Source organism: Phascolarctos cinereus, unplaced genomic scaffold, assembly GCF_003287225.1.
Source record: "Phascolarctos cinereus isolate Bilbo 61053 unplaced genomic scaffold, phaCin_HiC Scaffold_4;HRSCAF=312, whole genome shotgun sequence".
NCBI classification, from domain to species: Eukaryota; Metazoa; Chordata; class Mammalia; order Diprotodontia; family Phascolarctidae; genus Phascolarctos; species Phascolarctos cinereus.
Window position 1 is genome coordinate 465,748,161 of NW_027555847.1, and position 288,358 is coordinate 466,036,518.

The following is a 288,358-nucleotide window of genomic DNA, read 5'->3' on the forward strand; positions in this document are numbered from 1 at the left end:
CTGAGAGGCAGATTTCTGCTCTATGTAAGGAACAGTTTCCCTAAGAATCAAGACTTTCCCAAAGTGGGATGGGTTGGCTGGGTAGGTAATGATTTCCTTCTCACTGAAAGTCTTCAAGCAAAGCTTGCATGACCATTTGTCAGGGATACTGTAAGGGATTTTTAACCAGGTATGGGTTGGACTAGATGGCCTCGGAGACTTCTTCCAACTTTGAGATTTTGTGATTCTGAGATGGAAACAAGCTGGGATGCTCTTCAATATAAACAAATAACAGTAAAACCTTTTACTACCATTAAAAACAAAAACACAGACTAAAAAAAAGTCATGGTAATGGAGTCCAAAACATTTCCTACCAACATGCAAAATGCATCAGAATTTTCCCTTTGCATAACAATCTCCCATTATAATCCATTAACAATTCAAGTCTTTCCTATTCTGCACAACCCTCTCAACTTACTCCTCTGGGTGAAACCAGCTTCCAAATGGGGACACCAAATGCAGGCCAACTTCTCAAGAAAACAAGTTCCAACTTTCTTTTCCTTCCCCACCCTTTCTCTTTTTCTCCTCTCCCCTCCCCTCCTCTCCCCTTCCTTCTTTCTGTAGCCCAAGGATCAAAGCTCATTTACATAACCCTCTCCTTATTGGTGGAGACTGATTATTCTTCAGGGCCCTCTTCCTGAAGAGAATCTGGAACCATATGTCTTCTCTCTTGAACAAGGAAGCCAGAAAACAAGGCTCTCTCTTCTCCTGAGTTCTCACCAACTCACACAGGCATGGAGTATTGAATAATCATTATCAATGAGGAAAGACTCAGGCAAATGAGCTTGGATCCTCAGGTTTTCTTTCCTTCATTCATTCCTTTTCTCCTTCCCTTTCTTCCTTCTTCCCTCCCTCCCTTCCTTCCTTCCTTTTTTTCCTCCCACCCTCCCTCCCTTCCTTCCTTCCTCCCTCTCCTGACTCTGTGCCTTTTTCATCAGCTGTCCCTCATGCCTGGAATGGGGTCCCTCCTCACTTCTGCCTCCTGGCTTCTCGGGCTTCTTCCAAGACTCAGATCAAATCCCACCTTCTGCAGGAGGCCTTTCCTGTAACCCACCTTCCCTCCATTGCCAGTGTCTTCCTTCTGAGATGACTTTCCATTTGCACTGTATATATTTTTATGTACTTTTTTTTTTGCATATTGTCTCTTCCATTAAAATATGAGCTCTTTGAGGGCATGGTCTAAGTTTTTGGTGTATTTGTATCTCCAGTGCTTAGCACAGTGCCTGGCATATAGTAGTTCTTAATAAATGCTTGTTGACATCCTTCTTTCCTTCCTTCCCATTCCTCCTCCTCCTCCATTATCTGTCTCTTTTTTCCCTTCCCTTCCCTCTTTCTCCTTCCCTCCCTTTCTCTTTCTTTCCCTCTGAAAATTATAGCCTGAATATACAAAATACGGGCGATGAATTAAACATAAAATGTTTATCATTTCAACTAGGAGGAAAAATGCAGAGAGAAAATAGAAATGAGGATTGTAGAAATCTTGGATAAATATCTTTAGGGATATCTATAAACTGAATTGACTCAGACATCACAGTCTGGACTTATAAGCCTGACATCTATTAATATACTTAAAGGTAACTTCCATGGTTGCATTTTTTAATGGGATGAAATCAGTGAGTTGAGTAGTACCATCTAGCACCCACAGATATGATAGTATGAATTTAGTTCAAAATTAATTATAATTTCACAAACATATTTTTCTTTGATAATGTGAAGGCACATAATTTTATTTCCTCAGACACTCATAGCGCAACTAATAATAGGAGTCCTAATGAAAAATTTCCTTCCTATAATATGTTTTCTTTTGGTAATTTTGAGTTTGCCATCATTGAGAAGTGGGCTATTGCCACGGTGTTTAAGACCATAACTAGTTATATCGAAAGTGACTACTGCTTACAAAGACAACTCCATATCTAGTCTTTAATCTTACTGAGGGATGAGAACAGATTGGGAGTTGATAATGATATGGGTGTGTTTGTCCACCTGTTTGGCATATCTATAACTGAAAATGACTAAACAACTCTCTCTCTCTCTCCCTCTCTCTCTCTTGCTCTCTCTTTCTCTGTCTGTCTCTCTCTCTACACACACACACACACACACACACAGAGTAGAACATACACAAACATACACAAACTCAGTAGAAAGATATATATATATATATATATATATATATATGTATATATCTTTTATTGAGTTAGTCCCTATCTAACTGGATAGGATCAAGGAATCTAGTAATGAATAGACATACAAATTTCGATCTAGAGGAACAGTGGAATTCCTAGAGAACTTATAATTCTTGCTATGCACCAGATTATCTGTCCAGTGGTAGCTCATTCATTATGTGGATACCTCTGGGCGTTTTTCCAACAGTTTTGACTCTTGTCTCACAGGTTATGGTTGGAGTGAATTATAAGTCTTGGCTTCAGATTATAATGTTTTTCAACTATCAAAAATGTCAGAAGCAGATGCTGGATATTCCAGCAAATCTATCTTCCTGCTCTTCTCTTTAGGCTGGGAAAAGATGGAAAGTTTTTAAATTAGCAAAGGAATACTTTCAGATGCTAAAAAGGGGAGAGAGTAAAGCCTGCACAGTTGTAGTTTGATTGCTGACCCCCCAATCCTTTCTTGTCCCCCAACACTCCAAATGCTCTCCTACCCCCAGTTTAGCCATTCATAGTAATAGGTCAGTACCTTTTCACACTTGGGAAATCTCATTCAAGTTTTTTTGTCAATGGGCAAGTCATGAGCAGCTCTTCCAATTTAAGGATGGTTGACGTCACCAAAGAGGCGATAAATATCTGTTGATATAATTGGATGTGAGATTCTGTGTTGTGATAGCAAAACTTTGCCCATTGCTGTTCGGAAGGACCCCATGATTTATTCAGGAGCAGATCGAGCACGCAATCTAGCTGTCAAGAAAGCGTCAGCTTATTAGGCAAGTACTGCGTGATTCCATAAGAGGGTCTAAGCTATAAAAATCCCGCAACCAAGCTCTGATTAGAAGAAAATCTGATCCCAAGTCCGGGGAAGAGACGACTCAGAGACACAGAAGGAGCACCTGAAAAGCTTCAGTCTCCTCCCTCTGGAGCTGAGAGGCGTCGGCTACCCCACTCATTTGCAGAAGCAGCTCTGAAGGTAGGGAGAAACCTGATACACGGCTTCAGACTCACCGAAAACTTTTCCCTGCTTTAGGCGTGTTAACGTGCTCGGCGAGCCCTACTTTGACCGAAATGTGTCTTTGTGTGTGCTTGTATTTATGCAGGTTATGTCTCTAAGTATATCTATATATTTCTGATAAGTGTCTGCTATCTGAGAAAGAATACCAACCCCAAAGCAACAATCACAAACCAAACGGGTGTTTTTCACCATCAAAATATCTCAAAGGCTTTTCACTCACTTTTTAGAAAAGGAGCCCCTGGTTGAGGGAGGGAGGATGGGGCAGAAACCAAGTTGGAAAGGAGGAGAAGGAAGAGTGAGAGCCTGAGGCTACTTATCTACATAGTTTTAGCAAAAAGTTTCCTCTTTATATTACATCCTGAAAAAGCAGAGCACGTAACGTCTCTTTGGTCGCGCTTAGCCCAGCAGTTGTGCTCAGAGAATCCAGTCTTGGGGGTTATACAGTGGGCAAAAACACCCTGGGGCCGCACCTTCGGCCATCTGGCAGAGAAAAGAAACAATTCAGAGAGCTTGGGGCCTGCTGGAGTGCAGGTGACTTTGGTTGCTACCAAAGCTTCAGTACCGAGGACAGCGCCCATAGCAAGCTTAGAGACGCCCATTCCCAGCTTCTATCTAAGGCCGTTGCAGGAATCGGAGGTGTTGCGTTGCGCAGTGTTGAGTTGTGCTGTGTTATGTTAGGGTGTCATGTGTAAGTGTGTAGAAAGTCACAGAGACGGAGATGGAATTCCTTCTCTCAGCTCAGTTAAACTTCACACCTTGTCTCTTTCTTTCCTTTCCTTTTTTCTTCCCCCCTCTCTCCTCTCTCCTTCTTTCCCTCTCTTTTCGTTCCTTTCTTCCCTCCTATCCTCTATCCTTTGTGCTGCAGATCAGCGCCCCGACCATGAAGCTCCAGCTTCTTGTGTCTATCGGGATCCTGCTGGTTACGCTCCTGCCCTGCCAAGAATGCAGAGCTCTCATCAGCAAGGGTTCCGCGTCGTCCATGGGGCCCGCAGCTCAGCCCCTGGACTTCTTCCAGCCGCCTCCACCGCCGCCGAATCAGCAGCAGCCCCTGCCTCTCCTGCTCCGCATGGGAGAAGAATACTTCCTGCGTCTGGGCAACCTCAACAAGAGTCCCGCTGCTTCTTTCTCCTCCCTGTCCTCATCCTCCCCCTCCTCCCCTGGCAGCAACCCTGGTAGCCACTTCTCCCCTGATGTCTCCGTCTCCAACTTTTTCCGAGGGGCCGTCCAGCGCCTCCAGCACCTGCAACTCCCACAGCGTTCCCTGGACAGCCAGGCAGATCTAGGGGAGGGAGGAGCTGAGAGTACCTACAGCGAGCAGCGGGAGGCGATGGAGAGGGAGAAGCGGTCGGAAGAACCTCCCATTTCCCTGGATCTGACTTTCCACCTCCTCCGAGAAGTCTTAGAAATGGCCCGGGCCGAACAGTTAGCTCAGCAAGCTCACAGCAACAGGAAATTGATGGAGATTATTGGAAAGTGAGACATCCCGTTTTGCCAAAGAGATTTTGCATTTAGCACAAAAAGAAAAAAAATACAGTATTCTGTACCATAGTGCTGCTCTGATATCATTTGTTTATTTTTATATAGCTTGACACATAGAGGATGTACACTGAGAGAGCCTATATCCCTTAAGTAGCATGCACGAAGTGTATTTAAGTGCAGTAACAAGAAAATTGTCCTTCGTGATTTTATTTTCCATCTCCAAGTTATTGTAGTGGTGTAGTTAGTACAGGTGTAGACCTTTGAAGAAACGTGTTGAAGGAGCAGAGGAAAGTAAGCTTATTAAGCTTGTGTTCTAAAGTCAAGGAGAGAGCTTTTCTTCCTGGACTCAGGGTGGTTGGGCGGGGAAACCGTGTAAGTTCTTCTGAATCAATTTTTTTTCTTGTAAACATTGTCATAATAAAACATCTTTCCAGCCCTCAGTCGATCTGGTTGTGTAAAAGAATGTTGAATATTTATATTTTTAATAAAAGCTGCAAAGGTCATGATGGGTTCATCTATATTTTCTCTTGTGTTTTTACACACGAAGAAAAGAGTTTCTCCTTTTCTCCCCACCCTATTCCCTTTATCACAAAGAAAACAGAGAGAAAAGTGTTCCAGAGTTTTCATTTCTACACAAACTACGTATGCTGGGAGAGCCTTAACAACAGCTTCTACGATGATGCAGAGGCCTTTGGCTAGCATTATGACCTTAGGATAAGTGTACAGTTTCCTTAGATTTTGAAGGTGCTTTCAGCTCTGACATCCATGGTTCCATGAAATGCAGCTGAGATGAAAAACTGGTTCATAATGACAATGCTTTTAAAACCTACCACCTATTATATTTAAGATAGTTTTGTGTGGGGGTGAGATAGAAAAAGGAGAGTGTGTGGGGGGAGTGAGATGAAGAGAGAGGGAAATAAAAAGATATACATCTCCAAGAATCACTATAAAATAACATGGTTTAATTTAGCAAAACAAAAAAGTGTATTCATCTCTGCTTCATCAAGATTTCTTAGCCTAAAGTGATCTCTTTTTCTAAGGTGTTAACTAAAACCATAGCTATCCTAGTACTAGAAAACTGGCAGCATGTTGCCACTGAAAGCTATTAAAGAAAGTAATATGTAAATTGGCACTTGTCAAAAATATTTCTGGGTGAAATAGTTTATGTAAGATCTTTAGTTTTTAAAACTCCACAAATATTCTCCATTCTCATAAATATCCCAAGTCTAATCACCCTAGTTCACAGGAATATAAACTACTTCTTTTCATCCTTAAAATAGAATATTTCCAAAGAGTTCAGTTTCACAATTAATCTGCCTAGGTACATTTCATAACTGAATTACAGTAACAACAACAATAAAAAGATCAACTTGTTAATGGTTCAAAGCTAATTTTTGTTTATATGAAGAAGCATCTTCTTTTCCTTGTAAATACATTTGCTTAATGACTTCACCAAACAAACTGGGGGGGGGGGGGTACAGCAAAGAAAAAGCCTTATCAGACTATAAGTTTAAAAAATTCACATTTATTTAGTAGTTCATACATAGGAGAATTACAGCCATGCTCCAAAGAATTCATTTATGGTGTGTCAAACAAAATGTGACTTGAAAAATATGTTTAAATCCATGCAGCATTTATGCAATATACTACCTTGACTCCTAAGTAGTTATGTAAGAAAGTAGACAGTTTCTTCTGAAAGGTCTCCCTTACCTAAGGAACAGATTTTCTAAATACCTAAACCTGAGACTGGAATAATACTGAAAGAGGTATACTAGCCCCTGATATGTATCTCAACCCTATAGTCTTTTGGGTTATAAAAAAAATGTCCCTAATTCAATGGACATTTTGCAAGTGTAAGGAAGTAGAAGTATCTAGCACTACAAAAAAAAGGTTGTTTTTTTTTTCAGTCATTTCATGGCTTTGGTCAATGATGTTTGCCTCTTGGAAATAAATTGCTAAATTAACCACTTGTAAATTAAAACACAAAATACATGTTCATTGACCAATGACATCAAAAAGAAAAAGGAGTATAAAACCTATTATAATCATAACAAAACAACAGGTTTTGCTTGTTTTTCTTAGCATTTTCCCACTAAGGGTTTTGTTACACACACACACACACACACACACACACACACACACACACACACTAACAAACACATACATGCACACCTTTATAAAATGTCCTTATACAGCATTTTAACAAGATCATCTCATTTTTCTCCTTGTTGTGGCAGCGAGTTCCACAAAGTACTCTCCCCACCCCCTCTAAGTGTTAGGTAACTAACATGGAATCAAAGCTTTTTGCAGAAAACTCATTCAGAGGTCCCATTCATTCACTATTTCATATTCATTCCATCTAGGTCACCTGCTGCCTCTGTCCCTTAGCCAAGCAGACAGAGAGGTAGCAGCTGGAATGAACATCATTCACTCAAAGAGTTTAACCAGGAAAAAGAGAAGATATGGCGGGCTGGTTCATTTTCAGTTCCATCACTGCTCCTTGAAGCACCTTCCACTTGGCCCTGGGGAGCAGAGCAGTCAGTCCTGATCTGTAAAAGAAGAAAATCTGTATCAAAGGAAGAGGGAAACACAGGGTGTATTTGAGTTGGTCTAGTTTTTTTTTTTTTTTTAAACAAAGAAGGTAATTTAGAGCAAGGGAAAAGGGTGGTATCAGTAATTATATAGAATGCGATAACAATGATGATGACAATAATTATTATTATTGAAAGGACAAAAAGCTATGAGAAACTCAGAAAACAGGCCCAACTGATAATGGACTGTGAAAGAAAAGGTGTTTATAAGCCAAAGAAGGGCCAGCAGTAACATAGCACTTCACTGAAAGCAGTGAAGGGAATGTCTTGAGCCTTATGAAAGGAGCCCAGGGTGCTTTGTTCTGTTTGTTTGTTTGTTTGTTTTAGAGAAGAGTCAGTTTTACAAGTCTTACTGATCACATTGGGTTCTTACAGATCACACTGAAATCAGTAGAAGTTTAAACTGAGAAAAGATAACAGAATTAAGCAGCCTTAGCAAAGATGAACACTCCAAAGTTTCAGTATCTCCCAGTAGGTGAGTACATACTTCTGTCCATGATACTAAAAGCAAAAAGTTTCTACCAGGGACTACAATGTCCTTGGTATTGGTTCTTCCAAAACTTCAGGGTTTGCTTTTAACAAGTCATGGAAGGCATGAATTGTCCTTCCCTTCTGCCCCCAAACAATAAAACCCAATGCAATGAGGATCAGAAAAGTACAACATAATTTAAAGATAACGGCATTCACAGGGTTTTATTTTCAAGTTCATGATCAATAAAAGCTCACTTGTAGTAATCAAGTATATTCAAACTTGATGTTGTTTTCTAGAGAACTAGGGTTTTTTTACTTTTTTTGGGGGGGGCCCTAGGCAATGGGGTTAAGTGACTTGCCCAGAGTCACACAGCTAGTTAAGTATCAAGTGTCTGAGGCCGAATTTGAACTCAGATACTCCTGACTCCAGGTCCTGGGCTCCATCCACTGCACCACCTAGCTGCCCTTTATTGAAAATTTTTAAAAGGAGTTTTGCTATTTTTTATAAGATATTTTTAAAATATCATTGAATATTATGGGAAACTTTTATAAGAAACTTTCATTATATTACAAATGGTGATCTCCCTAAATTTGAAGGCCTATTAATGAGCCCAATTCTTCCTATGAAAACCAGGGGAAAAAAGAAAGTGAGGGAAAACAGCATTTTAAAATATTATACTCGGGGCAGCTAGGTGGTGCAGTGGAGAGAGCATCGGCCCTGAAGTCAGGAGGACCGGAGTTCAAATCCGCCCTCAGACACCTGAAACTTACTAGCTGTGTGACCCTGGGCAAGTCACTTAACCCCAATTGCCAAAAAAAAAAATATTATACTCTAGATTGCTTAAAGCTGCCCTACTAGTTCAGAATGATATTGTAACCGATGAGGGAAATAAATGCTTGCATTCGACAACTGCAAAGCCCCAGGCATGAAGTTGCAACACTCATACATGCAAAATCCCTTTTTGTTGAAGATAGCTCATTACCTTCTCTTAAAATAGGCTGGAATGACACAGAAGAGTCTGGAATGCTCTTCACTACATGCTCTAACCTAAATGAGTACTTTTGGATGGTGCCCAGAGAAAGTTCCACATGTTCAAGAATTTAATAAGTAAGAGTCTTCCCAACAATACAGCTGTTCCTTGATCCTAAGTGAGGAAGGCCCCAGTCATCTTTCAGGCCCCGCTAGTCAGCACAGCACTGGATGGCATCAGGCTTAAAAAGTAGGTTACCAAGTTATTGTGGATTTTCTTTATACATTTGTATGCCTGGATCTACTTCTTAGAACTCACCGTTCAATTAATCGTCTGTTTCTGACAGGCCCATGAACTCAGTGCCTGGTTGTAAAGTACAAACCATGTCTTTCCACTCAACCTTTCTAGGATATAAGATCATATGCAAGACTTCAATTTGTAAGGGACCATAAAGTCCACCTGGCCCAAACTCCCTCTTCTGACAAATGAAGAAATGGAAGACCAGGAAAGTTAAGCAATTTGTCCAAAGTCACATAGTTAGTAAATGGCAGGACCAAAATTCAATCCCAGATCCTCACACTGAATCCAATGCTCTTTCTAAACAATTTGTGGCTTTAAATCAATATATCTATATGTGTGTGTATACATATGCGTATATACACATGTACATGTAAATATGTATGTATATACATATGTTTTAAGACAGCCAGGTTGTGCAGTGGTTAGAGTACTAGGCCTGGAGTCAAGAAGACTCATCTTTCTGAGTTCAAATCTGGCCCCAGACATTTACTAGCTATGTGACCCTGAACAAGTCACTTAGCTTTGACTTGCCCCAATTTCCTCACCTATAAAATAAGCTGGAGAAGGAAATGGCAAACCACTCATGTATCTTTACCAAGAAAACTTCAGATGGGGTCACAGAGAGCTGTTGACTCTCTGTAAAATGACTAAACAAAAACAAAATACATGCACATATGCACATGTTTTTATATTTAAGATTGTTCAGCAGAACACCTTAAGTGTGCTCAATAGCTTATATGTGTGTATGTATAAAAACATATGGCATACATACATAGGTGTATATAATTATGTATATATATATACGTGTGCAATGTATGCAATATATATACATACATATATGTATATATATGTATATATGTATATATGTGTAGGTGTGTGTGTATGTATATATATTTGAAAGGCAACATGGTACAGTGGAAAGATAATTCATCTCCAAGTCAGTAAGACCTAAACTGAAGTCCCACCTGTGACCCAAATTGGCTGAGTGACCCTCCGTAATTTACTTAACCTCTCGGTGCTCTAGGCCAGTGGTGTCAAACTCATATAGAAACAGGGCCACTAATCTGTGCAGAAGGGTCCTTGAAAGCCACATATTAACTTAGTTTCAAAATGTAATGTTATCTATGTTTGTTTATTGTATTTTTATTTATTTTGTTAAATATTTCCCAAATACATTTTAATGTGTCAGGAGTGTTATAGGGGAAGGGGATGTGGATGTTTGACACCTCTTCTCTGGGCAACTTTCTAAGACTATAAATTGCAGAAAAGGTGCCAACCTACATCAAGATGAGGGAATTTCATCACCCGATATCAATGAAATCACAGAACCAGTCCCTATTCCTAAAGTACTAAGAATAAGCTAGGTGGTGCAGTGGACAGCATGCTGGACTTGGACTACACAAGTCTTGAGTTCAAATTCTGTCTCAGATTGCTAATTGGGTGGTCCTAGGCAAGTTACTAACCTCTCTCTCAACTTCGATTTCCTCATCTGTAAAATGGATTTAACAATAACATCTATCTCACTGGTTTGTTGTGAGGATCAAATGATATAATATATGTAAAGCACTTTGTCAGTTTTAAAGTACTATATAAACGCTAGCTATTACAACATGTGTTTATTACTGTTACCTCACATAATTTCTCCACTCTACTCTAACATCTTTACCAAAATCACTGGGCTGTCAATCACTTTATTTGTTATTGTTGTTCAGTCATATTTGACTCTTCATGACCCCATTTGGGGTTTTCTTGGCAAAGATACTGGAGTGTTTTTCCATTTCCTTCTCCAGCTCATTTTACAGATCGAGGAAACTGAGGCAATCAGGGTTCAATCATTTGCCCAGGATCACACACCTAGTAAGTGTCTGAGGCCAGATTTGAACTCAGAAAGATGAATCTTCCTGACTCCAGACCTGGTGCTCTATTCACTGTGCTACCTAGCTGCTCCATTAAGCTTATAGGCAAGACCAAATGAACTAAGTAGATGATTGGTGTGAAATAGTAATTAGACTAGTCTTTTCCGAATGTATACTGAATTCTGTCTACCACTGTGACAAGGTCAAATTTTCCTTACAGGAAGCTCCTGACTAGAAAGAATTTCTATGGAAGTTGTTCTAGAAAAACCTATGTGAGACTATTGAAGGAAAGAACCTCTTGGAAAACCCAAGATGGAAGAGTCTTGGGGGTGGGAGGAGAGGAAGCTACTGCTCTCCAGCCACTGTGATATCTCTCTATACCAGGACACATCTGAGGTGGGAAGAACACCAGACAGATAGTCAGGAGACCTGGCTTCTAGTCTTTGCTCTGACCCTAACTGTGTGACCCTGGCTCTGTTACTTTCCTTCTCTGAGGCTCAGTTTCCCCATTTGCTGCAAAATAAGAATATGATACTTGATCACCTTTCACAGAGTTTTTGTGAAGAAAGCACTGTTAAAAAAATTATCTCTATACTAGATGCCAAAACCCTACTTAAATTTTAACATTTTGATGTCCTTAGCCCTTAATAGTTGGCTCTAAAATGTTCATATTTATCATTTCACACATCTAAATTTCTTGATATTTATTTTTATTTAGTTTTTTTCAGTAACCTGGGAAGAGAGAAATCTCATGAATCTATCCCATGGAGAAGCAAGCTGAAGTAAGTGACAGAGAGGCCATACTGGGGCCTACAGTGAAAGGGCTGGAAATGTGCCCTGAGTCCACAAGGCTAGCTCAGAGCCTCCTTGACCCTACTCAGGAACAAAAGTATAAATACTGGCTCCACTAAAATGTGTGTGAAACCTTCCTCTGCCTTAATACTTTTAAGTTGCAAAATAAACAGATCCCCATAACTCCCTTTTCACCATTCAGGGCTCAGCTGGGGTGTTATTTCTGCTTAGGCACACTTCATTGCAAGAAAGACAACTTGACAAAATAGTATTTGTTTTGCTTATCTTTTATAGAAAGGACTCTATAGCTCAGGGATTCAATCCCCTCAGCCTATTCCCATTATAGTTTGCCCAGTCATACTGTTTCTCAGTAGAATCCAGGTTTTCTCCAAGATGCAGTGGCATATTGATTTATGGAGGATCATAAAATATTATTTCTTTTTTCCTTTTTACACTGCAAATCAAGTCAGACCCAAGAGTTTTTCCTGAAACATCACCAAAATTTTACTCTGCCTTTGTTTTATTTTTTTAAATTAAAATCAGCGTTTATGGTGCATCTCTCACATACCAAGAAATGCCCTTTTTTCCTTCCTTTTTCCCTTGTTGGCTATTTGTAAAATGCTTTTGGATTTTCCTAATCCTGCCAAGTTGAAGAGCTGAGCTTATTGCAAACCTCAGGAAGATGAATGTGGAGCACTGATTGTTTATTATTTCTGCTACTGAAAGTGCATACTGTTGTAGAGTTTAGTCTGGGAACCAAGGGAAAAAGGAACAGTGGGTATCAGTCATTGGTTATTTCTGAATTTTATACTTTGGTCTAAGTTTGAGTCAGGGAGGAGTAGAAGGGAAGGGGGAGAGTGAAAGAAAGGGAGAAAGGATGGAAGAAAGGGATGACAGGGAAGGAAAGGAAGAAGAGGTAAAAGGCAAGAGGAAAGTAGTGCAAAGAAAGGGGCAGGGAAGGTGTAAGGAAAAGAGGAGGGAGGATGGAAGGAAATGGGAAGAGAGGTGTAAAGCCTTCATTCTCAGTGAAGATTGTATATAACAGGTAACAACAATAACCACATAATTCTGTGATGTGTCACCATTAAGCCTTAAGTGAATTGATAAATGTGATGTATTTTAATACAGTACAAGACAGTGAAAAGGGAGCGTATTCCCTTTGTCCATGTGATTTTCTCAAGGTCCAAAGCGTAACAGAGAGATGGGTAACTTATCTTCTCTTATAGATAACCACCTGTCATATAAGGTTTAGACACCGAGGTTGCTTCCCACCAAGCATGCTAGGACACACAGGTGCATCACAAAGCTCTCTTGTCTATCTTGTGATGATGTGAGTTTGAACTTAGCATTTAGTCACTACAATGCCGTGCCATTCCCAAGTGTTTCCATCAATCAACAAACATTTGGTAAGTACCTACTAGGTGCCAGGTACTATGCTAAGTGTCATGGATGCAAATGCAAAAATGAGACAGTCTCTGCCCTCAAGGAGCTTATACTCAACTCCTACTCTGTAACCCAAAACCCAAAGCTAAAACAACTGAAGTCCCTTTGAAAGACTAAACAGAAAGGGGCAGCTAGGTGGCACAGAGGATAGAGCTCTGGTCCTGGAGTCAGGAGGACCTGAGTTCAAATCCAGCCTCAGACACTTGACACTTAACTAGCTGTGTGACCCCAGGCAAGTCACTTAACCCCCAGCTGCCTCACCAAAAAGTAAAAACAAACAAACAATAAGTATTAGAAGCTAATGACCATTTTAGGGCCACAGTATAAAGTTTCGGCTTGTAGAATTTAATTTACTCAGGAAAAAAAATGTGGAAATAAATGCAGTTCAATCAAAAGTAAGAGACATGAACACACATATTCTGACATGAATTTCCTAATCTAAAAACATTTTCAAATGGACTCCAGGCAACATGCAAAATGAAACTTTGAGTTTCAAAGATAAATCATTTGTTATTTTTAGAAACAGAAGTGAAGTTTTGTTGATAACAAGTATTTGTTAAGTAGTTACTGTGTGCTGGAAATTGTACTAGGCACAAGGGATCCCAAAATCTAAAAATGAGATAATACAGTTCAAGTCATTTGAAAAAAGGCTCCTTTCAAGCAACTCTTTCTCCTTTTCAGGTATCAATTACCTGTCCCCCTTTTCAACCAAGTTTCACTCCTCTTTTCCCTACTACCTCCTGTCTCTGCTGCTCTCTGAAGTCTCCTGGTTCAGAGAGGTAATTTTTACATTGCAAATGGGCCTTGCTATTTCAGTAAAACACATATAACATTATATGGACTTAATTGAGATTGGGTATAAGGAGTAAGATAATGGGAAAAGTGATGAATAAAACAGCTTTTTATCCACTGAAAGCTAGAGCAGCAAGTCTGGTACAGTTATCACCCTGTACTGGGTTCTTGGGCAGCCTCCATACTTTCCACGTTACTGGACACAAATATCGCAAAACTTTCTTTAGACTGTTGCCTGTGACTTGAGAAGAACTTATTCACTTTTACTCTCCTTTGCAGCTGCAATCTCTACAGATTCATTGGCTCTTTTGAAATTAAACAGAAAACAAAAACTTGACCTAAGGATCAGATACTCACTTTCAAGCTCAGAACTTAAATCCAAAGGTTTCTTCTGGGAGTATATTAAATCCCATTTCCCAATTGGAATAAAGTACAAGCTTTGGGAAGGAGGCAAAACCCAAATGTCGCAAATAAGTGTGGTAGTAGTGGGCCCAATGCGTGTAGGAGGCCCACATATTGCAAGGACTGTTCTTGTGTGTGGCTGGAAGGGAAGCAGAATAGACAACTCTAGTCTCCTCTCCCCATACCCTTCTCTAAGGGAGATTTTCATTCCTGCTAGGAGGGGAAGCAGGAGGTTGAGGCCATAGTCCACTCTCTGCTCTCCTCAGCCTCAGGTTAACTGGGCTAGAAGTATATCTACACGTTCTCTTAAATTTTATTCATCTAGGGGATATGACTGAGTTCCATCTAACTTTTGATCTACTTGCCATTTCTGGAGGGAAGGGGCACTCCAAACTTGACTCCTTTCCCACCTTACACCAGTTCCACAAATGAACACACATAGCAAATAGCAAAGAGAGCCATTTATCCAGATCATAGCAAAACATAACACAGAAGGTATACACAGGAGAATACATAGAGTGAAGGAGCTCTTTCATTGGAAGCAAATCAACTCAATCAAGAAAGTGTCCTAGATGTCACCCAAGGGAAAACTCCCCAGAGTCTCTAGTTACAAACTGGATATAGGGACATGATGGAGACTGCCTTCTCCTCTCATGTCTTCCCAGAGTCGTTTCCTTCAGCATCCTGAAGTGGAGTTGGCCTCTTCCATCTTCTCTCTTGAAGTCAGAAGCCAGGAGCACCCAAAGCAACTCCACACTTTAACAAGACTCCAAACTTGATGAGTCCCCAAAAACGTACTGTCTCTGAAGAGTCCTGAGTGGGGAGACACTGGGGAGGGAGTCAAAGGGAACTCTCACTTGGAGAGCCCCAAAAGGGAACAGGCTGAGAAGTGGAACGCTAACCTTTTGTCAACTCTGCCCCATCCTCCCGTAGGGCAGGACCTTCACTTTCACCAACAAAGAGAGTCTCATACCAATAGGCTTTGGGACAAGGTTATACACATGTGGATCAAAAAATGATCTAGGAAATCAGCAGTGGTTTAAAAAAAAAAAAGGAGCTCCTGGTAGACCCCTACTGAATAATTGTAAGTTATCAGCAATAAATCCTACTCAGCTTTTAGGACCTAGCTCCTATACTATCCTTTCCATGAAGCCTTTCCTAATTCTTCAGTCAGAAAGGATCTTTCCTTCCTAGGAATTCTCCAAGTACTTTGTTCTTTCCTCAGCCCTTACCTTGCTTTAGCTTATGTTATTGTGATTTGTGTTCTCTTTTTACCTCCTTTGGGCTGTTAGGTGGCTCCATAGTGCACAAAGTGCTGGGCCTGGAGTCAGGAAGACTCATTTCTTCCTGAGTCCAAATGCTGCCCCAGATGAGTGTTGTGACTCTGGGCAAGTCACTTAACTCTGGTAGCCTCAGTTTCCTCATCTGTAAAATGAGCTGGAAAAGGAAATGGCAAACCCTTCTAGTATCTTTGCCAAGAAAACCCCAAATGCGGTCACGAAGAGTCAGACATGACTGAAAACAACTGAACAACAACTTGCATCCTTTACTAAATTATAACTGTAGTCTCCTTGATGGCAGGTACCATGCTTTATTTTTCTGTGCATCTCCTCCAGGGCCTAGCTTGATCCAGGGTAGAGGATTGGGCCTTGCCTAGACCTTTGTAACAATCTCCTTAATGGTCTTCCAGTATACAGACTGTGTCCTCCTTAATCCATCCTTTACACTGCTGTCCTCATGATTTTCGATGCACGGTTTTCTTTTTCTGTTGCTCTATTTAAAAATCTGCAGTGGCTCCCCTAATACTTCCCAAATAATGGATAAAACCCCTCTACAGCCTGTTTCCGACTTGCCTTTCTAGCCTTCTCTCACTACCCCCCTTTCATAAACTCTACATTCTGGTTAAGCTAGGCTATTCACCTGCCTCCATGTTCATCTTAAACTCTCTAATCTTCCTGTTTGTGTTTATGTCACATCCACAGTGACATAAACATTTTCAGTGAAATCCTTTCCTCCCAGGAATCGGGAGGCACAGTGGGTAGATTGCTGTGGCTACAGTCAGGAAGCCCTGAATTCAAATCAGGCCTCAAATACTTATCAGCTGTGTGATCCCTGGCAAATCGCCTCAGTTTCCTCAGCTGTAAAATTGGGATAATAACAATACCCACCCTCACAAGGCTGTGAGATCAAAATGAGTAAATTTTTGTAAGGAAAAAAGCACATAGTTGATGCTATGGAAACACTTATTCCCTTCCTTGAAGACCCACCTTATTTCCTACCCCTTAACACCAACTAACAGTGTTTTCTTCCTCTTCAGATTTCCCATGGAATTTTATTTAAACCTTTCATTTTTTATTCTTACTATCTGACACATATTATAAATTTCTAGAGGTGCCTAATGCCCTTAATTGGATTGTAAACTCCTTGAGGGTAGCTACTGTGCCTTGTCCCATCTCTGTTACCTATACTCTTGCCTGTACTAGGTTCTTGATATATGACTTCATTATGGAGTACAGGAAAATGGCATAGCAATGATGGAATCCTAATTAAGCTGCCCCCAGCCTCAATATTCTAACTTCTTTATGGGCCCCACTGAACAGCAGGCATGTCCTGACTTAACCACACAAATCTAGCTTTAACCATACCACAGGCCCCCAGACTCAATATAGCCACTGCCCCAGTGAGCCTCTGCCCTCAGATTCAATTCTCATGTTTGAACAGGTGTGTTCTTGTACTCAACCACAATCACACCACCCATTTAGCCCAAGACAGCACCACAATACTTAACTATTCATCTTGACCAGACAGGACCACAACAGCTAGCCAATCAGAAAGCAGCATGACCACAGAACCATAGAAGGGCCTCATCCTCATTACCTAATCCCTTAATAATCCCCTCTTGCCTTTTTAATATTCATAATTTCGGTTGTGTAATCAGCATCATTACACTATAAAATTGCCTGTCTTGTCTTACTAAGTTGCTGGTTCCTCTAAGAACCTAGCTTGCTTCTGAAGGGTGTCAATCCTCAATAAATGCTTGTACTTGGATTAGAGGTGGTCTGACTCTGAATTCTTTGAGACGGTGCTGCCACAACAAGAAACCACAACAGCAGGTTGCCTTCAACTGTTTAGAAGCTTTCAAGGAAAAGTTTCTCAGTTTAGCCCACATTGAGAGGATATTGTCCCCTTTTGATAGAGAGAATCCTAGAAAAGGATTTTCACTCCAAACACATCCTCTTTTCAAAAATGCAAACTAGGAAGGAAATTATGCTCAAGGAGATAACATAACAATGTTTTAGATTTGGTGATATAGTTGACATTTCCAGTATCTTTTTTTGGGGGGGAGGGTTGGAGAATGAAGGTTCCCTTAATCCTTCATCCTAGCACAAGCGCTGGCTATTTTCCCTACAAGGCAGTCAGCCCTAAATGATCCACTAAACACACAGGACTGAATGTGTTAGTCAGTCCACTTTCTTGAAGGCAGAGGCATCTAGGGAAGGCTACGTCCTCAATTTCCAGGGCTGCCAGTCTGGGCCATTTTTCACGCATATTCATTGTTGTTGTTCAGTCATTTGTTTGTCTGTTGTGTCCAACTCTTTGTGACCCCATTTGGGATTTTCCTGGCAAAGATACTGGGGTGGTTTGTCATTTCCTTCTCGAGTTCATTTTATTGACAAGGAAACTGAGGCAAACAGGGTTAAATAACTTGCCCAGGGTCACATAGCTGGTAAGTGTCTGTGGCCAGAACTGAAATCAGACTTCCTGACCAGGCCTGACACTCTATCCATTGTACCACCTCGCTGTCCTTATTTCACACGATGGTCCATTAAATACTTGACATCCACAGTACCTTGTCCTTCCTGAATCATCTGTCCTCCAGAATAAGCATCCCAGGGTCCTTCAACTGACTCTCATTTGAAATTGACTCACAGTCCTTTATCATCCTGGTTACCCTCCTCTGGACACTATCCAGCTAATCAATGTTCTTCCTAAAACTGTGTTTTCTGACACTAAACACAACACTCTAGATGCAGGCTGATTAGAACAAGGATAATTTACATAAAGTGCTTCCCAAACCTTAAGGCACAATCAATCAATTAAATAACAATAAGTATTAGTTGTTAGCTCTTACTACTGTCATTTAGCCAGACCAAAAAGACCAACCCTCCACTGACTTCCTTCAGTGACTCTTCATCATGGGGGACTCCAGGCTGTCAAAGGCTAGGCCAGCAGAAGAAAGACATGCTGAAAGAGACTATTAACTAGAAAGCTTTCATGTCCAGGCCCAGTGTCACTTGAGGACCTGATGTGTTAAGGCTAGAGGTTCATCATCCCATGATTGGCCATCCCAGGTTGAACTTTTTTTAGCTACAGTCATTCAAGAAGCATCCTGCTAAGCTTGTGGTAGAATGTACACATACTGTGGAAATCATGAATCCTTGAAGTAAGAAAGACTGGTATTCAATAAGAAGGCATCATATTAAATGGACATCAACATGTAGTGGGGTGCACTAGAAATAATGGTGAATGTGAAGTCAGAGGTCCTGTGTTCAAAACCTTAGGCAAGTCAATTAGCCTCTTTCGTTTTCAGTTTCTCATCTACACAGTGAAGGGGCTAGACTAGATGATGTCCAAAGCCCCTCCCAAATCTAAATCTATGATCCTATGAACTAGTGGTGGTTTATTAAAAAAAAAAAGGGGGGAAGCCAATCCAAGAGGAAGTGACATACTGAAGCTTTAGCCCCTTGGAATGACAACAGCCTGACCCACTTGTGATTATGAAATTGTGGTATGCAGTGATCAAATCACACTTGAGATTCCATTTCCAGTATCTAACTTAAGTATCTTGTATCAGTTAAAATATTCCTAATATTTTCCTAAAATATTCTTGTGTCACTTAAAATATTCCTATCGCAGAAGATTGTGCTAGAACACGTTGATTCACATCCCAGTGAAATACCTGGTTAGTTGTTTGGTGGTCCCATGGAGGACTTCAGTGCATTCTCTTTATCTTACCTATCATTTGCTCAGGGCGGAACTAGGAAGGAGCTTAACTGACCCAAAGGCTCCACTGGCATCAACGCTGACATTCTGTCTCCGAGATGAGCCTGGAGATGAGCCGTGCTATCCTCATACAAGTAAATCACAGACTGCAAGGACTCAGCTTAGATTTGCACTGACATTGTAGCTGAAATTCTGCCATTAGTCACTTCTTTAGATTACGAAAACTGACGTTGAAGCCAGAAAGACCTAGGTTGCAATTCCTCCTCTGACACATAATAGCTATGTAGTCCTGGGTCACACCTCCCTGATACCATGGTCCTCAAGAATGAAGGACAAACAATAACAACAACAAGAGAAAATCTCCTCACCCAGGAATTCCCTTTACCAGTGAAATCCCAGCTCCAGCTTTACCCCTTAGAGAAAGGCACTGAAGGCCTCTAATAAAACACAACTGTGTCGTCTAGGAGGATTAGTGTAGTAATCTATTATTTAATTTTCAAAAATATTCCATCAGTATGGATCACCCACAAATGTGGATCCCAAACCCTACATGCTTGAATAGTTGGTCTTCCTGGAGTGCCTTGGCCAAGAAACGCTCTTCACATAGTGGCCTCGTTAGCTCAGCGAACTCCACTTGCTCCCTATTACCTCCAGGATCAAATACAAACTCCTCTGCTTGACATTCAAGGCCCTTCACAACTTAGCTTCAACCTTTGCTGTCTTGTTATATTGTAATCGCAGTTCATATACTTTTCAGTCCTACCAGACTGGCTTTGCGGCTGCCACACAGACATGACAATCCATCTCCCCGCTTTGGTGCCATTGAACAGGCTGTCCCCCATGTCTAGAATGTGCTCCTCCATCTCCTCCAACTCTTGGAATCCCTCATTCCCCTCAAATCCCCTTCTACATGAGGCCTTTCCTGATTCCTCCCTTTTGCTAATGCCGCCAGTTCAAAATTACCATTTATTTTATTATTGTTGTTAGTAATAATAATAATAATAGCTAGCAACTATATATCATTTTGTTGTTGTCGTTCAGTAATTCTTCAGTTATGTCTGACTCTTCATGTCCCATTTGGGGTTTTCTTGGCAAAGATACTGAAGTGGTTTGCCATTTCCTTCTCCAGCTCATTTTACACATGAGGAAACTCGTGCAAACAGAGGTTAAGTGACTTGCCCAGGGTCACACAGCTAGTGAGTATCTCAGGCTGCATTTGAACTCAGATTTTCCTGATGGCAGGTTTCCATTATTCTGTAAATATTTTAAATTATTTTGCATACCCTGATGTATGTGCATGTTGTCTCCACTTACAGAATGCGAGCACCTTGAGAACATGGCATTTTTCATTTCTGCTTTTGTATCCCAGATACCTGATATGCAGTAGGTACTAACTGGTTGACCAACAATTTGATAATGAGAGTCTCCAATTTTAGCTAGATAGGTCCTCAGATAGTAGATGCCCCTTATCCCTGGCTCAAAGCCTCATCTACAGCTACCAAAATTGAACTCATTATCTCAATTCCCTCCCGCCCCCAAATTCTCTTCATTTCCTAATTGTCTTTATTTCTTTGGAGGTAGCTAACCATCCTGTCACTCATCTAGGTTTTCAACCTAAATGTTATCCTCCCAAACTTGACTCTCCCTCACCCCCTGAATCCAGATGGTTGACAATTATTATCAACTCTACTTCCATGGCACTTGTCACATCCATTTCTTTCTCTACAGTCAAGCTAGGTGGTGTAGGTAGAATTGATGGACCTGGAGTCAGGAAGACCTAAGTTCAAAGCCTGCTTTAGACACCAATTATCTGAATGATTATGGGTAACCCTCTTAACTTCTACTTTCCCATCTGTAAAATAGGGATAATAATAGCACCTACCTCACCCATTTGGTGTAAGGATCAAATGAGACAACACATAAAGCACTTGGCAAACATCAAGTCTTGTATAAACATTAGCTGTGAGTGGAAGCCCTCATCACCTCTGCTTAGATTATTGCAGTAGCCTCCTACTTTGTCTACCTGCTTCACATTTCTCCCTTCTCCAGACCTCCACTCACCTGCCAAAGTGATAATCTAAATAAAAATTCTCATCATGTCACACCTCTGCTCAATAAGCTTCTGTGGCTCCCAGTTTTCTCTGGGATCCAATACAGATTACTTGGTTTGGACCCTCCAACACCTGGCACCAGACCATACTTATTACATGTTACTCCCCTTCAAGTATTGTATGGTCCAGCCGAACTGGCCTACTAGCTGTCCCTCCACATGACAGTCCATCTCCTGTCCCAAAGCCTTTGCACAGGTCCACTTCCCCCACCCCATGCCTGTCTCTACAGAGACTCCCAGTGCCCTCTGCTTCTTAGAATCCCTAACCTTCTTCAAGTTCATTTCAAGTATCACCTCCTAAATGAAGCCTTTCCTGATTCTTCTAGCTATTGGTACCAACCGACTGCCGAATGGCCTTCAATCAACCAATCAACAATTACTAAGTGCATTGCAGCAGGTACTATGCTAGGTATTAGAGATACAAAGACAAAAGCAAAAACAGTTCCCGCTTCTAAAGAGATTAGAATCTTTCCAGGGGAGATAACACACACATATCGAGGTGTATATGAGATACATGTTAAGTAGATACAAGGAGATTTTAAGGAGAAGGCGCCGGCAACTGGGGGCATTAGGAAAATCCTCAGGTAGCAGAAGGTGCTTAAACTGAACCTCAAAGGAAACCAGGGATCCTGAGAGAAGGAGGCAACAAAGAATTGCCTTCCATGCTGGAAGGGCTGCCTGTGCAAAGACACGTGGAATGCCATCAGGTAAGGCTGGAAAACTAGGAGTTATAATGGCAGCAATAAGGATGAAAAATGGGATGCAGCCAGGGTCAAAGGGCTTTAAATGACAGCATAGAGATGGTATCATTTGACCAATCTTACAGGCACTAGGTCACCCACCACTGGCAGAAGAGTGACATGGTCAGATCTGCACTTGAGGGGAGCCAGTCTGTCATCTTTCAAAGGATGGATTATAGAGAAAAGAGACTTAAGGCATGGGCACCGACTAGGAGACTTGCAATAACGTAGGCTACGGGTGATGAGGACCTGAATTATGTACAGTAGCAGATGTGGAAGTGGAGGGAAAAGGACTGAGATATCATAGGGGCAGAAACAATAAGATTTGCCTTGGGCTTACTCTCTATTTTTTATCTATTTATACTATAGTAATGATAATAATAAGTAACATATATAGTGTGCTTACCATATGCCAGGCACTATGCTAAGCACTTTACAATTATTATCTCATTTAATCCCCACAACAACTCTAGGAGGTAGGTGCTATTATTATCCCCACTTTATACTTGAGAAAACTGAGGCAAACAGAGGTGGAGTGACTTGTCCAAGGTCACACAGGTGGTAAGAGTCTGAAGCCAAATTTGCACTCAGGTCTTCCTGACTCTAGGCCCAACACTGTATCCACTGTACCACCTAGCTGCCATATGTGTGTATAAGTATACGTGTCATTTCCTTGGCTAAAAGGTGAGTCGACTGTTCAGTTTTGTCTCTGTGCCCAGCACCTAATCCCAGTGACTGGCAATCTATCAATCAATCAACCAACCAACAAATATTCATTAAGTAACTTCTATGTGCCAATCACTTCCATAGGTACTAGATTGCAAAAGCAAAAAATGAAGCAATCTCTACTTGCAATGACCATACAATCTAAAAGAGGAGACAAATACACACAAGAATAAAATAGCAGTTGGTAGCAGTAGTTGGGAGGGAGGGTACTAATATTTGGGGGGAATCAGAAAAGGCTCCATGCAAAAGATAGTACACGATGGGAGAAAGGCGGAATTGCACTCCAGGCATGGGGAGCGGCCAGCGCAAAGACGTGGAGATGGGGGATAGTCTCTCGGTGACAAAGAGAGACTTGAGGCAGACAGACCGATTAGGAGGCTGCTGCAGTAATCTATACAAAAGAGGATGAAGACTTGAACCAAGGTGGTATGGCGGGAATTTTTTTAAAACGTCCTTTATTCAGTTTTATCATGCCATTGCTTCATTTTGGCTAACTGAAGCCTGTTTCCTGTTAACATTTGGCCTCACCCGACCAAAACGGGACGCATGGAATGATAACATTGAGCGAAGGCCTTTTCACATTAATCAGATTGTTGTTGCTCCTGTCTGTCCTTTGCTCTGGAAGAGGACCCTGACATCAGGAGGTGATGCTGTGACATGCAAGTGAACTGGACTGAAGTGAGGGAGGGCTGTGCAAAGTGGCAGCCTCACCTTCTTCTCCTGAGCCATTTCTCAGATAAGTAGGCAAAGGAGAGCTTTGAGCTTCCCAAGGTGATTTAGCTCACTGTTTATGAAGAGATGCTCCTGGCTGCAAGACTTCTGTTTATCTTTGTAAATCTTCTCTTCTCAATCAGCCCACTGTGGACTTGTTAAGTGTGGTTTAACCTGTAACCTGATTTAATTTACCGATAGAGTTTGTTTAACTAGGTCTGTTTTCCTAGAGGATACATGTAGTCATCACTCTGTTTAACTTAGTTTGTTCAATTTTAGTTCAAGGAAGCATGAGATAATCAATCTGTTTGACTGAGCCTATGTCATCTTTATGGCCTATTTACTGTTATATATTAAAAAATATTTCACTGTTTCTCTGATATAATTTCTCCTATAAATGGCTTATCAGAAATTCCAATCTCTGTTGAGGGTTATCTTTTTACCTCCTGAACTTATGTTTGAGAAGAATACAACCTTAGTTTTTGTCTCTAGAATTTCTGTGTTGTGGTAGATTTATTCAGCAGAACTAACCTACCACATGAGCTCAAAGAGGAGATATTTCTCCCAAAACAGTGGTAACTGTGTGAGAACCATACAGGAGACACTTAAATATGCTTCTTTGATCAACTGATCAATTGCCATGACTTGTAGACCTGGCACTCTGTTCCAGATAGCATTTGGGAATCCGGGGTGGATGATGAGTCTATCTAACTCATCTAAATAAAACATTTTCCTCATGGATAATGAAAGCTGGAGGCAGCTAGGTGGCGCAGCGGATAGAGCACTGGGCTTGGAAACAGGAAGACTCATCTTCATGAGTTCAAATACATCTTTAGACACTCACCAGCTGGGTCACCCCGGGCAAGTCACTTAGCCCTATTTGTCTCAGTTCCTCACCTGTAAAATGAGCTGGAAAAGAAAATAGCAAGAAAACCCCAAATGGGGTTACAAAGAGTCAGACATGACCAAAATGAATGAACATGATTCCAACAATGGTTAGACTGAAATGGATAAATCCACTGTTAGTGAAAGTATTGCCCATGCTGGTTTGTTTGTTTTTTAAGCTGATTTTCAGAAATGGGAGTTTATATAGAGACAACACAGATCTTGGAGATAATCTAGTTTATCCTCCTCACTTTACAAATAAAGAAATTGAGGCCTACAGCAGTAAAATCACTCACAGAAAACTAAACAAAATTAGTGGCATGGAAGAGCCAAGACCAAGACCCAGATCTCCTTGGACTCCTTCTTTTGTATCACACTATCACTCATAAAAGCAAATGCTGAAAACGGGTGCAAATAGGAACGTTCTGGACATTTTTAGTCCTTGTAAGAAAGACAGAAAGCCTGTTCAGTGGCCTGGTCCCCCACTTAACATTCCTGAGCATTGGATCACGAATTCCAGACCGGAGAGAAAAATGCAACCTGAGAGCACGGTGGGAAACTCAGTAGATGAGAGGCAGCCTGTGACTCATCTCCAAGTGAAGGAGCTGGGCCCTGGCAATGGTACCAGAGAGTTCTGATGGCCATGTTTGTCATCCAGGAACAAGCTGCGGCATGACGGCTGAGTAAGTGAAGTATGTTAGGAATGGGACATCCAACTGTGAAAACGCTAGGCCCTATGAATGGAGAAAAACAAATCAACACAGCCATTTACCTAAGAAGCCCCAGAACGGAAACAGTTTACTGATAAGCCAATTATATCAAGAGGATACTATTTCTTGTGAGATCATTAAATGTCCAGGAAGGAAGTGACCTCGCATGTCATCAAGGCCTCTGTTGATTAATTTTCCTCAACCCCTGCCCTCACGTTCGTTGTTTCTTCTTTTTCTTTCTTTCTTTCTTTCTTTCTTTCTTTCTTTCTTTCTTTCTTTCTTTCTTTCTTTCTTTCTTTCTCTTTGCTACAAGGGATGGTTCTCTGCATAGGGGAAGAGGAAGGATGTACTTGGAAAAGGTGAAGAAAAACAAAGGAAATTTTTCTTTTTAATGTAAAGCAGTTAGCAAATCTAATCCTTTCATTTTTCAGATAAGGAATCTGAGGCCAGAAATGGAAAGCAACTTTCCCAAAGTTACACAGCTAATAAATAACAGCCTGCACTTTAAGTCAAGTTTTCTGATGCCAAATGCAGGGCTTGAGGTTGCAGGGAATAGTAGATAGAGCTCTGAATTGAAATAAAAAAAAACCTGGGGTTAAATCCCTCTTTCAACACTTACTAACTCTGTAACCCTGGCAATGCAGTTCTATGCCACATGTAGATGAGGAATGTAAAGCCCAGAGAGATGAACTGATTTCCTAAATGTCATTTGTGATTTATCACTGATAGGAGAATCTAGATTTCAGGCCAGGCTTGATAATCTCAAATTTAATACTCTTTTTTGCCAAATGTGTCAGGTTCACTGCCTAGTACCTCCCAAATCAAATTAAAATGTAATCAGGAAATATCTAACAAAAAATTTTAAATATAATACAACATAGATAATGTTAATTTATGGTTTTCTAAGTCAATGCATGGCCCTCCCTATCCCTTTCTATTTGAGTTTGACACTACTGCTCTCCCACCATTGCTCCCAATAGCCATGATGAGGCTTGAGCAGGTGATATCAGAAAAGCATTTTGCACTGGTCAGGATAAAAGTGCTCCAAAATGGTACATTAGTAAGTAAGGGGGCCAGTGGGAATCAGTGGATGGAGGAGTGGAAGCACTACCTTAATACATGTAGCTATTGCCATGAATTCAAAACTCTTTTGCCCAGGGGGATAAAATTTGGCCAATGGCCATGGCATGCCCCTTTATATGATCCCATAAAAGGCAGCTCTACTTTTGTTGTGGTTGTTCAGTCATGTCGGACTCTTTGTGACCCCATTTGGGATTTTCTTGACAAAGATACCAGAGTGGTTTGCCATTTCCTTCTCCAGCTCATTTTACAGATGAGGAAACTGAGGCAAATAGGGTTAAGTGACTTGGCCAGGATCACACAGTTAGTAAGTGTCTGGGGCCAGATTTGAACTCAGGAAGATGAGTCTTCCTGACTCCAGGTCCAGCACTCTATCTACTGCCCCACTAATGATTTTTCTACTGGAATGGTAACCATCCTATGGAACACGCATGAGTATGGGCAAACAGCCTAAACCCTAATGGTGGGCCTGGGCACAGGCTTATTCCCTGCCCAGATTTGTGACTGGCCCCACTATTCTAAAGAATAATATGTGTGGTCACTGTGAATTTGAAGAGAAAATAAAAACTATAACCCCGAGAAACCAAGGCAACCCTTTCCCTTTAAGAGGCAAACACCTCAAGCAAGGAATGATATTCCTCCTCCCCCCAAAGTAGACAGAGAACACAAAAGAAAGATGTCAAAAGGGAAGACAGGCAAACAGGACTAGGTCTCAGAAACAGAATCACATATAGACCAATCCATCATCACAGGCAGACAAATGCCTACAATCCCACAGTCTGCACAGTTGCGAGAGGCTCAGATATGATGTTTCAAGGCTTCTAAGGTTGGACCAGGTGTTTAGATCAACTGGATCCTTGGAGGCATCATGACTTTACTACAGTCCTATCAGGACAGGTGAATTCAGCACATTCAGCCCTTTTCTCAGACTCCATTTTAGTCATTTTTCAACTGTATGAACACAATGGATAATACAATGTGCTAGGTGCTTTACAAATATATCATCAGATCTTTGCAATAACCCTGGGAGGCAGGTGCTATTATTATCCCCATTTTACAGTTAAGTAAACTGAGGCAATCAGAGGTTCAGTGACTTGCCCAGAGCCACACAGCTAATAAGCACCTGAGGCAAGATTTGAACTCAGATCTTCCTGAATTCAGGCCCAGCCTGGACTATCTACTGAACCACCTGGCTGCCTCAGCTGAATTAACTCCTCCATTACTGAAATTCATGAGTTCCAGTAGTAATGTCTACAGCATACCCCTCTCTAATAAGTAGCACAGGTTAAAAGCAGACTAATAAAAAGTTGGAAACATGGGAAGCAAGAATAACGTTAGCTATCTAATTACAATACCACAAAATACCTGTTTTATGGTTCTGGTATGGAAAAGCTAAAGATATAATTTGTCAGGAGAAATTAATTCAGAACCTGTGTGACATTCCTGTGGAACTAAATTATTTCTTCCCTCTTTAAGCGGCTATCTATACTTTCGTTTCCTATTAGTAAGGTATTTATTTAGGCTCCTGGCTGACCTTGTGACCCACAGTCTCCTGTGACATTTATCATTGGTTTTTTGACTTCCTAGTAAAACTCAAGAATCAACAGCTATTAGAATATGAGTTCCCCAGAGGGAGAAAGCAGCAAAAAACATGTAGCCTCACATCAGCTACAGTGGCCTCATTATTATTTTCCTATTCAGACCTAACCTGGTCTTGCACATTGTTTGGGGAAACTATGAGCTAAAATACAAAGATCCTTGCCTTTTTGCAACCTTCCTATCCACTACTTCCTCTTCTGTTCAATATGAAACAGAAAACGTGCCAGGCCACTGGAGCACTGATCTGTTGTCCCTCTATTTGTGTCATAATAGAATTCCAGCACAGTCCCATGTCCCAGTGAAAAGGAGGCAATGATTTGTAAGCTTGGTAGACTTAATTTGTGAAACACGATGTGCTCTCTCTCTGTGGTCGAGATTTATGTTTGAAAATAATTTGACATCCTGAATCCCTCAATTAAATTGAGAGAACACAGTTTAATTCTCATTCATTTCTATTTGTTTTGGAAAATTAAATATAGCGTTTCAAAGAACATAGGAAGCATTCATACTCATGGGAAATCATGCACTGGAATAACACCATGCTCTTTGTTCCCTTTCTTATTTTTTTTTTAATGCTCCATAATAACTTCTGAAATTAAACTGGCTCAGGGAAAATGACTGGCCACATCTCCAGCCTTTGACATCTCTCACCTCTAGGTCTCTAGTGGCACCTGCAGTTTGCGTTTGATCATGAAACAGGGATGGATGTTTCAGTCCCAAAGGCCATTTGCATAAAAATGGTTTTAGACTCTATATGTAACAACTGGGGGAAAGATAATTTCACTGTCTTCTATGACTGGTTGAAGTTCTTTCGGATTCTCTGTTTATCAGCTCTACAAATGAAAAACAGTCTTTTGATGAAGATTACATAAGAAGGGGACTGAAGGAGAGTAGTAAGGGAGATTCCATAAGATCTTAAAATCAAAAACTTAAGTTTTAGGTATAAGGAAAGAGGCCTAGCAAGGAACTTTTGGTTCCTATTAGGGTTCTGATATCTTTTTATTTTTAGCCACTAAAGTCCTCCTTTTAAAGTCCATCTTATCTTTTACATATTTTAATTGATAGTTTTTGTTTTTATATCACTTTTATTTCTGAGTATGCCTTCCCTGTTCCCCTACTAAGTAAGCCAACTCTTAAAGGAAAAGATAAAAAAGGAAAAGGGAAGGAAACAATTCAGCAAAACTAATCAACACACAAACCAAGTCTGACAGCATGAGATGTTCCACACCCACAGTCCCCTACTTGGCAAGGAAGACAGGGCAGTGCAATTTTCATTTCTTCTCTATGACCAAGCTTCATCATTATAATTACATAGTATTCAAGGTTGGTTTTTTTTTGTTCTTTCCATTTCCATTGTTACAGTCACTAGTGTATATTGTTTTCCTGGTTCTGCTCACTTCACTCTGTATCAATTCACATGAGACTTCTGATGCTTTCCTGAAAGCACCCATGTTTTTAACACCAATATTCTCCCCAGTGATGCTCTCCAAGAATTTCTATTAGTTCTCAAAGGAATCCAAATGGCAAATGACCTAAAGAATAATGGAAAGACACATGGTAGATATAAGCATGCTACAGCATATTAACAAGGAGGACTTGAAAACAAAAAGTGGTGTAAAGACAGCATCAAGGACACATTCCACTAGGAAAAGAAGTGAAGTGGTCATACGGAGGAAGCGAGGGATAACAGAAGCACAATCAGCCAATGTTATATTGGTATTCATGAAATATCTAAAGCCCTAGAAACTTAAAGGGAGGGCTCTGGTATGTTGGATCAGTCCTCTTTAGAGATTTATGGGAAGATATGGACAAGAATGACAAAGGTTTGAGAGGGCACAGATATGTTGAGAGCTACATTGGTGGTAGTGGGTGGGATGGGAAATGCCCACATAGATAAAGTCATAGATACATTAAAATATCAATGTGCAAAGTTGTTAGTTTTCTTTTTCTAACAATACACAACTCCGTTAGTCCATTAAAAATTCATCAAGTAAAATTCGGCAGAACAGAGGTTGGCCCATTTAGGATATACATGTCAAAGATGACATATGAAATAATTTTCTTAGGCATTTAGACTGTTAATGCCTACCATACTTAGTTTTCCACCAGCTTTGAGTCAACAGTTAGCACATACTTCCTTCCCACTTGGAAGTAATGAACACAAATTGCAGACCTTGGGGTTCACACAGAAGTTCTATCTGTGGCAATTGTTCTGTACAGAATTGGTACCTAGTTGAACCTAGGATAGGAGAGTTGCTTGCTCTGCCTCACATCCTTGTCTGTGATATGAGGCCATGGAAGTTATTGGTCCCATCAGCAGACTGGGCTAATAGAAACTTGTTCAGATACCAGACTGGGCTGATAGAATCTTGTCCAAACAGGGGACAAGATCAGTTTAATAAAAATCAGGTACAAAATGGAGATGAATCGGGGTATAGAGATAATATGAAAAATCAAACCGACAGAATTCTTAGAGATATCTATTCATAAAACAATTGAACTACATCAAACCCCCAAACTGGGGATCCCCAATAGGTTTAGATTTGACAGGGAACTATAGGGGCAATCTCGTCCAATTCCATGATGAGACCCAGAGAAGTTAACCAAGTTGTCCGAGGCCATATCTCCAGTAAATAGCAAAGCTGGGATTTAAATCCAGATTCTCTTAACTCCAAATTCAGTGCTCTCTTATATCACGTGACCTCATGGAGTCAGTTGATGTGGAAGACCTATTCAGCCAATTTCAGGTTGTAGTCACTACCACAAGGGCTCCCTTTGACCTACAGGCATTTCTAGCTAAGGGGCACATGGGTGACATAGACAAAAGGTATAATCAGCATGTCCCTTAGGTTCCTCTCCATTAATGTTACAACTTCAGGGAGTCTTGAGTGCTAAGGGAAGAAGAAATGTGAAGGTTTCCTATGTGGTCTTCAGAACACTTCACATTAACTCAACATGTTCCTTCTTTCCTATGATCTAATATGGATATGAAGAGAAAAACAAAGTAAGTCTGTCCTCAAGATACTTACTCTTACAGAATATCAGTATATCTTCCCCTACACCCAGGAGTCAATCAATGGGGACCCCTACTTTATTGGAGTGACAGTGGCCTCCATGTTATTTCTGGCCCTTGATGCCATGCTATTCTCTTCACTCCATGCCATTTCACTGGTTATCTCCCATGCCTGGATAGCTCTCCATCCTTATCACTACCTCCTGGCTTCCTTCAAAACTCAACTCAACACCCACCTTCTGCAAGAAGCCTTTTCTGGCCTCTTTCAAGGTTCCCCTTTTCCTCTTGATATGACCTTCCATTTATACTGTCTATAACTTCTGTGTGCAATTTTTAAAACACTGCACCCTCTATTATAATGTGAGTTTCTTGAGTGTAGGAACTATATTTTTGCCTTTCTTTGGGTCCCTATCACTTAGCCCAGTGCCTGACATAATAGTAATATCATAATGCCCACTGACTGACTGAGATAGCCTCATGGGATTTTTCTTTCAACACTACAACCATACAAAGAATAGGTATAGAGAAAAAAAAAGATATGGGCACTAATCTTCCATTAAGATACTAATAAAAAATGAAAAGTCACTAATCTTCCATTCATCCATTAATTAAATAAATATTCAATAGATACTGATTGAATGCTTACTACAATACAGGTTTATTTTGTGGCTGGTGATGAGGAAGCTCTGATAATAAGTGTCTTTTAGAGAATTCAGATTAAGGCCATATATGGAAATCACAACTGAAGTAAGGTGGGAGGATTTTATTTTTTTCCAAATTGGCCTTGTATCAGCCTAAAAGATGGCCCTGTATAAATAACTATGTGCAGGAATACTATGATGTTAGATGCTTTGTAAATACCAAGACTAGACAGATGTCAATGAAGGAATTAGTGAATGTTTAGGAAACAGAAGTCTAGTTAAGAGACTTAAGATGAGAAACATACTTGAAGATGACAAAACGTATTCCTTGTTTCACAGGGGAAGTACCATTAGCATTGTTACTCTTAGTACTTTTTAACCAGGGTCTAATCCATAAATCTTCCAAAATAAAATATAACCAGACAAAAATCAGAGACATTATTTTGTTTTGTCTCTACAAACATTGACCATCTACTATTATAGGTATAATGTGGATACAATTCCATTTTTAACCACTTTCAGCCTAAATAAATATGATATATAATATGGACATTGAATTCCTAAAACTAAGAGTTCCTATAATATTGAGGGATTTTTGTTCTTGTTTCTGCAGAATCCAATTTCCAGTGAAATATGTTAACTTGGCCACCTGTTGCTGTCCACTGACAGAAACACTTGACTGCAGAGCTTTCGGTGGGTCCAGCTATCTTTCCAAAATTAATCTTTGAATGGCACATCTTCACTTCTTGGTGATAGCTGCACTGGGAGGAAACCATCTCCACCTCGCAGCCCTGGAGACTGGGCCAGAACAGCTGCTGGATTAACCCAGCAGCTGCCATGAATGGGAAAGAATCTCTACTGAAATATTGCTTCACTTCCTTAAGAGCTCAGCTGCCATTCCACTGTGTGACCTTTGCAAAGTCACCTTACTACTTAGGGCTGAAGTTCTCTTATCTGTAACATGAGGGGGCTGAATCCACCAAGTTCAAGCATTCAGCTCCAAAATTCTATGATCTAATACAACCCCTTCATTTTTCAGATGAGGAAAATGAAACCCAGAGAGGCTAGGATCAGCAGTGGGGGGAACCCGAGGCCTTGAGGCCACAGGTGGTTCCCCATCCCTGGGCTAGGTAATCTTCCCAAGGTCATATGGCAGTTAAGGGCAGAATAAGGACTAGAGGCCAGGTCCAGTGTTCTTGACCTCATGTTCTCTATACTCCTTTAGAGTTCAAGAAGTCAATGATCCTTTGATCCAATATGAGAATCCATTAAGCAGGGCTAGCAAAGATCCCCAATGTCAGGCCAACAAGTAGTTTCCAGGGAGCAGAAGGCCACTGCTACTTCTTTCCATCTCTGGAAAAGTGTTAGATCACATTGATCTAAGATCACATTGGAAAAGCCCAAATACCCTGTAGGCATCATGCACTGTTCATTGGCATCTCTGGGAGTTAAAGAAACAAAAACAGAAAACAATGTAATCTGAGGTTTAGACGCAGGTAGAAGGACCATTTAAAAATGAGTTGGTAGTATTTTTAAAATTGGATACTCTAAGAAGCCTGGACTTCCCCAAGGGATTCAATAAACTAGAGGCATTGGGATAGGGTTAAGGACTGAACCTGTGATTACTTTGGTATCAGGGAGCTCCCAGTGAGGAATTCCCTCTACCAGTACAACTCAGCACCTGCTCTGCAAAAAATAGTCTTAGACAGTTGCCTGGAGAACTGAGGGATTAAGTGATTTACCCAGGGTCACACAGCCAGTTTGAACACGTGCCCTCAAAGACTTTGCTTCTTCAAGGGCAGCAAATGTGAGTCTTTCATGCTTGGTCTTGACTGAGTTTCTTTCAGCTATTTTAGCAAGAGTCCTTTGACATCTCATCCCTTCCTCCTACTCCCAACTCTTAACATGCTCCTGACCTACCGCTCTTAAGCCTGTTCTAGGAAAGGATGTAACATTTCAGGCTTCTTTTTTTTTTAAATCAATAAGTATGTAAAATTGATCAAATGTTATTTCCACCCAAATGTCTTTCAATTGGCAGAGCAAACAACTGATATTATCTAGGTGAGTGGAAATTTCAAGGTCAAGTCTCCAAGGATTCATGTGTTAAATATTCCATTATCAAACATGGATATCAAGTAACAGACCCTTTACCCTCCTTCCACATTGTTGTAGGAGAGATGAGGGAGGGGCAGGATCTACACCACCTAGCTATGAACCTTATGGATGGACCTGTCACGCAAATTCATAGAATCACAACCTGTTTGAACTGGAAGGAAGCTCAGAGACCATCTAGTCCAGAGATGGGGAACTTGTAGCCTCAAGGCCACATGTGGACCTCTAGGTCCTCAAGTATGGCCCTTTGATGGAATCCAAACTTCACAGAATAGATCCTTTTATTAATTTATTTTTTTAAGACTAGTCTAAGCTTTCCCAGTCTAAGCCTTTCATTTTATACATGAGTAGATTGAGATCAGGCAGTTTCAGGAACTCAAAACAAGGAATTTCAGAATATGTCCTGAGGACAAGTAGCCAATAACATTTATTCATTCCAATATGCCCTAAGTTTTAAAAGCTGAGTTTAAACTTTCTTGTGGGATGGTTCTTTTCCAGAGAACAGAGGAAGCTAAATATTAATGTATTTTTGGTAAAACACAAACACATTTCACTTATGGTTGAGAAGCCAGAGGTTTTGTTTGTTTTTTTTTTCCTCATCAGTTGCAATCTCACTAGAGTCAAATCAATCTTTTTAGCTGGTTTCTACACAAAAGAATCAGAGAAGGCAGGTGATTTTTGTAGCTCTTATACAGAAATAACATTTGAAAGGACAGCATTTGAACGCAGGAAAACCATGATGGGATTTCACCAAGTGAATGAATATGAGGAAATTTCTTAGGGGGAAAAGTTCTGATTGTCTGAGAGGTTGGCAGGGAAGGGACTGAGGTTGAAATGAGTCACTGAGTAAGTTTCCGGAAGATGCTGAGGCTTTTAGCTAAGGGAGAGATATCACTCAGTTACATGAGAGGACCCAAACAAGGAAGATAAGGCAAAAGAAATCTGACATATTAGAAGACATGTTAAGAAATATGTTAACTGGACAAAAAGGAAGGAGTAGAGTGAAGAGGCAAAGAAAGAGAAGCAGGCAGGTTTACTAAAGAGGTAAATGGAAATTTTGTCCTTAATTCTCCAGTTCTATCTAATTCAAATTTTGTCTTTAATTCTCAAGTTCAATTTAATTCAACATATACTGAATTAGGAAGTCTCCCTCTAGTCTTCAAATTACAGGAATAGTCTAGTGTCGAATTCTGAGGTGCTTAGAAGCTGATCAGGTCCTGATCAGAAACAAATATGGAGGTTTCAGGATCTGAAGAGCCAGATGGGGAAACAACTCCCATTGAATCTGACAGATGGCCAATACTCTAAAAACTGATGCCTGCCTGAATTTTCCATACTGGCTGAGTAACTGTTTAACATTGATTCATTTTGGTTTCATGGATCTGGGCCGGCAGAAAATTGTTCCAAATCACTTTATCATTAGCACTTAAACTTCTTCTCCTCTCCTTCCCCCCTACCCTGCCCCAAAAGCTCTTTCTGAACAATATGAACAGCACTAGGTTGTCAGTTAAAGTGAACATGCATTTTCCTGTCTTCTCTTCCCTTCAGTTCTCCTACCACCATTCCAATGAACAGACATGAATTTTAGCATATATGAAATGGAATAAATGGATGGACAGCCACAAAGCTTAACATTCCCTCTGCAGCCTCAGACACATTTGGCAAAGATGACGGAGGTGCCAACTCCCTTGACACTCAGAACACAGGCTGAACTCTTAGCCAATCATTCAGATCCACAAGTAGGTTGTTGCTGTAATAGAGGTAATTCTTTCTTCCTCCTCATTAGCCCCCACTAAGCTCACAGTCAATGGAGATTCCCATTCTCTTCTTTTTGATGAATGGTTAGAAAAGGAAGCAGTGAGGGAGTACAATGGATAGAGCCCAAGACTTGGAATCAGGAAGACCTGAATTCAAATCTGGCTTCAGGTACTTACTAGCTGCCTAACTCTGGGCAAGTCACAACCTCTGTCTGCCTGAGTTTCCTCTTCTATAAAATGGGTCAAAAATAACACTTACCTCCTAGGGTTGTTGTGAGGATCAAATGAGGCATTTGCAAAGCACTTTGTAAGCCTTAAAGCACTACATAAATGCTAGTTATAATTATCATTAAGAGGAGATATCAAACAAGTCACTATATCCCAGACTTGAAGAATTGCTAACAAGGACAGAGTTAAGAAGATTTAGGACCACGGACCACTTCATTTACTCTCTAGGAGGAGAGGGAGCAGCCATCTCCACCATCCCACCATCTCTCACACAGTTTGATGGATCGAAGACTGAAAGGTGGCTGACAAGCAGCCACTGCCATTGGAAGGCAGACAACTGAAAACTAATGAGATGAAAGAAATTGAATTCTGTGATGGGGAGCTCCCAGATCAGCCAAATGTCAACCAAAGGAAAAGTCAACGAACCAGAAATAGCTGGTGCTGCATGTTGCCAGTGACCCTGAAGCCCTTTGGAGACATAGGTCCATGGAGCTGAGAAGCGGGCTCAGTAGGGTCAGTTACTTACAAGGCTGTCAGGCTTAGATTTTTAAAATATTATTTATTAATATGATAACAATCATCTTAAAGAAAAGTTAAAATAGAAAGATACCAGCACCAAAACAAACCTTTATAACCATTTTTTTAAAAGGCTTGGTTAAAAGGATCAAACTAGAAAATAATTTGCAAACATTGTTTAAAAGTCATTTCTAATTCCTTGGTTTTTCTCCTGGTTTCCTTTGGCTGGTAGATAGCCACTGATTCAACAACTCCTCTACTTTTTTTTTTTTGCTTTTTTGACCCTTTGTCCATGATCATGAGTGTTGAGGCACTTCTCCAGAGGTAGGCTTACTCTTGCCAACTGGCCCAGATACATCCAGGTGATATGTGGATGGCAGGAAGGCCCCTCTACTCCAGCTAAAACTTATAGTATCATTGCTGTGCAGAACTTTCTCATCATGGAGACGGTGGGGTAGGGGAGATAAACCCTTAAAATTTAATCAAGGAAATCCTAGACTATAATTTAGGAAAGACTCATCATCATTACTAAAGCTGGTATTGAGGGCAGTGAGTATTCTGTCATACCTCATGAAGCTATTCTGTGTGGAGCCAGGCTTTCTAAAACCATCATTTGGTAGGTTAACTTGTACTGGATTGCTGAATAATTACCCATCGAGTCATTGTTCTGAGTCAGATCCCCTTTCCCAGAGAGAAAGGAGGTTTCCACCATGCAAGATTAGATAATGGAGCATTTTTCCTTCAAGAAGGGGATGGAGGAGCTTGAGCAGTAGGGAGATTTAGGCAGCAGATATGATCTGACAGCATGATTCTCTTAAGACAATTCAGGTTCCAGGCATGGGGTGAAACACACCTATGAGTATCCGGAAGGGGAACATTATGGATAGAAATATTGATAATGTTAGTCAATGATAAATAAAATATGTCCTACCCATCAAGGTAAAAATCAAGTATGAATCTGACTCCAGATGTAGTGAAGTATGATAACAAAAGCCAAAAGTGATAGGCAGAGTGCTAACTCCTGTGAGGAAATAAGAAGAATGCTTCACTGTTAGGCTCAGAAATAACTATAATTTTCAACATTGTCTGGAGCAAGAGTTTTTAACTTTTTTTGTACCAAGGCCCCCTTTGGCAGTCTGGTGAAGCTTAGGCAGAAAAATATTTTTAGGTGGATAAAATAAATTACATGAAATTACAAAGGAAATGAATGACATTGAAATACAGTTGTCAAAATATTTTTTTGAATTTTTTTAAGCAAGTTCACAGACCCAATGTTAAGAACACCTAGTCTAGAAGTTGTGCTTCCATTTTTTATTCAGAACCAACTTTTTGCCTTTAATTAATAAGAATTTGTTAAATATTATGTATTCAATATTATGAATTCTTCTGTTCCTTCTCACCCAACTTTCCTTTACTATGTTATCACTCTCTTTGCATTTACTAAAATGAGTAAGAGCTTGCTCTCACTGCTTTATATACAATCACCACAGAAATTTTTCCAAACAAGAAACAAAAAAGAACACATGTAGCAAACGCTGACTAACTACTTTTCTCCTAAATTTTTTTTTGGTTTTTGACTTTTAATACAGCAGTTAGTATTTTACATTTTTCAACAATCATTCTCCTCTTGAAACTCTTAGTAGCTTACCTCACCCAGCCTGGAATATGACTCAAAGGTCACAGTTAAAGCAATTCTCACCATTTGGAAAAGATTCAATCTGTTTTTCACAGCCCAAAAGCATGGGCTGAGAAACCATTTCTTTGCCAAACCCTTCCTTTAATCGTGCAACACCCAAACCCACACACCAGTGCAAGAATGCCCATGAGTGTCAAATCTCCATCAGCATTCTTAGCCACAGAAGAAGATGTGTAGGTCTCTTCTGTGAAACATACCCATGCAAAGATCCAACCTATGACATGGATTTCAAACACTCATTATACCAAAATGAAATTTTCAAATATAATGGTTTGGGAGCATGGAGTATCTCTTTAAGAAACGGGGACAAAGTACATACTGGAAACCTCATTTTCAGCCCCTACCAGGAATCTATGGCCAAGAAAGCACAGGTATAATTAAGTTGAAGCTATCTTTGTCTAGCATAGCTGAAACACTACCAAAAGTCATGAATCAGAGGAGTTATTTCCAGTGCAGAATTAAGTTCCAATTAATCATGCTTTCTTGGACCTTGCTGTGAATGTCACAAAAGCCAGTGGTTAAGCTTAAAAAACTCTGGGAGGATACCGCAAAGGCCATGCAAGGACAAGAGGCCATTTCACAGGGGCAACTTGGAAAACCAACCAATCACTACAGATAATGCAACTCTTCGCTGCAGGCCTACCTTCCAGTGGGCCTGATTCTTTATACATCCCCCACTGGGAAGCCAGTTATAAGGTGGCCAGGTCAGAATGAAAAATACTTTTAAAATGCAACTTTGTAATTAATTTCACGTGTTGCTGTTGCCCCATTTGGGAAGCCTTTGCTTGTCCTATCGTATTCTGCTGGAGCTCGAGTGATGGATACATAAAAGCGTTTGGACACCATGAGGATGGACACTGACCTGAGAAGTGGCTGCAGTGGTACTAGCTTCCTTACCACTCAGTGCTTCCCTCTCATTGGACGCTGTGGTGGTTTCTGCCTCTTCTGCCTTCTGCCCACTGGCATCCACAGAAACTGAAGGCCCTACTTGACCCGAACCTTCACTCACTTGGGTGGAAGTTGGGTTGGTGCCTTGCCGTTTGGGGGCCTTATACCAACTAGGATAAAACAAGGGATCCAGGGTTTCCGATGCTGGTGACGGTACTTGAGTTTCAGACTGTGGAGTCTGCTGAGCAACACTTGGCACCACCTCCCCCTTAAGTGGGACAAAGTGAAAGTAAAAAAAAAAAAAGAAAAAAAAAGCAGTGGGCTTTAATTATTCTCCTGTTTCTGGCCAGCAGGTTCTCATTGTGTGCTGATTTGATGAATTTGTTTCAGATCTTCCTTATTCATGCCTCTTCTACCAAAAGAGTCACCCAGAAAACCCATAAGAATTCTTGCCTACACTCATATGCCTTGGAGTCTGAACTTTCAATTATTCCAAGGCTAATTAACCGAACCCCTCTTTTCTCCTCTTCTCTCTTGCCACCTGTCTATTTCTTATTCAATTTCCTCTAAACAAAATCTACTGGATGGTAGTTAGGAGCAGGGAGAAGACATGAAACCTAGAATCAGTGGTGCTCCTTTCCTTCTGTGAAAATGAATGAATGAATTGAGAAAAAGCATTTATTAAGCTTGTACTTTGTGCCAAGCACTGTGAGAGAAGGTTAAAGTTGTCAGCTAAAATGAGGGTTTGTTTTTGAGGTTTTTTTGTGTGTCTTCCATGGATTTCAAAAACGCTTGTAATCCTTCCCCTCCAAAACTGAAAACTGGATGTATTAATAAAAAGAAGAAATACAATTCCAGCAGCCACCCTACTTTTCTATGGGCATAATGAACTTTCAGAGAATTATGAACAGAGCTTTTCCAGTCTGGTTTCCTACAGACAAAAGATTTAGTCAATCACCTCATGGTTTTTATCTAGTTTTGTGTTTTATCTAGTTATGCTCATTAGAGCTCAGGGCCTCTCCTCTTGGGGACAGAGACAAGGACAACATGCAAAGGGGGACTGTATCAAGCTTAGCCCAGTCTAGGTGGTGGGTATGGAGCAGTGTGCTTTTTCCACCAGGGATGGAGCCCTGGATATGTTCCCAGGCCTGGGTGACCTAGGAAAGCTGTAATAGGAGAGACCTACTGCAACTACATGGCACCTTAACTGGAGACTCAGTTCTCCCCTTGGCTTTGCTGGCTCTGATGAAGATGACCAAGTTATCTTGTATGTACGTAGCTGATTTCATGTTGTCTCCTCCATTAGACTGGGAGCTCCTTGAGGGCAGACACTGTTTTTTTGTATTTCTGGCATTTAGCCCAGTGCCTGTCACATAATAAGCACTTAATAAATGCTGACTGACTTGGCTTAAGCTTCTAGAAAGCTTGGCATTACTACAAAGGGCTATGGGTGAGCTGATATTACAGCCTAGAAGGAGTATGAGAAAACTGTCTTTTCCATTGGAAACCTCACTGCTTCTAGGCAGAATAATGAAAGGCACCCCCTCAAATTAATTGTAATTAAGTATATGTTCATGTGTAAAATTTTTGCTATGAATTTCAAAACAAAACACTGCTTCTATTTTGTAGGTCTTCACTTATCTCTCAACCTTGTAAACCTTCATCAATCTCCTAACTTTGTCTCCTTTACTATAATATTTTTTTTATATTCTCAAAACTTATAATAGGCTTGGGGGCAGCTACGCGGGGCAGTGGAAGAGGCACTGGCCCTGGAGTCAGAAGGACCTGAGTTCAAATTTGACCTCAGATACTTGAAACTTACTAGCTGTGTAACCCTGGGCAAGTCACTTAACCCCACTGCTTAGCCAAAAAAAAAAAAGTTTAGACTTCTTCTGACTAGGGGAGGAGCTTATTCATAGCATTAAGACTCTGCATCTATGTCTGAAATGCTTCCTCTTTAGAGCTATAAGTTATTTTAAAAAAGGTGCCTTCCTTTAAGCTGCCAAAGTAGTCTTCGGTTAATTCTTTTTGTTTTGTTTCATAAAGACTAAGTCATCTGCGCTGGTGAATAGCAGACACTCAGGCCTAACCCCACTACTGATCATTCTAGGGGTTTTGACCTGCCCCTTTCCTGACCTGCACTGGGTCAGCCCTCCTAAGGCAGCCTGGTGGCCCCCCACTCCTAAGGGCTTATCATACTGGACTTAGGACAGATATCCAATCAACTTTAGTCGTGCTGCACCTCAGAACTCCCAACCTCAAACAATCCACTAGCCTCAGATGCCCCTGAAGCAGGAATTACAGGGGGATGCCAACATGCCCAGCTGGGATAGTTTTTTTTTTTAACAACTCTTATCTCCACGTTCCTTTGATAACTTTGGTTGACACAAATCATTTCAATCGTCTATGACAGGCAGGCAGAGGGCCCAAAGGAGCCTCCTCCATTGATGTTGGCACAACGTCCATCAATTTAACAGGTAGGTATCTCATTCACTGAAAGCATCATGAAGTCAATAGGTACACTACTGGGAACATACTAAGCGTGAAATCTAGACTATGACATCCCAGAAACACATAGAAGATAGTCAATCAACCACAGCAGTGGCCTGTTCTTCCTAAGAAAACACTTAAACAATCCAGCTGACAAGACAAATAGTACAGAGGAAACCATGTTTCATTTGTTGCATGATTGAAAAAGGACGTGAGATCAGATTATATTTCAGGGTCAGTCAGAGAGAAAAGAACTAGTATGGCCTATATGGTTTCTTTTTTTGCTGGCTAAATTAAAAACTGAAGTTTGCAAATAATATTAATTCTCTTAATTCCTGTCTTGCCTATAAAGTGAATTTCTATGTTTTCACTAATGAACATAATATGGACATGAACCTCCTGGTACCAGTTTTCAGTGATTTTTTACATTTTCAAGTGCCCGCAAATTACAGCTTATAGGCAAAATGATTACTGACTCAGAAAATGCACTAAGTGGATTTGAGGAAACTCCTTGCGGAAATACTGAGCTTATAGAGAGGAAGAAATTCTGTTAATCAAATGACAACCAAAAATCCCTTCATGATTCACCCTGAGAGCTTCCTTCCCTGACGCTATAACCATCCTGAAATCTTTTCTTCCATAGATTGTGTAGGAATGTCTGACACAAATTTTGCTTTGAGTCAGAATAAACTGCTCAGACCGCTGAATAGTGATCCATCCTTATCTGCCCCAGGGGTGAAGGGAACCCTGGGGAAAGTTTACCTGAGTTACAAGATCCCCCGCAGCAGCTGGTGGGGTAGGTGGTATTTCTACAGATGCAACAGGAAGTGCCTCAGGTATAGACTGGTGCTCAGCATCTGGTGGAGAGGGCTGGGATACTATCTCAGGATTTTCTTCTTCCCCTGATGACTCTGTACAGACATCTTCCATTGCTTCTTCGGCCACTTCCTCATCTTCCTCTTCCTCTGATATGGAAAGAATGCTACTTTTTAATCATTAGAAGTGCCATCTTCATCAAAATAATTACCAGATAAGCTACAGGCAAAACAGGTGGTACAGTGGACGGTCAGAGCACACATTGGACAGAGCTTTAGGCTTGGGAGTATGTCTCAGACACTTACTGACTATGTGACCCTGAGCGACTCAATCAATCTTCTTTGAGCCTCAGTTTCCCCATCTGTAAAATGAGGATAATAATAGCATCTACTTCACAGAGTTATTGTGAGGATCAAATAAGATAACATATATAAGGTGCTTTGCAAACCTTAAAGCACTATATAAATGCTGGTTATCATTTGTACAGTATTTATTTTATTGTCATTTTTATAGTAAATATGCAAAACAAATTGGCAGTTGGGACCTATCCAATCCAAGTGCCAAGAAAAATTAGATTCAGTAATTTTAAAACAATGGAGTTCATTTATTTTTATTATTACTAAAATAATAATAATAATAGCTTATGCTGGGTTTACCAACAGCAAGTTTTAAATATTTAGCTCATAGGCTAAAGGCAGAAGGTATCTCCTATATATAGGTATAGGTGTATACATGTGTAGGTAGAAGGAACTCATAGTCATCTAATCTAAACCTGGCATTTGGTGGTACAATGCATAAAATATAGGACTTGGAATCAGGAAAACTTGAGTTTAAACCCTGCCTCAGATACTAGCTGTATGACTCTAGGAAAATCACTTAACCTGTCTGTGCTTCAATTTCCCCATCTGTAAAATGAGGATGATTATAGTACCGATAATAACCTCCCAAAGTTACTGTGAGGATGAAATAGATAACACATGCAGAGTGTTCTGTAAACCTTACAACACTATGTTAATGTTAGCTATTACTGATGAAGAAACTGAAAAGGCCCAGGAAAGTTAAGTTATTTGCCCAGGGTCACACAGGCAGGTGTAGAATTCAAACCCAGGACCTATGACTTCAGATCCAGTCCTCACTTCCAATATGCAATGCTGCCCTTCCCATTGTTTTTTCCATTCTATTAAAATATGTTTTTGAATCTTTATCTTATGGTCAATTCTAAGAGCTAACTAGAAGTTAACTTGTTTTCAAAGACAGCTTTATAATTTGATAATATTTTTAAAAAATATAACTTCATCTTTTAAAGACTCTAATCCAGGTTTTTGTTCTTTTTTTCTCTCTGTATTTGAACAGGTTCCATCTGTTAATGCTCACATGTATTTGTGTAAGTATAGAGCACCCTACAGCTGCCGACTTCCTCTCTGACTCACCTTTCTAATCCTCTCAGTAAAAAAATCGAATGATGTCTAAGCAGGATAATATAGCAGAGGAGCTACTGCTTAAAAGTAAGACTATTTTAGTAACATGGATAACTGCCCCTTAGTTTATCTGTTTGTAAATCCAAATTTTTAACACTGAGCTAAACTGGGACAAATCCGATCTGGAAAATGCCTGAATAGAGTCTAGCTACTTGTCACAATGAGTACGTAGGCCTTTGGGCTCCCCTCCCTTTCAAATTTTCTTCTACTTCCCATCATTGAGGAGACAACCTGGTGTCCAGATCAACATCTGACCCCAGTGCTCCCTGCTTTCTTCGTGGGGACTCTACAAGATTCAGACATTTGTCACATTCAGGGGTTGTGCTTGTCCTTTCAACTTATACCCAGGAAAAGTCTGGAACAAATGGAGTTGGCTATCATTTTCACTTTATTCTGTGGAGTAAACAGACTTTGTTGATCAGTCGTGTCTGATTTTTTGTGACCCCTTTTGGGGTTTTCTTGGCCGATACTGGAGTGGTTTGCCATTTCCTTCTCCAGATTATTTGAGGAAACAAAGGCCAATGGGATTAAGTGACTCGTCTAGCGTCTGAGGCTGGATTTGAACTCAGGTCTTTCTGACTACAGATCTGGCACTATCCACTACACCACCTGCAAAGAGATTGTACACACTTGTAAAAATATACCAGGACACCTCTGAATTAAAGACAGTATAACAAACCAATTAAGTACAGTATAACAGACCAGGGAGGTGGCATGTGTTAGTATATACAGAACCGTCCTTAGAGTCAGAAAGGCCTAGATTCAAGGCTCACCTCTGACATATACTGGCTTAGCCTCTCAATGCTCCCAGGTCCCTCTCTAAGACAAAGCACATCTGACTGCACTGGTAAAGGGAGTTTTCTTATTTGGAGTTCTGTACACAAATAAAATTGCATGCCTGGTCCAATAACACTATTGAAAAGAATACAAATAAGACAATTCTCCTAGCCACAACAGAGAAGCAAGGGTGTTGGAACCAGCTCATTGGCTTGGCAGAGCCAATTGTTAAATTTTCAGTGTAAGCATTTATACCTTGGCAATAAGTAAATACTACAAATCAGAGTTTGATTTATTATCTTCTTGATTTTCTAGACTTAAGAAAATGATGGAGAAAAAGTTAATAATGCCGGTTTAACTTGAAATTGTGTTATATATTTTCAAAAAGCTGGTTGCTAAACATTTACCAGCACACCTCTACGTAGAAGACATCTCCTTCCACCTCCCTCTGATATTTTACAAGGCTCAGTATGGTAGCTAGAAAAATTCCTGTCTACACTGAATGCTGGACCCTACAACTTTGATCATGTGTGGACAGGGCAAACATACCCACTCAACATGGCAATGAGTACCCTCCCTTCTTTTCTTTTTTCTTTCCCCTCCTCTCCCACATAAACATTTGTAGTCTCTACCAACACATCTCTAAACTAGCCCACTGCCCCCAAGCATGGTGCTGAGCTTCATTCATTTCTTAATTCCTTAAGGCACCCCAACAGCCAGTTAAACCAAGTAGTTCCAATAGAAAACATCATCTCTTTTCTTAACTGCTAAAGAAATCAAGAAATTGGATGAAAAGGGAGATTATTTTGAGATTTAATTCTAAAAAGACAAGTGTAGTGTTCATAAATAGTGACTATTAAAGAATGGAATGTATTACTCATCTTGGTACAACAGAAGGATGACTGGCCCCAGAGTCAGAGGACCTGATGGTTACTACCTGTGTGGTCTCAGGTTTTCTTCATTTGTAAAATAAAGGGACTGGCCTGTAAGGCCCTTCCAAATTTAGATTTGTGATCATATGACCTCCTCTTCCCTAAGCATATCATCATAGATTATGTACCATGCCTGCTTCATTTTATTACTGGAGGGCCTAGACTCTTAGCTCTGCTATTGAAAATGGGTGGTAGGTTTTAGGACTGGTCTACTTTGTCTCTAGACCTTAGCACCGGTTTCTCCTCACAGTCTATAGCTCACCTGCCTCCCCACACCACCTGCCACTCTGATTTGTGAACTGTCAGTACTTAATTAAACAAACACTATACAATTTCCCACCCAGATGTCTTCCCTTTTCTGACTGGTCTTCAAACTAGCACCGAGTGGCATTTTATGTGATCATGAGCAATGTTTTGTGTAAGGATGGAGGAACTAAGGGTGCTGTCATCATCAGAGGCACTTAACTGTCAACAAAGTATATCGTGGTGTAAGAGGCCCTCTGATAGCTAAAGCCAGAATAACCCTTGTCAACAAGATGCATGATTCTGCTGTGAAACGAAGCTTCATTTTCAATTATGGTCCCTGCAAAGTTGTCAGGTTCTATTTTGGCAGCAATACTGGAGTGTGACCCTTGACACCCCAACCTCCAGCAGCTTGCACACACCTGCAGTTTAAGACAGCCATTTTTGGTCACCTGGGTGATATACCTTTGTAAAAGTCAATTTCTCTTATTATCTTTTCTTCTCGATTGAGGTTGACTGTAAAATGGTCCATGTTTTCATAGCCGTGTTCTATTTTCTCCATCTGAAATGCCTTGGATGCTTCAGAAATTCTGAAACCAAGACAATGTGGCAGTTGCAATCACTGTTTAGTTAGATGGTCATGAATAAAAATAGAAAACCTAAACTCTTTGTCAAATGAAAAGTTACTTACTTTTGTAACAGCGTTTTGGCATTCTGTGAAAGCAAGAAAAGGCGGCTTTAATTCTTTCTTTCTGTCAAAGATACTTCGCATTCTGATCTTTAATTCTCTCCACCTCTTGGAATACCAAAGTGTAATGCATCCGATCAAATTTAAATCACAATCTTTTTTTTTTTACATTTAAACATTATGACCTTTTAAATATACTTTACTGAGTAACATAATCAGATTAAGAGCCAAGCACAGAAGGAAAGAATATTTTCATTTGCTCAAATTGTTCAATATAATAAGATGGACATACATATAACAAATATGCTATGAGGGAGAGATGTTTTCTACCCTCTGACCACAACAAACAGCTTTTTGTATCCAACCCGCCCACCTGGTGAATATCTTTAGATTCTTTGACCACATTGGACCATACCTGTAAGAAGACTGCCATTTCTGGCTCATCCATGAATTGAATTCCTGACTCAACCAACTTGGAAACTGTCTCCAGATGATCTGCATACTTTTTAATCAGTGCCCGGACATGCTCCAGTTTCTCCTCTTGGCTCCTTGTAATGATTTGTGTCATCTCATTCTTTCTTTCCTCCAGGATGCCATAGAGATAATCAAATTTTTCACACAGCTCCTGTTTCTGTCTTCTGCAACATTCCTGTGAGTTCAGTTGGTTCAGATTAGAAAGGTTTAATGTGAATCTTTTTTTTTAGATACTATCTAGTTGTTTTATTCAGCAAAGAACTGATAAACAGATAGTGCAAAATTACAGAAAAATAAGGCATAATAATAAAATATCCCCCAAATGGTTATGAGCCTGCCACTTTCCTAAATCCCTGAAGTCACATACATAGGAGCTGATTTGAACACCAGTCCTTTAGGAAAAATGCAATTTAGTCTTCCTTTAATCAGGAAAATTAGTACAAACACAGCTACATCTTTCAAAACTTAATGTTGGATTCACACCCAGCAGGCCTAGTCATTTGAAGCTGACCCACAACCTCTGGAGGAACTCTGGCCCAGAGAATGAATTCACATCATAGGGAATGAGTTAAGGATACAAGTGGACTTGGAAGCTTTTCTCTGTCTGGGCAGGTAGTCTTTACCTCTCCAGGGACCTCCAGTTTCTCTGACCACAGCTACCATATTCAATGGACCCAACAGCTGGTCCTAGCATGGAGAATCTTGCTGCCATGAGTCCTCCTCTCTCCAATTTGGAGTATGGTGCCCAGTCTGGTTTTTTTCTCAATTACATGTAAAACCATTTTTAACATTTGTTTTTAAAAATTTTGAGTTCCAAATTTTCTTTCTCTTGTCCCTCCCTCCCCACTGAGAAGGCAAGCAATATATCAATTATACAGTGAAGTCATGCAAAACATATTTTCATATTAGCCATGGTGTGAAACAAAACACAACCCCCCCAAAAAAAAGAATAAAAAAGAAAGTTTAAAAAAGATTTTAATATGCATTCAGATTCCATCAGTTCTTTTTCTGGAGGTAGATGGCATTTTTCATCATAAATGCTTCAGAATGGACTTGGATCATTGCTTTTAGATATTGCTTAGAACAGCTGAGTCATTCACAGTTGATCATCATACAATATTGCTGTTACTGTGTAGTGTTCTCCTAGTTCTGCACACTTCATTTAAATCAGTTCATATAAGTCTTCTTGGTTTTTTCTGAAACCATGCTGCCCATCATTTCTTACAGCACAATATTATTCCATCACAATCAGATACCATAACTTGTTCAGCCATTCCTCAATTGATGGGCATCCCCTCAATTTCCAATTCTTTGCCACCACAAAACAAACTGCCATAAAGACTTTTGGACATATAGAGCCTTTTCCTTTTTATTTTGATCTCTTTGGAATATAGATCTAGTAGTGATATTGCTGGGTCAAAAGCTAGGCACAGTTTTATAACCCTTTGGGCTTAGTTCCAAATTGCTTTCTAAAATGATTAGAACAGTTCACAATCCACCAGCAGTGCATTAGTGTCTTAGTTTTTCCACATCCCCTCCAACATTTGTCATTTTCCTTTTCTATCATGTTAGCCAATCTAATAGGTGTGAGGCGATACCTCAGAGCTGTTTTAATTAGCATCTGTCTAATAAATAGTGATTTAGGGCATTTTTTTTCATATGACTATAGACAGCTTTGATTTCTTCTTCTGAAAACTGCCTGTTTATATGCTTTGACCATTTGTCAGTTGGAAAATGACTTGTATTCTTATAAATTTGACTCAGTTCTTCATATGTTTGAGAAACAAGGCCTTTATCAGAGATACTTGGTATAAAAAAATTTCCCCCCAGTTTCCTGCTTTCTTTCTCATCTTGGCTGCATTGATTTTGTTTGTGAAAAACCTTAATTTAATGTAATCAAAATCATCCATTTTATATCCCAGTTTGGTCATGAATTCTTCCCTTATCCATAGATCTTACAAACAATAGACTCCCCTACTTTGCTTATGATATCATCCTTTATGTCTATATCATGTACCCATTTTGACCTTATCTTGGTAAACAGTGTGAGATATTGGTCTATACCTTGTTTCTGCCAAACTGCTTTCCAGTTTTCCCAGCAATTTTTGTTAAATGTTGAGTTCTTACCCCCAAATCTTGGATCTTTGGGTTTGAAACATTAGATTACTACAGTCATTTACTACAATGTACTGTGCACCTAATCAATTCCACTGATCCACCACTCTATTTCTTAGCCACTACTAGATTTTAATGATTATCACTTTATAATACAGTTTGAGATCTGACACTGCTAGGCCATCTTCCTTCACATTTGTTTTTCATTGATTCCCTTAATATTCGTTATCTTTTGTTCTTCCAGATGAATTTTGTTGTTATTTTTTCTAGCTCTTTAAAATGATTTTGGTAGTTTGATAATGACATTGAATAAGTAAATTAATTTAGGTAGAATTGTTATTTTTATTATATTAGTTCTGTCTATCCATGAGCAATTAATATTTTTCCAGTTGTTCAGCTGTGACTTTATTAGTGTGAAAACTATTTTGTAACAGTGTTCATATAGTTCCTGGGTTTGCATTGGCAGACAGACTCCCAAGTATTTCATATTGTCTACAGTTATTTTAAATGGATTTCTCTTTCTATCTCTTCCTGCTGGACTTTGTTGGTAATATATAGAAACACTGACAATTTGTGTGGGTTTATTTTATATTCTGCAACTTTGCTGAAGTTGTTAATTATTTCAACTAGTTTTTTAGTTGATTCTTTAAGTATGCCATCATATCATCTGTAAAAGGTGATATTTTTGTTTCCTCATTGCCTGCTCTAATTCCTTTAATTTCTTTTTCTTCTTTTACTGCCATAGATAGCATTTCTAGTACAATATTGAATAAAAATGGTGATAATGGGCATCCTTGCTTCACCCTTGAACTTACTGGGAAGATAAAGTGCCATCTATTTCTGTGATACCTAAAAGGGCTTTTGGAGAAATTCTTCCTAAAAATAATTGACTTTCTCTGTACTTGGGAACATTCAGGTTTTTGGAGATGACCTTTGGTAGTTTACAGATTTAGTTTTTCATTTTTTATCAAATTACATGCTGTAAAACTGATCTGAGATAAAAAGTATCATTCCACCACTATCTCCTCCTTCTTCCCTATATAACATGAAGACGTAGCTCTTTTTCTTGCCAAAGCAAATCCCTGTACATACACAAGTGACCCCATCTCATCTCCTCTACTAGATCATCCTCACTTCCTCACTTATCTTTTTTCCCTGTATACTGGTTGCTTCCCTACTACACTACCTGCCTATAAAAACCACACCCGTTATTTCCACCATTCTTGAGAAATCTTCACTGATCTACTCATCTCTCCACTATTCATTTCTCCTCCTTTTTGTGACTAAACTCATTGAGAAGGCTATCTAAAATTGATGCCTCCATTCCTTTTCTTTTACTGTCTTCTCAATTTTTTATAGTCTGGCTTCAGATTTCATCACTCAACTACAACTCCTCTTCCCAAAGTTATGGGTGATCTCTTAATTGCCAAATCAACCTCTCTGTAGCCTTTGACACACTGTCCACGCCCTTTTCTTCAACCTCTCTTCTTTCTAGGTTTTAATAACACTAAAACTTGGGGTGGCTAGGTGGCACAGTGGATAGACCTCTGGCCTTGGAGTCAGGAGGACCTGAGTCAGACACATAACACTCACTAGCTGTGTGACTCTGGGCAAGTCACTTAACCCCAATTGCCTCACCAAAAAAAAAAATAATAATAATAACACTAAAACTCCTGGTTCTCCTACCTGTCTGACATCTCCTCAATCTCCTTTGCTGGATCTTTATCTAGGTCATGCCTACTAACAGTGTATATCCCCCAAAATTCTATCCTGGGCCTTCTTCTGTTCTCTATACTATTTCATTGATGTCATCGGTGATCTCATCAGCTTCCTTGAATTTAACTATCATCCCTACAGCAATAAATTTCAGATCTATTTGTCCAGCCCTAACCTTTCTTTCCATCTTTAGTCTCTTGTCTCCAACTGCCTACTAGATATCTCAAATCAGATGTCTCAGACATCTTAAACTCAATGTGACCAAAACTGTACTCATTATCATTCTTACCCAAATGCTCCCTTCTTCCTAACTTCTCTATTTTAGAATTAAGAGGGACAAAGAAGAGTTTCCTGTAGAAGGTGAGATTTGTTGAGGGTAAAGAATTATTGAGGGTAAAACCGTCCTCCCAGTCACCAGCGTTCTAAACTTAAGCATCCTCCTCAACTCCTCACTTTCTTTTACTGCTCCACCATATGCAATCATTTACCAAGTCTTATAGTTTCTACCTTTGTAACATTTCTCATACTGATACTCCTCCGATACTGCTACCACCCTGGTGTAGGCCTTCATCGTCTTACTCCTGGACTACTGCAATAGCCTGCTGGTTGGTTTCCCTGCCTCAAGGCTTTCCTCCACTTCAGTTCATCTTCCACTCAATTATCAAAATGATCTTCCTAAAGTGCAAATCTGACTATGTAACATTTTTCATTCAGTGGCTCCCTCTTGTCTCCATCACCAAATATAAAATCCTCTCACTGACATTCAGAGCTCTTCAGGGAAGAGCTTTCTTCTTCAGAGGAAAACAGGTCTACTAATGAACTCTTGGTGGTGTAGTGAACTGGCCTCCTGTCACTTTACTGGTAAAAAGACTACTCTTAGTCTTCTTTCACCTTACTCACCCCCACATACATAGATCCAGTGACACTGACCTCCTTTTCACTGGCTGTTTCCCCTGCCTAGAATGCTCCCCCTCCTCATCTCTGTCTCCTGGTTTCCCTGGCTTCCCTCAAGTCCCAGATAAAATCTCACTTTCTACAGGAAACTCTTCTTCGTCCCTCTTAATTCTAAAGCCCTCCCTCCATTAATTATTTCTAATATAGCCTTTCTTTGTATCCCTAACACTTAGCACACTGACTGGCACATGGTGGGCACTTTAATACATACTAGTTGACTAACTAAAATATTGGGAGATTTTATTGCTGTTGTTTCGATAACTGCTAATGAACCAATCCTTCTTTATTTTAAAAAAAGAAAATCTCTCTGTATGCTTAAAGTATGGTGGAATGAGGCTAGAAGTGTCATCTTACTTCTTTTCAGGATGACTTGAAATGATGTCATTATCTTTCAGAGGACAGGAATGGACTATGAATAAATGTTTATAGGTCCTGATTTCTCCACACCAAAGGACCTATAACCACTCTCCCTACTGTGTCTTGGTTTCTTGTTTATTTTTTACTCTTGTTTTTTGTTCTGCTGAACAGATATTGTATAACTTCAGCATATGTATATGCAAGACAGAATAAGAGGAAGCAAACTTGTTTCTAAAATAAGGAAATGATGCTTCTTCATCTGAATTTCCAAGTCAGTTGGTTCCACTAAATTCTTAGAAGCCAGCTTAAGTTGTGAGGTAAACTGAATATTAATTTCCAGTATGAGATATCACTCAGACATCACACGAAGGAAAGGTTTGCATATTCCCTGTGGAGGTGGGCGCAGTATGGGATAAGTTTAACTGGATGTGTCCTTTTAACTTTTCATTTGAAGATAGAGGTTCAACCAAGTTATGTGAAAGTCAGTGAATTTAGAACTGACTCCTTCCCTCGTTTGTTCATTTCTTCTCTGGAGAACAGTGTTCAACAGGTATGTGCTACCAAAAGGGAAATTAGTCAGGGGAAGAGACAAAGTTATCAGTAATGACTGCTTTGCCATTTAGTACCACAAAGTGCTTTTATATATGTCACCTAAAATGCTGTCGGTGTTGATTTTACAGTAACCTAAAAAATACAATCAGAAAGGAATGTAGGCTTTTGCATTATGGAAATGTCTACAGTTAACATGCTTCAAAGGCATCTTGCTGTCTGCAAACTCATGATAGCAGCCAACTTTATCTTTGCTCTGCAACAACTTCCTGGTCAAAAAATAAAAATTCTTTTTGCTCTTAACAAACTTTCTCATTTGAGTGAAAAGTTAGGTTTCTTTGAACCCAAATCCAGGAATTTTATATGTGGATACACACACACACACACACACACACACACACACACAAATTCCTTTAGCAGGATATATGTTGTCTTTAAAACTGTTAAGTGAGACCATAAGATTATTTTCCTGCCTATTCATTTTCTCTTTTAATATTTCCTATATCCTTCTTCAGTCTATGGAACTGTCTTTTTAAATTTTGTCTGACACTGTAAGAGTGAGAGAGGAAAACCGTCCATCACTGTTGCCCTTGGCGTTGGCCTCCAGGCTGATTCAGCTGGAAAGTCTCAGATCCCAACCTGACCTTTATACAGTGCAGCCAGGGCAGCACTCCCTGCTGGCTTCCAGTGTCCTAGAAGAGCTACAGGAAAGTTGCCTGCAAAGCTCCCATCAGAAATGAACACATAATGCTGCCTGTTGAGTAATTAAAATTATGAAGCATTGTCCAAAATTAATTATCCGAGGGGCAGGGAGACCTTACGCTATAAACAGTGAAGCAGGGAGCTATGGGCTGATTGTGTCTCTACAAAGCTAAGACATCTGCAGGAAAAGTAAAAAATCGCATCTCTGATCAGAACATTTTCTCAGAAGCCAATGTTTCAGGAGCTATGCTTCAGCATCTACCCTTCTCTTAGGTTTATTGTGAGAAAACAGAGCCTTTTGTAAACCTCAAAGCAGCATATACAGGGAAGTATAGTGGAAGGCACACTGGATTTTGTGCCACAGGCTTCAAACCTGATCTTTTGCAAATAACTTAAACTCTCTGGGCCATAGTTTCCCGATCTTTAAAAAATGTGGGGGAACAAGCAGTTTTCAGAAGAAGAAATTAAAGCTCTGTATAGTCATATAAAATGCATTAAATCACTATTGATTAGAAAAAAGCAAATTAAAACAGCTCTGAGGTAGTACCACCTTACACTTATGAGAAATGACAAATGCTGGAAGGAATGAGAGGAAAACAGGCATACTAATGAACTCTTGGTGGTGTAGTGAACTGGTCCAACCCTTCTGGAGAACAATTTGAACTAGGCCCAAAGGGCTATAAAACTGTGCATTCCCTTTGACCCAGCAATACCACTACTAGGCCTACAGGCCTCTGATCTCACAAAGAGATCAAAGAAAAAGGAAAAGGACCTATATGTACAAAAACATTTATAGTAGCTCTTTGTGTAGTGGGAAAGAATTGGAAATCAAGGGGATGTTCATCAAATGGGGAATGGCTGAACAAGTTGTGGCATATGGTTGTGACAGAGTATGGTTGTACTGGGGGAAATGACAAGGGGGTTGCTTTCAGAAAAACATGGCAAGACCTATAGGAACTGATGCAAAATGAAGTGGGAAGAACCTGGAGATCATTGTTTGCAGTAAGAGCAATGTTGCAATGATGATCAACTGTGAAAGATTTGGCTACTCTGATCAATACAATGATCTAAGACAATTCCAAAGGATTCATGATCAAAAAATGCTTAATCCCCTCCAGAAAGAGAACTGATGAACTCTGAGTGCATATTGATGTATAATTTTCTCACTATATTTTCTTGCTTTTTTAAAATTACAACTAATATGGAAATATGTTTTGCATGATTTTATATGTACAATTGTGTGCCTTTTCAGTGAGTGGGGAGAGGGGAAGAAAGAATTAGGAACTAAAAATTTTAGAAAGAAAAGAATGTTTAAAAACAAATAAATTAAAAATATTTTTAATGTTTAAATGAAAGGGTTAGTTTAAATGACTTTTTTCTTAAAAATTCAATTTTATTTAATTTTCAGTTCTGAAGAAGGAAATATACTTCAATCTGCACTCTGAATTTATCAGCTTAGATGACTTCTCAGGTACACTCCAGCTCTAATTCTACAAACTTATGTAATATGAACTAAGTATCCTAATAACTGTACTTTTTAAAGCATTTTTGGCCCTCTATAGATATAGCTTTGATTTAATCTCTCCATTTGTTTAAGCCTATTTTAACACAGCTACTATTGCTAAATAATTATTAACAATGGTTTTAAATTATGTTTAAAACAACTTCACAAAAGCACCGCGGGTTAAATTTTAGGTGCTTGTGTATGACTAAGGAGAAGAAATTGAACTGCAAAGGGAAGGATTTCATGAACAAAGCCACTGTGTCAACATTGTTTATGACTATGATTCCTCAATGTACACAGAATAGGCTTCTCTTCCTTGACCTCCAATATGACCACATGCAGAAATACCCAAGCTGCTTTCAGCAGACAAAGGTATACAAAAATATGTTTGTATTTGGAATCTTCTTTGAAGGTCTGATTCAACCAATCTCCAAGGAAGTCATTAATAATTAGTTATGTTGCCTCAGTAGTAAAAATAATGCTCACACTTATAGAGCTTCTTTGCAACAATGCTGTGAGGCATATAGTACAATTATTATTATCTCCCTCCTACAGAATCCTGGGAAACTGGGATTCAGGGTTCACAGTGACATAGCTAGTAAGAAATTTTCTTTATCTTTGTGTATCCCCAGGTACTAGTTCTATGCCCAGCACTTAATGGATACTAAATAAATGCTTGTTGAATGAATGAATGAAGTCTTCTAACTAGAAGACTCTTTGAGCTACAGAGAGAATCAGATTCTGTGGTATAGGATCCTAGAATTGGAGGTCATCCACTCTAAAACCCTCATTTTATAGAGGAGGAAACTAAGGCTTGCAGAGAGGATAAGTGACTGGCCAAGGCCCCACAATTAGTAAGCTGATTAAAAAGCCAAAGAATCCCGGAATTTGAGAGCTGAGCAGGAACCATCTAACCCAACCTATACAATAAAGGAATCCCCAGTACAACACACCTGACAAGTGGTTGTTTAAGCTCTGCTTGAAGTCTACAATGGAGGGGGGAACCTCCCACCTCTCAATGCAAAGCCATTCCATTTTAGGATAGGTCTAAACACTAAGACTTTTTTTTCCAGAGATTAAGCCAAAATTTGCCTCTTTGTAACTTCTACTCATTGCACTCAGATCTGTTCAAACAGAATAAGTCTAATCCCTCTTTTTTCGAATATTTGAGCACAGCTCTTATGTCCCATCCCATCCTCCACCCCCCTCTTCTTTTCTCCTGAAAAAAAAAAACCCTCCATTTCCTTCAACTGAGTTAAAACAATGCCTAGCATATATGAGGTGCTTAATAAATGCTTAATGACCTCACTATCCTAGCTGCTGTTTCTGGACACCCTCCAGTGTATCAATGTTCTTCTTTCACTGTGGAGCCTAGAAATGAGCATAATGCTCCAGGGGAGGTCTGAGGAGGGCAGGGTACACTGGGATTATTACCTCCCTATTACTGCTTCAGTTTTTATGAGAGACGAAGAAAACAGAAAGAAAGGGGTTTAAGCCAAATAAGGAAGGAGGGGAAAAAAATACACAAGTGACTTAGAAAGGCTTGAACTATTGAGGTAAATCAGAGGTTGAATATGAGGAGGAGAAATTTGACAAAACTTAGGAGAAATATTGGAAAATCTGAAGAACAATCTCTAGGCCCAGGTACTGGTTCAGATTCTACTTCCTGTTTATAAGGGAAACACAGAGGTTTGGGGGCATTTAAGGAAGATTTATCAGATTAAAGATCAAGTAGGATTAGGGAATAAAATCTGAAGAGGTGAACCCAAGAAAGATTGGAAGAAGCCAGGTGGCAAGATGAGGCAAGGTAAGTGAGATTGGGTGAGTGAAACTATTAATAGGTTAAGCAAACTTATAGATAGCATTGGTAGATTGGGAAAATTGACGAGAAAGAGACAGGAAATTGGTGCCACATTGAAGGGAACTCAGTGAGTGAGTGCGGCTTTGGCTAAAGAGGAGTTGTTGAGACAAAGGAAAGGAACTCGACTGAGGTGGTCCAGTTGGTAAGAAGTGATATTGGTGGAAAATGTTTAAGGCATAAACTTCCAGGAGAAGTTTTAAGAAGCAAAGCTCAAGTGGCAGCGAGGTAGTGCAGTGGATAGAGCACTGACCCTGGAGTCAGGAGGAACTGAGCTCAAATCTGGCCTCAGACCCTTGATACTTACTAGCTGTGTGACTCTAAGCAGGTCACTTAGCCCCAATTAACTTGTCAAAAAAGAAACAAGGCTCACCCTTTACCTACCAATATTGAGAATAGTGCAGTGACTCAAATAAAGTGTGAGATGTTTGTGACGCTTATATTTCTGCCAAGGTTAAGTGACTGTTACCTGTGTTCTAAGTGTAGGTTATTTCTCTCCTAGAGGAGAAACTTAATAAATAACTCTGATTGCTACAGAGGATGAGGGGTTCCTAAAGGAAACATTTTTTCTGCTATATCATTCTGCCCCTTTTAATATAGCTTCTTCCAACTCTAAAGGGTACACAAATTACAAGGTATTTAGTAAATGCAGGGGTATTTTCAGTCAATCAATAAACATTTATTAAGCTCCTATTATGTGCCATGCACTATGCTAAGTAAAGATGATGCAAAGAAAGTCAAAAGATATTCTCTGCTCTCAAAGATCTCCCAGTCTAACAGGGGAGACAACAATTATGTATGAACAAGATTTCAATTCCAATTGAAAATAATCAACAAAGGGAAGGCATAATAATTAAAAAGGATATGGAAAGTCTTCCTATAGAAGGTGGAGTTTTAGCTGGAACCTAAAGGAAGCCAGGGAAGCCAGGGGGCAGAGATGAAGAGGGAAAGAATTCTGGGCATGGGGGACAACTAATGAAAATGTACAGGGTTGGGAGACAGTGTCTTCTTTGAGAAATTTCAAAGACATCAGTGTCACTGGATAACAGATCATTTAGGAGGATGTAAGATGTAGGAGGATGAAAGGTAGGAGAGGCAGCAGGTTAGAAAGGGCTTTGAATATCAAACAGAAGATTTCATATTTAATTTTGTAGGGGATGGGGAGTCACTGGAATTTATTGAGTTGGTGGTGTGTGTGTGTGTGTGTATGTGTGTGTGTCTGTGTGTGTGTGTGTGTGTGTGTGTGTGTGTGTGTGTGAGGGAGAAACAGAGAGAGAGAGAGAGAGAGAGAGAGAAGAGAGAGAGAGAGAGAGAGAGAGAGAGAGAGAGAGAAATGGACAGATCTGAGCTTTTGGAAGATCACTTTGACAGCTGAGAAGATAGACTTAGAGTGAAGAGAAACCACATTAAGACCTGAGAAAATTGCCTCTGCTGCTGTGACCACATAAGGCACAGATGCATCATTAACCAAAATAGAGTTGAAAAGGATTCAAATAGTGCATTCATAACTGAGCAGCTGCAGCTAAACAAGGCCCACCCATATCTATCTCATCTCCCTTCACCCTCCATCCCCACACAGTTGTTCTGAGTGTCATGAAGCAATCTGGTTTTGATTCTAGAAAGCTCTGGGTGACAAAGAACACAGATTTAGTCGATGGGTAAATTACTTGAATACACTAGCTTCATTTGTAATACAAATTCATTTCCTTTCACTGAGTCACACAGGGTTAGCTCATTTAGAAAACAAAGGTAAGAAACTTAGGGAGCCCAGGAGAAATGTCAGCTACAATGCTTTATTAACCTTGCAAAGAAGGGTTTTGCTTAAAGCTGTTTTGTTAGAATATGAACACAGACCTCACTGGATTGAGAATCTTTTTTTTTTTAAACATTTCTACCACTTAGGTCTTAATTGGAAGTCTGTCCACATTATCTGATTCTAAATCTCAATTGAGTAGGTAAATATAGACATCTACTTTCTGTTCTTCCCACTGACCCTACAGCATCCCCTGGGGAAAAGAAATAAAGAAAGAAAAGACTGCTGAGATTAAGTTTATTTTAGAACAATGTCACTTCCAGGTCACTGAAATTACTCATATGGCCTTGTTGCCAATATACAACAGTGACTGACTGCTTAGTAAGTGTGAAAAAAAATGATTAAACTATTTCAGACGGTGGATGGTTGACTTCCAAGAAGAACAAGTATCACTTGGGGGTTCGGTGGGGGTGGGGAGGCAACACAGGTCATAGGCCATAGAATTTTAGAGCAGGAAGAGACTTTGGAGATTATGTTTGGTGAAGTTTCTTCATGTATTATTGAAGGCGGTTTGCTAATTAGATTCTGGATCCCTAGAATTTTCTCCTGAACTCTGAAATGCGAGGCAGCTGAAAGACCAAAACTTTGGGGTCCTGCCAAAGCTGTTAACATACTACCAACCTACTGAAGGGAAGCAAATGGATTTCCAAATCCCACCAAAAGTTCCAGGTTTCTACACATGGCTCTTCCCTTTCTAGAGATGTGAAAAGAGGGAGGGAGGAAATAAGCATTCATGTAGTAGTGCCTATTATGTACCAGACATTGCTAAATGCTTTTTTATAAATATTATCTCATTTGATTCTCACAACAACCCTAAGAGGCAGATGCTATTGTTATCCCCATTTTACAGATGAGGAAACTGAGGCAGACAGATCTTAAGTGACTTGCCCAGGATCACACAGCTAGTAAGTGTCTGAGGCTAGATTTGAACCCAGGTCTTCCTAACTCCAGGCCTGGCAATCTATCCACTGTGCCACTAATTGCCTCTGGGAGCCTACGTATTCCTCAATTTGGATTATTCTTCTATAATTCAAACACTATCTATGTACATCATATTACAAAAATACTCATAGGCAGTTCCTTGGTGAAGCCAGATATAATGGAGGAGAGGCTCCAGAAATTCCTAAAATTTCAGAGATTCTAAACCTATAACAAACAAAATCTTCAGTGTGCTAAAAAAAATGATACCTAGAATATCAACCTGGCAGAGTTGTTCTGAAACTAAAGGGGGATAATCTATACAAGGTGTTGACCACTGAGCAATCCTGGGACCTATGACAATCAGTTCTCTTTAGGAAAAAGGGTAAATAGATAGCAAGACACTAGATACCAAGACTTTATTCCACATCTGTAAGCCCATAATACCGCAGTTTGTATTATTAAACAGGTTAGCCACATGAACCTTTGTATGGCTGGTCTATCCGGAGCTGAAACCACTGAATAGAGTCACTGTCCAACTTTCCGATAGCTGTTCTGAGACTGGGGTCAAGACTAATCTGCCTGGGACCCAAGGTAGAAGATATGCACCAGCTGGCAATGCCTCCAGTGAAAACAGCTAACGTTTACATGGTAATTTAAAGTTTGCAAAAGCACATTACATATACATTCTTGCTTGACCCTCACAACAATACTGTGAGGTAGGTTCCAAATACTACTCCTATTTTGCAGATAGGGAAACTTGGGCTGAAAGAAGTGAAATGACTTCCCCAGGGTCATACCTTTAGTAAGTGTTTGGAGCAGGATTTCAGTTTTCCTGACACCAACTCCAGCATTCTATCCACTAGGACACTTAGCTGCCCTCTGAATTAATCCAGAAAACCTTTAGTCCAAGAGCCCCAGATCTGTCTTAGAATGTCTTTTATGTTCTCTATGACTGGCTTCTTTGATCAAGAAACTACTAGGCTATTGTAAAGTGATGCACCCATGATCTAAATCTCCAAGAAGCAATTGGCCCTGACTTTGTCTCCATTGGCTTAAGGATGACCTGGGGCCAGGCTGGAATCATACCTAGGATGGGCCACTGGTAGAAGTGGATTGCCTCACCACACTTGGCTCTCCTCATCCCTAGAAAACCTGACTTTTCTTAGGGGAATATTTTGACATGGACTTCAATTCATCCTATGTCAGTAGGTATGAAAGGCAACAGAAGGGAGTCAGGCTATTAATATTATTCCTCCCAAAGGAAAGTATATAAATAAATCAGATATATTTGTTTCTCTTGAATGTTGAAAAGAAGCTGTTTACAAGTTGAATCACGAAAAGCTGATGAGAAGCTTCTCTGATATCTGAAAAATGACTGATTTTTAAGAATTTCCAATAATTCTGTCATAGCTCTAAATATTTCTGGAACCCATTTTGGGGAACTGCCTCTAGTGCTAGTTTTATAATAATAATAATCATAGCTAGCATTTATATAGCACCTGAACATTTGTAAACCACTTGATAAATATTATCTCATTTGACCCTAACAACAATCCTGGGAGGTAGGTGCCACCAACATCCCCATTTTACAGATGAGGAAACCATGGGAAACAAAGGTGACTTTCTCTGAGTCACATAGCTAGTAAGTATCTAAGGCATGAATTGAACTTAGGTCTTCATGACTCCAGGCCCAGTGCTCTATCCACTTGCACCACTTAGCTGTGGTTTACAAACCACATTAATCATTTTTAAGCATAGTACAGATAATAGAAGGAAATGTATTTTTTTAGTGTAAGTGAAAAAGTCTGTTTGAGAGTTAATTGTTATAGTAAAAATTCATATGTGATTAAGCTCATGTGCAGAGTAACTTTTGTTTTGGGAATCAGTTTCTTTAATTATGGCCAGGTAATTAAAAAACTGATTTTTTAAAAACCAAATTTATCTACTTGACTTTCTACACTTTGATATTTAAAAATATGTACTCCCTCCAATAAAACACACTGTAACCCACCCATACCAACCTATTTTACATAACCCTTGTTGATGTGGTCTCATGACTCCTCCATAGGCAGATCTATCCAACCTTCTCAGGGGTCTCAACCAGAACTCTTGACATAGTATGGATGTCAGTGAAGCATGTGGGCCACCCATGAGGGTCATCCCTTATCCTCTGGGATTACTGGGCCGCTTCCTTTGCCAAAGAGACATCTCTCTATGTCTCATTGTAGTGCAGAGGCGACTCTAAGTTCTAAAAGACAATACCAGGTTAGCACAAGCTCTGGCAGATTCTGTCATGTTGAATATGGTCCTGCCAACAGACTGTTTTCTGAGGGCCATATTAAGTAAATTGAAAGAAGTTCATTAATAGTAGTGTACTCACTTGGTGACAAATTCTTTGGCCTCACACCCTCTAGGTGATCACAGATGAAAGAAAGGAAGGAGGGAAGGAAGGAAGAAAGAAAACCAAAGAAAGAAATATGTAATATGAACATTATCTTACACTTTACCACTTGCATGCATTAACTGACTATTGTCACTTCTCTGGTGCTGTGCATGAGACACGACAAATCTGAGTCCATATTCTAGTGCAGGCTTGATAGTCTCGGACCCTGAATTTTGGTTTGGAAGGACCAAAGGAGGGGCTGGACTGAAGGAGAAACAGGTAGCTCTATTAGTTGGTGCCAAAAATGCCCCAATGAATACCTACGTACCTATGTACACACAATCTACCCATAAACTCTCCCATAGTGGAAGAGTCAATATGGTATAATCAATAGAGAACTAGCCTTAGACTCAGGAAATCATGAATTCAAGTCCCACCTGCTACATACTGGCAATGTGACCCTTAGCAAGGGTCAGCTGCTTGAGACAAGTCTCTGAGACTTGAAGTTTCAGTAAAGGTACTGACCAGCACTGGCAGAGGGGGTTTCCTATACTGATGAAATCACAGCTTTAGTCCCCATTCCTTAAGGTAAAAATGTCCCTACCCATGTTTGCCTTATTAGTTTTCATCTTATTTTAATCTCATAAAAATTTTGTGTTTATGGGGGAAGAGAAACTATAGCGTGACTTTCTCTGGTCCCAGTTTCCTCTGCCAAGCCCACCTCACAAGGACAACCAGAATAACATGAATCAGTGCCATAATTAGACAGGTGCAACTAATGATCTCCAGAGACGGATGATGTCCAGGCCCACAGAAATAAGACCAGAAGATTTTAGCTGAGGAATGTACCCACTCTAGGGGCTTCTCTCTTTCTTATCCCTAAGGGCTGCTTGGCCAATCAGAAAAGAGAAATGTGCAATAACAACATCCCCACCTCTCTTATGATCTCCCTCCTCATCTCTGCCTTCTGGCTTCCCTGGCTTCTTGTAAGTACCAATTAAAATCCCATCTTGTACTGGAAGCCTTTCTCAACCTCTCTTATTTTAGGCTTCCCCTCTCTTAATTATTTCCTTCTTATCCTGGATATAGTCTTTTTATACATATCTGTCTGTTCTCTCCCCTATTAGATTGTGAGCTCCTTGGGGGCAGATACTGTCCTCTGCCTATTTTTCGTGCCCCTAGTGCTTAGCACAGTGCCTGGCACATTGTAGGTGCTTAGTAAATGTTTGCTGACACCCCCACACCATAAAGAGGCAGTTACATCTTAAAGAAGTGCTCCCAAGTAGGTGGTGAGGCAAGCAGAAACCAGGAAACCACAGCACCACGGCCCATGATGCAACTTCCAGCCTCTGACAAAGAAAAGCTAGATCCATGGCCTGGAAGCTAAAGATACTGACTCCTGTGTAGCTTCACAGATTATCTGCCCACAATCCTCTAACTTTACCCAAAAATTCACCTTGAGGATGACAGTTGACAGAAGTCCATTTCCCATATTTCCCATTTTCTTGTTCTCTTAAAAGAGAGACCAGAGAGTGACGAGGTACCCTTAGAGCTAGGCCCACTCCTGACTCTTGGTGATCATCTTAAGCCATTCTAAACAGAATAGTCTTAAGGACCTTCAAAGAAGGAGTTCCATATTCTTTGTAATTTTCAAAAATCCTTAGTAACTTCTGAAAACACTGTGAGATGGGTAGAGTGTTCTACAAAGATAAGCTATTATTGACATAGAATCTCAGAGCTGGAAGGGCCCCAGAGGTCACCCAGTACACATTATACTGAGCACAAATTCTGTCTTACAACATCCTTGGCAAGTAGTCATTGAGACTCAAGGTTCTTAAGTGACAGGAAACTCACTACCCCACAAGGCAGCCCATTTTCAGACAGCCCTGATTATTAAGCAGTCTCTCCTTAGGTCAGAACAAAATCAGCCTCTTTGCCAACTTGCATCTACTGCTCCTGGTTCCACCATAAAGATGGTTCACTCTAGCTAATCCTCTGAACAAAACTCAAGCTTGCTCCTCCTTACCATTTTCTCATTGGAACAGAAAACAACTGCTCTCTACCCCTCTTGTGATACCTTTTCATTAGCTACAAACTGTCTTTGTTTCCCCACACCACTCAGTCTTCCTCTCATTTCCAACCTAACAAGTCAGTTTTTTTATCCTTTCTTACAAAGGCTATCTTTCCCCAAATTTAACTATTTTTATTATTCTCCTCTAGACTTGCTCATGTTTTTCCATGTTTGGATCTGTGATCTACCAACTAGTACTGGTCTTTAAAATCCTTCCATGCCTTCCCATCCTATAAAATTCTTGCCCATTTCCTTCTGTAAATCCTTCACAGAGGCAAGGCATTCAATATGCTAAACCAGAGGCATCAAACACATGGCTGGCCACATGCAGCCCCCAACATTCTTGAGTGTGGCCTAAACCAGACTAAAATATAATTGGGAAATATTTAACAAAATAAATAAAAATACAATAAAACATAGGTAACATTACATTTTAAAACCAAGTCATTATACTGCCTCAGGGATTCTTATGTACAGATTAGCGGCTCTGGTTTCTGTTTGATTTGGACATCACTGTGCTAGGTAACTTCCTTGAATATTTTCACTGTATTGAGGGTAACACTATAACATAACACATTTAAAGGACAGTGCCCCAAGTGAAATACTTCAATGAAATCCTGACCATTGAGGGTTAACTCAGGGTACCTATATTCTATACACCTAGTTATACATTGTACTATTCATTTTTTCAGTCAATAAGCATTTATTATGTATCTACTATCTATCCAGGCAACTAGGTGATTCAGTGGATAGAATGCCAGGCCTGGAGTCAGGAAGACTCATCTTCCTGAATTCAAATCCAGCCTCAGACACTTACTAGCTATGTGACCCTGGGCAAATCACTTCACCCTGTTTGCCTCACTTCCTCATCTGTAAAATAAGCTGGAGAAGAAAATGGCAAATCACTCTAGTATCTTTGCCAAGAAAATGCCAAATGGGGTCACAAAGAGTCAGATATGACTGAACCATGTATCAGACAGTGCAGGCACTAGAAATATAAATATAAAAGGGAGACAAGACAGTCCTTGCCCCCTAGGAAACTTACATTCTACTAGCACCATCTTTATTTTTAAATCACAATACTACAGTGCCAACTCATATTTCCTGTAGTCTGGAGCCTGCTATGGACCTTGAGACTTTTCTGCCAGTTTTGTACAAAAATGACAAGATTCCATTTGGTCTTTGTTCAAGAGAGTAAGGAGATTACCTGAATCCCAGTTGGCTCTCAGATTACTACAAGGACAGGAATGGAGGAAACAGCAGGAATTAATTCTCCATGATGTATGGCCAATGAAATAAAATGTTTGTAAGCCACGTAGCAATTTAGGAGTCAAAACTCAGGCAAGTAATTTAAATTCCCTAGGCTTCAGTTTCCTATTTAAAAAATAAGAGGATTGGACTAGATGGTCTCTGAGACCCTTTTCAACTTAGATCTAAGATCTATCCAACTAAGATCCTATAACCCTTGATTTTAATAGATTTGTCCCTGATCAGCCCTGATCCTATTCTTTAGAATAAGATTAAAGCAAAAATATCTACCACAAAAATTATTTTTAAATTCCAGATTTTTGCATTTATTCAATCATAGGTCCAAGTTGGATAGGACCTTAGATGCCACCTAATCAAGCATGTGCTGGGGAATCATTAACAGCTGTCTCTACAAAAAAAAAAATACAATAAAGGACTCAGGCCATACTTTTAAATTTAACATGCATTATTAGCATTTTCTCTATTGCTTTTTAAAATTCAGACAATCAACAAAACAATAAATCAAGCCCTGATTTATAGTGTTTACTGATTCCCAAGGTATAAATGCTCACACTGAAAATATGATGATTGGCTCTTGGGAGCCTGTAAGAGCTAGATCCAGCACACCACTGTATCTACTTCAAACTCTCATTTTACAGATGAGGAAACTGAGGCCTGGAGAGGTCAAGGGACTTGCCCAATACCACATAGGTAAGTGGTAGATCTGGCATTTGAACTCAGGGCCTGTGATTCCAGATTCAACCTCTGAAGTTCAACATTCTTTATCCTCCCCTCCCCTACGATCTTCCCTTCATGTATCCAAATGATAATATAGTTTACAGTTGGCTCTGAAAAACAATGGACTTGCCAAGTGTCTCTTTTACTAAGAGCTTCCAGATAAATGTGAGCAAAACAGTCAAACAGCCCAGGAGCCAACGAGCCATGTCTTCTGCAGGCAGAGTCAAACAAGATGTCTCCTCCTCTCTTTGCACAGTCAAACCGTCCAGGATCAGAGTATACTGCTTTGGCTTATACTACATAGTTTCAAATATCCAGTGATTCTGAAAAGACTAATTCTAACCTTTAAAGTCATTTAAATTTTTCAGTTTAAATTTTTTTGGAATTCTCATTACCAGAGGTGAAAGAGGAAGAAGAGGAGGAGAGGGAGAAAGAGATGAAGAGAAAGAGGAAGAGAGAGGGAGAAGGGAGAAGGAAAGGGGGAGGGAAAGAGGGAAGAAGAAAGAGATGGAAGAAAGAAGAGGAAAAGGAGGAGGAGGAAAAAGAAGAGGGAGAGGGAAGAGGAGGATAGGGAATGGAGGAGGAGAGGGAGAAGAAGGAGGAGGTAGGTGTTGGAGAAGGAAGAAGAGGAGGAGGTGGTAGAGAAGGGGGAGGAGAAGGAGGAGGAAAAGAAATGAGTGAGGTTTGTTTATGGAAACCAAAACTTCACAACAGATGGGAAAAATTTCACACCTGAGTATCTTCTAAAACATGACCTCATGACCTGGTGACTAGAATTAGACATTAGAAATTCACTCTCTTTCATGGACTGAGATGTCAAACCTTCATGTTATAAACAGAGACCTCAAAATATCTTGCAAATTCACACAATAAACTAAATTGGAACTGGAACATTTTACTAGACAAAGTGTTGTCCAAAATTACATGGATGTAACACTGATGCATAAAAAATTTAAGAAAAATATTTTAATATGTGTCCACATATAAAATATAGCCTTCAAGCTGCATGGAAGGAAAAGACTTCAAAACACATAAACAGACCTCAAAGAAGAAATCAAAATCACGTGAGAACAGAACAAGGCACATAACTTTCCCATCATCCTGTCTGCTACTAGAATTCTACTGCATATGGTCTCAGTGAGCCCACTGAAGATGCATTTGCATCCTTATACATTTTTCAACCACAAAAAGTCATTTTATCTACCTGTGCAATAGAAAGCAGAATAATAAACATAAAAAATAGCAGGATAGTAACTTGCCCCAGGACTATTTCTACTTCAACTCCACCAGATAAGAAGAGAACCATCTTCTACCATCATCATAATAATAGTTTATGTTTATCTAGTGCATTACAGTTTACAAAAATCTTTCTCTGTGAGGGAGGCAGTGGAAATACTATGATCCCATTTTACAGATAAGGAACTGAAGCTCATATGAGAGCTTATCTGACATACCCTAACAAGTCACAGTTGAGAATTGGAATTACAAGTCCAATCTTCCTTCTACCTGACTATTCTGTAACCTCATTTCAGCCATATGTTGTGTTCCATTAGAAATTGTTCTCTTCCTAATTTCTCCATTTAGGCTGACCAAGAAACACCAAATATTGAGCAGAAATAACAGCTGTAGTAAACATGGGGAAAATCTTCCTCACCGAGTTATCCCAGAGAATCCCTTCTCTCCCCACTCAGGACATCTTTCAGAGATGTGGCAGGACAGAAACCAGGGAGGTTGGGCAAGAAAAGTGTCCATCACCAAAACGCAGATTCCCAGCAGGGTCACTGAGCAGCTGACCTCGCCTTGGGAGTTTCAAGTGCAGGTTGTGGACAAGGGCAAGGAGTCCAGGAACTTACCTCTACAGTTCTGCATGTCTCTTCCAGCTGACTGATTATTCCCTGGACTCGGTCATTGCTTCCCACGAGGACTGCAATGCCATCGCTGAGCTCAGACTGGGGAGAAAAACAACAGTGATTGATTCCAGTACATGGTCACTGATCCCCATCCCATGGAGGCACAAAACAGAAGCCAGGCACAGAGATGTTAGACACACACACACAAGGGCGTCTCTATAGCTTGCTCTTGATCTCTCAGGGGAATAAGGAAAGTTTTCGTACAAGTTCCCTGAAGATGATAGCTTCTCCTATGCTTCATGCAGGTAGCTAGGTGACCAGGTGGATAGAGAGCCTGGAATCAAAAAGTTGTTGTTGTTGTTCAGTCATATCTGACCCTTGGTGACCCCATTTTGGGGTTATATTGGCAAAGACACTGGAGGGGTTAGCCATTTTCTTCTCCAGTTCATTTTTACAGATGAAGAACTGAGGCAAACAGGGTTAAGTGACTTGCCCATGGTCACATAGCTAGTAAGTGTCTGAGGCCAGATTTGAACTCATGAATGTGAGTCTTCCTGATTCTAAGTTCAGTGCTTTATCCACTTTATCATCTAGTTGCCTCAGAGTTAGGGGGACCTGAGTTCAAATCTGCCTTCAGATATTTATTAGCTTTGTGACCTTGGGCAAGTCACTTAACTGTTGTTGGCCTCAGTTTCTTCAACTGTAAGGTAGAGATAACAGTACTTGTCTCCCAGGGTTGTTGTGAGGATCAAATGAAACAATGTTTGTGCAGTGCCTATCACATAGTAGGCACTTAATAAATAAATGCTTATTCCCTTTTCTCTTTTTACCATAACAAGCCAAACTGAGTCCAATCACCTGATTCAAGAATTGTCAGGTCTGTAGATATACATGCTATTTGGGAGCTAAATTAAATAAGGACATCCCTCAGTCCAAGTCTTAAGGTATTTTTATTTTATTTTCTCAAGGCATCTATGTTGCCCAAGCATCTCCTCCTCACTAAGGGAGTAGCTCCTTCAGCTTTACTCATCCTGAGTCAGGCATCGTGGCTTACGCTTATAGTCCCTGCTCTTGGAGTAGCTGAGGCTGGTGGACTGCTTGAGATTAGGAGTTCTGAGTTGCAGCTGAGTGGATATCCACACTAAGTCTAAAACCAATACAGTGAGTCTCTATGGGCAGAAAGTTATCAGATTGCCTAAGGAGGGCATGAACTGGCCCAGGTTGGAAAAACAGAGCAGGTCAAAGCCTCTATGCTGACCAACATTAGGATTGGGCCTATGACAAAGAAAGGAAGGAAGGAAGGAAAGAAGGAAGGGAGAGAGAAACAGAAAGAAAGAGGAAGGGAGGGAGAGAGGGAGGAAGGAAATTTAATCATGAGGTTAACTCTATCTCCATTGTTCTTTTCATGGTGCTATTCAGTTATAAGCACAAATCTGTCTTCCACAATTACTCATGTAGCCTGGTCATTGTCATTCACCCAGGATAAGAGACCATTTTCAAAGACTGGGTAATAAAGAGGGTTCTTTCATGTTCCTACTCATGAAGTCATCGAGTTGCTTAGAACATGCTGAGAAATATTTGGCAATCAGTTGGTTAGAGAACGGTGTGAATAAGGACACGGCCAAATCTTCCCATGGTCCAGTTAGCCTCTCTCTGATCGATGGTCTAAGTCTAAGCAGTCATAGCACCGGTGGGATCACCTGATCACACAGAGGAAGCCTGGACTAGATAGTAAAAACCAGTCCTGCTCCTGAGGAAATCTAATACTAATGATGGTTATCTTTATACAGTCCTCCCTTCCACATTCTGACTTTCCCCATTGCAATTTCAATGTATCTCAGATTGGCATAAGAAATTAACGGAAATTTTGGGGGGAGTTTTGCAGAAGCCACAGATGACACGGGAAGGCCAGCAGACGACACAGAGCCTATGACAAATACTTAACTCAAATTTCACAATAACGTACTGTAAACATCCCATAAAAGAAAAAGAAAAATTCAGACTACTGCTCTGGCATGAAGGGAGGGCCAAAAAATATGCAGATTTTCCAGCTCATGACGGGCACTGCTCTACTAGCTCCAGCAATGTGGAAGGGATCACTACAACATATAGAAGACAATGCATCAAAGCGAAGCTAATAAAATAGTCACTTTTAGAAAAGAAAGAGACAAGAGAGTATCTGTGAGATGTGGTACAGCTAAATGAATGCCAGGCACATAGCTCTGACACCTACTAGCTGTGTGACTATGGGTAAATCTCTGAACCTCTCAGAGCTCCACATAGCTCACTGAGACTACCAATTACAGAGGAATTAAGATCTTTAGAGAGCTAACATGTGACAGCCGAACCCCAAGTGTGGAGTTAGACAGAGGAAAATCCTAGATTTTAGATAAGTTTAAATCCCATCTCTCATAATACCTGTGTGATTCTTAGGAAGTCACTCTCAGTCTGCTCATCTGTAAAGTGAGGGGGTTGGGGTAAATGATGCTCCGGCTTCCAGCTCTGAGCATTTTCCCTGACTGTTCCCCATGCCTGGAATTCTCTCCCTCCTCATCTCTGCCTCTTGGCTTCCTTCAAGTCCCAGCTAAAAATTCCACCTTCTACAGGGAGCCTTTCCTGACCCCTCTTATTTCCAGTGCCTTCCCTCTTTTGATCACTTCCTATTTATCCTGCACGTAGCTTGTCTGTACATAGTTGTCTGCATATTGTCTCCTCTGTTAGTCTGTAAGCTCTCTGAGGGCAGGGGTTGTCTTTTGTCTTTCTTTGCTCAGTGCTTAGCACAGTGCTTGGCATATAGCAGGCAGTAAATGCTTGTTGACTCAACTATATCTATTATTCTATTAATGTTGGCTTAGAATTATTTACTTAGTCCAGTTCTTGGGCAATAGGACTCAGAAAAAAATTGTTAGGAAAAAAAAACATTCATAATGATTTAGGCATTAATTACAAATTGAAAACTGTGATGTTAGTGTGGTTCTGAAATAGCTTTGTGTGGTGTCAGTCTGGTTCTGAAATAGCTTTGTCTTCCAAATTCTGTTTTCCCCTTTGACCTGGCACATAAGAGAGCCATGCTTCAGGGATAGAATAAAACTATAGTTTTAGTACTAGCTATATTTATATGGCATTTCTTGTATCTATACTTTTCAAGACTGGATTCCCAAGAGCACTGGATTGCAAGTCAGAATTCCCAGGTTCTCCTCTTGGCTCTGCCACTAACTAGTTGATAAGATCATAGATTTGGAACTAAGGAGAACCTCAGAGGTCATCTAGTCCAACATCTTCATTTTACAAATAAGGAAACTGAGGCCAACCAAGACAAAGTGATTTTCCAAGAATTACCCAGGTCCTCAGACTCCAAATCCAGTATTCTTTCCCTTGAACCATAACAAACCACCTTGGGTAAACAAAACACTTAGTTTCTCTGGGTTTCAATTCTCTTATCTATACTACCAGAAGTGCAGACCAGGTCAACCCTAAGGTTCCCTCCCGCCCCAAATTCCATAATTCCACAATTGGTCATGAGAGTGGCAACATTCATAGGGGGCTAGCCTTGGCATCAGAAAGACCTGGCTGCAAGTCTTGCCTCTGACATACATATGAGCAAATGACCATCAGCAAATATATGGGCAAATGCACAGGCAAATGATCGTGACCATGGGCAAATTCCTGAACTTCTCAGTATTCTGGGCAACTCTCTGAGACTAAACCAGTGGTGCCAGACTCAAATAGAAGCAGCAGACACTAGATTGTGCATAAGGATTTCTGTGGCCTGCACACTGACTTAGAGCACCACATACTAAGATTATCTATGCTCTCTGATATTTTTACTTATTATGTTATATATTTCCCAATTACATTTTAATCTGTTTCTGCTGTCTCAGGGAGTGTTGCCTGCAGGCTTTCTGTTTGACAGCTCTGCTCTAAATTACAAAGGACTTGCTGTGTTTATTAAAGAGGCAACATGGTGTAGTGGATAGAGCACTGGACTCAGTTAGGAAGACCTGCGTTCAAATGATGCCTCAAATACTAGCTACGTGACCCTGGGCATGTTCTTCCATAGTGTCAGTTTCCCAGTTTATGACCAAGAGAGGCATAAGGACATAGATATTTCATCTAATTTTAAAGCAAATTTTGGCTTATCCTTCTTTTTTTTTCAACTGGGTACCACCAACTCCAACTGTCCTCTATTTGCAGGACCTAGAAATGAATGGTAAGTAGCCCTTGGGGGAGAAGCTTCCCCTTAGTCTTTTTTCAGCCCTCTGTCCCCAACTTAGGGGATCCCACTGAGACCCCACTGAGGTAACCAGGTGGGAAAAGTGACATAATAGTTCATACTCCTTGGATGAGCTGAGAGGCACCAAGTACAAGTCTTCAGGCAACATGGAAGACCACCAGCCTTACCATCTGCTCAGCCACTTCTAGACCTTTAAGCACTGTTATCCGACCTACTATGCACCCACCCTAAGGGCCCCTAGGCCTTGCCATTCACTTCATAGGCTTCAGACTTCTGGGTCTTTCCATTTGCCCTACAGCTGACTTTACCTATTGTCTTCTCCAAATGTGAGTTATATAATCTTGTGGAGAGAAGAAATTGTCTTATATTTTTTTTCTTTGTATCCCCTGAATTTAGCAAGTGTTTGACACAGTGTAAATGTTTAGTAAGTGCTTTTTTATTCATTCATTTTTCTAGCCCTCTCATCATTTCAGACATAAGGTTATGGAGGCCCAGAGAGGTCAAGGGACTTAACCATATTCACACAGATCATTATCAACACAGCCAGGATTTGAACTCAAGTCTTCTGATTCCAAATCCAATGTTTGTTCTACTACACCAAAGTGGCTTTTTGAGGAAAAGGGAATGCATCTTTCAGTTGTGACTGATATAAAATGACATACAGTTGGCGGGGAGCATAAATACCTCTTTTTTTGCTTTCTTTCTTTCTTTCTTTCTTTTTTTTGTTCCTAGTCTGCCCCAAGGGAGAGCCTAGATTTTCCTGGCCCTGAATAGGTTAGTTCCTAAAAACTTCCTAGCCCAGGCAACCACATCATACTACCTAAATCAGCAGGACTCAGCCCCTCAGGAAGCTTGGCCTGTAGCAAAGCTCATACCTGCCAAGCTTTCTGAACTTGCTTTCCTTCACAGTCTGGGTCCCCCTGACCTGCAATATTGGGAAGTAGAGGCTACAAGGCGAGGTTACATGGGGAGAGATGAGATGGAGCTATGGCTGTCCTTACTTACTTTCTGCCTCTGGAAAACATGTGTGAGGGGAGCCACCTGACAATCTTTGTGAGCCCCAAAGACCTTGCACATGGAGCAGGTAGGTACTTCACAGTTCAGGCAATAAATGTTGATGCGCTCATCTTCATGCTCTTCACACATCGGCTGCTCTGACTTTCTTTCTGGCCTGTGAAAGAAACATTCAGGATAAATATGCCCCCAACTTCCACTTTTCCAGGAGTAGACTGGGGCACTGCAGATAGCCCAGCCCTATCCCTGTGTCCCCTAGACTCGTCTAAACAGCTGTCAACAACACGCCACCTACTATGTGCCAAATGCTTTACAAATATTATCTCATTTGGTCATCACAGTGGATACTATGATTATCCCATTTTGCAGCTGAAGAAATTAGAGGCAAAGCAACTTGCCCAAAGTAACAGTTAGCAAGTATCTGAAGTAGGATTTGAATTCAGGCCTTCCTGATTCTAGGAGCTCAGGAATATTCTGGAGACCTTTTTATACTAACAGACTACTCTCCCACAGGCCCTTCCCCAGGAGTCCAGAATTACATTCCCTATTGTGGTCAATGCTAAGACCATGCTAAGTCAATAAGTTCCTACTATGTGCAGGCTCTGTGCTAAGGATACAAAAAGAGGCAAAAGACAAGTCCCCGCTCTCAAGGAGCTTATGTTCTAATAAGGCAGTCAATAAACATATACAAAAAAGTCATATACAGGATAAATAGGTAATAATTAACAGAGGGAACACACTAAAATTAAGAGGGGTGGGCCAATCAGTGCTGTGAGTTTTGATTCCATGTCTCCTAAATAGAAGTTTCTTTTTTCTCTCACTTCCTCCTCCCCACAAACAAAAAAGGAAAAAAAAATCCTCATAACCCATATAGCCAAGTGAAGCCAATTCCATTATTGTCCATGTCCAAAAACATACGTTTCTTTCGGCACCCTGATTCCATCACCTCTCTGGCAAGAGGTGGGGAGCCTACTTCCTCTTCAGTCCTCTGGTTATTGCAGTTAATAAAAGTGGAACATCTCCCCATCCCAAGTCTCTCGTCCCTTGAAACACTCTCATCCTTCTCTCTTGTCAGGTAATTATTAGCTGAGTGACCTTGGACAATCACTAAACCTCTCTCAACTTTGGAGGATAACAATAACATGTACCTCTCACAGGGATGTTGTGAGGATTAAGTGAGATAATCTGTGGTCTTATGGAAAGCTCTTAGAAACCTTCAAGTACCATGTTAATGCCAGTTACTATTATTGCTGTTATTATTTCACTGCAATGCCCAGATCTCAGTTTAACCAACAGTTTTAGAGACAAAGGTTTTCCCAAGGTTGCTGGCAGGCACACACCTCTGATGACTGAAGTCCTACTGTGCTAGTTCATCAGTGCAATGACCTTGGGCTTCCAAGCTCATGACAACAGAACACAAATTCCACAATCTGGAAAGGCTTGAAGGAAGGGCCCAGAGATGAATTGTGCATTTGTCATCTGATGACTAGTCCAGCTAAGTCTGGAGAGGTTCATCAGCAGAAGGTTGGCTACCAGGTGATGATGAATCTTTTGGCCAGAGCAACTCATAAAGCCCACCTAATAAAGAGTGGAAGGCTTACAATCTGGAGCTAGGGAGGGAGTATGGCTACAAGTAAAATCATGGATCCGTGGCGGCGGGGGGGGGGGCGGGCGGGCGGGAAGGAATAAGCATTTATTAAAAACTTACTATCTGTGAAGCACTAAGCTAAGTGCTTTACAAATATTATCTCATTTGATCTTCACAACGAGCCTGGGGTTTAGGTGCTAATATTAGCCCTAATGTACACTTGAGGAAACTAAGACAGACAGAGGTTGTGACCTTCCAAGAGTCACATAGCTAAGCAAGAATCTGAGGCTGGATTTGAACTCAGGTCTTCTCGACTCCTGCGCCAGCACTCTACCCCAACGGGCCTTCTAGCTACCTCATGGCTCTCCAGAAATATCAGAGATTCATCCCTGATGAAGACACTCACCAAACAAGGAAATAACCAAAAGACTAGGAGCCCAAGTGAAAAAGGATCAATAAGCATTACCTCTATAATTACCCTCCTGGACTTCTCTTCTCCTCTCCTCTTTTTTCTCTCCTCTCCTCTATTCTCTTCTCTGCTTCTTTTTTTTTTTAAACGGGATCCATAATTGCATTAGTATAAGGAGCTCAGCAACTGCTCTGTGACTACAGCTTTAGGAAGCTGCCTAGGAGTACTGAGAGTACTGAAAAGTACTGAGTCTCAATTTTCTCAACTACAAAATGGGGGTACTACCTACTTCTCAGAGGATACTGTGAGGCTCAAATATCTGGTGTTTACCAGTGCTAGTTCATCAAGTACCACAAGCTTACAACCACAGATTTCCATATGAAGAAAATTTATTATTATTATTATTATGGGTTGTTGCTGTTCAGTCATATCCGATTCTTCATGACCCTTATGGGGTTTTCTTAGCAAAGATACTAGAGTGGTTTGCCATTTCCTTCTCCACTGGATTAAGGTAAACAGAAGTGAAGTAACTTGCCCGGGGTCACACAGCTAGTGAGTGTCTGAGGCAGGATTTGAATTTAGGTCTTCCTGACTCCAGGCCAGGCACTCTATCCCCTGAGCCACCTAGCTGCCCCATTATGATGATGATGATGATGATGGTTACTGATTCCTATATGAAGCTACAGGAATATAACTACACATGCCTAAAAAATTTTTAATTTCCTGATTAGATCTTTGTCATGCACTTATGAACCAAGGGGTCAAAAAAAGGGGTTCCCCAAGGTAGAAATAAGCATGATACTTTCCATGAGTTGCCTTGATTTGTCATTCAAAGTAGTCCATCTACTGGCTGTGCAAGGGCAAAGGCAGAGGCAGCAAGAAAGACATTAAGGCATATTTCAAAGGCTCTATTCATAAGAATGGGATTATCTATAAGTAATCTTGAAATTAAACCCAGGAGAGATGGGCATGTTCACCTTTTAGGCAAGAGCATAAGGTAGCATATTTTTATTATATCTATCCACTCTCTAATCTTCCTGTTCCCCTCCCCCCCAAAGTAATGTCAAAGGGAAAAAAATGACAAAAACGTGAGAAAGGCCAAATAATTGAGGTAATCCTACTGTGAGCAAATGATCTCCAGTGAGCATCTACTTGAAAGGTCCTGGGCAGCTAGATGGCTCAATGGATAGAGTGCTGGGTTGTCATCCGTCCTTTGTTCTCAAAGAGGATCATGACATCAGAGAAGTGAGGCTATGACACGCAAGAGAAATGGATTTAAGCGAGGGAGGGCTGTGCAAAGTCACCAGCCTCACATTCTCCTCTGGAGTCATTTATTTGGGTCCAGTGGTCAGATATGGATCAGAATGACTGCAGATGCTCCTGGATGCTGTGGGAGACCTTGGCCTTTTTAAGCTAAGGTCTTCCAGACTATCTTGCCTTTATTTGTACCCTCAATGCTTGGCATGGTGCCTGGCACATAGTAGGTGCTTAATAAATGTTTATTAACCCACTGACCATAGTTTCAAGGTTATTATTAATGCCTGGTTAATTATTAATTTCCTTGCCACCACCACTACCCTCAGCTGTCCCCTGAATTATATTATCTAAGAATAATATTAAGCAAATAATTTTGTCCTACGTCTTCAAAGTTACTTAATGCTCAGGTCCTGCTCTGGCTATGTGACCCTGGGTGAGTTACTTAACCCCTTAATACCTGGGGTAACTCTCTTACAAGCAAGTTTCATTGAAAACACTGATCCCTTTTGACAATCCTGTGACTTCATTGGAGGAGAAAACTCTGGAGACAAAGCTTCTTTTACCAATGTGAATCTACAACTGTTCTAAAACCCAGTTACTTGTCCAGGGTCACACATATCTAATAAGAAAGAACTTAATAAATGCTTGTTCAACTGAACTGAGCTAAGTAATAATGACAACTTGCACTGATGTAACACTTTAAGGCTCACAAAGCACTTTTTCACAATGAACCAGTTAGTACTAGTATTATTATTCCTATTTTTAAAATGAGGAAATCATATAGTTAGTATTGAGTATATAGTTACAGTATATAGTTAGCATTTATATTGAGAAACCTAAATATGGCCTGTCATATACTCATTTATTTATATGTTGTACGTATATTTCAATGGGAAATTCACTGGATCATGGCTCTGTCATTTACTAGCAGGGTGACCTCAGGCATGTCATTTAAGTTCTCTGGGTCTCAGTTTCCTCATTTGTAAAATGAAGGAATTGGAGTGGACGATCTCTGTGGTCCCTCCTACCTCTGCATATTTGAAGATGGAAAGAGGAGAGGATTTGAAAAGGTCCCTTCTATACAATTTCTTTATGGTTTAATAATGGCACTTGTTCATGTTTGCTTAAAATCTTAAGAGGTGAGGGCTTATAACACTTTTTAATTCAATTCCATCAACATTAATTCCGTGCTTCTGTTGTGGCATGCCCTGTCCTAAGGACACAGGACGTTAAGATGAAAACTGAAATGTCCTGCAGTCTTTAGTATTCTCCTCCAAAACCGAATACCATTAATAAGTCATTTCATTCTCAAGCAGCACAACAGCACCACGATCAAGCTTTGTGGAAGACATGAAGCTTGGGGAGGCAGCTAACACATGGGATGACAGAGTCCAGACCCAAAGCAAGTAAGTGCAGGTAACGGTGTAGAGAAGTGAGCTCAGTCAAATAAGATGGCATTTCATAGGGATAAACCAAGTTCTACACTTGGGTTCCAAAAGTCATTCCAAAAAATAGAGCACAGGGAGCCACAGCAGGCATGAGGTCCTGAGAAAAAAGATCTTGGGATTTTAGATGACTGAAAGTTCAGTGAGGCAACTCTCCCTCCCCCCACCCCCAAATCTAATGGCCTACTAGGCTGCATTAAGAGGTATAATGTCCCAAATGAGAGGGTAAGAGTTCTGCTATACTTTGCCCGAGTGGTCTCCCCATCTAGAATACCATCTTCACTTCTTGGCACCAGGTTATAGGAAAGATATAATAGACAAGCTGACATGTCCAAAAGAGGGCAACCCAGATGGCAAGAGAACTGGAGAATGAATATGCCATACAAGGAAGGGCTGAGGGAACTGGAATGCTTAGCATGGAGAATGGGAGACTTAGGGGAGTACATGACAGCTGTCCTCACGTATCTGAAAGGCTGTCTTATCGAAGACAGAATAGACTTGTGTTACTTGGATCCTGAAGGCAACACTAGGGACAGTTGGTAGAGGTTGAAGAGCAGAAGATTTCAGTTAGATGTAGTATATAAAGCTTCTCACCAATTAGGGCTACTCAGAAGTGGAATGGATTACATCAGGAGATAGTAAATTCCCTGCCATTAAACATCTTCCATAAAAGAAGGCATAGGTGGTACAATGGAATATACTGGGCCTAGAGTTAGGAAGACCTGAATTCAAATCCAGCTGCAGATACCAACTGGCTATGTGACCCTGAACAAGTCACTTAACCTCTGTTTGCCTCAGTTTCCTCATCTGTAAGATGTAGATAATAATAGCACCCACCTCCTAGGTTTGTTGTGAGATGATTGTAAAACACTTATCATTGTACCTGGCATATGGTAAGTACCACATAAATGTTAGCTATTTTATTAACATATTACTTAATGTTTGTTTCCTTCTTTCCTTTCCTCTAAAAGACTGAATGGACCTATATGTACAAAAATATTTATAGCAGCTCTTTTCTGGTGACATAGAACTGGAAATTGTGAGGATACCCATTAACTGGGGAATGGCTGAACAAGTTATGGCATATGAATATAATGGAATACTATTGTGCTACAAGAAATGATGAGCTGGCAGACTTCAGAAAAACCTGGAAAGACCTGTATGTACTGATGCAGAGGGAAGTGAGCAGAACCAGAAGAACACTGTACACAGTAACAGCAACACTGTGTGATAACCAACTTTGATAGACTTAGCTTTTCTCAGAAAAGTCTAAAAGACTCATGATGGAAAATACTATCAATATCCAGAGAAAGAACTATGGAGTCAGAATGCAGATTGAAGCATACTATTTTCTCTCTTTTTTTGTTTTTTCTTACTCGTGGATTTTCCCTTTTGTTCTGATTCTTCTTTCACAATATGAAATGTGGAAATGAGTTTAATATGACTGTACATCTATAGCTTATATCAAATTGCATGCCGTCTTGGGGATGGGGTAGAAGAGGGAGAGAAAAAATTTAGAACTCAAAATCTGATACAAGTGAATTGGAAACTAAAAATAAGTAAATAAATAAATAAATAGAATTTTAAAAAAAATTATGAGTAGGATGCTCTCAGAAAAACCTAGACTTACACGAACTGATGCAAAGTGAAATAAGTAGAACCAAGAGAATATTGTACACAGTAACAGCAATATTGTAAGATGATCAACTGTGAATGACTTAGCTATTCTCAGCAATACAATGATCCAAGACAGCTATAAAAGACTTATGATGTGAAAAATGCTATCCATCCATCCCCAGAGAAAAAAAACTAATGAAGTCTGAATACAGATCGAAGTATACTTTTTTAAAACTTTTTTTTTATTACTTTTGGGTTTGTTTTTTTGGTCTATGTTTTGCAACATGACTAATATGGAAATATCTTTTGCATAACTACACACAAATAGCCTAGATCAAATTGCTTGCCTTCTTAATGAGGGTGGGCAGGGAGGGGGAGAAGGAATTTGGAACTCAAAATAAAAAAAATGTTAAAAATTGTTTTTACATGTAATTGGGGAAAAATAAAATATTAAACTAAAATTTAAAAATGAACAAAGAGAAGACTGGATGGCTACCTGTTGAATAGGTTGTAGCATGAATTTTCATTCAGGTAAGAATTGGACTAGATGATCTCTGAAATAATTTCAGAGAAATAATTGAGATTCTGTATGTTCATTAACCTCCTTTATTCTCTTGGGAGTAGTACCTACTCTCACTGGACAAGGCTAGCCAGGATAAATATAATATTTTTTAGTATATAAAGCAGGTGATAATCCTTTCTCAAGATTAATGCCTCATCAGTGCTAAGGGGGTCTTTGTTCTGACATTGAAAACATCTCCTAAAAAATGTTCCAATTTACCTGGCCACTTTAATAGCACTTTAAGGATCAACTGATTAAGACACAGGCAGGCACACATTTGAGCTATGCCTTAGAACTTGGCCTTTAAAAAGTAGTCTAGAGGGCCAGGGAGAGAGGCATGGAGAGAACCAGAACTGAGATGGCTAGAGAGAAGTTGATCACGGACCTACGGATCCCATTTCCCTTAAAGGGAAGTCCTTCTAGGGAACTATGTAGTCTAAAGAAAGTAGGGAATCACACAGCCCTTAACATGGCAGCAAACAGAGGCAGTGGTGGAGTGGTGAGGGGTTTCTGGGCCAAACCTGGAGCTTCTGAAACAAGAGCCAGTGGCAGGAGAGGGTCAGGAAAGGAGCAACAGAGGACTTCCTGGACTAACAGGACTTCTGGCACCAAGCCTCCTGGACAAAGAGAAGAAGATGCTGGACAATACATCATTTCTGGGCCAGACCTCATAGAAATAAAAGAGTTTCTGGACAACACCAAGTTGCTAGATCAAGCAGAGGAGTTTTCATATCAAGCAAGAGATAGAACTGAGAAGCAGCAAGGAACAGAACTACAAAGTAGAGGTTCAAACTTGGACTTTTCCCTAAACAGCTACTGAAAATTATGTGGACACCAAGGGTCCAGGGGTAAAGGGTTGACTCTTTAACAATTCCAAGTGCTTTCTTCTTGCAGGAGAGACTCAATCCTAGGATAGTCTTATGTGACTGGAGAAGGTCTAGCTTTCTGGACTAGTCCACTGGAGAGGACAGATCCTGGTCTTGGGTTTGAGTCCGATCTGTTTTGTGATTCTTTGGTCAGGTTAAACAATGCCCGTCCTATAGTCAACAAAGCATGGTTAGCTTTTGTGATTGTACAGGAACTAGCACTTAAACATGAGACAAATCCTGATTTTCAAGGGCCAATTGTTGTTGAGGGCAAAACAAGACAAAGAGAGATTTCTCTGTGAGACCCTGGAGGTTGATCTTGGTCTACATAAATCCAAAATTTCAGTCTATGCCATGAATTGCATGTAAATGCTTAGTCTATGTTCTGTACTTTTGAGTTAGTAAAGCAGAGGTCTGTATCCTGTCATTAAGCACCCACAGAATATTGTTGTTGTTCAGTTGTGTTAGACTCTATTGTGATGTGACCCCATGGACTTTGTTCATGGGGTTTTCTTGACAAAGATACTGGAATGGTTTGCCATCTACTTCTCTAGTATGTACTCATTTTACGGATGAGGAACTGAGATAAACAGGGGCTAAATGACTCACCCAGGGTCACATAGCTAGTAAGTATCTGAGGCTGGATGTGAACTCAGATATCCCTGACTCCAGGCCCAGCACTCTACCCACTGTACCACCTAGAAGCCCATCCATAGAGTAGCTGTGGGATAAAAAGGAATGATGCCCTTGACTATTACCTGGTGGACTCCTGCTTGTATATGTCAATGATGTTTTCCACCAGCAAGTTCCTCTGAAGTCCATACACCCCATGTCTGTCCAGAACCACTTCATGCCTGCAGGAGGGGCACCTGAATCGACCACCCGATGCCACTGTAGTGCCTCCTCTCGTTGGCAAGTATGGGTTTGAGGCCTGTTCTTGCCCAACAAAAAAACAACAATTCAATAATGACACAGATAACTTTTCCCAGACCTCTCAAGCCTAAATTTCCACTTTATAAATTGCTCAAACAACCTCAACTTAAAGTTCTAGTATATAAGATTCCCCCAGGGCCCCCTCATATTTAAGAGCCAATATTACTCCAAACTATGTACTCTGGGCATCACAGGTTCCCCCTTTACCCTAAGGAAGCGGTATTACATTCAAATGGTATGGAAGTTTATATCATTAACCTATTTGCTTTACTACCTAAATCTTTGTTTCTCTTCACAAATACTTGGCAATGTAGTTGCACATCTCACTTACAATGTGTCAGGAACCGTAGGACAAAGAGACAAAGAGCTGCCTTATATGACTTGGGAAGGGGTGGGCTAGAAGCAGGCCAGAGGACTTGGGCTCCCCAACCTAAGATATTCATATCCAAAAATCCCAAAGAGGAGCTCAACTTTACCCTAAAGAAACATAAAGCCTATATGAGAAAACAGCTCAAGGCACCCCAGAGGTGCTCCACCTGTGATAAATAATTCACTTAAAACTTTGAAAAATGGATTTATTTCCCTCCTTTTTTTAGGGGTGCTGGCTCTTGGTTTTTGAAATAATGCTCCACCACAGGAAGTGGTAACAGGGTTACTAAGCAGAAAACACAAATAACAGAAATGGACAAACTCCCTCTCCTGCCCCCAGAACAAATCCAGCCCTATGAAATTCCCAACAGGACCTCATCTCCATAGGAAGCACTTGCTTCTGGGTTGCTCCTTCTTCCCCACATGCCCTCCTCCCTGAATAAGCAAACAAACCTACCTGGAAAATGTCACTGGCACACTTTCTACACAGGTTGTGCTGACATGGAAGAATCACCACAGGTTTTGTGAACATCTCCAAACAGATGGGACAGATAAGCTGCTTCTCCAGGGTGTCCATTGTCTGCTGTTCCTTGGAAAAAGACTTATAACTGAGAGATGTACTCATCTCCTTGCCGGCCCTGGGGCGTGTGGTGTCAGTGAAAGGGTGATCCAGATGGATGGAGGGGTAAATCTAAGGGCTGGTTTCCTTGAAAGAATTCCAAGGGTTGTGCACTCAAGTGTCCTTTAGGTTTCTTTGGCCAGAGGACATTGTTTCAAGCCAGGCTGGTTCAGAGTGGGGACTGAGGCTGTTTTTAGCAGCCCCTCATCACATGGTGTCAGGCCGGCTTGTCCATATATGCCAGTGACGGGGGATGGATTCAGACAGGTGACGGATCACAGAGACCAACATTCCTGGCCTGCTGAAGAAGGGAGGAGGTGGGAAGAAGGGTGACAGACTTGTAGCGAAGGGAAAGAGAAGCTGACAGTTGTCCCCAACAAAAGCAAGTGTGAGCCACTGCCTAGTAACGGAGTGAGTGGTCAGTAACTACTTACTGAATGACTGAATAGCTGACCTTCCTGGAGTAGCCCAGGGCACAATAAACACTGTTTATAGTATGGCCCTCTTTCCAAAGTGTAGTAGGGGAGCCATCAAATGGCACATAATAATGCTTTCTTCTGAGGGAGGAGAATCTCCTTAACAAGAAAAAAAGAAAAGAATCAGTCTAGTGCCATAACTTTGGTCATTTAAGAGGGTCTGCTTCATTATAGATACTTACACTTGTTACGGTCCTTGGCTTTCAAATGATTACAAACTCTCAGAGCAGATGGCAACCTGACAAAAATCTCTATAAAGTAAAAGATCTCCAAGCCCTAGTTCATGGGCCACTTATTTAAAAAATATTCAAGATGACAAAACAGCAATAAAAACAAAAACAAAAAAACCAAACCAGGTCCTGGACAGTACCTTGGAACTTGTTGTCACGGGGTTTGAGGCTGGTGGTAAGTTTCCAACTGGCATGCATGTAAGCTAAGGAGAAGGTTATTTTCTCCTCGCTGTACAGCTGGCAAGAGGTTTCGATGTTATTGGTCAGTAATAATGGGAGTACAGTTCTCCTAAATTGAATGTAATCCAAATATATCTCAGCTCCCAGCCCTCCCTGTGTTGATAGCTGTTTTTGAGACACATACAACCCTTTGAACTAGACGCTTCTTTCAGGGTTATTTTTAAAATGACTGTTTCCCAGATTACTTTTGACATGCGACGTCTACTCTCAGGTCAAAGCCATCTGTGCTGGTATTTGCTAGCATTTGCAAAACAATTGTATAACCAGTAAATATTTCAGCTAAAACTTCAAACTCAGAACCACCCATGAAAGGAAAAGAAAAAAAAGTTTGTGTCCGTGGATAACAGTGACCAGTTTATCACTGCCTTTTCTTCTAGGTTCTAAAAATAAAATGAGCCATAGGAATTTATCAGGGGGTGCATTTACTAAAATAAGCCTGCATTCACTTAATAACTGATAACCCAGAATGGCCAATGGTCTTTCCTTTATCCTTATTTGTTGATTTAAGGCTACTAGCATTGAAGTTAAATTCTACTAACATATATTAACTACAAGAAATGACCTCTGGAAATTTCTGTTGTTGTTTTCAGCACCTATACTGTAACACAGTAATGGTCCTAGTTATTGGGACAATTTTTTAAATAATCCAACTAAGGCAGTTCATGAGCCACATTCATTCTATTTAGTGTGCAATGCCAAAGATGGCATGTTAGACACCCTCCAGAAAAGATGTCATCTTTATCTTCCAAGAGCTGGCAACCAGTGCAAAATAATTCAAATTAACAATACACTACATGTAGCGAAGCCATCTATCTATCCATCCATCCATCCATCCATCCATCCATTCATTCAACAAGCATTTATCAAAAGCCTATTCTGCGCCAGGCACTATACTTGGTATTGCAGCTGACAGAAGATGAACAAAACAATTTATCCTCAAGGAGCTTATATTCTACAGAGGGAACATAGCACATATAAAGAGAATTTAACAAACAACAAAAACACACACACATATGGGTACATATGATTGAAAACATTTAGTCATTCATTATTTGTTCAATATTAAGCACCTACCATGTACCAGGAACAGTGGTAGGCATTACAAGGGATATGAGTTTGCCCTTATTAAGGCTATCATTCTCACAATCTTGGTACTTCCTTTTAGTGAAAAAGGACCCCAGATACGTAGATTTAGAGCTGCAAGGGACCTTAGAGGTCATAAAGTTTAACTCTACCACCTCCCCTTACATAAGTTTTACAGATGAGGAAACTGAGGCACAGAGCAGTTAAATGACTTGCCCAGGATCACATAACTAGTAAGTGAAGATGAAGGCTATATCTTTTATGAAAGGTATCTAACATGCTGTCTTTGGTACTGCATATCAAACATAATGAACAAGGCTAATTAACTGCCTTAGTTGGGTAATTAAAAGAATTGTTCAAATAACTAGACCATTATTTTGCTTTGGCATAGGTGTTGAGAAGAACAATAGAAATTTCCAGATGCCACTTTGGAGGTTCAAGGCCCAAGTGTCTTTGGCAGGATTTGAATTCAGGTCCTTCTTGACTCCAAGCCCAAGGCTCCAAAAACCAAACAGTAAAAGAAAAAAGGGGAAAAAAAATCCCATCCTTAATAAATCCAGGAGCTACATCATGGCATTTCTTTCAGTAAACAGTTTGCAAAACTCTAGCTGAAAGCTTTTTTTATTTGAAAATTGCTCTATCTGCAAACTTATTGTTAATAATGTTTAGTTCAGAAGAAAGAGCTCTAAAGAAACCCTGGGAAAGTTACACTTCATGCATTCCTTTAAATATTTCTTGGGCTGATCCATGTGCCAAAAATAAACAACAGCTGACTCAAGAAGAGCCATATTCTGAAATGGCCGGAGCCTTCTTAACTTTAAACCAAAATCTGAGTTGAAATTATACTAAGTCAAAGTCTATTTCGGAGCTGGAAAAAAAAAAAAGAGAAATCTATAAAGCCCAGACACAACTATTCACATTGTTGGGATCCCCCCACTTGATTCTTTTTCACATATAACATCAGGAGCTGAAGACAACCTGCGTTTAACCCCTTGCATTGGGGTGTTGTTCTGGTGTCGCCATATCGTGGAGGTAAATGAGCCTTGGTTCTTAAAGGTCATACGAATGGAACACAAGCTAGAAACACTTCCAAGTGTGGGACTGGTAATAGACCAACTACATGTCTGAGAACAAACCCAGCAAAGTGCAGCAAGGCATGTCTCCAGAAGGGTGACCACCTTAAGGACTTTTTCAGTCACAGCTACCCACGAAGTTATCTCCTAAAGTACAGTGAAGGTTGTCATATGCCAAAAATGGAATTGTAGATCTTTAAGCATTTAAAGATATTTGAGTAAGTTTGTTTATTTAGGCAGAGGGGCATAGTACATAGAGTATAGAAGTAGAAGCCAGTATACACCTGAATTCAAATCCTGCTTCAGATATTTACAATCTAAGTGACCTTAGGCAAGTCACTTAGAATCTCAGGGCCTCAGTTTCCTTATCTGTAAAATGAGGATAATAATAACTGTAGGGTTATTATGGGCCTCAAATGAACTTTAGTGGCTTTGAAGTGCACTAAGACTTTTGGGACACCCTGAACCTAAAGCACATTGCCAAATTTAAAGTTACTATACAGTATAAATATCAGCTATCCTCATCAGGTTGACCAGAGGGTGATGTTTTTGTCCGCAGCCACTCTCCCAGACTTTCTGCTAAGTTATAGAGGAGTTAGTTCTTCTATGTCTGTATCCCAAAGAGATCATAAAAAGGGGAAAAGGATCCACATGTACAAAAATATTTATAGCAGCTCTTTTTGTGGTGGCAAAACTGGAAATTGAGGGGATGCCCATCAATTGGGGAATGGCTGAACAAGCTATGGTATATGAATGTAATGGAATACTATGGTGCTATAAGAAATGATGAGTAGGCAGACTTCAGAAAAACCTGGAAAGACTTACATGAACTGATGCAGAATGAAATGAGCAGAGCCAGGAGAACGTCATACACAAGTAACAGCCACATTATGGGATGACTAACTTTGATACACCTGACTCTTCGCAGTGATGCAAGAATCTAAGACAACTCCAAAAGATTCATTATGGAAATTGCTGTCCACACCCAGAGAAAGAAATATGGAGTCTGAATGCAGATGGAAGCATACTATTTGCTCTCCTTTTCCTTTGTTGCTTTGTTTTACAGCTTCATTTTCATGGTTCCTTCCTTCCATTAGTTCTAATTGTTCTTCACATCATGACTAATAGGGAAAATATGCTTAACATGAATGTATATGTAGAGCCTATATTAGATTGTATGCCGTCAGGGTGTGGGCGGAGAGGGGGGTTTAGAAGCGGGAGGGGGAGAAAATTCAAAATTCAAAATCTTTTGGAAGTGAATGCTGACAACTAAAAATACATAAATTAATTTAGAGGACTTGGTTGCAACTCTTGTTGGTGGAGGGAGCACCCATGTAGATGAAACTCCATATCTGAAATACTGAAGTCTTCTTTGCTGCATATCCTGGTAACACTGAGAGTGGCAGAAGGGGAAGTTGTTTGCTGCAAACATACTGACTCAAGAGCCAGAAACCTGGGGGTTGAATCTGGGCTTAGCTCTTGGTATTAACCAAGAATCACAACTCCAAAAGACTTTAGTAATAACATATTTATTACAAGAGAAAGCAGCATGCATGCTGGGTCCCCTCTTGTACAGAATACAAAGGAGGCCCCTTCACACTGGCTACCTTCAGCAAATTATTTAACTTTGTGTACCTTAGTTTCCTCATCTGTAAAATGAAAGGGTCAGACCAGAAGATCTTAAAGGTTCTTCTTCCAGATCTAAATCTACGATCCCATAAAATGCCAGACTGAGTTATTCACTCTCACTCTCTAAAATAATATTTCATAGAATGTTAGGGCTGGAGAAGAACTTAAAAATTCAATGGACTCCAAACTTTTTGTTTTGGCTTTTTGGTAACGAAATCAGGATTAAGTGACTTGCCCAAGGTCACACAGCTAGTGTCAAGGGCCTGAGGCTAAATTTGAACTCAGGTCCTCCTGACTTCAAAGCCAGAGCTCTATCCACTGCACCACCTCCAAACATTTTTGATCACAAGTCATCACATATTTATGTTTCTTCATTTATTCTTCAGTCATATCTGACTCTTTGTTATCCCACTTGGGGTTTTCTTGGCAATATATTGGAGTGGTCTGCTATTTCCTTCACCAGCTCATTTTATAGATAGTGAAACTGAAGCAAAGAGGGTTAAGTGACTTGCCCAGGGTCACATAGCTAGTAAGTGTCTGAGGCCAGATTTGAGCTCAGGAAGATGAGTCTTCTGACTCTAGGACCAATCACTGTGCCACGTAGACACCCCAATCATTTATTAAGCACTTACTAAGTGCCAGGCACTGTGCTAAGCCCTAGGTATATAGCAAAAGAAAGGCAAAAGAGAGTCCCTGCTTTTAAGGAGCTTTCAGTATAATGGAGGGAGACACTATGCAAACAACTATGTGCAATTAAGATATTTACAGAATAAACTGGGGATACTAAACCAAAGAAAGGCACTAGTCTTAAGGAGGTCTGAGATAGTTTTTTGCAGAAGGTAGGATTTTAGCTGGGACTTGTGGGAAGCCTGGGAAGCCAGGAAGTATGAATGAGGAGGGCAAAAGTTCCAGGCTGTCAGAGAAAAAAATGAGCCTGTATCTCCAATATATGCATTTTACTTATATGTAAATTATATACTTGTGTCACTATGACAACAGTTATGTATATTGTGACACAACAGCATTTAAAAATTATACATTTAAAATAACTTTGATAAATGTATGCATTAAAATTAGAATTTGATTTTTAACTATAAATGTTTAAAAGATATGGTAAAATGAAATAATATTTGATACTAGAGTCAACAAGGTAACACACTGGCGGTTCCTGAATGGGGGCTACCTATGATCTGCAGTTTAATAATAGTACATTGGTGGCAGTTTTAGAGAGAATAGACTGGAAGCAGGGAAAACAGTAGCTATTCCAGTAGAGAGGAGGGGATGAATAGATGCTGTAGGGGTAAAAACATCAAAATCTGGCAACTGATGGTACATGTGAAATATTAAGTGACGGTGAGGAGTTAAAAATTGCAAATATACGTGATTAGAAAGATGATTGCCTCCTAGGCAAAAAGTTTGGAAAAGGTGAGTCTGAGGGGAAATACAATATAATGAAGGCCATCTCCTCAAGTATATGGAGGGGAGAAGAGAAGAGCACATTGCTATCTGAACCATGGATCGAACCACAGTTGTAAAATCATAGATCTCCGAAGTAGATATTTCTGAATACACACACACACACACACACACACACACACACACACACACACACACACACACACACACACGATCGATTGATAAGACAGACATTACTTTCCTCAAATTACCCCCTTAAAGATCTCCCTCCTTTCCAGGCCTCCAGTTGCTGACATTTGTCCCAATCTTGACAACCACTTATGCTAGGAAAATTTTCAGAAAAATAACACCTTTTTGGGGGTGGGGAGGGGAAGAGGAAAAGTGGTAAGGGTCTGAGTCAAAGGAGGCCAACGAGGGCTACAGTAAGCTGTCCTTAACTAGTGGTCTGTGCATTTATCATCCGTTCTGAAAGGTATCCAGTAAAAGCTATCTATAGCAGTAGCAGTAACTGCCAAAGACTGTGATTCCCTCCAAAATGGACAGCCTCTAAACACAGTAAATGGAACTCTCCCCTCCCCCCACACGCCCTCCCTCTGGTTGATTGGCAGCTCTAATCCTGGCCTTGGGCAGCCAACTCTTGAAATAGCTGGCCAGAGGAAGAGTGCAGGTGGGCCCCACTCATCACTATGGAGAGTAGCAGGCCATAAACTTTCTTCACTGGCTTCAGGTCAACCTTTAGTCAATCAGTCAATGAAGGAATAAATAGGTTTAGGGGCCTAAACTCAAAAGATTCCTTTTAGTAAAAAGATGGTTGGGCATTGACCCTCCTCAGCCCCAATTCCTATCCAGCCTTACTTCCCACTGCTCCCTAGTACACATCTTCTGCTCCAGTCATCATAGGGGTGTTGTTGAGTTGTTTCAATTGTGTCCCACTCTTTGTGACCCCATTTGGGGTTTTCTAGTGTGAACCCTGAACACCAATTTGAAACAGAGTCTGCTCTAATAAAGAGACAAAGGAAATGGGGGTACATGTGTCCACAGCTTAATTTCTCTCAACCTTGCATTGCATGGGAGTTCAGTACAAAACTGGGCCCCCCAAGGAGGCCAGTTCAGAACTGGCTTGGGTTGGGATTTTGGGGTACAGCATTACATACCTCTCTCTCTCTCTCTATGTGTATACACACACACACACACACACACACACATATATGTATATATATTTTATATACTGGGGCTCATATCAACCTGCCATCATTCCAGACCACTCTCAGCCTTCGTCTATCTGGGCAGTAGTATCTGTCTCCAACCAAGCCTGAATAGGAAAAAAATCAGTTCAGGTTTGGGTTAAGTTGGACCAGGATAAGAAGATTCAATATCAGTGATGTTCTGAAGAATTCTGAAGCAGAAGGTTTTGGGGGGGGGAGCTCTAAGTCTCCAAGAGAAATAATTTTTAACACTAGGCAAAGATACTGAAGTGATGTCATTTCCTTCTCTAGCCCATTTTATAGGATGAGAAACTGAGTCACACAGTTGAAACATGAGTCTTCCTGACTCCAGGCCCAGCACTCTATCCACTTTAACACCTAGCTGCCCTTCTTGAATGCTAAGGGAAGGGTGTGGTACATGTACTTCTCAAAGTAGGGTCAGTGTAAGTCCAACCACACTACAATCCATTTCCCTTCACTCTGTTCTTTCTGTTTTCTGATATCCCTATTCTTATGGTTTGGTTTGGTTTGGTTTTCTGGGCAGATTGTTCTCAGAGCTCTCCCATTCAGAAATGATTTGTCTTACTAACATAAGGTTCCTCTCTAAACAGGGCAGTTTCACTAAAAATCCCTTTAAGCTGGTCACCACTCTACCCATCTATTTGTCCTGACTAGAAATCTGTCCTCCCTACCAGAGGGTCCCCTCTTGACTTTCTTAGGAAGTCACCACCAACACATTCAGGACAGCCTTCCTCTGGCTCTGGGGAAATTGCTTGTCTTTCAAAATCCCACATTTACACAGTATATAACTAATTTACTTTCACAGGTCTCTCTTCTTCATAGTATCCTCAAATAATAATCACTTTTTTAAAAAAAATTAAGTTTTCAATAAAATAATAATTGGGGAGAGGTTAACTTAATTTCCCCAAGGTCATATAGGTAGTAAACAGCCAGGCTTGGATTCTAAATTCAATTCAATTCATTTCAATTCAATTCAATTCAATAAACATAGATTAGCCTACGATGTGCCAGGCACCTTGCTAACCCCAAGGGGATACTGCAAAAGAAAGGCAACAGACAGTCCCAGCACTCAGGAGTTTACAACTTAGTGGCAGAGACAATATATAAATCTATACAAAGCAAGCTATATACAGGATAAACAGGAAATAATTAAAAGACCCTGGAATTTAGAGTGGTTGAGGAAGGTTTCCTGTAAAAGGTGAGATTTTAGTTAAAGGAAGCCTGGGAGGTCAGTAGTCAGAGTGGAGGAAGGAGAGCTTTCTAGACATGGGGGACTCCTAAAGAGAATGGCCAGAGCCAAGAAATGGAGCCTTGTTCGTGGAACAGTCTGGAGGCCAGTATCACTGGATTGAAGAGTACTCTTGGAGGGTGAGGCATAAGAAGACTTGAAAGGTAGGAGGGGCTCTGGGTTATGAAGGGTTTGAACACCGAAGCATTTTCTATTTGCTTCTGGAGGCAATAGGAAATCACTGGAGTTTACTGGAGGTGGGGGTGGGGTACATGTTCAGACTTGCACTTTAGGAAAATCTCTTTAGTGGCTGCATTGAGGTTTGTCCCAGGGATGCTGCATCCTTGAAATCAACAGACATTGACAACAAATTGGATGGGGGAGAGGAAGGGTGAAAGAGAGTGAAGAGTCCAGGGGGACTCCTAAATTGTGAGCTTGAGAGACTGGGAAGACTGCGTTGCCCCCTACATTAATACTGAAGGAGGCCAGGAGGGTTTAGGAGAAAGATGATGGGTTCCATTTTGGACAAATTGCTGTTTAGTTGTCCGCTGGACATCCAGTTTGAGATTTCTGAAAGGTATTTGGAGACGCAAGACTGGAGGTCAGCAGAGAGATTGGGGCAGGAAAGGTAAGTTTGGGAATCATTTGCATAGAGATGGCATTTGAATTCATGGAAGCTAATGAGATCGCCAATTGTAGAGGGAGAAGAGGGCCTGGGAACAGCTATATTGGCTCCACATATGATCAATGCTTTCCTACCATGCTTTTGTTACCCTAGGTCTCCTGGCAGTTTCAGTTTCTCCCTGACTTGTCTGCCTTCTCCTGTCTGGATTCCCCTCCTTTCTCCCTAATTCCTTTTCTCTCCCTTAACTGACCATGGCATAGAGTTGAGTATATATTTTAGTACTTATAATTTTCTGTGGGTCATACACTCTTGGGTCTAGAGTTGGAAAGAAACTCAAGTGCCCTTTCATCCAACCTCTGAATTGATAAGGAAAGTCGGGCCCAAGTGGATTGCCCAGAGTCACCCAAGTAATGAGACAGCCAGAATAAGCTGAATACTTTATATTCTCTCTTGGACAAAATAGAACATAAAACTATATTCCATTGTTTTTTCACTTCTATGGCTCTTGAATTGACAGATTTTTAAAAAAGGTTCCCCATCCATCTTGGCTGTTCCACTTATTAATCCAATTCATTAATAAATGCTTATACATTTATTAAGTGCCAGACACTGTGCTAAGTGGAAAGTCACTAAGTGACTGGAAAATCACATAGCCTTAGGGTGGTAGGCCCCTAACACTAACCAGCGGGGTCCCCAAGGGTAAGCCACTGGTCACAAAAAAAACGATGGTGGGCCGCAGACAGGGAAGTGCAGAAGGGAAAGAGGAGAGGTGGGAAGTGTGTTTGCAGGCACCATCCCTGCAAAATTTTCCACCAGTAGCTACTACATACTACGGGTCACTTCCACCCTGTTAATTATTTCCTATTTTGCGCATACCTTGAGTTGTGTATTTTTATTTGCATGCAGTCACCCCCAGTAGACGGAGGGCTGTGTTGCCTCTTTGTATCCCCAGCGCATAGTACAGTGCCTGGTACACAGCAGGCGCTTAATAAATGTTTTTGAATTGGTAAGTTCCTTGAATTTGTCCTCCAGCAAGAACAGGGAGTCGATGCAAATTGTAAAGCTGTGTCTTCTGGGCCACCGAAAAAAAGATTATCAAGTAGAAGAAAGAAAAGCACCTGGAGAATGCGGGCATCGATCCGCTACCTCCCGCATGCTAAGCGAGCGCTCTACCATTTGAGCTAATTCCCCTCTTCTAGAGACAATTTTTAGCGTGTCCCCTAGGGAGCACTGACCGCGGCTTTGACTGGCAGACTTCCAGCGTTAGGCCACACCCCCTTTGGCTTGCCCCTCTGCAACTGGCTCTCAACAAACTTTCTTAAAGAAACTTTTAAAAAAAAAAAAACACACGAAAAAAGTAAGCCTTTCCTTCGAGCCGGAATCGAACCAGCGACCTAAGGATCACCAAGGAGAGCGCGCCTCTACAGTCCTCCGCTCTACCAGCTGAGCTATCGAAGGAAGCCGCGAGCAAGGGCCCAGGGCGCCTCCATAAAGCGCTTCCGCGCTTCCTCCCGCTGCTCTCCGCTCGCTCCGGCCTCTCCCCCTCTCACCTCCCCGATGACCACAGGGGTCCCGGGCTAGCTTTCCATAAACTTTCCCCAGCTAGGCCGGGTTGAGCGCCAGCCCGACGGACCCACGTGCTGGTGGATTTGGGACAGTCCGAGCGCGGCGGGAGAGGGGAGTGGCTTTTATTCTGGAGGGTGGATTTCCAACTGGGGGAGTTGTAAGGAAATGGACTGTGGTAAAAACCGAGCAGCACGTGCGGGCCCTGCCCTGAGGACCCCTCCCCCCACCCTTCCGGCTCCGTCGCCCGCCCCCTTCCCTCCTCTCCTCGGGTCTCCGTTTCCATCTCTCTCTCTCTCTTCTTTCCTTTCTCACCATCTTTGTCCCTGGTTCTTCGCTCTCTTCACCTCCCGTTTCTATCTCTGTGTCTCCCTTCTCTGTCTCTGCCTCTCTCCGTCTTTTCTCCGCTTTCTCCTTCTGTAGTCTCTCTCTTCTGTCCGCCTCTCGTTACAGTGGTGGCCCTGATCAACTTTTTATAAATTACTATTTTCAATTGCCAATCATTGTTTTTTTTTTTACCTCTCCCCCCTTTCCCCCCCCCTCCCCGGGAAACAAAAGAAAAAAGCGCTGCTGGGACCCGCCTTGACCTACAAACCGGAAACACTCCCCTGCCTTCAAGGCGCTTATATTCTGCCCGAGAAGTATGTAAATACACAAATAAGTAAGTAAAAGGTCTTTTGAGGAATATGCAAATTGCAAATTGTAAGAGGAGAAGGGGTCATCAGAAAAGGTAAGAACTCTTTCCCTTCTATTTCATTGTAAAAGGTATACATTAAAAAAATTAAAAACGCGGTCTCCTTCGAGCCGGAATCGAACCAGCGACCTAAGGATGTCTCACGCATACGTCTTATACTACAGTCCTCCGCTCTACCAGCTGAGCTATCGAAGGGACTTGGTTTGTTTGTGCGCCCCCGTGAGACTCAACACTTAACAGCGGGGGTTGACAAATTCCCAGTGTCTAGTAGGGATTGTGTCTTCGCGCTTGCGCATACCCAACTACCTACCTGCCTACACGCCTCAAAGCCCGAGCCAAACTAAGGTCCCAGAATCTAGTTCACCGGACGCTAAAAGTTTTTGCCTAGGTCCTGACCCCACCCCCACCACAGACCCCAGCAGCGGCTGCAGCTGTGCAAACTACACGCCCCACCCACACTGCAAGTCCATTGGTAAATGGGGTGCACCACTCCCGCCCTTCTAGACTTTGTGTAGACGCCCTCCCCCACCCGCTCTGCGAAGGGCCAGTGGCGCAATGGATAACGCGTCTGACTACGGATCAGAAGATTGTAGGTTCGACTCCTACCTGGCTCGTCCATTTTGCCAGAGATGGAATTTTTTAATTTTAGCTTTTTGCGGAGTAAGGTGGGGTGGAATGATGGAATGAAGTAGAGTGTTAATTTAGAAACTATCCATTTTCTCTTCTGCTTCTAACCACACAGGACAATTAAAATATATACACCATGTTACCATTCTGTATAACCCAATACCATACTCATACCAATGCAGTGATCATTGTAAAGTGCTCTGCACAGTGCCTGGCACATAGTAGATGCTTTACAAACATTTGCTCCCTGGGCACAGTAGACAGCCTTGGATTCTGTATGGTGCAGTTAAAAGTCAGTATCTTGTACAACAGCAGAAGTTTTAGACTCTAATTCTGCAGCCTCAGACCCCGGCCCCTAAATCAGATGGAGCAGCCCATTCCTCATTAGCAGAGCACTAGTTAACGGAGGGTTTGGGGTGGGTTTTTGTTTCCCTGACATCCAGCCTAAACTTGCCTCTTTGTACCTTCTCCCCATTGTCCCTGATTTTGCCCTCTCAGACAAATCTAATATCTCTTCCTCAAAACCACCTTGCTTGACTTCAGTTAAAGGTCTTTAGATGTTTGAGTACAGCCCATCCTTGAATTTAATTTTTGATTAAAGAATCTTTTAACATTGCAGTAATTTTAGAATGTAGTATATTAAAGCATGTCTTGTATTTACAACTAACAGAAGCAATCTTGGCAGTGATTCACATGGTATATACATTTGTAAATATGACTTCTGATTATTTTTTTCTGCTTTATACACTTTATCTTAACCTTGTGGCAAGTGACATGAATTTTATGTTAAGGCTAAGTTCATTGTCCTGAAATGTTTTGGGTGGGGTTTTTTTGGTAATTATTAGATTCTGAATTTGGAATGAAATTTTCCAAGTGTTTAAAATGCACATGTTTAAAAGTAACTCTGTTTTTATCTTATCTATTTAAATCACAATTTAAAATTTTCCTCTTTTCTGTATATTGATGCTAATTAACATTGTCTTCCATTTTTAAAGCTGAGGTTGGTAAACCAGGTTTCTCTTTTCCAGACTAAACATCTCTAAACTTCAACTGATCTTCCTATGTCACCCTTAACCATTCTGTTACTTTTCCCCCCTTTGGTTCCCTGTTCTAGCCTCATTTTCTTTCTGCCACTGTTCTGAGTCATAATTAAGGAGGTCACTGAACTCGACCCTTGAATCCCTTGCCCTGGTATCCTATCACATTCATTCATTCCTAACCCAGGATTACACGAACCCTCCACCACATAGCTGCCAGTGAGGCTAGAAGTCACACACCTCTGTGCAGACTGGCTTCCCTACAGATTTGTGTTATATAAACCAAATTTGGCCTTCCTTGCTATGCAGCATGTTTATTCTTCCTTGATTGACCATCATAGTCCCTGGAATGGCTATTCTAAACTTTCTCTTCTCATAAGCCCTATGTCATTCCCTTCCCCTCCTTTTCAAAAGGAAACACCATCTGTCATGAGCTCCCTCTTCCTTATTCCTCACCTTAAAACCCCTCCATATAATTCACCATGTCCTTCCTCTGCTACTGTGGTCCACTCTCTCAGAAAAAAATGACCTTTCTTGCCAAGGCCAAACACTCTGCTTGTGCCATTGGTCTCATCATTTAAAAAAAATCTCCCCAGTGAGTTTGTCTTCACCCTCTCTCATCTTCATTATCTCCTGGCTGTCTCCCCACTGCCTAAAAACATTACCAGGTTTCTCTTCTCCTTCCCAAACCATTTGACCTCCCATCTGTTCTAATTTGTTTATGATGTACTCTTCTTTAATCTAGGTCATGGATCCATTTGGAGTTTATCCTGCTGTACAGTTTGAGATTGGTCTAAGACCAGTTTAAACTGTTTTTAGAGTTTTCATAGTAGTTTTTACTGAATAGTGAGTCCTTAACCATATAGATGGGGGTTCTATTAATTTATTGAACACTATGTTATCTATGCTTATTCACTTCATCTGTTACAACAGATCAATTTTTTTGACCAGTGTCAAATAGTTTTTCATGATTCCTATTTTATAGTATAGTTTGACTTCTAGGACTGCTTCCTTCTTGATTTTTTCATTATTTTCTTTGAGAAATTTTGCTTCTCCAGGTGAACTTTTTTATTATTTTTCTAGCTTTATAAAATAACCTTTGATAAGCTGATTAGTAAGATAATAAATAAACTTAGGTGTTACTGACATATTATTGTCATTACATTGGTACAACCCAACCATGAGCAATTAATATTGCTCCAATTATTTAGGCCTGTCTTTATGTCTGTGTTTTTTTAACTTATATTCATATAATTCCTGTATATATCTTGGGGGGGGGATGACTCCTAAATACTTTATATAATCCATAGTTATTTGATAAAATTGCTTCTATCTCTTCTTGCTAGTTTTAATTGGGAAATAAAAAGATAAAGATTTTTGTGGGTTTATTTTGTGTCTTAATATTTTGTTGAGGTTCTTAATTGTTTTAATTAGTTTTAGTTGAATCTTTAGGATTCTCTAAGTAGACCATCACATCATCTGCAAACAATAATTTTGTTTCTTCTTTGCTTGTATTTAATCCCTCAATTTATTTTTTCTTATCTTGCTTTACCTTTGTTGGGAATTGCTCTAGCATTCCCCACAGATAATGCTGGTTCTTCATTAGATGGATAGGAAAAGTCTATTTGTTATGATGCATTTAAGTTACGTGCTTTTTTTTAAAAAAAAAAACATAAACGGCATTCTAGTTTGACAAACGCCTCCTGACTCTGGACGAAAAAGAGGAGACCAAACTGGAAATAGAGATTTATTAGCATGCTAAGAGATCTGCTAATTAGCAAATTCAGATTCCTGATGTATGGATTTGGTTTTTATAACCTTTTGGGTCTGCATGGAGCATGCAAGCAGTTAGCATTCTGCAACAACTTAAGATTGAAAAGTAAAGTATTTCATAGCAGAGGGAGGAGTTGAGAAAGAGGGATAATCTAAGGCAGAAAAGGAGAGTATTTGGAATGCCCGCAGTATGCTTTATTGTCAGAAAAGAAAATGTCCCTTGTTCAAGGGCAAGAAAGAAGAGACCAAGTAGTTTTACAGTCATGAAACTGCTTTCACTTATGTTAAACTCCCACTTATGTTAAATAGCACTGAACTTAAAAGCATCAGAACAAATAGATCTTTGTGGATAGTAGTAGTATTGTGTACCCTGATACAGCATGGGGGTATCATTGTGTCATCTGCCTCTAAGGGAGGCAGAATAGACATCTTCAGCCTCTTCTACCCTCCTTCCACTCCCACCAAGGGAAACTCTCCTTCTGGCCAGGAGGGGAAGAAAGAGGTAGAGGGCAGAAGTTGACTGCCCTGCTCTCCTCAGTGTGAGTGGGTACCAGGATAGAATGATATGTGTTTACTCCCTTTAAAGGGAATAAGGTTTTTCAGGTTCAGTCTTAACTTCTGATCACCATTTCATTATTAGGAGAAACTGGACCCCCAAGCGTTACATCCAAGACTTGACCCCTTTCCCACCAAGTACTGATTCCACAACGAATAGCAATTAGCCAAGAAATACTTTTATCCAAATCATAGCAACACAGAAATCAAAGGAGGTATACACAGGAGGATGTGTACAAAGTGAAGGAGCTCTCCCATTGGAAGCAAGGTAACACAGCTTAACCAAGAAAAAGCATCCTAGATCTCACCCAAGGGAAGTTCCTCAAAGTCTCCAGTGTAGCAAACTAGGGACAGGGAGACTTCCAGCTCCAGATTTCTTTCCATATGGAGACAAGGGGAAAGGAGAAACATCTACCTTAGTTAATTGCTGGAATACCCTTGTTGAATACCTTTTCTATGCTATTTGCTAAGTAAACTTCCTTTTGTGAACTGTTGACCTTTGAGGACCTAATTTCATTCCAGCATCAAACCTAAACCTAGAGGATATCAGCCTGAGTCAGACCTGCCCTAATACCCAGTAGAACTACTTCCCTTTTCATTTTGCTTTCATTGGTTTTGTTTGTGAAAAAAAATTCAATTTTTTTAATAACAAAAATTATTCATTTTATCTTCTGGGATCCTATCATTTGATCACAAACTCTTCTCCTGTCTGTAAATCTGAAAGGAGAATAGTTGTTGGCTTCTTCCCAGAGTCTTCCTTTGGGCCAGAAGTGGGGTTGGCATCTGCCATCTTCTCTCTTGAAGCTGGAAGCCAGAAACACCCAAAGTCTTAAGAGACACAATAACTCAAAGAGAGTTTGAATAAGACTGGAAAGACCCCTCTCTCTCACTCTCTACAACTTCACCCCACCCCTGAACCCCACCAATAAGGAAAGAGTTCCATACCAGTGGGTTTTAGGACTGGGGTTACATTATCTGTCTAAAATGAAGAGTTAGTTTTAGACAAAATTGCAGTCCAAGTACAGCAAGTAGGTGTTACAATAGTGGATGAGACCATCAGCTTTACCATGTCCTTAGGGCACATGGTGGTTGAGATATTGCTACATTGTTAGCCAATGAAGATATAGTGAAATAACCGCTAACTATTTCCCTCCCTCACCCCCCCCCCACTTCCATTGCCATTTTGCATTCACCAATTGATCAGATGTATTTACTATTATAGGTTTCTCATGATTCCATTGTTTTCATTGCAAGGTTTTTATTTAGCTCTGGCCTTTTCATAAAGATGCTTAAAAGTCCTCTATTACAATTCTATTTTTCATCTCTAGAACTATATCCAATTTTGCATGATAAGTTATTCTTGGTTGTAAGGCTTTATCTTTTGTCTTCTGTAGTATTATGTTTCAAGATTTTCTCTTCTTAATAGTGGTTACTGCTAAGTTTTATATGATCCTGACTTTGGTATTTGACTGACTCCTTGGTACTTGAATTCTTTCTGGATGCTTGCAATATTTTTACTTTAACCTGGAAGCTTTAGATTTGGGCTATGACATTCCTGTCTACTTTCAATTTGGAGTTTTTCTCAGGAAGTGATCAATGTATTTTCACTTTGCCCTCTGATTCTAACAGACCTGGACAGTTTCCTTTCATGATTTTTTAAAAAAATATACTGTCACAGTTTTTGTTGTTGTTGTTTGGTCATAGTTTACAGAGAGCCTAATGATTCTTAAATTTTCACTCTTCAACTTGTTTTCTAAGTCAAGCTGGGGACAGCTTGTTAGTAGATACTTTGCATTTTCTATTTTTCCCAGTCTTTTGATTTTGTTCTAATATTTTTTTGTTGTCCCCAGGAGCCATTGAATTCTGTTTGCTTCATTCTATTTTTCAGAGAGTCTACTACTTAGGTAAGGTTTTCTACCTTCTGTTATTCATCTTCTTACCAATTATCTCTTACAGAATACTTACTTTACTTAAAATGTCATTTACATTTTGCTTAATTTATCCCAGTAAATTTTTATTCCTTGTGTCCACAGAATTTTTTCCCCTGAGATTTTGTTTATACTTGTAGAAAAATTAAGCTCTTATTTTGTGTTTACCTCTTGGGCATCACTTAGATTGTAGTATTTCTTCATTGTGTTTGATGTTTTCTTGTTTATCTCTATCATGAGTCTAAGTTCATAATTACTATTGGGTTTTTTTGTATATCTTGAACATCATTCAATCTGGTGACCTTTTTCTTTATTTTTCCCTAGTTTGGTTCTTATTTTATTTTTCAAATAGTAAGCATTTCTTTTCTCTCCTTCCCACTCTCCCATTTAAGAGGGGAAAAAAAACAAACCTAATATAAAAATATGCATAGATAAGCAAAACAAATCCTCACATTGTACGTGTCCAAAAATGTATGCCTCATTTTGCGTCTTAACTACATGACCTCTCTGTCAGGAGATGAGTAACACAGGTTATCGATCACCAGTCCTCCAGAATCATGGTTGGCCATTTCATTAATCAGAAATCTTGTTTTTACAGTGTTTTACAAATGTTTTTACAATATTGTTATTACTGTATAAATTGTTCTCCTGGTTTTGCTCCCTTCACTCTGCATCGGTTCATTCAACTCTTCCCAGGTTTTCCTGAAACCACTCCCTTCATCATTTCTTATAGGACAATATTATTCCATGAAATTCATATACCATAACTTGTTTAGGAATTCCTCAGTTGATGGGTTACCTCTTCAGTTTCTAATTCTTTGCCAGCATGAAAAGGACTGCTATAAATATTTTTGTACATATGAGTCCTTTTTGTTTTTCTTTGATATCTTTGGAGTACAGAGTAGATATAAAACTGGATCACAGTTTAATGACTTGTAGGACATGGTTCCAAACTGCTTTGTAGAATGGCTAGGCCAGTTCACAACTCCACCAATAGTGCGTTAATGTGCTTGTTTCCCCACAGTCCCTCCAACATTTGTCATTCTTTTTTTTTAAGATTATCTTTACCAATTTGTCAAAAGATGATATACGTGAGTATAAGGTAGAACCTCTTCATTGCTTTAATTTGCATTTCTCTGATTATTAGTGATTTATAGCACTTATTCATATGACTGTTGATAACCTGAATATCTCCTTTGAGAATTACACATTCATATCCTTTGAGGGGGGGAATCAGCATTTATTAAGCACCTACTATGTTTCAGGCACTGTGCTAAGTATTTTAGAAATATTATCCCATTTGATCCTCACAACAGTCTTGTGAGGTGCTATGATTCCCTATTTTACAGCTGACAAAAAAAAAGGCAGAGAAAAGTTAAATGACTTGCCCAGGTTCACACAGTTAAGGGCAGGAAACTGGATTTGAACTCAGAGCTTCTTGACTCCAAGGCCAATAGTCCATACCCTTTGCCACCTAACTGCTTCTCCTTTAACTATTTATAGTTGGGGAATGGTTCTTATTATATCTTGGAAATGAGAACTTTAACAGAGAAACTTGTTGCAAAAGTGTTTTTCCTCCTGGTGTGATAGAACTGCTATCTATAAGGGTTCCTCCCTTTCCCTAGTTCTTTCCTGTAAGGAGATAAGCTATTACCAAGCCCTGATTATCTAAGGGGGCTAAGATTCAAGTTGCACCTCATATAACTTTCTGGTAGTCTCTTGTCACATTGAAGTGGCTTCCTAGTCAACCAAGGTCATAAAAAGGCCCATATAGATGGAGTTAGAGACCTTCAGACTTGGCATATGTCCCCAAATACTGTACTGGTGACCAGACGTATTTCCATATGGAGACGGGGGAGGGGAGAAACATCTACCTTAATTAATTGCTGGAATACTCTTGTTGAATACCTTTTTAGTGCTATTACTAAGTAAACCTCCTTTTGTGAACTGTTGACCTGTGAGGACCTAATTTCATTCCAGCATCAAACCTCAACTAAGAGGGTATCAGCCTGAGTCAGACCTGCCCTAATACCCAGTTTAACTACTTCCCTTTTCATTTTACTTTCATTGGTTTTGTGAAAAAAAATTTCAATTTTTTATAACAAAAATTATTCATTTTATCTTCTGGGATCCTATCATTTGATCACAAACTCTTCCCCTATTCACAGATCTGAAAGGAGAAATTTCTTCTTTGTTCCCCTTATTTTTTATGATGTGATCTTTTGTATTTGTCGTGTGTCTATTTGGAACTACTTTGGCATATGGTGTGAGATATTGGTCTATACCAAATTTATGCCAGACTTCTTTCCAGTTTTTCCAGCAGCTTTTGTTGAATGCAGAGTCCTGGCCCAGTAGCTGGGGTCTTTAGGTATGACAGTGGGTTTAACAGTGAAAAATATGACCATGTGTATCTTTAGGCTTTATGTTCCAAGAAGACAAAAGAACTTGAATCACTAAGAAGGTCTAATTTAGGATCAAGCACAGTGGATTCACTTTGGAAAGTACATTGTGGTCAAAAGCTAGATGTGTCTGTCCATCTGCAGTTGCAATCTAATCATCCTGCGTGCCTGCCAAGCAATTCATTCAGAAAGAGCTAAGCAAAGTCAAAGTTAGAAATCTAATCTTTGAAAGTAAACTAAAGGAATAAGAAGTAAAAAATAGAGGTAGATTGTATATTGTGTAACTAATCTGTTCTATAGACCCTTCTGCTTTTTAATCAATACAAAACTGTTTTGATGATCACTGCTTTATAATATAGCTTGAGGCCTGTTTCCACTGAGCCTGTTTCTTCCCACTTTTTCATTATTTCCCTTGAGATTCTTGATCTTTTGTTCCTCCAGATGTAGTTATTTTTTTCTAGTTACATAAAGTAATCCTTTGGTATTTAAATTGATACAGCATTGAATAAGTAAATTAATTTTGATAATATTTTTATTATATTGGTTCAGTCTACCCATAAGTAATTAATATTCCTCCCATTATTTAGATCTATCTTTATTTCCATAATGTGTTTTGTAGTTATATTCATATATTTCTTATGTGTGTCACAGTGGGTAAATTCCCAAGTGTTTTTTACCTTATTAATTACTTTAAATGGAATTTCTGTATCTCTTCCTGCTGAGTTTTGTTAGTAGTATACAGAAGTACTAATGATTTATGTGGTTTTATTTTTGTCCTGCAACTTTGCTGAAATTATTGTTTCAATTAATTTTTAGTTGACTCTGTAGGATTCTCTAAGTAAACAATCATTTCATCCTCAAAAGAAATAATTGTTTCCTTTTTGCCTATGCTTATTTTTTTGATTTCTTTCTCTCATCTTATTGCTATAGTTCACATTTCAAGCACAATTTAAAGTATTAGTGGTGATAATGGACATCCTTGCTTTCTTCCTTATCTTATTGGAAAGGCCTCTAGTTTATCTCCATTACATATAATGCCATAGTGTCTTTTGACCTGTGGGAAAGCCAGGCCCCTCCGTGACCTTTTATATTGCAGTTTTAACCAAAAGTTTTTTTTAATATTCATAACTATTCCATTTTATCTATATCCATTTTGTTCTTCTATTCCCCAATTGATGGGCAGGCATTTATGTCCTCTTCTTTTAGAGCCAAGATGTTAATCTAAGTTCTCTGATACCAAATTCAGTGCCCTTGCACAAGAATGCCTCAATAAATCAGTCATATAGGAAGAAGGAAAGATAATGGATAGACAACCCGAGCTAGGTACTGGTCCCCACCAAAAAATGTAACCAGAGAACAAAATGATAACCTTCTAATACAATGAATAAGTTTCTTATAGAACATTTATGGGGAAATATGGATAAGAATCATCTAGCATGAGAAAGTGTGACAGGATTGTGATATGAATTAGTAGATTTACCTACACTGATGAGGTCATACTAAAATATTATTTGTGGGGATAAAGAGAGAAAACAGAGATTCATGGCAAATTGTGGCAAATAGTCATACATCTACTTTGCTGATTTCATCATCTAATCTAAGGTAAATAGGTTGACGTTAGTAAGCTGGAGGGAAAGAGGCTTCACACTTTGTCATCATCATCCTCACCACTAATTAGTAGTTATTAAATGTCACAATCCAAGGGTGTTATTTGAGCATTACTCATATGTGTTAATGAATAACTCTCTTTGACTTCATCCAATAGTTCAAGCAAATGAACAGCCTAGTTCACAGCCAGGCATGAAAATTGGTCTGTTACCTCAAAGACTGGCCATTTGACTGCTTGGCTATTCCTAGAGTGAACTTAGTGGAATGTACAAAGGCAGAGAGAGGAATTTGAGTGCTTACACAGAGGCAGCCTTTATTAGCAACCTTTATCAAAAACAATGAACTTTAGATATTCAAGTATATTTGAAAGGTACAGCAGCAGACCATAGATGAGAAACATTTGAAATGTATTTAAATTAGGTGCTTAACACTACAATATTCACCTGTGCTGCCAACCTTCCTACTTTCCCCCTCCTCCAACTCCAAGACCATCACCATAACAACCACCACCACCACCACCACACCTCTCCAGGTAAACTGATTATCCGTCAGCCGGCAGCTTGACCATTTAACAGAGGAAAATCCTTCATCCCATCTCCACCCTAGCCAAATTCCCAGACATACCTGTGGCCCCTACAGAACACACAGGAAAGAAAAGTGGAGTTACTATTCCATCTTCAAATTTAGGAATATCAAAATCATATTAATTCACATTTAAATAATGATTTAAGTTTTACATAGTACTTTACCTTTAAGTTTTACACAGTACTTTACCTCTTCCCAATTTTGCATAAACCCACCAAAGTTTTCCAGAGTTGGACTAGTTCTGTATGGCAATAGAAGAACTTCAGTATGTATGTGTGTATGTGTATATATGTGTTTACATATATATACACATGTATATATACATATACATACATATATTCCTCTTTTAGAGTTGGGAGCTGAGAAGAAACCAGAGTAACCTCCTGGAAACTATATCTTAACAACCTGTCAGCCTGAGAATATCACAGAATTTTATAGTTGAGAGGGACCCAAGAGATCATTTATTCCAATACCTTTCTTGTTACCTTTGTGGAAATTAAGATATGCATGTGGCTTGGGCCAAAGATTTGGTTATCAACAGAGTCACTGTGAGACCCCTTTCCACGCTCCATTATGCAGATTTCTCCCGTTTGCTTAGAGGGAGATTGTAAAGCCTTTAGTTGCAGCCTATATGTGGGCCAGCAACTCAAGGGGATCATTACAGCTTAAGCAAACTTTATCCCCACAAATAATATTTTAGTATGACCTCATCAGTGTAGGTAAATCTACTAATTCATATCACAATCCTGTCACACTTTCTCATGCTAGATGATTCTTATCCATATTTCCCCATAAATGTTCTATAAGAAACTTATTCATTGTATTAGAAGGTTATCATTTTGTTCTCTGGTTACATTTTTTGGTGGGGACCAGTACCTAGCTCGGGTTGTCTATCCATTATCTTTCCTTCTTCCTATATGACTGATTTATTGAGGCATTCTTGTGCAAGGGCACTGAATTTGGTATCAGAGAACTTAGATTAACATCTTGGCTCTAAAAGAAGAGGACATAAATGCCTGCCCATCAATTGGGGAATAGAAGAACAAAATGGATATAGATAAGCAAACTTTTAAGGGCAGGGCACATGAAGTGCCTTTAAATTTTTTAAATTTCATTTTATAATTTCTAGTATTCAGGATTTAGAGTTTTATTAGAGTTTTATTACCTTGTACCAAAATAATTATGTTACCTGTTTGTTATTTTTAAAGAAAGTCTTCTGGGAGTTTTGTCTTAGTTTGTTTCTCAAAACACCAACTTAAGCCAAAAAAAGATTCTATCTCAATCTCATGTTAAGGCTATTTTTCCTTGTACCCCTGGACCCAGGAACATGTATCATGGGCCAATTGTGGAAGTTACTTATTGTTTTTCGATTTTTAACATAGCTAGGGGCAAAGGGATGACTGTAGTAATATTTTGTTAAATTGCTTGTACTTTCAGCAGGGACCCCTTTTCTCTGGCTATTTGTGAGAAGGGAGTTCTTTGTGTAGCTGACAGAAGGCATTCATTCATCCAACTGCACATTTATTGAAGTCTTCTATGTGCATACGTAGTACTCAATACACGAGGCATTCCCTCTCCCTACTCTGGCTATTTTCACTAGCTGTTCCCCATGCATGGACTGTTTTTCCTTCTCATCTCTGCTTCCCAACTTCCCTGACTTCCTTCAAGTTCCAGCTACAATCCTATCTTCAACGGGAGGCCTTTCCTGATTGCTCTTAATTCTAGTGCCATCCTTCTGTTGATTATTTCCCATTAATATGTGCATAGCTTGTTTATACATAGTTATATATTATCTCCTCCATTAGATTATGAGCTCTTTGAGGGTAGGAACTGTCTTACCTTTCTTGTATGCCCAGCACTTAGTACAGTGCCTTAATGTTTATTGTTTTAGTATTTATTATAGGTGCTTAATGTTTATTGACTGACTGCATTGTACACCAGAAATAAATCCTTTGTTATGTGGAAGTTAGGGGAGCTAGGTGGCACCATAGTGTATAGAGGGCCAAGCTGGAGTCAGGAAAACTCATCCTCCTGAGTTCAAATTTGGCCTCAGACACTTACTAGCTGTATGACCCTGGGCAAGTCAATTAATCCTCTTTGCCTTAGGTTCATCATCTGTAAAATGAGCTGGAGAAGGAAATGGCAAACTACTTCAGGATCTCTGCCAAGAAAATCCCAAATGGCTAATAAAAGAGTCAGGCACAACTGAAAAATGCCTAAAGTCAATAAGTGGAAATCATGTCCCACCTCCTTCTTGGAAGCATGGCCACCCTTATATCGCAATTTGTGAGCCAAATTTTCCTATCCATCTATTATTCATCTTTCTCCTCTGTGCCCAGGGGTCCCAATACAGAAAAGATGTCATCTATAGCAAAGATACCCTTTATCCAGATGAGGTTGAAAACTCAAGAGCTTGAGTTACTTTTACCAGCAGGGGGCAACATATAACCAAATTGCTAACTAGCCTTCACCCTTCCCCTAGGCACTGTGTGGAATGGTTATGTGGTAGCTGAAATTACCCCTGGATTAGGCAGTGTACTAGCCACATGTTTACTCAAAAGAAAGGTCAGCAGGGAGTTGTATCTATGATGGACTCACAGTACTTTGTGCTCAGCACTCCCTGGAGTTGTGAAAGCAGTGTAATTCAAAGGAGTGCTTTAAAGAGATTTTTGTGTTTTTCCAAGTACGATTCCACGTTATAAAAGGGGTGCGTGCTTATAAAATCTTATTACATTTACAAATAGTAGCTACCTTTACATAGTCATAAAATGATATGCTGTGCTTAGATAACACCATTAATTTTTTCAAGCACCAGAAAGATAGCAGTGAATTCTGACGGAAAGGCAGATGGATTTCCGTTTTTAATCAGCCATTTAATAACTATTTGACCTTAGACAAGTCAATTAATTTCCCAGGGCCAGTTTTCTTATCTATAAAATGGTAACAATCGTGTTTGTCTTTCCTAGCTCCCTAATTGTTAACATTGCTTTGTAAACTGCAAAGCATCATATAAATGTGAACTGTTACTATCTTATCTGTTATCTAATCCTCACTTGATCCTACTAGTAGGCAGGTCTAAATCCCAGGTCTTCCGGCCCTTTCTGTTGTATACTTTACGGAAACTAAAACATTTCCCAGGATCTTATGAGCCTAAAAACATAACAATGTGTATTTAGCAATTGAATGTAGTTCCATTGGGAAATAAGAAATAACAAGAGAGATATTTAATGTTTAAAGGAATTTTTTTTTGAGAAAAAAAATTAAACTCTTTTAAAACAACACATTTTTACTCTTGTACAGTTTTGGAGATTATTTTTGTCCCCTACTCATTACTTCCCTCCCACCTCTCCTGCTGAAATGTGAATGAAATAATTGAATCAGAAAATGGACATAACTTCACTCCCTAAGATAGCCACTCTTTCCCCTAATGTGTAAAGCTGAGCTTTTCTTTCTTTCTTCAAAATGAAACCAGTTCCAAAACAAACCAGGAAAAGAAGTTCCTGAAATTTAGGGCTAGAAAGTAAGCATTTCTGTCTCTGCCTGTGTCCTCAAGCCTCAGTATATCTCTGGCATGTGTCTTTCTTGTTTCTAGTCCAGGTAATCTAAAACAGAAAAGACCCTGAAGCATGGTCAGTGGCAGGTAATAACTTTACAGCAAATTGTAAGTCACGGTTCAAAATAATTGACCCAACTGAATGTAAGGTCTAATATAGCAAAGTAAGTAACTGAAGGGAGTTAGGAGGGGGAGAGGGGAGAAATGAAGCAGCAAATATGTATTCTGCAAGTCCCAATTTTTCAAATGATATTTTAAGAGGATGCTTTGTGATGAGGTGCCCTTTAGCCTCACATTTATCCTATTCTTCTGCTGCTGGAAAGTCAGTGAAAGCCAGCCACCTGCCAGCTACCTGCTGTTTATGTGCAAGCCTCAGGTGCCCCACCCCCAACAACAATCTGCAGTGATGTCATTAACACCTTGCAACCCAAACCCACTGGGAGTGAGTTGGGAATCCCTCTGGCAGCAAGGGAGAATGGCCCCTGTTGATAATTTTTTCTTAAATTCTCCCCTAAACGTCTTCTTTTAACATCAGTGACTGTTCTTGTGACTGCTTTTAGTTATTAGAGGAAAAGAGAGATAGATATTCCTGTCACTGACTCCTGGTTTTAGTCTTGGAGCTGGCAGAAGTTTGATTCAGTGAGGGCACACTGGTCCTTCAAACCTGCTAGATCTCAACAGTGTCTGGGCAGAGGAGTAGGGATGAGGAGGGGAACAAGGTACACTCTTTAGGCCTTTGTTTGTGTAATTGAATCTGTTTCATTAGCAAGTCTACTCAAAGAGAGTCTGCATGCTCTGAAAATTACATTGCAACCACCTGTGCCTAACCTCAAAATAAAGCATAAAGGAGAAAGGGATTCCTGGGGTTTTGCAACATCGTTGGGGCTCTTTCCTTCAGGAATCCGTCTACTTGCCAGGCGCACTGCTGCTGCTTCCAGAAGGACCATGAACCTGAGCGAGCTGGATATCTAGGAGTCTGTGGTATAGCTGCGGGCTTCTTTCATTAGTTGGGTTTTCTCATTTGCGCAGGTGGGCTGGAGGGTGATAGGAAAGTCTGCCTCTAAAAGAAACAAAGCAATGACCTCTTCATTAGATTTCCTTTCAAGGATAAATGATAGATGTATTTCAAGAGAAATCAATTAGGTATATATACACATATATAAACACATGCATATATATACATGTTACATATAGGGGCAGCTGGGTGGTGCAGGGGATAGAGTACTGGGCCTGGAGTCAGAAAAACCTGAGTTCAAATGTGACCTCAGACATTTACTAGCTAGGTAAGCCTGGGCAAATTATTTAATCCTGTTTGCTTTAGTTTCCTTAGCTGTAAAATGATCTGGAGAAGGAAAAGTCAATCCACCCCAGTATCTTTGCCAATAAAACCTCAAAAAAAAAGGTCATGGAGAGTCAGCAACACATGTTTTATATATACATACATGTATATACATATGTGTGTGTGTATGTATATATATAAAATATCTATCCATCTATCTAAAATGCATTTCTGAGTATTCTTCCATTTGTTGGCTCTCTATGGAAAAGACAATATCTGTTGGCATAATTTGTCCTACTGCCCAGCTTTACATTTTCCTGATATGCTCATTCCCTAACCTCAAAGCATCACAGAATTTTAGAAGGAGCTATCTAGTCCACCCCAAACACACACACTCCTCCTTCACCCTTTTGTTTAACTGATGAGAAAACAGGTTCATAGAAAAATGACTTGCCCTAGGTCACACAGCTGGTTAGAGGCAAATTTTTGGGACTCAAGTCAAGTGAACAAGCATTAATTAAAAGCCTACTCTGTACAAGGTATTTTGTAAGCCCTGGGAATATAAAGAAAGGCAAAAATAGTGCCTGCCCTCAAGGAGCTCCCATTCTAATGACAGAGACAACATACAAACAACCCTGTACATACCAGATCTATAGGATTAGAGGAAATCTCAAGGAAAGGTACTAGCAATGGAGTAGGGTGGGGTGGGAGAGGAGAACTGAGAAAAACCTCTGGCAAAACAAAGATTTTGGGCTGTCTTGAAGAAAGCAAGGAAGTCAGGAAGTAGAGATGAGAAGGAAGAATATAACCAGGCTTAGGGGACAGACAAACTAGTGAAAATATATGGGATCTGGATATGGAGTGTCCTTTTCAAGAAATAGAAGCCTATGACTAGAACCAAGTCTGGCATTATTTGGGTCCTCACCTATACATATTATCATTTTAGTTTCTCATCACCATTTACTAAAGAACATTGCCAAAGTAAGTCATCAGCATTATCACTTGGGGTCCAGTTTTATCTCTAGCTCTTTTCTAGAATTTTATCTCGTGAATTTCTAGGCATCTCTACTGCTCTTTCAACCTTTGGCAGCTCTCTTAAGGTAGCTAGATTAGTTGATGTGCAAATGTGATTCTCCTTCCATCTTTTTCAGTTAACCTTTTTGATTAGATTTGTGAGGCTCCAAAGCAAACATATTTTTACCCGCCCTTATTAGGGGCACTCTATCCTTGACAAGACTCTATCATGCACATATTTTTAGTTCCTGGTCCCAAAATCCAAATTATGTTCAAAGATGCCATTTTCTTAACCAACTGCTTCTCAAATCTGCCTTTCACTTTTGAAACATTTGTCTTTGGAAAGCAGCTGTGATGAAAATACCACCTGTGCCCCTTTAGTCTTTTTGCCTAAGACTTCATAATCCTTAACTATGTTTTCTAGATTTCTTCTGACAGTATCATCAAGTGTGACTCACCAAAAGTTGGTATTAGTCATCAGGCTTGACAAGCCTTGGGAAGCCCTGTCACATCCTGCGTAGACACCCTGAGAAGACAGCATACTTCTGTATTGTTATTTGTAAAATCAACAATAACTGATTCAGTACCCCTAAACAAGGAGTTAGCAGTCACCTGGTGCTCATTTTTTTCCCTCTTAACTAGGGATTCTTAACCTGGGATCCATGAACTTTTTTTTTTTAATCGATAAATATATTTCACTTGCAATCACTTTTTTTCATATTGCTTTAAATTTCACTTTATTTTATGCAGTTGAAAATATCATTTTGAGGATCATAGGTTTCACCAGACAAGATTAAGAACCATTACCCCAAATCTTTCCTGTATGATTTCTCAACTGAAGGTACCCGTGGATTACTCCTTGCAATTATTATTCCATCTGTTTCCTCCTCAGAGTCTATCTAGTTCAGTTCTTATTAGGGAGAGCCTCATATTTATCCAACCCTGTCCTCCTAATTGGGGCATGGCTGGGCTTCAGGCTGTGGCCAAGCACACAAAAAGAGAATGGTAAGCCTGGGGAAGGATGGGATGAGCATGCCTAACATGAGGGAGGTGACATAGAATTGTTGTTTAGTCATGTCTGACTCCACCTCCCCACTTATGCTTATGAACACTGCTCCACTCTTCATGTAGACACTGTATCAGACAACCATAATGATTGGTTTTCCTCTCTGCCCAAAGGGCTATAAAACTGTGCTTGATGCAGATTGCTGCAAGTCAATAACCTAAAGACATAAAAAGGGAAGGGGAACCTATTTGTATAAAAATATTTATTTTTTTTTGGTGGGGGGGTGAAGCAATCAGGGTTAAGTGACTTGCCCAGGGTTACTACAAAAATATTTATAGCAGTTCTTTTTGTGGTGGCTAAGAAGTAGAAATCAAAGGGATGACCATCAATTGGGGAATGGCCAAACAAGCTGTGGTATGTGCTTGTGATGGAATATTATTGTGCTATAAGAAATGACAAGCAGGATGATTTCAGAAAAACCTGGAAAGACTTAGATGAACTGATGCAAAGTGAAGTAAACACAATCAGGAAAACATACTCAGTAACGGCAGTATTGTTTGATGAAGAACTGTGAATAACTTAAGTTATTCTCAGCAATACAATGATCCAAAAGTCCCAAAGGACTAATAATGAAGCATGCTATCCACCACCAGAGAAAGAAATGATATTGTTTGAATACAGACTAAAGCATGCTATTTTTCGCTTTCTTTCATTTTTTTTCTTGTATTTGAGTTTTGTATAAAGTGACTAAAAAGGAAGTATTTTATGTGATTGCACATGTATAACCTTAATCTGATTGCTTACTGTTTCAGGGAGGGGGGAAGAAGGGAGGGATAGAATTTGGAACTCAAAACTTAAAAAAAACAAAACACAAAACCCAAATGTCAAAAAAAAATTGCTTAACATGTAATTAGGTTAAAAAAAAGTATATATTATATATATATTTTAATGATTGGTTTTCCTTTTGCTAGCAAGGAACTGTTCATGTCCATGGTGAATATCAGTGGTAACATCACTCCCAGCCCTCTCCTTTCCATGTCAACAACAAGAGGAATGAAGCAGCAAGAACCACAAAAGAAATAGTTCTTAGTCGGCACAACTAAAAGTCAGTGGGCACAAGGGATTAGCCCTAGACAAAGCTGTTAAAAAAATTGAAATTCATCTTTGTGTCATACATACATACAAACACACCCTTCTCCTTACCTCTCTACCTTTTGTTGATACTCTAACCCTATAGAATTTTTTCCCTCTACCCTTCCGCTTGGTACAATGGAATAAGAACTAGCTCTCCAGACAGAAGACCTGAGTTCAAACCCCAAAGATTGTATAATGCTAATAAAGGTGGGATTTTTGCCTAGACTGTCCTAAAGTGTGAAAACTTTGGATAGATATGGGTATGAAAATTAGAAATGAAATAATTGGCAGGATGGAAATGGAAAAGGATTCTCCAGCCAAGGTGGCTGCCATCTTTGAATATACACTGCTCTCCTAGTGGGCTAGGGGCATATGGCACATTTGTACTGTGGTCAACAGTAGGAAGAGAGACCTTCAGGTCTTCTTTCCAATGTTTTGGGAAAGGCTTGTGAGTTTATTACTTTAAGAAGTTCCCCTAAGGTCTGGGTGGACTGCATCATTTCATGTTGCTCACTGGTGCCTTAGCAACCCATGACTGATATTTTCATATAGAGGAAGATAATGTAATTCAGCTTCATTACAGCTCTAGCCCCTACATAGGGCTTAAAAATGATTACTTTCTCTGAATTCTGAGATGATGGGGGGACATGTTCAGAACCCTTCTGTCATAGTGAGTAAATGTCACAGTGAGGCTCAAACATAAAATACAGAGAGAGCTTAATATCTTGGCCAAGAGCAGGAGTCTAATTACACACCATACGGCATGACCTCAGTGGTTAGAGAACAGTTTGGGTTCTTTCCAGGGGGAAAGGCAAGAGTAAGCTGTAAACATATTTTTGCATGTGCTGCAGCTGACATCTTGAGTACAAGGTCACACTACAACTGCTTCTCCTTTAGAGACCATATCAAAAAAGTGGGAGGAGGTGGAAGGTGATGATTCCATGAAGATGATATTTTATTGAGCTTTGATTGAGGATTTTTGTTGTCCAATGATTTCCCCTTTGGGAAATTCAGTTCAGTTTTATATTTATTAAATACCTACTATGTGAAAGGCCAGTAAACCTCATTCACACACACACACACACACACACACACACACACACACACACACACACACACACACACACATATACACGTCTGCGCGTGCGCACGCATTGTAGTGATTAGAGAGCCAGAGTTAGTATTATCAGGATAACCCCTCACAGGCTCAGGCTGTGTGACACTAGGGCACCCTCTTAAAGGTACAAGCCATTGCTAGTCATCCTGACTTTTGTCCCCACTGTTCTTCTGATGACTCTGGAAGAGAGTGAGACTGACAACTTTGTGTAACTCTGCCTCACTCAAATCCAATACACAGACAAGTCAAGACATCACAATGGTCCTCTTGGAAAACGAAAGATAAGCAACAACCACCAACCAGCATTGCTAGAGAATGTCTCATTTGGGGAGTTCCCTAGGTCAATGAAATCCCAAATCCAGTCCCTATCCCTATGTGAAAAGGACTATGCTGGATGTTGGAGGTACAAGGATAAAAATGTAGCAGTTTTGGTTCTCAAGAGTCCTGCGTTCTGATGAGGAGTGGATTGCTTTGAGGTTTGCAAATCACTTTACATGCGGTTCTCATTTGTTCCTCATAACAAGGCTGTGAAGCAGTTTATCCCCACTTTACAGATGAAGAAACTGAGGCTGAGATAAGTGTTTTGCCAAGGATCATTCATCTAGTTAAGTGTCTGAGGGGGGATTTGAGCCTAGGACCTAGATCTTCCTGGATACAACATGTAGGCAAAGAAGGACAACACTAATTTGGGGAGCAATTATCTGCTGTCCTTATCTATAAAGATGATCCCATTAACTCAGAATCAACAGGGCACATCTTGAAACGTTGTTTCCTTCAGTAATGGTGGTAGGTCCTCTCTAAACCATCCACACACTCTCCTTAGGTCCCTTCACATCCAACAGCATGACTCTTCAATATAACAAGGCAGGCCTGGGTAAAGGATATAGAGTGTGTCTGCCAGAGGAAGTTCCTCACTGTGTGAAGCTAGATGGTTTGTCCTGAGACCTTGCCATGCTCTTCCCAACAAAATCAACCACAAAAAAGCAGGCTGGTAGCATAGACACTAGACTCCTGACTCCCATTCCAATGCTCTTTCTATTATAATAAATGTGAAGCCTAAGTAGAATCAGCTCTCAGGGCTGCTTATTTTAAAATTATACAGCCAACCTCTTCCACTGACCAGAGGCCAGTTATCTAACTATTGCAGTATATAAAGAGATTGCAGGTAACACCTGGCAGAGACATCTGTAAAGAGAGCATTACATGCTAATAACAGCAGAAAGCAGCTGGGTGGCACAGAGGATACTACACTGAGCCTGGAGTCAGGAAGACCTGAGTTCAAATGCTACCTCAAAAGCTTACTAGCTGTGTGACCCTAGGCAAGTCACTTAACCCTGTTTGCCTCAGTTTCCTCAGCCATAAAATGACCTAGGGAAGGAAATGACAAACCACTCCAGTCTTTTCCAAGAAAACCCCAAATGGGATCACGAAGAGTCAGATATAACTGAACAACAACAAGAGGTCTCCCCCCACTCCAAAAAAGGATTGTAAATCGATTAAAATTAGAAGTCTTAAGGAAGCTTGAGGCAGCTGGAAAATATTTCCAGTTGTCTAGTGTAAGTCAATGGGGAAAAAATAGGATTTGATATTCCAAACATTGATTTGTGTGGATTGAGGAGGATGTGTATAGTACATTCCCTCATGTCTTTAGCAGGGAGATGTCAAGCATCAGAATTGAAATTAGAAGCTGATGTCTATAGTTAGCTCCTGCTCAGCCTTGTGTGGCATGGGGAGAGAAGGAAGTGCTAAATGGATATCGTCATTGGCAGCCCTGAGAGCTCATCCTATTTGGGCTTTTGCAGATTAGAGTCTCTGAATAACAGGTTCACACACACACACACACACACACACACACACACTTTTTTCAAAATCATTGCAAAGTGTAGAAATGAAATCATCAGTGGTCATTACAGGCTGGCATAAGCAAATCGTGATTTGTGGTGGTTTTGTACTCAAGACAAAAATCTCAGGCTTTCATTTGAGAGAATGAGCCAGATAATTCAGGTAAAAGCATTCCAGCCCTCCCTTAGAACACCCTATATAGGCTGATGGAAATCTCCTTTCACTGGTAATAGATACTGATTATTCTGTTCTTGTAACACCCTCACCTAATGTAGGTTATAAAGGAGTAGTCTGATGGGAGAAAAGGAAGTGAATTCAAAGTAACAAATTTCAAATAATAGCCTCTCTGGAGAAATCTGTATTCAGAATCTTCCAATGATCAGCTAGTATTGTTTAAACTAGAAAAACAATTATAGCCACCCAAATCATGCAGTGGAGAGAAGGCTAGGTTTGGAGGCATGGGACCTGCCATTTATTACCTGCGGGACCTTGGGAAACACATCAACTTTTTAGGCCTCAGTTTTGTCAATATCTAAAGGGTATCTGATAGAGTATGTGCTCACTGAGGGCAAAGACTGTTTTGTTTCTGTCTTTGTATCCCCCATGTCTAGCGCACATACTAGGTACTTAATAAATGCTTGCTGATTGATTAGGTGACCTCAAAAGACCCTTCCAACACTAAATCTGTGATCTCAGGATATCATATGCAGGAACTGGTTGCCTCGTCAGATGCACTGTAGGAGGAACTCCTGTACTTGAGTGAGAAGTCGGACTGTATGCTGTCTAAGTTCCCTGCCAAGGCTTGAGATTCTATCGTTAGCCTTGAAATGAAAAGAATGAACTGATGACTACACAGGAAACTCATGTTTGCTGCCCTTTTTCTTCTTTCCTTTTAAAGTCACTAAAGCAAAGTTCTCAAAGCCAGAATGTCACCTTTTTTGAGGGATTGGGGCAGGGACTATTGTTCCATATCTCATCTGGCTGGAAAACCAGTGGCCAGTTATGGGTCTGATACCTCCTTACTGAACTACTGATTGGTAGTGAGGCTTTAATCTGCTCTGTTTCCAACCTGGGCCAATTTGTTCCTCTTTGGGTAGCCTGATGGCCCTCTGCAACCAGGGGTCACCTTATTAGTGCTAGACTTAGTGCAGACACCTGATGGGCTTTAGCCCCACTGTAGCTCGGAACTCCAGAGCTCCTGCAATCCACCAGCCTCAGGCTCCTTAGTAGCCAGGACTACAAGTGTGTGCTCACAATCACTTTCTAATGGACTCATTTTTAAAAAATCTATTCTACTCATTGCCAAATAGAGGTAACTTGAAAGTTATGTTTCTGATAGTTCCCTTTCAAAGTCTCCTAAATGCTATCTGGGCAGGATTCATCTAGTAATATTTCCACCCATGAGCTGAAATGCATACATACAAGGAATAGCCTTCAGATAGACTTCCTCTGACATTTATCCATAGAAGAATTTTCTTTCACTGTATATTAATCTGTAATCCAAACCAAGTCTTTTAGAAATCTCACAGAAACAGCAAATTTTAGTCAGAAGAGACCTCAGCAGCCATCTAATTCAAATTGTACCTGGATAGGATTTCCACTATAATATACTAATGTGGGCAGCTGGGTGGTGAGGTGGATAGAGTGCTGGGCCTGGAGACAGAAAGACCAGAGTTCAAATCTGGCCTCAGACACTTATTAGGCCTATGACCCTGTGCAAGTCACTTAAAACCCTTTGCCTCAGTTTCTTCATCTGTAAAATAAGCTGGAGAAGGAGATGACAAACCATATCAGTATCTTTGCCAAGAAAAATCCAAATGACAGAGTTAAACACGACTGAAATTATACTACTACTGTTTTCAGTCTTCCTTCATTGAAAGAAACTATTACCCCCTAATTTTACTTGAAGAAAGCTGCACTTCTTTTAAGTTTTCCTGATATTAAGTTAAAATTTGTAACATCTACCCCTTTTTTTGGTTTTGCCCTGTAGGGCCAAATGGAATAAGTCTAATACTTCTTCCAGATGATAACCCTACGGAGTCTTCTTTTCTTGACTAAGCATCCCTAGGTCCTTCATCAGATTCCCTAAAGGCAGGGACTCAGTGCCCTTTGTCACGTTCATTCTACCCCATGGATGTTCTCTGGCTCATTAATGTCCTACCTAAATGTATTGCCTAGTAGACAGAGGGGAAAATCTTAACTAAAAAATGAAATAAAATGCATTCACACATAGCATAGATGTTTTTTAAATATATAGAAAAAGGAGGGATCTTTTCCTTCTGGACAAAAATAACAACATATTAATGGGACCTGGTTGTTTTTTAGTCTACAGTCTGACCTCTGAAGCAAAATTGTAAGCATAGTCGTGCCAGGTCTGAGAACAGCGAGGGGTACACAGATTAATGACCAGTCTTTCCAGTCACCCTGGAGGCTGGAAACCTGCAGGAATTTGGCTCTTGCTATGAATACCTGTTCCAGGAAGAAATCTACCACAGGGACACTTACAGCAGGGGCCATTCAATAACTTGGTGGAACTTAACAACAACAACAACAGCAACAACAACATTGCCACTACATTTAACAAGAGGAAAGAACATGACTTTTCAGAGGACTCTGCACTGCACCATTTACAATATGAGAGTTAGAGGCATTGGCTTCGATTTCCCTACTACTAAAGGGGAGTTTAAGGTAGAGTTTACTCAGGGATGGCAACTACCTCACTCTTCCAGAAACTATCCTTAAACCTGAATCAAAGGCTGAATTTGGGGTCTGAGTCTGCTGATATAGGTATTTCTTATGTTTGGACATACAGAAAACTTTTAGATCATGAGGTGAAATGTCTTAGTTGGAAAGAGGGAAGGGACAGAGGAAGGAAGGAAGAAAGAGGGACAGAAGGGAGAGGGAAGGAGGGAAGGAAGAAGGAGGGAAAGAATGAATGAAAGGAGGGAAAGAAAGGAAGGAAAGAAGAATAAAGATTGGGAAAAGAGGAAAGAAGAAAAGAAGAGAGAGGAAGGAAGTATAAAAGAAAGAAGGGAGGAAACAAACATTTATTAAGTGCGTGCTATGTGCTAAGCACTATACTCTGCACTTTAAAAATCTGATCATTTGATCCTCACAACAACCCTTAAGTAGATGCTATTATTGTCACCATTTTATAGTTGAAGAAACTGAAGCAGACAGAGGTGTTAAAATTGTATCTTGTTCTGGCCCCCCGATCCCCCCCCTTCTAGTTAGTATAATAAGTAAGGTTATAAATCACCAATGTGAAGAAGTAATAGGCAGGAAATAAGACTGCAAAGGGGAACATGGGAGTCATGTACAAACCACCCCAAAGATCGAAGGAGCATGATTTACAAACTGTATCCTATATTGGTCAAAATTCACATCCTGGTAATATGTGCTGAATCAGCAGAAGCCACCTAGGCACTGCCTGTCAAGGTTCTGATGCTGTAATACATAAATTCCAGACAGAATCTGGACCTCCACAGTTCTGGGGCAACAGAATATCAAACGGTACTGATAATTTAGAGATGTAACTTTGAAGTTTTATTGATAACTCTGAGATGGTTTGGGTATGTTAATGAGCTAACCCCAAGGTGGCACAGATAGGAGTTGGTCTGTTCCCTCTCCAAAAAAAACTTTATAAAAATGAGACCTCAAACTCCTGTCATCTGCCCAAACACTCATGCATTGGGTCTGTGCTACCAAGTGCTCCCAACTCTAAGCCATTATTTGTTTTTATGGTGATTTTTCAGTCGGGTCCAACGCTCTGTGACCCTATTTGGGTTTTTTTGGCAAAAGTACTAGAGTGGTTTGCCATTTCCTTCTCCAGCTCATCTGACAGATGAAGAAACTGAGGCAAATAAGGTTAAGTGACTTGCCCAGGGTCACATAGCTAGTGAGTATCTGAGGCCAGACTTGAATTCAGGAAGACGAGTCTTTCTGACTCCAAACTGGAAGCTCTATCCTTTGTACTGTCTAGCTACACTGGTTACATAAGTGGTATTCTCTGCCACTCTCCCTTCCCATCCTCTTCCCCACATTACCTGTCTTCACCACCCCATCCCCTGTCCATCTACCTCTACCTGTGTTGCCTCTTGTCTCTACACCTTCTGTGATTATTAAAGTGTGATTGTTATCCTGTTCCCCACTGTCAGTTGTGGCCTTTCCCAGCAAGTACCCAAAGAACCTGGCATGCGTGATTCCATTTCATAATTTCATCAATTCACAGAGGTTAAGTGACTTGCCCAGGGTCACAGAGCTAGTAAGTGTCTAAGTCTGCATTTGGACTCAGGTCTTCCTGACTCCAGGCCCAGCTGCTCTCTCCACTCCTTCTGCAGGGGTAAAAAGTCCTAATTATAGCAAATTGTAACTGTAAGAAGAGCCAGGGGCTGATGATAAAACAACAACAACAACAACTAAGCCCATCTTGTTACTCCGTGGGGATTACCTGGGGATATGTTGGCTTTTCTTAGCATGAGTTTTGTGAGATCCTAGCAACTCTGAATTCTTTAATATGGCAAAATCTAAGGGGGGTGAGTCTGATACACACTGGGAGAGGGTTTAACAAAGCAAATTAAAATTAAACATCCTTATTCCTGCAGTCTAATTTAATGCTGGACTAGCCCTAAGCAGGTGGATCCAGATTGAGAGAGGCCCAGGGGAGGAGTCCAGGTTCGGGGAAATCTAGCCTACTCACGAGTCACCCTTGGAAATAGGCTCTCTGAACCTCCTGTCTCCCCTCCCTGAATATATTCTCCTAAGAGTCTTCTTCCCATGAACACCGGCCTGAAATAATACAGTAGAGAAAAATCAAGGTTTCTAGAATATTTAGAGAACTTTGATTTCTTTCCATTTTGTAGTGTTAGACTGACAGTCTGAAATGGTTTCCCCCTGAGGAACTTCAAAGCTAGGCCTTCCCTTTATCTTCCTGTCCTCCCCCCCACACACACACACATACTTCCTCCATCATAGGATCTTAAATTTAATACTGGAAGGGGCCTTGAAGGTTCATGGATCATAGACTTGGGCTTGATGGGACCTTGAAAACCATCTGGTCCAACCTCCACATTTTAGAAATGAGGAAGCTGAGATACAGAGAAGTTAAATGACTCATGCAGGGTCATTTAGGTAACAAGTAGCAGACCCGAATACGAACCCAGGACGACTGTGAATCCAGTGCCCTTTTACACTGTGTCATGTTGCCTTTCAAATCAGACATGTTCTGAACCCAGAGCTCTTAGGGATTTTCAAATTTACTATATGAACAACCCACATGATTTTGTACTTACCTGCATTACGCTCAAGGCATATAGCTATAACAACATTGCCTTCCCTCTCTTATTTATTTCTTATTCATCCTGTATATTGCTTGTTTGTCCATATTTGTTTGCCTGTTGTTTTCCTCATTAGAGTGTAAGTTCCTTGAGGGCAGGGACTTTTGTATTTCCCAGTCTTTAGCCTGGAACATTTTGTTGTTGTTCAGTTGTTTCAGCATATCTGACCTCTTCATGACCTCATTTGGGGTTTTCTTCGCAAAGCCCTTACAATGCTTTACCATATCCTTCTCCAGCTCATTTTACAGATAAAGAAACTGAGGCAAACGGGGTTAAGTGACTTGCCCAGACTCACACAGCTAGTAATTGTCTGAGGCTGAATTTGAACTCAAGTTTTCCTGCCTCTAGGACTTGCACTCTATTCACTGTGCTGTCTAGTTGCTCAGCCTAGCACATAGGAGACGCTTAATAAATGTTTATTGACTGACTGACTGGCTGACTGAACTGTCATCTCCCTCTTTTTCCCATGCCAGCTGGGAGCAATGGTTCCTACCATTTAACCCAAAAGGAAGGCCAAATGTGGGATCCCATGGGATCCCCCCTAGTTTGGTTTCTGAGATCTATACAAGTACCCAAACACTTTAGCAGCCTTTCATAGCCAGAGTCTTAGATAGAACTATCTCAAACTGAAAATATCTCCCCTCAAGGCCCATCTTATGGTACCTTTTTCCATGTCACTCCTGATCTGCTCCTCCAGGTCCTCTGGGGACATGTAGACTTCTCCTTCTCCTCCCTTTGGGGACTTGGGCCGACAGCGTCCGCAGCAGCAGTTACAACAGCAGCAGAGGCAGCAGCAAAAGTAGCAACCCGTCAGGATACCAAAGAGTACAAACAGGGTCTGGATGAGACAAAGCAAGAGAAGGAAAAATTCCAGAAGAGATCATTGGAGTCACAGGATCACAGATTTAGGGCAGGATCGGAGCTCGGAAGTCATCTGGTTCAGTCCCTTGGCTTTACAAATAAGGAAAATGAGGTCCAGAGAATAGACATTTCTATAACACCTGCCCTGTGCCAGATACTACACGAAGCACTTTACAAATATTTGATCTTCACAACAACCCTAGGATAGATGCTGTTATTATCCCTATTTTATAGTCAGGAAACTAGAGCAAACAGTGGTTAACTGACTTGCCCAGGGTCTCAAGTATCTGAGGCCAAATTTGAACTCATGTCTTCCTAACTCCAGGCCAAGCACTCTATCCACTGAACCACCTGACTTAGTGACTTGCCCAAGGACACACAGGTAGTAAGTCAGCAACAGAGCCAGGTTTTTGAGCCCAGGCCCTGTGGTTTCAAGTTCAGTGTTCTTTACCATCATAACATGCTTCCAGAATACCACTGAGTTGGGGATATATAGATTATTAGTGTCGGCAGAAGTCTTAGAAATGATGAGAATAGTACAGGTATCCCTTCCACATAGAAGGGGTTAGGGACATGGTACCACCTCAATCTGGAAAATCCACATAAAATTTTAAACTGTGCCTTTGTACCAGAGAAGAAGTTTGACTTATTATGGTATTAAAAGATAAAACATGTATTATACAGTACTATACATATATTTTATGCATTTCTGAGTTTCTAAACTTTTTCTGTGTTGTCTGCTGGCCTTCACATTTCATCTTCCATAAAACTCTCCAAAAATTCCCATGTGATTTCTCATGCCTACCCAGGATATATCAAAACTGTGATGGGCAAAGTCATAGTGCTAGCATTTATACAGACTGTCACAACAGCTTGGGACACCCTGTAGATCACTTTAAGGCTTACAAAATGCTTTACACACATTATTTCATTGGATCCTTGAAACCCTACAGATGCACTGATTATTTTTTGCATTTTACCGATGAGGACATTGAGCCTGAGGCTAAATGACTTGCCCAGGGCCACACAGCTATGAAGTAGAAATCCTAATCTCAAGGTGGAAAGGACCTCAGATGCCATCAAGTCTAACGGCTTTATTTTACAGATGAGGAAACTGAGGCCCACAGAGTTATAAGTGACTTGCCTAAAGTTGCACAAGTAATAAATCATAGAGCCAGGTTTTAAACTCGTCTTGAGATTCCAGGTTCAGCATATACTGTGATGCCAGAATCCCGCAGAGCTGGGAAAAGGTTTCGGAGATTGACATATTCACAGTTTACCTATCATAAGTTTGCTGTCCCAGACCACCCACTTCCCCTACCATCCTTAGCCTCACCCTTTCCACCCAGTAAAGGAAACCATAGATACTAGCATCTGGAAACATGTATTTCTCATCTTAGAACATAATTATCAGCGTCCAAATACCTCCAAACTGAGATAGCTGTATCTCATCTCCTCAGATGGCAAACGTTATCTGTAGCTCACACGCACGTACATTCACACATGTATGTTTACTCCACTATAGTTTTCACACAGGTTGTCCCCCTGTGACTGAACCCTGAGCTCCACCTGCTAAAAATCTTTTTCTGCCTTCAAGGCCCAGCTCAGGTTACCTCTCCCACAAGAAGCCTTTCTAGACCTCAAATCCTCTCCTCTCCAGCTGAAAGTGATCTCAGATTTCTGTTAAAACATAAAACACTTGGTGTGAGCATCTCCTTTACCCTTATCATGTGCTACTCATTTCACACTCATTCATTGGCACACACACAGTTTCATCCTTTTAAGATAAGACACTAAAGGGGACAGACAGTGTTGCCTTTTTGTGTTCCCCAGTGCCTAGTAGGTTACCTAGGGTGGGCATTTAATAAATGTTTTTTTTCCAAAGTAATTTAATTGTTCTCACCTCTCCTAGCCCAGATAGCAAGAGAAGCTGCAGGCATTTAGTTCTTCTAAGAACAATGTAATCTGTTCCATGTTCTTCAATTTTTCTTGTAATATTTCTTTATATCGAGGTCATATACCATGTATTTATCTTGGTAAAAAGTGTAAGATTTTGGTCTATGCCCAGTTTCTACCATACTGCTTTCCAGTTTTCCCAACAATTTTTACCAAATAATGAATTCTTATCCCAAAATCTTAAGTCTTTGTACTAGTCAAATACAAGGTTATTATATTTATTTGCTGCTGTACATTGTACATCTACTCTGTTCCATTGATCTGCCTTTCTATTTCTTAGCCAGTACCAGGTAGTTTTGGTAATTACTGCCTTATAATTTAAGATTTGGTGGTACTAAACTGTCTTCCTTTATACTTTTTCATTAGTTCATTTGATATTCTTGACTTTTTTGTTCTTTCAAATGAATTTCTTATTATTTTTTTCTAATTCAGTAAAATAATTTTTTGGTAGTTTAATTGGGATGGCATTCAATATATAAACTCGTTTAGGCAAAATTGTCATTTTTATTATATTGATCCTGCCTACCCATGAATAATTAATATTTCTCCAGTTATTTAAATCTGATTTTATCTGTATAAAAAGTTTTTTTATAATTTTATTTATACAGTTCCTCGGTTTATTTTGGCATAAATAAATAAGTTTAAATTAAAAAAACAATGTAACCACCGAGGGAATAAAAAAGCCCATTTAAAAAATTTTTTGAAGTATGTCTGGTCATTATAAAAAGCCATAGACTAAAATGAGTCAACCAGCCCAGGTTTGTTTGCTACCTAACAGAAGAGAATTGCTCTCCCCAAAGGATAAGAATGTTAGAAATCCAGCCAGCATCACCTGCTAGCCACACAAATAACAGGGCCAAAACACCAAGACAGGAGATTGGGAGATGAAAATTCAGTCTCCTTTTGTGACTTGTGGATGATTCAGCTGAAGCACATCTTGGTAGGGAGGAACAACATGACTTGTCTAGACAGGGGCACGGCTAGGTGAATTGGCTTATTTTCCTGAGAGTGGGTGACAGTGTCAATGACGCCAGGCCCCCAAAGACCACTCTGCAAAGGGCCTTTACTCAAGGCTGGTGTTCCATAGGGTGGGGGGTAGAGATGTTTCTGCTGTGCACCCTGAGAGCTCTGTCCTCCTGTCGGTCCCTGAGGAATGCAGAAACTACTTGGACAATAGCTAGGCCTGTGGTATGGGTAGATGCTTCTTCCCAGCATTTCACAAATTTTATAACATATTCTTGAGACACATCTCTTACATTAACCTTCTTTGAGAATGAAATGGCTTAGAACTTGTAGCATTAGGTGGTGGTAGACTAGTTACACTAAAAAACAGGAAGGAAAAGTCACCAAGGCAAAGAGAACATTTGTTATAAGTAGTGCTAGCATTCATACTTTAGATTACTTAATATTTTTTTTCCTCATTTTGGTCCAGACTTGTGATTCCATCCATCTTGGGAACTCTTGGTGTTGAAACTTCTTCTCCATGCAGATAGGAAATCTGTCCGTTTCTTAGTCTTAGAGAGTCAGCTGAAGTGCCAAGAGGTCGTGACTCGCCACCCCCAAACCCCAACTAATGTTTTCATTAGTACTGGACTTGAAACTAGGATTTCCTGGCTCCAAAGGACTGGAAGAAGGGGGTGGGAAGAGGAGAAGAGATGGGAAAAGGAACAAGCATTTTTTGACCACGATTTTAGAGGCATTCCATAAAAATAGCACTTTACAAATGTTATTTCATTTGATCCTCTCAACAACCCTAGGAAGTAGATGCTATGATTTTTAATGGTTGAAGAAACTGAAGCAGGCAGAAGTTAAGTGTCTTTCACAGGATCTCATAACTAGCAAGGTCTGAGACCTGATTTGAACTCAGAACTTTCTGACTAATCCTAGTGCTCTATCTACTGCATCACCTAGCTTATCCAATAGGGCTTGGACATGCTGCTTTAGTATTAGTATAATTACTGTTTTGGGAATCTCCTTTATTAGATGATGGTACATTCGACAATTGAGTCACCTTTATTGGCCATTGGTTTTTCTGATTTTATAAGCCTGTCTGCCTTTCCCCTGACCCTGGAGCCTTTTAAAGTGTGGAAAGGGGTTGTCAAGGCCCCCTTTTCTGCAGAAAGAAGATGTAGGGGGAACACAAGAGCCTTCTTTAAGTATCTGAAAAGCTGTTGTGTGAAAAGAGAACAAATGTATAGATATGGCAGAATCAGCAGCAATGAGTGAAGGTTGATGGGGGTAAATTAGAATTGCCCCAAAATGGAATGAACTGCCTCAGTAAACAGTTCTCCATCATTGGAGGTCTTCGAGCAGAGACTGGGTGACTGCATGGCAAGGATGTTGTAGATTCCTGTTCTGGTACAAACTAGAAAGACTGACCTCTGAGGTCCCTTACAATAATCAATAATCACAACAACAATTTTAATGGTATTCCACAATCCTGTGTTCCAGCAGCACGAAGTTTATTTTTCCCCTCCTGCTGGAAGGCCATGCTTACCTAACTTTTGTGAAACTGGCAGGACATTAAGTTTATAATTTTAGCAAAAGAAATAATATGTGTCACTCGTACCAATTCAGCTTCATCCTGGTATGGGTAAGAGCCACCAAGGACTTAACTGATAATAGTTTATATATAAATATATGTATCATGGCTTTAGTCTCTTCCTAGAGAACCATGTGTGTACACGAATGTATAGTGAGTCAAAGCTACCACTATCACATAAGTCCATGCTTATGTTGAAAACAAACCTGGTGGCTGTATATCCAAGAGGATTCTAATTTCACAAGGTTCCTAAAATGCAGATTTTTTTTTGTTCCACCATCTATCTGCCATTTTAGTTCACACTATATTAATATATCCTTCACTTTTCTGTCCTCTATTTCTTCCTCTTCTCTCCCTGCTCCCCCCATTGAAGGGAATTATGTGTCCATTGTCCCAGGACCATTTCACTCCAGGGAAAAAAAAAGTCCTAGTTAGAGCTTCTGTAGGGGCAATTTCAGTATGTGTTTGTGGGAGAGTAAACCAACCGTCAATAGGGGTCGTGTTTTCCTAGTACTAGCTCATAAAATGACATTTCAGTAAATGCCTTTTCTTCGGATATATTTGTTTCAAATGGTTTATTTTTAAAGGTGAATCTGACAGTGGGGGCTCATCAGCCATAGTTTTAGGAGCGTGGACCCACAGAGTACTTTAAACTTGGTTCCCTCAGAAAATCCAAACTGCAAGTACAAATTTGGGTGTTGGGTGGTTTAGAGGAGATGCTACAGATATTATCAGATTACGGTTTAAATCTATAATCAGTCTTTTGGAATCCACCACACTTTTACTCATTGAAGTGCAAAGGGTAGCACCATATATACTATGAAGTATATAGGGGGGATAATGTGGTACTGAGGCAAGAGAACTGGAGTCTGGAAAAGCCTGGGTCCTGGGTTCTTTATCCCATTTGCAAGACATTAATTGCTTGAGCATAAACAAGGCACTCTCTGCTTGAGCCATCAGGAAAAGTACTATCTTTGCAGAGATATTGCCTGGATTCAAATCCCTTTTCTTCCAGTTTATCTGTGAGACTTGAGTGTATCACTTTCCCTGGGCCACAGATAATGAAGGGATTGAACTTAATGACCTTTGAGGTTAGAGTTAGCATTACATCTCTAAATCTACAATCCTATGTTTTTAGACCAAGGGAAATCAATTAGAGGAAAGAAAATGTGTGGGACAAGTGAAAGTTTCTCATATGAAATGGAAGCTATACTCCAAAATTTAGTTAAGGCTTTAGCATTAGCTGGGCCTAAGTTTTGTTTTCTTGTAAATCATATGATCAGGTCATGTACCTGTTGCCCACCCCCTCCCTTGTTCTGTAACTACCACCCCAGCCTTATCTTTACCAAATAAATCAATCTTGTAGCTCCCAAGCTTGTTTTGGGTAAAATGTATCTCTTAGTTTCTGGGTAGAATGTAAGGTCTCTTACCTCAACCAATGAGGATAAAGAGATTGAGGTAAACAAGTGTGTGTGGGGGGTTTCTTAGAGTTGTTTGTCTAAGGGTATATAACTGCTTGCTTGCTGCTTGTATCCTGCCTCCCTACTCCAATCCGCCCTGGGTAGGTGATGCCCGATTCTCACGAGAGACTTGCTAAATAAAACTTATGTTCCTAACTAAAGAAGCCTCTGAATTTTATTTTGGGTAAGTGGTCTCTATCCCACTCAAAAACAATTAAAGATGCAAGGGAGGGAAATGTGATGGAAAAGTTCCCAGAGGAATCTTGAGGAAATGGGATCATGAATACAAGGGGAGGGTTTGCCTTGGGAAGGAGAAAGTTTATTTTTCCTTCTGAGGCAGAAAGAAAGAAGGGAAAAACAAAGATAGAGAACATCTTGAGTTAGAGAAGAGGGAAGTCGAGGGAATTCATACTTGATCTCATTAGGTTAAGCAGCGCCTTCTTCATTAAGCTGTTTATATTTATAATTTATATATATAATATATAATATAATATATATATAATATAATTTATATATATATATAATTTATAAATGGGTCATGTTACAAATGTTCATCTTTAAATCAAGTTGTTTGGCACATTTCCATTCACAAGAAAAAAATATTATAAAGAGTAGTTGAGTAATGAAATAATGTATGGTAATGAATTTTGAAAATTTTAAAGCACCATATAAATGTTATTTGTTATTATTGTCTAAAAACATTTAAATCATAATTTAATTGAACTAGAGTAATACAGAATTTATAACATTATTTTATTTGAAAACTTTATACAGTTATTGCTATGTAAAAACTAAATTAAAGGTCCAACATGTCCCTCTGATACAATTCCATATGCATGCACTAACCTATCCTCTCATGTTAAAGCTATATCTTCTGATGGGGACTCAGCAGGTTCCATTTGTAGCAGAAGGGGAATAGGAAAGGATAAGAGGGTTCCAGGTATTCTCCAACCAAGACAGTAAGGGGTCTGATATCCTGGGCAGATCCAAAAGCACTGGGAAGGGCATAAGAACTAACATTTACATGACACTTGGAGATTTGTGAAGCATTTTACAGTTATTAGCTCATCAGATCCTCATAGCAAGCTCATGTGCCAGTATTATGGATATTATTACTGTCCCTTCCCTATTATAGATGAAGAAACTGAGATTTCATAGAAGTTCACAGACCATGCCTTACCGATGGTTATGCAACTAGTTAAGAATCAGAGGCCAAGTCTCCTCTGACTTTACACATTGCTCCTTCTACCACACCACACTGCCTCTCTGGGGGCCTCAGTGAGGAGGACTGCCTTCCTGGGTTGATGGTCCATATTTGATTCAATGGGGATTTATTAAGTCCCTGCTATCTGCCAGACACCACCCTAAGTACTGGAGAGACAATTCAAAAATGATACAGTCCCTGCTTCAAGGACCTCACGTAGGTATTCCTAAGTAGGGGACCGCTTATATTTATTTAAGTTACCTTTCATTCATTTGCTCATTTTTTATTTTTGCAAGGTTTGTAGATGAAGGTAGGAATGGGAACAGCATCCGGAATGTGAAATCTGTTAGATTCATACTGATTAAGCTTGATTCCTATGTAGATAAGAGTCATGAAAGATTTGACTAATAAAGCCAAGTATCATGGCTTTAGTCTATACCTATAGAGAATCATGTATATTCACAGGTACATAGTAAGCCAAAGCCCTCATTATCATATGAGTCTGTGCTTATATTGGGAATGCTTTGGAAACCAAACCTAGTGGCTGTGTATCCAAGTAGATTCTAACGACGGGAGGTTCCTAACATGCAGATTTCCCCCTCCTCCCACCGTTTACCTGTCATTTTAGTTCACACTATATATAATATCTTTCACCTCTCTGTCCTCCTCTACTTCTTCATTCTCACCTCTCCCCCACTGCCTTTCTCCCACTCCCTCAGAGAGGGCTCAAGTTGAGCGTATATGACACACGTACCACATACCATCTCCCTGAGTATTGTTGTTTCTGTAGCCTGTGCTATATATAGCAAAGTACACAGCTAAATTTGTTCTAAAATAATTTATTAAGCAGTTGTCACACAAATGAATTTTTTTTTTGGCTTTCAGGAGTGATTCACTTTTTATTTTGTCATTACAGGAGGGGAAGGGGGAGTCTGAATTAACCCGAAGCTCCAACTTCAAATATAATTAATATCCTGAAGTGTTACAAGACATGCTGTGTATTTTAATTGTTTGATCAATTAAAACAGAAAGGAAAATTCCTCAAATAGCACCTTTTCAGGGAAGTGATAGCTACGTATGTTTTCGAGACTTGAATGACAACACAGTTAAGCAAAAAAGTTTCATAATGGAAAAAACTCCACAAATCCAAGATTTTCCAGGAAAACCCTTCAAAGAAAAGAAGTAGTCTCACCTTTGCCCACCAGCTGGACAGCATGAAGTAAGTGTTAACATTTTCCTCTCCAAACTGTTCTGCCACGTAGAGTCCCAGCGACCCATACTTATCATAGATATTTTTCTTTGTCAAATCTGTCAATATAGTGTGAGCATTGTTGATCTCTTTAAACTTCTCAGCAGCCTCAGGATTATCTGGATTCTTGTCCGGATGGTGTTTCAGAGCCAATTTTCTTAAAAATGAAAAAGAAAGAAGGAAAGATTCTATTTGACCACAGCCAAATCATAAATGGTCTATTTAAAGGAAATTTTTACATGATTGCACATGTATAACCTATATCTGAATTGCTTGCCATCTGAGGAAACGGAGAGGGAAGGAAGGACCAGAGGGAAAGAATTTGGAACATAAAAAAAAAATTAAATTGTTTTAATATGTAATTGGGGAAAAATAGTCTGTTTAGACAGTGTGTTCCAAATTTGCAGATAGCATTTGATGGTAAACTGGGCGAAGTAATATAAAAGTACTACTATTGATATAATGCTTTTAAAGCTTACAAAGTATTTTACATTATATTATCTCATTTGATCTTCATAACAATCTTTTGAGGAAGGTGCTATTATTATGTGCATTTTACAGATAAGGAAACTGAGGCTGAGAGAGGTTAAATGACTAGACAATCATAGAGTTAGAAGAAACTTCAGAAAGTCATCTAGACCAAACCCTGCCCAGGGTCACATAGCTAGTAAGTGTCTGAAGCTAAATTTGAACTCAGGTCCTCCTGACTCCAGGGCTGGTGCTCTATCCAGTGTGCCACCTAGCTGCCCCCTGTCAGCATTCACCTTTTTATCCTTATTATCCCCTGTTTGCCCACAGAGAGCCTGAGGGGAAGCAGCATGGTACAGTGTACAGAACATTTCCTCCAAACCCAGAGAACTTGGGTTCAAATCCTTCCTCAAATACATCACTCAACCTCCTCAATGTCCTTGGCCTCCAAGGTCCCTTCCAAGCTCTACATCCATGATTCCCTGTATTACAAGGATGGGATAGAAGAGAACAAACATTTAGTAAGGGCTTACTAGGTGTCAGGCATAGTATCTCATTTGATCCTAACAAACAAATCCTGTGAGGTAGATATAGTTATTATCCCCATTTTATAGGTGAGGAAATTGAGGCAAACAGAGGTTAAATGACTTTCCCAGTGACACAGCTAGTGTCTGAGGCCAACTCTATCCACTGCCTAGCTAGCTGCCTTAGGAAGGAAAGGTGTCAGGCCTTATGGGTGTTAAAGGAGTCAGGGATAAAACCCGAGTCTTTGGCTCTCAGTCTAGATCCCTACTCTCGATATAAGCCACAGAATGACCACTCCCTTGATGTATAGGGTCTCCTAAGTGCTAGGGAGGGTCAGGAGCACATTTCTCCTGCTATCGCCCTGTGTGTTCCCCTTCATAAAAGTATTTTCTAAATTAATCAATAGCCTCCCAAAAGACCATTCTGCTATTCATCCAGTGCAGTTAGAACCAGGTTTACGTTGGAGGACATTACCTCAAATGAAGTGGCATCCCAATAATACGATACAATCAGCTGCTTCAACCAACAGTTAATTTGGGGGAAAAAATAGATCTGTCAAACCAGGTTCTTCATAGCATGTAGCCACACACCAGGGAATGGTTCAGGCCATATTTTCTTTTTAGCCAGTAATATCATCATCCTGAAGATGCTACCTAAATCTAAGCTCAGTGGAGCTATCTCTGCCTCTGATCCCTAGACTAGTGCTAACTCCCACCATCTTTAATTCCACAAACCACTCCTCCAGATTAGCTGACCTCCAGATTCTTGGCTTTCTATGAACTCAAATGCTTTCTCAAGAAGGTCAAATGAATGACTTTTCTCTCTTCTTTTCTTTTACTGGCAGCATGGTCGCTGGTACCATACTGGTTCCTGGTAATTAATATATGGCGCAAAACCCTGTGATTTTTGTCCTTAAAAATTTATAAATGTGCATAGAGCCAAAAGCAGTATATTTATTTGTAAATGCAAAACACAGAATGAAGAGGGCTGGTTGAAAGGCCCGTTGTGTGAAACGTACCATTTTGGTAACAATATAAAACCGTGTTCCAGTTTACTCATGATGAAAAATGCTTTCCAACCGGCAAACAGCTGGGGTGAGCAATGGGGCTTCCTTTTACCTTTCGACTCTTGAGAGCACTGCTGTTGTGCTCATGGCAAGCCACTCAATCAATTTCTGTTGAAATTGAGTTTGTAGAATTTTGCAGTGATTTTGCTGCATTTGAATTGATTATAATTCTTTGAAAAACAGGTATTGAATTGGATTATCCCCTGTGTTCTTAGCTATTCCAATTCAATTCCATTCAATTCAACAAACATTTATTAGGCATCTACTGTGAGCATAGCCTGTGCTAGGAGCAGGGGGAGATACAAAGTTTAGAAAAAACAAAGTTCCTGCCTTATAAAGCTTACAGTCTAATTTGGGGATATGACATAGATAATTATAATATAAAATAATGCATGATAGATCTATACATTAAACACATGGAAGTAAAGCAGGTCCAAGGGAGCAAACATAATTAATAACACTTTGCCTTTTAATCCTGAATACATTGCTGTTCCTTGGGACCAAGCAATAACCCATGTGGTATTAGTAGCTTGTCATATTATACTTGCAGAGTATTGCCCTCAGAATTGCAGCATTTCAGAATTAGAAGGGGCTTCAAAACTCATCTAGTCTAACCCAAACCTAAATAAAAATCACTTTTATGATTGTCATCTAGGTCTTGATTAGTGCTAATAATGAATCTTGCTAATAATGAAGTGTCTGTGTTATTCAAATTTTCACTATTCATAGTTATGATTACACAATCATATATAATGTAAAAAATGTAAAAATATAATGTAAAAAGTGCTTTATATAAAATTATCCTATTTGATCCTTACATTGTTTGTAATTGGTCCCAACCCAATGAAAATATGTGTTGAAAAATTTTTTAAATAAGTTTTAAAAACTTTTTCTTAATGTAATAACACCAAAAGATTAAAAGTATGTATTTCTGATTCAAGCTTATTAAAAGGTAATAATTTTTTTAAAAAATTAAATGAATAGTATCCTTAAAGATAAGCCTACACAGATAATATGATGATATGATAACATTGCTTTTGTTGTTCAAAATAGTTTAGCAGCATAAACCAAACTTTCTCTTTCTTTAAATATTCATATATGTACTGGTTGGTGCAGACAGCTTTATCCACATCTCGGCAAATTTGCCTGCTAACATTCTGACACAATGCACCAAGTATAATTGAATGACCTGAGGTATTATCTGAAGTCAGTAATGCTTTAAATGCAATATTACTATTGCTGCTATATTGTTCAACATTTGGGCTAAAATAAAGAAAATCATTCTTCATAAACAGCATTAGTCACCCATGCTTCCTTATTTGTTGGCAAAAGAACTGGAAGTGACTGATGTAGCCTTTTAAAGAGTAAGGATTTCAAGGCAGATAAACATTGTTTTAATTTAAAATCCCCTTTTCTGTTACCTCCCAATAAAAGCATTGGGTGATCTTTAGACACTTTAAATCCAGGTTGAGTTTTTTTCTTTCTTAGGAATGTAAATTCTGGAAGGCATAATTTCCCAGACTAAGCCTATTTTATCAACATTAAAAAATTTTAATCAGTCTTTCTTCTTCAGTTATTTTCCTCAAAGTATCAGGATGTTTAGCTGCCCTGTCCTGAACCTGAATTAGCCACCTCTGGTGTATTAATGGCAGCATTTCCTCTGGTTTTTTTCAGGGTCTGTATACCAAGCAAGGCAAATGCAAGGCATAGGGCCTGATACTTAAAAGAATATAGATCCCTATCCAACTCCTATATCTATATCTATATCTATATCTATATCTATATCTATATCTATATCTATATCTATATCTATATCTATATCTATATCTATATCTATATCTATATCTATATCTATATCTATATCTATATCCATATACATACACACACACATACATATATATATATACCTCTCCTTCTTATGGCTCGGCTATAGGCTGACATGCAGTTCCAAAGTCTAACAGAGTGCCAGCTTTCCTTCACTGTTTTTTTTTTGTTTTTGTTAGGCAGTGGGGTTAAGTGATTTGCTCAGGGTCACACAGCTAGTAAGTGTTATGTGTCTGAGGCTGAATTTGAACTCAGGTCCTCCTGAATCCAGGGCCAGTGATCTATCCACTGTACCACCCAGCTGCCCCTTTCCTTCACTTTTTAAGCACTGTTTGGATCTCTGCCAGCTCAAAATGCAGAGAAATTCATTCTCATTTGGTTTCTCATGTTCTTCTAAATACAGAGTTGGAGAAAAGAAAGAATGGAGGGACTGATCTTGAACCAACCCTATTTCCCCTCACTAACAGCACTCTGAGACCTTCTGGCAGACACCTGGACTTTGGGACCTCCATAGGAAAAATTCCTCCACAAGAGATCAGGCTAACAGAAATACTTGTTAAGGATCCCCATCTTTTTTTTTTTTTAACTTTTTAAAGTTCAGGTCTGCAGTTTCCTTTGTGTGAGGAGTTCCTAGTATGGAAACTCCCTTCACCAATGCCCATCTGTAATTTAAAGTCTTAGAGAGTTGCCATCAGTGTGGGCAGTGATAGTTTCCCAGGTCACATAGCCTGTCTGTGAAGATGGAAAATAAGTAGGCATATTTAGTGAGAAGAAAATGTCTTGAACCAAACTCCACTTTGACAAATTGCCATTGAGGGCTGAAGATCCTTTTTTTCAACAGCTTCCCCATAGTGAAGTCAGCAGGGAGGAAATCCTGAGGCAAAAGGCAACCTTTTACTTCAAGATTTTAAGTGTTTGTGCCCTTAACTAATGCACTGATCTGGGCTGGCTAAAGCTGGCATCTTGTTTGCAGTTACTATGTACTTCTCCCCTTATTTCTCCTTCCAAAATTCAGAGAAGCTATGAAATTACATGTGGAAGCCAGTTGGAGCCCAATGTTGTATTGAGGCCACAGTTGGGACTATTTGTTTTTCTGCTGCAGACAACTGTTAAGAAGGCTAGTCTTCTGCCTGAGTGCTCCCCTATTTTCTCAACTTCACTCTAAATTCTGAACTCCTATCTCCATCCACACTGATTCAACTCTGAACTGTGTTCCCAACCCCTAGGTTAGACCTTTTTTTCCCTTGGACCAAGACCAGAGCTCTGCTTGCTATGCCCTGGTTACACTTTTTGTAAGGCTGGTTGGCAATTCCCACACCCTCACCCCAAACAAAGCTTCCACCCCTGCTTCTCTGATCCCATGACTGCCTTCCCCTGCTTCTGTTTGGTTGCTTCAAAAAGCCTGTTCTTTCTGCTAAAACTCTGATTTTTCTCAAAAGTTTCTCTTCCAACTAAAAGTTACCATGCCACTGTCTCAGGAAGGTCCCTCCCTGACCTGTCTCCGAGGACTGAAGTTTTGTGGCTGTGTGTGGAAAGCCTAATAGTGAGCTCACTGGTTGTGGCCTCTGTAGTTCTAGAGAGCAGTAAGAAGGGAATGGAGTAGCCTCTGCCGATAGGGATTCAAGACTGGACTTTTGATTTTATTATACAATTTATTATTTATTATTTATTAATTATTGTTAATTATTATTATTATTACATGGAACTCTTAGATGAGAAATTTTCTCTACCAATTATTGTTCAATTGTGTCCTATTCTTCATGACCCATTTGGGGTTTTCTTGGCAAAGATACTGGAGTGGTTTGCCATTTCCTCCTCCAGCTCATTTTACAGATGAAGAAACTGAGGCAAATAGAGTTAAGTGACTTGCCCCAGGGTTACACAGCTAATAAGCGTCTGAGGCAGGCTTTGAACTCAGGTCTTCCTGACTCCTAGCCGGGCATTCTATCCATTGTGTCACCTCCCTCCCTCTTGGCAGCTGCTCCTCTACCAATACATAGTGGTATCATCTCTGCAAGATAGAGTCATAGAGAGACACTGAGAGGGTCTTGCCCAGGGTCACACAGCCAGTGTGGATCAGTCAAGACTTGAACCCAGGGCTTCATGACTCCAAGGTGAGCTGTCTATCCACTACTCCAGTCTGCCTCTCTGGCTAATGCCATGAATGTATACAATTGAAAGACTGGATCATAAGATTTAATGCTGAAGGGACCATCAAGATCTTCTTATTAGTGACATGAGGGATGATGACCAGAGAAGCTGGAAAGAAAGCCTGAGAGATATTGAAAGCAAAGTATTGGTCGATGAGTTGGAGGCACTGACCTGTAAATCAATGTTTGTGGTAGATTCAGAGCACATGTCTACAGTAGGGTTTGACCTGAAACAGATGAAACTAAAAATGAACATGGCATTCCAAGTTCATTTTTGCCTTTGGGAGGCATGCATGTTTTTATGAAAAATCAGGGAAGGCCTAGCAACAATGCTTAGAATATTGAGCAAAGGAATCTAGTGGTTAATTCCTAATGTTAGAGGTTTGGGGAAATTAATTTACATCAACCTCCTTGGGCTCAGGAGTCAATCTCTAGACTGTGAGCCTGCTGGGATATCACCCCCATTTGGAAATACAAGAGGACACAGCTAGAATCATAAAATTACAGAAGGCTCCCTTCCTAGTTCCTTCTTTTTTTATGTGTTTCACTTCTATGGTCCTGTTAGAATACAAATCCTGCATTATTTATATCCTTGTCAATCTGTGAGAGACATTCATTCATCTTCCATTTGATTCTGTGCTGCATAGTGGGGAAGATGGCATGAATGGAGACCACCACCTGGAGACAAACACATACCCTTTGTTCTTCTGATCACACACAGCTGATTAAAATCAGCTTCTGGAACTCCTTATTCCATTCATTTGACTGGTCAATCAATCAACAAACATTTATGGAAGGCTTACCATGAGCCAGACACTGAACTGAGTACTGAGGATACAAAGAAAGGTAAAACCATTTAAACCAACTATTAAGTCAATGAAAGGTAGCTAGGTGAATAGAGCACTGGGTTTGGAATCAAGAAGACTCATCTTCATGAGTTCAAATCCAGCCTCAGACACTTACTAGCTGTGTGTACTGGGCAAGTCACTGGACCCTGTTTACCTCAGTTCACATCTGTAAAAATGAACTGGAGAAGGAAATGACAAGCCACTCCAGTATCTTGGCCAAGAAAACCCCAAATGGGGTCATGAAGAGTCAAATGTGACTAAACAACCCCTACATCACCTCCTACCCAAAGATAAACATAAACACCTCAAGGATAGAGACTGCTTTGTTTGTATTTATCACCAGTGGTTTGTACCAACTAGGCACTTAATGTATATTTCGTGGATTGGCGTAAGAAATTAGATGGGAATTATTTGGGAGTTTTTCAGAGCTGCAGACAATATGCAAAGTCTAGCAGATGATAGAAAAAAAGTTTAGATACTCAGAAATTCATGAGATATGTGTATAATATTGTATAATATCCACATAATTTATTTTAACACCATAATAATTCAGACTTCTTCTCTGGCATGAAGGGAGGGCCAAAAACTTTTATGCGGATTTTCCAGATCCTGGGGGGTGTGGGGTGTGTGTGCCCTGAGCAGGATGTGGATGGGATAGCTGTATTCAATTACCATTTATTCAGAACCTCCAAGTGCTAAGTATTCTAGATACAAAGAAAGAAGGCCTACCTTGCCCTGAAAGAACCTGCAATCTACTAAGAAAATACAACATTTACCCAGATAAGTAAGCGCAAGATAATTTTAAGAGTGAAAGAAAACTAGCCCAGGAGCATAATATGGAGAGAAAATTGAGAGTCCAACAGAGGTGAAAGGACTTGACCATGCGGCTCAACTAGTGACAGAGCTGAGACGAAAATGTCCATCTTTTGCTGGACTATATGAAGCTTTCCCCTTCCTGCCCAAAAGGCAGTGACCACTTCCTCCTCTGAGCAACTTGATCAAGCATTGCCCTCTAGGTCCTCAAGAGTGGCCCTTTTACTGAATCCAAACTTTACAGAACAAATCTAGCATTTACTGTAGGCTCCCTTGGGTTGTTATTTTCTTTTCCCCTGTGTGGCCTGTCTTCCCAGATAGACTGAAGGCCCCTTGAGGGCAGACACTCTGGCTTTTTTTTTTATAGCTCCAACAGCTGTACAGAGCAGCACTTAATAACATTGATAGTGATGAGGATAGTAGGCCTGGGCAGGGAGCTTGTAGGGAAATGGACACCTCAAACTGGGGAAAAAAGATACTAGCCCAACTACAATCAGACCTGGATCTAATTCCCTCTGTCACCTTTATAGTCTGCTATTCCAAAATTCAGTCTCCCCGCTCTGACACTTATTATCTCTGTGATCTTAGATAAGCTAGATTACTTCTCTGGGTACCTCAGTATTCCAGTTTCCGATTATGTCAATCGATACTAACTGGGTGACCATGGACCTGTTATGTAATCTTTCTGAGCCTCATTTTACTGATCTGTAAAAATGGGGATTGTAGTAGTTACAATCCCTACCTCAGAGCCATTGTAATAATCAAATGAGATAATCTCCAAAAAGTGTTTTTTAAACTTAAATACCATATAAATGTCTGTTACAGCTATTGTTGTTGTGTCATTATAAGTATTAAGGTAAGGAGACTGCACTGTATAACCTCCAAGATTTCTTCCAGTTCTGATTGTATGACCTCTAACCACTGTACCCCATAAAACTCTTCTATGTCTTCCTGTTGCAGCCACTAGACCATGGCTTGCCTAGCATCAATGTCTGCTACTTTCCCTTAGCTTAGCTACAAATAGGAATTGGCCTTTATAAAATGTTTTAACTAGCAACTAAGGGAAAGAGGTAAAAACACCACACAGTGCAGAAAGGTCAGGTTACAGAGACTAGAAATCTGATCTTGGGATTCCCCTAATCTTCCATAAAAGGAATAGCAAATTATTGGCTAAGCCATCCTGCTCCTATTTCCCTGACCTTTGGCCTCATTCTCACATGGAGTTCTCTACAGGTTATCAAGGGACACTGCTCAGGTCAAACTCAAAGCCCAATCCAAAACAAAGTCTTGGCTCTTCTTCCTATGAAACTACCTATAGTTTCTGCTTGGTCACTATGATAGAAAACTACTTCCCACTTGATTTAGTGAATATTGTATATACCATATTCTGTTCTCATAGTCCCTCTACTTGTCATGTTTCATGAGGAAGGAGGTATGTTTCATTGCTGTTCTCCAGCGCCTTCCCTGGTTTTTCAGTTACTCAGGGTTCTCCTTCCTTTTAATGATATTTACATTTACAATGGGTAGCCAGGTGGTACAGTGGATAGAACAATAAGCCTGGAGTCAGGAAGACCTGAATTCAAATCCAGCCTCAGACCTGGGCAAGTTACTGAACCCTGTTTGCCTCAGTTTCCTCATCTGTAAAATAAGCTAGAGAAGGAAATGGCAAACCACTCCAGTATCTTTTCCAAGAAAACCCCAAATTAGGTCACAAAGAGTCAGAAACAACTGAAAAGGACTGAAAGACAGCAATATTCACAATGCTATAGACATTGCATATATTGGTTGTACTTAGGTTCATACGACTCTTCCTCTGCCTTTCTCTATTTCTCATAGTGATCATTTCTTGCTGAACACTTATTCTATTACATTCATATATCATAGTTTTTTCAACTATTTCCCAGCCAATGAGTACATACTTTATTTTTCATCCCTTGCTATAACCACCCATTTTTCCAGAGTGATAGAAATCCTTCAGATACCAGAGTGACATCAGGGTTACAATATACAAGCCAATTCAAGAAATATTTTTTAAACAACTACTTATTTGCAATGATCTGGAGATATAAAGAAAGAAAGAAAAATCTTTGCCCTCAGGGAGCTTACATTCTATCCGCTTGAATTCCATGTATATCTGAAAATTGCGAGAGCAGTAGAGCCCTGAGTAGGGCCAGGGACCTGGGAGAAGTGCTAAAGAGGGAAGAATTCCTGAAGAGTGTTAGGCTAGTAAACTGCTTGCTTCTCATATCTTGATTAGGATATCATTATCTAACAAATACTTTTCTATTAGCATTTGCCACATAATCTGTAAATTGAGAATCATCATGGAGCAAGTGGAATATGCTCCACGAGATCTGTACTGCCCACTTACTTCATCATATTTGCAAGTGGAATCCCTAAATAGTACCATCTCCAGTCATCTTCTCTAGGTGTTTGGTATCCACATATTCATGAGTCCAGTCAAATGAGCAGGCTTGGCACAACAGAAACTATTCTGTCTTCTGAAGAATTAACCTTTTTCCCAGCTGTATTTAGTAACAAGTACTGACCCCTAGTGGCAGTGCAAATGACGCTTCTTTGTTATGTTAAATAACTTTAGATCTCTATTTTCCCAGAAATGTATATAATCCTCTTTAAAAAAACCACTATATTTTAAAATGTACATTATGTAATAAAAGTGTCCAATGTGATCACCATTTTAACAAAATCATCGTAATAAATTGTATTCTGATACTTGGATGGTTTGTGATTTCATTGATTAGGTATTTCCTCAAATGATGAGGCTCATTACTTCTCATCCTACGTGACTGTTGTCCTTGACCTTTTGTAAATCTTCCACAAAGGGTTCACCCAATGTACTGCAGGCATTATTTTAGATGTCTTGATGCTACGTGGAGCACATGGGCTAACCCTTGATCACACTACAGGATTAGCACAATTCCTTTTCTGGTTAGATATATACCTCATGAAATCTTTTACTTAATCTCTTCTAAGCAATTTTTGGTTGGTAATATTTTGTAGTCTACTCATGCTCACCATGTACCTGTCCATTGCCTTTTGGATGATCTTTCACTTCACTCTTTGAAGACTGGTATTTTCTTTTCCATGAATGACAGTGTAACATGGATTGACTCTGTCTCCACTCCTTTAGGGATAGGTCTGTTATATTTATTCCTACTAGAGGTTATTTGTAGTTCCCCAAGGGTGTTGAAAAGTCTCTTCACTGCCATTTGGCTCAAGCCAATGATTTGCCATGGACAAAAAAGACTTATTACAATAGCCATTCAACATCAATTGGAGACTATTGATTTTTGAAAATATTTCATCCAGGCCTTTGATTTATAGACCAATCATTGAGGTCATTAAAAGCACTACACAATATCTCAAAGATAGTTTAGCCCACTCTCCTTTTGTTCAGTTCTGGTCCTAGCTTAATGTCTATTTGCAGTATCTTCTCAGGATGTGTGCACTGATAACCCAAATCTATGGATTATTCATCCAAATGGATGGTAGGCATTCTATATCCAATGGGTTTTTCAAGTGTAGACAGGTCAAACTCCTTTCAGTGATTATAGCTGTCTGTTAGCTAGGCTATGTAATATTCCAAGTTTTGATATAATCAGTACCATGTCATCTGTAAAAATGAGAAACTGGTCTTAATCATCTATAGAGAATCTCATTATGATTTGAATTCCATACTAAACATCCCTCAGGATAAGGAAAAACACTTCTGGACAGTATACATCCCTATTGCATACCTTGATATGTATAATCAGAGGGTCATCAAACAAAGTTATCCCTGTTGTTACAACTTCCATTGGATTATAAATTATTTTAATGTATGCATGAGAAACATCTTGTTGGAGGACAGGTCTTCAGGCATTTTGTTCTTTCTAATCAAATGTCTTTTTATAGTTAATGATAACTAGAATGGGATCATGTATTTTTCTCATTTGTGTGACTGTAATAATATAGTTTCCTATTGAATGCCATTTGAAAAAAATCCCAATTATTCCCTTTGATTACCTTCATCAAGGATGACCTAGATAAGTGTATATATTGATCTTTTTAACATGTTGTAAAGCTAAGAAAGTAGGTGTATGGGTTGGTAGTAATATTTTCTTGGTTCCTTTTCTTTTTGTTAATAATAAGATTGAAGGGTTTTTTTTCCCTAAACTTCCTGTGTCTTTCCTTCTCTCAGATATCTTGAGAAACATTTCCTTGAAACCTTCAAAACTGCATTATCTCTAGGACAGACTTCTTTTTTATATACCTGACTTAGTTCAGCTGAGCTCCTCATTTCTTTTTTTTCTTGGATGTCATTTCTCCTTCTTCATACAACACTGCAATATATGTTATCTCCACTGTCATTTATGGGGAAAAAATTGTTGTAAAAATCTTTGCAGATCTTTCCCATTTTTTTTTGTCTGCTCACTGTTTTCCTTTGAGTTTTATCTTTATATGTCTTTGGGTGGTTGGCTTGGTTGTATCTTTCACCAAGCTTTCTACAAACTTGCCCCTTCCCCTCCCATGGGGCACACTTTTTTTTTATAAGGTGATGATTCTCATGATCTTTCAATAGTATTCAAAGGTACATTTGCTCTCAGTTGCAATATCTTTCCACTTAGCAAGGAGATCAAGTGTTTGAATGGATAAAGTTAGCACGGTTGCCAGCACATATTGGGCACTTAATAGACATTTATTGATTGAATGCTGAATAATTTGTAGGCACTTTTTGACCTCATTGTAGGAATCCACATATATCAGTTAACTTTCTTGGGAAATGGGGCTATTCCAAATCAATGTCTGTTTTTTATCCATTTCCTATTTTTTGGCATCTACAACTTGTTTAAATAGATCAAATTGAAGTTGCCTTAATTAGACAATATATATTCTCAATTTTAGTCTTCTCATTTGGCATTGATTTTAACAAGTTTACAGTCTGATTGTCCTCAAACAGCTAATTTAGAAGTGATTTTCACATCCATAAACAAGCATTTTCAATCTCTTCAAATATAATCATTTTTATTTGTGATTTTGTGTAATGCTTATCATATCCAGTGATTCCTAACTCTCTTTTCAAAGAAAGTATTCATGATAAATAGATACATGATTTCTATATAGTTTGTAAGCCTTTTGGATTCCTCATTTCCTATACTTGAATCATGTTTTTCAGCATATCTTTCACTGTACTCTAAGTGAAATACTCACATTTGTATTGAAGGCGTAAAATATTAAAATTTATGTTGGTTTAATTTAGATGTTTTTACTGAGTTCTCTGCAGAATTTATCTACCTTCTTATCCTGTGCAACAGATGTTGGTGCAAAAGTCATAGTTATTTTCAAAGTGGTCTTTTTACAAATACATGACTACTGCAATATGAGGCAACCAGAATCCTGTGAAAGATGCTTTTTTTTTAAACATATTTTTGTTTTGTTAAATGTTTCCCAATTACATGTAATCATTTTTTAACATTTATTTTTAAAAATTTTGGGTTCCAAATTCTCTCTCTCTGTCTCCCTCCTCTCTCTCTTCCTTGAGAAGGGAAGCAGTTTTATATCAATAATGCATGTGAAGTCACAAAAAACATGCTTCCATACTGGGCGAGGATCTCACAATTAAGAGTACCTATGCCCAAGTTAATGCTTATAGATTACCAAGAAATGATGATTCTTATCACTGTCTGCCCACTTTTCTGCCATTTTGTAGCTGTCACTATAAAAATCAAAGGAGGGTCACCCAGGACTGAGAGACATTTTGTATTTGTTTGTTTCAGAGTTTGCCATAACCAAAGAATTAATCACCATATTCTTACTGCTGATGAGTCTCTCTGTACTTATCTAGGCTTGCTTCAGGAAGTAATAATTTGAGGAAAAACAGAGTTCCCCATGTAGGGAAGAAAATCACATGTGTGGTGAGGATGCTGTCTTTGTGTGGCTCAAAGGGAGGCAGAATAGACATCTCTAGCCTTTTCTCTCCTCCCCATGCACCTTACCTTTTTCCAGGGGAGACACATTTATGCTAGGAAGGAAAATAGGAGGTTGGCCCTGGAGGCCACCACTTTGTTCACAGAGAGAAAGGGTACTAGCTAGAAGTATATCTGCCCTCTTAAATATTTTTCATCTATGGGATATGACTGATTTCCAGCTAACTTTTAGTTTCTTTGTCATTTTGGGTGGGAGGGAGGATTCCAAGCTCTATATCCAAGACCCAATACCAATTCCACAATGAACACACATAGCAAAGAAGTCCATTTATCCAAATCATAGCAAAACAGGAATCAGAGAAGGTATACATAGGAAAATGTACACCAGGCAATACAAAGTGAAGGAGCAAGATAACTCAGCTCAACCAAGAAAGATTGTCCTTAATCTCACCCAAGGGAAACTCCCTGAAGTCTCTAGAGTAGCAAGCTGGGAATAAGGGTACAATGAAGACTTTGAGCTCCTTTCACATCTTCCCAGAGTGTTTCTTTTAGTGACCTGAAGTAGGGTTAGTTATTCTATTTTTTCTCTCAAAACTGGAAGCTGATTTCACACTTGAAGAAAACTCTCACTTGTGGAGTCCCAAAGGAGAACTACCTCTTAAAGAACCCCCAAAGTAGGAATGGCTGAGAACTGAAGCTCTTATGCTCTCAACAGGTCTGCTGTGCTACTTACATAGGACAGGGCCTTCATCTACACCAAGAGAGTCCTGCATCAATGGGCATTAAGACAGGAGTTATATAAATAATAGCTAGCATTTATATCACGCTTTAAGGCTTGCAAAACACTCTGCAAATATTATCTCGTTTTATCCTCACAACAAGGTAGGTACTCGTATTGTCCCCATTATACAGTTGAGAAAACTGAGGCTGAGGAGGGTTAAATCCAGCACTATATCCACTGTGTCACCTAGTTGCCTCAAAAATAGATAGAAGCTGCTGCCAGGACTGTATTTAAAGGCCTTTCAGCCTGGTGAAACCTGTTAAAGCTTATGCTCTACATACATAGCTTTTGAGAAGCCAGAATCAACTCCACGCCAAGATCTTTTGAAGTGGGACTTTGTGGACAAAATCAGCTCCAAATTTTTGAAATTCTTAAATGCCATGATAGAGGCTGAATTCAGGTAGTCTTCACCAATGGCCATTATTCCTTTGGGAATGTCCTATCCCCAGGTTTTATTCAGTTATTCCCATAGCATATATAAGAGGGAGCTATAAAGCTCCCTGAACCAATGAAGATTTATTTGTAGAAGCATAATGCATGATAAACTTCATTAAAATAACTATTACTATTTTAATGAAATATAATAATTTAATGAAATGAGATATTGTAAAGCTCCCTAAACCAATGAAGATTATTTATTTGTAAAAATATAATGAATGATACATTTAATATTAGAAACATGTATTTATATCAATCATAATTTTAATTCATTTTAGGGGACGGAATCCTAAAGTTGGAAAGGCCATGAAGAGGTTTACTTCTCTACACTCCAACTTCTCCACACCTGATAAATGGATCCTCTCTATAGTATGTCCATGTTCTGTTTTCCCATTTTAAGCAATGAGGTCCTCACTTTCTCACAAGGTGATCTATTCCATTTTCAGGTGGAATAAATCTGAAGTCTAATTGTTAGGGAATTTGTACCTTGTAATGGGCTGAAATTGGTCTTCCTTTATTGTCTATTCATTGCCTTTCTAGCAGAGTGTTTCTCATCCCTTTTATACATGAAGAGGATTAGGATTTATGTTGTGACACTGATCCACCGTCACTATCCTTTAGCAAAGCCTCTTAGCTGTTCTTAAAAACTATATCACTGGGGGTTTGTTCAGCTGTAAGCTTTGCTCAAGAATAAAGTGATGAACATCGGGTTAAGGGGACAGCTTTTGGCCTGTTTTAATGCTTTACTATAGTGTGGGGGTGTTGCTGGGCTCTCAGATGCTATGCCATCAGAGAGTTCAAGCTCTGGCAAGTTTTACCAAAGTGGAATGGCTTCAAGTATGGGGCTGGTGGCAGACCTGTGCCTGTCATCTAAGTACCAGTCTAGCTGAGGGTAGAGAGAGGTTCACCACCAGAGAGTTGGCTGGCCATGCATTAATTACTTTTTTTAATCATTGAAACACATGAAAAATGGAGAAGCCACAATCTATACCAAAGAAAGGAATATCCATAGCCCCCAACCTTTCAAAGTATGAATGTAACACTGACTATCACAGATATCATGACCATTTGGTTTTAAGATTATGAACTAAGCTATTTTGCCCCATAAGACACAAATACATATACATATGAAATTAATTTCATCAAAATAATAATGATAATTATAATGATAATTATAGTTAGCATTTATGTAATACTGTAAGGTCTGCAAAACACTCTACAAATATTAACTCCTTTTATCCTCACTACAAACCTGGAAATAGGTGCCATTTATTATTATCCCCATTTTAAGTATGGAGAAACTCAGGCTAAGTAGTTAAAAGTGACTTGCTCAGAGTCACAGTTACACATGTCTGAGGCAGGATTTGAACTCAGGCTTTCTGGACTGCTATTCAAGCAGTCCATCCACTGTGTCACCCAGCTATCAAAAATGGCAAGAAAGCATGCCCATTTGAAACTATTTTTTGACCAATATTTTGTTTCAAAATGGTAGACAACTACAAATCAAACTTAAGGTTTACTTTGATACCCAATAAATGTAACTCCAATTCTTTGTCTGAAGATCTTAGTTCAATTATTAGTTGACTTGGACATGTCTTCTGTAACAACCAAGAATACAAGTATCCTCCCTTTATGCTGATGGCATGGCTCTATTGCCTTTGACTAACAGAAGCAACTTAGAAGTTATTTTAGAATTATGACCAAATGACTTTCTATATAGTCCATTAGAATCAACAAGTAGAGAACCCTGCTTTATTCATGGAGCAGCCCATACCTACCAGCCTCTATTCATCCAAACACAGTGCTTAAAACCCTGTAGAGAGGTGATATGACTATCATACACCAAATATACTGTTCTGTAGACCCAACTCCTTGCTCTGGGCATCCTTAAACACTGTTTCCAATCTTCTGATCCATTCTCTACCTGTCTTGTGTGTGTGTGTGTGTGTGTGTGTGTGTGTGTGTGTGTGACTTGAACTTGACCTATGCATTTACAATGTCCTAATCTTGCCCAACTTGGACCTTTGAACATTGACTCAGAATCATAGATTCTTCACCGCAAAGCCAACCTAGTCCAACCAGAATCCTTCCTACAATGTCAAGGACAAATGATCACCCAGCTCCTGATGGCAAAACTCTGGCAAGAGGAAACCTACCACTTGCATACAAGATACATATATGTTAATTGGAAGGTAATCTCAGAGAAAACACACGTCATGGGACATGTGGGGAAAATGGGAAAAGTCTTTTACAGAAAGTGGAATTTGAACTGAATCTTGAAGGAAGCCAGGAGACAGAGTGGAGGAAGGAAAGCTTTCTGAAAATAGGGACAGCTGATGAAAAGGCTTGGCTTCAGAAGTCATGTGTGTGGGGAAGAGCAAGAAGACCAGCATCACTGCATTGTAGAGAATGTGAAAGAGTAAAGTGTAAGAAGTCTGGAAAAGTAAGAAAGAAGCTAAGTTGTGTGGGACTTTAAAAACCAGGAAGAAAATTTTATGTTTGATCCTGGAGGTAATAGAGAACCACTGAAGTTTACTGAAAGGTGTGTGTGACACGTAGTAGGTGCTAAATAAATGTTCTTTGAATGAATCATTGAAATTAATCCGTAGCTGGTGCTTAACTAACAGAAAGGGATGAGAAAGGCATTGACAGAATCAAGGACCTGAACTCAAGAGGAGTGAGCATGGCGTACCATCCTTCCTTCCTTAATGGAAACATTTAGGATTCAGGAAACAAATTAGTGGTTGATAAAGGATTAATTAAAATTAATCTCTGAGCTTGAATCATCATTTGATCTTGCAAATATTTACCCTTCTCCCACTGGATATGAGTCCCTCTGACACTTCTACTTTATTCATGAACAGCCTCTGTCTTTACCTGTAATGACTGATAAATATGGATAAAAACACCTCAGACTAGATTTGTCTGGGGGCAGGGGAGGGGAGGTGTCATAGTAATTGAATTTCTTCCTGCTCAGGATGGAAGCAGAGTTTTCCTTACTTTACATGGTTTGGAGGCACTTCAGAGAAGTTTTGTTTTGTTGTTTCCAGAAAGTTCAACATGAAACAGAGGGGAGAATGATGAAATGAGTTTGAAACCTTCTGAAGCAGGAGGTGCAGTTCTCTATCAAAAATGGAAGCAGAATTAGCTTCATCTGGGCAGCAAGGGAACCTAGAGGCCACTCTCCAAACATCTTTTCACTATGCCAATACCAGACAGGAAAGGGCCAAGATTTAGAGCTGGAAATGAGCTTTGGTATGGTCTAATCCAACCCAACCCTCTCATTTTACAGATGAGGAAACTAGAACCCAGAAAAGGAAAGTGACTTGCTCCAAGACTCACCTGGTAAGAGAACCAGAATTTGAACCCAGGTGTTTTGATTTTAAATCCATTGTTCTATCTGCTACCCCATACCGACTCTAGTTAAATCCCTGTGTTTTATAGATGAAACCTGGTGAGGTGCAAGGACTTAAAGTCAAGCATCATTTCAGCCATTTTTTTCTATGGGAAGAGAAGCAGGTCAAGACAATATGAGGCTTACCCATCTAGTAGCTTACACAGGACAGATATCAAAGGTCCTAACATTATGTCACGAGACAGGATAAATAACTACTACCTTCATCTCTTAAATTGAAATGAAATAAAAATACTTATTCAGTATTTCTTAAGTGGCAATAAGCTTTGGTTGACATGAGAGGCCATGTGTTACAGGGGGAAAAAGCACTGGTTTTAGAGTCAGAAGACCTGGGTTCAAATCCTGCCTCTGACACTAATTGCCTGTCGACCTTGACTCCCTGAACCTCACTTGTCTTATCTGTAAAATGAAGGGACTGGATTAAATAGCTTATGAAGACCTTTCTTGCTCAAGAACTGTGATCCTACATGCAAAAGAGAGTGAAAGACAGATGGGCAGACAAAGAGAGAGAGAGAGAGAGAGAGAGAGAGAGAGAGAGAGAGAGAGAGAGAGAGAGAGAGAGAGAGAGAGAGACAGAGAGAGATAGAGATCCACACAGGTGAAATCCCAGATTCTTAAAGCATTGCTGTACCTCGCCATTCACTCAATATACTGAGCTGACTTGGACTAAACAACAGCAAAGGGGTATCGCCAGTGCCCTATACTATGCACAACCCAGCAAGAGAATAGAAATAAAGGCTTTTTGCTTTGAAATTGTGATATTCTTGGAGAAACTAGGACAAATCTAGTGACTGCTAGGTACTCCGATCTGCCTAACTGGCTTAGGCTATAATTAGGTAGCAGCAGGTGGTATATATCAGCAACCTACTAACTTTGGAATGAAAGCACAGCATTCCTCTCCATATGCCCTGTCACTTAACAAGTATAATGGCCATTTAATCAAATGCAGCCAAAGTAGCCGGTGACCCATATATTGCCCAAGACCTTCCAGCCGGTAGTAGCCTGGCCAATGATAGTTACCAAATTAAGGTACTAAGGAAAATATGGAATCAGATCAACTTCTTGTGCTGAAAATCACCTTCAAGTCACATATTTGAATATTAATCACATATGTAGAACGAATCCCAACCTTTATATGCACTGTACTGTCTGATCACTGTGTGACTTAGCTCAAAGGCAAGTGAAAAATCAATAGCAACCAAGTGACAACTCTTTGGTGCTTCAGTTTTTGCCCCTGTATGACAGGGCAGGGTAGGGCCTGAGCAAAACTGATAAATAAGTAAGATTATCTTTGGTGCTTTCCCACTCCCCTGTTTTTGATCTTCTCTCATCCTCTGTGTTTTCTGCCCCTCAATTTCCTGGACACTTGGTGTGGCTCAAAGTCTCTCATTTTGGCATTCTGTCTTCTAAGGACTCCCTCTCCTTCATTTGTGTCCCGTGCTCCAAAATTGCCTTTCTTTTTTCTACTGCCTCCCCAATCAAAGCTCTAAACTGTGAGTCTTAACTCAGTACTTGTAGGAAAACAATCTAATTAAACCAAGTAAAAGGTGTAAATGACTAGTGGGTCTTAAGTCTCTCAGGGGTGTTTGTCTTATGAAATATTTGCACATTAAGGATTCATTAACCCAAATGAATTGCTACTTAGTAAAGTTTCAAACTGTGTCAAGTGAAGAATTTCAAAGAGAGAGAGACTTGGAAGAATTTCTGAGTCCCGTGTATCATATCCACCAAGCCCAAGTAGGAAACATGATGTTTGCTCCCAACTAATTCCACTTTTGAGAAGATTAAATGAGATAATGCTAATAATGAGATATTGAGATCATATTAGCAGTGGGTTTAGGAGTCTTAGAAATACAGAATATAAAAGAGAAACTTATTTCATAATAAAGTCTCCTAGACTCTCAATTACCCAGTTGTCACAGAGCACATGACATTGGGCACAAACTCAGCCTTACACTGTTTACACTGGAGCAGTGTGCAAAAACACAAGAGATCATGGTATTATATAGATCCATTCATTAACAGAATCTGGTAACTGTCTTGTGCCTTTCATCCACAAAAAGGCCCAAAGCTCTTTAAAAACATTCTCTCATTATCTTTATTATCCCTTTTTTCCCCCTTCTGTGGAGCAAGCAGGCAGACCTTTGAATTAGCACCCCAAGGATTGTGCTGTACAAGCCTGACTACGGTCAGCTCTATAAGCTAAGCCATCTGGGGGAAGAGAAGAAATCTACATGCATTAAATGGTTCGTCAGTTTAATCTCGTTTCAGATGATGTCAACAGGTAGACTCTTTTACTCCCCTAGAAGATTCTGTTGCGATAGGAAAGTCTGAGTTTGAATTCTAGATCAGATCCCTTAAAAGCTGTGTGACCCTGGGATTTCTGTTCTTTAGTTTCCTCCTTTATAAGATAAGACAAGATAATATCTAACATCTCTTTCACCTCTAACCCTATGATCCTATAAGAATTCTTGAGGTAGATAGGCTAGCTCCTAAAATAATGGAAGGGTGAGGAAATGGACCTCTATCTAGATAAATGCCCTTAAGGAAGAGTAGGCAAACCATTTTCTTGCTCTCAGAAAACAGTTTATGGAGATAGCCCTCAGTGGCTAATGGAAAAGTAAAGACCTAAGTAAAAATCTATAAGGTAGAGAAAACTAGAATATTTGGATTCAGGAGTATAACTGTCTCTCAGAGAATAAAACACGTATAGTATTACCTAAAAAATATTTCAAGTTTCCTACATAGCCTTATCTTAAATGTACACCAAGAGAGATCATGAGAGACATGGAATCATAAAATTTACATTTGGAAAGGAGCAAAAAGTTCATTGGTCTAACTTCCCACCCAATGTAGGAATCCTTCTACTACAACAAACACCTTTCAGTCAGAAATCTAAATCTCTTTTTGGATTTCTCCTGCTTCTCCATTTTCTACTTTTCAGATGCCCAAGTAGAGTTTTAAGGGACAGAGTTGTCATCCAACTTGGTTTTCAGGGATATCATCCCAATTCACAGAATAAAGTTATATTTTAAAGAGAAGCAGAGTCACCTATGAATCAAACAGTTGGCAGTTTTATTATATTTGCCTGCCTTTTAATTTTACTATATTGCAACTGCTTTAATCCAGATCCCTGAATGTAAGAATGATATTCTCAGTGGATTTTCAACCCCCTCATACATTATGAATATCTGGCAGAATACAAATGTGTCAGTTAGGCAGATGTGAATGCCTTTGGCAGCATATTATTACCCCAATCAGCAGAAAAAAATAATATTTGTGTGATATTAAAACAAAATTAATATCAAGATGTGAATTACATGAAAAAGCTTTATGTTGTAATTAATAAGACTTGTAAACAACCCAGCATAATTAGCACCTTAATTAGGAAATGACCCATAATTTTTGATTAAAAAACAGTAAGGAAAGTGATTACAAGTCACATTCACTTGAAGAAGTGAGAAACTGAAGATAGATTTTTAAAAGACATTGTTCGATATTACCGTTTGCTGCTCTGGGGCAGGGGTGGGGGCTGTTATTGAAGCACTGTTGTTCACATAATGTCACTCCTTTGGGTAGGAGTGATTTGTTGGTGTGGAAGGGTGGTCGAAACCAGGGATTTGGCAGCCACTTTTAGTGGGTCAGGATAGGAGAGCTGCATCAGACAGACATCAACACCCCTCTCCCTGCCCCACTCTCCTCCCAACTTAAGGGGATATTTGCTTTGGAAAGATTCCATAAAATAGAGATACAGGTTTTGTCTACATTAGGGACCCACATGGAACAGGAGATGAAAATCCCTTGCCATTGGGGCCATCATTGCTATTGTAACAGAATTTTCTATAGCCAAATTGGCATTTCCATATCACAGTGGAGATCTCACTTTGTGCCATTTGTGATGGTGGGCTAAACCCTCCAATTCAAGCCAGAGCCCCTGTAGAAAGGAATTTCCAATGAAATTGTATTGCATCTTTGGTTTTTAATTTGAATCATTCATCCCATGTAGTTACAGACTAATTCATTGTTTTTTGACCTTTTGACTAAAATCAAGGATTTTTTTTTTTAGTTTGAATTGGTTGGATCAAGTCAACAGATTGCCCCTCCTTTTGAGATGTATAAATATAGCCTGGAAGGCAGATTTCCTTTTGAAGGCAACGTAGTAGTGCAGGTTCCTCACCCCTTGTATAGTGGAAAGAATATTGACTTGGGAGCTAGCAGGCCCTGGGTTCAAATATGAACTCTGATATTCACTATCTGTACAATCTTCAGCAACTAATTTAACTTTCCTGTGTGCCTCTATTCTCTCTGTAAAATGCCAGAATAGAGTGGCTTCTTAGGTCCATTTCAGCTCTTGATCTATGGTCCTTCCTTCTTGGAAGTAGAGAAAGTAGAGAAAGCAAGGCATAAATGGGCTGACAAGTTCTTCCCTTATGTCCACACAGCAAATCAGCAGAACCGTACCACATGAGTTTTAATAGGAGACAGACCTCTGCCCCTCAGAGATGAAGCTTCCCAGATCTCCTTTGGCTAAACAGGCTAGATTCTTTGTTATTTACTCTAGGTCTCTTCTTCCAAATAAATTGAAGGAAAATAAACTTTAAAATTAGTGTAAGGTAACTAATGTGAATTAAGTATGGAATTGTTACTATGTAAATCAGTAACTACCAACGTGAGAGGTGCAGAGAAAATGGAGGGTTTTGACTGGAAAGAGGAAAATAACATGATCACAGATTTGTTAGATCTGTCAGGTACCTTAGACATCAAGTCCATTTCAAAAACAAGGAAACTGAAAATGTTTAAATGCTTTACAACATTTTAGTAATGAGCATAAATTGGTTTAACTTTAAAATAGCCATTCTAATCAGGTTTTAAAAGAAAAACAAAATGCTGGTGCTGAAAAGGACCTGAGAATAACCCCCTCACTTTGTAGATGAAGGACTTGTCCCAGGTCACCCAGTTCACAAGTGTCAGAGCCAGACCTTGAACTTGGGCCTTCTGACCCTGACCCCAATGCTTCTTTCCTACATATACCCAAGCCCTTGAGCTTCCAAGCACAGCATATTGCATTCTTTGCAATATAGGATAGAGCTAACTGGAAAATCAGGTGGGGTGTGAGATGATAGAGCTAAAGCTTAAGAAGAGCTCTGCTACAAAATGTTGTAGGTAAAATTTTTAATTACCAATTTTTAGATAAGATTATTAAGTACTGAGTTGTAGGAGATATTTTTAATTATTTCATTGTTTGAATCTAGCCTTGCACGACAAGACATGTATTGCTTAGATAACCAGACTAGTGTAATGCTTAACAAGAACCCTGGGTTGTACTGACCTCAGAAAACTTCAAGGGACCCAAATATTGATGTTTGGAAGGTTCAGTTAATTTCTGGTTTTCTGAGTTCATTTTAATTATTCTATGTGAAGTTTAATGGACCTATGTGACTTATTCAGAAAACTTACCATGTATTATCCAATCAACTATTGTTCATTTGCTTCTTTGATTATGTCCTATATAATGCACAGCTTTTAGAAGTTTGGGGGCAGCAAGCCACCTATTTCGGCTGTCCTCTCTGTTGGGCGACTTAACAAACTTCTTCTTAAATTACTTCTGTTTAGCAATATTTTGTTCTCAGTGCACAATGTCAAACCAGGCCCCCTACACATTCTATGCCTCCGTCTGCCATATATTGTACTATACAGCAGACCAAACCAAGGTTCTCCAGCATAGTCTCTCTGTCTCATTGTGATACTGAAAACTTAACATACCTATGTTATCCTTGTCCTCTAAGCTTGAGATTATAAGAGAGTTCTATTGGGAGACAAGTTCCTCTGGATCAATGAATCAATCAAGGAGCCCTTCATTAAAGGCCTATTAGTAGCAGGCCTTCTACCAGAATTGGAGGATGGAAATATTAATAAAATGAAATCAATGGTCCCTACTTGCCAGGAGCTTACGTTCAGTCTCTACATTGCCAATGATCTTAGAACAGATGGACCAGGAAGCACTAAATTCACACAACCTGATGACTTTGCACAACCCTGCCTCACTTAAATCCAATTCACTTGCAAGTCATGACATCACCTTCCCAGTGTCATGGTCCTCTTTGAGAACAAAGGACAAACAACAATAATAGTGCCTGATATTTGTGATCCTTGGGACCTGGGGAACAGGGTGGAGGAGGGGGAACCCTGGCTTTCTGATGGTCCCTAGGGGCTCTGGCCATGGGGAAGGGTCCTGCCTACAGCTCCTTGGGAGGATTTGAACACAATTCACACAACCTGGTGTTGGCCGGAGATTAATTTTCTTTTATCATCGATCACAAAATAGGAGTCCCTAGCCCCACAGGAAATGCCATCACTGCACCTCATCTGTACCTGTAGGTTTTCTTAATTTCTTCTTGTGATGCCCCCTTCTGTAGACCAAGAATTTCATATAAAGCTTCTCCAGATGTCGACATAGCCCGCTGCCTTTGATCAGCCATCTGACTTGCGTATTGATCAGACTGCAAAACCGGAGAAAAGATAACCACAAGGGTTACACACACTGGGTTCTACTTTCTGAACTTTCTGATTTTTTGTTTTTTTAAATCCCTTTGTAAAATGACGGCCTTGGGATGAGTTTTGTGTGCCAGTAGCAAAACAAGAGTCAAAAAGAGTTAGGGCACTAACTGGAACACATAGATAAAGAAAGACAAAGCATTGTGCAAAGAAGGACCCAGTGAGCACAGATCATAGAAAGCTATTCTTGATACACCAGGTAAAAGTAGATTTTTGTTGTTGTTATTATTGTTCCAAATTATTTTTACTGGCCATTGAGACAACTCCAAATTTATCAGGCAATCCTTTGCCTTACTTTGTCTGTGGCTTTAGAGATGCAGTCATTATTAATAAAGAGGTCACTTTTTTTTAATAAATTTATTTATTTTTAGTTTTCAACATTCACTTCCACAAGATTTTGAGTTCCAAATTTTCACCCCATCTCATCCCTCCCCCCACCCCAAGATGGCATGCATTCTGAATATCCCTTCCCCTAGTCTGTCCTCTCTTCTATCTCTTCCCCCCACCCCTTATCCCCTTCCCCTTCTATTTTCCTGTAGGGCAGGATAGACTTCTGTACCATTTCCTGTATTTCTTACTTCCCAGTAGCATGTGAAAACATTTTTTTAAACATATGTTTTTAAAACTTTAGGTTTCAGATTTTTTTTTCTTCCTCCCTCCCCACCCACCCTCACTGAAAAGGCAAGCAACTCAATATAGGTTGTACATGTGCAGTTATGCAAAACACTTCCATGGTAGACATGTTGTGAAAAACTAACTCTATTTCCCTTAATCCTATCCTTCCCTCCCATTTATTGTATTCTTTCTTTTGACCCTGTCCCTCCTCAGAACTATTTACTTCTGATTACACACCCTTTCCCAGTCTGCCCTCCTCTCTATCATCCCCCTGCTCTCTTGTCCTCTTCTCCCCCTATTTTCATGTAGGGTAAGACAGATTTCCATACCCAATTGAATGTGTATGTTATTCTCTCCTTAAGCCAAATCCTATGAGAATAAGATTCACTCATTCCCTCTTACCTTCCCCCGTTTCCCCTCCACTGTAAGAGACTTTTCTTTTCTGGTTTGCTTTTTTTGTGTGTGTGAGATAATTTACCCCATTCTACCTCTCCCATTCTTCTTCTCCGAGTATAATCCTCCCTCATCCCTTAATTTTATTCTCCAGATAAGACAAGGGGTCACTTTTTTAAAAAAATCTGTGCTTCCTTAGATACTAAAGACAGAAAATATCTTTTAGCAGAGTCCCACGAGGAAGCCAGGTCAGATTTTCTCTAGAGATTTGGAGTCTCAAGATCATAGCCATAACGAGGATATGGTGACTGGGGCTTTGTCCCAGGTTGCTGAATTTAGAGGGTGAATATTTAATTCATGTATATAATATGATAGTCCTTAGAATAGTCAGCTATATAAAATAACAGAGCTAGCAAGAACAGTTAGTTAAAATAGGAAGCTGTCAGATGGCAGGCTAGGGATGAGCTTCTTCACCACCCTGCACAATCTTTCCATACCCCACCCCTTTGTGGCAGCCTCAACTTATCCTGAGGATACCAGGAATCTCTATCTGCTTCCAGCAGGGTGGTAGCCTTTGCCCTGCTTTTTTTCCTGCCTCCTCCCCCCGAAGGCATGCTTTCGGCTTCTTGTCCCATACATGGATTATTATTACCATACTTGCCCAAGATGCAGATAGGAATTTCCAGCTGAGCCTACCTCCCACCCCTGCTCCATTTTACAGATGAGGAAGCCGAGGGCTAAAGAAGTAATTGCCTCAAAGGTTGCATGTGTAAGTGTCACACAATGGTAACTTTCTGAGATGGGATTTGAACACAGGGCTTCCTGACTTCAATCAAGCCCAGCACACTAGCTGCTACTCTACCCTGCTTTGTTGAAGGCCTGTTGGAAAAAGCCAGATCTGCCAGGGTAAAGTAGCAGCAGAGAGGCATGACTTTGGGTGGGGAGGAGAATGGACAAGGACCCCCAGGTTTCCCCCTCTTGGGGTGGGAGCACCAGAACACCTCATCTAGGCTTGCAGACATCAGGTAGTACCAGGTCCTGCCAGGGGAGGTGCTGGCAACTTTGCTCTGAAACCTTGACATTGGTTATCTGGTGGGGGTCTCAGTGCCTGAAGGAGGCCATCTCCAGTTGTCCAGATCTGTACCTTATCACTAGACCCAGATGACTCCGGAGGAGAAGTGAGGCTGGTGATTTTGCACAACTCTCCCTCACTTAAATCCAATTCACTTGCAAGTCATGACATCACCTTCCTGGTGTCATGGTTCTCTTTGAAAACAAAGGACAAACAACAACAAGGACAGTACCTGATACTTGTGATCCTTGGGGCCTGAGGGACAGGATGGGGGAGGAGGGAACCCTGGCTTTCTGGGGATCCTTTGGGGCTCTCGCCACGGGGAGGGGTCCTGCCTACCAGCTCTTTGGGAGGATTTGAACACAAACCTTAGGCGTTGTCCTGGGCACATCAGAGGGCTCTGTTGGGCTCCCTTCTTACTCTTCCCCCTTTGCACTCCCGCCCTGTTGCACTTTGGAGGGCCAATCCCCCTCTGTAGCTGGAGGAGCCCTGGGTACACAGCAGAAAGGAAGCCCCATCCTTCGCTCAGGGCCCTGGGAGGAGTGCACAATGGAGCACCCCATTCCACCAGCCACAACAGCAGAGACCAGAAGCTGGAAGGGACCTTACAAGCCATCCAGTCCAGTCCTTTCATTTTACAGATGAGGAAACTGAGGCCCAAAGAATCGACTTACCTGGGGTCATTTGAACCCAGATCTCCTTGACTGCAAGTCCAGCACTCTTATCCGCTGCACTATGCTGTCTTAGAGACACATAAGGGATGCCCATGTTCCCATCCTCACCCTCTATCTCCATTCCCACTGCAATTCTCAGGGCTCTCCAGTAAACTGAGTCTCAGAGAGTTTAAGTGATTTTGCCCAATACCACATAAGTAGGAATTAGCAGAGCTAAGATGCAAACTCAGATCCCTTTATTTACTCCAAGTCCAGGGCTCTTTCCACTGCATCAGGAGTTTCAGTATTTTAAGAAGAACTCAACCCTCAATAGGCCCTGAAAGCTCAGATTCTGGAGCTACAGAGCTACCCGCCCTGCCCCCAACCTGTGCAGGCAACCGTCAGCCTGGAGCATCTGAGACCCTGCAGTGTAAAAGCAGGGATTCCTCTGGGGCTCCAGATAAGACTGCTTCTGAGTTAAGGATTATAGGGTCATTGGACTCAAAGCTGGAGGAGACCTCAGAGATCCCCCTAGTCCAAGAGCTCTTCATCTTCTTCATACTCATGGCAGTCTGCTGCAACCTATGGACCCCTTCTCAAAAGAATGTTTTAGAAGTTATAAATACAGTACATAGGCTCACAAAAGAAATTGGTATTGATACGTAGTTATCAAAACTTTTTAAAAAATTAAGTTCATGGACCTCAGATTACAGATGAGTAAATTGAGGCATAGTGGATAGAGCACAGGGCCTGGAGTCAGGAAGACCTGAGTTCAAATTTGACCTCAGATATTTCCTGGCTGTGTGAACCTGGGCAAGTCAATTAACCCTGCTTGCCTCAATTTCCTCAACCGGAAAATGAGCTGGAGAAAGAAATGACAAACCACTCCAGTATCTTTGCCAAGAAAACCACATATGGTCCATAAAGAGTTGGATACGACTGAAAAAATGACTTAACAACAACAAACTGAGCCTCAGAGAGTTTAAATGATTTTACCCAATGCTACACAGGTAGGAATTAGTGGAGCTAAGATTCAACCTCAGGTTCTTTGATTTCAACTCCAGGACTTTTTCCACTACATCATGGGTTTCAGTGTCTTAAGGTTAGCTAAGAATCAGGGGTCCCCAAGCCACTGGACGCTGTGGCTAATTATGGCCACAGCAATGTTACCATGCCTCCATGTCCTTGGGATTCTCCATGTGAGCTCAGGACAAGCTGTTTAACTTCTTTCCTCTCTGCCTCCATTTCCTGTTCTTTATAATGAGGTTCTAGCCCTAGGAATGCAGAATCACAGAACTTAGAGATGGAAGGGCCCCTTAGAGGTCAGGAGTCCCCTCTACAATGGCCTTGTCTGGGCTCATCCTGTCTGCACTAGTCTTCCAATGGCAGGGAGCTCATCAAGACAGTTCATTCTATTGCTGGATCAATATAATTGTAGGTAATTTCTTTACTGTGTTGAAGCAAAACATCTAGAGCTAAGTCAATTTTCTAAGTTCCTTCAGCCAAAATGTTTTGCATACAGCAGGTGCTTGGTGGTTGGTGGTGCTAGTTTTGCCTTCTGGAGCAATCATGAACATATCTAGTCTTTTGAATATGATATTAGGTCTCTTTTTCCTCATCTGTAAAATGAGGTTTAAATGATCTTTAAGGTCTATTTCATCTTTTAAGTTCCATTATTTGATAATGGGCTCCTAGGTGGCACAGTGGATAGAGTACCGGGCCTGAAGTCAGGAAGCCTCATCATCCTTCTGAGTTCAAATCTGGCCTCAAACACTAGCTGTGTGACCCTGGACAAGACACTTAACCCTGGTTGCCTTGGTTTCCTCGTCTGTAAAACAAGCTGGAGAAGGAAATGGCAAGCCACTCTAGTATCTTTGCCAAGAAAAACCCAAATGGGGTCACAGAGTCGGACATGACTGAACAATGACAAGGTCCTTTTCAACTCTAACATGTTCAACTCTACTATGTTTCTATGAATTTAACCTAGAGAAGAAATAACTAAAGGTTATTTGATATGAGAGCTGATTTAAATATTTGAAGTGTTATCAGAATTTGTTGTTGAGTTATTTCAGTCGTGTCTTATTCTTCGTGAGTCCATTTGGGGTTTTCTTGGCAAAGACACTGGAGTGGTTGGCCATTTCCTTCTTCAGCTCATTTTATAGATGAGGAAACTGAGGCAAACAGGGTTAAGTGACTTGCCTGGGGTCACACAGCTAATGTCTGAGGCCAGATTTGAAGTCAGGATGATGAGTCTTGACTCCAGGCCTGGTGCTCTATCCACTGCACCATCTGGCTGCCCCTGAAAGGGACCTTTGAAATCATCTAATTCAAATGCTAAATTTTTCAGGTGAGGAAATTAAGTCTCAGAAGAGACAGACAACTTGCCTAAGGTCACATAACTAGTGACAGAATTGTTCCTCATAAGAATGACAGTTTCTGGACCTCCTTTCAATTGCCTTTCCTGATGTATTCCAATTTGTCAATGTCTCTCTTAAAATATGGCACCCTGAACCAAATACAATACTCTAGGTGTGGTCTGACCACAGACCAGAGCGAGTAGGACTGTTACTAACATAAATTTGAATACTTTACCTCAATATATTCTAAGATTGTTAGCTTTTTAAGAAAATATGCCACAATATTGGCCCACATTAAGTTTTTGGTTGATTACCCTTCCCATATTTATTTATCAATGTTATTATAGATATTATATAATTATATAGTGCCTTATAATTTTTCATAGTATTTTCTTGTACTCTTATGGGAGACGTAGTACAAATACTATTTTCCCCTTTGTATATATTAGGAAGCTGAGTCTCAGAGAAAATTAAATGATTTCCCCAAGTTCATATGGTGTTAAGGTAGTAGAACAAGGACTAAAATCCAGATTGTCTGATTCTAAGTGTAGCACTCTTTTCTTCTATATCTGAAGGTCTTTCACGTGAATTGCTATTGAGTTTGGTTTCACCCATCTTGTATTCTCAGCATGCTGGTTTGGGTCCCATGTTCCAGCCTTAAATCCTGAGATGTTGTCAAGATAAATGGATTGAAATTGTCTCCCACCACTATTATTTTCAGGATCCTATTTTGGTGATCCTAAGTAACAAACCATTCTGCAGCAAAAAATCAAAAAAGCATTGTTTAAGACAATTTAGTCTTCAGAAGGAAAAATTTTACCAATTAGAAACCCTAATGAGAGACAGGAGGAATGGTATCAGAAAATAATGAGAAATCCTAAAATTATCTCTATGCAGGTTCTGTAACATGGTCATACATCTGTCTTCCCACACCCATCTGACCAGGGCCCCACTTCCATCTTGGCCCTACTGCTGTCAATCCAGAGTCAGACTGGGTGAAAGAGAAAAGAAGGGATGAGTTCCTGAAAATGATCCTCAAAAATCAATCATCAAGAGAGGCCACAGGCCATAGGGTCAGATAAGAGACTAAAGAAATGGAACCGACAGCTTAATTCTTCCCTTTGTGACTGAAAAGAGAGGAAAATGTCACAAGGTCTAAAAAATGTTAACACATTTTTGACTGTCTCTGCTCTCCCTGATTTTTGCAAGCCAAATGGCCATTATAAAATGCTGGTGGCTAACAGGGGCATCAGTTAACTGTACACTGATTAACAGAACCTGACTACCTTTCTATCTCCTCCTGGAGTGTGGAGTAATCATGGAGAGTAGCCCATGAGTATCTCTGGTTCTTCTCTTTCTGCTCCTTAGCCTGACCCTCCTTTTGCTTGGGGCTTTGAACCAATGATGTGGCAGAGTAGTGCTGGTCTGTCTGTCCTGTATGGAAATGCCCTTCCCTATATAAATACACACGAGATCTGTATTCATGATACCCTAATCCTACTGAGTCATGGGGAAAGTAGAGGCTGATCTTATTTCTCAGATACTGTTGAATTATACTGATAATACTGAGCTGCTGATATTCTAATTAACAGATACTGTTAATATGTGCATGTTTTCATCTTCAGAGAGATATACTAAGCAACTAGGCCTTTTCTTCCGCAGTTGCTAAAGCTCTCTCTTCATTTAAAGACCATCTTAGATGATGAGTCAGTTCTGCCGAACTAGACTCAGAATTAATTGCTGTTTTATAGTAATGTTTATTTATATTGGTAATGCTAGTTCCTAAAAAAAACAAGAGATAGCTTCTGGCACATTGGGTGGTTCCTGTACAGAAAATCTGTATAGAAAATCTATGGGAAAACAGGGGCAAGAATCACAAAGATCAAGCAGATACAGAGGTATTTCAGTCTGTGGCAGTAGACAGAATGACTACGTCAATGAAATCAGGGGCCTTTAAAGTATCAGAGTAATCTATCCATCCTCCATTCAGCTGTCAAAGTGATTTTCCTAAAGGGTAGGTCAGACCATGTCATTTCCTCTCTCCCCCTGAATAAACTGCAGTGGCTCCTTATCACCTCCAGGATCAAATAGAAAACATAATCTGCCCTCTTGCCTTTGAGTCTTTTTACACCTCACTCTTTCTGCCCCATGTACTCTTTGATCTAATGATATTGGCCTCATTGTTCCTCAAACAAGACATTCCGTTTCCTGATTCTGGGCTTTTTCTCCGGCCATCCCCCACACCTGGGATGCTCTCCCTCTTCATCTCTACCTCCTGGCTTCCCTGGCATCCTTCAAGTCCCAGTTAAAATCCCACCTTCTACTGGAAACCTTTCTCAGTCCCTCTTAATTCTAATGCCTTCCCTCTGTTGATTATTTCCAATTTGTCTTGGATATAGCTTTTTTGCATATAGTTGTTTGCATGTTGTCTCTTCCATTAGCCTGTGAGCTCCTTGAGAACAGGGACTGTCTTTTGCCTTTCTTTGTATCTCCAGTGAGTAGCAAATGCTTGGTACATAGTAATCACTTAATAAATGCTTATTGATCTATAGATTGGCTGAAAACATGAAGTATCATAGAGGCATTAGAAATACTGTTTACTGCTCACATTTCAGCTTTTTTGCTCTGGTTCCTAAAGTATATCTCTTTTTGTTTGGATTAGTTCTCCATGGTGGAACACAACCGGGGAGGAATACTGATAAACAATCACTTGTCTGCAAGGATAGACATATTAAAAAATCAAAGGATTGCCTTGTGAGCTGAATAAAGTCAACTGTCTGCTTTCCTCTGTCTCCTTGGTGCTGTACTAGAAACCAGACCCTTCATATATTATTGATTTAGACTACATTTCGTTTCAGATTCAATGGAGTAGTACATTGGAAGTGTCTAGTTGTTTCATTAAGTTATAGAAAAGAGGAATATCCCTGTAAGGACACAGGTACTATTCAGTCATCGTCAAAAGATTCCACACAAAAAACTATATCTGGATGGGTGTCTATTGAACTAAAAAATGTAATCATACTCATTTTAAATTCCTTAAGGAGAATGTATTTTTCATGAATTCTTTCTCTTTGGTCTTTCTAATCCTAGCAATCCAATGCAAAATTAAAGTCTTTATCATTTATTCATACATACTCAGTTATCCAGAAGCCATCTAGCGAAAATAAAATGTTGTAGTGCAAAATCGCCTCTTCCTATACTGGAACATAATTTTGTTTCGCTGGAACATAAAAGCTATTTCAAAATACTTAAGGTCTTCTCTTAACAACCTGCCATCTGTGTTGCCATGCTATTAATGAATTCTATGCCTTGATGATATAATTGATGATGCTAGTGCTCACTTCCAAACCAGATCACACCAGTCTGTCTCCAGAGGATATTATAATTGGAAGAAGGCATAGTGCCCTGAGAATGAGCTGCTTCTGCTTAAATCATAATTTTTAAGCCTTGGATAGTAGAATAGTTGTCACTTCGGAGGCACTAATGAGAAAACAGAAGTTTTCTTACAAAACAAAAGAATCCATTTATTCAATCTACCTGAAAATTAAAAAAAAGCCCAAACTCAGTCTCCCTTGACAGATTCCTTTCAGAACTTAAAAGAAAAAAAAAAAAGATTGGGGGAGGGGAGAAATAATGAGTAAAACACTTCTAGCTCACTTTTAAAGACTAAAGTAACTTTTCCTTTTATGTAGTTACCCCTAGAAGAACCAGACCCCTCACTCTTGGGGCCTTTCCCAGGACAGAAAGCCACACTTGGTTTCATCTGTCTCCATATTTTCCACTGAACAAAATCCCCACATTTAAATAACACTGCATCTCACAGCTAAGATCAGATTAAAAACTGTTAATTATTTGTTTAAAAAATTATAACCTCACCATCAAACAGCACTACCTCTATGTTTTCTGGAAACACTTAATTTTTCCAGAATTGCATAAGCACTCAGGTAAACAGACTGCAAAGCCAAACACACTAAGGTGTCAACAGGGACCCACAGTACCTGTTCCTAAAACCACTGATGGAGAGCCTTAAACCGGGAGTCCAGTCTGTCACCTCCAAGTGGGAACGTGTTGCTGAGTTTTATGCTGGTGTAGAAATAACTGTGCCAAAGAAATGTGGGACAAGGATGATGGAAGAAACACTTTCCATACCTGTCGTTCAGTTTCAGAGCAAATGGCTGCTCTTTTCCATCCTTTCTGTGCAGGGTTAAGCAGGTCAATGGAGTCAGGTTACTTTTCATTTGTTACCCTAGCAGCCAATTGGTTATCCCTCTGGAAAACCTAAGAAAGCATGAATAAAACATGCAAGACTGTAAGGGTTGCTATTACAGGACAGCCAGTGACACCAAACTGTACATCATTTCCACTTTTTATGAATGTTCACCCGTTGTTCTACATAGGGCCTGCTGCTAATGGTTATAGAGGTGCCCAGATTTTCTCCATCAGTGTTTTCAAACACCAAAATATTTTATGTTGTTTAGTCTGAAAAGTAGGGGTTCTATCCCCCACTTTGACGTAAGGCTTCTTTCATTTTAAAATATACATTTACCTGTTTTCAAAACAAAACCTAAACAGTTTCTGCAGGTGCACAGGATTTGGAAATAGAAAACCTCGACTCAGACCTCACTTCACCAACACTGCACTCACAATAAAACCTTGGACAAATCACTTCACTTATCAGGACCTTGTTTTCCTCACCTGGAAAATAAGCGCATCGGACCAGATAATCTCGAAGGGCCCTTGGAGCCTTAGATTCTATGATCCAAATGGAAGCCTAAACACTGTATCATGAGAGATTATCCTGCCACGCCTGAATGATGTCCTCTGTCGATGTGGTCTGGCTGCAGAGGCAGCAGAGGGTCCATACAGTTGCAAACCAGGGTGCCAAAGCCACCAGGAGGCACCAGGTTGGTTTTTTCTCCTCTGTTTGTAAGAAGATAACAGAAGCAGAAGACACTGTTTCCAGCAGATAGGATCATACATTTGGAGCTGGTAGAGATCTTGTGGGTAATCTAATTCAACCCCTTAATTACCAAACTGAGGATCAAAGAGTTTAAGTGATTAGCCCCAGGTCATACACAAATAGGAAGTAGAGCCAGGAGAGCTCTGATTCCCAGGTCTTCTGATTCCATGTCTACCTCTCTCCACTACAAACAGATGAGTGTATGTATTTCTGTTCAGTAAATTTAGTAAATAGTAAATCTATGTGTAAATCAATCCTATTTTTAAAATACACAAAGGGAGCTGGTTATTTGAAGGATTCTACAATGAATCCTTCACCCCCCCCTTCTTTTTTCTTTTTCTTCTGCAATAAATCCAATAAAGCAAATTGTTGTTGTTGTTGAATAATGTCCAACTTTGCGTGACCCCATGGAACATAGCTGGCCAATACTGTCTATGGGGTTTTCTTGGCCAAGATACTGAAGCTATTTGCCATTTCCCTCTCCGGCTCATTTTACAGATGAGGAAACTGAGGCAAACAGGGTAAGTCCAGGGTCACACAACTAGTAAGTGTCTGAGGCCACATTTGAACTCAGGTCTTCCTGACTCCAGGCCCAGCACTCTGTCCACTGAGCCACCTAGCTACTTCACAAAGCAAATAGCCATTCCATAATTTGTCTGCTTTGGAAATTCAGGATTATACTTAACTACTTGTTTCCAAGCCTCAGGATAGGGTCTTCATTCTTTCAGAGAAGAGGTCAATTAAGATCTGTTTCTAAATTCCTAAATTCTGCTTTAAGATAAAGCCATTGCTTTGGGTACCAATGAGCTCATTCGGCTGTTACTGTCATAGTATTGCTAAAATCAGTTGTATATTAAAATCATTATGAAAAGTATCTCATGCTCTTTTGGGGCATTGAGCTACGGTGCATTACAAAGGCAGGGGAAAATGCAACTTCTGTTCTGAGGACTTTACAATTTAAACAGGATGCGAAATTGATACATTTACTCCAATACACAAATGGTTCTAAGATCTCATTGATGTAGGAATTCTCTCCAATGATGCAGATTATAAGCCATTCATGACTACCGACTTGTGTAACTATTAAACCCACCCAATGTACAAGAGGTGATGGTCTGTTTTATTTCTCTTAGCACCATGTGGACACCAACAACATACAAAGACTATCCATTCCTTGCATGTGGCCAGCCCGATCTTTTTTTAAAAAAAAATTAACTTATTTTTAGTTTTTAACACTCACTTCCATAAGCTTTTGAGTTTTAACTCCCCCCTCCCCCCTCCCCAAGATGGCATGTGATCTATTATAGACTCTACATATACATTCATATTAAACATATTTTCATATTAGTCATGACATAAAGAAGAATTAGAACTAATGGGAGGAATCATGAGAATGAAGAAACAAAACAAAACAACAAAAGGAGAGCGAATAGTATGCTTCAATCTACATTCCAGACTCCATAGTTCTTTCTCTGGATGTGGACAGCATTTTCCATCATGAGTCTTTTGGAGTTGTCTTAGATCCTTGCATTGCTGAGAAGAGCCAAGTCTATGAAAGTTAGTCATTGCACAATGGGGCTGTTACTGTGTACAGTGTTCTCCTGGTTCATACAAGTCTTTCCAGGTTCTTCTGAAGTCTGCCTGCTCATCATTTCTTATAGCACAATAGTATTCCATTATATTCATATACCACAACTTGTTCAGCCATTCCCCAATTGATGAGCATCCTCTCAATTTCCAATTCTTGGCCACCACAAAAAGAGCTGCTATAAATATGTTTATACATGTAGATCCTTTCCCCATTTGTATGATCTCTTTGGAATGTAGACCTAGAAGTCCTATTGCTGGGTTAAAGGGTATGCATAGTTTTTTGCAGCCCCTTCATCGCAGTTCCAAATTGCTCTCCAGAATGGTTGGATCAGTTCACAACTCCACCAACAATGCATTAGTAATCCAATTTTCCCACATGTTCTTCAACATTTGTCATTGCCCTGTTTTGTCATGTTAGTCAATCTGATAGTTGTGATGTGTCACCTCAGAGTTGTTTTGATTTGCATTTCTCTAATCAATATTGATTTAGAGAATTTTTTATGACTATGGTTTTAATTTCTTTATCTGAAAATTGCCTGTTCATATCCTCTGACCATTTATCAATTGCAGCCCAATCCTTTTTTCATCGATACATTTCTTTGGTGATATATCCATAATTTTTTGTAATTTGTTGGAGCCCACTGGTGTCCACTGCGGCCTTTAGGGTTATTCTCAATTTTGGTTCATTGGAAACTGTGTTGTTCTACGACTCACAGCCATATGACAGCACTTGAAGAATGTTGGTATTAAGATGACAGATTTTTGTGTCAAGAAAGCTTATGGACATTTCCATAACTTTGCTGTTCACCAAAGGCAATGTAGCTCATTTTCCTGTTCAATTCTGAACCCAACTTACATCTATTTGCAATATCTGTGCAAGATATATATTGGTGGATGAGTTGTATGGATGTCCATCCAACTTTATATCATAGCCTCTGTGATAGTCATCCTTTATCCACTGGGTTTTTCCTGAATAAAGAGTTAGGCCAAATACTTTAGAATGATTATGATTATCCATTTAGGAGGCTCTGCAATGTTCCAGTGCTTAATGCAACCTCAACACAAGCTAGTCCATAAATAAGAGGATCTGGAGAAGCTCTTCGTCCATCTATAGGTAACCCCTCCTTAACTTGGACTCTGTGTTGGATTTCATCCCTGAAAGTGATTTAAAAAAACCTTTGGCAATCTTTAAAAAAATGCTTCCATTGATATTAATGAACAGAGTGTCACTGCACATGGTTAACTCTGTTGCTATGTTTTTCCAGGTACTTTGTATAATTTTGACATATCCATGAAAGACAACTTTTTGGAGGAAAACTATTAAGATAGTGTTTTGTTCTCCTGAATCAAATGCATTTTTTAAAATAAACAAAAAATAAATACAGTATATTTTTGCATTCTTTTCATTTTAAGTCAAATGTGTGATGTATAGCTATATTATACTGTGGAATGTCACTTGTGAAAGCCTGCTTGTTCCTATGGAACATTTTCACCAAGGATGCCCTTAATGTGTGTGTAAATCATTCTCAAAAAATTTATAAATATGCATAAAGACGTAAATGATTTAGAACTCTGTGCAGATATTCTTATATGTTACAGTGAAACACACAGTTGCCATGCTGGAAGAAGATGTGATCATAACAGAATTATTAGTATCATTATAGATTGCTGGCCTTGAAGTCAGGAAGACCTGAGTTCAGATCCTGCCTCAGACACTTACCTACTTATGTGACCTTGAGGCAGATCACTTAACCTCTGAATCTCTACTTACTTATCCAAAAAATGGTAATAATAGTACCTACCTCACAAGGTTGTTTTGGGGATCAAATGAAAGTATATATGTAAAGCACTATATTAATGCTAGCTATTGTTATACTTTCTATTTAATTAAGGAAAGTTTCCTAGAAAAGGTATTTTTAAAGTAAATTCCTAGAAGAAAATGCGCATGACAGTTATTATTATTATTATTATGGTTAAGTGCCTATCTGCCTCAGCTTAGAAGTCTGCTCACAATGTAGCATCTGTCATCACCCCTCTCTGTCCACCATCTGCACTGACCCAGCAAACCAGAAGGGCAAATTTAGCTGTTTCAGAATGTCATTGTACTAACAGGAAGCCAACAAGCCACTGGCAAGTCAGATAACAGAAACATTTTTTTGAATCTAGTCAACTTTGCATTCTGGGATTCCTTTAATAAGGTTGACTTATAGATGCCTTTCATTTTAACTGTGAATAATCTTTCTTCTAATGAAAAACTCTACATAATCAGACTTATATTTGAATGTTAAACCTTCCATCTCCTCTAGAACCTTGAGTAAGGAGTGGGGGGTGGGGAGAACTGGCCAATAAAGGCTCAGTCCTTCGAACATGCTAACTATGCTTTGCTTGGCATTAACCTCCATGGATGAAGGCTTGGTAAACTTATTTCTGGACAGATATATGGTTGGAGAGGCCCTTTCCTCACTTCAGAACATAAGCAGGTATCCTGACTATTTTTCCTGTCTGCTTACTGGGTGGTGATTAAATATTTTAATTATTTGAAGGACTTGCATCAATTACATCTATTGACACAATAATTTTTTTATAATTTTACCATAATTTCCCCCATCTGTGCATAGGTACTTTAAATACAAATAATTACAAGCAGATTTAAAAATTTTACTTTGAAATAAAAGTTTTCACTTTACTATCTCTAGTATATGCAAATTCACCAATTGGAACAGGTTGGCCCTACCAGGTATTCTTAATTCTGGTCCTTCAAATGACTAGGAAACTGAATATATATATAGAAAAGGTATAAATTAACAGAACTCTCTTTTCTGGTAGCCATCAAGGCAAGAACTGCTGTAAGCAGTGGGGCAAAGGGACAGCTCGTGTGTGGAAAGAGCCCCTTCCAATACACAGGCCCAGAAACAAGGTCACCAAACATTTATGAGACCGGGCAGCCTATACTACACACGCTCTAAGGACTGGATCTCCTCATTGGCTAGTTCCTCCTGCACTCCCACCCCTCCACACTTACGAGCAAGATGGTGGAGATATGGAGGCGAGAGCACTGGCCTTAGAGTCAAAAAGACCTGGGTGACCTTGAGAAACAGTTTAATCGCTCTAAATCTCAATAACCTGGTCTGTAAAATGGACATTATGCCTGTACTACCTGATGCATGGCGTCATGGTGAGAGTCAGATGAACTAATCATTCTGCTAATTGTGGAGCGCTATGTAAAAATCAGATTTTATCATTATAAATAAAAGAGCCAAACAAAACAAGTAGATTTTAAATAATCCTATGGTAGCAGGGTATCTGTCAGTTCAACTAATGGACTTCTCATTCAGAAAAAAAGAAAATATAATAAGCCTATTCCATTAAAATAAACAAAACAAAACAAAACAATTTGTCACACGCTAAGTGATCCCTGAGTTAGGTAAGACACATCTTTGAGCTATATTTTGGGGGTTCTGAATCAAATATATAATTTTTTTTCCATTTGCGATAACAACTGCCTAGTTCCCTTATTTCCAGGTGTGTAGTCTTTCTCATTTTATTGCCTTTTTCCTCATCAAGGGGAGCCACCTGAGATTTACTACACCATTAGAGATCACCTCCTTGCATCAGTTCTTTATCTCCAAAGTAACTCTCCTCTTCCCAGATGAGAAAGTGATATTGTACCCTTTCCTTAAAGTTTGTGCAAAGAAAGCTCTCCTCTGGGCTTAATTTGAGGATGTACAGAATTATACACTTACATGTTGCTCTACTTGATGGATGAAACTGTATAGGTCCCTTCCTGGACTAATGACATTGTTTGTAGGTTCAGTCAACTTGTATGTCGATCTAGGCCATGAAAACTCTGCACCCTTCCTTCCTATGGGGATGCTACCAGATACTCTTATCAATGGCCAAAACACTATAAAAAAGGAGAAAATCTTCCACCTATGTGATCCTTCTTGGCTGACAAAGTCCCAGTCTGGTTTTTAATTTTTTTAATTTAAATTTTTATTTAATTTTAACTTTTCAAATGCATTTTGTGAATATGTGATAGGAAATGACTGGTTAATTCAAGAGGCAATTTCTCTGACTTGTTTTTAAAAAAAAAAGAATTTATTTCATTCATTCAGCAAATATTTATTGAGTTCTTCCTATGTTCTAGGCACTATGTTAATTCTGTTTTAATACAAAGAGGAATAACGCACAGTTCTTGCCTTTAAGGAGTTTATTTGGATCTTGTAGATGAGAGAAGATATAGGGATAGGAACTAGACCTGTGATTTCATTGGTTATAAGAGCTTCCAGAAAGGAACTTCCTTTTTCTGTAATTTACAATCTTAGTCAATTGCCTAGCCCTAGAACACTGAGGTTAAGTGACTTGCACAAGGTCACACAGTCAGAAGGTATCAGAGATTGAGAAGTCAAGTCCTTCCAGCTCCGACGCCATGTCTCTGTCCCCTATGCAATGTTTCATCTTAAGAAAGAGCATACCCATAAATTAGTACAAGGTAAAATGTTATGAGTATATGAGAGAAACAAAGTGATATAGGATCATAGATTTAGAGCTAGGTGGGAACTTGGAAGTCTTCAAGTCCAACAATAATAATAGTAGTGGCTAACATTTATATATAACTTACTATGTGCTAGACATTATGCTAAGCACTTTACAATTATCATCTCATTTGATCCTCGAAACAAATCTTAGGGAGTAGATGCTATTATCCTCATTTTTGTTGTTGTTCAGTCATTTTTCAGTTGTGTCCAACTCTTCATGACCCTCCTTGGGGTTTTCTTGGCAAAGATACAGAAGTAGTTTACCATTTCCTTCTCCAGCTCATTTCACAGGTGAGGAAACTGAGGCAGAGAGGCTTAAGTGACTTGCCCAGTCTGAGGCCAGATTTGAACTCATGAAGATGGGCCTTCCTGACTCCAGGCCCAGCACTCTAGCCACTGTACCATCTAGCTGCCGCCACTATACTATACCACTCTCTTATAAGGGTTCAGATTAGGGTGAGATCACTTCTGCCTGGAACATGGGAGGAATCAGGGAAGGCTTCAGAAAGGAAGTGGCATTGGAATTGGGCCTCAAAGAATGGGCAGGGTTTCAGCACACAGGGGTGAAAGAGAGGGGTATTCCAGACAAATTGAGCTATGGAATCAATGGTATGAAAAGTGTCCAGGGGCAGCTAGGTGGCACAGTGGATAGAGCATCGGCCCTCGAGTCAGGAGGACCTGAGTTCAAATCCAGTCTCAGACCAGACTTGACACTTACTTGCTGTGTGACCCTGCACAAGTCACTTAACCCCAATTGCCTTGCCCCCCCAAAAAAAATTAGAAAAAAAGGAAAATGTCCAGAAAACAGGTAGTCTGGTCTGGCTGGAATATAAGGTACATCAGCAATTCTCAATGTATGGTCCAGGGACCTTTTCAGAAGGTCCTTGAGGTCAGAATTATTTTCATAATAATAAGATTTTTTAATAAGGTAAATATTGATAGCTATAATTCACTTAAAAGCTCTTGGGGGAGCATCTTTAATAATTTTTAAGAGTGTAAAGGGGTCCTGAGACCAAAAAGTTTGAGAATTGCTGAGGTCCATTAGAGGTCATAGTATAAGACATGGCGGGGGGGGGGGCAGGTAAAGGTCAGACTCTGGAAGTCTCCAGTGGGAAGATTACAAGCTCAGATGTCATTCACTTGGCAGCAAGTTACTGCAGGAAGTATTGTGATCTAGGGAGTGATATGATCAAAGCCCTAAGTTAGGAAGATAAACTTATTAGTGGATCGGAGGGAGAAAATCACTAGAGTTGAAGAAACATTTTAGAGGCTGTTGTTTCCAAGCCAGTGGTAATGAGGTACTAGATGAGTGTGGGAGCTGTGGGAGGAGAAAGGCAGACGCAGGAAGAAGATGCTGGGGAAGTTGAACTGACAAGATTTGTTGACTAATTGGATGTGGGAGATGGGTAGGAGTAAAAGATGACTCAAAATATTCAGGCCTGGGTGACTGGGAACAGGCTGCTTGGGCCAACTATCCCTGATAGAGGGGAGTAGTTGCCTCCTTAGCTGAAGGCAAGGAAGTGTGGCCAATCTCTATGGTGCTTCTTTCCACTAAGCTCCTCCAGGTGGGATCTGAGGAGGGGAGGGAGGTGTGGGAAGGGGTCTACTTGGAGCACAAGATGAAAACTAAAAATCAAGTTAGCCTGGGAGAAGCATCCCTGGGATGAAGAGTGTGAAGGAGACGAATCGGGGACTGAAGCCATACAACCCACAGGCTGCACGTTGTAAGTGGAAGATGGCATTTTACCATCAAGAGCTGAAGAATTTGTTTCAGGACATTGTTATAGTGAGCCAGGGCAGCTAGGTGGCATAGTGGATGGAGCACTGGGCCTGGAGTCAAGAAGACCTGAATTCAAATCCCTCAGACACTTACTAGCTGTGTGACCCTGGGCAAGTCACTTAACCCTGTTTGCCTCAGTTTCTTCATCTGTAAAATGAGCTGGAGGAGGTAATGGCAAACTACTCCAGTATCTTTGCCAAGGAAACCCCAAATGGGGTCACAAAGAATCAGACACAACTAAAAAATGACTAAATGTATATTTAAGGGAGTCATGGCCAAGAAGTGATATTTTGGTTTGGAAAATAACAGGAGTGGGGAGTGGCAATAGATTAACACACTGAGGGAGTTGACTTGATTATCATTACAGAACTGGAAGAGGAGGTGGGCAAGGTTCAACCACTGATGAGATGGCCTGGGAATGGAATGAGCCCAGGCCTAGATGTAGGTGCCTGAGGCAACCACCTATCAGCATAATGGAGCTGCAGGTATAAAAGGTATTCTCTGGGTATGAAAGGGTTAATGTCCTTTAAACCCGATGAAACAACTTTTATATAGTTCCCAAAAGTCTGGACTAGCTTGTGTTAAACTTCCCCACTACTGACCTCCATTTATCAATTTTAGTTCTTACTTATCTGTTCATACCTTCCCCAGCGCTTAGCACAGTGCCTGGCACACAGCAGGCACTTAATATTTCTTGACTTTATTTCTGCCACAACCTAGAACTGCTTTTGAAACATCATTTATATCTCTCTCTTTACATCTGATGGCCCTAGTTATACCAAAGATAACGACAGGGTAGAAAAGAGGGTTGTGAGCTAGGCACCAAAATCATTTTAATAAAGTAGTGGGTGTTCTGGAGAAAATAGGAATGAAAAAAGGGGGTTTTCAAAAGAGGAGCAACCATTAAGTAATGCTGGTGGGTCATATTTGGAAAGAGATGGCAGCAGAGAACAAAGGTAGAACAACAATGACTTATTCTGTGTTTATACAACAACCTATTGTTACAAAGCAGTTTCTTCACAGTAGCTTTGTGAGACATGTAATATTATCCCAGTTTGGCAAAAGAGGAAATAGCTTCAGAGAGACTGATATGATTCAATCATGGTCTCAGAGCTAGTAAGCATCTTTGAGGTCTGAATCAAACCCAGGTTTCCTGACTGTAAGTCTGGTAACATTTTTACCACACTATGGCACACTCTCCCAGTTAGTAGAGGAAAATGACTGAAAGAGTGGTCTCTGTTTATGAGGGAAATATTTTATTCAATTTCAGTTGAGCAATGGGGTAGAAAGAGCATTTGGAGGAAAAGTCAAAGAAGTAGGAGAATTTGCTTACACTGAAATGGACATTCATTCTGTTGGGCAGATGTATGTCTGAATGGTGAATGAATGAAATATGATACTATTTCTATTTCCATTCTATTTCTAAGTGAATTTCTAAAACTTTATTTAAAAGTGACTAATTTTACTGATCAGAGTATGACACATTTTATTTCAGCATTTAACATACATTTAATGAGCACCTATAAAAGCAAAAGTAGTCCCTTGCCCTCAAGGAGCTTACATTCTACCATAGATTATACAATCGTAGATTTGGAGTTGGAAAGAACCTTAGATGTCATCTAGCAGTCCAACGTCCTTGAGTCAGATGAGGAAACTGAGACCCAGAAAGGTTAAGTGACTTAGCCAATGTCACACAAATAGTAATTAGCAAAGTCTCCAAATCCAGCCTTCTTTCCACAGCACCACATAGCCCTGATACATTCAGAGATAATGGATAATTCAGAGAGAATGGATGCAATCTAATGAAGGCCTTTGAAGGTCAGTCGTGAGAACTTGCAGAAAATTATGGCAAAATTTGGTTGTCTAGAGAAGTTCATCAGTATTATACGTCAGTTTCATGACAGCATGTTTGCCCAGGTTCTGGATAATGGACAATGCTTTCAAGCTTTCCCAGTCACCTGCTTACTCCCCTGCTTTTTAGCATGATGCTTTTAGTAATGTCATCAAACGCCTTCAATGAAGACAAAAATGGCATCAAGGTCAGCTACTGAACTGATGATAAATTATTTAACTTGAAAAGGCTGCAGTGTGCCTCACTCACAACCCTCTTTTCTACCCTGCCATTATCTTTGGTATAACTAGGGCCATCAGATGTAAAGAGAGAGATATAAATGATGTTTCAAAAGCAGTTCTAGGTTGTGGCAGAAATAAAGTCAAGAAATATTAAGTGCCTACTGTGTGCCAGGCACTCTGCTAAGCACTGGGGAAGGTAATGAATGGATAAAGTGGAGGGAGAGTTGGTGTGAGATTTTTTGTTTGCAGAGGATTGTGCACTCAGTGCAGCTTCTGAGGCTGAGATGCAACAAAGTATGGATTGATTCTCTGCTGCTTGTGCTAATTCTGGCGTAACAATCAACTCCAAGAAAACACAGGTTCTCCACCAGCCAGCACCTCACCATCCATAGGTAGAACCATCAGTTGCATCAAATGGAGAAATGTCGAATGCTGTGGATAAGTTCACTTACTTTGGCAGTATACCTTCCAGGTACATAGGTGAAGAGACTGATGTATGAATTGCCAGAGGTAGCTCAGTGTTTGGGAGGCTTGAAAAAAAAAAGTGTGGGAGAGACAGAGGTATTAGGCTGCCTACCTAGTTGAAGGTCTACCGAGCTGTTGTGCTGACCTCATTGCTGTATGCCTGTGAAACCTGGACAGTCTACCAGCACCGTGCCAGGAAACTGAATCACTTCCACTTCAACTGTCTTAGGAAGAGTCTGAAGATCACCTGGCAAGATAAGGTACCAGACACTGAGGTTCTTTCTTGGGCTGAACTGCAAAGCATTCAGACTGTACTGAAGAGAACACAACTCTGATGGGCTGGCCACATTATTGCAGTGACAAAAGTAAATTTGCCTAACAGACGATTTTAAGGAGCACTGACACAAAGCAAGAGGTCACGTGGAAGTCAGAAGAAGCAATAGCAGGACGCCCTTGAGGTCTTCCTAAAGAACTCTGGAATCAATTGTGAGACACAGGCCTGCCCAACATGGTGTGCCGCATCCAAAAAAGCTGCTGTACTCTACACGAGCAGAGCAGAATTGTAGAAGCTCAAAAGAAATGTGAGATGCACAGTTTGGACATCTCCACTCCATATGTTCATGTGGACTATTTGTCCCTGACCTGCGGTAGAGCAAGCTCGTATTATTCCTCAGTCGGACACACTGTGCCTTGACTCCAACATCGTGATGTCGTTTGGGTCCTCTTCAGAACCAAGGACAACAGCCAACCAACCAACCAAACGTTAAGTACTCACTGTGCGCCATGCACTGAGCTCAGTGTTGAAGACACAAAAAGATGCAAAAGACAGTCCCGACCTTCAAGGAGCTTTCCATCTAACGGGAGAGCTTTCGATCCAACATGCAAGCAAATGCATGCGAAGTGAGCTATACACAGGATAAACAAGAAATCGTTAAAAGAGGGAAGACACTGGAATTACAAGGGGTTAGGGAAGTCTTCCTGTGGAAGGTGGGATTTTGGTTGGGATTTAAAGGAGGCCAGGGAGGTCACTAGTTGGAGTGGAATAGGGAGAGTGTTCCAGATGTGGGGTACGATCAGAGAGAATGCTCAGAGCTGAGAGATGGAGTGTCTTGTTCATGGGATGAAGAGGAGGCCAGTGTTATTGGATCAAAGAGTACCTGTCCAGGCATAATATAAGTTCTTTACTTGTCTCCCCAAGGGGAACCCACGTAGCATTCTCCCATTGAACTGTAACTTCTATATATCCAATTTTATTTCCAGTGAGAATGTTACTACTGATATAACTGAGCTTCTCCAGTATGTGAACTCATTGTTTTTGGACAAGGACTCACATTTGTAGTATCAGTGGTTAAATTGGTAATAATGGGTTTGTTTGGGTTTTTTTGCAATATTTTCCAGAACATTATTCTTTTTCTACAACTGTAGATTATAGAAACTCTGATTACAGAAACTGGAGAAACAAAACAAAATAAAAACAAACAAAAAAACTGAGTTTAGAATCAGAGGAGTGGGTTAGAATCCCAGCTCTGCTGTATTCTAATGTTATGACCTTGAATATATCATTAGAATAAAACCCTATTTGAATTTAAGTTCCTTGAAGCGGGGACTGTCTTGCTTCTGTATCTGTATACCCAGCTCCTGGCACATAGCACTTTGTAAATGCATTCACCTCCAAAATGGTTAGTAACTTCTTTTTCTTCAGACTAGCTTGCTTTGATTTATCTGGGTACACATTGAGGCCACTGGGTCTGTGGAGAGAATGCTGGATTTGGGGTCTGTACTACTCACTACTTGAGTGCTGGCTATTGTCCAGGGCTTTCTGAGAACTCTGGCTATTTCATTAGAACAAAAAAGCAAACTGCTTTAATCAACACAAACTTCACTTTCTTACCAAGCAGGCTTGCATGGCCACCAATGACCACCAAGGGCAATGCTAGGGCTGGTTTTGTCTTCCTTTGTATGCCTGGCAATTAACACAGCTCCTAAAGCAGAGCAAGTGCTTAATCAATGTTTATTGACTGACTGACCAGCTTTGAATATAAACCTATTTGCAAAACACGATGGAAGAGGAGGATGAAAGATTGCCTAACAAATCAGAGAAAATCAATGGAGGGGAAAATAAATCTGCATAAAGTTTAGCATAAAGCCGAACAACGCTTGCTCATAAGGGCATTTATAGATGAAATTAGAGGAACAAACGGATGAAATGTGGAACAAATCTGTCAACATTTCCATATCAAATATTTCACATCATTTGGTGCAAGTGAAATTTGCATTCACCACATCTGAATTCTAATGCCTTTATCCATCGTGCTCATATAACATATGAGGAAGTGGAAGTAGCACTAATAAAGAAGACAGGAAGAATTGTTTAATTACCCAGAAGTGTTACAGAAGAAATCTATGCTGGAAGTGTGGCAAATTTGAATGCTTTGAAGGACAGATTTTCAATGTATCTGGAAAAGGGGAATGTAATGAGCCACTAGAAAAAAAAGATCATGCTAGATATTTTTTTACCAAAATATGGTGAGCGAGAGGACATCATTAACCAACTATCTGTACACATACTTTCTCATCTTTATAAAAATCTTTATGAGAATAAATATAAGATTCCTTGATGAAATATGAGAAGCAATAAGCAGACTTTAGTGAATGATTTTTATAGGAGGTCACATTTCTATACTCATACAAATGCTTGTTTGTTGTTGTTTTTTTAAGTATTTGGTTTGGTCGGACAAAAAAAGTCTTAAACTTCTCCTCTAATAAAGTGTCTCCCATGTATAATTTAAGATAATGTAAGATTTCTTGATGGGTACAACCGCAGAGATAAATTTGTTCAGTAATATTCTGATTATCAATATCAAGGGAAGCATAAAACAGGGGGACATGCTCACCAAGGGTATTCACCAATGACGTAGGGGATGTCCAAATGAAAGTGGGGTTCCATGTAGATGGTAGAATCTTCCAGATGGTCTAATTTGCAGGTGCCTTTATGCTAACTACATCAAGCCCCCAAGTGTGATTGGGTCTCTTTTAATGAATATTCAAAGGAGATCAACTTAACAATCCAAACAGGAAGAACCAAATAGATGGAGATAATATATTGCTCCAACTATGCCAAGCAGTTCAATGAACAGCCCTTTGAGTTAGTCTATCAGCATATATATTTTGGACAAGCGCTGCAATGGACAAAGGGATATTGATCAGCACTTTTCATAAGCTCAAGCTCTCCCAAATCTTTTAATTCCAACCTTGTAATGACATCATATGGTAGTAAATAATGGAATACTATAATATTAGTTTCATAAAAGCCTAGAATTTCAGTTAGCAGACACCCCCCAAGTCTTCTAGTACAACACATAACTGAACAGGAATCTTCTATACAACATTGCAGGCAAGTGGTCATGAAGCCTCCGTCTAAAGACCTCTAGTAATGGTCTGCAGTCTGCCAAAGATATTTAAGTGTATCGACTGGTTAGGAGAGAACTGAGAGAGTCAGGAAATCTTTAAAAGACAAGGACAGCTTTCAGGCCATCTCATTTTATAAAGATCTCAGGACCTAGCCAAGAAGACTGTTAGACAACACAATGAAGATTGTGTCATGGACCAAAGGAACTTCCAGGGCCCAGGTTTGGGATGGGCAGTATAGCTGAAGAGTGGCATGCTGAAATCGCCTTGCGCCATTCAGTCAGGCCTGACAGAATCTTCTCGGAGGGCGATGCATTGAGGAAGAGGCACTCTCCCAATGATTGCCACCACCCAGCCCCTGCCATTTTAGAAGTAACAATTTATGTGGTTGAAGTTTTCTTCCAGCTCTCCCCAATCTGTCCTTTGTCCACACTCACAATGTCCCCCTTAAGTTCAGGCCTCTTGACTGGACTGCTATTGTAGCTGCTTCCTGACTGGCTTTACTGGCTTCAGATTATCTTCTCTAATCTGTATTACATTTTTTGTTGTGCAGTCATTTTTTAGTCATGTCTGACTCTTTGTGACCCCATTTAGGGTTTTCTTGGCAAAGATACTGGTTTGCCATTTCCTTTTCCAGCTCATTTTACAGATGAGGAAACTGAGGCAAACAGGGTTAAGTGACTTGCCCAGAGTCATACAACTAGTAAATGTCTAAGGTCATATTTGAACTCTGGTCTTCCCAACTCCAGGCCTGGCACTCCATCCTCTGTGCCACCTAGCTGCTCCAATCTATATTACATAGACTGCCTCAAATGCCTTTTTCTTACTCAGTAGAACCCTACTTCTTACTACATCCCATCTAAACCATTACTTTCAAGGTCCTCAACAAATCAAGCCCCACAATCTTATCCAACCTCATTCCTCCTTTATTCTGCATCAGACTCTCTATTCCAGCTCCACTATCCTGAAATCTTGCCTGTCCTTCAAAACCCAGCTCAAGGTCCATCTCATCTTTGAAGCTTTCTCTGACTAATCAGACTGTAATTCACCTTCATTTCCTCTGAAATCCTACAAACTTTACTGTTTGTGCCAAGTTTAAAACTTAATTATCTGCAATCATATTTTAGAAAGTCACTGCCCTAGAGTATTGAGAGGTAAAATTACTTGCCTAGGTCACATAGTATGTATCAGTACTCCAGAAAACTCTCTGTGACCATAAACTTCAGAGATAAACTTCTCTGCATTGGTAGAGGGAATTTCTTCAATCAGAGGTCCCCTGAGCCAACGCACTCACGGGTCTAGACCCGCTCCCAACCTTTATGACATCAAACACTGGGCTGAGAGCTGGAGAATGTGGTCAACCATCGCATAGGATGAAGGAATCTTCACCTCTAGGGGGAGCACACATAGCAATGAGATGCATCATGAATCCACTGCAAATTCGAAGAATAAATTATCATAAATATCATAATAGTAAACAATGACTAAAAGGCTTATGTCTAAGGAGCTTTAAAGCATACTGTAACATTATTATTAATGTTTATTACAACCTTTTAAAATTGATAAGTTCTGACGTTTCCCCATTTTACAACTGCAAAGAAGAAATAGGTTTATGTGGGTTAGCAGCAGAGAGTGATAAACAAGAATTCTAAACTAATCATTATCAAATGAAATAATGTATATTAAGTGCTTCAAAAACCTTAAAGCACCATGAGCACCAGCTGTTATTATTATATATGTAATAACTGCCATTAGCAAAATTCTATAACAGTACACATCAAAATTGTTTCAAAAATTGATCTTAAACTAGATTTCAGTCTTGGAACAGGACAGATTGACTATTCTGTATGGTCTTACTGCTCTCTGGTGGTCAAAAACATTTATTTTAAACTCGGGATTTTGTTTGTAATTTTTCTGACCATGAAGCACCCTTCAATTCAGTTTCAACCCATTAAATTCAACAAACATTTATTATGCTCCAAGATCTTGTGTGAGTCAATGGGGATAAAAAGATGAAAAATTACATGGTGCTTGCCCCCTGGATTTCCTTGTCCCTAATGTTTTGACCCAAATCTGAGGCTATGAGGGTAAAGATATTCTTGGTGTAGAGACTGCTGAGTGAAGTGAGCAGAGCCAGAAGAACGTTGTACATAGTAACAGCCACTTTGTGCAATCACTAACTTGGATAGACTTAGCCCTTCTCAGCAATGCAAGAATCTAAGACATCTCCTAAAGTCTCAGGATGGAAAATGCTATCCATATCCAAAGAAAGAACTATGGAGTTTGAGTGCAGATCAAAGCATACCATTTGCTATTTTTTTCCTTCTGTTTGTTTTGTTTCCTCTTTCTTGTGGTTCCTCCTATTGGTTCTAATTCTTCTTTACAACATGACTAATGTGAAAATATGTTTAACAGGAATGTATATGTATAGCCTATGTCAGATTGCATGCCATCTTGGGAAAGGAGGAGAGGAGGGAAGGGGAGAAAAATTTAAAACTCAAAAGCTTATGGAAGTGATTGTTGATAAATGAAAATAAATTAATAAAAAAATTTTAAAAAGATATTCTTGGGAAAATTCAGTTTGGGTAGTTTCTGGAAACAGGACCATAATTTTTTGTACATTCATATGGAAGTGAAGCTTTATATGTTGTTAAAAGGTTGGCCATATATGGTTTAAATTACATCTTTTAAAATCCTTTCTCCATACTTCTCGCTGAATTGGGAGCCTGAAAATAGAACCTTCTGAGGCTGCCAATTTAACTGGTCAATAGCTGGGCCAAGAATTCCCTAAGAGCTATGGATTACAAGGAACCAGTCAAGTCTTTTCCCTATGGATCAATTTATAAATATTTATAAGGCAATGTATTAGATACTGTGGGGAGCACTTAGTAGGCAAGGACACCATAACCAGGAAAATTATTTTACTAAGACATAGCTCATCCATCATCCTCTGCGTGTGCTGACCCCCGCATGTCTCCCAAATGTAGGAAACTCCCAGTTTGTGGTGGTGGAGAACTACATTCATGCAGAATTTGGGTGTGAAGTTCAATTAGACAATTTTTAAGTCCTTCCAACCTGAGTTTCTGTGATTCTAAGAAGTATAAGGTCCCTGAAATGACTTACGATCTGCTTAGGAAGACAACATGTACTTAAAAAGATACTGAGGCATAGAAGGTAGTACATAAGTGGCTGAATGAGTGATACCACTTGAATGAGAGAGTGCCTTCCTTGCTAACAGTCATGTTTTGAAGTTCTTTATTCAGAGGTGAATAGGTTGAAAGCTGGTTTTTGTTTTTTCCCATAGAGAATACAACTATATCTCATCTCTATGGCCCTCAATGGTTCAGGGAACCAATGTCCTGCTGTATTCCCTTTGCTTCTCCCACCCCCTCTCCATGCACAAATGCCCATCTCTGCCCCCAAATGGTTTTGTTCAGATGAAAATATTCCTAGTTACTTATTTCTGTAATGCTAAAGCCTCACAAGACATTATGGAATAGGGGTGGCTGAGGTGATTCTAGAGTTTTGTTTACAGAAGTATCAGGGTTTTTAGCTAAAAATAAAATGTTCTTTAACAAAACAAAGTCGTAGGCTGTTAGAGTTGGGAAGGAAGCTATTCCAATGCCTGAACTATTACAATAGCCTCTGAATTGGTGTCCCTGCCTCAAATCTCTTCTCTTTCCAATCCATCCCCTACACAGCTGCCATATTGATATCCTAAATTATAGATCTCACCTTGTCACTCTCGCACTCAAGAAGTTTTGATAGCTCCCTATTGTCTCTAGAATAAAAGATGAATTCCTCATGTTCCTCAGGCTTTTAACACCCTTCACAATCTGTCTCCAACTTCTTTTTCCAAATTGATTCCATAATTAGTCCCCTTCATACACTCTATATTCTAGCCAAACTATTCTACTTGATGCCTCTCATGTACCACAGCTCATCTCCCACCTCCATGCCCTTGCTTGGGCTGTCCAACAGGCCTGTAATGCTCTCCCCTCCTCACTTCTGCTCCATAGAATCTCTAGCTTCTTCAAAAATGGCTTAGGGACCATTCCTTGTAGGTTACCTTTTGCAGTTCCTGTAGGTATCCGTGGTCTCTCCCAACCTTCTCCCAAATATTTTTTATTTACTTGGTATATGTTTTGGATATGTTATTCTCAGTCCATGTTTGCCCCAGGAGGATAGAGGCTCCTGGGAGAAGACAAGAACTGCTTTTTTATTTTGTCTTTGTATCCCTACATCCTAGCATAGTTCATAATAGAAAATGCTTACTAAATGCTTGTTGCATTGAATTGAATTTTACAAGTGAGGAATTGAGTCTCAGAGTGATGGAGTGTATTGCCCAAGATCCAATGACTAGTTAGTTAGTGGCCGAACCAGGCCTGGGACCCAGAATTCCTACCTAGCCCCGGGGCTAGTGCTCTTTCCATTATAACTCACTGCCAAGAATCCTGACTCAAATTATGTAAAACAAAATGGTCATCATGGTGCCTAAGAGACTCAAAGTACTTTTCATTTAATAATAGCACCTTATATTTGTGCAGCACTTTACAGTTTATAAAATATTGCCATATACCGTGAATTACTTCATTCTTCATAATAACCCTATAAATTAGGTGTTCTTATACCTTGAATTACTTCATTCCTCATAATAACTCTGTAGATTAGGTGTTCTTTTTCTCATTTTATGGATATATATATATACACTATATTTTATATATTGTTTATAAGTGTAAAATTATATATACATATACATATAATAATGTGGGGATTGGACAAGATCATTTCAGTTGTCCCTTTCCATTTAATAAAGCTTACAAATCACAGAACCAACATGAGAACCAAGATTTTCTGGCTCTGAATCCCATAATATTTCCACTAAACTATGCTTTGCTGTTGTTCAGTTGTTTCAGTTGTGTCCAACTCTTTGTGACCCTATTTGTAATTTTCTTGGCAAAGAAGATCCTGAAGTAGTTTGCCGTTTCCTTTTCATCTCATTTTACAGATAAGGAAACTGAGGCAAATAGGGTTAAGTGAGTTGCCCAGGGTCACATGGCTAGGAAGCGCCTGAGAATGGATTTGAACTCAGGTCTTCCTGATTTCAGGCCCAATGCTGCAAAACAGAATTCAGAAGACTAAATTACTAAGAAAGTAATTCCAAAGTCAAAATGGAAAGACACTGTTGCTGGAGCCAGAGGACCTAGTTTAAAAAATCCTGCTTCTGCCACCACGACTGTGATCTTGGGAAAGCCGTTTAATTTCTTTGGGTCTCATTTTCCTTCTCTAGAAAAAGAGGAGGCTGGCTAAGAGGGCCTCTGAATTTCCTTCAAGCTCCAGTTCCATGATCCCATGATCTGATGCTTCATATGCCTGTTATCACTGCTCCCCTCCAGGAGCTAGCCCTAGATCAAATGGGGAGATCACTGGCCCAAGGTCACTGAACTCCTTAGTGATAGAACCTGGTCTAAAAAGCCTGAGTGTCCTGACTCTTTTTAGTTCAATGCTCATTGTACTGCACAAGGCAAGTTCTTTTATCACTTATTCCAGGCTCGGCCTCTAGGGTGTGCTGTTTTCCTAGTAATGGGTCTGACTTCAGAAGACTTGGTAAAACATTGCTTTCTGCTCTGGGATAGAGACATAGTGGACTAGAGATGTAGATATTTTCAGTCACCAGCAATGAGTTGATTTGTTTGGCTTGACTACAATTATTTATTACAAGAGAGTTCCGTGATGGGTTGGGGAGGAGTCAGTGGGATGTGATTGTGATGTTTTTAAAAAAAGGACATTTATTACAAATTTGTACTATCACCTCTGTATTTCTGCCCCCAACACCAAAGCAGCTGCATTTATGACTCTTCGTATGAATTAAAGAGCAGCAGAAAACAACTATGGAAAAAGGAGACCATCAAGGCTTGATGCATTGCTGATTTTTTTTTTGAGATTTTAAAAATCCCCTATTTGAACATTTTACTCTTTTTTTTTTCCTTGAGCCTTAGGTCAGAGTCAGACCAAGACCCCTAAGCTTACTGGAGTTGGGAAAGGATAGGAAATATGTCAGGGGAAAACCTATCTCACTGACAGCCAGTCAGGGGGCCTTGATTTGGAAAATTCCCCCAGTGTAGCTAAAACTAATGTTAGCAAACATAGGTGTGTCTAGAGGCAATCTGATGTGAATCCCCTCCAGCTGTTGGATGAACTGGTTTTGTGGTAAACAAATTATATGAACCAAAGTTCACATCCTCCCCCTAATAACCCCATGAAAAGAAGCTGCACAGTACTCTTAGCCCTTCCTGGGATTTGGTTGTGATTCATATTAACTTGAGTTTTTAAAAACCAAATGTAAAAAATTCCTTTCTGGATTCCTCATGTTGACTAACATGTAGGGAAAGCTTACTCATTGTCAGTTCCTAAAGGTTCCCCGTACCTCCTTTCACTTGTCCATTTTTCCCTTCAGTATGGGACTCTGCTGAGATCACCAAGCCTATTCTGCTGATAAAATCAGAGATGTTTTTTCTCCCTGGGAAGATAGAGAATGAAGGAAGGGAAAGCAAGTAAGGCTAAGAGGGTGCATATGTAAATTTAGCTTGGAGATTGAAACTCACTTGCCCTCTCTCGTTTAGTTTGTATAGGCTTTAATTTGTCAAAAGAAGCTTGCCACCCACGGAATTCCCCTGCTCTAGTCTCTACAGTGTCTAGAAATGAAGTGTTCATGAAGTACTTTTTATATTAGCAGATATTCCTTTCGCATTTCACAAAGACCTGTGATTTTGTTTCAACTAATGTGAACCCAGGTCTTCTGACTCTAAGTCCGGTATGCTATCGACTACACCAAGACTGCCTCTCGTGTAAAGATAGCGACATACAAAAAGGATGGATAGACAGCTCCTGGAACTAAAATGCACATGGAAAATCACAGATTTAGGACTTGAGACTGCACAGGCCATCCACTTCTACCTATGATTGAATAGGAATCTCAGTTACAAACCTCCCCAAAGTGGTTATCCTCCCTTTACTTGAGAACCCCTAGTGAAAGAGAGCGCACTATATCCCAAACTAGCCCATTCAACTTGGTGTAATTTTCATTTTTTGAAAGCCTTCCCTTTCATCAAAGAAACCAGGAAATGAAAGGTACCTTTTTAGACATGGGTAGTGTGTTGATTTGTTTTATTTGACTTATGTTAATTTGGAGAAAGAGGGGAGTTGGTTAACCATAGCAGGGTGTTGTAAAGACCAAATGAAATAATGTATGCAAAGTGCTTTGTAACCTTAAAATGCTATATAAATGAGAGCTAATGTTCTCAGCAGTACAATGATCCAAGGCATCTCAAAGGACTCATGATGAAGCATATTATCTGCCTCCAGAGAAAGAACCGATACTGTCCAAATTCAGACCAAAGTATGCTATTTTCACTTTCTTTTTTTCTTTAATTTCTTTAAGTCTTCTTATACAAAATAACTAATATGGGAATGTTTTACATGTTTGCACATGTGTAACCAATATCAGATTACTTAGCATCTCAGGGAGGGGAAGCAGAGGGAAGGAGGGAGAAGTAGAATGTGGAGCTCAAAACTTAAAAAAATTTTTTTTTAATTGTTTTAACATGTAACTGGGGAAAAAATAAAATGTTATTTAAAAAGTAAAAATAAAAGTGAGCTGAATCTGCCTCTTTGCAACTTCAACCAGTCCATGCTGGTTCTGCCCTTTTGGGCCAAGCAGAAGTCATTAGATCTCTTCCACATGACAACTCTTTGAATACTTGGAGACAGTTATCATGTCTTCAGGCTAAACATCCATAATCCCTTCAAACAATCCTTATATGAGGTCATCCCAAGGCCCTCCACCATCTCGGTGCCCCTCTTATGGATACTCTCCAGCTCATTGCCTTTAGGATCAAATATAAACTTCTCTGTTTGGCCTTACATTCCTTCACAATCTGGTCTCAACTTATCTTTCCAACCCTATATATTATTACCCTTGCCATACTCTGCCCTCTAGTCACACTGGTCTACTTGCTGTTCTTCATTCCATTTCCCATCTATCTATGTGGCTTTGTGTCGGCTGTTCTTCCTGGAATGTGCTTTTTCCTCCCCTCTACCTCTTGGAATCCCCTATTTTCCTTGCTCAGCTCAAGTTGCATATGACCCTTTCTTGGTCTCCCCTAACTGCTTCCTCCCAAATTAACTTGTTTCGTGTGTGTGTATATGTATATGTATGCATGCATGCATATATATACATATACACGTGTGTGTATGTATCCCTACAATCTAGCCATATACCTGGCATGTAGAAAACAATTAATAAATGCTTATTAGTTAAGTGATTTTTGCCAATAAAGAAGTATGTTCCAATATGATTTCATCAAGCACTGCACAAAGCAGATACTTAACGTTTGTTAAATTGCATGTCTACATCCTACATTTCCTCCTCAAACTCCTAACCACTGGAGGAAGCAGACTTCTACCTACTGTTTCTTGTTGTATCTGTTGTCATTGTGTGTGGCTCCCCCTCAACCCATGTTTCTGAGCAGCTCCTGTTGCTTCTATCTTCACAGTTGGCTTGATAGCTAGCTAATGGTACCTTTTCCAAAAAGGTACTTTCCCCTTGTATGAACCAGCTTGGAATTAAAATTTTTTGTTGTTGTTGAGTTCTGCCTGACTCTTTGTGACCCAATTTCAGGATTTCCTTGGCAAAGATACTGGAGTGGTTTGCCATTTCCTCCTCTAGCTCATTTTACAGATGAGGAAACTGAGGCAAACAGAGTTAAGTGGCTTGCCCAGGGTCACACAGCTGGTAAGTGCTGGAGGCCATATTTGAACTTAGGAAGATGAGTTTTCCTGACTCCAGACCCAGCACTGTATCCACTGTGCCACCTAGCTGCCTTTCAAATATAATGACAAAAAGAAATTTTTTTGGAAATTGTTTTACCCAATCACAATAATGTAAATGAGAGAAAGACAGAGGACTTTGATCAATACAGTGACCAGTAGTGATTTCACAGGATTGACAGTGAAGAATGTCTCCTCTTTTCCTGTTATAAAAGTGTTGGACCGTAAGTATAAAATGAGGCATATGTCGTCAGACATAGGCAATGTGTTGATTTGTTTTGCTTGACTCTATTTTGTTAGAAAGGAGGGCTCTGTTGGAGAGGACAGAGAATTGTTAAATGACAGCAAATGAGTTTCTTAAAAAAAGACATAAGACACCTTCCTCTAAAATTGGAGAATATAATAACTTGTAAATTATATGGTAGAAAGAACAAAGGACTGGTGGTCAGGAGCTATGAATGAGCTAGATCACCTTAAGCAAGTCACTCAACCCCATCTGTAAATGTGAGAGTGAAGTGAGATCATATTACCCCAATAGCTCCTAAAATACTTACAGATCCACGAAAAGGGTAGCCTCCCTGGGTACATGATGAGTGACGTTGCTTCCAAAGGAGTAAGCTGACAGAATTCAAGAAGAGACTTTGCAAACTTTTACTTTAGGGATCAAATTTTAAACTCGTGATATTGTTTGCAAACAATGGTGAAAGATGAGGTGGAACCAATTGGAGCAGTAAGTCCCTGGTCCCCACACCCTGGCACACTGCTAGCTTGCGATGATGTTAATCTGGACTCAGATTGCTAAGACAAGTAGGTAATAAGGAACAATGTGTTTGCCATACCGTGAGGAGCAAGGGAAGGCCCCAGCTTGTCGTCTAAGTGAATCAGCAGGCAACACCTACTTGCAGAACTCTTGATTTATGACCTCTGGAGGTAAGTTTTAGGCTAACTCTACAGACAGAATTTTGGGAGGAGTCGGACAGGATTGAACTCGTTCACTGAAACATCTTGGGGAATTTTTGTTGGCTCCAAGGGAAAGTAATCATCGTTCTATACTATGGTCTGTACCAAGTTCACAGAATCATGAAATAGGGCTCTAAGGCATCCAAGAGAACGTCCTGTCCAAACACTTCATTTTGCAGATGAGGAAACTGAGGCCCAAGACTTGCCCAAGATCACATAGGTAGTGAATAACAGAGTTTGGATTCAAACCCAGGACCTCAAACTAAAAATCGAGCATTCTTTGCTAGACCATGACACCGCCGTCCCTGAAATTCCCCAGCAGCCCGGCTTGCTCATTTCTGTTACTCATTCTCCATGACAAAGAAAATAGAGAATCCACCAGTTTTCTCATGTCCCACCCAATCCACCAACAGGATGATATTTTGCTGCTGCCTTCAAGAGTTGAGTCAAAGCACCCCTCACCCCTTACCCCACCCCTTACCATCAATCAGTAAGTCAACAAGCATTTATTAAGCACCATCACTGCAGCTGCCCCTACAATGTAACTGCTGCTTCCTCCCTTCTAGTCCCTGAAGCTCTCCTTCTTGACGGGTGGTCTTTTGGGGAGTGTGGTAGCAGGGCTGTCACCAGCAAGGACTCAGCATTACACATTTTACTGCTATTCCCTTGGACCACATGGTGAGAGGGAGAGAAAAGAGCCTAAGGCAGGAGATGGGGAAAAGGGGCTTCCAAATAGTGGGTGTGTGTGTGTGTGTGTGTGTGTGTGTGTGTATTTATGTGTACATATGTCTATTAGGAAATCCCATTTAGGGTATTAAAGAATATAAAGGTTTCACCTGCAAATCAAATGGAAGTCTCACAGTCCATAGGCTATAGTGGAAAGATAGGTACACTAACGTACAGTTGGTGCAATTGTGGTCCATGTTTGTTGGTCCAACCATTTTGGAATGCAATATGGAAGAATGCTAAGAAAGTGACTAAGATGTCTATAACCCAGACATCCTACTCACTATTAGGCATATGGGCAGCTAGGTGGTACAGTGAGTAAAGTGCCAGGCCTGGAGTCAGGAAGACTCATCTTCCTGGCCTTAGACACTTAATTGCTGTGTGACCCTGGGCAAGTCACTTAACCCTGTGTGCCTCAGTTTCCTCATCTGTAAAATGAGCTGAAGAAGGAAATGGCAAACCACTCCAGTATCTTTGCCAAGAAAACCCCAAATGGGGTCATGAAGAGTTGGACATGACTGAAATGACTGAACAATAACAACATTGGGAATGAATACACATACATATAAACAGATTTAAATGCAAGGTATGGGGGGGGGGCAAAGTGGAAGCTCAAAGAGTAAAAGACAAACTAAGACACTTTCCTCAGAAGTGAGACTGGCCTGGGTGTGGTAGTGGTGTTGTTTGTTCTTCATTTTTGAAGAGGACCAATGACATCATGAGTCATGTCTTGTGTTGTTTATGAATTGGATTAAAGTGAGGCAGAGTCCCACAAAGTCATCAGCCTCACTCTCTTTTCCTGAGTCTTCCTGAATCATTGAAGTCCAGTGGCAAGACGAAAGTCAAGATGACTGGTGATAGCCCAGGATGCAGTGGATGACCTTAGTGTCTTTGATGCCTGACCAACCTTTAAACACTTCATAGCACCTGCTTCAGCTGCTTTCATGGCTATTGGGACAGATTGTTCTCATCTGCCCATTCCACTGGGGAACGTCTTCATATGCTAGAATAGACATTCCCCTAACTCAATTACTGTCAAGTTACAAGTCAATTTACTCATTCCCCTGTCAGTTACCCTCAACCTGGTTTAGCCTGTTGACCAAGACAGCTTACTGGATGTAACCATTGTGCATACTACAGCTTCTTGGAGCCACAGGTAAGAGTTGGTTGAATCAAGTAGACACCAAAGATACATGAGCAGCCCTGAAAAGGGCTTGGCAAGCCCTCACACCAGAGGGGCTAGCCCTTCTGAACACCCCATACACCATATACCTGGGTGTGAAGGTACATATATGAAGTCCCTGCTGCTGGGTAGGCTGAGCCTGGTGGATCACTACAGTTCCGGAGTGCTGAGCTGTAGTAGGCAATAGTACTAAGGCTGATGAGCTGTAATTCCTAAGTCTAGCACAAATATAGGGAGCCCCTGGGAGTAGAGGGTCACCAGACTGCCTAAATGGGGGCAAAGAGGCCCGTGTTAAGAAAAACAAAACAAAACAAAACCAGTTAGAGCTTCCATGAATTCCAGCCTAGAGGAGGAGGAGGAGGAAGGAGGAGGAAGAAGAGGAGGAGGAGGAAGAGTCACAAAAATCATAAAAGAAAAGGAATAACCAAAGAAAAGCTCTCCTTTCTTTGTTGAGGACAATCCCTCCATCTGTGCCATTGATCCAATTCCTTTCTGCCTTAGCTAGGACCTTGTTCTATCAGTCAGCATCTGTCTTTTATGCATCTTTAATGTTTCCTTCTCTACTTCCATCTCTATGCAAAATATACTCATCTCCTCAATCCTAAAAAATAGTATAAATTGATCTTTCTACTCCATCCAGCTGTCCTCCAATTTGAGTAGAGAGATGGTGGCAGAAGCCAAATTGCAAGGGTTTGAAGAAAGAATGGATGGTGAGGAAGTGAGAACATTGGATAAAGACTTCTTTTTAACATACCTTTCACAATTAAGGGGAAGTGTCTATCCAATGTTCCCACTTCCTCACCACCTACTTCTTTCTTGTCATGTCACCCATGACCTCCTTATTGCCAAATACAATGACTTTTTCTTAGTCTTTATCCTCCTTAATCTTTGTACAATACTTAACACCATTGACTTGATGCTGCAAAACTTGACGTGTGTGTGTATGTGTATCTGCTATACCTAGCCAGCTCCAGGCTTCACATTTTATCCATCCACCTTCCAAGCTATTGTACTTTGCCATCTCCACAGCCACCAAGTACATACCTTTCCCCCTTGCCTTCCTTGCCCCTGCTTTTCAGCTCTGAAGCCATACTTAAATTAGTACTGCCACTGCTACTAGAAATCAATTCTATAACTTCATTCCCATTCCTGTGACTTCCAAACCAAAATCCCTTCCCTGTCCACAACTGCTTTATATGTGTTGGGTTTTCCATTAGAATGTAAGCTCCTTGAGGACCTGTCTTGGTTTTGTATTTGTATCCCCAATTTCTGGCACATAGTAAATTGTTAATAGTTTTTTTGTATATTCATTCATTCATTCACAGCCCATTCCTATCTTGCTTCAGAAACACCACACTCTTCTGTTTCTCCTCATGCCTCTTTCTAATCCACTCTTTATCTTATTTGCTGAGTGTTCATCCTCTTCTAAACATTTTAAGGCAGGTTTTTCCAAAAAGATTTGGTCATTGGTTCACCTCTTTTCTCTCTCTACTCTCTCTCCCTTCTCAATCTCATTAAATCCATTAGATTATGAGCTCCTTGAGGGCAGAGGCTATCTTATGCCTCTTTTTGTATCCTGGGTGCTTGTCATAGTCCCTGTCACATAATAGGCACTTAATATTGATTGGTTGATTTACTCCCATGATTTTAACTGCTCTCTCTCTGCAAACAACTCCTAGATCTATATCTTCAGCTTTGACCTCTCTGTTGAACTCCATTTCCATAGCTACAACTGCCTAACATCTCTACCTACTTGTCTTACAATATCAAACTAAACATGTCCAAAACTGAAGTTATGATCTTTTCTCTAAATTCCATCCTTCTGATGTCATTATTTCAGTCATTGAAACTCATTCACTGCAAGGTTGCAAACCTGGGAATCTGGAATAGTGATGGTGGTCTCAGTAGAAAATGGGAAAATTTGGAAGAAGGACAGGTTAGAGGAGAAGATCTTGAGTTCATTTTTGGGTATGTTGAGTTTGAAGTGCCAACAAAATATCTTGGTGTTGGTGTCTATCAGGCAGCTGATGATGTCAGGAATGAGACAGGTGATATCTATATATCTATATATCTATATCTATATCTATATCTATATCTATATCTATATCTATATCTATATCTATATCTATATCTGTATCTATATCTATATCTATCTATATCTATATCTATATCTATATCTATATCTATATCTATATCTATATCTATATCTATATCTATATCTATATCTATATCTATATCTATCTATATCTATATCTATATCTATATCTATATCTATATCTATATCTATATCTATATCTATATCTATATCTATATCTATATGTAGATTTGGAAGTAATCTTCAGGAAGATGATAATTCAGCCCATCAGAATTGATGAGGTTATTGAGAATGTGGAGAGAAGATGGCTTTGGGATACAGCTACACTTATAGTTCAGGAACACAGTGGTGATTCAGCAAAGGAAACTAGAAGAAATAATCAGATAGGTAGGAGAAGAATCAGAAAAAAACAATGTCACAGAGACCGACGGGGGAAAAGTATGTTAGAGGAAAGAGTGATCAAAAGTTTCAAAGGATTTAGAAAGATCAAGAAGGATGAATACTGAGAAAAATCCATCAGATTTAGAAATTAAGAGATCATTCATGAAAAGAGTTTCCATCAAATAGTAGAGTGGGAAGCCAGGCTGCAAGGAGCTGACAAGTAAGCAGAAGTCAAGGAAGTTGAAGCAACACATGTGGATGACATTTTCTAGGAATCTGTGAAAGGGAGAAGAGATATAGGTTGATAGCTTGAGGGGATGGAAGATCAAGTGAAGATCTGTTGAGGATGAGGGAAATTTAGACATATTTGTAGACAGTGCAGAAGGAGCCAGTAGATGAAGAAAAGTTGAAGATGAGCAAGAGAGAGAAGAAATGACAGAAAAGGTAAATCTTTTAGGGAGATAAGAGGATTTTGGATAAGATCAAGGGCACAAGTGGACAAGAAAGACCAGATTCTTCTCAGACTAGAGAAAAGGAGAAGAGAATATGGGACGATATTTTGGAGTGAGCAGTATGGGAAAAGTAGGAGCTTATAGTGAATGAACACAGATTTCTCAGGATAAATCCTTTGTTAAAGGTGGGAAGGGTGGAAAAGGGGGTAACATAGGGATGTTGAAAAGAGCAAAGAGGATTTGGACTAGCTACTTTGGGGACCAGGACTAAATAGAGAGAAAAGAATCAGTGACGGAGACTTAGGACATAGACAATAGAAGAAGTAATCCAGGAAGAAAGCTGAGGGTGGGGAGGGTGGAATGTATTCTGAGGAAACAGGGAAATTGAAACCAAAATCAGTAGATGGAGAAGTTGAAGAACATAACACAAAACCAAAGCAAGTTAGCAACACTCAAACAAAAAGTATGAGCCTTGTGTGGGAATTGAGATTTGCTGAAGAGATAAAGCCAAAAAATACACACCAAAGAACAAGGTGGAATCATGAGTACCAGCCAGTTGGAAGAATTATTTTATCATCTCAGGAGGAAGAGATCATATTAGTAGTTTCTGACCTTATGCAAGGAGTTCTAAGAAGTATATGGACTGCCCACAGCTAGTGAGGTCCTGTGCTATCTTCCTTACTTTCTACACTCTATGGCCATCTTCTCCAGCCCCATCCCATTCTGCAGAAACTTCCACCCTGAGACCCTGATGTCCTGATAAGTGACTTGCTTTGGCAGAACCAGTTACATGATGAGGCCTCAGCAATGTTTCACTTTATTCACAGCTCAGATCACTCTATGAAGTCATCATGTCCCCTTCCCTCCATCTTTCTAGATTCCATTTTTGTGTTACCTTCCATCATTAAAATGTAAACTCCTTGAGGGTGGGAACTATCTTGTTTGTTTATAGTTGTATTACCAGTGTGATACCAGTGTACAGTGTGATACATAGTAAGTGTTTAGTAACTCCTCTATCTATCTACAGACATATTTATCTATCTGAGATGTGATAGCCTGCAAAGACTCATCAAAATCATTGCCTTCTCCCTACTTCTGTTCATTAACACGGGAATGAATGATGCAAGCAGAAGAAATTTGGATTTCTAGTGACTTGAATGTATTTCTAGTGACTTGGCTGTCCTGAGTAGAAAACTCATGAATTTGCAGGCAACTGGACTCTTTGCATGCCCAGATAACTTAAGACAGGCATCCATGTGGGAGTCAGCAGAAACCTGCTTCTGAGAGAAGATATTCTGTGTTCCCCTACCATGTAAGTAGGACTGGCATCTTTCCATTGTATGCTACATCTTTAAAACTACCGGATTGGGACAATCTCTTTTTTTCAGCTATATTCAGGGGTGAAAGTCTTATTCACTCAAAGCATGGGCACCATGCACTGGGTATGGAGAAAAGGTCCACCTTCCCTCCTTCAAACCCCATGCCATTTTTAGCCCTGTGAATCAAGCTTAGGGTTTTGGTCTGTGTCCTTTGCCCTTTTACGTTCTAGGAACAGGCAATGAAATCCTTGGATCCAGGATCTTGAGACACAGTGTCTTTGGAGCCAGGATTTTAGGCCAATTATTTCTACCAGACCAGCAGGGAAGCCCTGAGAAGTCAGGGTGTCAGGACCCAAGTCAATGAAGGAGGGAGGAAGGAGTGTGCTTTATACTTGGAAGTGGGTGGTATTGTGCTAAAAAGGGACTGAGTTAAGCTGTGAACCTAACATCCCTTCCTTCTGCAGAGACTGAGGTGGTATAAGGGAAGATTATGCCCCCCCCCAGTAGTTGGGACAGAATGTTCATTTATTTGTTCCTGCTATACTTTTGAAGTGAATATTCCTTTGTAAAAGCTAATCTGACTATTAAATAATTAGATGGAATTGGTGTTCTAGGAAATCTCTAAAATTAGGAGAATATAATTGGTGGGGACTTGAGCTAATGGCAGAGACTAGATACTCCCAAAACCCTTTAAGTATACTGGAAAACTCTGGGAAAGTGGTTAAAGGCAACATATCTGTCTCCCAGGCAGTGAGGGCCAGAGAAACACCATTACAGATAGTATTTTCATTTCTTTTTTTTTTTTCTAGTTGAAACCCCTGGTCATGGGAGAAAAAGAAAGATATAGGAAGCAAACAAATGACAGCAAAGAAAAGGATATGTTATATGGACCAAAATTTATGATACCAGAACAATGGATGTCTGCCAAGGTATCTTTCAAAGACCAGGGAAAATTTTTATAGGAAATTTGTTGATGTAATCAAAAGAGTTTTAAATTGAACTTTGAAGATGAAATTGGGTAGCCATGAAGTTCAAGAAAGCCTCTACGTAAAAGTAGGGCTCCTGACTGGAGCAGATTCAGAAATGCCAGGGGGCGGTAGGTAGCAGCCCTTGCACACAAGAAGCACAAACCAACGAGCACCCGGGCACACAAAAGTATCCATTGTCAGTAATGGCACTCATCTTCAGATTCTTGCTGCGACTAACTCCTAAATGTCTTGATTCCTTGATGATAGTTCCTGTACTGCTACATAGGACCTTCCTTATTAGACATTCTTTCTCCAACCCCCCACTCCTCAATCTGGACCAATCTTTAGGTATGACTCAGCCTCCAGAAAAGCAGTGCCCTTACTTAGTGAGGTCACATCCTCCAAGATGCCCTTGAGTGACTCAACTGTGACTCCACTCCCTCCAATCCAGAAAAGGAACACAAAGAAAGAAGAACAATGGTGGAGGGGATGCCCAAGGAGAAAAACAGGGAAAAGCATTAGAGACGATATGTATGACCTTATATATAAATATATATGACCTTAATGTATGACCTTAAAATGCATAGAATGTGAGTAACAAAGTAAAATTGAAAGGTTAATGTAGAGGTAAAAACAATATCAGAGTGATTATCACCAGGGCTCGGTGGAATGGAATTAGTTTCCCTTCAATGGAGGTGTTTAAATAGATGCTGGTTGACCACTTATTTGGAAGGTTGTGGAAAGGAAACTTATGTGTGGGAACTTACACATGCCCTTGGAAATCATTGATTTAGAGTTAGAAGATACCTTTATAGTCATTTAATCCACTCCCTACTCTTCCAAATGAGGAAAATGAAACTGAGAGAAGTTAAATGACTTACCCAAGTCCACTCAAGTAATGAGTAAAAGTCACAATTTTAACCCTTCTGAATCTCAATCCAAAAACCTTTCCATTATACTAAGCTCTAATTTTGAGATTTTATGAGTCTGTCAATATAGTGTTTACCTTGTTCAAAGTAAGCAGGTGGAATAGAAGGGGAAATCAGCTTTGCATGTTAAGAAGGATCTACAGTTATGTGGAAATCCACACACAAGTTTGAAAGCATGGTGGAAAACACTTGGGAGATAGTTGTTATTTTGTTTTATTGGGGGGGGGGAGAGATGTTGTTATGAGAGTACAATAGGTACTGCCCAACCAGACAGAGCAGGCGTTCTTAATCTTTTTTTGTGTCATGGACTTTTCTTTTTCCCTCCTCATCTCTATCTCTAGAGTTCTTGGCTTCCTTCAGGCCCCAGCTAAAACTCTGATGTTCACAAAGAAGCCTTTCCCAATCCTCCTTGATGCTGGTGGCCTTCTTCTGTGATTGTCTCTAATTTATCATATATCTATATCTATATATACATGCATACATACACATACACATATATACACACATACATATATACACACATACAGGCATATATGTGTATGTACATATGTATTTGTACAAAGTTGTTTGTTTATTGTTCCCCCATTAGACTGTGAGATCTTTGAGGACAGGGACCAGTTTTTGCCTTTCTTCGTATCCCCAACACTCACCACACCACAATACTGAATGCTTATAAGTGCTTGTTGACTTGACGTGGTGTAATAAATTCTTGATGATCTGGTGAGGTCTATAGGACTTTAGGATTCAGGATTTGGTATTTATAATGTTTTTAGATGCATAAAATAAAATGCGTAGGCTTGCAAAGGGAATTAATTACCTTGAAATAGTTATAAAAAATTAAAACAAGTTCATGGATTCCAAGTTAAGAACCCCTGAGATAAAGGACCTGGACAATACTTTACAATACAGAAGACAAAACTAGTTTAGAGGCAAAATATAAGAGGGATACAACCAGTCTGTCAACAAGCATTTATTAAGTACCTACTGTATGCCAGGCACCGTTTTAAGTGTTGGGGTTACAAAGAAAGGCAAAAGACAGCTCCTGATCTCAAGAAGCTCATCGTCTAATGGAGGAGACAACATGCAAATAATTATATCCAAACAAGCTATATCCAAGATAAAATTGAAATAATCAATAGAGGGAATGCAGTAGAATTAAGAGGGGTCAGGAGAAGGTTCTTACAGAAAGTGAAATTTTAGCTAAAATGTAAGGGAAGCCAGGGAAGCTAGGAGGCAGAGATAAAGAGAGAAAGCATTCCAGGCAGAGGGGACAACCAGAGTCAAGAAATGGAGTGTCAGAACAGCAAGGAGGCCAGCATCACTGGATCACAAGAGTATGTGAGTAGGGGATGGAGAGAGGGTATGAGGTGTAAGAAGATTGGAAAAATGGGGGGAGCAGGTTATAAGGGGCTTTGAGCACCTAACAGAGTTTTTTATATTTGATCCTGGAAGTAAAAGGAAGTCACTGGAGTTTACTGAGTAGGGGGTGACATGGTTAGACCGGTGCTTTGAAAAGATCATTTTGACCACTGAGTGGAGGATAGAATGGAGTAGGGAAAGACTAGAGGGAGGCAGACCCATTAACAGACTATTGCAATAGTCCAGGCGTGAGGTGATCAGAGCTTACATCAGGGTAGTGGCAGTGTCAGAGAGGAAGGAGTGTATGCAAAAGATCTTACAAGGGTAAAATCAACACACCTCAGCAACAGATTGAATGTGGGGAGTGAGAGAGAATGGAAGAATCAAGGCTGACTTCTAGGTTTCAAGACTGGACTTTTAGGAGAATGGTGGTGCCCTCAACAGCAAAGGCTAGAAAAGCATAATTAGATAACAGTGACCCATACCTGTAGCCGCATTTCCTCTACTACAAAAAAAAAAATGCTGGTTGGTGTATATGGGAGCTTTCTTTGTATCATCGATCTCCTTAGGGTATGCCTAATTTGTTGTTGTTAAATTGTTCAGTTGTATCTGATTCTTCTTTCCCCCATTTGGGGTTTTCTTGGCAAAGGTGCTGGAGTAGTTTGCTGTTTTCTTCTCCAGCTCATTTTACAAATGAGGAAACTGAGACAAACAAGGTTAAATGACTTGCCCAGGGTCACACAGCTAGTGAGTGTCTGAAGTTGGATTTCAACTCAGGAAGATGTCTTCCTGACTCCAGGCCTGCCGCTCTATCCACCCTGCCACCTAGCTGCTCATATGCCTAATAGTGAGTGGGATTTCTGGGCTATATACATTTTAGCCACTTTCTTAGCATTTTTTCAAATTGCTTTCCAAAATGGTTGGACCAACAAACATGGACCACAGTTGTACCAACTGTACATTAGTGTGCAAATCTTTCCATTACACCCCATGGACTATGAGACTTTTCCATTTGATTTGCAGATGAAACTTGCAGGTGTGTTTTCTGTCCCACTAGAATATGAGCTCTTTGAGAGCACGGACTGTCTTATTTTTCTATTTGTGCTTTGCACATACGTGTTTTTTTTTTAAAATTCATTCATTCAAAATCTCTCTAATATTAACTATTCCCATATTTTGTCACCTTTACCAATTTTCTGGATGCAAGGTTAAATCTCAGAGTCATTTTAATTTGCATTTCCCTTATTATCAGAGATTTGGAGCATTTTTTCACATGGTTGTTTTAGTTTGCAATTTTTTTTGAGATTATTTATTTCTTTTGACCATTTCAGATAGCATATTATTAACAAAGAGAAAGGACAACTACTTAACTTGAATTTAACTATTTTTTTCCATCAAAATGAATGATTTTCAAATGGGGAAGAGGAAAAAAATGATGTTATGAAACAATTAAAGGCCAAGGTAATTGAGGAAACATTAAGAGAATATTTGACTAATTTTAAAGAGTTCAGACCCTAAGAATAAGAAATTTCATCTCAGGATATTGATAAGGATGGAAAATGTGATCATGGAACCATTGTTTTTGAAAAATCATAGTGAACAGAAGAGGGACCAGAAGACTAGAGAGAGGCACTTATTTCCAAAGAGAAAGAATGGTAATTCCTGAAAAACAGAGTCTGGTTGCTTGCCATTTGGTACTTGACAAAATTCTAGAGCAGGTTATTAAACAGATGGTTTGTGAGCATTTAGAACAGAAAGTAGCAGTCACTTAGAAGCCAGCATAAGCTGAATAAGAGCAAGGCATGCCAAATTAACTTCATTTTCTTTCTTTGAAAAAAATTAGGATTACTAGACTGGAAGAGCAAAGAGGTGCCATTGACACAGTGTATCTGGATTTCGGTATGATTAAACAAAATTTTCATGACATTCTTAGAGACAAGATGGAGAAATATGAGTCAGATAATTGTTCAATTTTGCTTTTAATAACTATATAAAGTACTCAAAGAGAGCTGACATATTCATGAATATAAAACAAGGAGTGTTCAATGATGACTTGCCACAGGACTTCAGGGCTAACCTTGTTTTGTTTACCATTTTTATCAACAATTTGGGTTAAGATATGGGCCAACCAAGTCGGCAAATGATTCAGATGTAGGAGAAATAGCTTGTGCATTAGATGACAGAATATAGATTTAATAAAGTCTCAAAAGGATGGAATGATGGGCTGAATCTGACTAGATAAAATTTATAGAGATCAAGCTAAAATCTTGTATTTACTTTCAAAAAGTTAATTATACAAATACAAGATAGAAGAGAAATGGCTTAACAGCAGGTAATGTAAAAAAAAATAACAACTGGCAGTTTTCATTGATCAAGAGCTCAAATGGTGTTTGTTGTGTAGCTGCTAAAAATGTGACCTTAGTCTATATTAATGGAATTATAATGACACATCAAGGGAGGTCACAATCCCAATTGTGTTCAGCTTCGTGTTTTAAAAGGGAGTTGGCAAATGGAAGAAAATCCACAGAGGTCAAGATGGTGAAAAGACTCAAAAAGGAAGAATTGAGAAAACTGAGAATGTTTAGCTTGGAAAATAAAAGCTTAGGGGAGAATGGGGTAGATGTCTCAAATATTCAAAGCCTCATCATAGATGTAACCAGGTTTCAGCATGTATCATGGATGTGTAAGTGCATCATACAGCATATATGTAAACCTGAAGTATTTTGCATGTGGCTACACATGCAGAAGAAGTGATTCCAGCTTGCCTGAGAGGAGCTGAACAGATACTTCATACCTACATAAAAGATGGAGTTGGGCAGAGAGAGAAGGGGAGAGAGAGGTAGACAGAAGACATTCTAGAGAGTAAGAAGGAAAAGCTACATACATGTAGGGAAAGCCAGCTCCGCAACATATCCTTGATTTTCTAGGTTGTCTTTGATGAGACTTCAGAGACAGAATTTCACCTCGGGTGAGTCAGAGCCTTTCTCTGGTTTGAGCCAAAATTTTTGTCTCACTCTGCTCAGACTAGCTCATTCATTCTTGTGTATTTTATGGTATATACAAAATTTGTAGACAGTCAATTTCTGTTAGCTGTATTTCTTGGATAAATGAGTGTCTTTGATATTCACTACTTGTGATGGGCTTCTGTATAACCAGCATTTGGTGGAAAGGGGGTAAACTGGTGAGTATAAGCTAAGGGCTGTCCATCCCTTTAAAAGTGACCAAGGAAGCAGCTTTCCTTTGGAGCCCACCAAAATCCTGCCCCTAGTCTACCAATATTTGAGGGAATATAAATGTAGATAGATGACTACCTAGGTCAATACCCTTCTTGGGGATATGTGAGAGAAAGCATGTGCCTAATCATGGTTCTCCCTTCTGTTTCTCTAAAGGCCATCTTCCTTGGAGAGAAGTGGGCCAGATTCCAGAAATATTTAGCATTGCCACCTATGAGACTCATGGCTATACTTTTAGACAACCCATGTGGATATATCCTAAGGGCACACATATCCTATATATGGCAAGTAATTAGAAAGAGACAGAGAGAACGGTCAATGTCTTGGATAAGAACAAGCGTCATAATTAGAACAATTGGCCTTGGCAAGGAAAAGGGCCACTTTGGCCACCTCTTCCATAGACTGAAACAGTAAAAGACAGATTTAAATATAGAGAGGTGTTGCAGTATGGGAATGATAAGAGATGAGAGCTCAGGACAGATAGTCTTGAATTTCTTGGTAAATAGGTAAGATCATCTGCTTGCTGAGAAATCAGGGTGAGTGGGTGACTCAAGGAGACAACTTTTGGAACAGTAGGGAATGTGATAAAAAGGAATAAAAGGATTTCTGTGTAGCAGTGAGAGCCCACATCAGACTATAAAACATGAATTTATAGTAGAGCTAGTCAGTACAGTGATTGCATGACTTCCTTCAGGGGCATCCAGCAACATGGCAAAAGGAATAGGGAGCGGAAAGTAGGAGTGATCCAAAACTGAGGACCAACAAGGTATGAACAATGATAAGACAAGGGAGCCAGAAATTCGAAAGTGGCAGACTGTATGTAATTGAATTGATCAATTACAAGATCAAGACTGTGAACCGCAGAAAGATACACCAGAGCAGGGCTGAGAGGTAAAGGGACTGAAAGTTATGGTGAGGACAAGTAATACACGTAGGAGGGATAAGGCAGAGGGAGACATGAAAGTGGAGGAAATTATGATCAGATAGAGGAATTTCATAGTTCAGTATCATTGAGGTATGATGGGGCCGCTGTATAGTGCAGTGGTTAGGGCACTGAGTCAAGAGTCAGCAAGGCTGAGTTCAAATCTGGCCTTAGACACTTACTAGTTCTATGACCCTGGGCAAGTCACTTAACCCCTATTTACCTTAGTTCTTCATCTGCAAAATGGGGACACACTGGAGAAGGAAACGGAAGCCATTCCAGTATCTTTGCCAAGAAAACACCATGGACAAATCCACAGGGTCATGTACAGTCAAACAACAACAAAAAATACCCTGATAAGTAATGATGAAATCTAAGATAGGACCACCATACCTTCCCCTGCAGGTGACTGGGGTAGAGTAAAGCTAAAAGTTATGTGAGGAGGATGGTTTCAGAAAAACCTGGGAAGACTTATATGAACTGATGAAAAGTGAAGTGAGCAGAACCAGGAGAACATTATATGAAGTAACAAGCAATATTGTAATGATGATCAACTATGAAAGACTTAACTGCAAAGATCGATACAATGACCCAAGACACTTACAAAAGACTTGTGATGAAAGATGCTATCCACCTCCAGAGACAGAATCGATAAACTGGGAGTTACAATTGAAACATGTCGCTTTTCACTTTCTTTCTTTTTAATGGGTATCATATTGCTTCCCTTCTCAATTCATGGGGGAGGGGCTAGAAGGAGGGAGAGAATTTAGAACTTTTTTTAAAATTTTTTTTAAAAAAAGTGAATGTTAAAGAAAAATATATAGGTCATGAGAGTTGAGAAGTTTGATAAAATGGAAGGCCAGAGAATTCAAGGAAACATCAACCTTTCAACCTATTGAATTCTCCAAATATAATATGGGAAAGGGAATGGCAGGGGAGACTGTGAATCGGTACTGAAATCCTTGAGAAAGGACAGAGAATGACTTAGAGGCTGGTAGATTTCAGGGATATGGGTGAACTTCAAAGGAGGAAATGTTCCAGAGTGAAGGGGGCACAGAATCTTCTCAGTGACAGTATGGGGCAAAAGATATGGAGCAAGTCCTCCTTCTGGCCCATTGTATTGAGGTCATAAGAGTTGAAAATAGATAGTACTGAAGGTGTCTAAAGATGTTATCTTTTGAAAAAAAATACAGGCTTCTATGAGTGCAAGTTGGGAAAATTGTCAGAAGAAGAAATAGAGGATGAAAAGGAGTTAATAAAGCACAGGGCTCTGGAGAGCTCCTCCTTCAGGAGCTTAGAAAAACAGGGATTAGGGAGAGTGCTTGACAATAATAGGAATAAGAATTCTGGAGAAATAACAGGGGAAGGGGATTTTTGCTTCAGTTTATTTGTGACTCTGAATCATAGGGATTAGGGGAACAAGAAGTAAAAGTTAGCAAGCCCTAGGATGAGGAAAGTATCATATGATCAGAGCCTACACCCCTTTGGGGTCCTGTGATGAAATAAGACCTCACAGTACAAGGGTATCATCACTATGAGCCGTGCATTCTCTCCCTACACACCCAGGTAGCTGGGGATGGAGGTGGTAGGGATTTCAAGGTATATTATACAAGGTGGACATAAAGAAATCAGGTCCTTAGGGCTAGAATCAAACACATATAATGCCAGTTCTGCAACCTCCTTCCAAGGTGGTGGGGATGAAGCACATCTAAAAGATATTCAGTATGTGAAATATCCATTAAACTCATAGGTTAGACTGGGAAATTTTGAGTCTGGTCCTGGGCTTGCTGGCTCTGGTCTAGATGGGGATCAAGCAGCATGAGGTCTTATGCAGGCAAAGAGTCAGAAGCAAGGTTTCTAGTGGCGGAGGTTCAGATCCAGGTTGGGGCTAGTCAATATAGAGGCTGGTGGTTTTGGCATGGTCCAGAGTTTCACCTCCACTCCAGGCTAGAATACATGCTCATGATTCTACTGATAGACATACATAGTACTAAGACTCGCTGTACTAATAAGGTAGGCAGCCATACTCCATACCTTATGCTATGCATCTGTGCATACTTTGTACTCTTCAAAAAGAAAATCAAAAAAGTAGACATGGTGAACACAAAATACCATAGTTAAAAAGGTATTTGTCTATATCTTAACTCAGCTCTCACCACTGTGTATCTGCTGCCCTGCCTAGTTTCAACTCTGCAGAACAAGATGTTATCCTCCTAGGATAAGTTCGTTATTTCTAAACTCACCACCATGCTGCTAACTCTAGCCTTTATTGACACCACCTGCCTCAGCCTCCCCTTCCCTCTGGATGGGTCTAAGGATGGAGTATCAAACTCTTCCCAATGCCTTTCTTTATAGAGAGCAGAAACACTCTATCTCTATGTTGTTTAAACTCCACAGAACAAGATGACCCTAAACAGGGCCCCATGCCAAGTACCCTCTGATGTCTCTTTCCCACACACACCCACTCTTTCCTTTCTTCTTTTTGTGTTATCTCCACCTTTAGATTGTAAGCTCCTTGATGGCAGGAATTGTCTCCTAATTGGTATGATCCAGCTCTTAGCACAGTCCCTGGCACATAGTAGGTGCTTAATAAATGTTTATTGTATTAGATTGGTTTAGCAGACAGGAAATGACTGATTATTGATGTAGGAATCATTTCAAAATTAGCTACCTGTGTGTAATATTTATCATCATTTGATTAGAGCAAAGATCAGGAGAAGGATCAAATATGAAAAGTCATTACATGCAATTATAATAGCTCCAGCCTGACCTATTTAAGTAAACTGTTGATTCTAGCAAATGGGAAATAGATAAAATGTGAGATATTGACTGATTATTGCCATTTCTTAGGGAATTTTAATTGATTTAAAATAGGGCTATGAGAAGGCCAAACTAGTCAAGAACTCACTTTCACTCACAAATATAGATCTCACTGCCAAGCAGAGAAAAATGATAGCCAACATCAAGACTAATTTAGAATATAAACTCATTTGCAAAACATTCAAAATAAAATGGTTGAAGATCACAGCACAAGAGCTGGAAGGAACCTTGGAAGCCATCTAGAAGCAACTTTGCCTCACAAAACAGTGCAAAACAGTAGAGGGGGAAACAAGTCTACAGAAAGCTTTTCAAAAGAACCAAATGAGCCTAGGTCATTCTGAAGTACTTTTAGGTGAAATTGGAAGGAGTTAACCAATAAACATGAAATGCAACAGATCTGCCAACATTCCACTAATTACATATTCCCATCAATTCTGATAGTGGAATTACTACAATTGGCATCCCAGACCTGAGTAATGATGTGTGAAAAGTGAACATAACTGGTTGCCTGAAAATATCACCCAGGTTCAACACATCCTGCTCAAGGTAAAGAAGCTAGCCTCTGAACTTGAATCTAGAAGCTCTTGGACTTCCGCTTCCAAGAGCCAAGATGGAAGAGTGAAAAGGTAGTCACTCTCACTCTCCCCTATCAACTTCTGAAAACCAAGAAAATATCACCCCAGAAAAAAAAAAACCTGAACACCTGAACTAGAAGAAGGATGGGGAGCAGCACTGCAGCAGCCCAGCAAATGGGTCTCCCAGTGCCTCAGCAAAAATAAGAGAGGCAGAACTACAAGGGGCCCCAGGCAGATAAGTACCCAGGGGCATTCATCTGAAAGGAGGTGAAGAAAACAACCTAAAGGCTTCCTAAAGCCCAGGCCTTGCTGATTCCAACCCAACACCAGGTGAGCTGTCAGAGCCCTGCAGCCTCCAATTGTGAAGAAATCCTGAAGCCCAGGTGGTAGAGCAGGCAAACACCAACACCTGGACCTCCAGTGCCTCAGTGAGGGGGGGGGAACCAGTGGAAACCAGCTCAGAAAACCACCAGGTGCCTCGGCACTCTACCACAAAGGAATCTCCCAGTGCATTAGCAGAAACAAGGGAGACAACACTGCAGGGGCCCCAGGCAGATAAACACTCTGCAGCACCCATCTAAAAGGAGCTGAAGAAAGCTAAAGGAAAGGAAAAGCAGGCAACCTAGAATTGCCTGAAAGTTCCAGCCTTGCTGATTCCAGCCCAACATGAGGTAAGCTGCCAGAAACCTACAGCCTCCAATTGCCAGCATAAGAGGCCCCAGCACACAAAGCCAGTGACCAAGACCTAGGCTCCCAACACAAGAAGCTTGGGTCAGTACCCTCTGTTCCCCAGCAGGAGAGCTCAATCTCTTTAAAGGCCAGGGAATAAAGAAACACCATGAGTAAAAAGAAATGTACCATAGATTCATATTATGAGAAGAGTGAAGATCAAGACAGAAATTCTGAAGAGGACAACATTGTCAACAAACCCACATCTGCAACAACAAAAGGGAATATGAACTGGTCTGAAGCCCAAAAAGCCTTCTTAGAAGAGCTCAAGAAGGATTTTAATAGTCAAATGAGAGAGGTAGAAGAGTCCTTCAAAAATACAATTGGCCAATTGGAAAAAAAATACACTGAAGAAAACAAGTCCCTAAAAAACACAATTGGCCAATTGAAGAAGGAAGTACAAAAACTAACAGAAGAAAACAATCTGTTAAAAACTAGAATTGGACAAATGGAAACTAATGTCTCTATGAGAGAGCAAGAATCAGTCAAACAGAAACAAAAAAATGAAAAAATAGATGAAAATGTAAAATACCTCATCAGTAAAACAACGACCTGGAAAATGACTCAGGAGAGACAATTTAAAAATTATTGGACTACCTGAAAATCATGATAAAAAAAGAGCCTGGACAGTATCTTTCAGGAAATCATAAAGGAAAACTGCCTGAAAGTCCTAGAACCAGAAGGGAAAATAACCATAGAAAGAATCCACCAATCACCACCTGAAAGAGATCCCAAATTGACAACCAAGGAATATAATAGCAAAATTCCAAAATTACCAGATGAAAGAGAAGGTGCTGCAAGCAGCCAGAAAGAAACAATTTAAATATCATGGAACCACAGTCAGGATTACACAGGACCTTGCAGCTTCTACATTAAAAGAGCAGGGCATGGAACATGATATTCCATAAGGCAAAGGAGCTTGGAATGCAGCCAAGGATCAATTACCCAGCAAAAATGAGCATCATTTTTCAAGGGAGGAGTGGATATTCAATGAAATAGGAGACTTCCAAACTTTCCTGATAAAAAGACCAGAGCTCAACAAAAAATTTGATCTTCAAGTACAGGACTCAAGAAGAGATAAAAAGGTAAATGGGACAGAAGATACAATATTGTTAATGGGGGGGGCTGTTTAAACCCCTACAAGGGAATATGAGACTTGCAACCCTTGAGAACTGTATTGTTATTACACCATGTTAAAGGAGTATACATAAAGAGGGTGGATATTAGTTGACTTTGATGTAATGATAAAAAAAAATCTAATCAAGTGGGTTAAATGGATCCAAATAAGTGGATCAATCTGATCTTAGAAAATGTACTGAGAAAGGAGGAGGCAGACAAGGGTAAATTACATTACAGGAAAAGACACAAAATCCTATTACAGCAGAGGGAAAGAAGGGAGGGGGAGCATTGTTTGAACCTTACTCTCATCAGATTTGGCTCAAGAAGGGCATAATATAATCAGTTAGGTATAGAAATCTAACTTGCCCTATAGGCAGTAGGAGGGAAAAGGGGAAAGAAAAGGGAGGGGGAAAGAAGGGAGGGAAGCAGCAGTAAGACTAAAGGGGAAGAAAAGGGAAAGGGATAATAAAAGGGGAGGGACTGAAGGAGGCAGTGGTCAAAAGCAAAACACTAGTGAAGGGGGGAAAGGAAAAAGGAGAAAGAAAAGCATAAATGGGGGAAAAAAGGATGGAGAAAAAGACACAGATAGTAATCATAACTGAATGTGAATGGGATGAACTCTCCCATAAAAGAAAGGATTGCAGAATGGATTAAAAACCATCAGATAAATCATAACTGAATGTGAATGGGATGAACTCTCCCATAAAATGGAAACGGATTGCAGAATGGATTAAAAACCATAATCCTACAATATGTTGTTTACAGGAAACACATTTGAAAAAAAAGTGACACACACAGGGTAAAGGTAAAAGGCTGGAGCAGAATATATTATGTGTCAGCTGAAGTGAAAAAAGCAGGGGTAGCAATCCTGATCTCATACAAGGCAAAAGCAAAAATAGATTTAATCAAAGAGATAAGGAAGGAAACTACATCCTGCTAAAAGGTACCACAGACAACGAAGTAATATCATTACTAAACACATATGCACCAAATGGTATAGCATCCAAATTCTTACTGGAGAAGTTCAGGGAGTTACAGGAAGAAATAGACAGCAAAACTATATTAGTGGGGGACCTGAACCTCCCTATCTCGGCACTAGATAAGTCTAACCACAAAATAAACAAGAAAGAAGTTAAGGAGTGAATAGAACATTAGAAAAGTTAGGTATGATAGACCTCTGGAGAAAACTGAATGGGGATAGAAAGGAATATACTTTTTTTCTCGGCAGCACATGGCACATACACAAAAATTGACCATGTACTAGGGCATAAAAACCTCACAGTCCAATGCAGAAAGGCAGAAATATTAAATGCATCCTTTTCAGATCATGATGCAATAAAAATTATATATGATAAAGAGCCATGGAAAGATAGACTAAAAAATAATTGGAAACTAAATAATCTAATCCTAAAAAATGATTGGGTCAAACAACAAATCATAGAAATAATCAATAATTTCATTTTAGAGAATGACAATAATGAGACAACATACCAAAACCTATGGGATGCATCCAAAGCAGTTCTTAGGGGAAGTTTTATATCTCTAAATGCTTACATAAATAAACTAGAAAAAGAGGAGATTAATGAATTGAGCATACAACTAAAAAAAAACTAGAAAAAGAACAACTTAAAAATCCTCAACTAAACACCAAATTAGAAATATTGAAAACCAAAGGAAAAATTAATAAAATTGAAATTAAGAAAACTATTGAACTAATAAATAAAACTAAGAGCTGGTTTTATGAAAAAAACAATAAAATAGATAAGCCTTTGGTTAATTTAATTTTAAAAAAGAAAGAAGAAAACCAAATTACTAGTATCGAGAATGAAAAGGGCAAAGCTACCACCAAGGAAGAGGAAATTAAAACAATAATTAGGAATTATTTTGCCCAACTTATATGCCAACAAATTTGACTATCTTAGTGAAATGGATACATATTTACAAAAATATAAATTGCCCAGATTAACGAAGAGGAAGTAAAATACTTAAATAACCCCATCTCAAAAAAGAAATTGAACAAGCCATTGATGAACTCCCTAGGAAAAAATCTCCAGGGCCAGATGGATTTACATGAATTCTATCAAACATTTAAAGAACAATTAATTCCAATACCATATAGACTATTTGGGAAAATAGGTGAAGAAGGAGTCTTACCAAATGCTTTTTATGATACAAATATGGTGTTGATACCTAAACCAGGAAGAGTCAAAATAGAGAAAGAAAATTATAGACCAATTTCTCTAATGAATATAGATGCAAAAATTTTAAACAAAATACTAGCAAGTAGATTGCAGCAACTTATCACAAGAATAATACACTACGACCAGGCAGGATTTATACCAGGAATGCAGGGTTGGTTCAATATTAGGAAAACTATCAGCATCATTGAGCATATCAACAACAAAACCAACAGAAACCACATGATCATCTCAATAGATGCAGAAAAAGCTTTTGATAAAATACAACACCCATTCCTATTAAAAACACTAGAAAGCATAGGTATAAATGGAGTCTTCCTTAAAATAATAAATAGCATATCTAAAACCTTCAGCAAGCATTATATGTAATGGGGACAGGCTAGAAGCATTTCCAATAAGATCGGGGGTGAAACAAGGATGTCCATTATCACCACTGTTATTCAATATTGTACTGGAAACTTAGCTTTAGCAATAAGAGAAGAAAAAGAAATTGAAGGCATTAGAATAGGCAAAGAAGAAACAAAGCTATCACTCTTTGCAGATGACATGATGATATACTTAGAGAATCCTAGAGAATCAAGTAAAAAACTACTTGAAATAATAAACAACTTTAGCAAAGTTGCAGGCTATAAAATAAACCCACATAAATCATCAGCATTTCTATATATTACCAACAAAGCCCAACAGCAAGAGATAGAAAGAGAAATCCCATTTAAACTTACTGTAGACATTATAAAATATTTAGGAGTCTACCTCCCGAAACAAACCCAGGAACTCTATGAACACAATTACAAAACACTTTTCACACAAATAAAATCAGATCTAAATAATTGGAAAAACATCAGTTGCTCATGGGTAGGCCGAGCTAATATAATAAAAATGACAATCCTACCTAAGCTAATTTACTTATTCAGTGCCATACCAATCAAACTACCAAAAAATTATTTTATAGAGTTAGAAAAAATAATAACAAGATTCATTTGGAAAAACAAAAGGTCCAGAATATCAAAGGAACTAATGAAAAGAAATGCAGGGGAAGGTGGCCTAGCAATTCCAGATCTTAAATTGTATTATAAAGCAGCAATCATCAAAACTGCTTGGTACTGGCTAAGAAATAGGGAGGTGGATCAGTGGAATAGGTTAAATATGCAAGACACAGTAGTCAATGACTATAGTAATCTCTTATTTGATAAACCCAAAAACCTCAGCTTCTGGGATAAGAACCCACTCTTTGAAAAAAACTGCTGGGAAAACTGGAAAGAGCATGGCAGAAACTAGGCATAGACCCAAATCTCACACCATATACCAAAATAAAGTCAAAATGGGTTCATGACTTAGATATAAAGGCTGATACCATAAGTAAACTGGGAGAACAAGGAATAGTTTACCTATCAGATCTATGGAGAACAGAAGAATTCATGACCAAACAGGAGATAGAGAACATTGTGAAAAGCAAAATGGATAATTTTGATTACATTAAATTGAAAAGTTTTTGCACAAACAAAGCCAATGCAACTAAGATTAGAAGGAAGGTAGAAAATTGGGAAAGAATTTGTACAACCAGTCTCTCTGATAAAGGCCTCATTTCTAAAATATATAGAGAATGAAGACAAATTTATAAGAACACAAGCCATTCCCCAATTGATAAATGGTCAAAGGATATGAACAGACAGTTCATCTATAGTCATATGAAAAAATGCTCTCAATCGTTATTGGTTAGAAAAATGCAAATCAAAACAACTCTGAGGTACCACATCACACCTATCAGATTGGCCAACATGACAAAACAGGAAAATGATAAATGTTGGAGAGATGTGGGAAAATTGGAACACTAATACATTGGTGGAGTTGTGAAATGATCCAACCATTTTGGAGAACAATTTGGAACTATGCCCAAAGGGCTACAAAAATATGCATACCCTTTGATCCAGCAATAGCACTTCTAGGGCTATATCCCAAAGAGATCAAACAAATGGGAAAAGGACCCACATGTACAAAAATATTCATAGCAGCTCTTTTTGTGGTGGCAAAGAATTGGAAATTAAGAGGATGTGCATCAATTGGGGAATGGCTGAGCAAGTTGTGGTATATGAATGTAATGGAATACTATTGTGCTATAAGAAATGATGAATAGGCTAACTTCAGAAAAACCTGGAAAGACTTATATGGTCTGATGCTGAGTAAAGTGGCCAGAACTAAGAGGACTTTGTACACAGTAACAGCCACGTTATGCAATGACTAAGATTGTTAAACGGAACCCTTCTCAGCATTACGAGGATCTAAGACATCTCCAGAGGCCTCGGGATGGAAAATGCTGTCCACATCCAAAGAAAGAACTATGGAAGTCGAATCGCTATCACTTTTTTTACCTTCTGTTGAGTTTTGTTTCATCTTTCTGATGGTTCCTCCTATTGGTTTTAATTTTTATGTACAACTTCACTAATGTGAAAATATGTTTAATGGGAATGTAAATGTAAAGCCTATATCAGATTGTACGCCATCTTGGGGAGGGGGTGGGGAGGAAGGGGGAGAAAAATTTTCAACTCAAAAGCATATGGAAGGGATTGTTGATAAATCAAAATAAATTAATAAAATTTTTTAAAAAGTCAACATAGTAAGATGAAGTTAGGAACAACATCTGGATCTTACCAAACATATACATAGAAGTTTGTGATGGAGGTCACACGATTTAAAAAGCATCTGGGAACTGCTTTTCAAGATAACTAAAATTGGGGAAGACTTCAATAGAACAGAGATTATCTTGAAACTTGATGTCTATAATATATAAGGAACTGCCTTAAAGTCCCAGCATTAATTGCCAGTCTGTGATTGATAATTATTCAAGGAATATGAACAATTTTCAAAAGAGGAAACAGCGATTACTAATAATCACTTGAAAAATCCAGATCTCTACCATGAATCAGAGAAGCAAATTAACATAGCTTTAAGGAACTATCTTGAACACATAAAATTGACAAAAATAATTAAAAGCAACATAATTCAGTAGTAGCAGGGATATAGAAAAACAGATGAATTCATTAATTAGTGGTGAAATTAAGCTTTTTAGAAGCTTTTGGGAGAGCAAATTTGGCAGAATTAGTACAAGTTACAAAAATGATCATACCTTTTGATTTAATAATTATGACAAAAGTATTATCAGAAATTTTAAAAAGAGTTTTATCCCTTGAGTTTTAAAGGATTTTCATGGCAGAGTAATATTTATGGAAACAAAGAACAAAAAAAAAAAAAGAAAGAAAGCTAAATATCCAATGACAAGGCAATGGTTAAATAAATTGTGGTACATTAATATAATGGAATACTGTAATGCAATTGATTGACAAATATGAGTAATACAAAGGAATCTGGAAGGGCTTTTTAATGAAATAATTAAAATATAAAGTTACTAAGCATGTTCAGTGGTTTGCATTGATGTTCAATGTTAAGTTTTTGATAAAACATTTCATTTTTTAAACTAGTTTAAAATATATTTTGTATATATGTGTTGTCTCTCATAAAGAAGAGGGCAAAAATTATTTCATTTCTGTTTTTAAATCCCCAATGCCTAGCACAGTGCCTGGCACATAATAGGTGATTAATACATATTTGTTGGTTCACTGATTGAAACAGCAGGACTCTGGTTCAGACCCAGGTCTTCTAAAGCCAAATCTGGTGTTTCACCCATGAAACTAGGCTGTCTCAGTGTAGCAAGATGAGGTGGAAAGAGTAACACACTTAGAAGGATTTTAAGAGGCTAGGAAAAGGCAGCGGAAAAAATCTATAATTGTTTCCCCTGGAAATATTGTTAAATCACCTGGGAAACAGAAAAATAGCTTGATTTGAAGTATATTTTAAATTTTATATGGTGAAACAGGCTGTTTGCAAGTCTCACCATCTGGATGCCCCACCAGAATTCTCCTCAGTGGCCTAGTATCAGGAAAACTACTCAGCTTGCTCTAAATAAATAGTCTAGCTCAGGTATGAAGAAGGGCAGGATTCCTCTATCACCCTAAAGCCTCAAGATCCTCGTGTAAGGCCTTATGAAATCATTTTCTTACAGAATAAACTTAGGTTTTCCTCAGACCTTGTAACATAAGTTAAATATGTTCTTAGGAGACCAGGGAGAAACCAGGTTTATTTTGTCACCTTAAGAAAACCATAGGGTTTATACCTGGAAGGAACCTTAGACATCATTTGGCTCAAGCACTTCATTTTACAGATGACAAACATGAGGCCCAAAGAAATAAGGGCACGCCAATAGTAAGCAACAAGGCTAGAATTTGAACACAGGGCCTTCATCCTCCAAATGGAATGCTGCTTCCACTATCGATGAGACTAAGATCATGTAATCCTCAACCCAAAGAATTACATGTAATACTTTTTTAAAAATCTATTCATAAAGTAATCATGATCTCTTGGAAAAAGAACTGGATTTGGAGTCAAAAGACAAAGATTAAAATCTCGGTTTTGCATTTCTTATATTTATGGCTCTAGACAAGTCATTTCACCTTTTTTGGACTAAGCTTCCTCATCTTAAAAAAATTAGAGAGTGGGCTATATGATCTCTAATAATAAACTCTCATGAGTTTATGAACCTATGATACTAAATGTACCTTCTACAGGAATTGAAGGGCGGAAGATATGTCACTTTATTTCCTATTTATCAGATATATTAGTAGATCTTCCTTCCCCAAAAGCTAGGTCAAGCTGAGGGCAGCTTTATCTATATTAACATCTGCAAAACTTTGGTCAGGTTGAACATGGGTCCACTTGTAAGGCACATCCAAGGGGTGTGCTGCTGGCTCCAGAGAGTTGATGGTTAAATTAAGTTTTCTTTCTTTCTTTTTTTTTGGTGAAGCAATTGCCCAGAGTCACACAGCTAGTGAGTGCTATGTGTCTGAGGACAGATTTGAACTCAGGTCCTCCTGACTCCAAGGCTGGTGCTCTATCTACTGCGCCACTTAGCTGCCCCATTGGACTGGTACCATTTTTAAAATAAAAATGGAAAGGAGGTCAATATCCAACAATTCAACCAGTTGTCCTAGTTAGATTACACAGGAAAGGTAAGAGATGAAGTCACCTCTGAAAGTGGTTTCATTTAAGTCTTTCTTCACTCCTAACATCTGACTCTGCTGCAAAGTAAGTTTTATGTTTTTATTCTTTTTAAAAATAATACAGTTAACTTGAATATGCTGAAATGAGCTCTTCATCTAGTATTAAATATGTCCAGTATGACCCTCTGAGCTAAAAAAAAAATGTGGAGTTGGTTACATGTTTATGATTTCTTTTTTTTAGGATAGGCAATGGGGTTAAGTGACTTGCCCAGGGTCACACAGCTAGTAAGTGTTATGCCCGAGGCTGGATTTGAACTCAGGTCCTCCTGAATCCAGGGCTGGTGCTCTATCCACTGCGCCATCTAGCTGTCCCTACGTTTTCAACATGAGAATTTATACCTTGGACATTAGCAAACACTACCGATCAGGGCTTGAATTATTGTTTTGTTAATTACTTAGACTAAAGAAAGTAAAGGAAAAAAGGTTAATAATTCAGATTAAACTTTAAAGTATATTAAGGGTGATTTTTTTTTAACCAGAGAACAGATTGTTAAACATTTACCAGCACACGTCTGGGATAACCCAAGGAAAGTAGGAAATAAAACCTCTGCACGTTGGCTTCTGACCTACCATTCAACTGAAACTGGTTTCCCCAAAGTTACCAATGGGGGCAGCTGGGTGGTACAGTGGATAAAGCACTGGCCCTGAAGTCAAGAGGACCTGAGTTCAAATTTGGCCTCAGACCAAACACATGGTACTTGCTACCTGTGTGACCTTGGGCAAGTCACTTAACCCCAACTGCCTAAAAATTAAAAAAAAAAACAAAGTTACCAATGATCCCTCATTTGATGAATATAATAGTCTTTTCTCAGTCCTTTTACCTTCTCTGCAGCATTTGACACTGTTAATCATCTCTCCTAGATTCACTTTCCTCTCTGGGTTTTTGGGACACTGCCCTCTTCTTGGTCTGTCCAATTACTCCTCAGTTTCCTTTGCTGGTTTTTCATCCATATTATGCCCAGTGACCATTGATGTCTCCCTCTCTTCCTCTCAAGACTCTGTCCTGGTTCCTCTTTGTTTCGCTTGGTGATTCCATGTTATAATCAGTCTCTCTGCAGATGATTTGCAGTTTGCTATATCCATCTCTGGTCTCTCTCTCGAGCTACAGTATATTGCATTAAACTGCCTTTTGGATACCTTGAATTGTCTATCCCATAGGCACCTCAGACTCATCTTGTTCTTATAAAACTAGCTGCCCCCACATTTATTTTCACAGAACCAATGAACTAACTATTTTAGGTTTAGGTTTAGATATACTCACATTTTGAAAGGAAAAATGCAATATGAGATAATATGTTGTTTATTAGCATAACCCAGAAAACTAGTTACAAAGGAACATTTTTAAGTGAATGAATGCATGCAAAAGCATTTATTAATTCCTTACTAGGTGTCAAAGACTGTGCTAAACCCAGAGATACATGTACAAAAATGAAGACGATGTTCACTTCAAGGAGTTTATAGGCTCATAGGGGAAGGTAGCACATATCACGGAGTGGTAGCCAGGGAGAAATACTTTGGTTTGGGAAGTTGCAGAAATGATGATTAGAGCCATAAGGGGGGGAAATTGTATTTTTCCAGAAACAGTAATAGAGATGATTTGATTGTGGTTTGAAAATTGTGGTGTGAGGAGGGAGGTGTATCCGTGAGTAGGCTGGTGTAACTCTTCACCACTCAGTCAATTGACTGAGGACTAAAGTGTAGGATGGCTCTATCAGGGCCCAGATGTAATGGAAGACTGAGGCAACCATCAGTCTGGGTGGCTGGGCCCTAGGGCAGGAGTTCTGGACATAAAAAGGTAAAGTCCTCCAGGGGTTTGTTTCTGTTCAGCCAAGGATTGAAATGAAGCTTGACTGGAACACACCAGAACTGGAATCACAATAGGAACATTTTTCTTGTTATATTTAGTAATTATTTTGAGTGTGCATTTCAATCAATCCATTCCTTTTCATTCTACGCAACTCTTGTCCATGTCTTCCTATAAATCATCCATATGGAGGTCACCCAATACACTGAGGGCCCTACACTCTAAGACTTTCAACGTAACATAGGTACCCGGGGAGCACACAGGCTTTCAGACAGCTATTCTTCCTTCTTGCTACTTGAGTGGCCTACCTCCTTTTCTGGTCATACACTTCTAGTCAATTGCTGGAAAATGATGCTTTGTTGGAAATACACTGCAGCAATCATTTATCTCTTCATTTGAGTGGCCCACAATTTTTGCCTTTTTTGGAGATGGTGTTTTTCCACAATTAGCAGCCATATAGCATTGCTAGAGTAATATCAGATTAGACTATTGAGCCTTTTTCTGCTTAGACCCAGGGAGGCAGAACAAGGGTTGAAGTTTCCAAGAGATAAATTTAGGTTTCATGTAAGGAAAAATGTCCTATTGTGAGAATTATCTGAAAGGGGAATAGGCAACCTTAGGAAGCAATGAGTTCCCTTTCCCTGGAAGTCTTCTAACAAAGGCTTAGTGATTGACTGCCAGATACAGTGTTTGGGAAATCTTTGTTCACCTCTGGTTAGTCTCTGAGGTTCATTCTGAAACTGAGGTTCTATGATATTAATTACTAAAGTACTTGAAAGGATAATTTGGATATATCCTTTCTAAACATCAGATTGGTTGCCCACTGAATTGGGCCCAATGTCCATTTCCCTTTGGGTGGTCACTGTGTAAGCAAGGCCTTTGGTTTATGAAGAATAATGGTTGGATGGGAGAATATAAATTTTGTTGTGAACAGCTTATTTCATTTAAATTTAAAATACATTTGAACCTTTGTCCATGATGTCATTAGGGGGACTCTTCTCTTTGGACAGGGAGAGAAAAGACAATAAAAATATTTTTTTCCTATCACTCAGTCCTGAAGATCACGAAATAGCTGTGCTATTGCAGTAAATTGTGTCTGCCTTACTAGCTGTGTGATCCTGGGCAAGTCCCTTAACCTTGTTTGCCTCAACCTCCTCATCTATAAAATGAGCTGGAGAAGGAAATGGCAAACCATTCCAATATCTTTGCCAAGCAAGCTCCAAATGGGGTCATAAAAAAAGTTGGCCATAACTGAAACAACTCAGCAACAACAGAAAGTGCCTAGACTGAAGAGCTGCCCCAAAAGGAGAAAAACTTCATTGATAAAGTTGGCCTTTTCATATGAGTGGAGTGCGTATGATTTGAGGCTTCTTTCCTCAGTCCCCAACCAAAAGAACCTCCTCTGATGACTTACCAATGAAGGTCTGCCATTCTGAGCATTAATGCTGCTCCTTTATCACCAATGAAGAGCAGGTGCTGAGAGAATGTGGCCCAGGAGCAATAATTTTAACAGAAGAAGGGAGTCAGTAGGATGAGGGCACCATCCATGTCTGGATGAGACTCTGTACCATATGATGGTACAGACTTCCCACTTCTCACTTCCCAATTATGTCTGTGGCTCAACTTGCTCGCTTTAATCAGAGGATAGCTTATTCTTTGTGTAGATACTCACAAGATATAAGTGGAAGGGCCAGCAGGAAAATTTCAGCTTTGCCCTTCGTAGATCCACCTGGGACAATATGGGCTGGTCTGAGGCTCTACCTCTTTTTAGCCTTCACTGGCCCAGTTTGTGACCTAGGATCCATTGCACAAGCTCTGGATGAGTGAGTTGGGAGCTTGGGTGGAGGTGGAGCAGAGTGTGAGGAGGGAAAGACATTGTGGCCAGGATCACAGAGGCCTCAGGAGGCAGAAAGGATAAACTGGAAATTGACTAGAGTCACTAGGACTGAATAACCTCAGGGCATCTGGGAAGGTAGTTTGGGTAGGAATGGGGTGGAGGGTTCTTTCTTTCTCTCCAAGGCTGTTTTGTACAAGATCTGCTTCTTCCCAGCTGAAGGGAAACTTTTAAAAACTCCTTTGGCCTGAGGGAGAGAGGGATTTGAAAGTTCTCAACCTCAACTAGAGAGTCTGAAAATAAATCCCATCTTTTGTCCATTTTCGCAATCATTCCAACAGTTTAATACGGTAGAATGTGAAGAAATTGCTCAACCGATTACACAACTTTTGAAATGAATGCTAAAGCTGAAAAATATTACAACAGTGTGTTTAAACTGTGTGCCGTAAGTGAGGGTTCTTACTTCTTGGCAACCTTTGAAAAAAACTTTTTTTTTCCAAATAGGATCTGTCTGGAAAACCAAAAACATATGGAAGTACCTTCTGTTGCATGCAATGTATACATCATACAATATATGTTACAAAGCCTTGTAGTAGGTTAAAAAAAAACTATCAACTGGCAAAATGTTCACCTCAATCACTGGTAGGTGCAAGAAAAGGGATGGAAAATGTGATCCTTCTGACTATCTTAAAATATTTAAAGGGCTGTCATGTACAAGACGGACTAGTGTTTTTTGGTTTGGGGTTTTGTTTTGTTTTGTTTTCTAGTTGGCCCCACAAGGCAGAACTGGAAGCAATGGAAGGAAGCTGCAGAAAGATAGTCTTAAAGTCAACATACGATTAATTAGAATTAAACAAAAATGAAATGGGCTATCTTAGGGAGTAGTGAGTTCCATTCACTGGGGGTCATCAAGCAGACGACCACTTGACAAGAATGTCGTCAAGAAGATTCCTGGTCAAGTTGGATGGTCTCTTCCATTGCTGAGGTTCTGTGATTCTATTAGCTTGAAATGGCACAGATAAGGATAGCCTGATTTTCTTCAGTCATTCAACCTCTGGGCTCATGCTAGCTTGCACTCATTCTGATTTAATGAGCATTAATTAAACACTGATTGTGTTGAGCAATGTGGGTAATAGCTGGGGAAGACACAGTACCTGTTTTGTAGCAGCTTATAAACTAGTCCTGGAAACAAGATATACTTGAAGAGACTGCCTTTCCCTTTACATAGCAATCAGTAGTTTGGAAAGCCTTATCAGAAAGCTTCAGAGAAGTTTTGGAAATATGCCCCAGGGGCAGCTAGGTGGCACAAAGATAGAGCTCCAGCCTTGGAGTCAGGAGGACCTGAGCTCAAATCCAGCCTCAGACACTTAACACTTAGTAGCTGTGTGACCCTGGGGAAGTCACTGAACCCAATTGCCTCACCAAAAAAGTAAAACAAACAAACAAACAAACAAACAAAAAAGGAAATACACTCCAAAGCTCTCGGGAAGCAGCATGGCAAAGTGGAAGGAGCCCTGGATTAGGAGACAGGAGTTCTAATCTCAGCTCTGCCAAGAGCTCCCAAAGTGACCTGAGATTTAACCTCTTTGAACTTCATCAGAATGAGGAAAAGGTTTTCTTTTAGCTCTGAAAATGTATGATGCTATGATTTTTATGTATGATGGAGTCATCCTAGGGAACATTTCTAAAGCCATGCGTAAGATGCTACTGAGGAAATTCAAAACAAGAAAGAGATCATTGCAGGGAGGAGTTAGTGAAGGTAGCAGCATGAAAGAGGCATGTTAGGTAATATGGGTAGGTCACTTGCTGTGGATGGGTGTAATAGCCTCACACCTGCCTAGTAAAATGTGAGCATATGTTCATTCATACTCATATATCATACATATATGTGTACATGTGTATATGTGCACAAATAATATTTAACTCTATTGAAAGTTTAATGATTGAAAGATCATAAAGGATCATTTTCTGTACCTTTATGGCAAGGGAGAGAGACTTTTTGAGTGAATATTAGCTACTGAGAGGCAGAATGTCACAATGGATAGAGCAGGGGGTCCTAAAAACTCAGATTCAAATTCTTCCTGTTATTTAACATTTAATTTCCCTGAATCTCAGTTTCCTCATCTGTAAAACAGAAGTAACAATACCTATAATGTATAGTACTACTCTATACTGTTGTTAAGAGGCTCAAATGAGATGATGATGTATGTAAAGTGCTGTGCATACCTTTTTTTTTTCTTTTGGACTGGATCTGTGATTTTATTGGTGAAGGGAGCTTCCAGTGAGAAATTTCTTCTATAAATACGTAATAGCATTTTCTTTGTAACTTATAGTCTTACAGAGTTGCCTTAAAAGTTTTGTATAAATGCCATATGCCATTATTATTCTGCCCATTCTGGGGCAGCATTGTTCTTGATCCTGAGAACCCAGAAGATCTATTAATTGCCATTATTTTTAAAAGTCAGTCCTAGAACTTGTCCATCCCACTAAATGAATTATTTGCTTAGATCTAGGGTTTGTTTCTTGGTATTTTTTTTTTATATTCATATTTACTAATTACACAGCTCCTGGAATTTAGTCTACTTGGACAATACAGGCAGATTATAAATTTGGTCCAGAGCTGAGCAGAAGGAAGAGAGCAGGCTGGATCATCTTTGGAAAATTGCAAGGCTCCTTTAATGACTCCATGATTCCCATGAAAGCAAAGGCCCTATCACTGTTACTGCATGTCAGTGAGACTTGGAATACAGGAGTCTCCAAAGAATTTAAAAAGAATATCACATAGAAAGGGCAGTGGAGAGGCACATGGCAGGTGTGACCTGATCACAATACATAATCAATGAACAATTTTGTGGAAGAACAGAAGTAAAAGATGTTACCATGGAATTATAAGATAGGAAGAGAAGATGGGTTGGTCATGTGGAAAAGGTAAAGGATGACAGAGGGAGAGCTAGAATGTTCTGCTAGTATCCTTGCAATCTCAGAAGAAGTTGAGGAAGGCCTCTAACATGTTGAGTGAACCCTTCATGGTGAAATTATTGAAAGATATGGATGTCTGGACTGCAAATTGCATTATTGGAGAAGGCTTCCAAACTGATAAGATTACAGATCCATTTGAGTATCATTATTATTTTTTTTTATCATAATTAATGGTTTAAGAGGCACTTCTTCTACCTAGATCAGTATCATGGCCAGAACCATAGAATCCTAAGCCAGCAAGAGATTTATCGCAGCTGGCTAACATACTAGATAGATTTCTGGGCCTGGAGTCCGGGAGACCTGAGTTCAAATTCTGCTTTAGACACTTACAAACTGGGTGACCTTGAGCAAGTCAGTTAACTCCTGTTTGCCTCAGTTTCTTCAACTCTAAAAATAGGGGTAATGATAGTACCTACCTCCCAGAGTTTTTGTCAGGATCAAATGAGTTATTTGCAAAGTGTTTAGCCCAATACCTGGCACACTATAATTGCTTAATAAATGCTTGTTTACTTCCTTTCATCTAGTCCAGTGCCCTTATTTTACAGATAAAGAAACTGAGACATAGAAGTCAAGTGACTTGTCCACAGTCTCTTTGTTCTTGAAAACAAACAGGTTATTTTGAGTAGAAGAGCTTCTTTTAGATAGATTTTAAAACCTGCCCAATGGGCAGTATGGTCTTGATACTAGGTAACTGCACTTGGGAGTCAAGCAGATTAGAGTTCAGATTTCACCTCAGCTACAGAATTTTTGTTGTTGTTTTTGTTGTTGAGTAATTTCAGTTATGTCCATTCTTTTTGACCCCATTTGGGGTCTTTTGGGCAAAGATACTAGAGTGGTTTGTCATTTCCTTCTCCAGCCCATTTTATAAATGAGGAAACTGAGGCAAACAGGGTTAAGTGACTTGCCCAGGGTCACACAGCTAGTAAGTATCTGAGGCCAGATTGAATCTTCCTGACTCCAGGCCCAGCATTCTATCCATTGTACCATATAGCTAACCAGTTGGCACTCTGCCTCTTTGTGCTTGGGGATTGGGCTTAGTGACTCTAAGGTTCCTTCTATAGCTCATAAATCTGTGATCTTATGATCTACATAGAGTACCTGTATTTGCTATTTATCAGCTTCATAGATGATAAGTGAATCTCCTTTATCTTAAATCTAAATCCCCTTGGGATTGAAAGTACCACACTAGACCAAATATGAATCAGTATATTCATTCCATAATGAATACTCCCTGTGGGGTAGTGAAAGCATCGTTGATTCCTTTGGAGTCAGGGGTCTTGGGCTCTTGCTTCATCTAGCTATTTGTGTGACCCAGGGCAAGCTACTAAAACTCTCTAGGCCTCAGCTTCCTCATCTTCAAATGAAGAGAAGGTAAATGAAGGAACTTAGAGATTTCCTAGTTACCTTCGAGGCTTCAAATTCTGTGGTATGTGGTTAACACAACAGGTAAAAGAAATTCATATAGTCCATAAACATAAACACTCCATTAGGAGTGTCTTATGAATCTCATCTGAGGTCAGCTCAATAATTCAATCATTATATTTAAAATAACTCATTCTGAAAAGGTTTTTTTTGTTTGTTTTTTAAATGAGATTCTTATTTCCAGGGACTGTGGAAAGGAGACCTAGATGGAATAGATAGCTGTGAAAATAGTGCTGTATTATTTGAATGAAAGTTGAATGTAGGCTATAAAGCTAACATACACATGCATCTTATTTTTATCTAGCCCTCTGGATATATTTACCTGCTTTGAAAGTATCGGCCTTATTACCTTGATATATTTGTTTGCAGCATGCTTAAGGCCAGAGACTTTAAAATTTTGCTTCTGAGATGGAAATTCGACCTTTTTTTTTTTCAGGCACCTTTTGCCCTTGGGGTGTAGGGGGGGCTAAGTAATCTACCTGTCAGAAACTTTGGTTGGGAGCTGTCTGTGCTCCAGGGATTGAACATTACAATAAAAGCTAATCCTTGGAGCAATCTGATGGAGCAGCCTGACAGTCCTTCTCCCGGGGCCTGAGCACATCAGAACTGCTGTCCACCTTAACCCTCAAGGATTCCAAACAGAGATGAGTCAGGACCTGGCACAGGAGAAGCATTCCCTCCCTGCTTGGTAAACAGAACAGCCCTTTGCCGTCACTCGGATCCTTTCAGTGCCACAAGACTCCAGGAAGAAACAAATACTTTGGAAGCCAAAACCCCAAGGCAGGGTAAGAAAACAGAATTGTGTGCATCCTGAGTGATGATTTCATTGGCAGGAATTTCTTAAAGGAGAAACTCTGGATGGTTCCAGCTAAATGCCCGTTCTTGTTAACTTCCAAGCTAACAATTAAGCTCTTCTCTCCTGAAGTTTCTAGGGGTGACCTTTGGCTTTTTAACCTTGGCATTTCTAAATGAAATCATTAGAAGTATTCTTTGCAGTTAATATGCATTCAGGTTTGTTCTTCTACCTTCGTATGTTTTGTTTTTTGTCTCTCAGGCTACCTTCTTATATTATACTTCATTTAAATAATTGCTTTTCTTTTTTCCTTTTTTCCCTCATCTTATGCTTTCCAGCCATTCTGGGAAGGACCTATAAACACACACACACACACACACACACACACACACACACACACACAAGCACACACAAGCACACTCTCCTGAGAAGAGTGACTTTTGAGCACCAAGGTAGGACTACCTCAGCATCAGAGAGACAGTGTGTTGTCGAGATGAGAGCATTGTACTTGGACTCAGAAACACCTGTGCTTGAAACCTACCTCTGGCACTTATTAACTGTATGACCCAAGGCAAAATCATTGAACTTCTCTAAGTCTCAGTTTCCTCATCTGTAAAATGGGCATAGCCCCTGGTTTATGGGGCTTTTGTGAGGATCAAGTGAGATGATCTATAGGCTGTACTCTGTAAACTTGAAAGTGCTATGTAAATAGTGACCTGTAGAGTTACATGTACTTTTTGCATGTTTCCAGTCATCTAACCAAAATTTTATATTTTACCACCTAGAGGGGCTTCTACCTAATGGAAATTCTGCTTACTAGCCAGACTGCCAAGTGAATTTGTTTGGCCTACTTTGGGGAGACAACTCAATCATATTCTTAGGTCTCTCCTTCCAAAGCCTTATGTGGATAGTTCCATGTAGGTTCATGGGCCTGTCCTTTTTTTCCAGTTATTCTGAAGACTTTATGTCATATTTAAGCATCTTGATTGCTACTTGAATAAGGTCTTATGATTCTACTAGCTGCTCAGCCTTAATAGAATTATTTGAATGTTTAACTCTTTTCCTCCTCTTCCTTTAAATGCCTGTCATTTCTGTTCTGGACTTAGTAGAAATCACTCACCCTGTTGGATGGCATGGCTGGCTAGTGCCTTCGAACTTCCTCTGGTAGAGTCACACCTGTAGTCTACTAATAACTGAAACACCTAACCCTCACTCTTCTCATGAGTAGAGAAACAGCCGTGCTCTGGATATTGTGATGTCACAGAGTTCAATTCTTGGTTTTCATGAAGGCCCCACGGAGACCCAGAAGCTCTTGGGCTTCAACTCCTACCCTTGTTTAGATCACAGCATAGACCACCAAGAACCATCCTCTCCTCCATTCATGCTTACCCCTTTACTCAAAACTTTCTTAAGGACCTCCTGAACCATGGACTTCTCAGGGCCATACACTGACCCACAGAATCATAGAACTTAGCTAAGTGCTAGAAGGATCTTAGAGACCAAAGCCTTCATTTTACAAATGAGTCAAGGTTAACCAAAGAGGTTAAGAAACTTGTCCCAAATCACATAGGGACTTAGCAGCAGAGCCAGGCTTCGAGCTAATGTCACCTGATTCCCAAATCCAACTTTCCTTCCAATATACTGCATTGACTCACTGGTCAGCTCTCTAAATTACTTCATCATTGTGGTTTTCTGGTAGGTAACTCATCTGTCAATCTTCCCAAATCTGTGTCTTGCCAGGGACCATTAGAACAGTTTATTGTATGAACAAGAAACAAGAACATGGTGAGGTTCAGTGAGCTTTCCCCAAACAGATTATTATCAGAGCTAGCTCTGGCTAGAACTCAGAGTTCCTGACCTACAAGAGCCCAGTGCTAGACTAACAAATAATACAATGTATTGGATAAATAATAGAACGTATTGCCTTGAAGAAGGGTTGAAGCAACTGGATATATTTAACCTAGAGAATAGAAGATGTAGGCAGGACATAATAGCTGTTTTCAGACATATGAAAACCTTCACACATATGAAAGAGAGATTTGTTTTGTTCTGTGTAATTTCAGAGGGCTGAGTCAATGAGCGGAGATCCCCAGGAGACACATCTTATCTTCTCATAAAGAATTTTATGAGGATTCGAAATGGTGAAAAATGGAATAGGCTGCCCTATAAGGGACTGAAGGACCATCACTAGAAATGAATAAGCAGGGGTTTGATAACTATGTGTCAGGGATGTTGTAAAGAAAATCCATTCTTTCCAATACTGAGATTCTATAATTCTAATGTAGTCTCTAAGTAATGGACATTTAATTGGGGTAATCACAAACCTCCTCCCCCTTCTACCTGCCTTGAGGGGCTCTGACATCCCAGGAACATTTGCATAGTTGAGCTCAGGGCACACATAGTCCCCTGGAGATGCTGAGTGGGGGAGGGGGGCGGGGAAGTGGGGTGGAGCAGGGATGGTTTGCAATTAGATGCATTACATAAAGATATTCCAAAAAAAGATAAAGATCAAATAAAAGTTTTAAAATAGTATTAACTACTTGTTCAAGCATATTTGGGAATAATCACTAATATTTTTCCTTTCTTAAACTTCAAATTGTGTGGAAAATATCTATAAATGGAATTCTTTGTGATACAAAAAGATGGTTGAATTTCATATGATTAATGATAGTTATGATGCTAGAAAGTGGTGTTTTGAAAGTCTCCAAATAAGGAGACAGAGATTTTACCATTTTATCCAAGCTGAGAATCACAGGATATCAGAATTAGATTTCAGAATTATGGAGATTTAGTTATTACAATACTGTCATTTTCCCTATACAGAAACTAAGGCAAAAGGACTTGATCAAGGTTGCACATCTGGTAGGTAGCAAAACTATTGGCTTGAATCCAAGTGGTCAGACTCCAAGTCTGGTGATCTTTGCCTGACTTGATACTCTCTCTTTTGATACCTATTCTGTTACTCTTCTCCAATTTAATTTCTTTGTTCAATTCAATCAATCAGTAAACATTTACTATTATGTGTCAGGCACTTCCCTAAGTGTTGGAGATGTGAGAAAAGACAAAAGATAGTCCCTGCCCTCAAGGAGTTTATAACCTAATGGGGGAGACAATATGCAAATTATATATGAGTGTGTGTGTGTGTGTGTGTGTGTGTGTGTGTGTGTGTATAATTAATAAGGTGTAAGAAGACTGGAAAGATAGGAAGGGGCTAGGTTATGAAGGGCTTTGAATCACAGCATTTTGTATTTGCTCTTGGAAGCAATAGGGAGTCACTGGAATTTATTGAGTTGGGGGGGGAATATGCTTTAGGAAAATAACTTTAGTGGCTAAATGGAGGATGGAATGGAATGGGGGAAGATTTAAGACAGGCAGACCTACCAGCAGGCTGTTGCAATAATTCAGATGTGAGGTGATGAGAGGTTTGCACCAGAGTGGTGAAAATAGCAGAGGAGAGAGGGGGGGCATATTTGAGAGATGTTGCAAAGGTGAAATCCACAGGGCTTGGCAATAGATTAGATATGGGGGTTGAGAGATAGTGAGGAAATTTCAAGCCTGAGGAACTGAGAGGATGGTTTTGTCCTTCGTTTTTTGAAGAGGACCAATGACATCACGGGGTGATGTCTTGACTCACGTGTGAATTGGAGTCATCAGCCTCACTTTCTTTTCCAGAGTCATGGAAGTCCTAAGACAAAAGCCAAGACACCTGGTGGTGGTCCAGGATGCAGTGAGTGACCTTGGTGTCTGACAAAACTCTAAGTGCTCCACAGTGCCTGCTTCAGCTGCCTTTATGGCCATTGGAACAAATTGTTTTCATCTACCCATTTCTCCAGGGGAAGTCTTCACATAAGTGGGGTAGACACCCTTCTAACTCATTGATGGGTTTGAGGACCACTGGTTCCTCTGAACCTGATTTAGTTTGTCTGCCAAGACGGTTAAACCAGTTGTGGCCACTGGACATGCTACAGCTTCTTGGAGCCACAGGCGAGAGTTGAGTGCCACAGCCAGCATGTGACTGGAACTCAAGTCTTGTGGATTGCAAGGCTGGTTCTTTATCCACCAAGCCATGCTGATGACTCAAATTTCATGGCAGCCAAGGAAGTTTCATCCTATTAAACATAGATGCTGTCCAGATCATGGTTCCTTATCTAATGCGATAGAGACCAAGGGTTCAGAGAAATAACTCCTTTAACAAAAACATGTCCAACAACTGCTGGGTAAAAGCAAAAAATAAAAAATGAAAATAACATTTAAAAGGCAGTTTAGGAAGGTATAAGCAATAGCAATACATATTGGCTCGTGGTCCCTTGGTCTAACAGGAATCAGACTGGGCATACCTTATCCTCTTTTATTCTAATTAAGTTTGGTTTTCCCAGGCATCCACAATTCATTGAAGGAATTCTGAATAAGTTTTCCTGAAGGCAAGTGCTTATAGGTGTTTTTCTTTTGTTTTTTTTGATGGGAGGGCAAGGTGCAGGTCTAGATCTTTGATTTTGCTAAAAGTGGGGAACTCCCTTCACAATACAGATAAGCAACCCTATATATAAACTCTTAGAGAGCTGCCTGAAGAACTGAAAAGTACACAATTAGTAAGACCCGAAAGTAGCATTTTCTGACTCTATGCATCTATTTGTTATATTACACTGCTTCTCTCTCTCTCTTATTTATTTATTCATTTCTTCATTCATTTGTTCGTTCATTCATTCATTCATTCATTCATTCATTCATTTGGTGAGGCAATCCAGGTTAAGTAACTTGCCTCGGGTCACACAGCTAAGAAGTATCATATGTCTGGGGCTGGATTTGAACTCAGGTCCTCCTGACTCTAAAGCCGGTCCTCTCTCCACTGTACCCCCTAGCTGCCCCCATTACTTCTCTTTTAAGCCTACAGCTCCCAGTATGCCCAGTACTAACCAGGCCACATCTTGCTTAATTTCCAAAATTAGAAGAAATTGGGCATTCAGGATGAATACACATACTAATCTAATACTATGGGGAGCAAAAGAAGATAGTTGGGAAAGTAACGGCATAAACAAGTGATATGATGCCATAAAGTTAGCTGACACATTTAACCCTGATGGTCTCTAGATTTGTTTTCTCTGAAGCAGCTCGTTATGTGATACACATCCCCCCGCTGAACAAAGATAGCTATAAAGCAACAACGTATTGCGAATTAGCTTCATGAGACCCAAATACTCCTTTCCTGAGGTACCAAAAGTCTTCGTAAATATTTGAAAGAACTGTCTGAATTCACACCAACAGCTGCTTTCTAAAAGAAGCTACTCATAATTGTAATGAATGCGCATCAATTCCTAGTCCATTGAACTACAGGCAACGTATCTGTGGCTTTTCTGACATGATAAACCAAGATGGCTTGTTTTTAAATCATCATTTTGAACGTGTTTTGACTCATTTTCAACTCAGTTTAAGAAAATGTTTACTGACCCAATCCTACCCCACAAAATCAAAAGTAACACCAAACAGCAACAACCCTCCATGGAAAACACAGCAACCCTCAGGAGGAAGCATGAAAGAAGTAAATAGCTGCCCCAGTCCCTTGTCCACGTTTTCCCATACTGCAAGGGATTTAATAAACAGCCACTTAAACAAACATGCCTGGAAGGCCACCCACTGATTCCCAAGGGCGTGCCCACTGCAGGGGACGGCCACCCAAAATCGGGTGACCTGCCCTGAGCCCTCTGCCCCAGGCTGATAACTCAGGAAAAACAAAATTATGTCCTTTATAATAAATCTTGGTTTAACATTTACTTAATGCTGAACACATTGTTTATAAATGTCTTAAAACTGCTTTAAAGCACAGGACGCTGCATTGCTGCATAGAAGCCTACTGTATTTACAAGAACCTGAGCAGAGAGATGACAGATAGGCGTTTGTTTAGGTTCTTTTTCCTTGTGTGTATTTGGTGGGGGGGGGGGAAAGGAAGAAGGAGAAAGGGAGGATTGTGGTCTTGGATTTGTAGGCATTTCAGAGGGGGGAGGGGGATAGCTGTCTCAAATGACTGTCCTCAGAGAGCTGTTTGGTGGAAACAGTTGGAATCTGAGCATGGTTCATCCCCATTCGGGTTGACCAGCGGACTGTACATGTTAGGTGGCCCAGTGGATAGAGTGCTGGACTTGGAGTCAGGAAGTTCTGAATTCAAATCCAGCCCCAGATTGCAGCATGGCCATTGACAAGTTACTTAATTTCTCAGCCTGAGTTTCCTCATCTGTAAAATGGGGATAATAACATCATCTACCTCCCAGGGTTGTTGTGAGAATTCAATGAGATTATATATACATATATGTATATATCTAAATGCTTTGCAAACCTTAATGCGCCATATAAATGCTAGATTTTTATTAAATTAGAATATAAACTACTTGAGGGCAAGGACTATTTCATTTTTGGTTTTTGAGGTCCCAGGAACTGGCATAGTTCCAGGCAAAGAGCAGACAAAATTAATTAATAAAGCCTTGTTGATTGAAATTTCTTTATGAATTTCTTTTTTTTTTTTTTGGTCACAGTGACATGAAAAACCATCCAGTAAGGCCAGGAAGGACCTTCTCATTGGAGGGAATCACCACATCCCTTAAATGTTGGACTTTGAAAGTATTTCAAAGAGATTACATTAATGCTTTATGGCTCCAGTGGATAGGACATTTACCAATGGGTATAGAAAAGCTGATTTTAATTCAATATGAGGAAGAAATTCCTAAGAAAATTGTCTGAAAATAGAATGGGCTGCTTCACGAGGTAGTGAATTCCCCAACATAGATGCTGGCTAGAGGTATCATCCTTTTCTCTTTGGAAATCAAAGTTCTGAGGAGTTTCTGTTTGCCTAACTGAGAATTAGGAAATGGAATGTCCTGGGAAAAGATACACACTAAATCTTATGTTCAAAGGAGTCTAAGGGGAGACAATGAAGTCATTTCATAAGCCTTCCTGGGAAATGTCAAATTTCAACTCTGGTTACTGATCTAAGCCTTAAGGACAATAATTTACGTCCCAGGAAATTTTTCTGAAAAGTTTAACAGGAGTTTGATTTGAACACTAGAAAGTTTGCTGTCTGCTTCCTCCAACTTGGCATTCTTCAAGGTTAAATCCACTCATGACTTTTATTCTGTCCATTTCATATTTGAGAAAGGTAACAAACACCATTCACTTCTGATTTTCCACTTGTCTGCATTAATTTGATCTTAATGTCTGATCAAGCTGCAAAGAGGGAGCATGACAACAGTAACCAGGTGCTAAAGCTGCAAAGTGGTCACTGGTGGATGAACAGGCGATGTGAGAGAAATTATAGTTAAGCATTAGTGGCACCAGAGCTGGAGTTTTCCTTTAGTAAGAGATGTGAGAATTGGTTCAGCAAGCCTGCATCAGCCTTGAAAAAATAAATCTAAACCTAGGCATGTTTCCAAACCAAACTACTTAGGCTTAATAGAAATGTAAACACGCTCGTAGAATCAGAAAGATCTATATGGCTAGTATTTGTTCCCATGTGAGCCACTGTATACACTTGTGAACTCATCATTTTTTTCCGCTCTCAAAACAAAGCACACAGAGTATAACTCATTTTTAAGTAGCAATGATGACATTCTAGAGAGAAGAGTGATCTGAGCTCTGCTAGGCCCTTTTCTCTGTTAGGATAAATGAAAGTTCTTTGAAAAGGTCTGGAAAATAATTGGCTTTGAAAGGTTAGAATAATAAATGATTGCTGATGCAAGAAATGTAAGGCTTAAGTCATTTGCAGAGGCATTTTTTATTTCTGCTATATCATAATGAAAGTCTATGTCGCACCTCTTTTTTAGACCTTGCAATGCAAACCCTGCAAAGCCTTTGCGTAACCTTGACCTCCAAGTAAAACTTGAATGGATCTCTTTGCAACTAGTGATTATCCATGATATGTAAATAATCTCCTATTATGGATAATCTTCATTGGGAAAACTCTGGAGGCAAAGGCTTTTATTCCTTATTTGTGGAAACCCCTTGTATTTGCTTCCCAACCTTTCTTGAATGTTTAGGAGATGTGCTAAATCCATTAAGATTCAAGCTTTAAGAGGATTTAACCCCTCGGAAACACACTGCCTAGATAAAATGCTCCATTGAGGCATTTTCTTAAGAGAGACAAGGGGCAGAAATGGGTTATTTATGTAAAAGGTAATACAGCAGCAAAGGAGCCAAAAATAGGATGATTACCCTGGATACTGGGACTTAATGGAACCCATTGGAGGGAGGAAGGCATCTTCTTGAACCTTCATAAAATAAGATTTCCCAAAACAAGCATGCTTGCTTTTGCAAGATCCCTTTTTAGGGATCTTGATCGACTCCAAAAATTTGAAACCTGGCTGCAGCCATCCAAAAAAGCATTTAGAACTGGCTTTGTAATGTGTTTATATTTGATGTGGTGGTGTCTGATGTTCTGTAAATATTTCAAACAAAATAATGGAAGTATACCTGAATATATACACCAAGTGGAGCTAGAAGGATCCAATTTCTCTATACCTGCTACTTCCTTAGATTTCTTTCTTATGCCCCGACAGAAGTTTGTCTTAATAAAGACTTGGAAAAGTTTGGCAAATCAAGAGTCCGGTAAAATGAAAAACAGAGCACATGACACAGTAAGGCAAGCCAGATTTATTGGGGAGACATACTTACAATATGAAGGGCAATCAGGGAGCATGGAGGAAACAGTTCAAATCCACTGGAGCTCTGCTGGAGCCCTGGTGGAATTAGGCACACCCAACTGAGGCCCCAGAGGAAATGGGGAACCCCACTCAATAAAGTCTGGTGGGTTTTCATAGAGTTCTTATTTGGATCCAGCATGACCTGTATTGGGGAAGAGAGTGAGAAGCTTGGACCAGGGAACTGGTGATGATTCATGCTACTGATTGGAGGGAAGATTCCTGGAAAATTGGTAGCTAATTCATATTCAATCACACCCCTCTGCCAGTGAGAAAGGGTCTCTTTTCTGCTTAGTTTTGAGCTTCCCTGGGGTTTCTTTGTTAAGCAAAGTGGGGAAGCTACCATTTGGATCACTACAAGTTTTACCTTTCCAGATAAAATGAAGAAATTATGCTAAAAATAAACTGTTTAAAATTTTCTTTAAATGTAAACTATTGAACCCTTTCTTAGATTAGAAGTGGTAGTACAATGTGCAATCCTTTGAGCCATTCATCTCTAGATTCACACAAATTAGAGTTCAATGTGGGGGGCTTTTAAATGACCAAATGTGATGATGTATGTAAAGAACTTTGAAACCTTAAAGCCTCTATGAATGTTTTGTTTTAATTAATCTCATCTGGTGAAGTCATCTCTCTCTCTCTCTGCCTCTACCAAGTTTCTTGCTAACTGATCTAGTGAATTCAAGTTTGCACCGTACTAGCAGACCAAGCAAGACATGTGGATTTAAATAGTGAAATATTTAATCAAGACAAATAGTAAAATAACAAGAAACAATCTCAAACATATTCATAGGATTTCAAGGAATCATAGGATTTTCCTTGAGGTGGAATGGATCTCAGAAGACACTTAGTCTCAATGACTTGCTCAAATCTATACAGATAGCAGGTAACAGAGCTAGGTTCAGATTCATGACCTCTTGATTCTAAAACAAGCACACCTTCCATTATAACAGTATTTGAAAATGATCTCCAGGACTCCTGCCTCTGACTTCTGTCTGCCATGCAGGCAGGGTCTTCCCAAGTAACCTTGTGAACCCTATAGTAGCCTGGCATCTGGCTTCCTACCCTCTGTTTTACACTCTTACTGATTTTTCAGTCAGTCAAGGATCTGGCCACCCCAATCCCCTTTGGCTTTCCTCCAAGACTTTTCCAGGAAATCGGAGTCCTCTCTCAAGGGAGCCTTCATAGAGAGCCCCGAGTCAACCTGGAATCCAGCCCCTAAGCTTTGGCTTCTGTTTTCCTTCCAGAGCCTTTCCAGGAGTGAATCCTAAAAGCCTCATCAAATCAGGATCTAGTCTTCACCCTGGGACCTTCTCTACTTCTCCAGACTCCTTTAACCAGTCCTTCCTCTCACTGTTACCTCCTACCTTCTGCCTCTTGACTCTACTTCCCCAGGCCAGTTACTGCCTGCTTGGAGCTGGGTCTCCTGGGGCAAAACCTTACCTCTCACCACAAGTTTGGATCTTCAGGCAGGGCCTTGAACAGTCTGATCATCTGCCTCCCTCAACAGACCTCTCTCCAATCCTTTGGTTAGACTCATTCCTCCATGGTTATAACATCTTCCTATCTCCTCATACTGTCCCCATTCCATTGATTTCTAATGCCTGACAGCTGAAGTACAAATCCATTCTATACCCCCTAGATTTCCCTCTCTTCAACAACCTCCTTAAAGAAATGCCCCCTCCAGATTTACCCCTTCTACTGTGTCCTCTGGATTGTCTTCTCAATAATTACCTGATTTTCTTTCATCTTAAACCCTTTCCTTTGTTACTCCTTCCATCTTCTGGCCCTTACTGAGACCTGGCTCCCTCCTAATGACAATGCATCCCTAGCCACCCTTACCCACAACTCATTGGTCTAAATGGAGCAGTTGGAATACTGCTTGCTCTCCATTGCCACTTTTTTTTTTTGGTTAGGCAATGGGGTTAAGTGACTTGCCCAGGGTCACACAGCTAGTAAGTGTCATGTGTCTGAGGCCAGATTTGAATTCGGGTCCTCCTGAATCCAGGGCTGGTGCTCTATCCTCTGTGCCACCTAGCTGCCCCTCCACTGCCACTTTCAAACCCTCCTTCTACCACCATTACTCAGCAACCCCTCCTTTTTTGAGGACAAGCTATTTAAATTTATCACCCAATCCAAATCCTGGTGGTTATGCTCTATCAACTCCCAGCCCATTCTCCTTCCTTCCTCTTTGGCTTCAGTGCCTGGTTCACAGTCTTTCCACCACAACTCCTACTAAAGGGAGTTCAACATACATATTAATTCTCCCTCAAATGCCCTAACCTTCCAGTTCCTCAGCCTGCTCAGTGTTTGTGACTTTCTCTTCCACACCATTTCATCCACACCCATAGATGGTCAGACCCTTGATCTGGCAGGGACGAAACACAGGGGAAAATTGCAAAGAAACAGATTTAAAGTTGATAAAAGGAAATATTCCATAACACTTAGAACCATACAGTTGCAGAACTGGCAAAATCTACCTTTTTGTAACTTCTAACTATTGCTCCCTTTTTGGCCCTGTAATAGCCTAGTGATTGAGAGACTAATTAATCCCTCTTCAAGTGCTTGAAGACAGCTATCGGGTTTCATCTAAGACTCCTTTCTCTTTTACAGGCTAAGCATTACCATTTTCTTCAACCAATTCTCATATGATGTGACATTGATGTTCTTCACCATCCTGTTCATACTTCTCTGAACACCTTTCTACTTATCAGTGCCCTTCTCAAACTTTAGTATCTAGAACTGAACACGATACTGATGGGGCAGAAGCAGGACTGTCCCCGTATGCCTCTCTAGCATTTTTTTTATCATGTGGCATCATACTTGTTATAGCATTCAGATTTACTTCCTAATAATATGAATTGTCTCAACATTATTTCTTGATTAAGACTGTAAAGTGTTATTTGAAAAGCTAAAAGAATCTCCATAGGCATCTGAGTCTTTCTGTAGTTAACAGTGGATTCTATTAATATCCCTATATGCTATGTACTAATATGATTTATTTGTGATTCTGCTGATTTTTTTCATTTATTCAACAAGTTTCTGTTTGTGTCCTTGGTTTGAAATTGATCTTTCTTATCGAATTACTACAATGATCACAGAGCCAGGTAAAAGGCAAAAAAAAAATCCCATTTCAAATGAGTTTTATGGTGAAATCACTTTAAGAGAATGTACTGTTATTAATGATAGCAGTTGTATTATGTACTTTCTGGACTGTCATCTTGTCTGGGAAATATACATTGCAAAGACAAAAAAGTAGGTAATTATGTTTCATATGAAACATCAGCTTGAATGTTCCTTCTCTTTGATTTTGAAAAGTAAGATTGTGACAGATTGCTTTGTGGTGGTAATGTGAGGAAAGACCAAAAACAAATTGTTTTTATAAATAGCTGCCAGTTAAAAACAACGAATCAACCGTTAAAGCTCAAAGGAATTAGGAGTATTGGTCAATTTTCATTTTGACAAACTTCAGAGAACTATTTAAGTTCTTTTGTTATACTGGAATTTTGTTGTATCAAATATTCCTTGAACTAATCTACTTGTAGCACTTGAAAATTATTTTGTGGGACAAGGGTATTTTGTTCTACCAATACTTAACAATAGAAGTAGACTTGCACAGAGGTATGCTAGAGCCAGTCTGAACCATTTATTTTTGAGCCATTATTAAATTTCCAGTGTAATCAACAAACACTACAAATCAAGCCTTGATGTATTGTTTTATAGATTATCTAGACTTAAAGTCATAGAAGAAATATTAATAATGCAAATTAAACTTAAAAGTATGCCATGTATACGTGGTGGGGCAGGGGGATTTGGAGAGCCAGATGTTAAACATTTACCAGTATACCCCTGACTATTTCTTTTGAACTCTCATTTCATCTCATCTACTACTTTAACAACTTGTTGCCTCTAAGCTGTTTGAATACACCTAATTCTTTTATTCTTTTTGAAGTTAAGGGTATGTCATGAGTATTTGTGAACTCCATCTAAAAGTCTTTTCAGTGCATTCATGAACATAATATCCTCAATCAATCAAATAATTCCTTATTTCAGGACCTTCCCTATCCAAGATATCATCTTGTTTTTCAGGTTGATACTTAAAGGTCGAGAAATACTAAGTCATTGTTAACCTTTTGAAAATTTTGCTTATTCCTCTTGTAGTAGTAATATTATTTAAAACTCAATGAGGATGTAAAAATAATTGTTTTCACAGATTTAATATATTTTATCCAGATTTCAGGGCTCTCCTGTTATGCTTTCCTTGTGTTCAAATTCGGACTCTGAAACTTATTTGTCATGTGACCTTGGGCAGGTCACCTAACCGACTTGAGTCTGTTTCCTTATCAATGAACAAAAGATAGTAATATCTCTAGGACCTTTTGTTCAGAGTTGTGAGGATCAGATGAGAAAATGCATATAAAATACTGCAAACCTTCAAATGACAGCTGTGCCAACAATTATGTAAATCCATTAGAAGAGAGATTGTTTTGATTTTTTGTTCTTTATCTTCATCACCTAGTACAGTGTTCTAAACATAACAGGCACTTAGGAAATGTTTGTTGAACTTGATGGACTCTCATTGGGTATATACCTATTTATGGAGCTGTTGTTTCCTCCACTAGAATGTAAACTCCTTGACGGCAGGGACTATTTTTTTAAAAAAATTCTTTGTACACCTTAGCTTAGCACAGGTTCCTGGCATAAAGTTAGTCCTTAATGCATGCTTGTTGATTAACTGATGGATTGATGAATAGAAATGTTCCAGAGATCACACTGGAAGAAGAAAGGACAGAAATTAGCAAACGGCTCCTTACTCATAACCTTCTCCCACTTGTAGGCCCTGAGTTGTCCAAGATGGGATATTATTTCAAAGGTCGGATACCGAGAGGGAATCTAATCTCTTTTTTGCCATTAAAGACCAGCATATTATTTGAGTCAAAACCATGATTACTGAGGCTTTCTTTTAAAAAAGGAGTTGGTAGAGTTTAAATATTCAAGGATCTATGGTCTCATCAGTGTGGGTACTCCACCAAACAGATTACAATCCCTCTGATCCCTAGTAGATGTGAATTACTATAATTGGAAAAAAGTTCATCATTTGGTGCTTATTCTGATTTTGAGCGTTTCTATACATAACCAGGTTGTTCCTTGAACAGTAAGACACAGAGACATCCCATATACCTAAAGACCTTTCTATTGCTGGCATAGTCTTCAAGAACTCAAGGTCAACTTCATTTTATGATGCAGCATTAGAGTAGAACTTTAGAAAAGGGACCAAATAAATTCTAATAATGACCATATTGCCCTAAATACTAGCATTGAACCACAGGCCGAGGATTTGAAACAAATCCACTGGATTGTAAGTTTATTGGAAGCAGGAATCATGTTTTAGTCATCCTTGTATCCCCAAAGCATCTAGAAGATACATACACACACACGCACACACACACACACACACACACACACAAAAGTATTGAGCTTATTGAAATCAGATCATCATTATGGGAAAGTATATTGTTTTTTAAAATGAAAACTGAAAATGTCATTCAAAGTACTTGCACTTTGACCCATTAAAATACTGATAATATTATGCTGAGAGACAGCTTGGCATCATGTATGGAAGGTCAGGCTTAGAAGAACCCAAGTCAGAAAGACCTGAGTACAAGTTCTGCTTCTGATAGATACATATGAGTTAAGTGACCATGTCACTTAATCTCTGTATCCCTAACAACTCTCTAATGTTTTCTTTTTATTTGGGGTGGGGTGGGGTGAGGGAGCCAATTGGAGTTAAGTGACTTGTCCAGTGTCACACAACTAGTAAGTGTCTGAGATTGGATTTGAACTCAGGACCTCTTCACTCCAGAGCTGGTGCTTTATCCTCTGTGACACCTATCTGCCCCAACTCTCTAATTTTCTAAGTTGCTGATCTGTGTTGGTGGTGGGAGCTGCTTCACTGTATATTCCCTACCAGGGGGGAAAATTGTGGCCTCGAGGCCACATGTGGCCCTTTAGGTCCTCATGTGTGGCCTTTATTCAGTCAAAAGGCTGCACTTGAGGGCCTAGAGGGCCACATGTGGCCTCGAGGCCCCAGTTTCCCCACCCTTGCCCTACACCAATGAAATGATAGATAGGTCTGGACAAAACTTCCATTAGCTTCATTTTTTTGTGCTACTGGTCAGTAGCTGTTAACATCAGTATGCATCCTCCTTCTTCTGGAATCGAGAATAGGGACTGGAACTGTGATTTCATTGCTATGAGGAATTCCCAGGTGAGGAAACTCCATTTAACCAATGCAGGTCAGCACTTTCTTGGGTCACTTACAGTTAGAGAGTTGCTTAGAGCACTGACAGATTAAGTGATTTGCCCAGGGTCACACAGAGAGCAGGTATCAGAGACGAGACTTGAACCCAGGTCAAAGGCAATTAATTGTCCTTTCATCATGCTTCTGACTCTCAGGACTGGAACTGGAAAGATAACATCAGTCACCCCACATCCCTGACTCTGAATAGGAAGCAGAGATAAGAGGATCTCCTGAAGTCCCTGGAGAATTCTTTAATGCCATCATTGTAAAGTGGAATTTTTATTCCTTCTGCTTTGTAAACAATGGATAGAAAGGTTAAATGACTCAAATAGTGGGCACCCAGAAGTTCAGTGGTATAGCTAGAGTAACAACAGCTAGCAGCAAAGGGATTTTTTTTTTTAATATAGTGCAATGTATAGAGTGCTGAGCCTGGAGTCAGGAAGACTCCTCTTCAGGGAGTTCAAATCTGGCCTCAGATACTTCTTAGCTATGTGACCCTGGGCAAGTCACTTAGCCCTGTTTGCTTAGTTTCCTCATCTGTAAAATGAGATAGAGAAGGAAATGGCAAACCACTCCAGGATCTTTCCCAAGAAAATCCAAATGGGGTCACAAAACAACAACAATCACATTTGATCCACAAATAAAGTAAACGTAATGTAGGTCCTATTGTTGTCCTCATTTTTCAGATGAGGAAGCTAAGGCACAGAGAGATTATGTGATAAGCCCAAAGTAACACAGTTAATAAGTGTGGCAGGATTTGAGCCCTGGGTGTTTCTGACTCTGAAATCCAATGCTCTACCCACTTTGCCACTTAGTGTAACCTCTAAAATCCACAAATAAGACCCTATCTACTATGTAGCGTTAGTTTTTTCTCAGTGTACTTATCTAGAACAAATCTGAACAATATTTGTAGGTAGTACTTTCTTTCTTTTCTTCACAAACACTTCTACACACGACACGGCCCATCATAGGAGCCTGCATGCATTTTTGATAACTGGCTGCTCCTGAAGCCTATATTTTATATCTTTCTGTTTTCTTCCATATTCTCAGCCCCAATATCTAGCCCAGAGCCTTGCCCTAGAGTAAGCACGCAATGAAAACTTGTGAAATGTCACTGGAATGGAAAGTGTCACTTGCCTATCAGAGCGTCGTAGATAACCTTGGAGGGCCAGGCTCTTCCACATCTGGTTGATAGACTAAGGTCTTCAGCTGTAAGAGTTAATACATTCATTGTTCTTGAATGTCCAGCGCCAGCACAGTACTTGGCACAAAGCAAGTATTTAGTAAATATTTGTTCATTGGCTGATTTTGTTCAAGGAAGCTAGAGTCCAGGGCAGACCGTCCTTATTAATTTGCTGTTTCAGGAAATTTCAATTTATATAAACAAACTAGGTCTGAGTTTGAGAGCTATTTTATAAACTCTGGTTCATTCTGCCACATTGCAAATAACCCCATTTTCAAATCACTTAGTAAAAAATCTTGTCCAATTGAAGCAGTGTATCTGAATAAGATTAGTAAACAATTTAGATTTAACAGTTAATAAAGCTTTTTTGTTTCTGTCCATTAAAGATTAGCGTCAATGTTGCTAAGAGCTATTTATTAAACTGATAAAATGAATATTGTCTTTAAAAAGTCAAGCTGCCTTTTATCTGATCTAAAAGGTGAGCTTGTAAAATTAATCCTTCTAGTGTTTGCTTGCCACTCAGGCATAACTCTTCCTCTCTCGCACACACCCACCCACTGGTTTCTTTGTTCAGCTCCATCAAGTTTCTGGCAATGGTTCTATCAGTTCCTCTCTGCATGAAAAGCCCTGTCAGTTAAAAGCAAACAGTATTTCCACTGCCTGTTTTAGATGATCTGGTTGATGATGTTGAAAATCAAAGCATCTCAAGCCCATAGATGTTGATGAGAACCACTGGAGAACCACTTAACCTTAGCTGAGGCTTGTAATGACCTCACAAGGTTAAAGTCAGGGAGAAAATATACAGCATTCCTCCCTTCAACTGCTTCCTACAGGGCTGGGAGTGAAAGGAGAGAAGGAGAAGGACGAGTCTCTCAGTACACCAAAGTCATGGAGGGGGGAAAGGATAGGATGATAGAGACGAAAGGATGGGGAGTTAGCCTGGCATGTTTTGGTGCAAGCAATAGAGTTGGGGGTAGGGAGAGTTCCAGGGAGGCTAGGCAAGGGAATCTGAAATTAAGAATACAATTTTCAGTTTTTGTGTGCTCATAGTTATATTAGTTGTGCTTTGTGTCATATTGAGTCCATGAAAATCCCCCAGGTCTTTTTCAGACAAACCCCTATGTATTATGAAGTTAACTTCCTGTGCCCTAATGTACTACTTTCTCTTTCTCCCATGTGATTATATCTTATTAAATATGGCCCAATGTTCCAGCATTTCGGCACCTTTTTGTATTCTTATTTTGTCATCCAACTTGGTAGCTACCACTTCTATCTTTGTGTCATTTGCGGATTTGATAAGCATGCCATTTTGCTTTTATCCAAATCATTAACAAAAATGTTAAACATAACAAAATCAAGGACAGATCACTGGGCTGCACTCCACTATAGACCTGCTTCTAAGTTGACATCAAACCATTGATGACTATTCTTCAGGTCAAGCTTTTCAAATACTCCCAAGTCTACCTAACAACAGCATAGTTTAGTGAATATGCATTGGACTTGGCATCAGGAAGATCTGGGTTCAATTCTTGCCTCAGGCACTTATTAATTGTGTGACCCTGGGCAAGTTACTTAGTCTCTCTGTGCCTCAGTTTCCTCTTCTATAAATTGAGAGGGTTGTGCTTAATGATCTATAGGGGTCCCTTCAAATTCATAATCTATGATCCTAATGTCTAGTGCCAGAGGTGGGGAACATGTGGCCTTGAGGCTACATGTGGCCTCCTAGGTCCCCTGGAATGGCCTTTTGACTGAATCCAAGTTTTACAGAATAAATCCTTTTATTAAGGGGATTTGTTCTGTGAAGTTTGGATTCAGCCAAAAGGCTACACTTGAGGGCCTGGAAAGCTGCATGTTCCCCACTCCTGGACTCTAGCCCACAGATCTCCATCTTGTCCACAAGAATGGTATGAGAGACTTCGCCAAATATTTTGCTAAAATCTGGGTCAATTATACCTACAGCATTCTCCTGGTGACTGATAATGAATCAGTCAATAAAATCTAGTGGTTCCCTATTGCTTCTAGTATTAAATATAAACATACCTGCTTAGCTTTTAGATCTCTTCATCACCTTGCCTCAACCTATTTTTTCCATACTTATGATATAATACTTTCTTACCTGCACTCTGTGATCATATTGAAACTTAGTTTCTTTACACACAATTGGGGAAAATGCTATTTAAAAAAAAAGAAGAAATGATTTCTCTCTGGTCCTCACCCATAGCATTCTGCTTACCACCTCCAGGCCTTTGCAACTAGCCATACCCTCTGCATAGAATGGCCTTTCTTCTCACTTGCCTGTTTGCCTCAGTTTCCTCATCTGTAAAATGAACTGGAGAAAGAAACGACAAACCACTCTAGTATCTAGTAAAGTTTTTATTGCATTTTCACATTCTGTGAGCACGGAATTGCATTCTAATCCTGAGCCTGAATCATTGGACTGGCCTGAGTTGGGCCAGTATACCAGGATCAACAGTGACAATGGACAATGAGTTGGGCCTAGAATTAAATGAAGGAGAAGAATAATATGGATTTACTTTAGGAAAATGCAAAGTTCCTTTAATGCCCATAAGCCTCTCCCAGAAACAAAAGCGCTTCTTTTTAGCTGTTATTCAAAAAAACTGAAAATGAGTATTACGGATGCCAGTTGAGACGGGTGTGGAATATGGGAAGAAGGCTATAAGAGAAGCTGATCGTGTGGCAAGATGGGGGAGGGGGAAAGGGAGGGAGGTGTCCAGTTTGGTACCCTTGGAATGTCAGGAGAAAGTGTAGTGTCTAGACATCCCCTAGCATGTGGAATGGATCCCCAGCAGTGAATTTCTAGGAGGAGATGGATAAGAATCTTACAGGATAGTCAGGCACAGACAGGTTGACTGGCATTATTGGAGGGAACTTTTCTACCAAAGGGACCACTTGCATGTTTTAGTATTGAACCTGGGCAGGACTCCTCCTCCATATCCGTATTTCCAATCAGTTGCCAAATCTTGCATTTTACCTCCATCTCTCTCACATCTCTTCCCCTTCCCACCAATCATACATCCACTACCCTCGTTCAGACTTTGATCATATGTCATTTAAAACTATCATAATAACCTCCTTATTAGTCTCCTGGGCAGCTAGGTGATGCAGTGGGTGGAATGCCAGGTCTGGAGTCAAGAAGACTCATCTTCCTGAGTTCAAATCTGGCCTCAGACACTTACTAGCTGTGTGACCCTGCACAAGTCACTTAACCCTGTTTACCTCAGTTTCTTCATCTGTAAAATGAGCTGGAGAAGGACATAGCAAGCCACTCCAGTATTTCTGCCAAGAAAACCCCAAATAAGGTCACAAAGAATCAGACGAAACTGAAATGACAGGACAACAAAAGCAATAAAAATTAGTTTCCTTGCCTCAAATCTCTTCCCCACTCCAGTCCATCCTCCAGCCAAAGTGACCAAAATGATTTTCCTAAAATATAGAGATGATCATGTCATTCCAGTACTCAATAACTCAGGTGGCTCCCTATTGTCTCTAGTACCAGATATTTTACCTTCATCTCATCCTTTTTTAATTTCTTTTTTTGCATTTGTTATGTCATGTACGTAATTATGGGGAAGAGGGTGGAAACAAACATGTATGTAGTGCCTACTATATGCCAGGCATGGTGTTAAGTGCTTTACAAATATTATCTCATTAGAGACTCACAACCTTGTGAGACAGGCGCAAATATTATTATCCCCATTTGACAGTTGAGGAAACTGAAGCAGACAATGGTTAAGTGACTTGCCCAGGGTCATACAACTAGTATCTGAGACAGTATTTGAATTCATGTCTTCTCAACTCCAACTCCATCACTCTATCCATTGGGCCATTTACTTGTCCTAATTATTAGTGCAGTAGTACATGTGTATTAGTTATTTAAAAAAAAAGGAAATATAGACATATCAGAGAAATTTGTTCAAAACATTTTTACTGATGGAGCATGCAGTTAAAGATATGGTGACAAAACTGCTCTAGGAGTCTACCTTGAAGTTAAGTGCTGATCTACATTGGTAGAGGGAGTTTCCTCTCAATCAGAGGGAACTTCCTTATGGATAGCGAAACTCCCTATTTTATCTCATTGAAATCATAGACCCAGATTTTTCCCTTTCCTTCCCTAAAAAAAGGGGGGGGGGGAAGACAAAAACTGATTTGCATTCTCTGGCCAAACATCAGCTGATGGGAGAAGAGCTCTCTATGCTGAGTCAGTCAGCCCTGAAAACTGCAATAAAGTAATGATATGACACTATGATTAAAATACGATGGCATGGTCTTTGTTGGCTGATTGAAGCGGACAAGATCTAATAGGCTTCTAGCTCTTATGAAATGAATGAAGAAGGAGTGTCACACCAGTGTCAGGCTGGCTAGTTATGCTCACTCACACAAGACCAATCCTAACTCATGTGAACTTCCCTCCAAGCAACCTTACACAAACACTGGATTTTCAGAAGTCAATGGACTTGATGAACTGCCCATATTTCCTTTTAAGTCCAGTTGGCTTCTTCCCTGACTCTTTCTCCTTACTTTGCCTTATATTTGCCAGAAGTATGATGGTGCCCAGCATGATGGTGCCCTTTCTTACCAAGCCAGAGGACAGATTGGTTGATCTTGACTTTTGCCTTATTTATTGCTTTTGCTCTTATCCTGATTCAAATATCTCCCTCCTTCCCTCCCTCCTTCTCTCTCTCTCTCTCTCTCTCTCTCTCTGTCTCTGTCTCTCTGTCACTCTCCCCTCCCATTGCCTCCTCTTCCCTTTCTTTCTCTCCCTTCCCCTTCCCTCCCCTCCTCTCCTTATTCTTCTTCTTCCTCCCCTCCCTTCCCCCTCCTCCTCTTTTTTCTCCTCCTCTTCTTCTCTCTGTCTCCGTTTCTCTGTCACTCTTTCTCTCTCTGTGTCTCTTTCTCCTCTTTCCTCTCTTCCCTCTCTCTCTGTTTCTCTGTCTTTGTCTCACTCTCTCTCTGTCTCTCTCTCCTCTTTCCTCTCTTCCCTCTCTCTCTGCTTCTCTGTCTTTGTCTCACTCTCTCTGTGTCTATCTGTCTGTCTTTCTATTTCCAAGAAAAAAATTGTGAATTCATTTAGGCAAATTTGGCTGCCAGTGATAACTGAGATATGGGGAATGACAAAAATATGTCTGTCTCTGGAGCACTCTAACCCTGCAAACCACTGTCCTGCCCCTTCTTGGAAGGCTGAAGGTTGTCAGCAAGGGTAATTGGAGTTGATTTTTTGAAAAGTCTTTGGCTAACACATTCTCTCATGTGACTTGGACCTTGAGTAGGGCAGAGAAGGAGTTGGCTGTGTGTTCTCAAGATAAGAAAAGTCACTGCTCTAGGTCCAATGACAGACTGGTGCCACCTGACTTTTTGCAGTTCAATCTGCCCATATTTAAAACCTAAAATTTTAGAAAATCATAGTTTTCATAGATATCAGGGGGTTATCTAATAGAATATTCTCATTTTATAGATGAGAAAATTGAGGCCCAGAGAAGCTAAGGGACTTACCAAAGGTTACATAATAGCAAAGCCAGGATTCAAACCCAAGTACAGGACAATGGTCTTTCCAGTGCACCAATTATGAGCCATTATGGCCTTGGCAATAGCCAAGGGAAGATAATACAAAAACCTCCATGGGTTATTTTTTCTTCTATACTCTTAATTATATAAGTTCTTTTGCCACCACAACCTGTCATGCAGGATGAACTGAGCTCCTCTCAGGTCCTAGAAGTGTCACTGGAAAAACTGTTGGAAAGCCCTTCTTTTGATCACAGCAGCAAAATTGACTGCTTTCAGAATGCCATTTTTTCTATGGTCTCCTTGAGGCATCCATGGAAATGAGTTATTTTTTCTTGTATACACTTTTTAAATGTTTATGCTCCTAAAAAAAGTCTTTTTCACCGTGTGTATTTTTTTAATCAAGAGGCCCGGTGCCCCCGGTTAGTACACTTGCAAAGGGGGACAAAGAAGAACCTTCCACTCCCCTAGATGTTCCCAACACCTGATCACATCACATGGCCAGGGTTAGTGCCAAATGTGAAGCAAAGGAAAGAGGAAGCTTACTGGGGTGAGGCAAGGAAACCATGGAAGCTGGCTAGTTTGAGAGCTAAATACATTCAATGAATCTTTATACTGCTTCCTCGGAGTAGTTGTAGTTGACTTCATCTAGCATATGTCTTAGAAGTTAGGCAAGGAGATACTCTTTTGGGCTTCATCTCAGGATTCTGTGTCCTGTTTAATCCCTTTAATTGTTGTATATGGCAATGTAGTATAAGAGACCTGGATATGCAATCCCAGTTAACCAGAAAACATTCATTTTTCTATTAGCTGATCCATCCCCATTGAAATATGTTGTATGAAAATTAAGTCAACTAAAGCCATAAATGCTATTTAAAAAAAAAAAAGCACTGTACTTAAAAGTCAGAAGACCCAGGCTCCAGGCCAAGCTTCATTACTTACTAGCAGCATGACCTTGGGCAAGTCACCTGACTTCTGTAAGCCTCAATTTCTTCATCTGTAAAATGGGGGAAAATAACATTTTCACTACTTACCTCAGTGAGGATCGACTGAGAAAACCTTTTATAACTGTAAACGATTGCATAAATATCTATTATTGTTATTCTTCTTCTTCACATGAGATACATCGGCCCTAACCAAGAAGATGAGTGAATATGTCTTGTTTTGTTTTGTTTTTTTAACCCTACACTATGCTTCTTAATTAGTGTGGTTGAATACACTTATTCAAGTGTATTCTTACTCAATACTATTGAATTCATGGATATAGGTGAGTAGCTTATTTAACTAAAGGTGGAATAGAGGGAAGGTTTGGTAGTCCCTGGGTGCAGGAACAGCCTCTCTCTGGCCAAGCTTTATTCGTTTTCTCAGCTTGAACTGCCCAGTCCTTCAGGGAAGTTCAAGAGCTCACTCAGCAGGGAGAGAAGGAAAAAAAAACTGCTCTTATCTCACTTCCCCATTTTCCTATCTAGCAGCTGTGTGATGTGGCCCATGGCCCCTTTGAAGCAGATGGTCTTTAATTCTCTCTCCAGCATTCGTCATATTGGTATGCCCTTTCCTCCTGACTGCTGTCTTCCCTGTGGGTTTTCATGACACTGCTGTTTCTTGGTTCTCCTCTTACCTGGCTGACCTCTACTCTCCAGCCTCCTTTGCTGGATCCTCACTCATCTCCCATTCCCTAAATGTGGATGTAACTTCCAAACTCTATCCTGGAAGCTCTTCTCTCTCTCTGCACTCTCTGCCTCTTGTTGACCTTATCTGCTCCCTGAGTTACAGTTCTGTGTCAACAACTGCCTATGAGATAATATTTGTTAAAGCCCTTAGCGCAATGCCTGGCACATAGTGCATACTTAATAAATGTAACCTCCACCCCATTGGACACTTTGAATTGTACATCCCATGTCCACCTCAGACTTAACCTATCCAAACAAAACTCATTAGTCACCCAGACTTACACCCTCGGAGTTCATCCTTGACTTCTCACTCTCTGTTACTTCACATATCTATGTATATTTTTTATTTGTACAAAATTGTTTACATGTTGTCTCCTCTATTAGACTGTGAGCTCCCGGAGAGCAGAACTGTCTTTATTGTGGATGTGGTTTTGTTTTTGTTTTTTCTTTGCTCTTCCTTTGTATCCCTAGCACTTAGCAAAATGCCTCACACATAGAAGGTGCTCAATAAATGCTTGAATTAGTTGTCATATTTCCATAATATCTTTTTCATCTGTCCTCTTCTGTCTACTCATTTAGCCACTTCCCTAGTCCAGACTTCATCATCTCTCACCTGGTACTACAATTCCTTCCTAATTGATCTCCCAGGCTCCAGTCTCTTTCCTCTCTAATCCATTGTCCTTAGAGCTGAAAAGGTGATATTCCTAAAACATAGGTCCAGGTCTAACCATGTCACTCCCCTGCTCACTAACTTTCACAGGCTCCCTATTACTCTTGTGTTTGGCATTTGAAACCTGTCATTACATGGTTCCATATGTTATTACCCTTCCTATGTTCTTTGGTCCAGCCAAACTGGTCATCTTGCTGTTCCCAACACATGCAATTCCATCTCCTGTCTCATACTCTCCTCTCCTCTGCCACTTAGAATACCTCATTTCCCTCAAACCTCAGCTCTCAGTGGCTTTTCCTGATTCTCCCCCTTCCCAGCTTTTTGGAACTCCATCCACAAAATATTTTGTATTTATTTTTTGTATTTTTATATATACTTATTTTTTATTCTTTCATATGTGTACATGCTGTCCTAGCCTATGGAGTGTAGATTAATAAAGGCAAAGACTTTTGTTTTTTGTCCTCGTATCCCTAGCACCTTATACAGCACCTGGAACATATTAGGCATTTAATAAAAGCTTGTTGATTAATTAATTGATGGCTTCTTCTCAGCCACTCCCACTTCTTAGCACAGGTCACTGGAAGTGAATCAGTCTATTATCTCCAATGAAGGGGGAGTGGGAAGGGAATAAATATTCATAAAGCACCTACTATGTTCCAGGCACTACACTAAACATTTTACCAGTATTATCTCATTTGATCCTAACAACAACCCCATGAGGTAGGTGCTAATGTTATTCCCATTTTACAGCTGGGGGAACTGAGGCCAACAGAAGTCAAGTGACTTAGCCAGGGTCACACAGCTAGTAAGTATATGAAACCAGATTTGAACTCAAGTCTTTCTGAGTTCGCTGATCTGGCCTTTCTCCCCACCAGAGTCTGGAATATGAGGCGAAGCAGAGGCAGTTCAGATCCCCATACTGGGTTCAGAAGCAGTAACCTGATCCCAAAGGAGAGAACAGAGAGGCCTCAGCATTCCAGTGCTGCAGATGCCCAGTCCCAGATAAGACGATTCACCAGTTGTAAACAGAAGACATCATGAGTAACAGGAGAAACAATAGCGCTCCCATCACCAGGGAGATTGTGTACTTCTGGGAGCCAGTCTCTGCCCAGGTCCCGGCATACCATTTTTGCCCACAGTTTTGTATACCAGATAGCTTCTTAGGAGCACTTGTATGGGCCTGGCGTTGGGTAGTTGAGAGAGTTCTGGATTTAGAGCCAGAGGGCTTGGGTTCAAAGTCCAGCTCTGTGCCTCATAACCAGTGAGGTCTTGGGCAAGTCACTACACTCTCTGTGCCTCTGGTTCCTCACGTGCAAAATGAGAGGGTCAAACTTGACCATCTCTAAGGTTACTCTGAACTCTGATGCCCATTATTCTGTGATAGCTGATGCTTAATAAATATTTTGCTAATAGTGATTTTCAGTGGGCTAGCAAAGAGGGTAGAAAAGGGGAGGGAAAAATGCAGCCAAGAAAAAGGGTAAAGACAAAAGTGAAAGAATGGGAGTCATCCTTTCCTACAGGTAGAAGCTGTATGGGGCCTATAATAGCAGCTTACCTGATTTGAAAAAGAATAACTGGAGATTTTTCTTTCTGTTTTCACAGTGAGCAAGAAAAAGTTATCATCTGTCTTCAGAGGCTGATTGACCCTGACAACATTATATGTAAGTTCTTTAAAAGTCGAGGTCCAAGCAAACATGTCTGCCTGTTTCCATGCTTTTTCCTATTTACCCAATTTGTCATTTATACTTTCCTTCCACTTTACCCACCCTCTCTCCAGCTGTCTCTTTGGTGTGTTCACTTGTAATTCCTAATATAGCCAAGCATTGCCTTTGACCTTGAAAGGGCAAGGCTCTGGATAGCTATGTGGAATTGGAAATCTCTCTCCTGGACGATATATCGCACGCACACACATACATACACACACGTGATACTGAGGCAGCATAGAGAAGTGACTAGAGGGCTGGCCTTGGGGTCAGAAATACCTAGCTTCAAGTCCTGCCTTCGACACAAGTCAGTGGCCCAGGCAACTCTCTGAGACTCTAAATTAAAAATCTATACTGATCTGCATTGGTAGAGGTCGTTCCCTCACTAGGAGGTCCCTTTACTCTTGAAATCACAGGTCTAGTCCAATAAATATATATTACATAAGCATAAATATGAATGCATATGTTTATTGGGCTAAATATGTCTACCAATAACATAATACCAAAATATTACTATACTATTACTGAATCTATTTATTTAGTAAATAATAAATGTATATTTAGAGACTATTGAAGGTTAAAATTGCACTAAGATTTTTGGGACACTGTATATGTATATCATGTTTCTTATTGTTCCTTTAAAACAAGCTTTTCTGGCTCTGGTATGCAGAATGTTGTATTTCTTGGCAGAAGGGAGGGGAAACAGTCTTTCTTAAATCCATTTTGCCAATCGGCCCTCTAGTAATGACTCCTAGGGCACCATGGTTTAGCACAGAAGCCAGTGATTAAGATCTGGTATGTGACGTGATAAATGACTAACACCTTTTCCACAACATGGCAGGGGTTGGGACCTGGAATGTACAAGTATTCCCTTTACGCCATATGGGTGTGAAAGAATTATTTTTTCCTTGGTAAGACGACGCATGAACAAATTAATGCTTGGCTCTCAAGGTATTAATTCATAAATGTTCTGACCAGCCGGCAGAACTGGGCCTGATGGGAGTAAGCAAGGTCATACATATCATGTGCTAGAGAACACAATGAGGGATGTTTTTGATGATGCTTTTTTTTTAGGTAATCAGGGTTAAGTGACTTGCCCAGAGTCACACAGCTAGTAAGTGTCAAGTGTTTGGTCTGAGGCCGGATTAGAACTCAGGTCCTCCTGACTTCAGGGCCAGTGCTCTATCCACTGCGCCACCTAGCTGCCCCTTAATGATGCTTTTTAACAATGCATATGTGGCAACTCCATAAAATGCCACTATGGTACATAGATATTTTAGAAAATAATCTCTAGAGCTGGGAAGGACCTTACAGGCCATCTGTCCAATTAATCAACAAGCTGGGGCAGCTAGGCGGTGCAGTGAATAGAGCTCTGGCCTTGGAGTCAAGAGGACCTGAGTTCAAATCCAGCCTCAGACACTTGACACTTACTAGCTGTGTGACCCTGGCCAAGTTACTTAAATCGATTGCCTCACTAAAAGGCAAAAAAAAAAAAAATAATAATAATCAATAAGCATTTATTAATCACCTACTATATGCCAGGCACATAAAGGAAAGAGAAGAGCATTGAAAGCCTAAGTCCCATCTCTCTCTCTCTCTCTCTCTCTCTCTCTCTCTCTCTCTCTCACACACACACACACACACACACACACACACATGCACATGCTGCCTGTGTGATCCTGAACAAGTCACTTAATCTCAATCCTTCCTGAGGGCAGTACTCTAAGATTGCAAATTTCAGGAAAGGTACTGAACTGCAGCAGGAGAGTGAATTTTGTCACCTGTGAATTCCCTATACTAAAATCTCGATCCTATAGTTAAGGCATTAAAATAAGCCCTGGGAATTCAAAGGCAAAAGTGAAACTGTCCCTGATTTCAAGCAGTTTATATTACAACAATGGTGAGAAAATCACTTTTTAACCATTATGTACTGTACTAACGTATTGTTATTACTGGCATTGATGATGATGATGATATCATCAATTAGTCAATAAACATTTATTAAATACATACTGTGTGCCAGGTATATGGGAGGCAGCTAGGTGGCTCAGTGAATAGAGCACTGGGCCTGGAGTCAGGAAGAGCTGAGTTCTAATGTGACCTTAGACACTAGCTGTGTGACCCTGGGCAAGTCATTTAACTTCTGTTTGACTTAATCCACTAGGGAAGGAAATCACAAACCATCCCAGTATCTTTTCCAAGAAAACTCCATAATGGGGTCACAAAGAGTTGGACACTATTGAACACATTCCAGGCACTATGCTAAGTGCTGGGGATACAAAGAAAGACAAAAGACAATCCCTGTTCTCAGGGAGCACGTGGTCAAAGTGGGGAAGTTTCATAGAAGATATATTGGAGTTAGGTAGAGGGTAAACACTAGAACAGGGGTGGGAAACCTTTGGCCTCAAGGCCACACGGCACCCTCTAGGTCCTCAAGTGCGACCCTTTGACTGAATTCAAACTTTGTGAAGAATTAAGAATTAAGGAGAATCATGCTACATCCTTCAATAATTCCTTAACTTATAGTACTAAGGTCAGTTGTAAGCAGACACTCATTAAAGTTTGCTCATTTGCTCATTCAGCATTTAAAGAGACCCAGCTAGATGCAAAACACTGTGTTAGATGCTAGAATGAATTATTGAATGGACAAATGTTAGGCCACTTTCATGTCTTAATAAGTATAGCAACATTAGCTCAATTTCATCTTAATTTGACGAGTAAGGCCTTTCGAGGCCTCAAATTAATCATTCCCAATTTTATTTCTCATTGTACTATATCAGGCAGTTGCAGGGCAGGGCTAGAGAAGAGCCAGGAGTAATAGTTCGCCTAGACAGAAGGAGGATTGACAGGTAGCATAAATCAGGCGACCCAGAGGTCCATAGAAATCTATAAAACCAGGGAAAAGGAGGCAGGTATCATCAGTTCAGGCAAGTCAAGAGGTCACGTCCAAGGACATTGGCTCAGGAAAAGGAGGAAGCAGATATTGTTAGCAGGCAAGGACCCGTCCAATAGGCCGGGCAGAGCCCAGGGAAAGGACCTGGGTAATGGACACAGGATATGATCAACAATAAAAGCAACTTAGTTTAAGCCTAAATCTCTGCCTGCAAGGGTTCTTAACCTGCTGTGAAGAGGTTGGGGGGGGGGATGAACTTGAATGGGGAAAAAGAGTTTAATTTTAGGAGAATTGATTTCTTTTGTAATCCTATGTGTTTTATTTTATGTCACCAAAAACATTCTGAGCAGGGTTCCATAGGCTTCACCAGACTTCCAAAGGAGTTTATGACATAAAAACAGTCAGGAACTCCTACTATTAGTTTAACCCCATTGCTCCCCCCCCAAAAAAAAAAAAGAAAAAAAGAATCCTTACTATTACAGGCATGTTTCTCTGAGATAATTTGAAAAGGCTGAAATTCTTCCCGGATAGGGCCTTGGCTATTCTGCTAGATTTCATTTTAGACAACAATAGATAAAGGGCAGATAGGTGGCATGGTGGATAGAGCACCAAGCCTGAAGTCAGGAAGGTCTAAGTTCAAATCTGGCCTCAGACACTTACTAACTGTGTGACCCTGAGCAAATCACTTACCCGTTTGCCTCAGTTTCCTCATCTATAAAATGAGCTGGAGAAGGAAATGGCAAACCACTCCAGTATCTTTGCCAAGAAAGTCCCAAATGGGGGTAAGTCGGACATAACTGAAAAACAAAATTACATTAAAACTACTCTAAATGGAGAAGAGGTAGATAGGACTGAATGAACACTCCCCAAGAAAAACCTGGGAAGCTATCTTGATAGATTTTTAATTTTTATCTATCTATTTATTTGGCTATGTGTTCCTTTATTTATTGTTGAGAATAATAGCTTACATTTATAGAACATGTTATTTGACCCGTATAGCAACCCTATCAGAAAATGCTATTCTCCTTTTTCACAGATTTTTACAGATCAGGATTCTGAGGTTCAGAGGCTCCATACTGTTCCCTGTCCATCTTCATGCTAAGCTCCTGAGGCCCAGACTTCACTTCTGACAGGACATCTAACTGAAACCCTGGAAGCCTTTCCTTCTGATCTGTGAAACTTTGTTACTGACCCACACTCCTTATTAGAAAGTAAGGGGTTTTTTTGGTTGTTGTTGTTGTTTTTGAGGTCAAGGACTGTTGCTTTTTTTAATCATTTTTATTTATTTCATTAAATATTTCCCAATTACATGTAGATTTTTAAAAAATGATTCCCTAGTATCAATTTTTTTTGTCATTTGTCTTTAAAGAGATTTTTTTTAATCTAGGCAATAGCAGAATAGTAGAGTTGTAGTTGTATGAAATAAAAAATTCACTCAATTTGGAGTCAACAGACCTGAGTTTGAATCCCAGCTTTGATAATTGCTACCTATGTGGCTTTACTTTTCTCAGCTAAAAATGAAGGGGTTGGTTTAAGACACTCGATAATACTCTCAGGTTTCATTTAATTCTGATTAATGAATATTTTTCACTGTAGTAACTTCCATATTTGGATTCATAACACACACACACACACACACACACACACACACACACACACACACACACAATGCTTTTACTCCCATACATAAAGAAACATCTGATATACTGGCAAAACCCTCCTTTGTCACATTACTGGGCAGTTGGTTCCAAAAGAACATAGAAACGTAGACTGGAGCCAAGGTCACTGGGGTAGGAACAGAAGCCATTGAAACCAAAATAGGGAGTCAGAAATGAATTCTAGTGCCATCTTGTCTAGTCAGATTACAATGAGATTCATAGTATCACTGAAAAATTTGATTATAATGTGTTAAGTGATATTGCAAACAGTATTATTTGGGACACTTATTCATTCATTCATTGCATTTGTTCATTCATTCATTGCATTTATTCATTCCTTCAATAATTATTTATTAAGCATTTATTATGTGCCAGACACTGTGCTAGAAACCAAGAATAAAAAGAGTATAATACAAATTCAAAGAATACTAAAGAGTCTCTGAGCACTCTATCCACTTCACCAACTTGTTGCTTTAAGGGCTTTGGACTAACAGAAGTCTCAAAAAATTCCTACTCTTTACCCAATTATCTTCTCCTGCCCTGTGCCTATCCAGGAAGAATTGTAATGTACTCTGCTTGCTTCTTTTACCTAAATATTTCCTTTATTCTGATTTGCTTCAAATATAGAGACAAGAGGTGGGCTAGGGATGCACAAAAATTTAAGTTAAGGCAGAGTCAAACCTCTATCTGAATATTAGGAATTCTTCCTGTTGGGGGCTCTGAGCTATCATGATTGCACGAATAATTTTTGATCTGATACAAATTCCCTAAAACAGAAAATAATGGAGTTCAGGAGCTGAGGGCCATTTTATTGCCCTTAGGTTAAAAATAAACTAGCTATTGCAACAAGATGTAGCTAATAAAATCACCAGCCTTCAAAGTGAGAACCGAAGGGGAGCAAGGTAGAGATAGATGTAATCTTGATGAGATTCTGTTCTGCCCTTCCCAGTGATAGGAGAGAGTTTATAGTGTACCTTCCCCACTGATATAGAATCACACACTTGTGTTACATGTGCAAAGCAAATCAAAATGAAGGCTGAAGTAATTTAGGGTGGAGAGAACTAATTATTGAGGGAGTCACAATTGTATAGGAAATGGCAGTTTAGCAGAGCCTTTGAAAAAACAAAAACAAAAAACTAAAGATTCCAAGAGGCAGAGGTATAGGAGGAGAGTATGCCAGGCATGAGGGACAGCTTGTACAAAGCCATATAAATGAAGGCTGGACTATTATGTAGTGGGAGCATGCAGTAGGTCAGTTTGATTGGAACATAGAGTACAAAAGAGGGAATAACGGGAAATCAGTCTGCAAAAATAGGTTGGAGCTAGATTGTGCAGGGCTTTAAATGCCAAACATAGAAGTCTGTGTTTTTTTATTTGGGGTAATACAGAGACACTGACACCAATATATTTTTTAATTTTTTTGTCCTTATGGACCCATAAATGAAAGTATAAAAAGAAGGTTCAAAAGTGCAAATCAAAAAAGAAGCACAAAATGGACCTTGTTCTGCCAAAGGTAAGACAAAACTGTCAGCTGATGTTTATGAAAATTAAGTAAGCCTAGCAATATGGTTTATTAATATGCTCTTTTATATGATCAACATCCTGGAAAGAAAGTCAGATGCACAGACTAAGTTATAAAATAATGCTTTTACAAAGATTTTTTTTTGGATACTGTTATTTCTTTGTTCCATGTCTTTTTCTCCAGGCTACTTATTGAACAATAGGCTTCTGAAAGGATGGACAGTTAAAGGATTGGTTAAAAAAAAGATCATTTGCCTGGAATCTTCTAAATCTAATCAAAAGGGCTTTGAACATAAAAGAAAGAGGAAGAAAATTGTTTATATATATATATGTAGCAAGGCTGTCCACCACATGTAGTATGAGAGAGTCATTTGTGACTCAAAGGGAGGCAGAATAAATATCTCTAAACTCTTCTCTCCTATTTCTTCTCCAAGGGGGACTTTAATTCCTGCCAGGAAGGGTGGAGGAGGTTGGGGCCAAAAGTTTGACTGCTAGAATTATATCCATCTGCTCCACTTAAAAATTGCTAATCTAGGGGATGTGGTTTTCAGGTTCAAGTTAAACTTCTGATCACTATTTATTAAGGAGAAGCAATCAAATATTTATTAAGCACCATACTATGCCTGGTATGCTAATGATAGCTATTAGTGTTAATATTATTAGAGGGGAGAACTATTTGGATAAATATAAATGGAAACAGAAGTGATATTGTCCTCAGGGTATTTTACAGACATAGAAAGGCATTAAGACAAAAGAAACACATAGAGGAAGAGTAAGGGAACAAAGTGTTATCATAGCACAGTGACATAATGTGATACTGATAAGAGACTTCAATTATCTAGACACCTGCTGGAGCTCTCAGTCACTGTGTGTGTGTGTGTGTGTGTGTGTGTGTGTGTGTGTGTCTCCAAATCAAGGCAGTTATTGATAATTCTATCCTTCACAATTGGAGAAACCAATAACAGGTATGGTTATTCTGGAACTGATTGTCATCTATAAGAAAGAGCTAGTTGCTAAGGTAAATTAATGGGACCTTTGGAGGAAAGTGATTACTACATCTTATCTGACAGCAGCATTTATATAGCACCTACTATGTGTCAGGAACTGGGCTAAGGACTTTACAAACATTGTCTCATTTGATCTTAGAATTCATGAAGGAGGAAAACAAAGCTGAGAATGGTTTGGAAGCATCTTAGATTTTTAAAAAGCAGATTTCAAAAGATTCAGAGAAAGGACAATTTGGTTCTCATCTGAATGATATCAAGATTGATATTCTGAAAGCACAAAGAGAAACTTTTCTGAAGAGAATGAAAATATGGAAATTATCTATGGGAACCGATATGAAAGCACAAGGGACTCACAGGCATTTAGATTTCTAAAAGACACCTATAGAAGATGAAAGCAAGAGAAGATGACAGAAGGTGAATATAAAGATAGGGCAAAGTTTTATAAGAATAATTTCAAGAGTGATAAAGCTCAGAATGAGCTAAGATTGGCAATGGGTGGGTGTTACCTAGAGTGAGGGCGAAGGATGCTCAAAGAATATATAGAACCACCTCTTGGAATCGATGGGATGATGAAAATGGATAACTGAGTGAAGACAAAACTAGTAATTCCTTATTTTGTTGAATGAAAATGGTTCATAAAGAGTTAAAACTTGGGGGGCAGAGCCAAGATGGCAGAGTGAAAGCAGTGACTTGCTTGAGCTCCTCCCCAAACCCCTCCAAATACTCATAAAAAATGGCTCTAAACAAATTCTGAAGCAGCAGACCCCACAAAAAGACAGAGTGAAACAAATTTCCAGCCCAAGACAACCTGGATGATTGATCAGAAAGGTGTATCACGCTGGGCTGGGAGCGCAGTGCAGCTCAGCATGGGCGCGCAGGCCTCAGCAAACCTGGAGCAGGCCTCAGAGGACTGAATCGCGGGCAGCTGTGGAGGTTTCCAGACTCCTCAATCGACAAATGCCAAAGACAACTTAGAAGGTCAGTGGGAAAAGTCTGTTTCTGTCGGTGGTCAGAGAGGAAGGCGGGGTCTCAGCTCCATTCCCCAAGAGCCTGGCCCTGGGGGGGGGGCAGCTGCTTCCCGAGCTTCCGGCCCACAGACTGAGGGGGAATCCAGTGGCTGATCAGAGAGGGACTGCAGGGATCTCTTTGCCAGAGCTCACGCAGGAATCTCTTGCTTTGCCTGTGTGTGAATCTGGGTCACAGTTCTGGGCGGCAGTGCTGGGGTGAGGAGGAGCGCTGGCATGGTGGAGCTTGTAGTGGCTGTGGAGAGGAACCCCTCCTCACAGTTACAGGACAGAAAGGAATACTTGTGGTCACAGGCCAGGAAAGGAGTAAACACCTCGCCCCTTATCATATCACCTTGGAAGAACTGAAAATTTACAGGTCCCTACAAGTATCTCTGAAAACAGCTACACAAACCCCTGAAGCTTGGGACAGTACACTCTCCACATTGGAAGCAGACTCTTACCTTAACAAAAGTTTAAAACTCAAGTAATTGGCTGGGATCATGAGCAAGCAGCGCAAAAAGAGTCAGACTATATTATCTTACTTTGGTGAAAAAGAAGATCAAAATATACAACCAGAAGAAGACAACAAAATCAAAGCTCCTACATCCAAAGCCTCCAAGAAAAATATGAATCAGTCCCAGGCCTTGGAAGAGCTCAAAAGGGATTTTGAGAAGCAAGTAAGGGAAGTAGAGGAAAAACTGGGAAGAGAAATGAGAGTGATGCAAGAAAATCATGAAAAACAAGTCAACAGCTTGCTAAAGGAGACCCAAAAAATACTGAAGAAAATAACACCTTAAAAAACAGCCTAACCCAAATGGCAAAAGAGGTCCAAAAAGCCAATGAGGAGAAAAATGCCCTAGAAAGAAAAATTGGCCAAATGGAAAAGGAAGTCCAAAAGATTACTGAAGAAAATACTTCCTTAAAAATTAGGATAGAGTAATTGGAAGACAGTGACTTTATGAGAAATCAAGACACTGTAAAACAAATCCAAAAGAATGAAAAATTAGAAAACAATGTGAAATATCTCATTGGAAAAACAACTGACCTGGAAAATAGATCCAGGAGAGAGAATTTAAAAATTATTGGACTATCTGAAAGCCATGATCAAAAAAAGAGCCTAGACATCATCTTTCAAGAAATTATCAAGGAAAACTGCCCTGATATAGTAGAACCAGAGGGCAAAATAGAAATTGAAAGAATCCACAGATCTCCTCCTGAAAGAGATCCCCAAAGGAAAACTCCTAGGAATATTGTAGCCAAATTCCAGAGTTCCCAGGTCAAGGAGAAAATATTACAAGCTGCCAGAAGGAAACAATTCAAGTACTGTGGAAACACAATCAGGATAACACAAGATTTAGCAGCTTCTACATTAAAGGACGCAGGGCATGGAATATAATATTCCGGAGGGCAAAGGAGATAGGATTACAACCAAGAATCACCTACCCAGCAAAACTGAGTATAATCCTTCAGGGGAAAAAAGGTCATTCAGTGAAATAGAGGACTTTCAAGCATTCCTGATGAAAAGACCAGAGCTAAACAGAAAATTTGACTTTCAAATACAGGACTCCAGTGGAACATGAAGAGGTAAACAGGAAAGAGAAATCATAAGAGACTTATTAAGATTGAACTGTTTACATTCCTGCATGGAAAGATGATATTTGTAACTCATGAGAACCTTTGTCAGTATTAGGGTAGTTGAAGGAAAAAAATTGTATGTATGTCCATATAGATAGATAGATAGAGGGCACAGGGTGAGTTGAAGATTAAGGGGTCATATCTGGAGAATAAAATTAAGGGATGAGAGAGGATGATACTTGGAGAAGAAAGGGAGAGGTAGAATGGGGTAAATTATCTCACAAAAAAAAAACAGAAAAGAAAAGTCTCTCACAGTGGAGGGGAAACAGGGGAAGGTGAGAGGGAATGAGGAATCTTATTCTCATAGGATTTGGCTTAAGGAGAGAATAACATACACATTCAATTGGGTATGGAAATCTGTCTTACCCTACAGGAAAATAGGGGGAGAAGGGGACAAGAGAGCAGGGGGTGATAGAGAGGAGGGCAGATTGGGAAAGAGGGTAATCAGAAGCAAATACTTCTGAGGAGGGACAGGGTCAAAAGAAAGAAAGAATAAATGGGAGGGCAGGATAGGATTAAGGGAAATAGAGTTAGTTTTTCACAACATGTCTACTAGGAAGTGTTTTGCATAACTGCACATGTACAACCTATATTGAGTTGCTTGCCTTTTCAATGAGGGTGGGTGGGGAGGGAGGAAGGGAGAAAATTTGGAACTCAAAGTTTTAAAAACACATGTTTTTTAAAAAAATGTTTTCACATGCAACTGGGAAATAAGAAATACAGGAAATGGGGTACAGAAGTCTATCCTGCTCTACAGGAAAATAGAAGGGGAAGGGGATAAGAGAAGGGAGGGGGAGAGATAGAAGAGAAGGCAGACCAGGGGAAGGGGTATCCGAATGCATGCCATCTTGGGGTGGGGGGAGGGGTGAGAAATTTGGAACTCAAAAACTTGTGGAAGTGAATATTGAAAACTAAAAATAAATAAATTTATATAAAAATTTTTAAAAAATCACAAGATCACAAAATCTGCATGTTGGAAGGAGCCTCAGAATCTATTTACATGAGTCCATGCTTGAATAAGAGTCTTTTCTACCACACCCTTGTTAAACAGACATTGAACCTTTGCTTGGACACTTCTAGTGAGGGAGGTACCCACTACAGTAGCCCAGTCTACTTTCAAATACCTTAACAAACCTTCGGCTTTGAGGCCATGTGTGACCTTCTAGATCCTTAAGTATGGCCTTTTGACTGAATTCAAATTTTACAGAATAGATTTGTTCTCTGTCCTCCTCCACCTTGACTTGTAAAGTTGTCTTTTGAAACCAAGTATAAAACTTTACATGACCCATGTTAAATTTAGTTTTATTAAATTTGGTATAGTGATGTCACCCAACATGATAGGCCTTTCTCCCACCTTTTTGCCATCAGCAGTATGACAAACATGCCATCTATGGTTTTATCCAAAGAACTGATTAAAATGTTAAACAACATGGGAAAGATGGAAGATCCTTGGGGTGCTACATTAGAACCATCTTTTCAAGTAAATATTGGACCATTATTTTTTTAAATTTTGTCATTTAACCAGTTCCAAATCCATCTGACTGAACATCTATCTAGCCCACATTTCTCTATTTCATCCATAAAGATAATATTCATAAAATGTTTGGCTAAAATCTGGACAAATCATGTCTATAGCATTTCTCTATTAACTTGTATGAGGGCAGCTAGGCGACACAGTGGATAGAGTGCCAGGTCTGAAGTCAGGAAGACTTGCCTTCCTCAGTTAAAATTTGGCTTCAGGCACTTACTAGCTATGTTACGCTGGGCAAGTCACTTGACCCTGTTTGCTTTAGTTTTTTCATCTGTAAAATGAACTGGAAAAGAAATGGCAAACCACTTTAGTATGTTTGCCAAGAAAACCCCAAATGGAGTAATGAAGATTTGGACACAACTGAAATGACTGAACAAAACAAATAAACCAGTCTAGTAGTAACCTTTTATAAAAACAGAAATGAAATTTGTTTATGATATTTGTTTTTGATAAAGTCATGTCATCACTGCTTCCTTTTCTAGATATTCACAAGTCATGCCTTTAATGATATATTCTAAAAATTTTCTAAAAAGCAAAATCAAACAAGTTGGCCTACAAAGTTTTGTTTGAAGACACAACCCTCTTCACTTTTTTAAAATGAGGAAAATATTTGCTCTTTTCTACTCCAGCAGCACCTTTTTCATTCTTCACAGTGTTTCAGAGATCATTAACAGTGACTCAGTAATCTCCTACAACTATTCTTTCAATATCCTGAGATACATTAGGTCTTCTTGACCTACCGTCTTGAACTTCTCTGATCAAGGGAAGCTAAGTGGCTTATTATCTCTCTACTTATATTGAGTTTTAACTCTTTTTTTTAAAATATAAATTTATTTATTTTTAGTTTTCAATATTCACTTCCACAAGTTTTTGAGTTCCAAATTTCTCACCCCTCCCCCCACCCCAAGATGGCATGCATTCGGATACCCCTTCCCCTGGTCTGCCTTCTCTTCTATCTCTCCCCCCTCCCTTCTCTTATCCCCTTCCCCTTCTATTTTCCTGTAGAGCAGGATAGACTTCTGTACCCCATTTCCTGTATTTCTTATTTCCCAGTTGCATGTGAAAACATTTTTTTTAAAAAACATGTGTTTTTAAAACTTTGAGTTCCAAATTTTCTCCCTTCCTCCCTCCCCACCCACCCTCATTGAAAAGGCAAGCAACTCAATATAGGTTGTACATGTGCAGTTATGCAAAACACTTCCTCAGTAGACATGTTGTGAAAAACTAACTCTATTTCCCTTAATCCTATCCTGCCCTCCCATTTATTCCATTCTTTCTTTTGACCCTGTCCCTCCTCAAAAGTGTTTGCTTCTGATTACCTCTTTCCCAATCTGCCCTCCTCTCTATCACGCCCCTGCTCTCTTGTCCCCTTCTCCCCCTATTTTCCTGTAGGGTAAGACAGATTTCCATACCCAATTGAATGTGTATGTTATTCTCTCCTTAAGCCAAATCCTATGAAATAAGATTCCCTCATTCCCTCTCACCTTCCCCTGTTTCCCCTCCACTGTGAGAGACTTTTCTTTTCTGTTTTTTTTTTGTGAGATAATTTACCCCATTCTACCTCTCCCTTTCTTCTCCAAAGTATCATCCTCTCTCATCCCTTAATTTTATTCTTCAGATATGACCCCTTAATCTTCAACTCACCCTGTGCCCTCTATCTATCTATCTATATATACATACACACAATTTTTTTCCTTCAACTACCCTAATACTGTCAAGGTTCTCATGAGTTACAAATATCATCTTTCCATGCAGGAACGTAAACAGTTCAATCTTAATAAGTCTCTTATGATTTCTCTTTCCTGTTTACCTCTTCATGTTCCACTGGAGTCCTGTATTTGAAAGTCAAATTTTCTATTCAGCTCTGGTCTTTTCATCAGGAATGCTTGAAAGTCCTCTATTTCACTGAATGACCATTTTTTCCCCTGAAGGATTATACTCAGTTTTGCTGGGTAGGTGATTCTTGGTTGTAATCCTATCTCCTTTGCCCTCGGAATATTATATTCCATGCCCTGCGGTCCTTTAATGTAGAAGCTGCTAAATCTTGTGTTATCCTGATTGTGTTTCCACAGTACTTGAATTGTTTCCTTCTGGCAGCTTGTAATATTTTCTCCTTGACCTGGGAACTCTGGAATTTGGCTACAATATTCCTAGGAGTTTTCCTTTGGGGATCTCTTTCAGGAGGAGATCTGTGGATTCTTTCAATTTCTATTTTGCCCTCTGGTTCTATATCAGGGCAGTTTTCCTTGATAATTTCTTGAAAGATGATGTCTAGGCTCTTTTTTTGATCATGGCTTTCAGATAGTCCAATAATTTTTAAATTCTCTCTCCTGGATCTATTTTCCAGGTCAGTTGTTTTTCCAATGAGATATTTCACATTGTTTTCTAATTTTTCATTCTTTTGGATTTGTTTTACAGTGTCTTGATTTCTCATAAAGTCACTAGTCTTCCAATTGCTCTATTCTAATTTTTAAGGAAGTATTTTCTTCAGTAATCTTTTGGACTTCCTTTTCCATTTGGCCAATTTTTCTTTTTAGGGCATTTTTCTCCTCATTGGCTTTTTGGACCTCTTTTGCCATTTGGGTTAGGCTATTTTTTAAGGTGTTATTTTCTTCAGTATTTTTTTGGGTCTCCTTTAGCAAGCTGTTGACTTGTTTTTCATGATTTTCTTGCATCACTCTCATTTCTCTTCCCAGTTTTTCCTCTACTTCCCTTACTTGCTTCTCAAAATCCCTTTTGAGCTCTTCCAAGGCCTGGGACTGATTCATATTTTTCTTGGAGGCTTTGGATGTAGGAGCTTTGACTTTGTTGTCTTCTTCTGGTTGTATATTTTGATCTTCTTTTTCACCAAAGTAAGATAATATAGTCTGACTCTTTTTGCGCTGCTTGCTCATGATCCCAGCCAATTACTTGAGTTTTAAACTCTTTGTTAAGGTAAGAGTCTGCTTCCAATGTGGAGAGTGCTGTCCCAAGCTTCAGGGGTTTGTGTAGCTGTTTTCAGAGATACTTGTAGGGACCTGTAAATTTTCAGTTCTTCCAAGGTGGTATGATAAGGGGCGAGGTGTTTACTCCTTTCCTGGCCTGTGACCACAAGTATTCCTTTCTGTCCTGTAACTGTGAGGAGGGGTTCCTCTCACAGCCACTACAAGCTCCACCATGCCAGCGCTCCTCCTCACCCCAGCACTGCCGCCCAGAACTGTGACCCAGATCCACACAGGCAAAGCAAGAGATTCCTGCCTCAGCACTGGCAAAGAGATCCCTGCAGTCCCTCTCTGATCAGCCACTGGATTCCCCCTCAGTCTGTGGGCCGGAAGCTCGGAAGCAGCTGCCCCCCCCAGGGCCAGCTCTTGGGGAATGGAGCTGAGACCCCGCCTTCCTCTCTGACCACCGACAGAAACAGACTTTTCCCACTGACCTTCTAAGTTGTCTTTGGCATTTGTGGATTGAGGAGTCTGGAAACCTCCACAGCTGCCCGCGATTCAGTCCTCTGAGGCCTGCTCCAGGTTTGCTGAGGCCTGCACGCCCATGCTGAGCTGCACTGCGCTCCCAGCCCAGCGTGATACACCTTTCTGATCAATCATCCAGGTTGTCTTGGGCTGGAAATTTGTTTCACTCTGTCTTTTTGTGGGGTCTGCTGCTTCAGAATTTGTTTAGAGCCATTTTTTATGAGTATTTGGAGGGGTTTGGGGAAGAGCTCAAGCAAGTCACTGCTTTCACTCTGCCATCTTCAATCTTGTAATTTCTTAAAGGAAGATATTGTTCTTTTTTGTTTGTTTTGTTTTTTTGAAGATATTGTTCTAACTAAAAACTGAATGACATTATTGATGGAAGAAATCCCACTTCTCAAGCAGCAGATAGCAATAGACAAGTCCCATAAGGATATGGGCAAAGGAGTGATTGACCATGGCATTGACAGAACCATGGAGGCATGACAGTTGAATTATAAGAGCAAGAAGGCAAAGTACTCCAATAACCATCATAAAGGTTCCAATTTCTTTTCTGCCATAAGGCTTCCTAAAGGCAGCAGCACATAAAGGGAGAGAGAGCCTGGGCTCCAGGCTAATATCCCCTTACCTGCCACTTATACTGTGAGTATAAAAAACTGGATGTATTGACAGGTGGTAGAGCATAAAAGTCAGGTGAGACCTCACCACGACAGTCATATAGCTATAGAGAACCTGTTTATCTGAGTTTTCTTTGCTTGTGTCTTTAATGCTCCCTATGTAGTGTATCTGCTAATCTTATTTGTGTACAAGCTTCTTAAGGGAAAGTCTGCTGTGCTACCTGTATGGCAAACTACCTCAGGTCTTAGATAGAGTACACCAAAGTGCTCGGAAAGATCAATCCATGGCCACAACGTCAGCAATAGCTATTGTCATGAAAACACCTTGTGAACCTTTTCCCGTTCTCTCAGGCAGGTCTTTCTCAGAGAGATAGCATTACCTAGTGGACAGAGCACTGAACCTGGAATCAGTAAGATCGAGGCTCAAATCCTACCTCAGAGATTTATCAGCTGACAGACTCTGGATAAATCACAACTTCCCAGGGTTTCAGTTTTCCCCTTTTCAAAATGGGGATAATCACACCTGTTTCTTATGTGAGCGTGAAGCTCTAAATATGAGCTAGGCTGGGAAGAAGTGGCTATATAACAGTGGAAATAACATTAATTCCCTATCCCATTCTCTGTAAGCTGATAGGGTCTATGCAAGAGCTGACTGAAAAAATTTAAGAGGTGGTCACTTGCCTTGTCCTGTGCAGGTGTCTGTGGAAGCTTCCTCAGAGTCCCTGAGATTGCCTTTGTTTCATGACCCAAGTTCCATAGACAGCAGAAGCGTTAAATGGATTTTCATTGTTAACTGGTCTTGGCAACTCCCACCTTGGATTTTTTTAAGTGACCTACAAGGGTAGTCTTCATCTTATGTAGACTGGAAGAGGTCATCTTGGATTGGATGGCTTCTCAGATTACCAAGAAAGGGAAAGTGGGTAAGTATCTGAAGCTAGACTTGAACTCAGATCTTCCAGGACCAGCACTTAATCCACTGTGCCACCTAGCCTTGCTTGAAATGCTGTAAAGCTTAAAGTGCTTCCCTTTCTGTGGGACTTCTTCCCCATCTCTTGCCATTATAGGAGCAACTATAAAGGGATGGAGGTGGTGGGGGAGAATATTATCATGTCACAAGAGCATTTAAGGGCATCAGGAAGTAGCCAGAGCTCTGATGTGTGTAGTTTTGAGGGGCATGCTTTCTGTGAGTGTGGGAGGGGTGGTGGTTAACATGGATGTCATAGGTGACTTAATATGGGGAAAATGAGAGCAGGTGAAGACAGAATGTGAGAGGCCATAGTTCCACAAGATTCTCTGGACCTTCTCCTGTGTGAGCCACAGGTCACGTACCTGGTGCTGCACATGTACCACGTCATTTGCGAGCTGGTGCCACCCACATAGCAAACACTAATACAGAACAAACAATAACCAAAACCAGATTTTGTCTAGTAACACTTATCTCAATTGTAGAATCTCTTCTGGGTTTTTTTTCCCTAAGGCTATGGGGCAGGAGGAGGGCACTAGAGATAATGCTGATGGAAATAGAAAGGAGTTGAAAACTGTTCCTGAGGACCTAGTGGCTGCCCTTAAAATGTCAGTTCAATTGAATGATATAAAAGATAGAAGTAGGGTGTCGGAGCCACAAAAACTGCACAGAGACACAGGGACCACAGGATGGCTGAACCCATGCAGCTAGGGGTATAGAGGCAAAAAAGAAGGGGACCCAGGACAGAGCCAGACTTAACAGGACTGTTGCTGCCATTGTAAGGGCCAGGTCAACTGGCCTTCTGGTACAGACAGCAACCAGGAAGAAGAGACTCACCAGTGTAAGAGAAATAAAGCAACTATCCTGATCATAATGGAGAGAATGTCTGTCCAGTGCCGGAGCTGTGGGAGACAAGATAGTCCCAAACCCTCCCTTTATTACGGTTCAAGGATAACATGGGAATTACATTGCCCACCAGGTGGTGCATAATACTGTGGAGAAAGACCGTCCCTGAGTCCGTTGTCACAGCTGAAGGGACATGCTCTGGGAAGAGAGCTGATATGGCAAGATGCCATTTTACTGACCAGAGAAAATCGGATGCATCTTATGCTTGTGCAGATAAGCTGCCTGAGATCTTGGGCAAAAAGTACACCAAGGAACTGGATAGTAAGGACTGTATCACAAGGTCAGCTATGGCCACATCTTTAGCAATGCCTTCTGAGTCTTTCCCTGTGTCAGAGGTCATGGGACCTTTTCAGTCACTGGCACAGGATCCTGACCCAGTGGCTAACCCATCACCCTGTCCCATCTAGAGGAATGGAGGTATAAATGAGGTCATCTCCCTGCTGGACGTGGATGTTTTACCATCACTTGAGAGACGTTGAGTGTGCAACATATCTAAAATTGAGCTCACCGTCTTTCTCTTTCTAATCTTCTCTGCCTCCAGGCTTCCCTGAACTGCTTCAAGTATGAAATCTCATTTTCTGGAAAATGTCTTTCTTGGCCTTCCTTAACATTACTGCCTCTAATTCCTTGGAGATGATCTCCAGTTATCTGGTATGATCTTGTTTGTACTTAGCTGTTCACCTCCCCCCCCCATTAGACTGTAAGGGAAGTGACTGTTTTTTACTTTTTTTTTATATCCCCCAGCACTTAGTAGGTGCTTAATAAATGCTTGCTGATTTGTTGACTTGGAGAAGCTGGTTTCTCAAAGCCACCAGATCTTGAAACCTCAGCTCTTATCCTTGACTCATCTAGCCACCCTCTTCCCCCCAATCAATTGATAAATCCCATTTTTTCTTGTTTTGTAATGTCTCTCAAATTCATCCTTTTCTTTATATCCTATTTCAGGCCCTTTATTATACTGCAATCTCCATGAAGGAAAGGGCCAAGGCTCATTCAATTTTTGTTATCTCTCTTAGAAGCTAACAGAATGTACACAGTAGTCACTTAATAAATATTTGTTGAATTGGATTGAACTGAATGCCTGGACTATTGCCATGGTCTCCCTGCATCTATGCCCTCCAATTCACCTAGCCAGTTTCCTTCTGCCAGTTTCCTCAAAAATTTAGATGAATGTGTAATCTCATCAGTGTGAGTACTCCATCCACCAGCGCAAAATAAGTTCTTCCACACTTGTGCCTGAAATACATGTGCCTGATGGTGGCATTCCCTTATTATGAAACCTTCAGTGACTTCCCCATTCCTTACAGAATAAAAATCCAAGCTTGATGTAGTAGTAGTCAAGGCCCTTGACAATCTGGCCCTCCTCACTTTTCCAATCTCATTTTTCATTGCTCCCTGACATAAACCTTCTACTTCAACTAAACTGACCCACTTACTGTGCCTTGAAAATACCTTACATGCTGATATGTAAGATATTTTACATTTTTTACCTTTAAACAAGTCATTTCCCTCATCTGGAATGCCTTGCCTCTATCTTCATGCTACCCATCTATCAATGCCCAGATCAAGTCTCAGCTCTTTCCTGAAGTATTGCGTAACCATCTTAGCCTGAGATGCTCTCTACTTCTTCTGAACTTGAAATGGTACTATTCACTTAATATTGTCTTAAGTAAATATGATAAATATAAATATATATTGTACATTTTTTAATTTATTAGATTCTGTCCTTGAAGAATGAGGTTGACAATTTCTCTAACATCTCCTTGGATATACCAGATACTTCAGCATTTTTTGGGCAGCTGGGTGCTAAGCCTAGAGTCAGGAAGACCTAAGTTCAAATCTGCCCTCAGTCACTCACTAGCTGTGTGACTAAATTGCTTAATCCAGTTTGCCTCAGTTTCCTCCTCTGTAAAATGAGCTGGAGGAGGAAATAGCAAACCACTCCAGTGTCTTTGCCAAGAAAACCCCAAATGGGGTCACAGAGTCAAACATGATTGAAATAACTGAACAGGTTTTTTTTTCAATAAATCTTTTTACATATGCATGTTTAATTCAATAATCAATTTATAAACTCTGAGGGTAGGGACTGTACTTACAGTTTAATGATATCCCTCATAGCACCAAGCATACTGGTTTGGTGCCATGATAGATTGGGTGCTTAACAAGTAATGAATGGTCAGTCAGACAAAAGCTCTACCCTCCCACCATCATTCTTGCTCCTAGTGATGTCCTATCATCACAGAATATCACTTGATGTTCTCATTCATAGATGACCTGTTTCCCAGCTAAACCCCCTAATGATTTGACCTCAGGTTATTGTTGATGGTTTTCTCACTCTAGGGAACTGGGCCCACCTGAATATAGAACAAGCATGTAACCCAGTGAACTTTGAATTTTGCAAAAGCAGCTGTTGCTGTTGCCGAAAATGCAAGGTTCAGATAAAAATAGCCTCACCAGAGTAGGAGATCCTTAGGTATAGGGAAGGATACTGCACTGTTACTGTTTAGTCATTTGAGTCTGCTAGTTCCTATTTCAGAAGTATGGCTGCTTTCTTTGGAAAGCTACTGGGTTATTTTTTCTGGTTGGGGAGATTTGTTATTTTGGTATGATGTGGCAAATCCTGCGTGGTCCTTTCTTCTCCCTGTCCTCGCTGCCCTCCCACCTGTACACAGCAGCAAGAGCAGAAGAGACATCTTCTACCTTAACCTCTTTGCTTTGACTCTACTGTGGGGCGAATTGTGCTTATCTCCAGTGCACCAGACCCTGTGAGGGTTACGTCCATGGACTATGCTCTTCCTCCTATCTCATCACCATTCCCAGAGACAGTAGGGTATTAAGTGGGTGACTTGTTCCTGAGTCCATGGCTGCCTTTTCTACTTTTTATTTCCTTTCCTGAGTAGGTGACTAAGCATTATTTTACACAAAGAGTCAGACATGACTATACAACAACCACAATACTAGGGGGTGAGAATGACAGACAGAAAGAAAAGGCCCATGTATATCGTACTATTCATAGTAGCAATTGTGGTGAGAGTAAAGGTCTGAGTCCCAAAAGGGTTCCTACCCATCTGAACAAATGAGTTTAATAGAATTTATAGTAAGAAGTGACAAATATATGGAATTCAGAAATGAGTGAGAAGACATATGAAGTGATACAGAGGTAAGTAAGCAAAACCTAAAGCACAAGACGCATGACTACAGTGATACAGTGACAGTCTCATGAGTATGACACATCTGTCCATCCCATGAAATCAGAACTGAGTGGTGGCAGGGAAGGGCAGAGAATGTCCACTGGCAAGAGGATTGGTTCAGGCCTGGCCATTTTACCAACAGACACATACCAGGAGTTGTCTGGACAGTGCAGATCTGAAGTAAAATGTAAAATGCCTAATTAGCAAACTATTTTATGTTCTGATGGGGCATGGCTAAATCAGCCTCACAGCAGATTATAACAGTAACTATGTCATTACTGAATTCTGTTTAAGTCTTTCTGTCAGCTGGAGGAAAGGCAGTCTAACCCCTTTCCTTAAGTCAGAGGATCCCATAGCACTCAACCCAGTCCGACTGCATGCCTGGGTCCAAAGCAAAGGGAGAAGGGAGTACCAGAGCTCCTCAGGCCCTACGGGCCCAGCAATGGTTTTTCAAGATTACTTAGGGGTATAGGATAGGAAATACACAATCAGAACTTAGAGCTGGCAGGAAGCCTGAGAGGTACCTTGGTACAGTAGAAAAAGCTGTACTTAGAGTTGGAAAATCTGGCTTAGAGTCCCAGCTCTCCTCCTCACTAGTCTTTTCACCACCACCGCTGCTCACCCTCCACCTCAATTTCCTCTGTTGCAAGGACCAAATGATTTTTAAGATTCCTTCTAGCTCTAAGTTCAAATGAGCTATCCAAGACAGCTAGTGCAATCTCTTCCCTTGGCAGCTAAGCAAATTGAGTTTCAGTGAAGTAAAACAATCAGAGTGAGGATTTGAACCCAACTCCTCCAAATCGAACGTGACCACAACTTCAATGCCTTTTTCAGACACCTCACTGAAGTCTACTTCCCAGGATGGTGCTTTGGGAGAACCAAATCCAGTGGCCCAAAGCACAAACTGGGGGAAAACAACAATCCCTCACTGACCTTTAAGATTTACTCCACAAAGTAGCAGCAGTAGAAACTGAAAGCAGCGGGAAAGAGTTTTAGGCAGGAAGGCTATGTACAGTAAAGGATATTTGTGGTTAACTTGAAAAGAAAATGCGTCAATGCTCCCCCCTCCCCCCACCTCACCCCACCCTGCCTCTTTCGTGAGCAGCTTTGCTTCTGTTCCTTAATTGGAACCAAATACCAGCAAATTACCTCTCCATCTGAAAGTAAAATGACATTGAACAAGAGACCTGGAGGCAGCCACACTGCAGCAACAAAGCCCAGGTGTCAGCCAGACAGGGGGAGGATTTTGTTGCCTTTTCAGATGGGACTCTTTTCTTCTTAACCATCTCATAAAGATTGCATTTCAAATGGGATTCTTTTCTTCCTAATAGTCTCATAAAGATTGCATTTGTCGGTTTCTTGAAAGGAAGCACTTGTCTGGGCTTTGTCATGGTTTTAGTCTTAGTTAATTTGCAAAGCTAACTTTTTAGAATCGTGATTGTAGAAGCCAAAGATTTTTTCTCCACCTTATGATAGAAATAAGTGGAAATAACCATATTTATGACCAGAAGACTTGAGGACTTGTTGGAGGAGGGGGCAGGGGACAGGGGAGACCCTGTGCCCTCAAGGTCATAGGTGGCCCTTTAGGTCCTCAAGCGCAGCCCTTTGACTGAATCCAAACTGCACATAGGTTCACACCATCCCTTCACTAGTGGGTACGTGGAGAATGGGTCATATACAGATCAAAGCTATAAGTCCCTCCCCTGCCATTTTACTGATAATAAAACTGAGGCTGGGGTTGGGGGGAGCAGGGCTAAGTGACTTACCCAACATTACATAGGTAGAAAACATCACAGGGGTGACTTGAACCCAGCTCCAGAGTTAAGTGCTCTTTCTACTACACCATACCACTCCCCAAAGTTCATTTGGGTAAATACCATGTGGCTCCCCTTTCTCCCTGTGCCATTGCAACAGAACCAGTAGTTTCAGAGTGGTGCCCAGTGCCCTCCATTCTCCATAGACGTCAGGCTAAGGAATTCCACTCAGGTCTATTAAACTGTGGAAGTAAGAGAAGGAGACCATTCTTGCTCAGGACTTTAGCTCTGAATATAACCCTTAGTCTCCACATTCCCTCAATGCAACATGGCTAAGCTATAGATGCCTCTTCAGAAGGCCTGGGGCACTGGGGATAAAAGTCAGGGACAAAATTCTGAGCACTCTGTTTTGCTATACTACTTGAAATTTATTTAAGCTTAGTTTGATAAGATAATTCTGCTTTTTCCCATTTTGTCTACATACAGGTTCCCATCAGCCCCAGAGAAAAGCCTGCTGGGGGTTTCTGTCTAAACACACAGTCACAGAATCTCTAAGTTCTTCCTTTCAAATACCCAAAGATGGCAGTCACATTTGTCCCTCCTCCCAAACTTCACTTCCTCAGATCAAAAGTCCACAGTTCCTTGAACTGATTCCCCTTTTTTTTTTTTTGACATGTCTTCAGTCGTCTCCCTCACCTGGTTTCCCTCCTCTGGATGCACTCCAATTCAATGATATCTCTTCTAAAAATGTGATGCCCACAAGCAAACACCGGATTCCAGTTGTGGTCTGACCAGAGTGAGAACAGTGGGACTATCACTTTCCTAATTCTGGATACTGGGACTGCAAGTTTGTTAGGCCTTTTTATTTCCATGTCACACTGTAAATTCACATTGTCAGGAACCTGGATCATTGTGGGGATGACAGTGGGGAAAGAGATAGAGATATGGCTCTCCCAGACTTCCCTTCGCCACCAGCAGTCAAGGGGAAAGGTTTGCAATTATGCCTGGAGTACTAGGTGATCAGGAAGTAGATTCAGGACTAGTGATTAATTGGTAGTTTGAAAAAAAGTGAGAATTGGGGAGTAGGAGAGTGTGCAGTTTGTAGGAGATTCAGGAGTCAGGGAGATGTTGAGGGTGAGCGTCAGTTGTACTTTTGGTTTGGCTGGTAGGAATAAATCAGCCCAGACAGTGCCCTGAAGGTGAAAGAATGTGGGCCTCCCATCACATCCTTTTCCTACCTGAGCATTGTAGCACCCACACATTGCTTGCTAGTACTCCCCACACAGCATGTAGGAGTGCAGAATGAGGAACAATGAAAGCCTATTTGATGGGATTCTGCCTAGGAAATACAGCATACCAGAATCACGGACCCCTAAGTGACCCCGGTGTCTGTTGAAACAAATCCGCATTTTTTTAAGCACCTACTATGTGTCGGGCACTGTGTTAGGTACTGGGGTTACAAATGTGAAGAATGCAACAATCCCTATATAAAAGGAGCTTAGCTTTTTAACAGGAGAGACAGTAATTACATAAATTAGTATATACAGAATGAGGTAGATGTGCAAGGGGAAAGAGATGAGCTGGGATCACGTATTGGCTTTGCAGTAACCCCAGACCCTGAAGACTTTTTCTCTTTACACAGATGCTGCTTACCCCCTCCCACTCAGCCCACTCAACCAGTGTCAGTCTTTAAGAACTGAGGAGAGCCAAGAATTTCAATATTCTTCCCAAGTCATGTCTGGTCTAGAAGATTTATAGTACAGACTGGATCTATTCCTCTGTCCTGGTCTGGTCTAGAGGCAGGGTAGGGTCAAAGCAACATCAGGAGTAGTTAGGCCCAAGGCAAGCTCCATCTTTGGGATTCTTGATGCATCTGACAGATAAATAAAGGGACAACGAGGAGATGGGGAGCAGAGTAAGAATTCTTCCTTTCAAAAAAACTTTCAAAAATATTCTGAACCTGACAAACACCAGCAAACATGAGCATTTCCACATACAAAGAAGAACAGAAAAAGAGAATTGGATATGACATGGCCAATCTCCAGCACTTTGCAGCTTGTCCCTTTTTTCTTTACAGCACTCAATAAATTCAGTGTGTTAGTTTTGTTTCTCCTGGTTCATTTCACCTTCTGTGTTCTTCTAGTCATTGTTCATGCTTCATTAACATTCTTATACATCTTTTCTTTTTTGTATTATTATCACCTGCCACCTCTCTCCCGGAGTAGAGAACAATCCTGTGATTTCTTTGTTATTGGGAATTCCTGATTAAGGAAACTCCTTCCACCTAGAAGCATTAGAACTGCAGGTCAGCACATTCTCTGTGACTTAGGGTCTTAACTACTTAAAGGTTAAGTGACTTGTCCAGGATCAAACATCAGCATGTGTAGGAGGCGGAACTTGAACCCAAGACTTCTTGGCTTCCAGTCCAGTTCTCTATCTACTACACACACCACACTGCCTCTCCTCTCTACTTCCTCTATCACTCTTCCCCTCCACCTCCACCACCACCCAGTTCTTAAGGGGAAAATTCCTAGCCAAATAAGGAATTGAGAAGGTCATAAAAGATGAAATAGATAATTTCGACTGCATGAAATTTTAAAATTCTTGCATAAATCAAATCAGTGATCATCTTAATGGCAGTTTGGGGAAAATAGTTGTATCAAATTATATCAACAAGCATCTATTATTTGAAATAAATCAGGAATTGCCACATATAGATAATATCAAGAGGCATTCCGCAATAGAGAAGTGGCGAAAAGATATAAATTGTTTTCAAAAGATTTGCAAACTATAAATGACAAAAAGAAAATATGTTCAGAAATGCTTACAATTAGAGAAATGCAAATTAAAGCCACTTTGCCTCACAATAAGCCAGTTACAAAGATGACAAAAGATGGGAAGCTTGAATATTTAGAGGAGCTATAGGAAAAAAAGACGCACTGATACATCGTTGGTGGAGCTGTGAAGCAATCCAAACTTCTGTATTTCAGTCTGTAATGATGCAAGAAACTAAACTATCCGTATCCTTTGACCGAGTTATTCTTCTATTAATCATATACCTGAGGAAATCAGATACAGAAACAAAGTTCCAATAAGTGCCAATCATTTAACAAACAAGAATGTATTAAGCAGCTATTAAGCTGACTCTTCTGCTCTGTTTTTTTCCTTTAGCATAGGTGACTGAAGATCAATCCCAACATAGATTTTTCCAGCTCTGGAGGCAACCTTATGATGTTGTGAGGAGGCCAGGAGCTCCTGGAAAATAGTCAAAAAATAGAAAAAGCTGCCAGGGTCTTGAGATTCAGACTAAGGTTCAACCAAGACAAGCTTATGCTGGAACTGCTTTGATTGAGAGGTTGCCATTAGTGCCAGGGTTAGGGGATAGGTACACTCCCCAATCCCTCACCCTCCAAAAAATTCCAAGTATCAGCCTTACAGTGTCTCTTCATGCTTAGCAAATTGGAAAAGGGAGAGAGAATTTTCTCTTTAAAGTGATCTCTAGACCTTGTATGATCTTCTCCTCCTCCAAATCTTCATAGTATTTGACTTTCACTTCTCTTATGACACTTACCATATTTTGCCTTTCATTACAGCCAACTATGGTAACAAAGCAAGAAGAAAAATTAAGGGAATAAACATAAGAGGAGGGAAAAATGTATCTATTTCCCTAGGACAGTGACAAGAGCACTGGTTGGAGCCTGGCTTTCCTAGCAGATGTATCAGAAGTTGTTTGGACATTGCAGAGCTGAGGTGAAATACAGGATGTCTAATTAGCAGTTCTGCAAACCATTTTACTTTCTGATAAACAGCCTCACAGCTGATTGTAATAACAGTTATTGGCCATTAGTTTTTCTGTTAGTGTAAGAAAAGGGAGTCTAACTCCTGTCCTTAAGGTAGGTGCCCCCAAGGACTCACCCCAGACTAGTCAGAGCAAAGGAGTCTCATCGGCAGTAAAGGAAGTGCAACAATGCCCATCCTCTGTGCACTCAGCAATGGCTTCTCAAGGTTAGGTTCGGATATAGGATAGGAAATCCATACAGGATCTTAGAGCTGACAGGGCCCTTTAGAAGTATCCCACTAAATTATAAGGTCTTTGAGGGCAGCTACTGTATCTCATTCAGTTCCTTGCAAATAGTGACTGCTCAAAAAGATGTGCTGAATGAATGTTTTTCTCACAAGTTCTCCAAGGAAGACATAAGTGGGACAGTAGGATATAAACTTAAAGGCAAGAACTGTTTCACTGTCATCTTTGAATTCCAGGCACCAATCATTGTGCCTAGCACGTTGCTGTTCAGTTGTTTCAGTTTCAGTTCTAACTCCTCCTGACCCCACTTGGGGTTTTCTTGGCAAAGATACTGGAGTGGTTTACCATTTCTTTCTCTGCCTCATTTTACAGATGAGGAAACTGAGGCAAGCAGAGTTAAGTGATTCGCCCAGGGTCACACATCTAGTAAGTATCTGAGGCAAATCTGAACTCAGGAAGGTGAGTCTTCCTGACTCCAGGCCCAGCACTCTATCCAGTAAGCTCTAAATAAATGTTCATTGATTGATTTTTGTATAATTAAAGCAGAAATAAATACCAACCTGTGATTGAGCTCAAGCTTCTCAGAGAACAGAGGGTGGGATAAATAAAGGAATCCAAATATTTGGGGTTATGGTATCTAAGTCCTTAAGTTTCTGAAGAATCTGGAGCCAAAGAAAGACCAGATACAGTCCTGGTTTCAATGAGTCACCTGTTGTGGGTGATGGATTACACATCTGTCACAAAGAACCCTTTTTAACAGCAGAACGGGTGGCAACCTGATGAGCACACACACAAAAACCTGGCAAGTGGCCTACCTTCCCCATGATAAATGGTGAGGCCTCTGTTCCCCATTACAAAGCATGCCTACCTACGTCTGTCTGGACTGAGAGTCAAAGTTCCTCTTTCGACCATGAGAGCAGACTTCGTTGGGAAGTGTTTTAATCCTTGCCAGAAAAGCTTCAATTAAACTTAGGTGTGATACTGAATGTGTCTAACAGCTTCTGGTTTATGAATACCTGTCTCTACCCTTCACTGTCTTTTGGTCAGAAAGCTGAGTCCGGCTAGAAATTGCAACCTTTCCTTGATTCAATCTCTACAGTAACTAATCATGGCTGGCTTGTTTATACCTGTCTTAGGGGCCAGATGGAGGAAATCGGACAGAATAATTAATTCAGATTCAATGCCCAGTAGTATGCCAAGAAACCTGAACTTGAATCTCAGGTTGCAAAAAAAAAAAAAAATCAAAGAGAACATTATATTCCTTCTCTTCCAGCCTTCTGTTGGTGGGATTATATATCTAAAGGGGAGACTACACCCCTGATGGGTTGTATGCCCTTTTATACATTTGCTTTTCTACAGATAGAAAAAATGCAGGTAAAATGACATATGAGACAGACTTCCTTGATGGAAAGAAAGACCAGCACTGTGTTTGGTGGAACTATTTTGTTGGTCTTTAAAATGAATCTTCCTTTCCTGTTATTTGCTTGATCAGTTCCTATGTTTAAGCCACACCTAAAAATTGTTTATAAACAAAAACATTTAACCACAGGTTTTACTTGGCTGACCACTGAGTATCAGATATTTTTATGAAGGTTTGTAAAATCCAAAGGCATCAGAGTATAAGGGATATAGAGCCAACCTCAAAAACCATAAAAAACTGGGTCACATGCCTGCCTCAGTCATACAATGCACATTGATAGGTACTTGGGATCCCAAGGTGACATTGAAACAATTCCTGCCTCTGAGTTCTTCCCTAGAGAACTTGTGAGAAAAACAAACATTCATTCAACAAATATGGATTGAACAGTCACTATTTGCAAGGAACTGAATGAGATATGGTACCTGCCCTCAAGTGGCAATGTGAACTTATCTTTTCAATACTCTTGGCCAGTAGTGTCAAACTCAAATAGAAATCATACATAAAGATCACTGCAGATGGAATATCGACTTAGGAAACCACGTATTAACACTATGTTCTTTTGTATTTTTATTTATTTTGTTAAATATTTCCCAATTACATTTTAATCTGGTTTAGGTGCTTAGCAGTATTGTGGCTGCTATGGAGGCCTACCTGTAGGCTTCATGTTTAACGCCTCTGCTCTAAGCAACTCTTTAACAGTATACTTGAGCAGGCAGGTGGCACTCAGCCTGGAGCCAAGAAGATTCAACTTCCTGAGTTCAAATCTAGCCTCAAACACTTACTAGATGTGTGACCCTAGGCAAGTCACTTAACCCTGTTTGCCTGTTTTCTCATCTGTAAAATGAGCTGGAGAAGAAAATGGCAAACCACTCCAGTATCTCTGCCAAGAAAACCCCAAATGAGGTCACAAAGAATTGGGCAGGACTGACAACAACAACAAAGATTATACTTTCCTCATGCCTCTTGCAGAAAAGGTGCCCAGCTGCATTGGTAGAAGGAATTCTTCATTTGGGAGTTTCCCATACCAAAGAAATCACATGTCCAAATTCTATCCTTTGTACAACAACAGCAGTGACAACATGAAAGGTTTTTCTGAACAGTTTGGTTCATGATTTCAGCATTTTTTGTTAGTAAGGATATCAGTCAGACTTTGCAAAATGGGCCACACTGAGTATGCTTCTAGGGAATGGAATATTTGGCAATATATGTGAATATTTCAGAGATTTTAGCTGATTTTAACAGTAATGGGGATGTAATGGAAAGACCAGGGAATGGATTTGATTCCCGGCTATATTACTTACAAACTTGGGCAATTCTTAACCTCTCTGGGCATACATCCTCTTCTGTAAAAGGAAGGGGCCTCTCATTTGTATTTTCATAGAATTTTAGAGTTGGAAGGAAGGTAGCTAACTGCTAAATGAAGAACAGGTCTTTTCATGAATAAGAAGTAGTCATCTAGTTTCGGTTTAGAAAGCTGCCATGACAGGGGCCTCATAACCTTCTGAAACAGACCATTCTGTTATTGGTCACCTCAAATTATCTAATAGGGTCTTCCTAACACTGAGCCAAAAATCTGCCTTCCCATCTGTAACCCATTGATTAGGATTCTTCTTCTTGTCAAGCAGAATAAGCCTAATTTCTTTTGCACATTTGTACCCTTCAAATATTTGAGGATAAAAAAATCACTCACACACACACACACACACACACACACACACACACACACACACACACTTTTTGAGTTTTGGAACCATAGTAAAATCAACTTTTTCATCCTTCTAAAAAGAAGGTACTAATCTAATCCACTATAACTCTACTCACTAATGCTATAACTTTCCAAACTAAAATATTCCTCCCTTGACAACTTAACCCTTTATGTGTTATCATCTTCTACTAGAATGTAAGTAACCTCCTTGAGGACAGGCACTGTCTTTGTTTTTATACTTATATCCACTATGTTCATCATGGTGTTTAGCATATAGTAAGTGCTTTTTTCATTCATTATTGTGGTATGTGGTGAAAGATGTTGGCATAAATCTAATTTTTCCAAATTCCTTTCCATTTTTCTGAGTACAGTACAGGATGTGAACTTATACGCCAACCCTCACTTAGACTAGAAGATCAGGTTCCCAGAGAAAGGCTGCTTCTTGTCTTCTCGAAGTCTAGGGATAGGAATTGAGGGGCTGTTTTTCAAATGCTATAGCTCATAATCTCCCAACAATATGCTTTCCCCATGATTATTAGTTGATATCAATTAGTCAGCTAAATTTAATTCATTTTTAGAAATGATATCACTATGGAGGTATAATTGGTACAAAATATTGCCTCCCACCCCACCCCAAATATATGACACACATTCCCACCAGTAATTACATGGTCCAGGGAAAAGTGGGGATTAAGTTTAAAAAGCTCATGTGACAAAGTGATAAATCTCAATTCTTGGTTGCTAGAAGTCCTTTTCTCCCCTTTATGAAATTCCCCTTGGGTATACTATAGCTTTTCTGCTAGGCTCCTTGTAGAACCCTGAATCTGCTTTTCCTCATCAGATTTGGTCTGCCCCTGGTTGCCAGTGTAGACACTGCTGCCATATGATGCTGTTATGGCAGTGTAACTAGGATGCCTATACAAGGGTTAACTCCCAGAACCTTCTGAAATTTACAACATTCTCTTCCAGGGCATTATGGGAGCAGGAACCAAGACTATTCTTTTCCATCCCCCAAGTGATTCTTTCTCAGAACCTCAGCTGGAGGTTTCTACCACTAAGCTGCCTGGTACTCAAAACCTCAGGTTCCAAACTAGTCTACTGTTTTATACAAGATGCTCAGAGTATGAATGAGTGTCCTCAATTAATCTGAACACATTTCCTGTGCAAAATCACTCTAATTTATTTAACTGCTTTCAAGGACATCTAAATTGATAAAATATTTTTTTTGGAACTCACTTTAATACCTATGATTGAATGATTCCATCAAGAAGTGTTTTCCATTTGGTTAAGGTATGGGTAAAAAGCATCTTATCACTTTACTTCAAGTTGGGTTTTTGTTGTTCAGTCATTTCAGTTATGTCCAACTCATTGTGACCCCATTTGGGGTTTTCTTGGCAAAGACATTGGAGTGGTTTGCTCTTTCCTTCTCCAGCTCATTTTACAGATGAGGAAACTGAGGCAAACAGGTTTGAGTGATTCTCCCAGGATCACACAGTCACATTTGAACTCAGATCTTCCTAACTACAGGCCTGGTATTCTATCCACTGTGCTATGTAGCTGCCTATGTAAGCTGGGTAGCATAACACATTGATTGATTCAATCAATCTCCACCTTTTTACTAACTTTTTTAAATAGTCTTTTTTAAAAATAATTTTTTTTTTAGTTTTCAACATTTACTTCCATAAGATTTTGAGTTCCAAATTTTCTCCCCATCTCTCCTTTGCCCCCACCCCAAGACAGCATGTAATTTGATATAGTCTCTATATATACATTCATATTAAACCTATTTTCACATTGGTCTGTGGTAAAGAAGAATTAGAACCAATGGAAGGAACCATGAGAAAAAAGAAAACCAAAAAAGAGAGAGAGAGAGAGAGAGAGAGAGAGAGAGAGAGAGAGAGAGAGAGAGAGAGAGAGAGAGCACGCAAATAATATGCTTTGATCTGCATTTGGAAGCCACAGTTCTTTTTCTGGATGTGGACAGCATTTTCCATCATGAGTCTTTTGGAGTTGTCTTAATTTCTTGCATTGCTAAGAAGAGATAAGTCTATCAAAGTTAGTCATTGTACAATGTGGCTGTTACTGTGTACAATGTTCTCCTAGTTCTGCTCACTTCACTCAGGATCAATTCATATAAGTCTTTCCAGATTTTTCTGAAGTCCCCCTGCTCATCATTTCTTATAACACAGTAGTATTCCCTTCCATTCATATTCTGCAACTTGTTGAACCAGTCCCAATTGATGGACATCCTCTCAATTTCCAATTCTTTGCCACCACAAAAAGATCTACTATAAATATTTTTGTATATGTGGGTCCTTTTCCCATTTGTATAATCTCTTTGGGATACAGACCTAGAGGTGGCATTGCTGGGTCAAAGAGTATGCAAGTTTTTATAGACCTTTGTGCATAGTTCCAAATTTGGATCAGTTCACCAATCATGCATTAGTGTTCCAATTTTTTCCACATCTTCTCCAGCATTTATAATTTTCCTGTTTTGTCATGTTAACCAATCTGATAGGTGTGATGTGGTACCTCAGAGTTGTTTTAATTTGCATTTCTCTAATCAATAATGATTTAGAGCATTTTTTCGCATGACTATAGAAAGCTTTAATTTCTTCCTCTGAAAACTGCCTGTTCACATTCTTTGACCATTTATCATTTGGGGAATGTCTTGTATTCTTATAAATTTGACTCAGTTCTCTATATATTTTAGAAATGAAGCCTTTATCAAAGACACTGGTTATAAAAAATTCTTTCGCAGTGTTCTGCTTCTCTCCTAATCTTGGTTGCATTGGCTTTGTTTGTACAAAAACTTTTCAATCTAAAGTAATCAAAATTATCCATTTTGCATTTCATAATGTTCTCTATTTCTTATTTGTCATAAATTCTTCCATTCTCCATAAATCTGACAGGTAAACTATTTCTTACTCTCCCAGTTTGCTTATAGTATCAGCCTTTATATCTAAATCATGAACCCATTTTGACTTTATTTTGATACATGGTATAAGATATTGGTCTATGCCTAGTTTCTGCCATACTATTTTCCAGTTTTCCCAGCAATTCGAGAATCTTCACCCCATTATTTGTTATGCAAGTGTTTATCTAACACTAGGCTACTCCGGTTACTTCTGGTCTTGCTTATCTGGTATGTTTCACTGATCAATTTTTCTATCTTTTAATCAACACCATATAGCTTTGATGATTACTAGTGCATAGTATAATTTGAGATCTGGTCCTCCTTTGCTCTTTTTTCTTCCTACTTTTTTATTATTAGCCTAGAGATTCTTAGTTTTTGTTTCTCCGGATAAATTTTGTTATTATTTTATCTAGTTATATAAAGTAACCCCTCAGTAGTTTGGTTGATATGGCATTAAATATTTCAATTGATTTATAAATATTAGCATGGCCCAGACATGAGTAATGAATATATCTCCAATTCTTTGTCATCTTTTACTTTGTTAAAGGCTTTTTTGTTGTTGTAGTCAAATTAGTGTTGGCTATGTCTTGGTAGACAGATATTGAACCTCAGATATTTTGCACATTTTTCTAGTTATTTTAAATGGAATTTCTTTTTCTAGCTCTTTCTTCTGGGTTTTGTTAGAAGCATAAAGAAAGATTGGTTTTATTGTGTGGGTTTATTTTTCATTCTGCTCCATTACTTGTTACTAATTATTTTGATTACTTTTTTGCATTGAATCTCTAAGATTTTCTAAGTGAACTATCATATTATTATGAATAGAGATATTTTCCCTCCTGTTTATCTCTGGTTATTCCCCTAATTCTTTATTCTTGCCTTATTGCTAAAGTTAGCATTTTAAGAGCTATATCTAAAATAGTAGTGATAGTGACCATCTTTGCTTTACCACCAATCTTACTCAAGGTTCATTTCTATTACAAATATTCCTAGCTCTTTATGCTACTCTTTATCATATAAAGGAAAGGCCCATTCATTACTATCATTTTTAGTGTTTTAATATAAATGAGTGCTACATTTTTCAGCCGTCTATATCTATTGATACAATCATATAATTTTTGTTGCTTCTGTTATCAAGACCTATTACGTCTACAATTTTTTAAACCTTGAACCATTCTTTGTATAAATCCAACCTGTTGCAGTGAATGATCTTTTTAATATATTGGAATGGCAAAATATATTACTGTTATAACAAATAATCCTTAGGTATTGGGCAATAGACTTCTTGGCTGGCTGAACTACACAGAATCGATGTTAATTGTGAGAGAGATCTTTAACAAGGACTAACAAGTACTGAGAATTTAGAAAACACTTCTAGCTCTTTAGAAACATAAGATCCATCAAGAAGGCTTCTCTAGCTTGAAACTAGCGTTTTTAACAGTCAGATTAAAACTATGAAGAACACAAGAATCCTGAAAATAAGATGAAATTAGGTTGTTGTCCTAGGTCCAGCTTTGCCAAAAAAATGAAGAAAAAATAGAGAGTGTGGACTGTTGATCCTGCTCCCCTGCTTCTAGACAAAAGTGGGGAGAATTTTGGTTCCAAATTTAGCCCACAGGGAAGGAAGCAAATATCTTTACCCCTTGGGGTAGAGAAAGGAATTTCCTTTCTTGCACCTCCATCATCCCAGGCACCGTGGAGCTGAACTGTCACTCAGAAGAAAACATCCTATCCATCAGTCAGAAAATCAGTTCAAAAAAGTTGTAGGGGCATAGATGAGGAGAGCAGAGACACACACTCCAGAAAGACATGACTCCTGAGTAAAAATCACATTAAGATTGTAGTTTTGAGGAGCATGACTTTGTGGTTGTTGGGCTGTTTTGACTCAGACCCCACTCTTTGTGACCCCATTTGGGGTTTTCTTGGAAAAGATACTGGAGTGATTTGCCATTTCTTACTCCAGCTCTTTTTACAGATGAGAAAACTGAGGCCAAAGGATCAAGTGACTTGCCCAAGATCACACAGATAGGAAGTGTCTGAGGCTGGATTTGAACTTGGAAAGATGTCTTCCTGACCCTAGGCTTGATGCTGTATCCATTGTGCCACCTAGCTGCCCCCTACCTATAGCACAAAGAAAGCACTTTGAATGAGTGAATGAATGTAAGCAAAAGTATTATTGGAGAGTTTCCTACATGCCAAGTAAATAAAGAAGTGATCAGGGATCACTGAGGGATTATACGTTCTGGGGGAGATAACAGATAAAGAGAATGGTGGCCATTGGGGTATTTGGGCTTCAGAAATCACATTGATGGTGAATAGAGGCATGGAGGAGGAATGATTTGATGACTATTACTGAGCTGAGTGAATGCACAGCGTGGCTAAGGTCGTGAGATATGTGGTTTGGTTAACATATGTCATTTGGTAATATATGTCAGCTATTGTCTTATTATATCGGATTGGGAATATCAGTGAAAGCTTCATGGAGAAACTAGCATTAGCATTGGATATTGAAGGATGAATTAGGATAGGCAGAGAAGAAGCAATGATTTCCAGGCATAGGAAACAAAAAACGAAAAGGCACAGAGCTGGAGAAAGGAGATTTGAAGGGAGATGGCAAATACTCCAGATCGGTTGGAGTATAGTGTGCCCGCAGGGGACTGAAGTGAGAGAAGCTTGGTAAAGTAAGGTGATCCCCCATTGTGGAAGGCCTTGAATGTCAACCTAAGGATTTTGGACATCTGGGGAAGGAGCTAATAACAAGTCAATGAAGGGTTTTGAGCAGAGGAATGAGATAATCAGTTTTATGAATAGAGGAGATTAACCTGGCAGTAATATGAAATGTGAATGGAGTGGGGAGGTAAGAATTGTTTGAATACTATTGCAATAATCTAGGCAGGAGATAATGTTGACTCTGGTTGAGCTGAAAAAAGAGACATACACTCCTGAGTGTGAAAACACACACTGCTCCTTTTTCTAATCAGGAGGTGTTTTCTACTTTCTTCACCTGCTAATAATTTCTTTAGTTAGCACTAGGTCTAATTTAGGATCACAGATTATGAGTTGGAAGGGTCCTTGAAGGTCTATCTTATCCAGTCCCAACATTTTCTGGATATGAACTCTGAGGACTCAGAGAGGTTAAGAGACTCACTGAAGGTCACACAGGTAATTAAGAGGCAGATTTGCATACAATATTTGTTTGTTTTTGTAAAACCTATTGATTCTAATGACTGACTTGAGATAGTGTCTTCAGTTAGCTTACTCTAGAAATGATCTTCTTGAAAGGACCTTGCAAAGGGCGAACTATTTTGAACAAAGTTAAGCACACTTTTCAAACAGACATTTAAATTTACTTCACTATAACCGTAAATGAGCACTCCCAAAGGGCTTTGCTCATGGATTTGGAATGTGATTGGAATTTCAGTCTGTGACCTTGTATGCCCTTGAATACCAAGCCCAGTACCAACATGTGAGTTTTCCACCACAAGAAAAAAAAAACAAACAATTGAAGCATGCGTGAGTGAATTTCAAGTGATTGTCTGGTGTGATTCAGGATAAAGGGGCCCTACAGGCTCTCCGCCAAGCTGAAAAGGAGAGTAAAGGCCCTAGGAATGATAGCAATTTTAAAACTCTGTGGTGATGCCAGGTTTTGTGCAGTCACTTCTACAAATTATTGGTGCACATTTCTTTCTTTCTTTTTACATCACTGTTTCTTTTCTCTCTTTTTTTAAATTAACAAGTATTTATTTCTTCTCTTTCCCACCTCCCTCCCACAGTAGGAGGGAGGGAAAGAATACAGAACTCTAGTAAGAAAGAAGTATAGTCAAGCAAAACAAATTCCCGCATTGGCCGCGTCCAAAAGCGTTTCTCTCATTCTGCCTATTGGTCCATCACTTTTCTGTCACAAGATGGATGGCATTCTTCATCATGGGATTCTGGAATCATGGTTCATTACTTTGTTGATCAGTTTTTAAATCTTTCAGAATTGTTCATTTTAAAAATAGAAAAGTTACAGTATATGTTATTCTCCTGGTTTTGCTCACCTCACTTAGCTCATACAAATTCATATGAGTTCCCAAGTTTTTCTGAAGCTCTCATTCTTCATAAACCATATTTTCTTCTTTTTATTCAATCTTTAGACTTCGGTTTTTAATATTTTTCATTTTCTCACAAAGTCATTAACTTCAGTTTGGTCCAGTCTAATTTTTAAGGAGTCCTTTACTTGGGTAAGATTTTGTACATCTTGTTCTAATTCTTTTTCTTCCGTATCTCTCATTTCTTTTTCAAATTCTTTCCTTTAGTACTCTCATTTCATCTTTGGTTTTGTTTGGGTTTTTTTGAGGCAGTCAGGGTTGAGTGACTTGCCCAGCGTCACACACAGCTAGTAAGTATCTGAGGCCAGATTTGGAGTCAGGTCCTCCTGACTCCGGGGCCAGTACTCTATCTCCTGCACCACCTAGCTGCCCCTATTTTTAACTCTTAAAAAACTACAATTCTTGTTTAATTTCTTCTAGGAATTCTAACTGATCTTGTGGCCAAGCTGAAATTTTCTTTGAGGCTTTACTTGTAACTATTTTGGGATTTTTCTCCTCTCCTGGCTTTGTGTCTTGGGCATCTCTGGCATCATAATACCTCTTTATTCTTTTTCTTTTTGCCTACTCATTCTTCTTTCCTTACTCCTCAAATTGGGAATATGAGTTATGCACAAATTCTGGGAACTTCTAGTGGGACTGTTGTGGCCTTACATTTCCCTGACCTGTCTTATCTGAGGTCCTGCTGCTGTGCTTTCCTGGTATTGAGTGGTATGTTTCTTAAGGATCATGGGGTGATGGTGGTGGTGGTGGTGGTGTAGTCAGGCCAATAATTAAGTTTTCAGTAGATCTTATGTAGTTTGATCAAGGGTAGCTAGGTAGAGTCAGGAAGACCTGAGTTCAAATCGAGCCTTAGACACTTATTAGCTGTGTGACCCTGGGCAAGTCACTTAACCCTGTTTGCCTCAGTTTCCTCATCTATAAAATGAGCTGGGGGAGGAAATGGCAAACCACTCCAGTATCTTGGCCAAGAAAACACCAAATGGGGTCATGAAGAGTCAAATGTGACTAAACCCCTACAACACCTCCTACCCAAAGATAAACATAAACACTTCAAGGATAGAGAATGCTTGTATTTATCACCAGTGGTTTGTGCCAGCTAGGCACTTAATGTTTGTTATATTGAACTAAATTCTTAGCTGTGACATGAGAATTCCTCAAGATGTATTCTATTTTGGTACTCTCATCTTGCATTTTTTTCCTTCTACATACTTTTTATGATCCCTGAGCCATAACTACACGTTTTTGCACAAAATATGGTTGGGGTTAGTGGCACAAAATACACAATTAAATGTTGAATAGAGGAGGGGTGAGGTTGACTGCTATGGGTAGAGACCCCAGGGTATCTCAAAATCACCTCTAGGGAGTTTGCCACCTGAGGAAGAGCAGAATCACTGCTTGGGGGAGGAAATGTGTGTATCAACTGGTAGCTTCCTGTTTTGACAAATTATTCTTATGAATTAGGTTCTAAGCTCAGTTATTTCTATGCAGCTAAAGAAGTAGGAGTGGTTTCAGCATCCTGTGCATTTCGGACCACCTTGATCAAAGCCCAACCCATCCTACCTTAGTTATAGCTCTCCTGTTAGTTATATGCCTCCTTTTTTTAAAAAAATTACTTAAATTTTAATTTATGGAGTAAAGCAAGCATTCTTATAACAGTATAATAGAAAAGATGATTGCACATGGAATTGCACGTGAACAACCTGCTATTCCTTTTAAATATATAACAAAGTTATCATGTAAATTTCTTTTTTTTCCCTTTTGTCTTCCCTCCCCTCCCCTCTCCTTCCCTACAGAAAGCTACCATTAGACTCTTCTTAACTGCTCATCTGGACTTTTGGCTGTCAGATTTAACTTGTCGTTGGGTAGCTGGGTCTTCCTTGTACTTGGCTCCCTATCTGGTCTCTGACCAATTTTGTCTTAACCTGCAATTAACTATACATCCTTTGCTTTCTGCGTGTTTGTCTATCTGGTTTCTGACTCACTGTTTTTTCCCAGACCTTCAGTTTATGCTCCCATGTTCCTGTCTACCTACCTGGCCCATTACCTAGTTTAGATACAGCCTCGGCACATTCTGAGTCCTCTAAGTCCCAGATTCTTCTCCTGTCCCAGGACAGACACATGATATGTACATGTGGAAACAGTTCTTTGGTTTGTGGTTCTTCCTAGAACCTGTCTTTTGTGGTTTTGCCTTCTAATCTTATGGATTCCTTTGCTCAAAAGGAGCTGCCTGGTCTTTATTACTCCACCCCCAGCTGGCCCGCCTCCTGTTACTCTTTCCTAATATTCAGCACACTTGGATTCATTGCTGCTCAGCTATGATTATTGTGCCCTTAAAAGCCTTTCTTCTGCCTGCTTCATTTGCAGTCAGTCCCTTCAGTTTTATTCTCATGAGTGTCTAGGGAGCCAGTTCTTGACTGTGCACCATGTAGCATGTCCAGTTCAGAAGAGCATCCATTCAGTGATGGTATGCTGACTGTGTGGCAGGACCTCATTGCCTGTTAATGCAAAGTATGGCTCAGGGATGACATCGATAGACTGTTCAAGGAAGTAAATATGAAGTCAGTGGCAGATCTAAGTCTCAGGTTCATAAAGAAAACTGACTTTGGCTATGTCTTTATAATCTTTTATCTTAACCTGGAGAGAGATGACTTATTTGTGTCATTCTCTGTCTTCTACTGTTCCCAAAGACATGCCAGAGTTTTTATTTACTATTTAACTTGTTTGTCTATAAGATGAATGAATGCATGAAAAAGCATTTAGTAAGGGCTTCCTATGTGCTAAGTGAGGCTGCTAGGTTGCTCAGTGGTTAGAGAGCTGGGCCTGAAGTCAGGAAGATCTTAGTTCAAATTTGACCTTCTTTCCAGCTGTGTGACCCTGGGAAAGTCACTTAACCTCTGTTTGCCTTAACCTACTAGAGTAGGAAATGGCAAACCACTCTCTTTGCCAAGAAAACCTCAGGGACAATATTGGTGTGATATGGTCCATAGGGTCATGAAGAGTCGGACACAACGGAACAGCTGAACAA

At 39.9% G+C, this 288,358-nt stretch overlaps 3 protein-coding genes, 1 long non-coding RNA gene and 3 other non-coding genes across 14 annotated transcripts; 3 read left to right on the top strand and 4 right to left on the bottom strand.

Annotated features, from left to right (window-relative positions):
• Positions 1 to 2,882: 2,882 nt before the first annotated feature.
• Positions 2,883 to 5,198, top strand: CRH (corticotropin releasing hormone). Its single transcript, XM_021002119.1, has 2 exons — positions 2,883 to 3,174; positions 4,082 to 5,198. The coding sequence occupies exon 2, from the start codon at positions 4,097 to 4,099 to the stop codon at positions 4,691 to 4,693; it is 597 nt and encodes a 198-aa protein (XP_020857778.1). The 5' UTR covers positions 2,883 to 3,174; positions 4,082 to 4,096; the 3' UTR covers positions 4,694 to 5,198.
• Positions 5,199 to 6,200: 1,002 nt separating this feature from the next.
• TRIM55 (tripartite motif containing 55) lies at positions 6,201 to 82,855 on the bottom strand. Of its 2 annotated transcripts, XM_021002120.2 has the most exons (10): positions 82,158 to 82,855; positions 81,157 to 81,329; positions 72,646 to 72,811; positions 67,410 to 67,505; positions 46,569 to 46,802; positions 46,157 to 46,179; positions 45,931 to 46,055; positions 41,982 to 42,184; positions 38,704 to 38,997; positions 6,201 to 7,244 (listed from the first exon to the last, which is right to left on the bottom strand). In XM_021002120.2, the coding sequence occupies exons 1-10, from the start codon at positions 82,323 to 82,325 to the stop codon at positions 7,119 to 7,121; spliced, it is 1,608 nt and encodes a 535-aa protein (XP_020857779.1). In that variant the 5' UTR covers positions 82,326 to 82,855; the 3' UTR covers positions 6,201 to 7,118. The 2 variants fall into 2 exon arrangements, with proteins under 2 accessions (XP_020857779.1, XP_020857781.1); XM_021002122.2 differs by lacking the exon at positions 38,704 to 38,997.
• Positions 82,856 to 92,911: 10,056 nt separating this feature from the next.
• TRNAY-GUA (transfer RNA tyrosine (anticodon GUA)) lies at positions 92,912 to 93,003 on the bottom strand. The gene is given in 2 exon segments: positions 92,912 to 92,947; positions 92,967 to 93,003. It is a non-coding gene; the product is annotated as a tRNA-Tyr (tRNA).
• Positions 93,004 to 93,368: 365 nt separating this feature from the next.
• On the top strand, positions 93,369 to 112,486 carry LOC110219045 (uncharacterized). The gene is made up of 3 exons (XR_002327495.2): positions 93,369 to 93,769; positions 99,645 to 99,698; positions 112,138 to 112,486. It is a non-coding gene; the product is annotated as an uncharacterized LOC110219045 (long non-coding RNA).
• Positions 93,904 to 93,997, bottom strand: TRNAY-GUA (transfer RNA tyrosine (anticodon GUA)). The gene is made up of 2 exons: positions 93,961 to 93,997; positions 93,904 to 93,939 (listed from the first exon to the last, which is right to left on the bottom strand). It is a non-coding gene; the product is annotated as a tRNA-Tyr (tRNA).
• TRNAR-ACG (transfer RNA arginine (anticodon ACG)) lies at positions 94,344 to 94,416 on the top strand. Its single transcript has one exon. It is a non-coding gene; the product is annotated as a tRNA-Arg (tRNA).
• DNAJC5B (DnaJ heat shock protein family (Hsp40) member C5 beta) lies at positions 108,120 to 224,536 on the bottom strand. 7 transcript variants are annotated; one of them, XM_078153384.1, is made up of 7 exons: positions 224,442 to 224,534; positions 185,009 to 185,101; positions 163,917 to 164,045; positions 154,495 to 154,622; positions 129,811 to 130,024; positions 121,259 to 121,433; positions 108,125 to 108,927 (listed from the first exon to the last, which is right to left on the bottom strand). In XM_078153384.1, the coding sequence occupies exons 4-7, from the start codon at positions 154,599 to 154,601 to the stop codon at positions 108,836 to 108,838; spliced, it is 588 nt and encodes a 195-aa protein (XP_078009510.1). In that variant the 5' UTR covers positions 154,602 to 154,622; positions 163,917 to 164,045; positions 185,009 to 185,101; positions 224,442 to 224,534; the 3' UTR covers positions 108,125 to 108,835. The 7 variants fall into 7 exon arrangements, with proteins under 7 accessions (XP_020857788.1, XP_020857787.1, XP_020857784.1 ...); XM_021002129.2 differs by lacking the exon at positions 154,495 to 154,622 and having other exon boundaries at positions 108,120 to 108,927; positions 224,442 to 224,536; XM_021002125.2 differs by lacking the exon at positions 163,917 to 164,045 and having other exon boundaries at positions 108,123 to 108,927; positions 224,442 to 224,535.
• Between the last annotated feature and the right edge of the window lie 63,822 nt (positions 224,537 to 288,358).

What these genes read in the sequence shown, in the direction of transcription:
- CRH (XM_021002119.1), top strand. Translation starts at nt 4,097, where the DNA reads ATGAAGCTCCAGCTTCTTGTGTCTATCGGGATCCTGCTGGTTACGCTC.
- TRIM55 (XM_021002120.2), bottom strand. Translation starts at nt 82,325, where the DNA reads ATGAGTACATCTCTCAGTTATAAGTCTTTTTCCAAGGAACAGCAGACA. An exon ending in TACAAGCAGGAGTCCACCAG is followed by an intron (nt 72,812 to 81,156) that starts GTAATAGTCAAG and finishes TTTCTTTCACAG; the next exon opens with GCCAGAAAGAAAGTCAGAGC. An exon ending in CGGGGGATCTTGTAACTCAG is followed by an intron (nt 38,998 to 41,981) that starts GTAAACTTTCCC and finishes GTCCCACTTAAG; the next exon opens with GGGGAGGTGGTGCCAAGTGT.
- DNAJC5B (XM_021002123.2), bottom strand. An exon ending in GAAATTAAGAAAACCTACAG is followed by an intron (nt 130,025 to 154,494) that starts GTACAGATGAGG and finishes TTCATTTTTAAG; the next exon opens with AAAATTGGCTCTGAAACACC. An exon ending in CAGGAGTGACATGGAAAAAG is followed by an intron (nt 108,928 to 121,258) that starts GTACCATAAGAT and finishes TGTTTCTTTTAG; the next exon opens with AGGCAGACTTTCCTATCACC.